The sequence below is a fragment of the Zootoca vivipara genome, chromosome 5 (genome assembly GCF_963506605.1).
Source record: "Zootoca vivipara chromosome 5, rZooViv1.1, whole genome shotgun sequence".
NCBI classification, from domain to species: Eukaryota; Metazoa; Chordata; class Lepidosauria; order Squamata; family Lacertidae; genus Zootoca; species Zootoca vivipara.
In genome coordinates this window covers 71,556,129-71,810,667 of record NC_083280.1, presented here as the reverse complement: position 1 = coordinate 71,810,667, position 254,539 = coordinate 71,556,129, and the positions used below count along the sequence as shown (strand labels likewise).

General features: G+C 43.7%; 9 protein-coding genes across 27 annotated transcripts; 7 read left to right on the top strand and 2 right to left on the bottom strand.

The window, feature by feature from the left end:
• Positions 1–5,641: 5,641 nt before the first annotated feature.
• On the top strand, positions 5,642–18,245 carry SRGN (serglycin). The gene is made up of 3 exons (XM_035138432.2): positions 5,642–5,798; positions 14,090–14,237; positions 16,500–18,245. The coding sequence occupies exons 1-3, from the start codon at positions 5,708–5,710 to the stop codon at positions 16,702–16,704; spliced, it is 444 nt and encodes a 147-aa protein (XP_034994323.2). The 5' UTR covers positions 5,642–5,707; the 3' UTR covers positions 16,705–18,245.
• Positions 18,246–22,774: 4,529 nt separating this feature from the next.
• VPS26A (VPS26 retromer complex component A) lies at positions 22,775–41,948 on the top strand. Its single transcript, XM_035138143.2, has 9 exons — positions 22,775–22,861; positions 30,861–31,010; positions 33,094–33,169; positions 34,590–34,746; positions 36,548–36,712; positions 37,933–38,039; positions 38,791–38,859; positions 39,729–39,871; positions 40,385–41,948. Exons 1-9 carry the CDS (start codon positions 22,859–22,861, stop codon positions 40,496–40,498), a joined length of 984 nt encoding a protein of 327 aa, XP_034994034.2. The 5' UTR covers positions 22,775–22,858; the 3' UTR covers positions 40,499–41,948.
• Positions 41,949–44,574: 2,626 nt separating this feature from the next.
• On the top strand, positions 44,575–61,019 carry SUPV3L1 (Suv3 like RNA helicase). 2 transcript variants are annotated; one of them, XM_035138147.2, is made up of 15 exons: positions 44,575–44,862; positions 46,154–46,231; positions 46,885–46,992; positions 48,527–48,641; positions 48,970–49,138; positions 50,526–50,637; positions 50,902–50,979; positions 51,911–52,002; positions 52,404–52,584; positions 53,710–53,803; positions 55,645–55,864; positions 56,770–56,850; positions 57,178–57,354; positions 58,004–58,152; positions 60,314–61,019. In XM_035138147.2, exons 1-15 carry the CDS (start codon positions 44,601–44,603, stop codon positions 60,774–60,776), a joined length of 2,379 nt encoding a protein of 792 aa, XP_034994038.1. In that variant the 5' UTR covers positions 44,575–44,600; the 3' UTR covers positions 60,777–61,019. The 2 variants fall into 2 exon arrangements, with proteins under 2 accessions (XP_034994038.1, XP_060130920.1); XM_060274937.1 differs by lacking the exons at positions 44,575–44,862; positions 46,154–46,231; positions 46,885–46,992; positions 48,527–48,641; positions 48,970–49,138 and adding an exon at positions 49,139–49,142.
• A 99-nt stretch (positions 61,020–61,118) lies between these two features.
• Positions 61,119–98,055, top strand: LOC118096387 (hexokinase HKDC1). Of its 14 annotated transcripts, none has more exons than XR_009557627.1 (20): positions 61,280–65,167; positions 70,815–70,977; positions 72,053–72,201; positions 73,423–73,542; positions 74,666–74,761; positions 75,705–75,804; positions 76,053–76,236; positions 76,958–77,113; positions 78,113–78,346; positions 79,524–79,828; positions 80,268–80,416; positions 81,699–81,818; positions 82,564–82,659; positions 82,966–83,065; positions 84,388–84,571; positions 85,300–85,455; positions 87,003–87,236; positions 88,184–91,640; positions 91,880–91,956; positions 92,321–98,054. XR_009557627.1 is itself a non-coding variant. In XM_060274934.1 (19 exons), the coding sequence occupies exons 2-19, from the start codon at positions 69,287–69,289 to the stop codon at positions 88,326–88,328; spliced, it is 2,742 nt and encodes a 913-aa protein (XP_060130917.1). In that variant the 5' UTR covers positions 61,279–65,167; positions 69,198–69,286; the 3' UTR covers positions 88,329–98,055. The 14 variants fall into 14 exon arrangements, 4 of the variants coding, with proteins under 4 accessions (XP_060130918.1, XP_060130917.1, XP_060130919.1 ...); XR_009557626.1 differs by having other exon boundaries at positions 91,880–91,960; XR_009557625.1 differs by having other exon boundaries at positions 88,184–91,956; positions 92,321–92,417; positions 92,904–98,054.
• Positions 98,056–109,048: 10,993 nt separating this feature from the next.
• On the top strand, positions 109,049–143,856 carry LOC118096386 (hexokinase-1). The gene is made up of 18 exons (XM_035138144.2): positions 109,049–109,951; positions 120,239–120,401; positions 123,474–123,622; positions 128,001–128,120; positions 128,547–128,642; positions 129,379–129,478; positions 129,588–129,771; positions 130,342–130,497; positions 131,043–131,276; positions 133,100–133,404; positions 136,731–136,879; positions 136,974–137,093; positions 137,894–137,989; positions 138,446–138,545; positions 138,695–138,878; positions 139,361–139,516; positions 140,856–141,089; positions 142,015–143,856. Exons 1-18 carry the CDS (start codon positions 109,889–109,891, stop codon positions 142,157–142,159), a joined length of 2,754 nt encoding a protein of 917 aa, XP_034994035.1. The 5' UTR covers positions 109,049–109,888; the 3' UTR covers positions 142,160–143,856.
• Positions 143,857–145,921: 2,065 nt separating this feature from the next.
• TACR2 (tachykinin receptor 2) lies at positions 145,922–158,453 on the bottom strand. The gene is made up of 5 exons (XM_035137399.1): positions 157,369–158,453; positions 152,035–152,229; positions 149,407–149,563; positions 147,232–147,428; positions 145,922–146,191 (listed from the first exon to the last, which is right to left on the bottom strand). The coding sequence occupies exons 1-5, from the start codon at positions 157,761–157,763 to the stop codon at positions 145,993–145,995; spliced, it is 1,143 nt and encodes a 380-aa protein (XP_034993290.1). The 5' UTR covers positions 157,764–158,453; the 3' UTR covers positions 145,922–145,992.
• Positions 158,454–162,219: 3,766 nt separating this feature from the next.
• TSPAN15 (tetraspanin 15) lies at positions 162,220–186,722 on the top strand. Its single transcript, XM_035137400.2, has 9 exons — positions 162,220–162,377; positions 167,882–168,067; positions 172,159–172,233; positions 177,355–177,450; positions 179,267–179,383; positions 181,568–181,615; positions 183,153–183,269; positions 185,149–186,536; positions 186,570–186,722. Exons 1-8 carry the CDS (start codon positions 162,270–162,272, stop codon positions 185,299–185,301), a joined length of 900 nt encoding a protein of 299 aa, XP_034993291.1. The 5' UTR covers positions 162,220–162,269; the 3' UTR covers positions 185,302–186,536; positions 186,570–186,722.
• LOC118096106 (broad substrate specificity ATP-binding cassette transporter ABCG2) lies at positions 186,492–222,986 on the bottom strand. Of its 5 annotated transcripts, none has more exons than XM_035137396.2 (17): positions 222,792–222,985; positions 213,521–213,612; positions 205,298–205,512; positions 201,785–201,844; positions 200,647–200,764; positions 198,494–198,649; positions 197,673–197,830; positions 197,053–197,204; positions 196,736–196,828; positions 194,035–194,225; positions 193,015–193,166; positions 191,612–191,701; positions 190,557–190,681; positions 189,634–189,788; positions 188,855–188,944; positions 187,204–187,256; positions 186,492–186,884 (listed from the first exon to the last, which is right to left on the bottom strand). In XM_035137396.2, exons 3-17 carry the CDS (start codon positions 205,444–205,446, stop codon positions 186,737–186,739), a joined length of 1,890 nt encoding a protein of 629 aa, XP_034993287.1. In that variant the 5' UTR covers positions 205,447–205,512; positions 213,521–213,612; positions 222,792–222,985; the 3' UTR covers positions 186,492–186,736. The 5 variants fall into 5 exon arrangements, with proteins under 5 accessions (XP_034993287.1, XP_034993289.1, XP_060130921.1 ...); XM_035137398.2 differs by having other exon boundaries at positions 194,035–194,222; XM_060274938.1 differs by lacking the exon at positions 213,521–213,612 and having other exon boundaries at positions 222,792–222,986.
• A 21,533-nt stretch (positions 222,987–244,519) lies between these two features.
• On the top strand, positions 244,520–245,206 carry NEUROG3 (neurogenin 3). Its single transcript, XM_035138516.1, has one exon. The coding sequence runs from the start codon at positions 244,520–244,522 to the stop codon at positions 245,204–245,206; it is 687 nt and encodes a 228-aa protein (XP_034994407.1).
• The last annotated feature ends 9,333 nt before the right edge of the window (positions 245,207–254,539 follow it).

The following is a 254,539-nucleotide window of genomic DNA, read 5'->3' as shown; positions in this document are numbered from 1 at the left end:
TCTAATAATGGCTCAGTCTGGCTTTGAGCCCTCACCCCACCCTACGGAAAGAATGTTCCAATTCGTCTTATCAGCTATCTGGCAAGAAGTTTGTGCAGATCATTTGATTTGCTGCAGAAAGAATGACTGAAATTACTATGTGCTTCTGATGCTCTCTAAAAAGCTAAAAGTACCTGTGAGGGGACAAATGGCTTTATACACCACTTTGAGGTCCCCCCCCCTACAATCAAGCAGTATATAAATTTTATGAAATAAATAAATGCAACCAAAGATGGGTATTGTCAGACTTAATTAACAGTTTCCCTGCACAATAATTGGATTCCCCACCCCCGCAAGCAACATTAGTACTGCATTCTGTTTTCCCAGTGTTTCCTTACCTGATAATTTCCCCGTCTTATGTGATCTTTTACACAATGTAAACACTTTTATATATGTTGTGCGATCTAGTGCATGTCTAATGCTCATTTCTGTTTTAATTGCTTCCAGAAAAAACTCCATTGGCAACCCCGATAACCCCAGAAAATTGTGGGATGGAATTGGGGGCCGTATCCTGGTTTTCTGTTCTTTCCCACTGTTTTTGTTGGTGAATAATGGGGAAACAAACCATAGGTAGATGTGCTTAAAGGGTGGGGAGTGGTGTATGTTGACGTCACACCATGTCCACCAGTGTGAATGAAATTTAGTGTCATATATAATTTAGTGACATGGTCATATATCCATCAAAAAGCCACAGTTCCATAATGCGTCAGGAACATTTGAAAGCGGGACAGATGTGCTGGCATTACAACTGTGCTGGCTCTCACCCTCAGACACAGTACTTGGACTCTCAGCTCAGGAAACCAGAGAGCTTTATTCAAGAAATCAGTATATGGTATAAGCATTAGTTCAAAGTACAGGACACATGATTCACAAGTCTATAAGCGTCTAAGATTCATGGCTAGGCAGCAGCTAAGATATTATCCCAACATTTGACACGTTCCTCCTGCTCAACTTTTGAAGTGGGGCAGGACCAGTAATTTGCATCGTTCTTGTCCCAGGCAAAAAAGAATACACTTGCAAGCATGCACTCCTGTGGGTGTGCTGGGTCTGTTCACACCAAAACAATCATTGGCACGTCCTTGACAATGGGGCCTGAGTTGGTTTCTCCAACTCAACTTCTGCCTCTGATTCAGCTGGCCCTATTCATTGGCCCCCCTTCATGGATCAATGCCTTGTCGTGGCGAAGGGGCTTGAATAACTCAGAGAAGCTATGAGCTATGCCATGCAGGGCCACCCAAGATGGACAGGTCATAGTGGAGAGTTTTGACTAAACGTGATCCACCTGGAGAAGGAACTGGCAAGCCACTCCAGTATCCCTGCCAAGAAAACTCCATGGACAAAGACAACAGGCATATAAAAGTTATGACGCTGGAAGATGAGCCCCTCAGGTCGGAAGGCGTCCAACATGCTACTGAGGAAGAGCGGAGGACAAGTACAAGTAGATTCAGAGCTGATGAAGCGGCTGGGCCAAAGCCGAAAGGACGCTCAGTTGCGGATATGCCTGGAAGCGAAAGGAAAGTCCGATGCTGTAAAGAAAAATATTGCATAGGAACCTGGAATGTAAGAACCATGAATAGAGGTAAGCTGGATGTGGTCAAAAATGAGATGACAAGAATAAATATCGACATCCTGGGCATCAGTGAACTAAAATGGAAGGGAATGGGTGAATTCAGTTCGGGTGACTATCATATCTACTACTGTGGGCAAGAATCCTGTAGAAGAAATGGAGTGGCCCTCATAGTCAACAAAAGAGTGGCAAAAGCTGTAATGGGATGCAATCTCAAAAATGACAGAATGATCTCGATACGAATCCAAGGCAGACCTTTTAACATCACAGTAATCCAAGTTTATGCACCAACTACCGGTGCTGAAGAAAGTGAAATTGACCAATTCTATGAAAACCTACAACACCTTCTAGAAATGACACCAAAGAAGGATGTTCTTCTCATTACAGGGGACTGGAATGCTAAAGTAGGGAATCAAGAGATAAAAGGAACAACTGGCAAGTTTGGCCTTGGAGTTCAAAATGAAGCAGGGCAAAGGCTAATAGAGTTCTGTCAAGAGAACAAGCTGGTCATCACAAACACTCTCTTCCAACAACACAAGAGACGACTCTACACATGGATATCACCAAATGGGCAGCATCGAAATCAGATTGATTATATTCTCTGCAGCCAAAGATGGAGAAGCTCTATACAGTCAGCAAAAACAAGACCTGGAGCTGACTGTAACTCAGATCATCAGCTTCTTATAGCAAAATTCCAGCTTAAACTGAAGAAAGTAGGAAAAACCACTGGGCCAGTAAGATACAATCTGAATCAAATCCCTTATGAATACACAGTGGAAGTGAGGAACAGGTTTAAGGATTTAGATTTGGTGGACAGAGTGCCTGAAGAACTATGGATGGAGGCTCGTAACATTATACAGGAGGCAGCAACGAAAACCATCCCAAGGAAAAGGAAATGCAAGAAGGCAAAATGGCTGTCCAACGAGGCCTTACGAATAGCGGAGGAGAGGAGGCAAGCAAAATGCAAGGGAGATAGGGAAAGATACAGGAAACTGAATGCAGATTTCCAAAAAACAGCAAGGAGAGATAAGAGGGTCTTCTTAAATGAGCAATGCAAAGAAATAGAGGAAAACAATAGAATGGGGAAAACCAGAGATCTGTTCAAGAAAATTGGAGATATGAAAGGAACATTTCGTACAAAGATTACCATAATCAAGGACAAAAGTGGTAAGGACCTAACGGAAGCAGAAGACATCAAGAAGAGGTGGCAAGAATACACAGAGGAATTATACCAGAAAGATATGGAGGTCTCGTACACCCCAGGTAGTGTGGTTGCTGACCTTGAGCCAGACATCTTGGAGAGTGAAGTCAAATGGGCCTTAGAAAGCACTGCTAATAACAAAGCCAGTGGAAGTGATGATATTCCAGCTGAACTGTTTAAAATTTTAAAAGATGATGCTGTTAAGGTGCTACACCCAATATGCCAGCAAGTTTGGAAAACTCAGCAATGGCCAGAGGATTGGAGAAGATCAGTCTACATCCCAATTCCAAAGAAGGGCAGTGCCAAAGAATGCTCCAACTACCGCACAATTGCGCTCATTTCACACGCTAGCAAGGTTATGCTTAAAATTCTACAAGGCAGGCTTAGGCAGTATGTGGACCGAGAACTCCCAGAAGTGCAAGCTGGATTTCGAAAGGGCAGAGGAACCAGAGACCAAATAGCAAACATGCGCTGGATTATGGAGAAAGCTAGAGAGTTCCAGAAAAACGTCTACTTCTGCTTCATTGACTATGCAAAAGCCTTTGACTGTGTCGACCACAGCAAACTATGGCAAGTTCTTAAAGAAATGGGAGTGCCTGATCACCTCATCTGTCTCCTGAGAAATCTCTATGTGGGACAAGAAGCTACAGTTAGAATTGGATATGGAACAACTGATTGGTTCAAAATTGGGAAAGGATTACGACAAGGTTGTATATTGTCTCCCTGCTTATTTAACTTATATGCAGAATTCATCATGCGAAAGGCTGGACTAGATGAATCCCAAGCAGGAATTAAGATTGCCGGAAGAAATATCAACAACCTCAGATATGCAGATGACACAACCTTGATGGCAGAAAGTGAGGAGGAATTAAAGAACCTTTTAATGAGGGTGAAAGAGGAGAGCGCAAAATATGGTCTGAAGCTGAACATCAAAAAAACCAAGATCATGGCCACTGGTCCCATCACCTCCTGGCAAATAGAAGGGGAAGAAATGGAGGCAGTGAGAGATTTTACTTTCTTGGGCTCCTTGATCACTGCAGATGGTGACAGCAGTCACGAAATTAAAAGACGCCTTCTTCTTGGGAGAAAAGCAATGACAAACCTAGACAGCATCTTAAAAAGCAGAGACATCACCTTGCCGACAAAGGTCCGTATAGTTAAAGCTATGGTTTTCCCAGTAGTGATGTATGGAAGTGAGAGCTGGACCATAAAGAAGGCTGATCGCCGAAGAATTGATGCTTTTGAATTATGGTGCTGGAGGAGACTCTTGAGAGTCCCATGGACTGCTAGAAGATCAAACCTATCAATTCTTAAGGAAATCAGCCCTGAGTGCTCCCTGGAAGGACAGATCGTGAAGCTGAGGCTCCAATACTTTGGCCACCTCATGAGAAGAGAAGAATCCTTGGAAAAGACCCTGATGTTGGGAAAGATTGAGGGCACTAGGAGAAGGGGACGACAGAGGACGAGATGGTTGGACAGTGTTCTCGAAGCTATGAACATGAGTTTGACCAAACTACGGGAGGCAGTGCAAGACAGGAGTGCCTGGCGTGCTATGGTCCATGGGGTCACGAAGAGTCGGACACGACTAAACGACTAAACAACAACAACATTCATTGGCCAGCAGCCTCCTTGGTTACCATGGGAACTTCACTCTCAAGGGGTTGGGTAAGGATGACTTAGACAGCTTCAACTCCCCATCTCTGATGTCCAGCAACAAATGGGTCAATGAATGATCTCACTGCTTGGCCTCTTCCCCATCTCTGAACTCTGTATCCTTCTCCTTCTCTGCTACATCCTGCCCCAGTTAATGCCACAGGACCCATGACACTGCCCCATGGACAGTGCAGTAAATAGTGCAATACTGCAGTGTTTCTCAACCAGTGTGCCTCCAGATGTTTTGGGACTACAACTCCCATCATCCCTAGCTAGCAAGACCAGTGGTCAGGAATGATGGGAGTTGTAGTCCCAAAACATCTGGAGGCACACTGGTTGAGAAACACTGGAATACTGTATACCGGCATGTCTGTTCAGAAGCAGGCTCTATTGTCTTTAATGGGACCTACTCTCAGGTAAGTGTTTACTGGGTTTCAGATTAAATTACTGAAAAGACACACTCTCCCCTGTGAAGGAAACCAACCCTAGGGACTTTTAGTAAGAAATAACTACTGCTCAGAAAAAAAAGAGAGAAGCATTTTAAAATCTTTCTTTCTTTCTTTAAACCACCCATCATCTGAAACTCTTGTGGCCGTTTACAATATTTAAAACAAGCAACAAGATACTAATACAGTATTTAGTATTATTTAATATAGCTATATTATACTATAGTTATGGTATATAGTCATTTAAAACAATATTATTTGGTATTATTTAAATATAATACTATAGTTATTATATATGGTCATTATTTTAAAAAGCATTTGGATTGGTATAAAACTAGTCGGTAGATACCCTTATCATTATAAAACCGCACCCTTAACTACTCTATATTGTATTGACTTGCTGTGTGCATAGATTCCAAAAATTAATTTTTATAGTCTGCAATCCTTAATGCTAAAAAAAAACCCTGTAAGTTTTCTTAGAATGAAGCCTGCAATCCTATTACTTTGGAGTAACTCCCACTGAATTTGGTGGGACTTACTTCTGGGTAGCCATGCACTGGATTGCGCTGTAACCTGTCAGTCTTGTTTGAGCAACATCCTTCTTGTGCTGAGTGGTTTGAGAACTGTAGAATTAGGGCTCCAGGTTTTGATGTTAGATGCGTCACTTTTCTGTGCTCAGGAAGTTGTGACGCAAGTCATGGGTTGGGTTTGAGGTTTTGGAAACCTTTTGTAAAGGCAAATCACTCTCTTTGCCCTGTTGCATTTGCAAAGTAGCAGTGACAGTTGGAGGAGTACGGAGGCATGCAGGCCAAAATGCAGGTGCTTGTCAGACATAACGGGAGGATTTTCATGGCGCTTTGTGTAATCCTCTTTATGGGATGCACAGTACAAGGTAAAACCGCAAGTAGTTGTTTTTTCTTTTTTCTTTTTCTGTAATCTTCTTGTTCTGCCTGATATAGGAAAAACAAGGCTAGTTAGTTGTGCAGTCCTATACCTGTCTACTCGGAAACAAGTCCTACTGAATTCAATGGGACTTAACTCCCAAGTAACTGTGTAGAGGATTGCCATCTAAAACAGAGCTGCTCCATGTCCTTCTCATGTGGATTTTAAGATTATCGTTATATACAACACCAGTCATGTGTTACTCCAACCCCATGTATGAATGTGGAGGTAGCCTTGCTACAGCAGAGCAATCTCTTTGGATGGGTGGCTACCTTTATGTGTTGCTTTTATTCTTTTGAAAAAGGAGAGGTGGCTGCTCCTGCTCCACAAACACAGGAGTAAACTGCCTCTAAAGACTTAAATTAGAAAGGGGAGGGGGAAGGGAAATAAAAGTGACCTTAAAGAAGGCTCACTGAGTTACTGGGCTTTGCTGAAAAAAAGGAGAAGGTTGTCTTCCTAATGCTCAATACTTCTTGTTTTGCTTTCAGTAGGCATGATGTGCTCTCCTATGTGTGAATAGTGCAGTTGGGGAGCACATATATATGGGGAGGGGGGAATATGGTTACTGAATGACATTGGTATGGTCTGTGGGGGGAAGTGTCATAGCTGCCAAGTTTTCACTTTTCTCGCGAGGAAGCCTATTCAGCATAAGGGAAAATCCCTGTAAAAAAGGGATAACTTGGCATCTATGGGAAGTGTGTCACTTGTTTCCAGTGATATCACAGACGCTAAAAGGTTCAACCATCCTCTACCCAGCACCTTACAGTTGCAACAGCTATATGAGCTGTGTGCCTATGTGCATGAGTCAGTGAAGGGAATTCCATTTTTCACGACAATATATTATGGTGCCTGGAAAATGCATTTGGCGTACTAGCTGGGAAAGTGTACTTGCACTTTTGTTATGCATCAGCTACTGTAGTCATTAGGAAAGTGGAACCTATTATAATTTGGCTATAAAGTAATTATAAGAAATACTTTCAACATCAACAAGTTCCAGTGTCTATAAAGGTAGCAGAATAAGACACATATATTTGGAAATAAGTTTCATAAGTAAGGCTTAATAGTTTCCACCCTTACTTTAAAATGCTATTTGTATAATTTTCAAATGATTGATAGTACAGTCATACCTTGGTAGTCGAACGCCTTAGTTGTCAAACAAATCGGCTCCCGAACTTCGCAAACCCGGAAGTGAGTGTTCCGGTCTGCGAACATTTTTGGGAAGCCGAATGTCCGACGCGGCCTCCAACTGGCTGCAGGAAGCTCCTGCAGTCAATCGAAAGCCATGCCTTGGTTTTCGAACAGTTTCTGGAGTCGAACGGAATAAATTTGAGAACCAAGGTACGACTGTAATTTAAAACAATGTTTCCCAGGCTGTGGGTTGTGAGGCCTGTGAGTGGGCTTTAGAATCCTAAACGAGTATGATGAATGCCACTGACAACTTGTAACCGAACCTCTTACAACTAGCAACCAATCATGGGAAAGCCTCAAGTCTTACATTTGAACACTTGGGAAATGTTCTCTACTGGTTGGCAGCAGATGTGGTGACAGTTCACCACAAAGTGGTCATACATGGAGTTTTTTTGAGTGACTATTACAGTTCCCCTCTGATGTGCAGGAAGATCCCCCCAATTAGGTGATATTGCAGTTAAAATACAAGAAACTGACAGTTGCCAAATACCTAAGACCCAAAATTCGTGTGACAGTAAATTGATGAGTCACCATACCAAGTACGTTTGGACTTAAGGGTTTAAAATTTGCTGTATTTGGTAAGCTATAGAAAATTATAATTAAAAATGATATCTTACTACTTTATAAATTGAATATTACCTTAGGTGTGCTTCACCTATGTTCTCTATATTATAATAACCAAAAATGCACCAGGGAACCCAATTCGATGCAGGTGTATTCAGAAAAAAGTCCCTCTGAGTTTAATGGGGCTTACTCTCAACCCTAAGGCTGCAATCATAAAGGGACTTAACCCAAGCCAACTTATTAAGGATTAAACTGTCAGTTTCACATACTCATTTTTTATGTCCTCTGAGCAGTTTCTGGTAACCTATTGTTATATAGTTAGGGTGGAATCCAACCCTGTGTTTGGTCCATCAGCACAATAATTTCTGCTTGTGTAATGGAATGTTCTCCCTTCTGATCCCCATGTACCCGCTAAAATCTGTTCTAGGGGTCCCACTAACCACCTGCACCAGTTTTGGGGTGCGTCATTGGGAGGAACAAGAGAAGGGGAAATTCTATTGTAGAAATGGAAAGTTTGCGCTGACAGGATGCGTTAGTATACTACCCTCGGCTGGAAAATGTAGACACTGTTTTTCTCTCAGTCGATTTCTAGGTGCCTTGTTGATTTTGTTTGATTGGTGTGTGGTTTGAAAGAAAAAAACCAAGCTATTTGAAAAGGCATTCAGCTTCCCCTTTTAGGGCTTCAAGGTTGTCTTCTGGTACAAGAGGAAATTTGTGTAAGTGTGAAGAAATTGAGGGCTCTGTACCTCAGGAGTTACCACACAGGATACACGAACAGCTAAAAACAAATGCAGTTCACAGCCCAACGACCTGGATGTATTTATCCTCCCCCACACCATACATTTAAAGCACATGGCCTCCCCCAAAGATCCCTGGGAACTGTAGTTTGTTCAGGGTGCTGGGAATTGTAGAAATCCCTAAGGGTGGATCCCTCACGAATGACTGACTGAGGACTGAGCATGCTCTGTAGGCACAGAACACTGCTGAATTTTGGCAGGGAGAGGAAATGGAAATGGTGCAGAATGGAATAGAACATTGCAAAGTGTTCTGGAAGATGTCCTGAACAATGAGCACCTTACACTGCATCATTATGTTGACTTGTGAGACCTCTCATTTTCAAGTTTCCTTGGGATAATAACATAGTGCCACATGTCGAACTGTGGCTCATCTTTTGGCGTTTCACAGTAAGCATAGATGGCAATATGCCCTCTTCAAACCATTAAGCTCTCCATAGGAATGGCTAAATCTGTCAAATTCAGTTTATTCTCTGTTTCTCATTTTCCTCATCATGAATTCAATTCTCCACATTTCCACATCCGTTTGTGGGAGAAATTGTCCTACTGAAAATTCACCAGCATTTTAGTGTGAATTTCTCCTAATTGACACCATTGTGCATGCAATTTTGCATAATATACACCTTTTTGAAAAGCATTTCTCTCTATATACTATTGTACAATATTTTCATCAATATATACCTTTTAATGCCCACTTTACATGACTAAACGACTAAACAACAACAAACCCCAGTCCAGTGTATATGTCTTTTTTCTTTTTTCTTTTCAACACATTGCTTGATTGGAGAAACAATGGCAAAATTCAGGAAAGTGTGATCTTTGAAGGATGCCTGTGTTTTCAATTCATGTATTGTTTCAGAAAGGTTTAATAAGGTAGATTTGCCTTTAATGTGAATTTCTTCCACATTCCTAGCTCTGGCATCCAAAGAACTGATTTGGTTTACATAAGGGCACTAGCCCAGCGGATGTTTTGATTCCTCCCCTCCTTTTGAATGGCAGGCAGCATGCTATACACACATGTCACTTTTGTAACTCTCCTAGATTTAAAAACTGGCTGCTGTTTGAGCAAAAGAAGTGTGGAATCCCACTTGGGCTGATGAAAAACCATTTTCATGAGTTTTTTTTATCTTCTTGTTAAACTGTTGCCTATGGCACTTTTTTTTAAATAGCTCAAATAAAAGTGCTGTTTGAAACTACTATACACAGGCTAAAGAAAGCAATCCAAAAGTGTCAACAGGAAACAAGTTTCAATAGCTACCCCCCCCCCCAAATTCCTTAATAAAACCAGTCTGTGCTTTTCAGAAGATTAGGAAAATAACTTAGTGCAAATTTTAAGGCAAGTGTAACAGGAAAGACACTGCCATAACTTTTACTTAGGTTAAAAAGCAACAAAGGATGGACACAACTATAAAGCTTGCTATGTACCGGTAATCAGTTAATACTATTAAAGAACAGGATGAAAGTTTAATTCCACAAATTGAAATGCTTATTTCTGCTTCTTTGATCTTTGGGTTGGGGGGAGGCCTGCACTGGAATGTGGTTAAGCTAAAAAGGAAGGAGTTAAAAGTCAGAAAGTATCTAGGAAACATCTGCAGTAACTATTTATCACAAGTTGTAAATAGGCCTTTAGGAGGATTTAATCTATTATTATTGCCTTTATTCAAACCACTTTTCTATCCTTTGTATTAATATACCTGTTGACACTGGAAGATCTGAACAGAGAAAATATTTGGAAACAGAGACCAAGGCTGCCATGATTTCCCCCAACACAGCTGTCTGATGGGATTTGTAGTCTAAAACATCTGGATGGCACCAAGTTGTGGAAGTCTGGGCCAAAGGAATCACAGCTGTGGGGAGCTTATTTCCCCTTCTTGCCCAAGAGACCTCTGCGGCAACTGTCAATTAGGCCTTGTGGGTACAGATGTTAGGACGACAACCTGGTCTGTTCATGGGTCAGAGGACCCAGGGCTTTTTTCAACCAGTACTCACTATAACTCAGTTCCGGCACCTCTCAGATGGGCGCCAATGCCATTCTAAGAGAACAAGGGAGGTGTTCATGGTGAGTTCCAGCACCTCTTTGTCTAGAAAAATAGCACTGAGAGGTCCAACAGTTTAATCCTTTCTCTCTCAGAAATAATTTGTATTGTGACCAATAACTGCTGCTCTGCATCACTGCTGTAGAGCACAAGCTGTAACTCCTCAGTAAGTTGAGATCTACTGTATTAAAATGTAAGCCTTTGCAAGCCACAGGAGGGTTTACAATTAAGCAAATGGATAAAAATACATATCTGTGGATAACTATTACCAGATAAAAATATATAACAATAACACAATCCTTTAAAACACACACACACACACACACACACACACACACACACACACAAAATCCCTGAATAACAATTGCAGCAGCAACCACAATCAGATCGCCTCAAAATGCCCACTGAGGTAGATGCGCCTTTTCTTCAGCAGGGAGGAAATTCCACATGAGAAACTGCCACTGAAAAGGCCATTTTTGGGGCCTCCACACCATAGAATCATAGAATTAGAAGGAACCCCCAGGATCATCTAGTCCAGTGGTTCCCAACAGGTGGTCCAGGGACCCCCAGGGGTCCGCGAGCTATGCCAGAGGGGTCCGCAAGATGCTATTAGAATAAAAAATATATTAAATATATTTTGTATGATAACAGATTTTTTTGTTTTGGCCGCTTCCTGCATGAGCAGAGTCTAGCGCAAAACTAGAATTAGATAGAGGCAGTAGTTCTGCTGTATGCCGTTAGGTGGCGCTTTACAAACACCACTGTTTTGCAAATACAGGATGGGAGACACCTGGCTTGAGAGCAGTACATGTGAAAAGGATCTAGAAGTCTTGGTAGACCACAAACTTGACATGAGTCAACAGTGTGATGCAGCAGCTAAAAAAGCCAATGCAATTCTTTGCTGCATCAATAGGAGTATAGCATCTAGATCATAGCTAGTAATATTATCCCTTTATTCTGCTCTGGTCAGACCTCACCTGGAGTACTGTGTCCAGTTCTGGGCACCACAGTTCAAGAAGGATACTGACAAGCTGGAACGTGTCCAGAAGAGGGCAACCAAAATGGAAATGATGCCTTATGAGGAACGGCTTAGGGAGCTGGGTATGTTTAGGCTGGGGAAGAGAAGGTTAAGGGGTGATATGATAGCCATGTTCAAATATAGAAAAGGATGTCATATAGAGGAGGGAGAAAGGTTGTTTTCTGCTGCTCCAGAGAAGCGGACACGGAGCAATGGATTCAAACTACAAGAAAGAAGATTCCACCTCAACATTAAGAAGAACTTCCTGACAGTAAGAGCTGTTTGACAGTGGAATTTGCTGCCAAGGAGTGTGGTGGAATCTCCTTCTTTGGAGGTCTTTAAGCAGAGGCTTGACGGCCTGACGGCCATCTGTCAAGAATGCTTTGGTGGTGTTTCCTGCTTGGCAGGGGGTTGGACTGGATGGCCCTTGTGGTCTCTTCCAACTCTAGGATTCTATGATTCTAGGTAAAGAGGCAGCGCATGCATTCTACTAACGCTCACCTCCCCAAGATGCTTTGCGCGTGTCGGCTTCATTTGTGCGCTACTGCGCAGGTACCCTGTCTTCTCCATTCCCCTCCCTCCTCCCTGGCGTGCGCTGCCTCTTTGCAAAACAGTAGTGTTTGTAAACAAGAAACTTGGAGATAAGGCAATGAAAAAGATCCTTCCATTTGCAACCACATATCGGTGTGAGCAAGCATTTTCTTCCATGTGTTTCATGAAAAACAAATATAGGAATCGGCTCGACATGCGGTCGGATTTCAGAGTGAAAGTTTCAAGTTTGGAACCTAATATTTCAGAAATAATGGACTCAAAGGACAAATTTAACTCATCTCATTAAGAACTGAAAATTAAAACTAACTGTATACTGATGGAGTACTCTGTTGTAACTGTAAAAAACGTATAAATATAAAAAGACTCTTAATTTGGCTCTCACTTTTTAATTTTAGTATTAGGAATTAATGGGGGTCCTTGTCACAATAGCGGCTTGATGAGGGGTCCTCGATAAAATTTTGTTGGGAACCCCTGATCTAGTCCAACCCCCTGCAATGCAGGAATATGCAGCTGGCCCATATGGGGATCGTTGAACAACCATAGAGGACTTTCTCAATGTGGTTTGAGCCACCAGGAACTAGAGGTTACTGGACTTGTAAACAGTCAACAACTTTATAGTTCATATTTTATATACAGTCATCAATAACTTCTTTGGTGGCTGCTCCATTTAGACAGCTTGCCTGCACTGCTTGAAAGGGAGCGAAAAGAAGTGGTCTGGCTTTATTTCAGATTTAACCAGAATCAACAAGGTTACGTCTGCATGAAAAGAAGTGGAACGGCATCCCCACTCATTCTGTTTATTAGATAACCTCATGGGACTGCCTTTGATCATCCATGCTCAGACTCCTTCAAAGCCTTTTGAGTCATTTGTCTCCTTGTCAGTCCTTCTTTTGGATTTTCTTGATAGTCTTTGGCCAGACCTAGTAGGTGGAATGCTGCTAGAGATTTTGGTCACCATAAGCTCCTAGGCATCCAGATTTCCCTCTGGAGTGATGCAATTCCTTGAGCCTGCTCTGTACAGTCAAACCTCGGTTTCCGAACACCTCCATTTTGGAACATTTTGGCTTCCAAACACCGAAAACCCAAAAGTAAATGCTCCGGTTTTCAAATGTTTTTTGGAAGCTGAGTGTCTGATGCGGCTTCCGCTTCAGTGCAGCAGGCTCTTGCAGCCAATTGGACGCCATGCCTCGCTTTTCGAACATTTTGGAAGCCGAATGGGCTTCTGGAACTGATTACGTTCACCAACCGAAGTTTAACTGTATTCTGTATTCTGTATTCAGGCCCAGCTTACTAAGATTATTTTCAAACTGGTAAGTATGAGATTGTACCTGCCAATTCTAATATACTGAGGAAGAGGCTATGGAATTTTAAGGCTGATCTCTCTGTGTCTTCCATCAGCCACCAACTCTGCTTTGCTTACTCCCTAACCCGTAGCCTCCATATTTTTAAATGTTATTGTGCATATATGTTCAAAGGTGCCCATTTTAAAATGAAGCTACTGATGGTTTTCCCATGAAGTGATATTTGTGAGAAGCTACCCAGGTGGCGCTGTGGTTAAACCACTGAGCCTAGGGCTTGCTGATCAGAAGGTCGGCGGTTCGAATCCCTGTGACGGGGTGAGCTCCCGTTGCTTGGTCCCAGCTCCTGCCAACCTAGCAGTTCGAAAGCATGTCAAAATGCAAGTAGATAAATAGGAAGGTTTTTCCATGTGCTGCTCTGGTTTGCCAGAAGCAGCTTTGTCATGCTGGCCACATGACCTGGAAGCTATACGCCGGCTCCCTCGGCCAATAATGCGAGATGAGCGCGCAACCCCAGAGTCGGTCACGACTGGACCTAATGGTCAGGGGTCCCTTTACCTTTACCTTTTTACTCATCCAGAGTAGGTTGCTAACCTTCAGACCTTGGCAAAAGACAACCCTGTTGGAACTTGAATATTGAATTTTCTGTTCTGTTCTGTTTTCCATAACGTACAGTGATTGCATTAAATGTGAGGAGTCCGTATTAGTATTTAACGCAGGGTTATCTGTTGATATTTAATTGTTAAGGGTTATGAATACACCTGATTCTAACAAATGTACATTTTCACCAGGGGCTCCTGTTCAGTCCGGCCACTATGCGTGGGTCAGGTGCAGACCTGGTGCCGGTTCTGCAAATTGCATTGAAGAGCGAGGGCTACGCTTTGTGATTCCTGATGGAAGTGCTAATATGATCCTCCCTCCCATGGCTGATCCAATGCTGTAAGGAAAAAATAACTTTTGTCTTTAGTACTTATTATGAGTTTTCACTAAGCAATGTTTACTAAGCAGTGTTTACAGGATGATGATGCAAAACGCAATAGATTTTAGGCAGCTGTACTGATGCCATGAAATATTTTTCATTTAACCATTATACATCTGCATTCCCATTACCTGGATTCCAAAAAACCACAGGCAAATAGAATTGCTGCTCCTTTTTTTCTAGCAGGGTTCCTGTGCATTTTACAGCCACCTGACAGGTTACCCTCTGCTTTCTTTTCCAAGCTCCTATCACAGAGGTATGTGTGGAGCAGAAACCTATTCTTTGCTAATGAAACTCTGCAAAACACCAGCTATTTTAATTTTTTTTATATCCTGCCTTTCTCCCATTATAGAAGGAAAGGTGACTCACAACATGAACGAAAACAGATATAGCTAAAAATATACAATCAATATAAATATTTTAAGAAAATAAATAAAAACAAGTAGCCATATTAAGAAATAGCTATTTTAAAGCAAACACAAACACAAAAAGAATATTCAACACCCACCCTCAGAAGCCTAACTGCAGCCAGTTAATGGCCAAAGGTCTGTCTGAACATAAAACCCTTTGCCTACCAGTGAAAGGAAAGCAGAGAGGGTGGGTGCCAACCTAGCCACCCATGAAACGCAGTTCCACAATCTGGAAGCAGCCACTGAGAAAGCCCTCTCTTGTTTTCACCAAACGTACCTGTGAAGAGACTAAGAGAAATTCTTCCTGAATATCTCAAAGCCTGGGAAGGCTCATACAGGGAGATACTGTACAGCATATCTATTACTGTAGGGATGGGCAGGCATTAGACCTGTAGGATCTGCTTAATCTGCTTAATTTTAGAAGCCTGAGGTCAACTAAATAGAGGTGCAGCACAGTGTCTTGGATGTTATATGCAAGGAATAAAGGTTGCCTCTGGGTGCATGCTCAGCCTAGGACAAAAAACCCTAGTTTCCCCTAGCTTTGTTACAACAGCCCAACTTAGTATGGGGGGCGGGAGTTGCTTTTAGTTGTTGCTATGTTTGGACTACTGGAAGTCAAACTCTAGCTGAGATACTGCAAATCACCCAGCAATCTTTCAGTAGATCCTGATCTACATTCTGCTCACCCCTTATCTACGCAGTGGTGGGGCTGTATATGTAAACAATGAAGCAACCATGCCTCTCATTTATTACAGAAACCCTGTCAAGTTGCTTGGGATCTGCCCTTAAGATTTTAGCTCAAATCCTCCCAATATGATTCATCAATTCCATTTCACATTTGCTCCACTTTTCTATCAGAATCGCCAACACCTGGAGTCCACCTCTCAGTTTCTTGGAAGAATACGACTCTCATCAGCCATGGATGGTCCCTGATGTCTGGCTGTAAAAAAGCACTTAACCCTAGATACACAGCATCTATTTCTTTAAATTGGTTCAGTTCATTCCCAAGCTTAGTTCTGAGAATGAGGATTTCAAAGTTACATATATATGACCTCAATACAATCGGATATACAATACAGTATATCCGATTGTATTGAGGTCATATATATATATATATATATATATATATATATATATATATATATATATATATTGTTCATAAAACATGTACATGAATGTACAGTACAGGTACATGTCTGAAGCAGCACAGGAAGACAGGCCTGACTGACACCATTTTGACTCTCTCTCTGACCAGGTGTTCCTCTGCAAGGAAGAAGGGGGGTGGGGGGAACCTTCTCATTGTCTCAGGAATTAAAGTGATAATCCCTGGCATCCTGATACCTGAGTGCCAGACAAAAGGGTGTGATTAACTTGGCTGGGAAACAGGGAAATGTAAATATCTCTCTCTTTTGTTGATTAGGTTTTGGGGGCAGGGGGCAGGGTCCAGGATGCTCAGATTACTGCCACCAGACCTCCCCTTTCATGATGTACCTATGATGAATCTAGGGAGGGTGGTCTTGGGCTACACCCCTTCTGTGACATATGGGTGATGCTTCTGGGGGGTGGGCTGAAACCAATTTCAAATTTCTATTTAAGGGCAGGACACCTTTGTTTGGGGTTCCTTCATTGTTCTCCTGCGTGAGGGGAAGGACCCTGTTGCAACAGCGAAAATAAAGGCTTTGCTTCTCAAACTTCTCTGGTTGGCCTCTGTTATATTCTCCAACCAATGGATTACCCAATAAGGGAATAAGGGCAGATTTTTGCCTATATCACAAGGTTTAGAATAACTCTTTTTTTTTTGCTATTTTTCAGAATGAAGAAATTTCAAGACCACCCTGAACACTTTCTAGTTTCTGGAGATGAGTATGGATCAGGAAATGAAATTGAACAAGAATATGGGTCAGGCATCGAATTTGACACAGATGATGCCACTATTTCTGACCAGATTACACCTGATCCAAATCTGAAGTTTAAACTAAAAGATGAAGCTTTGTTTTTCCAAGATAACAGACTGTAATTTCTGTTATGGCAATTGCAATCTAATTTCTTGCATGCTTTTGTGTTTTATGATTAAGTGAAATGACACCCAGTCAAAAGTGTTATAAAAACTATCAAACAAACTATAAATGCCTTAATTTTTTAGTGCTTCTCTTTGGCATAAAATGTGCTGAAAGTGAGCTTTCTCTTTTTTTTCAAGATGTAAACTTGCCTTCCAAAATTTGGAATTTATTTTTAGTTGTCAGAAAATAGAATCTGAACATATCAGTCATTTGTTCAAATAGCACTTAAGTTAAGGGGAAATACCATTTTTAAAAAGCAGCAACTTTGGTCACATCCACAACATATGTTTAAAGCACATGACTATTCCCCAAAGAATATTGGGACCTGTAGTTTTGTGAAGAGTGTTGAGAATTGCTGCTCTGTGAGGGGTAAACTACAGTTACCAGGATTCTTTGGGAAGCCTTGTGCTCTAAATGTCTGGTATGAATGTGAAATGGAATTAGGTAATGTGAGGAATGTGAGGCAAATTTCTTCCAATGCCTCACTTCCTTTTACTTGGCTTTTGACTTAGGGGTGGCCCACTCTTTATAGCAACCCAAGGCAAGCCAGCAAGTGTGTGCCCCATAGTCCTTGTGTGATTCTCGACTATCTGGAGACATTCTACATTTAGCCATGGCGTTGGCCATGTAAGAAGCAGTGAAAGAACCCAGACATTTCCACTGCTTCGGGTTTGGTGCAAATCCTTTGAATTATACCATGCTACGGAGTTTCCTAGTCTGTATAACACTTTTCAAAAGTTTCATTAGTTTGCTGTTCTTTTAAAAAACTGGCATTCTGGATAGTGATGGAGAAATCTGTCAGTTTCTCATTCTTCCCATCTTAAATTTAGATCACCAAAATTCTGCATCAGTTTGCATTAAAAAAGGAAAAAAACACCTTTACAAAAAATTGTATGCATTTGTCCTAATGTGGTGTAAACGCTTCTCCTAACATACACATTTTTTGCAAGCAATTTCACCTAATATAATGCATTTTGTATGCTATTTTCACTAATAAAATGTATATATTTTGGGGTACACCTTCCCTGGATATACACATTTTAAACATATTTTCGAGTTGGAGAACTGTATTGAAACATTTGGAGAAATAGATAGGAAGTGAAGGATAGCTGTGTCTTTGCGTATTGTTTCAGGAAATACAAATTAGGTTGGTTCACATTCAAATGCAAACCAAACCAGATTTCTTCCCCATCCCTAATGCCAGACCACAAAATAGTTATACTTACGTTCTATCCCTTCTGGAATTTGTTATTTGCAATATGAGAAACTATACTGCTTTAATCACCCAAGTGTTCTTGTCCTGCTTCAGTTATATCATCATAATGTGGCCTTGTGTTTGCAAATCTGCACATCCTGAATCTTTTATTCATCTTAAAAGCAGCTACAGAACTTCTTTTATAGTATACTTTAAACTGCTTTCTAACTTTGCCCTGATACCTGCATTTATTCAACCATTATTCTATTAAAATCTACATGCAATGAAAGACTCTTTTATTTCTTCAGTAATAATCTAAATATTCTTGGTTTTACTGCCATAAATATGGTGCTAATGTTATCTAAGCTACAAGACTTGTGAAAATGTTAACGTATAAGACACAAGAAAATCCACAAGTTGGAGAATATACATATAAAATGCATATTTCATCAATGCTTTACATGGGAAAGGGGTAGGTTAGATTGTTAGATTATATGATATAATGTTCTCTGGACAGTGTTACCAGCCACCACTGCCCATTGCTCTGTTTACCATTTGCTCTGTTTACCATAGGTGTATGGAGAACCTGAAAGCTTGCACCCTGTTTTTTGATGTTCTGGTTGGCCTAATAAATATGGCTGCTGAAGAAGGGAAGAGTGATACTGGGTTAGTTTGAATATTTTTTGCTATCCAAGACCTCTCTAATCTGGTCTGCCTCCTCCTTCAATGGTAGTGGCAGAGAAGCACTAACACTTGTGCTAACCTAGAACTGTTCTAAGGAGCTGCAGCGTATACATACAATCTAGTGCCAATTTAGTGACTTGTGGGTTCCCCCTCCAGCCACTTGACTGTAGGTAGGGCAGTATATTTTGGAACCTTGTTGTGTTGCAGAAGTGCTGCCTGAGGTGAGACTTTCAGCCCGCATGACTCCCAGTATAAACACACTCTATCCCCACTTCCACCCATTCAGTAAATCCCCAGAACTGATGGCTTTTTACTGAAGAATAGGGATGCTCTCTGTACATGCAGCAGGAGGTATATACTCTTTTCCATATCATTGTAGTGTCATACCTTGGAAGTTGAACAGAATCCATTCCGGAAGTCCGTTTGACTTCCAAAATGTTTGGAAACCAAAGTGTGGCTTCTGATTGGCTGCAGGAAGCCGCGTCGAACATTTGGGTTCCAAATAACATTTGCAAACTGGAACAGTCACTTCCAGGTTTGCGACGTTCAGGAGCCAAAATGTCTGAGTAGCAAGGCATTCAGGATCCAAGGTATGACTGTACAGTGGTACCTTGGTTCTCGAACTTAATCCATTCTGGGAGTCCGTTTAACTCCCGAAACCGTTCGAAAACCAAGGCACGGCTTCCGATTGGCTGCAGGAGCTTCTTGCACTCAATCGGAAGCCGCGGAAGATGTTCGACTTCCAAAAAACGTAACACTTCCAGGTTTGCGGTGCTTGGGAGCCGATTTGTTCAGAAACCAAGCCATTTGAGTACCAAGGTACCACTGTACTTCTGAAGAAGTGTGCATGCACACGAAAGCTCATACCAAAATAAAAACTTAGTTGGTCTTTAAGGTGCTACTGAAGGAATTTTTTTATTTTACTGTACTAGGTTGTGAGCCATAAAATACAAGACGTCTGCTGGTGATGATGAGAAGGAAATCCTAACTTCAGTTTTATTTGATGGAATTTTACATTGCTGCAACAACTAATGCAAAATCTTGTACTAAAACTTCATTGGGATAAAGTTCTCTCATTACATGTCTTCAAGCATGATAGCTAGGGAAAAGGCCATAGTACAGTGGCAGTGTCTGCTCTGGCTGCAGAAGGTCCCAGGTTTGATTTCTGGCATCTCCAGACTGCCTTTTTAAATCTCTGGAGAGCTACTGCCCGTCAATGTAGAAAATACTGAGTTAGATGCACCAATGGTGTGAACCAGCACAAGGCAGGTTCCATATTGCAAAAAAATTAATGGGAGATCCAGGAAGAGCTTCCAGCATGCAGTGGACAAAACAGCTGAGAAATGCTGTAGTTCTACATGAACTTACCAGGGAGAAAGTTTCATTGAAGTAGGTGGAATCTACTTCTGAGTAGACATCCACAAGCACACAACTTCTCCCCCAAAGAATCTTGGGCACGATAGGATGTGAAGGGCAAATTACAGTTCTCATGATTCTTTGAGGGAAGCCATGTGGTTTAAATGTGTGGTGTGGATTACGCTGCAAGTGCAATGAAGATTTTATGAGCATACGTATACTGTATATATTGAAGAATAAGTGGAGATTGCTGATAAGGTTACCAGATTTTTTTCAATGAATCCAGGGAATAAATAAATAACACTTGGGACATTGATGCTGCAGCAATGGCGGTGGCAGCTGCCACATTTCCCCTTCCTCCAGGGCTTCTATCTCCTTTCTCCATGAGCCTGGGCAGCCTCTGAGTTGTTGGTTATTTGGTGGTGGTGGGGAAGCGGTGCGTGGTGGGTCAGGTATGGAAGGCGGAGGAAGAGGGCCGAGAGTGGCAGCGGCGGCAAGGCTTGAGCAACGCGATGCCTCCCTTCCTATTGGAGCAACCTCAATCCCATTCCTACTTGCGTGCAAGCAGGAGGGGGTGGGGATCCTTCAGCTGGGGAGGCTTCACACTGCCTTTTAGAGCAGGCCCATCCCAACTCCTACCGGTACTTGCGTGCAAGCAGGAGGGGGCGGGGATCCCTCAGCTGGGAAGAGAGGCTTCCCATTGCCTGAGAGATCCCTGCCCCCTTCTGCTTGCACACAAGCTCTGATAGGCAGCGTGGCTGCGTGAAGCCTCCCTTCACAGCTGAGAGATCCCCGCCCCAATCCTGCTTTTACACAAGTAGGAGTTGGGAGGCTGCTCCAATAGGCAGCATGAAGCCTCCCTTCACAGCTTACCGTGTTTCCCCCTTTTTAAGACACCGTCTTATAACTTTTTTTACTCAAAAAAACAGACGGTGTCTTATTTTCAGGGGATGCCTTGTACCTTAAGGCCTCCTCGGAAGGGCCAGGCCACTGGCTCGGGGTGCTGCTGGGCGCTCTGCGCGGCACCGAGGTGGCAGGCTGCTGGCTCGGCGCTCTGCCCAGCGCTGCTGGGCGCTCCAGGCGCTCGGCGCTGCAGACTGGCGGTTCCGGCGGCGGGGGGCAGGCCTCGGGCAGCTCTCCCCCCAAAAGAAGAGGCCAGGCGCTGCAAGGCGCTCCGAGCGCTTGGCGCTTCGGAGCGCTCCGCTATGCAGCCGCCGCTTCCGACGGCGGGGGGCAGGCCTCGGGCAGCTCTCCCCCCCAAAGAAGAGGCCAGGCGCTGCAGGGCGCTCCGAGCGCTCGGCGCTTCGGAGCGCTCCGCTCTGCAGCCGCCGGCCTCGGGCAGCCAAACAAAAAGAGAAGAGGCCAGGCGCTGCAGGGCGCTCCGAGCGCTCGGCGCTTCGGAGTGCTCCGCTCTGCAGCCGCCGGTTCCGGCGGCGGGGCGGCAGGCCTCGGGCAGCTCCTCCCCCCAAAAAAAGAAGAGGCCAGGCGCTGCAGGGCGCTCCGAGCGCTCGGCGCTTCGGAGCGCTCCGCTCTGCAGCCGCCGGTTACAGCGGCGGGGCGGCAGGCCTCATGCAGCTCCCCCCCCCCGCAAAAGAAGAAGCCAGGTGCTGCAGGGCGCTCCGAGCGCTCGCTGCTTCGGAGCGCTCCGCTCTGCAGCCGCCGGTTCCGGTGGCGGGGCGGCAGGCCTCGGGCAGCCCAAAAAAAAGAAAAGAAGAGGCCAGGTGCTGCAGGGCGCTCCATGCGTTCACTGCAGCAACAGCAGCCGGTTCCAGGCCCCTTTGGCTGGCTGGGGCGCTCGGCGGTCTCGCATGGAGGTATGTCTTATTTTCGGGGGGTGTCTTAGATTTCACTAATGCTAAAAAATGCTGCCATGGCTTACTTTCTGACTACGTCTTAAAAAAGGGGAAACACGGTAGTTGCTGGGGTCAGGGAAGGTGGAGGCAGCCTGGAAGCTGCATCGTAGAGCCCCTGCACCACCATCATATGGGGACTTCGGAGCAGCTCCTGAAGCCAGCCAGAGCCAACTGTTCCGAGCTGCTGAGACTGCCCTGCTGTGGTTCCCGGGGACATTTGATGAAATCCGGGGACATTCCGGGGGGTGGAATTTGTCCAGGGACTTATTCACAAATCCGGGGACTGTCCCTGGGAAATGGGGACATCTGGTAACCCTAAGATTGCACCTAACTTAAGTGTGCATTGTAATTCTGGCTTTATTTTTATTTTTTAATGTAGAATACCCTACCAGAGCTTATGTCCACAATCAATCTGTTAAGTCTTAAGATTCCACAAGGCTGTTGTTTCAGGAAGAAAAAAACTAGTTGCACTTACAAAACCAGAATATCTGTTTGTTTTTGACATGTGGCATAATATTGTTTCCACCTACCAAAATATATTTAATGGTATACATATTTTATTTATTTTGTTAAATTGTCTACAACGGGTACAGTACCAGCAAAAAAACAAACAAACAGGCAACGCGGAAGACGCCCGCGGCTACAACCCTTTATAAAAGTAGTTGGGAAGAATCCCCATTGAACTCAGCGGGGCTTTCACTTCCAAATAAACATGCCTCTGATTGGGCGGCACGGTTAGCTCATTCACAGAACGGAAGACGTCGGGAGGGGGCGGAACTAAAGTTTCTGCTTCCGAGTGTGTTTTCAGCCTCGTTGCGAGAAGTAGCGCCCCCTAGCGGCCATTGCCTCCCTGCCTGCCGGCGCCGTTCGCCTAGCCCGGCTTTCTCCGGCACCGCCCCGAGGGAGGGGTGGTCACGTGCTGGGGGCGTGTAGCCGAACGGCGGCCTCTAAGGGTCACATGACAGGGGCGCGGGCCGGGGTTGCTACTGTTGCTTGGGGAGGGGGGCTGGAGTCCGACTGACCATGGTAAGTGAGCGGCTGCCCGACTTAAGGCGGCGGCGGCGGGGTGCGGGGAGGAGAGAAGCGGGGCTGTTCATGGCGGTGCGTCGCCTCGCCTGTCCGAGGCCTGCAGGACCGTTGTAGTATGAGCGGCGGCGCCGCCTTCCTCCTTCCTTCTCCTTGTGAGGCGGGTTGGGCCCTGGGGTGCTTTTGAGGCGAGGGAGGCCGTTGGCCGTTCCCATGGATACGGCACTCTCGGCGCGAGGGGCTTCCATTCGATGCCGCCGCCCCGCTTCCACCACGCGCTCCATCCCGCCTTTCTGGGTGACGCGGGCGGTGTGTGTTCCGCCGCTTCTTGAGGAGAAGGCAAAGTACGCGGGGAGGGGCGCTCTTGCCGCCGGTGCCCCGGGAAGGTCAGGGTCTAGGTTTCTCATGGCGGGCTCAGCGCGCAGGGCGGGAGGGAGGGAGGGAAGCGGCTGGGATTTTCGTGGAGTGGGGGGACACGTCAGAGTCACCTGGCCTGTCTCTGGTGGCACTCTCGGGTTTGGCTTCTAAGAGGAGCCATACTCCCAGGAGGAATTGTGGGGTGGGGTCGTAAACGTGTCTGCGAGTTTATATTCTCGGCGGATTCACGCACGTAATCCGGTGTCTCTTCGCGTAGGGAGAGGCGACCTACACCACACAGTTACTTACAGTGCGCTGTTACTTCACGTGTTGCCCAGCAGCACTGGCATGAAAAACCTGACTAGCCTAATAGGGTTGTTGTTGTTGTTGTTGTTGTAAGGTTTAAGAATGCTGTTAGTAATTACCAGTAGGGATGAAAAGTGTATAGCAGGCATCCACAAACTGGCCCTCCAGATGTTTTGGCCTACAACTCCCATGATCCCTAGCTAACAGGACCAGTGGTCAGGGATGATGGGAATTGTAGTCCAAAACATCTGGATGGCCGAAGTTTGGGGATGCCTAGTGTATAGGGAACCCAAGGAGAACTGGGAGCAGGTTGTAAGGATTGGACTGTGAATGCTTCTTTGCTGATTGTTTTTTTATTGGCTTTATGTCCTGCGTTTCTGTGTGGTTTACACACAGTTTAAAAATACTATAATATAAAATGAAGAGTTGATAGAGCCCTTTCAGGCTGACTGGGAGTTGGTGGCGCAAGCTCCCTGAGCACCTACCCTCCCTCAGGGCACACAGGTATTCCTGAAGCAACCCTAGGAAAGGTGTAGTAGGTGCTATCCCAAATCTCTCAGGCCGCTGATGGTTCTATGAAGAACTGGGTGGTATGAAGACTTTGCCTGCACAACTGGTTGCAAGTGGTCAGGCTGAACCTGGAGTCTGGAGTACTCTAGGCATCACACTTTGAAGAAGGGCATTGACAAATGAGCATGTCCAGAGGAGGAGGGCATCTGAGATTGTGTTGAAACAAAGTTCTGTGAGGAATAGTTGAATGAAAAGTTAAAGTTCAGTCTAGTAAAAGGCGACTATGGGGTCGCTTGCAGGCCGAGGGAGCCCGTATTTGTCCTCAGACAGCTTTCCAGGTCATGTGGCCAGCATGACTAAACAGCTTCTGGTGCAACAGAACACCGTGACAGAAGCCAGAGCGCATGGAAACTCCGTTTACCTTCCCTATTTATCTACTTGCACAGGTGTGCTTTTGAACTACTAGGTTGGCAGGAGCTGGGACAGAGCAACGGGAGCTCACTTTGAGGATTTGAACCGTTGACCTTCCAATCTCCAAGCCCAAGAGGCTCAGTGGTTTAGACCACAGCGAGCCTATGTTTGGCTCGCCAAACGATTAAAGGGAGACATGAGAGTGGTCTTCAGATATTTGACAGGTTTAATGAAGAAGATGGAGCAGGCTTGTTTTTTTGTTTCTCCAAAGGGCAGGACTAGAACCAGTAGGTGGAAAGTGTAGGGCAGCATTTCTCAACCGCTGTTCCGCGGCACACTAGTGTGCAGACGCTGGCTGGTGTGCCGCGATGTGCGGCGACGAGAAGGGCGATTTGCATTGTCACGTGCCTGGCGGCCGCCAATAAGCAGCACTAACCCGCCGGAAAGGAAGCCGGCCGGGTCACAACGCGGAGCGAGCGCAGCTCTCAACAGCCACCACCACGGGAGGGTGGTTTTAGACAAACTTAAAGAAGCTGGCTGGATGAGCTCAACCTGAAACTTGCTGGGCAAAGGATTGTGCTGGCAGAGAAATCAGCGGCTTGTGAAGCCTTATTACAGGAGATTGCAACCAACACAGCAATTGGCAAGTGTTTCTTACAGTCATAATTATATAGTCAATTTAGGGCGGCACAGAGTTAAATTTTTTAACTTTTTTAATGGTGGTGTGCCTCGTGATTTTTTTCATGGAACAAGTGTGCCTTGGCCCAAAAAAGGTTGAGAAACACTGGTGTAGGGAAGCAGATTTCAGCTAGGTTTAAAGAGAACATTCCTAATGCTAAGTACCATTTGACAGTGGAATAGACCACCTGATGAGGTGATGATGGGCCCTCCTTTGCCAGAAGTATTTACGCAGAGGTTGGATGTCTGTCAGAAATCCTGTAGTTACTCCTTGCACTGGGCAGAGAGGGGGCTGGATTAGATTACCTCAAGGGTGCTTTCCAAATTGCTAGTCCTTTCATTCTAGCTAGTCATTTCATTCTAACATTTTTTAAAAGCTTGGCAGGGTGCACCTTGTTCAGTGATTCCGTCCAGGTGTGTACTGATAGATAAGTAGCTTAATGGAACAGGTTGGGTATACTATTAGAATCCTTAGGAATTCTAGAACTGGTTTAAGACCAGCTTTATAACATATCTATCCATAACAATGCCTTAAAGAATCTGCATGTGGTCTTACACTCATGTAATAAAATGTAAATTGTTCGGGCAATATACTCTTGAGTCATTAGCAAAATAATAATATTTATATGATTCCTTAGGGTCAATTGATTAGAAGTGACTTATGTCTGTAAAAAGCCTATGGGGGTATTAGTGAGCTTTCAGGCAGTGGCTTAATATTGCAAATGGGTCGTTCAGATTTGGTTTTTCTGTGAGCATGATTGGTATGAGTGTTGACACATATTTTCATAGGCATTATGTTTTTCCCCATCAGTACTAGTGGGTGTTGGTGCCAGAATATTTCCCTGCTGTGTTTTCTTGTTCTTCTCCTGTATTAGTAGTGCCCTGCTCTCTGCTACCTTTTAAATATGTGCACAAGTATTTCTGTAGCTGGGTACACACCTTTAATCCCCTTACTTGTAAGTTCACAAAAGCAAACTTTAAAACCCTTAGTTATCATGTTTTATGACATGTAAAATGGAGACTTCTGATTTTACAGGGTGACTTATTTCCATATATATATATATATATATATATATATATATATATATATATATAATAAGTGTTGTGCAAGACCACAGAGGAAAGTGGGAAGGTCTTGTGCAAGAAAGGTATTGCATAAGACCTCTATTTTTAAAGTCTCAATGCATGTACTACAGTTTGTCTCTGAGATATGCCCCACATATACTGTGTGAATATATCTACCGTACCTTCTCTGAACTGGTTAGCTGAAATGTAAAGGTGTTCAGTGTATGGCAGTTGGTGGAAATAGGTAAATAGGCTGAGATTGTTTGGGTTGCCAGAAACAAAGTGACTAGGCTGTGTGCAGTTGAGAAAAAATGGAAGTAGGGGTGGCAGTAGAACCTACTCATCAAAACATCACAACACATATGACAAACTGCTTACCAAAAAAAACCATAGTAATAAGCATCTGCACAAGGCATGCCTGTAGCTGTATAATAGGTTGTTTTTACTTTTTCTTTGCATAGTAAAGTGAAATTCAGATTAAACACATTGAAAAGTCTGGTATTATGTTACCAATTTCTTGTGGATGCTGTCAAATCTTGCATCCATGAACAACACCTACTCCAGAATAAACTCCAGTCTGGAGGCACCCTGAGTCATTTACTTTACATATTTGATACTTTAAGGTGGTGTGACAGTGCCTACAGGAATTACATACAGGGATTTCCTCAGGCATGGCTGGAAGAGCTGCTGTGAGTTTAAACCCCATGACATGCCAAACCAATGTAACCCCCCCCCCCCGGCCCCACATGCTGAACTTCTGCTTTTCATGCAGCTGTTAAAGGCAAATGAGGTCTGTCAGACCCGAAGGTTGACAATGCTTATTTGCCTTCGCTTTACTAGCCTACTTATATTAATAAATGAATTCTTGGATGGGTGGCAGATACTACTGGTAGCTCTAGTTTAGATGTTGAAATACTGAGGAGACATTTGCCATATATGCTCATCACTTGATTACTGCAAATCAATAATGTGTTGTGCACGATTATGAGTGTTCCACGAGCCCATACAGATAGATGTCTGAATACCTCTTCAAATACAGCCTTTACTCTGGGGGCCTTGTGCATATTCAGCTGACAGTCATTGAGATGGCTCAGATTTAATGTTAAGGTTTGCTGTTAATGTGAATGAGCTTCCTAGGACCCTTGGGCTTACATGTTTCTTCCTCCCAGCACATGCTGTGATTCCCCTTCCTCTTGGTATATGACAAATTTGCCATCTTGTCTAAAGTGACAAACTATGCTGTGTGATTGACTGCATTATGTTCAGTGCCTGGCTAATTTTGAACACTGTTGTAGAAGCTGGATGGCCTCTGTGTTCCAAAGCAAGACAGGATAAACAAATTGTAGAGTTAGACTTAAATTATGCATGTGTGTATGTGCAAATATAACAGCAGTGTGTTGCAAACACACATTTTAAGGTTTGAAGGTTTTTTTTCTAAATTCCTTTTATTGTAGATCAGAGTTATTCCTTAAAGATGTACAGTAGTGTGTTAAGGCACTCAACAATGTTTTTCAATTCAATCAGAAAGTGCAGTTTGTTTTGCCTTTAATAGTGGCTTATTAAATTCTTGTAGGGCTCCTTTGAAGTCTGGACTTCCATTGTCCATATTGTTTGGATATCTTGGTGTTTGTTGATTAGTAAGAATTGAATGCCATCTAGGTTTTCTTTTTTTCCAATGCTTTGAGGCACTGAGACAGGATACAGAGGGTCTGTTTTGCTTCTGTTCCTCCACAAGTCTCCTGGCCCACTCTCCTTCCCTGTTTGCTTTGGAGCCAAATTAAAGAGTCCTGCTGATTTCTGAATGAAGGAAATAGGACAAAGGGATCAGTTAAGGCAGGGGTTCCCAACAAAATTTTATCAAGGACCCCTCATCGAGCCGCTATTGTGACAAGGACCCCCATTAATTCCTAATACTAAAATTAAAAAGTGAGAGCCAAATTAAGAGTCTTTTTATATTTACTGTATACGTTTTTTACAGTTACAACAGAGTACTCCATCAGTATACAGTTAGTTTTAATTTTCAGTTCTTAATGAGATGAGTTAAATTTGTCCTTTGAGTCCATTATTTCTGAAATATTAGGTTCCAAACTTGAAACTTTCACTCTGAAATCCGACCGCATGTCGAGCCGATTCCTATATTTGTTTTTCATGAAACACATGGAAGAAAATGCTTCCTCACACCGATATGTGGTTGCAAATGGAAGGATCTTTTTCATTGCCTTATCTCCAAGTTTCTTGTTTACAAACACTACTGTTTTGCAAAGAGGCAGCGCACGCCAGGGAGGAGGGAGGGGAATGGAGAAGACAGGGTACCTGCGCAGTAGCGCACAAATGAAGCCGACACGCGCAAAGCATCTTGGGGAGGTGAGCGTTAGTAGAATGCATGCGCTGCCTCTTTACCTAGAATCATAGAATCCTAGAGTTGGAAGAGACCACAAGGGCCATCCAGTCCAACCCCCTGCCAAGCAGGAAACACCACCAAAGCATTCTTGACAGATGGCCGTCAGGCCGTCAAGCCTCTGCTTAAAGACCTCCAAAGAAGGAGATTCCACCACACTCCTTGGCAGCAAATTCCACTGTCAAACAGCTCTTACTGTCAGGAAGTTCTTAATGTTGAGGTGGAATCTTCTTTCTTGTAGTTTGAATCCATTGCTCCGTGTCCGCTTCTCTGGAGCAGCAGAAAACAACCTTTCTCCCTCCTCTATATGACATCCTTTTCTATATTTGAACATGGCTATCATATCACCCCTTAACCTTCTCTTCCCCAGCCTAAACATACCCAGCTCCCTAAGCCGTTCCTCATAAGGCATCATTTCCATTTCCATTTTGGTTGCCCTCTTCTGGACACGTTCCAGCTTGTCAGTATCCTTCTTGAACTGTGGTGCCCAGAACTGGACACAGTACTCCAGGTGAGGTCTGACCAGAGCAGAATAAAGGGATAATATTACTAGCTATGATCTAGATGCTATACTCCTATTGATGCAGCAAAGAATTGCATTGGCTTTTTTAGCTGCTGCATCACACTGTTGACTCATGTCAAGTTTGTGGTCTACCAAGACTTCTAGATCCTTTTCACATGTACTGCTCTCAAGCCAGGTGTCTCCCACCCTGTATTTGCAAAACAGTGGTGTTTGTAAAGCGCCACCTAACGGCATACAGCAGAACTACTGCCTCTATCTAATTCTAGTTTTGCGCTAGACTCTGCTCATGCAGGAAGCGGCCAAAACAAAAAAATCTGTTATCATACAAAATATATTTAATATATTTTTTATTCTAATAGCATCTTGCGGACCCCTCTGGCATAGCTCGCGGACCCCTGGGGGTCCCCGGACCACCTGTTGGGAACCACTGAGTTAAGGAATGGGACAGAGGGCTTTCAGCTGAATCGTGCCTTTGAAGTACTTCAAGTATATGCCAGGTGTGGGGACTGGGAACCTTTGGCCCTTGCTGTACTTAAGTTCCCATCAGATTCAACAAGCATGTTGATGGCTAGGGATGCTGGGAGTTGTAGTTCAGCAACATCTGACAGACCAGAGGTTTCCTGCACCTGGTAGGCAGCGAGTCAGCTAACGCCTACTCGGAGTAGGCCCATTGAAGTTAAGAAATATGCAATCCATTAATTTCAGTGGGTCTGCTCTGGGTAAAACTTGGTTAACGCCACCCATAGTCTCCAGACAATTCATTAGCAACTGAAATGCATCAAGCACTTTTTAAATGTTCTTTGGATGCCCAAAACCACTATTTCTAATAGTCTAATCCAGGCATGTCCAACCAGTTGCTCGCGGGGTGGGAAATCATGGTTGATCATGGGTTCCTGATTGATGCCCCACCCCCTAAAGCTCCACAAATTTGGCTGATCCACCCCCCAAAAAGCTCAACAACTTTGGTGAAGCCTCCCCCAGAAAAGGGTCAACAACTCTGGTCAATCCAATGGGTAGATTACTGCCAGTTTATAATGTGAGTAGATCGCACTCTCTTGGAAGTTGGATGTGCTTGGTCTAATCTTTCCCTGAGTAGTGGTGCTTTTCTTAGATGAGGCACAAAAGATAGATGAGCAGCATCTGCAGCAATGGGACTAGGCTGCAAACTGTTTTGGGGTTTAGGGCATGGGCCCTTATCCTGTCATTTCCCCATTTTGTTCAAGTGGCCCTCAGACAAAACTACCAGTAGTTGCTGATTAGATTTCTGTAAAGTAGTTTTAATGTATTTTGTAGTATTTTCCCCTTCCATCAATGCAGAAACATATATGTAAGAATTGTTTTAAGTTGCTTTAGATTAGTTATCTGTCACTTCACCCTTAAAATATTTTGATTTAAATTAATTCTTTAAGAAGTAAAGTTTTATAATTGTTATGGGGTAGCATGTGTGGTGGGGGGCTACATTGGCACATAAGACAAGGTGAACCTGTATTTCTGCTCTAGCATGATGCTTGCTTTTCCACAAATGCGACAATTCATAACAGTGTTCTGTTGCTATCTCACACCAGTTCAGTTTCTTTCTACAGCTGATTTTTTTGGTAGAATTAATTTTTTTATGTTTAAAGGAGCAATTAAAACAAGGGCCATAGAACTTTTTCTTTATTATTTAACTACACTTTGTGGCTGCTATATTGAACTTGATAAAGTTGCTGTTTATTTTATCTAAGACCAAGTGAATGTGCTTTTTATTGCAGAGTTTTCTGGGAGGCTTGTTTGGTCCCATTTGTGAGATTGATGTTGTTCTTAATGACGCAGAATCACGAAAAACAGCTGAAATAAAAACAGAAGATGGTAAAATAGAAAAACATTATCTTTTCTATGATGGAGAATCGGTTTCAGGAAAGGTAATTTAAAAAACAAAACAAAACCAAGTTTGTACTTTATGTAAGATATAGAGCAGAAACGGTTATTAATGATATAGCTGTTCCAGATAATCTCATAATAGAAACTAGTTTCTAGTGTATGTGTCATATTGAGGTTTGGTAGTAAACAAACTGTTATTGTTGATGCTATCAAGTCAATATGTATATGTCAAGGAATGACCAACACATTTATTTTGTTGCGGAGGAACCTCTTTCAGTGTTGGCACAGGAGATAATACAGTCATCCTCATTAATTTTTATTACACAAATATTTGATAATGTCATATTAATGATCTATGGTGTTAACTGATAATTTGTGGGTTTTTTTTTTTGCAAATTTTAAAAATGTTAGATTAACTATCCAAATATTTAAGTTGTTAACATTCTTATTTTTATACTGTAAGTGGTTTCTCTTCATACAGATCCCCCCAATGCCTAAAACTCCTCTATATCTACATTTTTTAGTTCACAAGCTTGTCTTCTGTGGAGCTTGGTTTCAACACTACTTAATAATATATTCTGATGGTTCAAGTAATAATAGAAGCAAATGCTGCTTTCACAAATGTTATACAGGGGAACTGATAGTTCTCCAGATGTTGCTGGACTACAACTCCTGTTATCTCTGCCTAATGTTCTAAGAAGAGCCTTCTAGGATTGATTAGGCCAAAGGTCTGTCTAGTCCAGCATTCTGTGGCACGGTTGTATTGAACAGTTTTATTCAGAGTAGACTCACTGAAATTAATAGACATAAGCTGGTCTTGTCTAGTCTAACACTGGATACAACCCAAAGTCATGTAAAGTTGCCAAGGATGGGACATGGGTGACGCTGTGGTCTAAACCACAGAGCCTAGGGCTTGCCGATCAGAAGGTCGGCGGTTCGAATCCCCGCGACGGGGTGAGCTCCAGTTGTTTGGTCCCAGCTCCTGCCCACCTAGCAGTTTGAAAGCACGTCAAGTGCAAGTAGATAAATAGATATCGCTCCGGCGGGAAGGTAAACGGCGTTTCCGTGCGCTGCTCTGGTTCACCAGATGCGGCTTAGTCATGCTGGCCACATGACCCAGAAGCTGTCTGCAGACAAACACTGGCTCCCTTAGCTTATAGAGCAAGATGAGCGCGCAACCCCAGAGTTGTCCGCGATGGGACCTAACGGCCAGGGGTCCCTTTACCTTTAAAGTTGCCAAAAATAGTGTTATCTTCTACAATTTTTCTTAAACCCTTTGTAAGAATATATTGAGTCCAACAATACTACCCCTGTTGTGATGATTTTGAATTTGCCTTTAACACAATGCCTTCAATTCTGGCAAATGATTAGAAGGGACTTCTGGTGCAATCCAGACCCATAGTAGGGAGTCTTGTGCAGAAGAAGTATTTATAAAGCCTGAACCTGCCCCATCTTCTACATATACAAATATTCTATTGGAATTCTCTTACTTATAAAATGGAAATGGGCAGTGTCTGTGTGGATTGCACATGGTCAGATCCAGCGCCTCTATTCTTCTAAGCTTCCGCTACTCATTGCCCTTTTAGAATGCTGGAATGATGCCATATTTATCTCCATTTTTTGCTTTAAAACTTGTCTTTTCCTGCTTCTGTCATTTAATGAACTATTTTCACCCATTGCTAAATAGCTGCTTCACCAGTTTCTCTTCCCACAGTCCTTTTTTTTATAGTGTAAATGATTGCATAAGGAGGAACTGGCAGGGGCACAGGGAGTGCTGGTGGCATCTAGCAAGTTTTAACCATTTTTGCTGTGAAAATTCAGTAAATAAGAGTTGGAAGAAGGAATGAAAATGTCATGTAGTCCAGCATTGTAACACAGGGCTGGAAAAGGGGCAATGAATCAGAACCACACTTCCTTTCGAAAAAGACTGGTTTTATCAACTGCACCTATCTGTTTTTAACCATTGTTTTATTTTGTTACTGATTATTTTTATTGTTCTACATTGCACTTAGTGCTGCAAATGCAGTGGAAAGGTGGGATATATATAGTTTAAATGATCTACAAGTGTTTGTACAAATGGATCTTTACACTTACACCTCTTCATTGGTGTTTTGACTTTTTCAGGTAAACCTAGTCTTTAAACAACTTGGAAAGAGGCTAGAGCATCAAGGAATTAGAATTGAATTTGTAGGACAAATTGGTGAGTCTCTTAGAATTACCATTTGGTATGGATAACTTTGAGTGCTCATAACCCTGATATAGTAATCGTAATCTGGACTGTTCCCTAGGTAGTTGAATACGGTGTTCAAAATTAGCCAGGCTCATTTTGCACCAGGCTTTTGACCTGGGCACCAGGATGTCACCTGACATCTCCACCATCCGGAGGTACATGCTGGGGATCATTGTACCTGAAATGTTTTCACACACTAATACCACATCCTGTAGAATTCTATCAGTTAAATTTATCTGCACAACCAGGAGCCAAAAATTTTTTTCTATGCAGTCTGAGCAGGAGTGGTGAACAACATTATAGTGAATTGTTGCTTGTCTTCACTTACCCCATCCCACTGCCCTGCTCACAGTTGTGAAGAATATGGTTACGTTATGAATGAAAGAGCTCAGAGTAGGCCAGTATATATTTGTGAACCGTCCCTGGATCAAGTGACTTTTCTTCTTTAAGTTCTCAAAGCTCTTAACCTAGCTCAAGGTTGTCATCTGTACTAGGCAGATGTTTAACTGAGAATCAATCACAGTCAGTCCATCATTTGAAGAATAAGACTTAAGAGCCATCTTGCCCCAAAATGGCAACCATTCTGTTTTGGCAACTATAATGTTGGTTAAGGATCCATTTGGTGCCTAACTTATATATCTGAGTTTCTAACACTGGTTGTATAACAAGTATCCCGAAGATGTTTGTTTCGAAGTAAATAATGTTTGCTGTCTGTGATTCAAATAAATTGTATCTGTGATATGTTGCCAAGCAGCAGTTACGCAAACAGCATGCATCTTAAAAATAGTAACTATATTCTAGCTAGATCATATTGTGGATCCTGGAGATTAAGATGCAACAAGTAAAGATGACGTAATTTTTGAGGCCACATGTTTGTATGTTCTGCTTTTGTTTTTTCTTGAAGAGCTTTTTCTTAAAGCTTGTATACTCTGTTTCATAAACCAAAATTTGTTCAGTAAATTCTCTCTCTGCTTACAATATGAGAATATAAAATAAAATGACACATTTTGGAAAACATTCTACTAACCTACCTTTTAAGTTATTGAATTTCCTCCATAAAGTCATTTGCTTGTTTGTCAAGCTGACTGTTGATATTAAACAATGGTGGGCAGTATAATTAACAAAACAGTTGTATTTGTACTTGAATGGAGGATCTTTGAAATACAACTGAAGGAGTTCTGAATTAGACCACACTGTAAAATAAAAAATAATAATTTTGAATTCACATGATTAAATGGAGATAGAATTAACGCCAATATTTTAATATTTTTCTATTTATTTTATTTTCTTCCTTGCCACTTGCAGCAGTCCCAAGTGTCAAGCCATTGTATGCTCTTTAAGGAAAGCTTCTCTTACATTTCCTCTCTGATTCTATTCATTACTTTCTTAGAGCTTTTCAGTGACAAGAGCAATACTCATGAATTTGTAAACCTAGTGAAAGAACTGGCCTTACCTGGTGAATTAACACAAAGTAGAAGTTATGATTTTGAGTTTATGCAAGTTGAGAAGCCATATGAGTCCTACATCGGTGCCAATGTCAGATTGAGGTATGGAAACCGGAAAAGTACTATTTCTGCAATTATGGTTATAATTGTTTCTAACTTATAGCATTATATAGGTATGTGTAAAAATATATTAAAAATTGGTTGCATCAAAAGGGCCAATCTGTCTGTGGAAGGAATTTTGATCTAGCAGAAACACCCACAAAGAGGGAAGGGGTTCTTTTGCCAAATCCCCCCTGCACCTCTCTCACCCCTTAACTGCAAGGAAGGTGGTATGGGGGTTGTAAGGGGAAAATGGTATCTGAGAAAGTCACCTCCCTTCGTTTCCATGTGTAGGAACCTTTGCTGAATTGAAATCTGTTACATTGCTGAAAGAACTGTTTCCATTAATGGAAATGTACTTTTGTATATAACCCATATGGATCCTTTTTCTCTCTGATCTGATGGATTTGATGGATTTTTTTTCTTTTCTGGCCTTCAGAATCTAGATAAAATATCTCATGAATCAAACTCCCTATATGCCCCTGCAAGCTGGTAGGCTATTCATCTGAGTTTTCTCCAAAGCTGAGATTTTATGCAACCTGTGTTCCAAGGACAAAGTGAGCAATCTTGTCTATCAGACGCCAGTCTATACTAAGAAACTTGTATCACTTGCTTAGAATAATTTTTTCTAACAAAATCATTTTTCTCAAATCATTTAAAGTTATTTAGAGTAATATCTGATTGTGGCAGGCCACTTTTACAACAGCTGTTTTGCTAGCCAGAGCCTTGTTTTGAGTGTAGCACGGCAACTGAATCCATTGAGAGAATTGTGCTTGTGAAACAAGTTGCAGAACTGCCCGGTGACAACTACATTTTTGCACTAAAGCTTGCACAACAATGTTAATTTTCAAACCCATTCCACTAATGTCATGTTGGATGTTGCCCATAGTTACATACATTAATATGCAGCTGTTGAGAGATAATGGGAAGGTGTTGGAGCCAAATGGTATGCAGTGATGGAAGACTCTGAATTTCTGTTCTTCAGTCAATATTAAAATACATCATTATAGCATTGTTAATTTTAAGAAATACAAAAATGAAAACAAGTTGCAATAAAATGAAAGAAATACAAATTTCTACATAGAAAAAGTAATCCACCCATACAATAAATATGATTATAATAATGATTATCAGGAAACTATATGGAAACGGTAAAAAAAGCTTTAGCAAGCAATCTGCTTTCTGAAACACTTCTGAAACACGAAAGGTGTGAATTTGGATATGCCTGCCTTAAAAGTAATATGTAAACCTTGAATTTAAATGTAAGTGGGTCCTCGAAATACTACCCTGTTTGTAGAGCTGTAAAGAAATACTGGATTGAATCCTTTCAGTTTGCAGAAGGGACTCTGATTCAGCAGAGACTCCTGCTAGATTGAAGGTATAGATTTCTTCTGCAGCATTCCACCACATCTCCCATTCTGTACCAGAAGGACCTTCAACCCTCTCAAGCCAATCTTCATGGGGAGCTGCAGGGGAGTGGGAATGAATTGCCTTTTCTCTTCTATCTGCTGAAGCTTTAGCGTTCTGCTGAAAGCATGTCTGGTTCCAACCCGTTGTGCTAATAAAAGTTGGAATCGCCTCCTCTCCTGCTTTAGGAAAAGCTCTTATTAAATTCTCGTTTTGGCCTTGCAACAAAAGGAGTTAGAATTGTGAGCAGATTGGTTTAATTCAGATTTAACTGCTAATGCAGTTTATGAATCTCAATGTAGTCTATTTCTGATGTTAGCTATTTTGATAAAGTTGGCCACTTCATGTATGTAAAATATTCTGTGTATACAATCTCTGCTAATTTCCTGTTTTGTAGGTATTTCCTTAAAGTTACGATAGTAAGAAGATTGTCAGACTTGGTAAAAGAGTATGACCTTATCGTTCACCAGCTTGCGACATACCCAGATGTTAACAATTCTATTAAAATGGAAGTTGGCATTGAAGATTGTCTGCATATAGAATTTGAATACAACAAATCCAAGTATGTATTATGAATAAGGGAATGTGTGACCTTGAAATGGGTAACCAGGGAAGCCCCTTCAGGTTAAAAGTGTGGAACACATAGCAGTAATTAATAACTGATTGCTAAGGTGGGTGAAGCTTGTCCTTCCAAAGTTGTTACAATTCAGGAGTATTATATTACTCTCTTCTTGAACCAACTGCTCACATGGAAACTTCATCTGATACAAAATGCCGCAGCCAGAGCTGCAGCTAGAATTATTATTACTATACCAGCTCCTGGTACTATACTGTACTGTGATTTTGATTACTATATCGGCTCCACTGACACCCAGTCTGTTTGTGAGCTCAGGTAGTTGGAGGAGACCCTGCCCCATGTCCCATCAGTGTTTAAGATTGAGTTGCTGGGTATACATAAAAGGTCCTTTTTGAGAACTCTACTCAAACTTTGGAACTCCTTTCTCTGGGAGTCCAACTGACGCCTCCTTGATGACATTTAGAAAGCAGATAAAAACTATTCTGCTTTGGTGGCTTATGACTTGATTTCTTAATCTTGCTTCCTTTAAAACTGTTTTGCTGGTGGCTGTTTTCTGTGTTTCTTTCAATTTTGCTTTTTTTTTTAAAAAAATGTGCTCATTGTATGCCAATTGAGTGTTGTGTTACTATGGGTGGGATTCAGACTAAGTTAGTTGTACTTATCTAAAAGTTAGCCTTTACTAACTTTTCACATTGATTGCAGTGGACCTAAGTGCAAATAGCTTAGTCTGGATCCAATTCTACATGATGCAAAAGTAGTATACAATTTTTTAAAAATGCTTAGACCAGACCTATGTCTTCTGTTAGCATGGGGCTCTTTAGCACTAACTGCCTAAGCAAAAGAGAAGAGATCATTATTGCAATCTGATTTGTTATGACATCAACATTTTGAAACCTCCACTTACCTTCAGTGCATATTGTGATAACTTGTCTCTACTACTACTACTAGCACTTTCTGTTCATTGGGCTTTAAAGTGGCTTCTGAAAACATACTGCCTGATTGAGGAATAAAACTGGGTAGCACCTACAAACTTGAGTGTGGGTCTGCTCTTTGTTAAAATGAGTAACCCTGTTCAATATATACAGTTCTGTTTTCTTATCCTTTTTCAGCAATATGAATACACACAAGCATTGTAAAATGCTGTAAACTAATTTAAAAATGTTAAATTCTGCAGTTTACAAGCCCCCTTCCTTTGTTTCTGTAAGGTATCATCTAAAGGATGTGATTGTTGGAAAAATTTACTTTCTCTTAGTAAGAATAAAAATTCAGCATATGGAATTACAGCTGATCAAAAAAGAGATTACTGGAATTGGTAAGATGAATTTTGAAACTGTTATGAATATTTTTACTTTTAATTTGATGTGTTCTAGAACTATCTTTTCTGATATTTCCAATTTATAATAGGCTGTTCTATTTTGCATATGTATGTGTAGCTAGTTTCTTTTAGCTGTACATAGTGACCAGTACTGGTTTGCAGGTAACTAGTTTATGCTTCACAGTGAATAGGTTCCTGAAACCTCTGTCTTCAACTGTGTTTAGCAATATACATGGCAATCAGGCATTCTATTCTGTTCAGCTACTTTTCAACTTCAAAGACCTTCTTGTACAATTGCTTTGCACTTCTAAATATAGTAATATTTCAGAATTGGCATGGTGGGTAGGCTCCGAGTGACAGATCTGATTCACATTAAACTGGCGTAACCTGTTCAGATTTAAGACTTGGGTGAAATTTGTTTACTTTGGCTAATTGGTGTACAGAACTACTAAACATGTTGTTGGTCCTGATTAACAGCTGTAATCAGGGCTCAGAATTCCTCTGAGGTTCTGTTGTATTGGGCTGAGCTGGGGAAGTACACATATTGGATATTACTAAGAGGAGCTCTGTCTTGAAGAGCTGAGAAGTAGTGATATTTTATGATTACCTGTGTAATTCAATACCTATTCATGATCTGATAAGGTATAACTGCTAAAGGGCTTTAGTCCATAGAAATAAATAAATGTATTCGACTAAATATGCAAAATTGAATTAAAGGACTTTAAAATAAATATAATTGTTTAACCAGGACCCAGTACCACAACAGAGACAGAGACCATTGCAAAGTATGAAATAATGGATGGTGCACCAGTTAAAGGTGAGTTGGTGTTTGTTAACATTGTCAAAGCATTTTTATGTTAAAATATAGGTTGTTTCTCTAAATTGAGTGTTAATCCTATTATGGAGTACATAAAAATTATCTTGAAGCCTAGACTGATACAAAAAGAAAATCTAAAGCACTAAGTACCAACTTTGCCTTATGCATCATTTAAGTGCCTTAAATGAATAAGCGGCTCCTAATCTGTAGTCTTCACTCCTTAATACCAATTGGTTAGTATTAGTTTGTTTCATAAATTAGAAAACTGATTTCTGGTTTGTACCATGTCTATTATTACTTTTTCTTGTGTTCTTAAGAGTCAGGAAAAAGAATAGGGAAAACATGGACAAATGTGCTACCCCTGAACATAAGAAGAGTTCTGTTGGATTGGACTAGTCTAGGGTAGCATCCTCTCTCCTGCAGTAGTCAACCAGATGCTTATTTACTGCTGCTGTTTCCCAACAATTGGTATTCAATAGCAATTGGCTTGTCCCTTTAAAGCCATCTATTGATCACCTTGCATGTTGTGATAACAAATTCATATTTCAGCTTTGCGCTCTGGAAGGAGTGGTTTATTTTTTCTGTCCTGAATTGTGCTCCCCAGCTTGATTGGATGACAGAAATGGATGCAGAGTCATGTTCACATTTAAATATATAGCTATTTTCCTTTTTAGAGGCTGCTCCCACCCAGATTAAAAGGCATGTTGGGATTTGGTGTGACTTGCTTAAGGAGAAATTCCCAGCCCCCTTCTTTTTAAATTGATGTCATGCCAATCCCTGTACCTCCAAATTACACTGTCAGGATCTATTCTAATCCTTTAAATGTTGAGGAAAGAAGCAAAACTAATCACAACTTCTTTTTATCTAAGGTGAATCTATTCCTATAAGACTCTTCTTGGCGGGCTATGATCCTACTCCTACAATGAGGGATGTGAATAAAAAGTTTTCAGTAAGATACTTCTTGAACCTAGTATTAGTCGATGAAGAGGACAGAAGGTACTTCAAGCAACAGGTAATTAATTACATTGTGTACTGAAGTATTGTAATGAGGTGGATTATTATTTATTTGGGTTGCCTTTTCTGTTAAAAAATATTCAGGGCAACTTTCAAAGTACTAAAGCCAGCACCTAATAAAACAATAATTGGGATACTTAAGCAGAAAAAATGCAGTCCATTAAAACATCAGTAATAAAAGCAGAACAATTCTAATAATTTTTTTATCTCCCATTACCTTAAGGGAAAGCTTTATGAAACAATGTTTTTATGTGCTGCCAAACTGTCTAGAGTGGGAGCAAAGGAGGCCTCATGAAGAGAGCTGCACAACATGGGCACCATTCCATGCTTCAGCACAACTTTCTAAAAAGGATTGTGGCTTTCAGTATCTAGGTTTTTTCAGAAGTTTGTATGGAAATGCTAGGGAGGGGGGTGCGAGTACTGTATTCTAGCAGAGATGCTTCTATCTGTGACAGCGATATGTTTCAAATATGAAGCCTCTAAACTGTACATTTTCTTCCACCTTAAACAGGAGATCATTCTTTGGAGAAAAGCTCCTGAGAAACTGAGGAAACAACGAACCAACTTCCACCAGCGGTTTGAAAGTCCAGAACCACAGGCATCAGCAGAGCAGCCTGAAATGTGAACTGGGTGTTGGGAGTGAAAGAACTGTTGATAGATCAGCAGGTTGAAGGTGGCAACAGCCTGTAGGGAAGAAGGCCACAACACCCATTTCAACAGTCTTCCTCATCTTACAGTGCTGCATTTCCCACACTACTAAAACATTCTTTAAGTAAACATTCAAGTGTGTACATACATTTAAAATAAGCGCTTTCTCAAACACTGGAACTTTCTTAAGCTATTTTATACTGCACATTTTACTTTCTGTCTGGTGTGATGCACTCAGATATATGCATAAAGCTTAAAAAAGTTACGTTTTTCCATGCATGTAGGCTGGTGCATTTAAGTTTTGCTTATCATCAATGGTAGACTAAAGCATTTCCTCTTCCTATACCACAGTCATATCATACATCCTTCTTCATTGTCTACTGCCTGTATCCTTCAAAACTAATAAATATATTGTTCTAAAATGACAAATTCAGGGTTTATAATGGGATTTTGTCCATACACTTTAATAGTTCTCATGCCAGAGTTTTCAGACTTTGTCTCTTTCTGAGGAATGTATATAATAAAGCAAGCTTCTTTCTCATACTAGCTTTATAAGAGGGGTGATGACTCTTCTAATTCTTTACTTGGCACCTCCATCTTGATGATTCTGTTATCAAATTGCAAAGCCCTTGAAAGCTTATATGCCCCAAAGCGAAATTACAGAATTATCCCATTGAGCTGTGTTTCAGTGGCAAAGGTGTGTGAAAATGTAGCTTTTACTGATTACACTTTTGGAATTTGGGTCATAGGCACAAAATTCAGATCACTTTGCATTAAAATGCACACTTCATCTTACCACCTCAAACATAGGGCTTGTAGGAAGGTGTGTGTATGTAAACCAAATTGAATTCTAAGTAGGCTTTAGAATTCTGTCTAGCAAAACACCCAGTCATTTTTAACTTTGGTATATTTAGTCTTTGGACAACCCTTGTTAGCCTCCATCTATCCACAATTAAGCATGTAGTTTTCAGAAATGGAGTTTAACTATGGTCACAATATGGAACCTGCTGAATTAGATGGCTACTCATATTTGTAGTTCACTTGGCCTATCTACCAAGAATGTTTCTAAACTTCACTGCAAGTGTTATTGGTTACCTTACTTTATGAGTAAGTGAAATTCTCAAATTATACTTCTGTAAGAACTGTTTTACTACCATGGCACTTTGATAAAGCAGTCAAAGATGCTGCGTGCTGGGATATTTCTCTTTAGCGTGGATGCCTATATGGCTGAGAGAACTTAACTCCCTCATGTAAGTGCCTATTCAGAATTTCAAACAAAAAATGCCAAATATTTTCATGGACACTTGCATGTTGTAATCTGAAAACTATTCCAATAATTTTTTTGAAAACTGATTGTATTTAACCAGCCTCAAATTGTGCAACTATGTATAATAGACATAATAAACTGCTCTTTGAATTATTAAAAATAGCTGTATTCTCACTAAAATATCTAGATTGTCTTCAATTTTACATTGTGTTGTAGTGAGTTTCACTTATAGAATTATTGAGTATCTTCAAGTAGACTTGGGATGTTCTTAAATAGCATTTAATGCATTGTTGGGATGGAAGAAATTCTAGTTCATCTCAGGTTTTAGTGATCACAGACTACCAAAACAAAACTGATTCTCAGTGGGTGGCATACTTTCCCTTTGAACCTGGTCATTTAGATATCTTTCTTACACTGAAACAACAAATTTGGTTGAAGTGAATTGAACAGATCAGGTTACAGGTAGGTAGCCGTGTTGGTCTGGATCGAAGTAAAATAAAAAAATTCCTTCAGTAGCACCTTAAAGACCAACTAAGTTTTTATTTTGGTATGAGCTTTCGTGTGCATGCACACTTCTTCAGATCAGAGCGTTGTAGGCAGCTAAGTGGTACTCTGGGTAAAGGTAAAGGGACCCCTGGCCATTAGGTCCAGTCGTGACCGACTCTGGTTGCAGTGCTTATGTCGCATTACTGGCCGAGAGAGCTTCCAGGTCATGTGGCCAGCATGACTAAGCCGCTTCTGGCGAACCAGAGCAGCGCATGGAAACACCGTTTACCTTCCCACTGTAGTGGTACCTATTTATCTACTTGCACTTTGACGTGCTTTCGAACTGCTAGGTTGGCAGGAGCTGGGACCGAACGTCGCGGGGATTCAAACCACCGACCTGATCGGCAAGCCTTGGGCTCTGTGGTTTAACCCACAGCGCCACCTGTCACACTTCTACTCCGGGTAGAAGTACTGAAATTAAGGGACCTCAATTAGTAATGCCTATTAATTTCAGCATAGGACCAATCCATTTCTTTCAGTTAGACGTGTATTTCTGGAGATCAGCTTTTAGTGCCATGGTGACTAATTATCTGGATAGAGACAATTTTCATATCTAAAACCAAGCCATTATCATTTGCAACTCTATAAAGAAATAGGCTGCCTTAGGATGTGGTTGATGTATTAAAAATAAGTGTGGCAGACTTTTTTTATTACGTGGTTTTTCATCTAATTTGACTACACTGAAGAATATGTTTGAAGTCTTGCTCTCTAACACCTTTTTTTTTTTGTTTAGCCTCTTGAAATTGATAAGGGCTTCTCTTTTGTATATGGATTTATAAAGTGTTTTGAAGTGCAAAGCCCAATCTCCTTCATTTTGTTGTTACCTTAAGGCTAGTTTAAGGTAGTACTAGGTCCCACACACTCCTTAAAATTAGAATGTTGTTGTTTAGTCGTGTCCGACTCTTCATAACCCCATGGACCAGAGCAGGCATCCCCAAACTTCGGCCCTCCAGATGCTTTGGATTACAATTCCCATCTTCCCCAACCACTGGTCCTGTTAGCTAGGGATCATGGGAGTTGTAGGCCAAAACATCTGGAGGGTCGCAGTTTGGGGATGCCTGGCACTCCTGTCTTCCACTGCCTCCCGCAGTTTGGTCAAACTCATGTTGGTAGCTTCGAGAACACTGTCCAACCATCTCGTCCTCTGTCGTCCCCTTCATCTTGTGCCCTCAATCTTTCCCAGCATCAGGGTCTTTTCCAGGGAGTCTTCTCTCCTCATGAGGTGGCCAAAGTATTGGAGCCTCAGATTCTGTCCTTCCAGTGAGCACTCAAGGCTGATTTCCTTAAGAATGGATAGGTTTGATCTTCTTGCAGTCCATGGGACTCTCAAGAGTCTTCTCCACCTGGAGAAGGAACTGGCAAACCACTCCAGCATTTTGCCAAGAAAACTCCAAGGACAAAGACAACAGGCATATAAAATTAGAATATGGCATACTAATTTAAGAAAGAAATGAAAACCTGGCCTTTCCTGAATATATACTTTAAAAACACCTCAAATGCATCTGAGGCTTGGATGACACTGCCAGTAAACAATAATCAAATTACTGCAGCTTTATTTGCAGATTTCTTTATGACCGACATCTATTTATGCAGACAGCTTTGATTATAAATGCTGGTGGCCTGGGGTTTCCCAAGGCTGCGGGCACGTTTATCTAACGGAGAAGGATCAAGAGGCAGCGTCTGCCCTTAAGCGAAGGTCTGAAAGAACTTCTAATTCTTGGCGTGGAGCTTAACAATGGGATGGGGTGGAGACTAGAGAGCAGGACAGGCATTATACAGGCTCTGTTAAGAGCAGCTGATCAAACTTTGAGCTTGGCGGGGCGAGGTTCGAGGATAAGGCACTACCCGCATTGGCGGAGCGTTAGCACCATCATCCCATCACGTGCTTACTGCACTTGCATTCTCGCGTAACGTCAATTCGCCCACGATCCTAGCAACCCAAGCCAATGCGCCTCACAGACACACCTCCGCCTCAACGCACGTGGCCGCCAGAGTGCTCGCTTGGCTGCCCTTCGTACTGCCTGCGAGGGTTCTCTTAGGAGCCCATGGCTTTGCGAGGAATGTGGCGGTGCGGACGGCACTCCGACTCTTTCCATCTTCTAAGAATACCCCTCCTAAATTCACCTTGCCAACCAACGCCGTCTTTAGGCAGCTTTCCTCCGCACTACTTTTCAGGCACTACGCCGGACTTCCCTGAGGACCTGGGCCGCTGTCGCGATGACGAAATAGGCGCGCGCCGGCGAGCTCAAGGCGCCCTCTTGCTCCAATGTCCGTGAGCTGGTGCGCGAGGCTGCTCTCTCGGCTGCCGGCTGCCCCGCTCCGCTATGGTGGCCTCTTTGCTCTCCGGAGCCGGCGCGGTGGGCCGAGCCGGGCAGCCCCAACAGCGGGTTTCTTCTCCGACGGGGGCGGCAACGGCGCGGGCGCCAAAGCCCCGGACACTTCCTTGTTCGTGCCTCTGCCCGTGTCCCCTTCGTCGCCTGGCCCGGAGGGGGACGTTGGAGCCGAGCTCACGCGGCCGCTCAACAAGAGTAAGCGGTGGCGGCGGCGCCGGGGGGAGGGAGGACAGGCGGGCCCTGTGGATTTAGAAAGCCAACCGTGCGCGTTCGGTTAGGGGGCAAAGGGAGTGCCCTTTCCTTGCCCGTTTCTTGGATTTTTCTGTCATCCAAACAGGGGTGGGCAGCGGGCAACTTGTGAGTCGCACCTGTCCCACAAGGGCAATTTTACCTGTCCTTTAGTAACGGTAAAGGTAAAGGGACCCCTGACCATTAGGTCCAGTCGTGACCGACTCTGGGGTTGCGCGCTCATCTCGCATTATTGGCCGAGGGAGCCGGCGTACAGCTTCCAGGTCATGTGGCCAGCATGACAAAGCCGCTTCTGGCAAACCAGAGCAGCACATGGAAACGCCGTTTACCTTCCCGCTGTAGCGGTTCCTATTTATCTACTTGCATTTTGACGTGCTTTCGAACTGCTAGGTTGGCAGGAGCTGGGACCAAGCAACGGGAGCTCACCCCGTCACAGGGATTCGAACCGCCGACCTTCTGATCAGCAAGCCCTAGGCTCAGTGGTTTAACCACAGCCCTTCCAAATATACATTGAGGTAGTGCGTGAGGGGGAAAGCTTCAACTTGCACAGTAAAGAGTTACGTTCCGAGGATAGTGCCTAAAGCCAAAATTGCATATATTCAAAACAGATTGGGTGCACTTGTGGTGGGGATTGCCAAAGCCCCGCCCCCGACACCCGTCGTTTTTTATATTTTTTGCCAAGCGTGTAAAGCTGAGTGTGCACAAGTTAAATGCGCATATGTTGTGAGTGTATTGTGTAGAAAAGAAGCAATATTGGAGACCCCATGTGTATTTTGTCATATTATGGCCTCTGCTGGTTTCTGTGAAGTGAATGGGCCACAGATCTCTTGAGGGGATCGTTCAAGACACACGTTTATACCACCTGCCTGTGAAGAGGTTTCTGTGATGCACTTACTTTAATGCGGAATTTATTGTACAATCTGACCATCCATGATGTATCAGGCCCTCCTGATACACCATCCATGATGTATCAGGCCCTCCCCTCACTTGCCCATTGCTGTCTGGAGAACAGAAATTGACCATCCCTGATCAGATGACAATGGTAAAGTTAGGATAAGTCTCCATAGCAGGTTTATAGAAGGTGGATTTCACAATGTGTTTTTGGTGGCTACTTCTTTCTGTGTGTACTGTATATCCCTTTCTTGATTAAATACGTGAAGTGTATAGAGTATATATTTTTTGTACAATTAATTTGCCATTCCAGTTAGCCTGACAGTATCTGTATTTTGTCTTCTAGGTGAAGTCCTGAAAGCATTAAATAAATTTTACAAGAGAAAAGAAGTACAAAGACTGGGGGCAGAAAATGGACTAGATGGTATGCAATATATGGTTCTAGGGATAATAGAATATTGTTGGATGTTTCTTCATGCTTTAGGAGTAGCTCATATCTGGACTTAAATCTTTTTTGACTCAAGTTTTTCTACTTCTACTTCTAAAACTGACTGCTTAAGTCAGTGCTTAATAAAACAGTGTGTTGCTATTATGATTATTTATTGAATTTATATCCTCCCAAAAGAGCCTGGGCAGCAAACACATCCACTTTTTTTAAAGCACTCCAAAAACTGTTAAATCATTCTAAATACAGTTACGATTAAAACATTTTAGAAACGGTTACAATTAAAAACTTTAGTTCAGGAGTTCATGGAAGTAGAATAGGCAGATTTTAGCTGATCGCCCCTTTCCCTTGTCCCATTGAACTGCTTCTGAAAGTTGGAGACATTCTAGAATAGTGTGGGAAGCATTGCAGGGTTACATGGGGATTGTCAGCTATCTTAACATGATTTGAAATGTATTGAGTGTTTCAGTGACCACATGCTTGGGTATAATCCTACTTAAAAACAAAGCACTCTTTAGTTTTAAAGCTAAAAATCTTGTTTTGTCATTAGATCTCTGGTCCAGTTTGTAGAAAGTTGAGTTTTGTGTGCAATACTGAACTTGCTTGTGTGTATTTCCCTCTCCCCTTTATAGCTCGTCTGTTTCATCAAGCATTTATAAGCTTTAGGAAATACATAATGGAATCAAGTTTCTTGGGTCCTGATGTGCACATTCTCCTAAACGATATATGCTGTGGTGCTGGTAAGTATATTTAACATTATTTCCCCCTCCCCAATCATTCTCCTGAAAAACAAACAAACGCTTAAATGTTATGAGTGATAAACTTATGGGTAAATAAAATTTGCTTTACCCTTATAAATAAGGGTCTTAGTGGGTTAGATTAGAATCTTTGCCAGTGTATCATAATGGCTAGGAGTGAGAGATGGGAAGCTGTGAACCAGTAAATGGCCTTAGACAACCCTTTGCTGAATATGTGACCGAAGTGTTATGTGCTGTTGTTTAGACATCAGATAATGGTACATTGCCAAGACAGAAATGTGACTGTATTACTGTGTAGAACACAGATAAAACAAGAAAAATACCCAAGAGTGGGTGTGCCCAGTTCCCAGGTAATGATAAATTAACAAAGCAATAGAAAGAGTATGCATTAAATCTTCAAATACTGTAAATTCCAACTCAGCAACTTCATGCTGAAGCCTCATTCTGAATCCTTTTCCCTTGAAGTATATCATCTTAGACTCTCCTTGCTGGCTTCTGACTCTTGACATTTTAACATCTGGTTTGTATCCATTTATTCAGCTTGTTTCTGTTTCAGAGCTTATATCTCTACTTAAATAAATGGGCACAAGTGTGTACTTGTGTCTGCTGTGCACATCAACAGCCTTAATAAGTTAATAATGAGAATGTTAGAGGATTATAGTAGGGAGAAAAAAGAGTGAAAATTATACTTTGTATTTGCTCTTATTTCTGGTAACAGTTCACCACACTGAGTTCATTAGAGTTGACCCTAACCTAAAATCCAGCAAAGGGAAATGCCAAGAGTATAATCCTCCCCTTTACACAGAGGGCAAAGTGTGGATGCTCCTGATTAGCCTGCATTCAGCTGTTTCACAGGCTGTGGCAAAGCAACCCAGGAGCCCTTTAGGACATTCAGATTTGCAGGTCCTGTACAACGAACAGAGTAAAACATGCTAATGGGAGCACCTTGGAGTCCCCCTGCTTCCCTACCCCCTGCTCCCAGACAGCACTGAGAAGGGAGGCAGAGAAGGCTGCTCCTTCCTCCTGCTTCCCTCCTGGCTCTCTTCCATGTCCACATGGGACATGGAATCCCTCTGCATGGGGAGAGCAGGACTCCAACCCAAATCTCATGGAAACCTTTTGATGAGATTTCTTAATTTAAAACAAGGCACACGAACTTTTGATTCTTGAGGCCATGATTGCAGTTGTTTGTTCAGTGCAGTACTAGAGAAGAGCTGCTGCAAATGGGCGTGTAATACAGAAAAGTATGTGTAAGTTCTCGAAGTATATTAGAAATTATTTGGTCCCCAAAAGACGATTTAAATATATATATATATTGTGAAATGATAACAAGTGTCTTAATTCTGAGTACTTGGGTTTTCTTGTAATTTAGAAGTTTATTCGCAGTTAATAAGGTTCTAAGAATTGTCCATTGACATTATTTATATCACCAGGCTTAGCAATATTATAATTCTGAATACACCACTGGGTGATGGTTTACTTGTTGATTTTAATACACCTTTCTCCTTCCTTCTAGGGCACGTTGATGATCTGTTTCCATTTTTCATGAGACATGCTAAGCAGATTTTTCCTATGCTGGAGTGCATGGATGATCTGCGTAAAATCAGTGATTTGAGATTGCCACCCAACTGGTTAGCATTTTAAAACCACTTCCTTATGATAATAACAGTGTCAGTGCTGGGACAATGTGCATTTTATGTTCCTATCATGTCAGTTATTCTCACTGAAGTTGCCATCAGTGTCTTGTGTTACTTTGAGCTACTTTGAGTATTTTTCTTTAATTGAAAAAATGTTATCAAAAATGTTATCAGAAATTGAGGTGTGAGATTACATGGTTTGAAATCAAAATATCTAAAGGTGCTTTTGGTTTTCAGTTTATGTATATACTACAAAGCGAGGTGGTGTTTAAACAAACAGACTGCCAGGCTCAACTATGCATTTCTCTATGTGTCGTTCTAGGTATCAGGATGCCAGAGCTATCCAAAGAAAAATTGTATTTCATGCTGGTCCTACAAACAGTGGAAAAACCTATCATGCAATCCAGAGATATTTAGCAGCAAAATCAGGAATATACTGTGGCCCTTTGAAGCTTCTGGCACATGAGATCTTCCAGAAGAGTAACGATGCTGTCAGTATGTTAAATGTGTTTCCATGCTTCTGTGACTGTTAGAGTCTGTGATGATGATTCATGATATAATATTGTCAGTGTACAGAATATTTTTCAGTCACGTAAGGAAAAAACCAACAACAAGTGCCCCAATAAGCACATAATTATATTTTGACTGCGTGTGCACAATAGTGGAAGGGGAGAGAATAAAGGAAGAGATAAAAGAAAGAATAAGTGCAAGTTGTGTTGATATTTGTGTACAGGCATGGTCCTCACAATAAACGGTTTTTGTTGTTGAATAAGTGCAAGTACAGTTATATTAGTAAAAGTAGCTATCTAGCTATCTAGCGATAATTTTTGTTATGCTGCATTGACTACCCTTTTTTGCTTTAACTTCTGGAGTTCTGTAGCTGTCAAATGAGTAAACAGAATATCTGTAGCTGAGACAGTAGAATCCAGATCTTGCGGCTGCTGAATGCAAATATGACCTCTGTCATATTTGAGTACTGTATGTACATTCTGCAACGTACTTTCAGCAGTTAAAGGAAGCCAAAACAGTTATGAGCTGTTCAAAGCCTGTATTGTAAGGCTCAGCACACCCTAAACCAAATGCATCAAAGGCAGCAACATTCAGTCACACTGCCGCACCAGTTAACACTATAGGTCCATGACCATTGCAACCTTCTCCACCCATATAGATTTATTTGCCATCCTATTTATTTCTTTATCCATGATGGTTAGATAGGAAACTTTTTTTGTATCATAGTTTTTTCTGAGACTGAAAGGGCTGTAGCTCTTTGGTCAAGCACATGGCTTGCTTGCAGAATACCCCAGGTTTGACCCCTGGCATCTCGAGGGCTGGGAAAGGCTGCCGTCTTCCACCCTTGTGACTTGCTGCCAATTGCTGTAGGCAGTTCTGAGCTTCTAGAACTTAAATTAAATGTGTCTGTTAAAGCCACAGGGACTATCTCTTAGAATATACTCTCTTGAAAAGTATGTCTATTCCAGGCTGCCTGTGGAGAGTTTGCCTTTCTCTGAAGCAAACCTGGGAATCCTAAGATGGTGGGGTACTGGCTGAAGAGTGACAGTGTGGGAGGGGTGGTTAACTCTGGCTGCTAGAGGCCTCCTTCAAGGACTTCTGCTTGGTTCCCCCTTCCTTGCTTTGGAGGGACGCTCTTCCCATGTACCCTCTTCGTCTGTTTGCATCCATTTTTTAGTAGCTCTTCTTAAAAACAAAAATGGGGGTGCTTGGGATTTGTTTTCTAAGATTTTGATTTGTACACAAGATGCTTTATTGGGCTGTATGTTGTCTGTTCTCATATTTCAGTGGAGTATTCTTTGGGAGCTTACGTTCGATTTCTCTTCCTATAAAAACCACCTGTATTCTCTCTCTCTTTAAACCTTATAGAACGTGCCATGTGACTTGGTAACTGGAGAAGAACGTGTTTGTGTTGATCCTGAAGGCAGGCAGGCTGCCCATGTTGCTTGCACTATTGAGATGTGCAGTGTTACTACACCCTGTATGTAAACTTCTTTCTTTTTTTGTGTTCTTCAATGGTATTGAAGCATATCATGTTCTAGTTTTATAAATTTGCCCCTATAGTGTTCTGATATATTTCAATTGGCCAGATAAATGACAATGTAGAAGCCGTTCTTAAAACTGTTTGTAAAAGCTATTTAAAGAATTCATAATTGAAATTATTATTTTTCTTCTGTTTTTTACCTTTTAAAGTTTGTTTTTCTGGTCCCCTTTACCACATACCACCATTTTTTGTATTTTTAAGATGAAGTAGCTGTGATTGATGAAATCCAGATGATTAAAGATCCTTCCAGAGGTTGGGCTTGGACGCGAGCGCTCTTGGGTATGTTTTGTGCAGGTTTCATGGTAGTAAAACAAATTACCTTTAGCTACTGATATGTGACTTCTCTTTCATATGGACAGTGTACTGCAGGGCTCCAGAACAGCCTTCCTTCCCCAAGCTGGTGCCTTCCAGTTCTGAAATGTTTCTCTGACCATTTGCCATGTTGGCTGGAGTTAGTGGAAGTTGTACTCCAATAATATATTGAGAGCACTCGGTGAGGAAGGCTGCTCAGGGATGTTAGCTGAACCTGTCCTGTGTACTGTATAAGTATGGTGTACTGACACATTTAACTTTATCCAATTTTATTTAGATTTAAAATAAAAATAGCCAGTCTACTAAATTTGTAACATGTGCATTTTGAATAGCTTTATTTCCATCCTGCGTGATGGGATAGTGACGGCCGGGATCCAAACAACCACTTAAGGCACATCCTTAGCAGACCATCATACAAAGTCAAGTCCCCTCCATTTCAAAGTCAGTTCACTACATGACTTGAGGGGTTAAAAAACACGGTGTGCAGAACCAGTTGCAATTGTTTTGATCCTAGCACTTGCTTCCATCTTGGGTAGTTGCCGGACAATGAAATACTGTCCAAATTTTGGCATGGTTTACTCAGAAGTAAATTCCACTGTCTTCCCAGCAAAGTGTGTAACTTGAGATGGATATTAGGGTGGGGTCAGTTATTCTCCTTGATATTATAGTTTTGAACAAGTGGCTCCACAGAACCTGCATAACATTTGAATGAGGTGGATATTCAGACTCATGAATGGGGCAAGTCTTACTGGGCTTTGCTAGCTACAAACATCTGCAAGCAAAACATTTGATTATGATAGCCTTAAAGTAGCAATGCAAACCATATGTGTGTTTTCAGTATGTGTGATCCATGGTAAACTGCTTTTACAGTCCTTTCCTGTGTGCATTTTTTATTTAGGACTCTCTGCAGAAGAAATCCATGTTTGTGGTGAGGCTGCTGCTATTAACTTGGTGACAGAGCTCATGTATACTACAGGGGAGGAGGTTGAGGTAGGCATTGTCCATATCTATAGCTACATACTCCGGTTTTTAAAGCTCCCTTTCTTAAAAGCTCCCTTTCTCTGTGCATTAAAATCAGTGCATCAGTTGTGAAGCTGTTAATATGTTTCTGGCAATAGCAAGATTATCCACCGGGCCTCTTCTCCCTTAACTGTCTCAGTGGGAGAAATGAGAAACAGGGCTCATTCCATCAGCTTTGCTAAAAAAACCCACCTCCATCAAACACCTCCTACTGATGAACTGCTTCTATGCCAGCTGGTCGTTATATATTATACTTCCACTGCAACCAATCCCTTGTGTGTGCCAGTGTAGTTTACCTGATTGCTACCCATGTCTCTTATTGACTGCAATTCTGTGATGGTTGCAAGGGTAAATGATGATTTTCTCTCCAGGTGAGAAACTACAAGAGACTCACACCTCTAAAAGTCCTGGATCAGGCCCTTGAATCTCTAGATAACCTTCGCCCCGGAGACTGTATTGTCTGTTTCAGTAAGAATGATATTTATTCAGTGAGCCGGCAAATTGAAACCCAGGGCCTAGAATGTGCTGTCATATACGGAAGTCTGCCACCTGGTAATTACTCTTTGATATATATTGGGGGAGTTGGGAGGGGTGAATGCTATGTGAATAATTAGGAAATTTCTGTTTAATATTTGAATGTTGAAGTACTTGCAACATCATACCCAAGAATTCTGAGAAACCCCAAGAAACAGTGCAATTTTTGAATCAGTAGTTAAAATCAGTGCAGGTTCAGTCTTCTATCTTGATTCAAAATGACATCTGGTTGTATCCAAACAAAGGAAAAAACTGTTCCTTGATCTTGGGAACCATCATGCAAAATTTGGTTATGATATTTTAAGAGGGGTCCAAATGCATAGTGAACAAGCAGCTTTCCAGAATTTATAGTATGCTGTGTTTTTAAATGTGCATTTCGTTCTTTGGCCCCTTGTCTTGGAAAATGTTAACTTGTTCATCTAGTACTTGTCTGGTTCACATTTTCTTAGCAGGGATGGCCTTGATTACCATAAACTATACAGGGGATAGATCTGCCCATGCAGCTTTAATAATATGCAGCTCAATCTAGTTTTTAGTTCTGTGCTGACTGCATTTCCATGTACAGTTTGCACTTCCTGAAGTGTCCCTTCTTCATGGCCACTTACTATTTCTTTATTTTAAGAATTTCTAAACAGATTCCAAGCAGTGTACAGACACTTCACGTTGGGTGTGGGCAGCATGAACGAAAACTTGCAAGTTGCCTGACACACAGGAAGAGGGGAAAACAGTGGTGGTACTGTCCTAGGAGCTGGTTCAGTCATGTCAGAGGGGCCTACACAGTCATCTTGGAAGTCAGCAGTGTTGCCAGGGTGGGATGGAATGTGCATGGCCCCAGACACTTGGGAAATACTGGCAACTTGAGGTTCTGCTGTCACCAGAAGCATATATGGCCACATATACGTTGCCCCACGTGGAAATACCAGCTCATGCAAATAGTGCTTTCATGCCTGCTTCCAAGGTAATCTCAGTGGGCCACTGACATATCTGAACTGCCGCTAAGTAGTTCAGAATATTAACATTTTTCACTGTCGTCTGCAAAACACCATTGTGGAAGGGTAATTTTAAAGTATTTACAGTACAATTTGGTTTATTTCAAACCATAAATGTAAATTGCAACATAGTCTACACTTGTGATTGTTTCAGGGACAAAACTTACACAGGCAAGGAAATTCAATGATCCCGATGATCCATGTAAAATCATGGTTGCTACAGATGCAATTGGAATGGGACTCAATTTGTAAGTATCCTGGGTGAATTGCAGATTCTATCAGAATGAGTTAAATGTGTTGGTGGTAGTTCTTTGCTTTTTCCAAAACTATATCTCAGTGTTACACATCCCCTGTGACCCTTGTGTATAGGCAAGTACTGGTTTCTTAATTTAACCCAACTGGAGCAGGATTTCTAACCATTCTTGTCCCATTACTCAATAGAGTCCTGCTTCCAGTGCAGACACATTAGATGTTGATGATCTAGATAACTAAACTGTTCGTAAGAGCCTGTCTGTGTGGCATTGAGCCTCATCATATCTATTGAGGAGCGTGTGGAAGATTGAAGGTCATCAAAAGTTGAATAGGGTTGGTGCATTCACTGGGAGTTGCATTGCACTGGGCCTAGTGAGCTTAGATGTATAGGGGTAGAATGTTGGTTCCAGAATGGACACTGGACATCTAGCAGTCACCCATTACTATGTGGCAAACCTGAGACTGTGGAGATACCGTGTTTCCCCTTTTTTAATACGTAGCCATAAAGTAAGCCATGGCAGCATTTTTTATGAGTTGCTATATATAAGACACCCCCCCCGAAAATAAGACATACCTCTCATACCGTGTACAGCGAGACCGCCGAGCGCCCCAGCCAACCAGCGGGAGCCAGCCAGCCAGCGGGGCCTGGAACCAGCTGCTGCAGCGGCGAGCCACCTGCCGGAACAGGCCACTGCAGAGTGGAGCGCTCCGCAGCGCCAAGCTCAGAGCGCCCAGCCAGCGGCCTGCCCTCTTCCTTGCCCGGCCGAGGAGGCCTCCCGCCCCGCCGCCGGAACAGGCAGCTGCAGAGTGGAGCGCTCTGCAGCGCCGAGCGCTCGGAACATCCAGCAGTGCCAGGCGGAGTGCCCAGCCAGAGCGGCGAGGCAGAGCGGCGGCCGGAGGCCTGCTGGCCCTTCCGCACTGCCGGAACGTTGTGGGCCGCATGGCCCAAGGCAGAGCGGCGGCGGGAGCCCCGCTGGCCCTGCCAGGGTGATGGGCGGCGGCGGGAGCCCTGCTGACCCCTTCCGCGCCGTTGGAACGTTGTGGGCCGCATGGCCCAAGGCAGAGCGGCGACGGGAGCGCTGCTGGCCCCTTCCGCGCTGCTGGAGCGTCGTGGGCTGCATGGAATTTTGTGGGCAGGGAAGCGGGAGGCAGGCAGGCGGGCTGGGCGATGGGCCCATGGCTGCGCTCGGCGGGGCCGATAGTGGGCTCAACGCTGGCCTGCGCCGGCCTGCGCCAGGGACTCTGGCTCAGTTTGCTGACGGCGCACGGCGCCTCGTCGTGGACAGGATCTGGATCATGATTGGGTGAGTGCCCTCCCCTCCCATAGCGGCGCCCGGGATGAGGCTGCCTCTGAGCATGCACAGAGAGACACCCCCTTCCCATCCCCCCGCCATTCCAGTGGCGGGGAAAAGGCGTTTTGAAAAGCCGGGGTGGGTTTATAGCTCGGGAGAGGGTGGTCTCTGAGCATGCACAAAGTGCCTCCCTCGCCGCTGTCTTTGCACTTTTTTCCTTGTCTCTTTTTAAAAGAAGTTGCTCCCAAGGGTGGGTCTGTAATAAAAAACCGTAATAAAAACCTAATAAAAAATTAAGACATCCCCTGAAAATAAGACACCTTGTGTTTTTTTTTGAGGGAAAAAAGTTATAAGACGGTGTCTTAAAAAAGGGGAAACACGGTACCTGTGTTCGGTGTCATCTGTCTGGCACCTTTTCCTGACAAACCTTTGGGTTTGTGGTGAAATTCTGCATTGTATTGACAAGGTTCATGTTCTGAGAATTACAAATGATAGCTCTTTGTTCCGACTTCAGTGTTAATCCACTATCTATGCTTTTGTTCTAGGAGCATAAAAAGAATCATTTTTAACTCCCTCATTAAGCCAGCTATCAATGAGAAGGGTGAGAAGGAAATGGATACAATTACAACATCTCAAGCTCTACAAATCTCAGGCAGAGCGGGAAGATTTAGTACTGTATTTGGAGAAGGGGAAGTCACTACCATGCATCGAGATGACCTTCCTTTGTTAAAGGAAATCTTGAATAAATCAGTGGATCCCATAGTGGTAGGATATTGTTATCAACAACATCATCATATTGTTGGTGCTTTTTTCAGCTGTCTGATAGTAGAGCAGCATTGGAGCATCTTAAAACGAGTAGATCAGTCATAGGAAGCTTCTATCAGGTCAAAATGTTTTGTTTTTCTAGCTCAGTATCGAATTAATCTGATTTGCAGCTATTCTCCAGAACCTCTGAGAGGGATCTTCCCATCATGTGCTGCATACAGCTTTTAACTGGGGAGTGAATCAGGGGCCTTTTACCACTGAGCCATCTCCCCCCACACCCTGCCAACTTATTTGTGCAAGTAACAATTCAAGCAGTTGGCATGACCTGGAATATAAATACTTGTATGAGCATTAGCAACATTTACTAGCAGAACACTTTGGAAAGGAGGAAATCCCTGCTCATGGGATTTACTGCTGCTTAATCAAATGCAGATGATAATGTATAATAATAATAATAATAATTAAAATTAATAATAATTTATTATTTATACCCTGCCCATCTGGCTGGGTTTCCCCAGCCACTCTGGGTGGCTTCCAACAGAAAAATAAAATAAAATAAAATAAAATAATCGATTGAACATTAAAAGCCTCCCTAAACAGGGCTACCTTCAGATGTCTTCTAAAAATCTGGTAGCTGTTTTTCTCTTTGACATCTGATGGGAGGGCGTTCCACAGGGCGGGCGCCACTACTGAGAAGGCCCTCTGCCTGGTTCCCTGCAATGTATGAGCTGGTTCTCTAGAACCTTTTAGCTAAGTATCTCAATTACATTAATATTAGTGCAGTAAATGACTGGGCCACCTTGTTGCTTAGATGCTTGTTCTGATAGTCAGATAAAATAAATTTAGGAAGGTTTAATTCTTGTAATAATGAGACCCTTTTCTCCCCACCTCTTTTTTTCACCCAGACTGCTGGCTTGCATCCTACTGCTGAACAGATTGAGATGTTTGCATATCATCTTCCGGATGCCACTCTATCAAATCTACTTGTAAGAATCAGGAAACCTGTTAAGTTTTAACATTTCTGTGTACAGCAGTTTAAGCACTGCATTATCCTAGCTATAGAATGCTAGTTAGGATTTCGAGGAGCTGTTTACCAACATCTAATCTGCACAGCCAGGGCTATCTTTGCAGTGTTTGCTTCTGAAGTTGATAGGTTTCCCTTTTCCTTTTCGAGTCTTAAGAAGGACTTGCCTCATTGGCTGCAGAGCTGCTGCAGGAAATTGCTGGTTTCCTTGTGGGAATATTGATAGATTTCCATGGGGATAGTCAAGGCTTCGTCTAACTAAGAGCATGTTTATCTCTATTTAAAACAGGATATTTTTGTGAGCCTCTCTCAAGTTGACGGCCTCTACTTTGTGTGCAATGTTGATGACTTCAAATTTCTAGCTGACATGATTCAGCACATTCCACTGAACTTGAGAGCCAGATACGTGTTCTGCACAGCACCCATCAACAAGAAGCAGCCTTACGTCTGCACTTCACTGTTGAAGGTAAGTGACTTGCCTCTCCTGTGTGTGTGCATCAGTGTGCATTTTTGTGGGAGTAGTCCGTGTTGTACTAAGTTGGTGTCAGTCTCTCCATCCATTTGTGGGCATGATAAAGATGAGGTGACCCAAATGACAAGTTGAGATGGTGGTGGTCAGAATGCTGTATGAATATTTGTCTGGTCTCCCAGCAGTGGTGCCACTGTTGCATCCTGGGACAGTGAGGGGTTGGAGCAAGGTGCTGGTAAATTTGGGTTGGCTTGGGCTCAGTGATGGGTGCACCCAATTGCTTATGCTGGTGTACCTGAACTGCCCCAGCCTTTACTCCTGTTCCATAAAGTGTGAGGAGTTACTGGATATTTCACAGGCCAGCAAAACTGTGTCTTATTCATGATCACAGAAGCATTACAACATTCAGCCTCTCCTTTTCCAGTGCCTGCTCTGAGACACTGGGGGGAGGATTCTGTGTTTTGTTGTTGTTTTTTTGCATCCAAAGCATTGTAGAAAGTTTATATCATAAACTACTGTCATGGCTGGATTTGGCAGGAAAAAAGTAGGCTGCTGCAAAGGGCATTTGGAAGTGTGAGAGATTTATGGTGGTTTTGTTCTTGGGGAAATATTAATTGCTTAATGCTTCTTCTTTTTCATTTTCTAGTTTGCACGGCAGTTTAGCAGAAATGAACCTCTGACATTTGACTGGCTGTGCAGGCATATTAATTGGCCTCTAGTCCCACCCCAGAATATAAAGGACCTTGTACACCTTGAAGCTGTTCATGATGTCCTCGATCTGTATCTGTGGCTGAGGTACTGGAGGCTTAGTTCCTTCTTCCTCCTCTTCCTTAATGTGGGCAGCTTTGGGGCATAAGGAGTCCTCCACTTTGGGTAAAAGCATGGTTCAGTCCTCATGTGAGATGACACCAACGCAGAATGTTGGTGGGGAACTATTGGTCTTAAAGCTCCTCCTCGTCAAAATTTCTCTGCACATGGAAAACACCCAACAGGGAGATGGCTTCTAATGAAGTCTCTTCCAAGATGGGTTTGCTTTCCATGTTCAGGGAGATTTTGAAATAGAGGCACTTTAAACAAGCTATTTCCTGCATGGATCTGGGGAAGGAGCAGCCCCGGGAGAGAACTGTACCATATCAGAAACTGCATATTTGAAGTGTCATTAAGTTGGGACCAGAGAGGAGTCTTTTACTGTCATCTCTGCTAAGACAGAGCCTGAACAACCGATTCTTTCAACCTATTCAGTTAATGCAGAAGAGGAACAAGACCTTTTTTGGAGGTGGAGAACAGATGAGGGACAGGTGAGGGGTGGGGGTGAGGTGTAGAGCTCTGGACATAGATTAGGGGTACTTGGATTTAAATCCATGCTCAGCCTAAGCTGTTGCACATGACTGATGCAAGTATAAAATGGGTAACTCACTGCGTGCTGCTGCCACGAACTTCTTGGAAAACAGTGGAATTGTTGTTTAGTCGTTTAGTCGTGTCCGACTCTTCGTGACCCCATGGACCATAGCACGCCAGGCACTCCTGTCTTCCACTGCCTCCCGTAGTTTGGTCAAACTCATGTTCGTAGCTTCGAGAACACTGTCCAACCATCTTGTCCTCTGTCGTCCCCTTCTCCTAGTGCCCTCAATCTTTCCCAACATCAGGGTCTTTTCCAAGGATTCTTCTCTTCTCATGAGGTGGCCAAAGTATTGGAGCCTCAGCTTCACGATCTGTCCTTCCAGGGAGCACTCAGGGCTGATTTCCTTAAGAATGGATAGGTTTGATCTTCTAGCAGTCCATGGGACTCTCAAGAGTCTCCTCCAGCACCATAATTCAAAAGCATCAATTCTTCGGCGATCAGCCTTCTTTAGGGTCCAGCTCTCACTTCCATACATCACTACTGGGAAAACCATAGCTTTAACTATACGGACCTTTGTCGGCAAGGTGATGTCTCTGCTTTTTAAGATGCTGTCTAGGTTTGTCATTGCTTTTCTCCCAAGAAGCAGGCGTCTTTTAATTTCGTGACTGCTGTCACCATCTGCAGTGATCAAGGAGCCCAAGAAAGTAAAATCTCTCACTGCCTCCATTTCTTCCCCTTCTATTTGCCATGAGGTGATGGGACCAGTGGCCATGATCTTGGTTTTTTTGATGTTGAGCTTCAGACCATATTTTGCGCTCTCCTCTTTCACCCTCATTAAAAGGTTCTTTAATTCCTCCTCACTTTCTGCCATCAAACACAGCTATTTTATAGATGGTTTCAAACCAGGGTGGCTAACAGGCTGCTCTCCAGATGCTTCTGAACTGCAACTCCTATCGTCCTTGGGGCAAACTGTCTTAAGGCTGATGGGATTTGTAGTTCAGCGACACTTGGAGAGCCACACATCTTGTCTACTAGGTTATGCATAAACTGTGTGTGATATTAGCTTTTTATTGTAAGCCTTTCGGATTAATTGTATTGCATATTGCACTTACACCCCCCACCTACACCACCACCCCCGAATTACATGTGTTTTTGAGGTATAACAACTTGATCAGCGGTTTGCTCTAAATTGCTACATAGTTTCATTTGTATCTTAACCCCAGAAACTTGAAGTGCACAACAGATAATATGCTGGTCAGTTAATGCCCAGGACTACAGATGTCCAAAGACGTTTGGGTTGAATCTAGCCAAGTTATTGCATGAGTGGAACAACTTCTACTTGCATAACAGAACTTTCTTTTTTCTTCTTCACCCCCTTCACCAGCACCCCAAAATGGGGTAGGGGGAAGCTGCAGAGCAGATCCAGAGAGCATGCAGGTGATGGGAGAAAAAGGAGAGGAAGTTCTGTTGCATGTGCAGAAGTTCTGCTCACACACATAGCTGGATTCAGCATTTTATTGAAGAGGTCCCAAAGTGCCTGTTGAGGGCGGTGGGGCTGTTAACCTTTCAAGAATTCTTGGTCTGAACTTATCATACATGCATATTTCCTTGTAGCTACCGGTTTATGGACATGTTCCCAGATGCTGCTCTCGTCAGGGACATACAGAAGGAGCTGGACGACATTATACAAGTCGGGGTGCTTAACATTACGAGACTGATCCGAGCGTCGCAGGCCACTTCTGGGTCTGTCACTTTACCAGAAGACTTTCCTCTCCAGAGGGCTAGCATTGGCGATGGGATGCTGAATGCGGAAGACCTCCCAGAGGATAACGGAGAGCTTTTCCCAAGCAACGTGAAGACCCAAGGGCACCGACGAGCAAGGGGATCCAAAGCGATGAACTATAAGCCTGCTGAAGCACAGGGCCGAGCTCAGGGTGCTCTAGCTGCCAGACTAATACAGCAGGGACTCCTCACCCAAGATATGCTGAAACAGTTGGAGCATGAGTGGCTGGCTCGTCGCAATGGCAGTGCCACAGATGAAAACACAGGCCCAAACAAAGGGAAGAAGAGGAAATAGGATGCTGTGTCTTTGCAAAATAAAAATTATATTTAATAAGCTTCGGTCTTTTGATGGTATAGGTTAGGAAGTGGGGAACTTGTTGCCCAGCAGATGTTTTTGGACTACAGTCAGCCCCAACCATCATGGCCAGTGGTTAGAGAGGACAGAAGTTGTAGTCTTAACAGTATCTTGAGTGGTACGTGTTTTCTATCCTGATGTAGGTATAGATTTTAAAAATCATATTATAAACAGTAAAAGAATTTTCCAGTTGTACATTGCCTTAAACAGTGCTTTACACCAGAAGGAAGAAACAAAATGGGGCACATAGAGTCTTGGCTTCCAGTTATTGTGAACTGCATCTCCCATCAGCCTCAGCGAAGTTAATGGCCATGGATTGAGAGAACTGCAGTACAGCACACTATTCCTGATTGGGGCAGGTGGGTGAGAACAGGAGGAGAGGAAAACATAATACCACAAGAGATGAATGTGAGTAAATGCAGCTACATGAACTTTATTGGGCTTGGAGCTGAAGTAGTAGGCGTCATTATAAGTGTAAAGTTTGCAGCAAGCATATTCTGTGAATGTCATGCTACCCCAAACCATTACGTTGATCCAAAGGGAGCACACATCTTTGTTTCAACACTGAACCTCCAATAGCTCAACGCCAGTGAGTCACATCACATGCATATTTTTCTAATAATGCAACCTACCTCTGCAGTTGGTCATCCATCTCGTTCGAGGAGGTACATAGTTCAGCAGATAAACAGCTTCACTAGAAATCAGATTAGTAGAAAGGTCTTTTGACTTGTAACACCCTCAGATAGGACACCCAACCCATACTTTTTAATTGTCCTTCACAGGAAGGAGATAAGTTGCATTCTTTGGAAGAGTGCTTTGGAGGAAAGGTCATTATTCTATCTCACGGTGTCTTTTTTTGAAAATAATTTTCAGTACTCTCAAATGAAGTACGAAGAAAATCTATATAATATTTCTCTGTGAAAGGGCAAACTACATTTAGTGGAAAGTGCCTTTAGAATTGAGGCTTTCATTCTCTGAACACTCGCACCCTAGCAGTTAACGGGTTGATGCTGCCCATGTTGTAATACTTGCACAGAAGCAGACTTGGAAAGGGAGAACTTTGCTCCATGGAAGGGCACAGTGGCTACTTGAAGCTGATACCGTAGGCTTATCATTTATTGCTGTAGTACATATTTCAAGAATGAACTTTGTTGATTGCGGCAGTCAGAGTTGGCTGTGGCTCCCTTCCATGTGACCTTGAGATTGTGGCTGTGTGACATTTGAATGGCTCAGGATGTCCCGTAGACAAGAAAGCACTGGAGCTGTGCGCTTGCGAAGTCCAAAATGAAATCTTGGGTTTTGAGTTGTGAGCCTTTAAGGAGCAGAGCACAAACTGGGACATTCTTTTGATTTTTGCTGAGATTAGCATTTCCTTTAATTTGCTGCGTGTTCCCATAGTGTCTCCATAGTAACTGTTATAATCACTCTGAAGTTTGCTCAAGCGTTTCTAAGGCTGATTTGGACGAAAGTTTACTTCCACACTAATGATGTGGATACAATTAGACTCGATGAAGAGTTAACTGGGTTCACATGATCTTCTAAATGAATAGGGTGTACTACTGCACTAATCCTCTGCTAACAAGTTCTGGAGCTAGCTAGCTCAGGACAGAATTCTCCACATGTTATTAATCTGAATGACATTTTAGGATTTAATAAAATTGGGGTGTGTAGACTGGCGCAGTAGGCAAATTTTGGAACCTTGATTTTGCTGTGGGGGAGATGAATGAATGCCAAGTATTTTGTGGAAAGGAGACAAGTAGTAAAGACTAATCTCCTCTCCAAGGTTGACTGTGTAAGAAACGCAATTTAACAGCTCCCTCCTGAAATTATCTCCTGTTTGTAGTGCTAATACAGAAGGCTTGCATTGAACTAGTCTAATCCCCTGTGGAAAGAATTGCTACCAGGTGACCATATGAATCACCATTCTCTCTTTTTGCTTTAAAGCACTCCTGTGGCCTCTTTGAGGTTATACAAGAGTTAAATGGGAGTGTCATGCATGTTATTATGTTCCTGTGGTCTGGAGGCTGTGTTTGAGATAGTGTGTTGGCATGCTGTTGGGTGTTATTGTCTCCCCATCCAAGTTCTCCCTGTCTTCAAAATACTTTGGGACCACAGAATAAGAGACTGGGCACTGTAGGTGACTGGAGAAGTGGCAATAGAAGTGCCAGGGAACCTGCCTGGTGCAGTGGAAAGAAAGGAGCAGGGCCTGAACTTTTATGTACAAAGTTGCAATAGGTTCGTAAAGTGGTGTGTCAGGTGGGAAAGCAGAGACCTTGGGATGGTGGCAAGCTACGGAAGCAAAATCGGGAGGAACATATTTTTTGCAGTCTTAATTTTACAGACTGAGGATTCTCCTTTAATGTAAATACGCATTAGGGGACCCAGGTCTTAATTTTTGACTGCTCTCATATCCACCTTTGGTCAGGCAGTAGTGGGTGCAGACTCGTCCGTTGAAGACCAGCACGTCTTCCCCCACTGCCGTTTCCCCATTAGTCGTTTTCCAGGAGGTCATCTGAACAAGGATGACATTGCTGTGCTGCCATTGTTCAGCACTCTGTAGCTGCTGGCCTTTTAATTGAGGGTACGGGGGAACGGAGGATAATGGTGCCACTGATGGACAATGATTCCATTGTTCTTTCTGTGTGCAATTGTGAAGAGGCTGAGAGCAGTTGCAGTGGAGTCTCCGAATGTCAGTTGCTGGAAATCACAAGTGCAGAAAGTGCTGTGCTCTTCTCCGCTTGCAGGCTTCCCAGAGGTATCTGGTAGGCTACTGTGAGAACCACCTTGGTAGCTCAGTCGGTAGAGCATGGGGCTCTTAATCTCAGGGTCGTGGGTTCAAGCTCCACACTGGACAAAAAGTCCTGCATTGCAGGGGGTTGGACTAGATGACCCTTGTGGCCCCTTCCAACTCTATGATTGTATGAACAGGATGCTGCATTAGCTGGACCACTGGCCTGATCCAGCAGCTCTCTTCTTATGTTATAATATTCTTTACCGTTGCATATGCTAGGCATCAGCCTGAGGGGGTGGCGTTTTACTTACTAAGCAGAGCTAATCTAGGGCTAGGAAAGCTTTCTCGGGTATACCTTGTCTAGCAGCCATCCGCTAGAGACAGATCTAGTTCAGCTAGCGGCAAATTCCGGTAAACAAAACTCACAAGCTGTACTGGCGCCATGCTTTTTGGGCTCTTCTATTTCTTGTGAAGTTATTTCAGCTTCAGAAACTTCACTAGCTATAGGAGGTTGGGGATCGGTCATGCCGGAAGATGCAACTGAGGCTGCTGCTCCCTAGATAGATCCACCTCCTTGGTTATGAACATTCAGCATTATAACCACAGGATACGTTGAACCTGAGGTTGAGTGCTTGTGATGTCCATTACGCCTCTGTCAGAGTACTACACAGCTCAGCTCTTTGTGTTTAGTGGACGATTTCCAGCAATAAGCAAGGCACCTTTTGCATCTGTTGCTGTCCAAGATCTTAACAGCCATGTTACTTCACTCTGCTATGGCAGCTCCTAAGCATCAGTGCATGGTTGAAAAATACATATTTTTTTTCACCGCTCTTCCTTTCTCAAACTCTTTGAGATCTGGGGGTTGTGTGGCAGAAGACTGGCACTTGAGAGCCCACAGGCAAATTATTGCAAAGACTTGCCCAGATGGGATGAGAATGTAGTAGACTGGGAAAATGCACTTTGCAATGCTGCAGAGTGCCAAGTGGCTGGGTGGCTGGGAAGGAAAGTGTCCTTTATTCCCATGCCATTCCCAGCGATGTTTCTAAGTGATACAATGCCCATTGAAGTGGCTTGTTTTTACTACTTTTCCCCTACTGAATGTGTGCCATGCTGTGGAAGATCGTGCTGGGTTTCAGTTAAGCAAAGAGGCACCCATAGCAACTGGTTTGTTCAGGAGTAAAACATTTCCAAATTGGGCCAGTAGCTAATTGTTTCATTTTCTCTGCTCTTGGCAGTTAGCCACCTGTTCAGTATTAGACTATATCAATTGGTGGTAGGAGGGACTTCTGTGTGAGAGAGAGAGAGAGGGAGGGAGGGAGAGGAAGGAGGAGAGAGCAAGAGGCTGGAGATTAATCATTGAACCAACTACAGTACACTGAATGGACTTGTTTAGGACTCGCTGCTCTGGGGTTTCTTATTAACATCTCTGCTGGCAAATGTCCCTAGCAAGTGAGTTTTGCTGGCCTCATAGTATATGAATGAGATCAGGAGTTAGTTGCTCACAGCCGTTTCGTCAATACTGAGGCAATAGAGAAAAATGTTTGCTGTACACTTAGTGTCGTTTTATTTCACAAAACTAAAAGAGGACCAGATCAAAAAGGTAAGAGTTGGCTGGGCTTGCTGTTTTGACATCAGCTACTTTAAATAAGAGAATTGTTTTTGATTTGTGGGTTGTCATTAAAAGAAGAAGAAAGTTTTGTGTATGTAGTTACAACATACATTTAGCAAAAATTGGCAGAGGGTGAGTTTGTTCCGCTATTTTTAATTTAATTGCACTCTCATAGGTGGAAAAAAAATATCTCAGGAAAGGAATCTTGGTGCAAGCAAAGTTCAGAATCTGTGACAAATACACCTAAGCTAGAATGATTTAACAACAACGGACTGTCCCTATAATGGAACTGTGGAAGGCTAGAGCTGCTAAATCTGGATTTGCAGTCACATTTTAATACTAACGTTTTATATGAGGACAAAGCTGCAGTTTTCTTCCCATGGGTAAACAGGCAGAAATAAATAAATAAATATTTTTAGAAAACACCCAGGAAAATTACTACTACTACAATAATTCTTTTAATAATCAAATGGGCTATAACTTAAACCTAGAGGTTTAGTTAAACATAGCATTAGTTATTTTATCAATCTGGGAAAGACACTTAGATCTAGTTCCGTGATGTGTCTTTCTAAGGTCGTGTTATTAGCCTTCCATCATTCTCTGAGACCTCTGCTCTTCTCTCCTGTCCACCCCCCCCTGGTGGAAGAATGCCTTTTAGTCATTCTCCCATCATCATAAAAGAATTCCTAGAATTACGGGTAGGTTGTCACACAACATGTGCCCTAATCTCTTCAGACAATGGCTAAGTGAAGTAATTTCCCTATCTTGTAAATATGAGTCAATGGATTTGTTAGGAGAAAATGTGTACCTTAACATAAAATGCACTTTTTAAAAAACAAGATGATCAGTCTTGTAAAAATTTTTTTTTAAACATTGATGGTTTATTTTATTACATTTCTATTACACACATTGACTGCCTGTGTCCCCTGCCCTGTGGAGGAGGCTGTCCCATCACTGGTGTCAAAAAAAGGCTAAGCAGCTTCTATATTGAAATGGAGGAAGCTTCACTTTGTCCTTTGCCTCAGATAGCAAAATGTATTGGATGGGTCTTTGTACAGTATTCCTTTTTCCAGCCAGAAAGCTACCTGAGCGACTTTAAAAAATGTAATCAATAAAGGCAGCCCCTTGCCCTCAGACCTACAATCTTAAAAAGACACGACACGAACGGAAAAGGGATTGGAAGGGAGGAGGGGAAAAAAGCAAATCCAGGCGTTGGGTCTAAATTTGTAATGAGCAGCTGGAATGGAAATAATTGAAGGAGAGGAGGAGCCAAAAATTGTGGGTCTACCAGCAGAGCTGATAGAGAGGCTCTGTGGTCCCATCTTTCTCCTTGGCATTGTCTATCACCTGATGGGACGGCTGCTGTAGATGACATTTGGGTCTGCCCCAACTGCGCATAATGTGTGGTCTGAAGTGGATTTAATTTCTAGAAGAAAAGGGGGTGCATGTGTATCTGCTATACCTCCCCTGTTTGACCACAGTCTGCTCTTTCAGCTGCTTTTTCTCCTCAGCTGAACTCTGATCCTTGGCTCGGCAGAACGAGAATCTTGTGGGGAAGAGGCAGTGAGGAGGGTGAAGCCGCTGCAACCTACATACCCTCTTCATTAGACATTTTCCCCTGCTTGATATGCACTTCGGGGAAGGCCCAGTTTTCAACATACAGCTCTGTTGCTGCCATGTGTTGTTTGGTCTTTAGGAGCAGTTGCTTGCTAAACTTAACAGCACCACACTGGAGATTAGTGCTGCCTTCAAGAGCACACGTCCCAACTTTTCCTTCTAGATAACACAACAAAATAGTTAATGGGAACATGGCTAATTTGTAATCCTAGATATATCTTGTAATATATTAATTATTACCAGCTTTGGGCCCTGCCACCATCAATAAATAAAGGCTGCTGAGGTAAACCCCCAGTCTGTTGGTAGAGTAGGCCTTAAACATTTCCTAAGCTTAAAGGTTGTCAAGTAACACTGGTAAAATGTTGTATTTTTTTTTTCCTTTCTGTGGTACATTAGCTCAGACCAATTTAAAAGATCTTGTGGGATTTTTATATTTAGAGACCGTTGGTCTAGTGTAGCAAAAACGGCGGTGGAGTCCTACACATATTTACACAGAAGTCTTGTTGAGTTCAGTGGGGCTTATTAAGTGGATATAGAAAAACCCCAGTTTGATGGTGATGGTGATGATGATAGTATTATTATTAATGCTGACATCCACTCTGGGCAGCTTCCAACAAATTATGAAACCACAGTAAACCATCAAATATTTAAAATCTTGCTTCGTCCATAAACTCACTATGTAGCTTTAAGCAAGCCACCTGTCCTCAGTCGCTCCATCTGCAGTACAGTATGCGGTAAACGTGCTAACTTTTACAGCAAAATAATGCATGTGAGTTACTTTGAACACGAAATACTTTACAAAGGTTAAGTATGACTATGATTAAATCTCCCATTTCAATGTAATATCTTTTGAATGATACCCAAACTCATGCCTAGCACAGAATATCAATTTTGGTTTCTCTTGGTTTCACTCAGTTTCTCATTTTCTAGTTGTAAGTTCAGTTTTGCCCCTCCCCCTTTGTTAACAATGTGTTAACACTCATCAGCATTTTATTGTAAATTTCTGCCAATTTACACATTTTTGTATGTAATCTTTGTCCACACTATTTAGTTGGAGAAGCACTAAATTCAAAGAAAAACCATGTTTTGGTTCACATATGGTTTTGGAAAGGGTCAATTTGGAAGGTTCATGTTAAAATCCTAGCTGAACCAAATTCCTTTCCCATCCCTACATAGTGAATAAACTGTGGGATCTGGATACAGACCACTGTCAGGCATCTCAAACGCAGCTCTGAAGTTTAACACAGAAAGTGAGGGTCATTAAGATGGCCCCCTTCTGGGCTCATCGATGCCATTTTTGGGTGGGATTCAAGCCCATACCAGCAATCTGAGGTTGCAGAATTGTACTTGTTTGGGAGACCTTGTGCAACAAACCCCCTTCCCCAAAAGATCAGACTTTCTGCAAGAAGGAAAGTGATTGGGAAATGTACCGGAAAGTGTGCAACAATACTTGCCTTGACATAACATCATCTAATCGCCTCACAAACAAATCAGAAGAAACACTCATTAGATAGCCAATGCTGTCAAACAAATCAGGATGAATGCTCAAGAAACAGCTTATCTAGAAGCTCCCATAAGCTTGCAGCTGTGCACAGAGGCAATACATCTATTCTCCCCAATACTTCAGTGACCACATTACTGCCTTATCCAGGGTCCTCCCGACTCTTGGCAGCGTCAGATAGGTTTCCTGTGTTGACATGGAAGCCCGGTGAATCATTTCTGCTCATTTGGTTTCCAAAGGGAACAAGGAAGGGGCAATATGTCCTCAAATGTGCCCCAGCACTACAGTTGCTGGCTGGCTGAGTACGGAACAGACCTATTTGTTCAACACCCTTGTAAATAGAATTCCCTTCCCATTAGGTCACTCACATGGCTAGTTTTACTCATGCACCAGACTACTGTCTCTCACATCCATTCTACCTCAATGGTACTTGTAGCCGTTAAAATATAATTTAATTTAGCATAGATTGTTGATATAAAGCTAGCTTTTCGCTCTGACATGGTATGTTGAATGCCACACATTCCTAGTGCAACGGAATTCACAAAATGGGCCTCTTTCAAGTCCTAACAAAACAGCTGTGCTTACCTTTGGACCAAAGGAAACCCACTGATTGCCTGTTGATTTCAAGCCTGTGCCAACCTCTCTTGAATTAGACAGCATCAACAACATCCTTAATTTGGGCTAAATCATGTCTCAGTGGCTTATTTTCACTTTGCTACCATAGTACCTCACCATCTCTGTTTTGTCGGCAGTCCCACAGTCTTCTAGGTTTATCACGCGTTCCCATTTTAAATCCCCAGAGGCAGGACTTCTCCCCACCTAGCTGGGAGAAGTTTATGGTGGGTTCTGGCACCTCTTTTTCTAGAGGTGCAACCTTCCAACAGTTTCACTTCACTCCCAAAGGTACGCTTCTCCATTTGTCTCCTGAGACAGACAGATGCCATTGACGGTAGCCGTTTTGTCAGTGCTAATCCCCTGCTGCTAAGAGGAAAATGTTTCTAAGACCGTTCCTTGGATCTCCCTCCCCACTGCCATGCCTCTCAGTAAGAACTGGATTTTCTGAAAAATATTTGGAAATGAATTTGGGAGGACGGTTGAAGGGAGGAAGGGAAGACAAAGCATTCTCTCTGATCTGACCTCTGTTCATTGGATTGGCCTGGTTATTTACCCAAGGGTTCGGATGTCAACAACTCAGTTAAGTGGGAAGCAGGATTATTGTTGACACAGATAAAAGTGACAAGATAGCTCAATCAATCCATAAATGGGGGGAATGACATGAGGGCAATAACCTCCATTAGGACCAACTGAACGGTCATGAAGAAGTAAGTTTCCAAGGCAATAAAAAATGTGAAACATAACAAAAATAAGAGGGTGGAATAGAGAAAGAAAAATATACAGTGGTACCGCGGTTTACAAACACAATTGGTTCCGGAAGTCTGTACTTAACCTGAAGTGTACTTAACCTGAAGCGAACTTTCCCATTGAAAGTAATGGAAAGTGGATTAATCTGTTCCAGACGGGTCCACGGAGTACTCAACCTGAAGCATACTTAACCTGAGGTATGAGTGTAATTGGTTCCGGAAGTCGTACTTAACCTGAAGTGTGCTTAACCTGAAGCGAACTTTCCCACTGAAAGTAATGGAAAGTGGATTAATACGTTCCAGACAGGTCCGTGGAGTACTTAAACTGAAAATACTCAAACCGAGGTGTACTTAAACCGAGGTATGACTGTATTGTCAAGGAGGTGCAGGGCCAATGCCAAACTTCAGTGTGATCCCACCTTGGGGCCACTGTTGCCAACAAGTGCTCCTGCTGCTGCTGTTTGCCACCGCTACCAAGCCTCCCCTTTCCCTGCTTAGCCCCCAGACCATGTGATGGGACTTTTACATAGTTGCTAAGCTGATGCTTGGCCTCTTTGGAGGGAAAATGTGTTTGAAATCTAGGGTTTCTATGCAGCCCTACATGGGTGGTGGGTGGGTTAAAAGCAGGTGGTGGGAGAATATATATAAAAAAACAGTTTATAAGCATCACTGCTACAGTGCAGAATGGTAGCAAACTCAGGGAACATGGACTTTGAAGAATATCTAGTAACACTATATTGAACAAAAATATTGCAGGGTTTACATAGCTTGCTTGGCTCATGGTTTTTCTTTTCCAAAGCAAGGGCAACTACCGGTAGCACAAGGAATTTCTTGCCCTTTCTGTTCCTAGTAGCAACTTGCATTTTGAAGTTTCTTTGGGCAGATATGGGTTGTTGATGGAGTGTACACCATTGAGGTTGCAAGCGCAGGTCTGCGTACATAGGATGTGTGCATGTATTCTTGCATGTGTGCCACTACTAGTCAGTGCACAAAAAAGAGGCCACCCTTCTGCAAGGGAAAACTGCTTTAAGATGTGTTTTTTTAAAAAAACAAACACACACACACACAACCAAGCTGTATATACGGTAAATTTTATGAAATAAACACATAATTATTCATAATAACAATTAGTAAAAAAATCTTGAATCTCTTGCCCCAGGTTGATCGGTACTTGTACCACATGCGTCTCTCTGATGACGTTCTCCTTGATTTGATGGCCCGTTTCCAGGCAGAGATGGTGAAAGGCCTGGCAAGAGACACCAATCCAACAGCCACACTAAAAATGCTGCCAACGTTTGTGCGGTCCATTCCTGATGGCACAGGTAAGCAGCTGTTTTGCATTCCTCCTGCTATTATCAACGATAGCAATGAGGCTATCGATGGCTACTAACTACAATGGCGATGATACTAACTACAATGGCGATGATCCAAGGCAGAACGCCTCTGGATAACTGTTGCTGTTAATCACAAGTGGGGAGACACATGTCCTGCTTGAAGGCATCTCATGGGCATCTGGTCGGAGGATGTTGGACCAGATGGACCTTGGGCCCGGTCCAGCAGGGCTCTTCTTATTTTGTTAATTTTAAGAGGATGGTTCATGATAGCGCCGCTGAGATTTCCCAAGCCAAAGCAGAGAGCAAATAGGCAGTGTGAGGGGAGGCTGCAGCTACCGTACCTATCTTCCCCATCTCCCTCAAAAGAGGTGAAATGAATTCCAGGATTGTATAAGTAGGCAGTTAAAGCACAATGAAGGAAAACCAAGATCCTGTGTCCTCTAATTTAGGGCAGAAATGGCAATGCACCAGAGTTGGAACAGGTTACTTGCCTTCGGTTGCTGCATGCCAGCCTGGAGATGGGAGTCCATCAACATCTGAAGGGTCACTGGTTCCCCATCTCTGCTCTAATATCAACCATATAGTATAAATGCATTAGACGATCTGTAAGAACCAGACAACGCACAATTGTTTTTTACGCTGAGATTCCTGCATTGCAGGGGGTTGGCCTAGATGACCCCCCCCAGGGTCCCGTCCAACTCTGCAATTTTATGAAACTATGTCTCTGATCATCTTTTGCCTGTGTGCATTTTGGACTGCCAGAGGCAGTATGTCTCTGAATGCCAGTTGCTGAGAATTGTAACTTTGGGAGAACCATTTCGCTACTGTGACATATGGTATGCTACGTAGCATAATGCTAGATGCCTGGTGGAAATGCTTCTGGAGAAATCTTTTAATCATATGTACAGCTGAGTTTCTAGAATATTTGGCTTTTAAAATATATATAGTAAGAATGGCACCAATGCCCATGTCTGATCTCTCTACTGAGACGCTGCTTGGGCTCTGATGCAGTTACCTGAAGTTTGGAAGACCCAACCATTTCTACCTGTTGTTTGTGTTACAGAAAAGGGTGAATTTCTTGCTTTAGACCTTGGGGGCTCCCGATTCAGAGTCCTAAAGGTCAAAGTGTCTGAAAATGGGAAGCAAAATGTTCAAATGGAGAGTCAATTCTATCCAACACCTCAAGAAATCATCCATGGGAGTGGGACTGATGTAAGTAGCGTATCTTCCTCTGAAACATGCTCTCTGTGAAGAATGTATTCTAAGACATAAAAAGATCATATTAGCCAATTTTAGTTTTCATATTTGCAAGCTCCCAAAGCATACAACTTTCTTCAAGAATTCAGAGCACCTCAACAGATGGCAGCTGCATGTGGAAATGAGCATGACTTACTAAAAGTCAACCAAACCAAAAGTCAACCAAATCATGGCTGCCACATGCTGATAAACTGCCACACTGTACTAAATTTTAAATGGCAGGAAATAACAGTATGCCAGGATACTGTCCCAAATTTCATCACATGGGTATCAGTGAAAACCACAAGGAAGCTACAGAGCACAAACTTCCCGAGGTTCTCCAAGTTAATAGAGTTGCAAACAGATTTTATTTTTCTGGAGAAAATTAAGAGGGAATTGAGGGAATTCTGCTAGATTCCACTAGATTTCCAAAAGTGGGTTTCACATTGTGTGAAAGATTACACAAAACATGAAAACTGACAGGTAAGAAACTGTTGGGAAGATGAGATAAAGTACCCTCTGAATTAGGGTTGCCATGTTTCAATAAGTGAAAATCTGGAAGCAAAGGTTGTTGAGCTTTTTTGGGCAAAAATGGAACAACAACAAAATGGTTGTTTTTGTGCCTTTTTTTCAGTAAAATTGCCAAAAATGGCTGCCGACATGCGGTGCCATATGACATTTCTGCTGATTTCAGCCCAGACACTGATTCCAAGAGCAATATTCCAATAAATTCTGGACATATGACAACCCTACTCTGAATGCAGCCTCATTTATGCTGACCTTGTGATAATGTACCTTAGGCTTTTTTTGTTATCATATTGAATAGAAAATATAACCACAGTGGTACCTCTACTTACGAATAACTCTACTTACGAATGTTTCTACTTACGAATAGAGCTCCGTCCGCCATCTTGGATGCGGTTTAGATAGGATTTTTTCTACTTACGAATTTTTAGATAGGGTTGCTTCTACTTACGAATTTTTTCTCCCAATGCGTTCCTATGGGATTCGACTTACAATTTTTTTCTACTTACAAATGTGCTTTCGGAACGCATTAAATTCGTAAGTAGAGGTACCACTGCATTGTTATTTATAGGCATTGCTTTATCTCCTATTCCATTGGAGCTGTACAGAGCCTGCATTGTATTCTAGTAGGTACTATATAATAACTCACATTTCCCCCCTATTTTGATGCAGCTGTTTCAGTATGTAGCTGACTGCCTTGCAGACTTCATGGAGACGAAGAATATAAAGCATAAGAAATTTCCTCTTGGCTTTACCCTATCTTTTCCTTATATACAGAGAAAATTAGAGGAGGTAAGACCAATGTTTGTCATGGTTTTGTGACTAGGGTGAATCCTCTCCCAAATTATTAACCAAGAGCTCCAGAGCTGAGAGGCTGCTATTAGGAAGCAGCAGGGGCTCTTGTGAAATGCCACTTTGCCCATGATAGGAAGGTATAGAATTCATTATGCAGAGAATATAGCTTTGCAAAAGTGTGCATTATATCTGCTGGTTGTGACACTAAGTATATAAAATAGGTGTACAATTCTTGTTTCTAAAACTCAGGGGCTGAGAGTGTGATGGGATGGGAATAGCAGATGTGCAGAGACAAGAATACTAGGACAAGGCACTGCATGGGACTTGGAAAGCAGGAAATATGAGTCCTGCTGCCTTGGAAAAACCTGAAAATGCATAGGGATAGACAATTTCAATTTCAGTTTCCTTCAGTTTTTTGTTTTCCGAGTCAGTTATCCTCATTTCCATTTTTAAATCCTTTCAAAAATTCATCAGCATCATATATCTCCTGATGTACAAATTTTTGTATGCATTTTTGATTAATGTTTTGATGAAGGGAGGCTCTCCTGGTGCCTTCATTATACATCTTTAAGGTGCCAGGTGAAAGCATTCCTCTTCAACTTGGCCTTTGGCTGATTAACACCCTATATCCTTTTTCAATGTGTTCCGGTTTTTATTGTGTATTTTGTGCTTCTATCTTGTATTTTTATGCTGTGAGCCACCCCAAGATCTTTGGATGAAGGGCTGTATACAAATGAAAATAATAATAATTACAATAACAATAATAATAGACACATTTTTCAAGTGATTTCTCCAAAGATAATCAATTTCTGTACTTTCCCCAATAATATAAGGATTTTATACTACTTCTGCCTCTTGGCATATTTGTCCAATCAAATATTTGATGCTTAAAAATGTTTTAAGGTTTTATACACTGTTAATTTTTTATTAATATTTAAGATTAGAGCAAAACAATAAATTAGATCTTGAACTAAATTATAGTAAATATGTTATACCAGCCCATGCATAAACTAGAGAAAGAATATATATATATATATAGGCTTGCTCTCTCCTTTATATGCCACTCTTTAAGCCATGCTACACATTGTTAATGGATAATTGCTTCTTCTTTTATTTCAAGGGTATACTGATTTGTTGGACAAAGCATTTTAAAGCCAGAGGAGTGCAGCAGACAGATGTGGTGAAATCTCTCCAGAAAGCCCTCAGAAAACACCAGGCAAGTTCAGATTTAAGATTTGTTTTTAATAATCTGATTGCATTAAAAAAACACACAACAGTTGACATTTTCTAGCAGTTCTAGTGTACAAGCAGCGGCGTAGCTGGCCGCCCGGGACCCCGCCGTGCTCATGCGTCGCGTGTTATGACGCATGCGTCATGACGCACGCATCACGACGCATGTGTGTACAGGAGATACGACACAGCGATGTGGCGACACAGCAGGCAGTGGCGGGCGGCGTCCGGCAGGCCTCCCCCTCTCCCTCTGACCCTCCCTCCTCCCGTCCTTGAGGCGGTTCTACTCACAGCAAGTTTGTGCTGGCTCTGCAGGGGCTGGTCCTGCTCGCCTGCCGCCTGGCTTTCTTCAGGGCCATCGTGGAGGCGGACGAGGGCTGTGCTGCCGGTGGAGGCCAGCTCCTCCAGGAGGGAGGAGATGCCGTGGAGGAGCCGGGCTCGGAAGCCGCCGGAGCTCTTTCCGCAGCATATGCTGGCCTCGCCTCCATGTGGGCGGCGAGGGGCGCTCGCAGGGGCGGCGGCCGTTGGAGGTGGTCACCCCCGTCCAGCCTGTTGCCCCCTGCCCAGCCTGCCACCCGGGGCGGCACGCCCCCCGCCCCCCATTACTACGCCACTGTGTACAAGCCAGGACATTGGCACATATGCAGTGCTGTGCAGAAAAAGAAACTGCCCAATTCAAACTTACAAAATTGTTCTTGCAGAGCTTTTTCCTTCCTTGAAGTAAATGAAAGGACTTGATCTTCATCCGAGTATAATGGTCTGTCTGTCTGAAACTTCTAGGTGGTGGTGATATGCACCTCTGCTTTGAAATTCCCATCCCTATGGATTAAGCTGATTTTGTTTTTGAAAACCTTGTGGTTTTTATTGACTGTAAGAATCTGAATATGTACTGTTTTGAATTTACTGGTATGTTGCATTTGCCTCATTAGGACATTGATGTAGATATCTTGGCTTTGGTAAATGACACAGTGGGAACAATGATGACCTGTGGATATGATGATCAGCGATGTGAAGTTGGTGTAATTATTGGTAATTCTATATCTTTTTTACTAGTGGCAGGGCCAATCTGGCTTAAGATAAAGTGAGTGTTCTGGGAGTGTAGAACAGTTGAGCCTATATGTGGCATTGCACAAGGCACAGAAAATTATTATTTTTTAGAAAAATTCAATTCAAAAAAATTATTATTATTGAATTATTGAAGTCTACACATCTCCATGTGTTTCTCCCCCCCCCTTCCCTTCCCCCACCAACCTCCAAAATGAATCCGCTGGACTCAGGAACAGGCACAAATGCTTGCTACATGGAGGAAATGAGCAATATTGACTTAGTGGAAGGTGATGAAGGAAGGATGTGCATTAATACCGAATGGGGAGCCTTTGGAGATGACACATCACTGGATGACATCAGGACAGAGTTTGACAAGGAGATTGATTTGGGCTCTTTCAATCCTGGAAAACAATTGTAAGTTGAGATAAGGCGTCTTTCTACGGTAGTAATGTAGCTATTTAGGCATGCGCACAATCTCAAAACAACCATGAAATAACATTTGAACAGAAGTAGCATTGAATACATTAACTGGCAGGCAAGCGCCATCGATACCATTTAGGAGGAGAGTTTGGCCAAGAATCTGGTTCAATCCTAAATCCCCAGGGGTTTAGTATCCTTCTAGTGATTGTTTGGGGTAGGTGGGGGGACAGTGAGAAACTGGGCTCAAAGGAAGTGCCCCCTTCTCTGACCCCAAACACATTCCTAACTGTACTTTCACAGAAGGGTGCTGAATGGCCCATGTTAAAGAAACTGTGTGTGGCACAGTGTGTGTTCTGAGTTGGGAGCTTTTTCTGAGTCCTTCCCCCATTCCAGTAGTAACTTAACTGCAAAGAGGAGGAAGGGGTGTAAAAAAAAATAAAGGGTCCTTTGCTGCCATCTTTCTTTCCACAATCCTTTGTGGGTCTCTAGCAGCATTAGTAGCAATAGGTAATCATGATAACAATAATGATTGTAATAGGGAGCGCTTCCAGACAGAGGATTAATATTACAAATGAGTCATTGGGAACAGTTTTTTCTCCTTTTTGGGGGGGGGGGATCACTGTATTTCTTCCTATAAATGTAAATCTAGTTCTTTATTAGAAAGCATGAAATGCCCTTGCTGCTTTCTGACAAAAAGCTTTCTGTTGAATTACAGGTTTGAGAAGATGATTAGCGGTTTGTATTTAGGAGAACTTGTAAGAATTATCCTTCTGAAAATGACAAGGGAAGGTTTGCTTTTCAACGGGAAGTTGTCAACAGCTCTCTGCACCAAGGGCAAGATTGAGACAAAACACATTGCTGCCATGGAAAAGTAAGAGGTTTTAATCTGTCCATGAGAGAGTTTTCTGTAAGTGCAGCTTCCGTTCTACAATTTGTGCAAGCATTGATTTTGGGCAGCTACTCTTCCTTCAAAGTTATCTGCTTTGGTGAGGCCAGATGCTTGCAGATGTTATTTAGGGCAGCCTCTTCTTCCTTCTTGCTCCATAGTTCAGACCAGATAGGATGAGATTTCAGGTAGTGTGGACAGTCAATCACACAAAAGCAGAACATGCTGCAAAAAGAGGCCACAGCTTTGCATGTAATCTGCATGTACTAATTGGCATGTATAGATGCACCTTTAGAAATTACCATATGGTTACCAAATTCTTTTCAATGAATCCAGGGACACTTTTTTGCAGCAGGCAAGGGGTTAAAAGATAGTAGCATCCAGATTATTAGTAGCGAGCTTCATTTTGTAAACATATGTCGTTTCCATGGCAACCAGAGCCATTCTTCTATCAGAAGGGCTATCTGGTCCAAATCGAATGAAAGATAAAGACTGCGTATACACTATACATTTAAAGTGTGTTGCTTCCCCCAAAGAATCATGGGAGCTGTAGCTTACCCCACATAGAGTTACAGTTCTCAGCACCCTTAACAGACTACAGCTCCCAGAATTCTTTGGAGGAAGTCACATGCTTTAAATGTATGGTGCATACGCAGCCAATAAACCATAAGAAGACAGAGCAGAGGCCTTGCAGTTTCCCACCAGCAGTTTCTACCTGGCCAGCAGACTGAGCAGGCATACAAAAGTCCCGTGGCTACCATCTTCCCTTCTGTCCTGGGATGTACTATGTTTCTATTTAATTCATGGTAATTTAGGGTTACCAGACGTCCTCTGCAAAGTAGGACACATGACCACCTACTTTCAGAAATTTCTGGCCTGCTTATGGGTTCCATACAGAAAGTGGTTCACTGCTGTCTCCCTCTCACTACTAAAAGCTGAAGTGGTGCCCTCAAGCATGTTTTTGATTCCTTTGTTTCCGGTTAGGTACAAAGAAGGCCTGAGTAATACTAAAGAAATTCTGACGGAACTGGGCCTGGCTCCATCGGAGGATGACTGCATTGCCGTTCAGCACGTCTGCACTGTTGTTTCATTTCGCTCAGCAAATCTCTGTGCTGCAGCTTTGGCAGCGATACTCACACGCCTCCGAGAAAATAAAAAGTTGACAAGGCTCCGAACGACAGTGGGAGTTGATGGGACGCTGTATAAGATACACCCTCAGTAAGTCACACAGCGAAGTAGGTAGGGTTGTCATGCCTGGGGAAATTATCATTGCTCATCTGCATATGATAATTAATTTAATGGTATGCAGTCATCTAGCAATCATTATGGCTATGAGCCAAGTTGCCTTTGAAAAAGGGTCAGAAAAATTCATGAGCTGTCAACACTTACTGTCTGTGATAACTATACATAACTTTAATGTATCCCATAATGTTTGTCCACTGATGGAAGACTCTTTGATTGGTGGAGGCTTCCATTGGCAGAATGGAGTTAAAGGGGCAATCTTTTGGGTTGATTTTCCTCTCCCTTCAGAAGCAACATGGAAGATGGTGTGGCGGCTGCAGTGAGGAATTGGCAAAAATGTGCCCCCTTTGCCATTATAGTGACATAAGCATCTGCTGGATCAAAGAACCTTCTGACAGTAGAAGGGCACAAGTAGAAGGGATACAACTTGATGCAGTATCTTTCTGGTTACCAGATGCTGTAGTCAAACTTGAGCAAATAGCTATTGCTATTAATGCCTAACTGATGAGCTTTCCACAGATATTTGGCTGGCCACTGTTTGATATTCTGAGCTATCAAAGCTTTCTACTTTGTTCTTGATTAAAACTGCCTTCAAAGGCTCTGCTTGGTCAGCAAAAAACTAGCCTAAATAAGATCTTATGGAACTTCAGAAGAATGGTCCGGCAGTGGTTATTGCCAGGGAATTCTGTGGACAGTTCTCTACAATTCTGTTTCCCTCGCACATCCTGCTTTTGGCACGGATTTAGGGCGCTTTAGGCGGTTCCACCAAGCTGAGGGGGTGCAAAATTGAGATGATCCATAAGTGAGAAGAACCATTGATTGTGCCATATTTTGGCCTCACACAGGGCACATTTTTTCTGAAAAATTATGGAAGTCTGCCCCTGCTTATGGGTTTTCCATTGGCATCTGGTTGGCCAATGAGAGAAATGGGATGCTGAGAGGAGGGACTAGGTAGGCCTTTGACTTGATTCATCAGATATCTTTTGTTTTGTGCTCATGAACTGTGTGGACTTGAATCAAAAGGATTTCCTTGCTCTGTGAAAGTGCTAAGCGACATAAGGGAGAAAGCAATTTAACGCAATGGTGTGTGCTCCCTTGTATTTTATTGTGCACACAATATTTGTAAGCATTTAAAAGACCTTTTTGGCTTTAGGTATGCTAAGCGTCTCCATAAAGTGGTCAGAAGGCTGGTGCCCAACTGTGACGTTCGATTTCTGGTGTCTGAGAGTGGCAGTGGGAAGGGGGCTGCGATGGTAACTGCTGTTGCGTGCAGACTCTTATCTCAGCGCAAACAGGTCAACGAGGTCTTGGGCCTCTTCAAATTAACCAAAGAGAACCTCATAGGTGTGAAAAACAGAATGAGGGCAGAACTGGAGTATGGCCTGAAGAAAGAAACACATCCTACAGCCACTGTGAAAATGCTGCCCACATATGTTTATGGAACACCAGATGGAACAGGTAAGGACCCAAAAAAGCATAGCTAAAGGAAGTGGAAGGTCAATGCAGATTGGTTTCACTTATTTGACTATATTAACAGGGAAGGATCTTCCCATATCCCTCCAGCTTCTCATTCTTTGTTATCGTTATAGGTTATACCATCTGATATTCCGTGAAACAAGATTGTAATTTGGTACAGTGGTTTGCTGTTATTTTATTTCCCAACTCTGCATTTTTCTCTGTTACTGTTTTTCCAGTTTTTACATGTTCTTGTACGTAACAAAAAATGAAATAAAAAGCAGAGAGAGAGAGAGAGAGAGAGAGAGAGAGAGAGAGAGAGAGAGAGATATGAGGTAATAAAAACAACAGATAAGGTCACAGGAACCCCAGAAAGCAGTGAATATGTTTGAAAAGTGATTTATAATTTTTTTGAACAAGAATGCTGATTTTTCTGTTGCAGAAAATGGAAAATTTCTGGCCCTTGATCTTGGGGGAACAAATTTCAGAGTTTTGCTTGTAAAAATCAGAAGTGGAAGAAGCAAATCAGTCCGAATGTACAATAAAATCTTTGCCATTCCTTTGGAAATTATGCAAGGAACAGGTGAAGAGGTAAAGTAAAACAAGCCAGTTATTTATTTTTATTGAACCTGTGGAGGGAATGGGGTATTTACTTGCTTACTCTGTAATAACAGAACCCAATTCCCACTCCAGTGGTTCTCCTAAACCCTTGCCACTGACACCATTCAGTCTCACTTATTCCTTCTGAACCCTTAACTTACCAATAAACCATTGGCTATGGGGTAGAGGAATGATACAAAGCCAATCAGATATAGATATTATACGTAAAGTATTTACGTTTATTCGCAACAAGATTATTAAGTGCGCAAGCTTATCTGGTTACGTTAAGATAGTATAGTATATTTAAATGTATACACTTTCTTGTCACTTTAAATACCAACAGCTTATCCCCAGCTACTTTGAGTTTGACCTCACCCCAAAGGTGCACTCCTGTATTGTCTCCTGAGACAGACAGATGTCAACAACAACAATATCCAGCTATTAATGTTAAATTAAGATAGCTTTAAGGAAGCAGTTAGTTACCTTATGAAAGCATTTAGCAAAACTGCCCTTTTATTCTCTCCATCCTTGTTAAGTCCCATTAATGCTATAACCGAGGATTCCCGCCCCCCCAAAAAACCTTTACTGATGTGCAGGTGTGTCTTGCTGTGTTGCTATTGAAATCTTCCCTCTGGTGATCCTGCCAGCCACCAGAGACCAACATGCCAAGCTGCTCCTCACTTCTCCCTCCCCCCAAGTGCAGATTGGTTCTTCCCTTGCCCCTTCAGCCTAAGCCAAACAATTAAGGTATCCCCATCAAGCCTTTGGCCACCAGGTCATTCTACCTGTCACTCAGACCTTCCTTCTACATTCCCCAGTCCTTGTCCTCCACTGCCTTCTTCTGACTCGACTCCACAAACATCAAGCACCAAGAACTCTAACGCTCCAAGGAACTAACTTTCCACTGACCAACACATGGCTATATATATGGCCCCTGTAGTCAAGCCCCAACCAATCACACTGCCTAACTGAAAATGCTGAACCTGCAACCACCAATAGCTTTTATCTTGTTTTGTATGCTGAGAATTCTAACACCAACCCTTCCTCACTGCTAACAGTTAAGACCCTGAGTGGAAAGGTAAACTGACTTTCAGCGGACCAGTCAGAAAAAGTCCTACACCAGATACATTACAACGTACATTACAATACACGTGCCAGAGAGCATTAACCCAAACCCATTAAAACTCAAATCAAATAAATTGGATTTCTTCAGAATCCAAATACAGTGTGTGTGTGTGTGTGTGTTAAAAAAATTCTCTTTCTTTCCTTCTAGCTGTTTGATCACATTGTCCAGTGCATTGCAGACTTTTTGGAGTACATGGGCATTAAGGGTGCCCGACTTCCTCTTGGCTTTACTTTTTCCTTCCCCTGCAGACAAGCAAGCATTGATAAGGTAAAGAGGGGAGCTGAGATTTGACATGCTGTTTTGTTTCCTCTTTTAATTTGGCTTAATCTTTGCAGAATTTTCCATAGAAACATTTCATTATTGTTTTTATTATTCCCTTCCCTTCCCTGTGGACTGACAAGAGTTTTATCACAGGTTTTTACCAAAGAGTGTATAAAATTGAATGTTGTGTTAAACAAAAAACAATCTCATTCTTACACACACTTAGGCAGATTTACTTTGAACAAGGCATGCTTGACATAAGGCTGCTGATGCATACAGCAGCTCATGGAGAGTTAAAGCAAATTATTAAGGATTTGTGGAATAAAAAACAACAATTGAGATCGGGCCCAATGTATATGTTGTTTCTGCACTGAAAAACCACTTCTATATTGTCAGAGGCTTTGTGTTGCAACAATAACAGGAGCGGCAGTCAGTTTGAATTGCATGGCCACTTCTGATACCAGTGTTGCACCTCCATCAGGGATGCTGATACAGGAAGTAATCAAATCATCCAGCTTTCTGCTTCAGCCATGGCCAGCCAACAGTCTGTTTAGCCCTCCTGCTCTGTTCCCTGAAGCATCCCCCTCTATCAGAAAGGGAGTATTTTGGCATTTTAATATTTTCCCAAAATGCAATATGTTGAACCAAGCTCCTATTGAAAGTGTAATCCAACTTTTAAGTGTTCTACCTGTTTTTCTCCTTTTGGTGTAAGCATGTTTCATTTATTGATTCTACCACTTCCCCACTTTAGGGAACTCTTGTTGGGTGGACAAAAGGGTTCAAGGCAACAGACTGTGAAGGAGAGGATGTTGTTGATATGCTCAGGGAAGCTATCAAACGAAGGAATGTAAGTACCATTGTGGGAAAATCTCCCAAAGGTTCAAGCACCAATCCCTTGCTATGACTGTAGCGTAGAACTGAATCTCAGTTATCCAAATGTAGCTCTATCATTGGGTGCTGCAAATACTCTTAATGCTTTCAAAGGTGTTGGTTTCATTCTGTGGGCTCCTCCGGACATCCTTTTTATTGTGCTTTCATGATGATCGATAGTATAAAGCTAGTGCTTAGTGCACAATACTTCAAAGGGTGTGTATGTGTTGTTGTTTTTTTACTCTTCGCACATTCACAAAATCAGTTTTTCATTTTATTTCAGGAATTTGATCTGGATATTGTAGCAGTGGTAAATGATACCGTTGGGACAATGATGACATGTGGCTATGAAGACCCAAATTGTGAAATCGGCCTCATTGCAGGTAAAAAGCAATCCTGTAACACTTGTGTATGGCTGTTCCAGGGTGGGGACAGAATAAGATCTGTAACCAACAGTGAAATGATATGCTAAAATCTTGTGGGCATGAAGGGGAGAACCTTTGGTCCTCCAGATGACATTGGACTCTAATTCCTATTGGGCCCAGTCAGCATGACCCAATAGTCAGGAATAGTGGAAATTATAGATGACGGGAATTACAGTGGACCTTGATGGGAATGATGGTAGCTAATATTGTTATGAGCAATACAGATGAGGACAGAAAGGGAACTGAAAAAGTGTTGCATGCCACCTAGTGGTATGAGGTATACCGTACACTGCACCACAAGCTATAATATGAACCTTAAGGTAAAGGTAAAGGTACCCCTGACCGTTAGGTCCAGTCGCAGACGACTCTGGGGTTGCGGCACTCATCTCGCTCTATAAGCTGAGGGAGCCGGCCTTTGTCCGCAGACAGCTTCCGGGTCATGTGGCCAGCATGACTAAGCCGCTTCTGGCGAACCAGAGCAGCACACGGAAACGCCATTTACCTTCCCGCCGGAGCGGTACCTATTTATCTACTTGCACTTTGACATGCTTTCAAACTGCTAGCTTGGCAGGAGCTGGGACCGAACAATGGGAGCTAACCCCGTCGTGGGTATTTGAACCGCCGACCTGATCGGCAAGCCCTAGGCTCTGTGGTTTAGACCACAGCGCCACCCGCGTCCCTTAATATGAACCTTAGTTACCTAGATATAGGGCATAAAATTGATTTAGTTTGCATTAAAAGGTAACCCTACCCAAGTCACACTTTTTGAAACAATATACAAACTGTAACATAGCCACTGTTTGAAATTCACACATCTTTGAATTTTGCAAAGCTAGGTAATGTGTACAGAAATGTATATATTGCAGTAAAGTGTGTGTTTACGTGCATATATTATTGAAAAGAGAATACAAATGCAAAACATAATGGAAAACCGCTTTGCAAAATTTTGTATATTAAAATTGCTTATAAAGATATGTCTGCTATGAGAAATTCACAGGATAATGCTGCTGAATTTTCATAAGCACTTAGTGTTGTTTTTTTAAAGTGGGGAATTGAACTTAAGACTAGAAACATGAGAAACTGAATGAGTAAAACAGAAGTTGATAGATTCGACTGCCCCTACTTATATCCCCTAAATTTTATCTCCCACTTAGAGGGGAAAAATAAACTTCTTCCAGGAAATGTTTTTCTTCATTTCCCAGGTCTTGTGCTTCTCCTGGTGTTTGCTTTAAAGGAATAAAATACACATGCCTCTTCTTTCCTTCCTTCCTTCCTTCCAGGGACAGGCAGTAATGTTTGCTACATGGAAGACATGCGTAATATAGAAATTGTAGAAGGAGATGAGGGCAAAATGTGCATCAATACAGAATGGGGAGGATTTGGCGACAATGGCTGCATAGATGATCTCAGGACAAAATATGACAAAGAAGTGGATGAGGGGTCATTGAATCCTGGGGAACAGAGGTAACAGTTGGCGTTTTATTGCTATTGCAATGTCTTCAGGACGTATGTAGGAATGTCAGGTAGTTCTATTAGAAAAGGAGGTGGAAATAGTAGTTTGCATGTTCATGTGTAGTCAGAAACAGAAATCACTCAAGTGAACAAAGTTGGTATTTCATAGAATCATAGAATTGGAAGAGACCACAAGGGCCATCCAGTCCAACCCCCTGCCAAGCAGGAAACACCATCAAAGCATTCCTGACATATGGCTGTCAAGCCTATTTGTTCCCATCATCATCACAGCTGTTTTTATGTCCACGAACAGTACAACAATAATAACTTTTTTACATTGTTTTGATGTTTTCTTGACATTGAAACGAATGTAAGTTACATAAAGTATGTTAAGTAGCAGACAATGAAGTGAATGTTATTACATTTAGTGGAAACCGAAGTGCAGTGGAACAGAAACAGTGTTGATTGTGATGAGCACAGGTTGGAATGGAAATCACACTTTCTTCCATTCCTAGGCATATATGAACTTTGAGTAATCTTTCCACTCCCACTAACCCACTTTAAAACACCTTACAAACCATGAGTCTGTTGCTGTCATGTTTATTTCCATCCTAAGAGTCAATGCACATGTTCAGAAAAGGCATGTGGTATGCACAGATTATATCCCAGGCCCCATTTTTGCATACGTAACTGAAAATGTGTTCAATGCTGTCCAATTCTTTTTCTTTTTTCTGTAAAAGGTATGAGAAAATGACCAGTGGAATGTATCTGGGTGAAATAGTGAGACAGATCTTGATAGACTTGACCAAGCAAGGACTTCTCTTCCGTGGTCAGATTTCAGAGCGGCTGAGAACAAGAGGAATATTTGAAACCAAATTTCTGTCCCAGATTGAAAGGTAAAACAATGTGTTGTATTTTCCCCACTGCCTGCCACTTTCACACATATCAGACTGGTGAGAAGCAGCTGAATGTTTGCAGCTTTGTAAATATTTTATACATCATAAGAAAATAATACAGCTGGGGAAAATGAGTGTTGGTTGACTGAGATGCTGAACCCTGTTACTCAGACCATCTGCAGTCCTATAGTGAACAACTTTACTTGGGTTTTATTGGCTGTGAATGAACCCAGTGTATTTCAAACATCAGTATCACACTGCTTTCAGCAGTAAAGTATTTCACGTCTGTACTGTTTGCACTGCTGCTTCATAAACTTTAAGTGATCCTTTCTGCTTTGTCCTCAGATTGGAGGGGGTGGAAATGAGCAGCTATTCCCTATGCCCTTGGAGTGAGTGAGCATGGATGATGCTAATTTTGAAAAGTACATTTCACCCAGGAGAGCTAAAATAGTAGCATTCTGCTTTTAAACTAGTGTCTGTATTCAGACAATCAAATCTTGGCTGAATAAGCCAAAGTACCAATAAATGTTTTTCCCATGCACTCAGCCTTTTTCTCTCCTCCCTTTGAGGTGCAAGCAAGGAAACAAGGAAATCTTGAGTTATTTATCATAATTCCCTGTTTAGTCTGAACAGGGTAATGATGATTGCCACTTCATAACATGACACAGGGCTGGCCCACCCATGAGGCAGAATGAGGCGACTGCCTCTGGTGGCTGTGTCCACAGGGGCAGCAGATCCTAAAATAGTTCTTCATTCCCCCCACCTTGTTCCTGTCGTAAATCTTCACTCACTGCTTCTTCCCTGGCAGGTAGGAGGGGTGCCATTTTGTGGTTCGCCTCAAACACCAAAATGTCCTAGGCCGGCCCTGACATGACAGGATATTAAACCATGGAGAAAACACACTTCCACAAAAGGTCAGACTTTTTGCAATACAGTGGTAGCTCTGGTTATGAACTTAATTCGTTCTGGAGGTCCATTCTTAAGCTGAAACCGTTCTTATCCTGAGACGCACTTTTGTTAATGGGGTCTCCCGCTGCATGCACACGCTTCTGGTTGCAATTTCTGTTCGCATCCTGGAGCAAAGTTCGCAACCAGGAGCAGCTACTTCCGGGTTAGTGGAGCTCATAACCTGAAGCGTTTGTAACCAGAGGTACCACTGTAAGGGAAGTGACAGGGAAATGCAGTGGAAAGTAGAAGTGCCCTTTGTGATTTAGGCTCAGGCAGTAGGAGAAGTAGAGGTGCTACGTGTGTGAGGAAAAACCTGTTCATCTATCGACTTATTTTTAAAAAGTAGAGGCATGGTCACAGATGGGAGGGAGTAGTGCTGGAAAAGTGTGCCCCTGCAAAGGACTTTGTGTCTTCTTACACCAGTGCTGCCTTCCAGTACATTTGGCCCTAGCTCTGCGCATAGCTGTCAAGTTTTCCCTTTTCTCATGAGGAAGCCTATTCAGCATAAGGGAATTTTCCTTTTTAAAAAAAGGGAGAACTTGACAGCTATGGCTCTGCATCCTAACCAGAAGCGCCTATTGTGTTTTGGCTGAGTGCAGTGACCGGCTTGTCCTACTTCAAGTAAGAAGAATCTTGCAGCAGCTTGGGCTTGACAGCACTTGTGATGACAGTATCATTGTAAAGGAAGTTTGTGGCTCCGTTTCCAAGAGAGCAGCCCAGCTGTGTGGGGCCGGGCTGGCCGCTATAGTGGAGAAGATACGGGAAAACAGAAACCTCGAGCACCTAAAAACCACTGTAGGTGTGGATGGGACCTTATACAAACTACACCCACAGTAAGTACACAGCATCCCTGTTGTTGTTTTGCCTTGCAGCGTTGACCAATTTTTTTAAAGATAATATTCTGCTTAGTTGATGGGGATTAAAAAGGTTGGGGAAAAGAGAAATTGCCACAATGCTGTATCAGTTAGCCCTATTGCACTTGCTTGAATAAGATTGTAATAAAGAGCTGAAAAAGTCCTGCTTTTAATGGGCTACAGGCCCCTCCAGAGAGATGGGTGATTTTCTGAAGGTCTTCCACAACATGTCATTGATGGGAAGGACCATAGCTCAGTGGTAGAGCATTTGTCTTGCATGCAGAAGGTCTTAGGTTCAATCCCCAGCATGTCTGGTAAGGTTGGGAGAGAATCCTGCCTGAAATCCTAGAGAGCCCCCACCAGTTAGTGCAGACAATACTGAGCTAGATAGACCAATGGTCTGACTCAGTATAAGGCACCTTCCTATGTTCCTGTGCAATATGGATGCATTAGTGGTGGATTTATACTGGACCATCTACACCACATTGCACTTTATTAGCTATTCTGTGCTGCTTCCTCAGTGCTGCACCCCAGGGCACCCCTCTACTTCCCCTCCCACTTATATTAGTGAAAACTTTCCATGGAGAAAACTAAAGAACTGCACTTACATATATAGCTGAGGTGAAAGAAGAACCTGCCCTCTTGCACCTGATGCTGGTTGACTTACCTGTCGCTGGGAGTGGGATCTGCCAGGGGGTACAGTGTTTTGTGAGTGCAGAGCATACAAAGAGAGAGAGGGAGAGGGAGAGGGAGAGGGAGAGAGAGAGAGACTGGTTTACTGTCAATCCTTACAATGTAAAAGCCCTCCCTCTGTATTCTCCTGTCCCTACCCATCATAATGACAGGCATTTTGCCAGTTAAGAAATAAACAGCAGTGTGCAATCATTGCATATATATATATTTTGCTTTGTTTTTCCTCTCTTTAGCTTTTCTAGAATCTTGCAAGAAACGGTAAAAGAACTGGCGCCTCAATGTGATGTGACATTCATGCTGTCTGAAGATGGGAGTGGAAAGGGAGCTGCCTTAATTACTGCCGTTGCAAAACGAGTGCATAATGTTGCTGAAAATTAAGTGGTCATGCAGGCATCTGTGTGCAGCAGTGATGGTTGTTTGTTTGTTTGTTTGTTTGGTGAAACCAACTGAAGCAGTAGTTCAGAAGTGGTGCACACTTCTGTGGCCCAGGGTTAGCCAGTGTTGTGGCCTTGAGATGCTGTTGGAGTAAAGCTCCCATCGTCCCTGGCTGTTGGGACTTGTCATTCAACAGACTCTGGAAGGCACCAAGTTGGCTACTCCTGTTTGTATCCTGATGGTTGGGCAGCTGTGCAAACAGAAAGCAGTTTGTCTTGCCAAAACTGAGGCAGGTTTGCCGCATCTGAACATAGGTTTCCATAAGTTGTCTTATGTTTAGAGATACAACAATATACTTGACATTTATGTGTTATGCTCATACTATAAAACAACCAGGCCATATCAATGTAACTATTTTGTCAACTATTTTAAACATATTTATATGTTCTACTGCTCCCTTTCCACTTTCCCACCCATGACTTTTCGCATTCACGTCTAAATATCCTTTGTAATGTACAACTCATAATTTGGAAGTAGATATTATGTCCTTGGATAGGTGTGTGCCGAGAGCTGGCACTGTTGTTTTACTTTTTAGTCTTTCTTTTAGAAAAGGAAATTAAAAAGGCTGATGTGCAAAAGGTATTCAATCCATGTTCTTTTTCAAACAAATTGTTGTGTTTAATGAGTTGCTTGCAGTTGGCGCTGCTTGGGATGGAAATCCAGGACCTTGTACAAGGAGAGGGGAGAGACGGTCGGTCTGTACCATTCCACTTGGTGATTTGAAAATAATTATCTACTGACTGCCCACAGCAATATGCAATGTGGCTCAAAGACTTTTTATGATCCCACTTTACACTTTTAAATCAAGCTGAGGTGTTGGGCTTCGTGACTAGCTTTGGAGCATAGTCTGATGGTCTGTGCACTTTAAAAATTAGCCTGTGGGTAAGGATTGGGGGGGGGGGGAGAGATTTGATTCAGTTTGCAGTTAACAGCGAATCTTATCAAATCTGCACTTTCCAAAACAATATGAGTACTGGCACACAGCTATCCTTCAAAATCCACACTTATCTGAATTTTGAGGTGCAGTTCTCCAACCAATACTTCGTATTTTAATAGGAGTCGCTGAAAGTTGTGAGTGAAACAACACACAATACCATCTAAAGCAACATAAACATACTTAGATTATGTCCAGAGTCTAAAATGCACCACTATTTTTTGTTCATGATATTTTTGTTTCATACAGAATTGTAGAGTTGTAAGGGACCGTAAGGATCATCTAGGCCAACCCCCTGCAATGCAGGAATCTTTTGCCCAATATGGGACTTGAACTCAAGATCCTGAGTTGCAAAGGGTACCATCACTGCCTCCGTCAGTAACCTCAGGCAACTTAGGTTACAGTAGATTCCTTCTTGAAATGTGTCGGAAATGTTGCTACTTAAAACATTGCAAATATTCTTAATGGAACTGCTTGATGGGTGTTCAACCTGTCAAGAGGCAACCTGAAGTACTGTATTTGTTTAAAAGGGCCCTGTTTCCTGCTGCTGTCAATCCAACCAGAACTATTTCTATTTTTTTACAAATGAGAATGTGCTTGGGAAAACACCTTTCTGGCAACTGGCATGAGGGTTTGCAAATAGCATTGTCCTTTCGTATGTGGGAATCTGATTTCATATAATAAATATGGAATAAAAGGAGGACCTTGTATAATTGTTAATGGCACATAATTCCTTTAACACTTTAGAAGATGCTGCAACAAGCTACTTTCAAACATATTTTGGTTCAATTTAAGGAAATACGTTGTTGGATTAAGCTTTGTGGGAGGTGTATACATTACCAAATACCTAAAGCAAAGAAAGGAACGAGTGGACTTTAAAGATTTTCTGTTCTGTACAGATCCTGTTCTGTACATATTATTTATAAGAAATAAAAAAGCACATAGCTCTTGCAAAGTAAATTGGATTGTCAACGTATGCTTTCAATATGCTTTATCTGAGATTGGAGACCTGTTTCTTGTAAACTCGGTGGTTTCCCTTTAAGATCAAACTTCACTTGTGCTTTCAGGCCAACTCTTTTGTAATTCGCAGTGTGTGGTCACCAGCTTTGGTACTGCATGCCAAAGCACAGCCACAGAACAATGGAAGGGCTGCCACATGCCACATGGCAGCTGCAGCATGCAGTTTTTCTTAACTGGCTTTCTGAGCCATACTTACAGTGCAACCTTACATGTGGCTACTCAAAATTAACCCCCCCCCTTGCATTCAGTGGAACTTACTTCCAGGTAAGTAGGCATAAGATTGCAGCCTTGAAGTGCTACAAGCCATCATACACTTATGATCAAACAATTGCCAATGAATAAGAGAAACTAGCAAGGGTACATGCTTTACAAAACTATAAAGGGGAAGATGTAGGATTTCATAACATACTGTTATGAGTTTGTGGGTTCCAGACCACTATAATCTCTGGATCAAGCAAGTGTCAAAATTTAACTGAGGCTTAGGGTGCTGTGTGCTAGACACTTTTAATTCCGTGGAATCAGCAAGTGTTAAAAGCTAATTAACCCAGGCTGGTTTCCCACAAAGTTATAGCTCAGGTGATGGACCATTAAGAGAACAAAGCATCAAAGGGACTCCTGTAACACGGCAAATGGTTAGGGCCCCTCTCCCTCAACAGATAAGGGCACAGCTTAGGATAGAATAGTTTGAGTTTGGAGTTACGTGACCTAGAGGTGGGGAAAGTTTGCAGGTTGGTAAAGGCTGGAGAGAGGGTTAGAGCACAATGGTTGATACCTGAATTAAAGGCTGCAGCTAGATGAGAAGCAAGATCCTCTTGGGGTGATTATGCTTGAGGTGATGGAACCCTTCCATCATAGACACAGGTTGTGTGTGTGTGTGTGTGTGTGTGTGTGTGTGTGTGTGTGTGTGTGTGTGTAATCATAGACTTTTAGGCATTTGTGGGTAGAGCACAATATATCTTTATTAAGTTTATTCCCTCCTGGCATTTCAGAAACTTTCCTGTTGCTTTCAAGTTTGTGTTTTCAGAGCAGCACTGTGTTTCCAAAGCCCAGGCAGTTACTCTGAAATTTAAATAACTGCACGGTCATTAAATTTTATACAAAAAAGGAATTGACTCTAAAACCAGCTGCTATGTTATCATGATGAGAGCAATAGCAAAGCCTTCATTCATTGCAGCAAAGCTACATTGTTGGGGAACGTAAATCAAAGTTATTGTTGTTGTTGTTTTTGTCCCTGGAAGATTAAGAAGAATTTGTTTTCGGGCGAAGAGCTTTTAATTCAGCAAAGCAGATGGGAGCGGGCAGTAAGTAACATCCCCCCCCCCGACAAATGTTTAGCCTCTTTCATTGTGGCATGCATGTGACAGAGAAGCTAGGAACAATTTACAGCTAGATATTCTGCCCAGTCAAGGCTGCATTATACCATTCTAGAAGGTGATACTATATCATCTTGAGTGTCGTGACACAAATGAGGATTATTTACATCTAGCATTCTTCAAGAAGGCATGTTCTTGCTCCACACTGTCTCGGGTGTCTCTTGCAGATACTACTAAATCCTAGGTTTGTGTGGCAGTGCCTTTGTCAAGGATGCTTGAGGTTGACACGCTGGCGTACAGTACAGTAGGTACTTCATTGTTGTTACCGTACTTTGTTTTACAGGGTTGGTTTTGCTTCATCCACAGGAAGTTGCATTAGCCCAGCCTTCACCAACCTGGCCGGAGGCTGATGGGAATTGTAGTCTAAAACATCTGGAAGGTACCAGGTTGGCAAAGGCTGCAATAGACAAGAGACTGATAACTGTTGCTACGTGGCCTGTTGATTTAATTAAATTAAAACAGATTAATTAAATGCATAATTTTCTGAGTTTCACCTGTATGTGCTAGTAGTATTATAGACATGGCGAATGGTCTTACCAACTAATATTCTTTACTGAGTGGAAAGTTTTTAAATGAAATTTGACTTTATCCATTCTTTACTTTTACAGACCTTTGGGATTATAATGTAAACCAGGAAGAGATGCTCCAGTGATGGCCACAGATGAGGAGCCTGACAGATCAGACTATGGTTCTTCAGAATACAAAGTAGGTGACTTAATTTAGATAAATAAAAGCATAAACCTCACTCACTGGAAACTGAAAGGAGGCATGTCAATTTGTGTTGGGGCTTTTCTCCACAATCACTAAAGGCAGGTCAAAAGACCCTTTTGGTTACTGTGTAAGAATCTAGTGTGTGTCTTTTAAAATGTGCCATGTAGATTGTGCACAAGGGAAGGGAACACAATATCTATGCTGCTCTTTACCACCTTTTAAAAAAGCTGAATATATTTGCATTGACCTGTAAGAGTAATATAGGGGTGCTGAGTTCAGATAATAAAAATGAATGCAAACTAAAACACAATGTTTATGCCGTGTGATTTGGGTGGGAGCAGTATAGTATTTTCCTTAGCATAAAATATTGTGGTGAAGTCAATGGTTTGAAATTGTGAAGGCCTAGAAGACATCATGTATTTGGACTTTCAGAAAACTTTTTGGTAACTCCTTATTTCCTTTTCAAACCTTTACACCTAGGGCACCCTCTTCCTTATGCGAAGTTACCTTGGAAGAAGGGAAATAGAAATCGGATAGAAGGAATTATCCTAGCGAAACAGATCAACCCTAATCCACACCCATGCCAAAGATGGGCCGATACTCATACAAAGGATCCTGGCCAGGGATCCTTTGTATCAAGCAAAAAATAGGAGCATGGTGAGACATGAGCTAAAGAGGTGCATCATGCAGACACATATTGCCTCTGTGGGGTTTGCTTTTATAGAGACATGGAATGGAGAGCAAAGTCCTGTGCTCCAGAATGCTAGAGTTGCAAAACTTTGCCAAAAGCTATATTCTAGGAATCAAGAAATGTCTCCATTTCTCCTCTTCTCATACTGTACTTGGGAACATCCATTAGGTAGGCCCAGAATAGCAAAGTCCGGTTCCAGGTTCAGCTTGTTCTTCACACTTCACATCCGCTCGACCCACCCTGCCCCTTTGTTCTCAGCCTCTGTAAGAATAAAACCATTCACACAAATGTAACCTTTCTGCTATGTGGTTGCTAAGCAGTTGCTAAAGACATTTTGGCTTGGTATCAAGATTACTGCTAGAACAATGCAAAACTTCATTTATGCCAAGTTTCCTATCTGTTAGAGACGCTAAACTTTAAAATGAAAGGACAAGGCTGAATTAAGAGGAATGAGAGATATTTTTAAAGCCTTATATGTAATAAAGAATTAACATATTATAAGCACCAATTGATTTACTACGTTGTCAAATGCACAAGTTGACCATGGTGCTTCTGCTTTATTAGGGCTTGCCAACCATGTTCGGAACCATGTTTATATAATACAAGGGAAGGCTGCCCTAATTTATCCTTTTTTGTATGCATTTTTGGTTGGGGAAGTGCTTCACAAAATTTGTAGAAGCTGTGTTATAGTTTGAATATTGGTTTGGAACTGCAAATTAGGTAGGTTTGCATGAAAGTGCAAATGGAGAAAAAAATATCCCTCTTTGGAGGATTTCTGTGGCATGTGCTTGGCTTTCTCCTTAAGAGATTAGCTTTCTACAGGAAGTTTGTGGTAATTCACACACATAATTTTTATGAACCCCCAGAACAGCATATAATTCAGAATCCGCTTATTTGGAAGAACAATTGGCTCAAACCAATGAAAGTTTTAAGATCAGCTTTTAAGAAAATTGGATGCAGAAGCTATTGGGATGGGGGGGGAGGGAATGTACACTTCACGGTTCCTTTTTCTGCAAAACTAATTTGTGTTTTCTTCAAGTTTTCCTCCAATATAGTACTCTGTCTTAAAATTGTGAAGTATGACCTAATGATATCCCTCCCATGATCACTAGAGGGTGCTAGTGCATAAATACAGCTGTTGGATTCTTCACTACAAGTGGCCAAAAACAGCTTGACAGTTCCTATTTTCACAAATGAATGATGAAACCTGATATTATAAATATATGCCCAATTCCAGTCAGTTGAGATAAATTATGAGTTTAGAAATGTTAGAATTTCCAGGCGTTATAGTGGTAGAAAACTCCTCCCACTGCCCCCCAGTAAAAAATATAGCATTTCCAGTAACTAAGGGTCCCTAAATTAGGAACCCAGAAAATTGCCTCATGCCAACAGGGCCAGCTCTAAGGCAAGGCTGGGTGGTGCAATGCGCCACGTCAATGGGCCGCCAGGGGGGCGCCGCGCTGCGCCCACCAGACAGCCGCGTCGGGAAACGGGGCGGGGGGCGCCGGAGGGATCTTCGCACCACGGCGCCAGGGCGCCAGCTACGTTTAAGACGGCCCTGCATACCAAGTCACACCCTTAGTCCATTTACCTCATAACTGCCTGACTGGCAGTGGTTCCTCAGGATTTTCAACATTCCCAGCCCTATTTGGAGATGCTGGGAAATAAGCCAGGGAACCTTCTACTCTCAAAGCAGATGTTCTACTGCTGAACTGCAGCTGTACTTGCCTCAATTAGGATTTGCAGCCGGCAGCATTAGTTAGTGATGAGGGACGCTGGAAAACATCTCCAAGCTTGGGTTTAGAAATGAAATCTAGGAGATAACCAAAGCCTGCGTCAGCCAACAGATTACCTTTAAAAGTCCTGGATTGTTCTCCAGCATGGATAAAAATTCCTGACAGCCCTCCCCAATTCCCAGAACACACTCCCCACACTGTCCCTAACCCCCTTCCAGGCCTTCCCTTTAAACCTTGTGGATTTGGCTTATTAATAATTAGTGTAGTCATTTTCTACATACTGTACAGGTGAAACTCGGAAAGTTAGAATATCGTCGAAAAGTGCATTTACCGGTATTTCAGTAACGCAATTTAAAAGGTGAAACCAATATATGAGATAGATGCATGACATGCAAGGCAAGATATGTCAAGCCTTTATTTGTTGTAGTTGTAATTATTTGTCATTAGGCGGGTCAATTATAAATGGACTGTAATTAATGAAATGTAATAGCGATGTTTATTTTTGTATTATTGTAACTATTTGCTTTATTACTGTGGAATTTCCAAAAGAAAGCATTTGTAAAAATTAAAAGAAAATAAAAAAATAAAAAGTTACATTACTAAAATAAATGCACTTTTCAACGATATTCTAATTTTCCAAGTTTCACCTGTATTTATATTTTTCACATGAATTCTACCATTTAGATCTGTCATTTATGTATGAACCTCTTGATGAGAATTATAAACTTTTCAATGGTTCCTGGGGGCTTCAGTGTCCCTGCCCTCCACTGGCAAGCAGAATAGCAAAAACTGAAGACTAAATTATGCAAAATTTCATCATTCATACGGATCACAGAACTGAGATTTTCTAGGCACAATAATTGTGAATTGCCTGGGCAGAATTTAATTTTTAAAATTATGTTTTTATCAATGGCTAGGGAAAAAAATGCAATATTTAACAAAAGGGCAATATGATACAGAAAAAGTGCAAGTGAGACTCGCAGGCTTGCAAGAATCAGGAATCCTGGTACAAAATATATCAAGCACAGTAAACCATAGCTATCTGAAGAAGTGTGCATGCACACGAAAGCTCATACCTATGACAAATTCAGTTGGTCTCTAAGGTGCTACTGGAAGGATTTTTTTAAATTATTTTGACTGCGTCAGACCAACATGGCTACCTACCTGTATATAGTAATGAAATGATTTTTTTAAAAAAGGTATTTCACTGTATCTGAAGAAGTGTGCATGCACACGAAAGCTCATACCAAAATAAAAACTTAGTTGGTCTTTAAGGTGCTACTGAAGGAATTTTTTTAAAAAAAGTACATTTCCAAACAGGTCATATCACAGAACAATCTCAATTTATGAAGGTAATAAATAAATGCCACTTTTTATTTTTAGAAAGTTCAGTATCCTAAAGTGTGTGAAGAAATTTTAAAATCTGAAACCCTAATTCAGTTTGTATAGTACTTGTCTTTAAGCTTTCATGAATATACTTTTTTCTTCTCTCAGTCTCCTGTCTCTTTACCATGGCTTACTTAGTAATGAAATACTTTCATATGAAGGGCTTAAACTGTGGCCTATATACAAATGCAAGCTTCATACCCTGAAAGATAAGAAGGGAGTGTCTTATTGATTTAGTACGCTAGAATGAGGAAGTGGCTTGGCCAAGGTCAGACAAAGCAAAGAGTTCTGACCATTTTACCTGCATTTCACACTGATAGTTCTTCTGCTTTTCCTTTTCTGCGGTTACAGTAACCAACACAGAAGTCCTAGTCGGACACGACTAAACGACTAAACAACAACAAACCAGAGAAACTCCTAACCACAGAATAGAGCCAATACAGACCTGCCTACAATCCTTCCCATGCACACCTATGTGGGAGGCATGACCCAGTGAACTTAACCTCCTTACTTCTGAGAATTGCACTGTGGGGTACATTTAATTGTATTTTACTAATGACAGATGTGATGACACCAAGTTCAAAGGCTATTTTTTTATGGATGCAACATTTCACTGATGAATAAAGTAATCTGTTAAGATGCTTTTAATTGATTAAAATGTGCCCTTGATTAATTGGGAAGCATTAAAAAATAAAAAAGATTACATACTTTAAAAAACCCACAGAAAAGCTATTCACCTTCCTCTCATTTTGTAGGACAGGAAGAAATGCCTCTTTTAAGATGGAGCCAACCATGAAACATCTGTGCATCATCCACAAAGTTATACTTTTAGCTTCAGAACTATAATTCTTACATGCAGATTTATTCAGATGGAATAAAGTCATTGATTAATCAATCAATTAAAATTCATGTAATTAACAAGCTAAGGCTAAAGCTATTTTTTATTTATTTATACTAAACCACCAGCAGTGGTCTCTTTCTAAGAAGGGGTCACCTACGTTTAAAAATCAGGGTGCTGCTAATTTGAATGTTAAATGGTTTCCTTAATCTGTAATGCAAACATATGGAAGAATGTGAATTTTATTACACATGTATTTGTTCTTCCAAGGAGGCCAGGAATACAATATAGTACCTCACAGGATTGTTGAAATATAATGAATGACCCAGAGAAATACCTGGCACACTTTCTAGCCAAGTCAAAATTTGAAGTCAAGTCTTCCCAATCCAAGCCCAGCCTTCTGTGTGATAATACTGCGCTATCTCTCACATTCATACATAAATGCAACCACATCCCAGGTAAATACCATGCAAATTCAGAGATATATTCTGTTGAATGAGGCTTGTCTCCAGGTAAGCATGCGCAGAACACTCAAAGTTGTTTTAAGTGTAATGTGTGCAAAAGGTTCTCAGTGTTTGTCTTTGCCACGAACTTTTAATGGTTACACCTTCCCTTCACAGAGCTTTAGGAATTGTTTTCTAGAGGGTTTTTCAGCTACACTAACGGAGTTGTAGAGTTTTTTTTTTTGAGAGAGAGAAGCAGTGTGTAGCATGGGGGGAGGCAAAGGGGCAGTTGCCCTGGGCACAAAATTGTTAGAGGTGCAAAATTTCAACACCTGGTGCTGCCTCAATACAGCTGCATGCTTCTGTCACTGGAATCTGTTGAAAGCGGTTTCTCCATGCAAACCAGGAAGTGACCTCTCCAGACAACTGAATGACTCTTATTTTCTTTCATTTGCAGCTGTGATCTCCTGGTCACCATTAGGCAGTTGAATGTGAATGTATACTCCATCTACTGTATTTCCTTCCCTCCCACCCACCCCTCCATGTGGTCCTGGGTGCTGGGAACCCATGCCACGCCACTGGGGAGAAGTTACTAGAGTTGGGGGTGGGTGGTAAATATGCACTGCTTCATTGCTGTATAGACACGCTCTTAAACTTTCTGATAAGTTTCTGAGGTAAAGTAAATAATAAGAAAGTGATTTATAGCAGAAAGTATGGTGCAAAGTGTTAACATTTATTCACTTCTAGTTTTCAAGCACAGCAGTAAAATGGAGAGTTGTATATTTGGGGAGACTGAGCAGAATACACTGCAGTCTGCTTTAGCAATAATCGTGGTATCTAGGCCATTTTAGTGCAGTCATTTTTTTCATCAGCCTCATTCCCTCAAGTGGTGATGCTGCTTCAACATTAGGCAACAGTGGGTTCTGCAGCTGACACTGCGATGTCTGATGTCGGCTGTGTGTTGCCTTCATAAATCCAGTCTGCTTCTAGAGTAAAGCCTGAGTTCAATCTGCGTCTACGGCATCCAACTAACCCATCTTAGCCCCTAGCTTCTGTTTTTGAAAATTAAGCTTTATTTATTTATAGATCAGCTTGATGTTTTAGGGACACGTCTGTTGGCCTCTCCTTAATGTTATATTTCCTCAGTTTGCTGTTCACTTTTGCCTTAAACGCTCTTGCATGACCACCAGCTGGCAGGATGCTCTCCACCTTTGCTGGTGTCCCGTTTCTCAGGAGAGCTATTTGCCCTTCACAAATGCACACTCCTGGTGTGTTATATGCCACAAAAATAGTTCCTCCAGTCAGCGCTGTTTTAAGCTGGCTAGTGTGTGACCTTTGTATGCGTTCAGAGAATCCCCTCAGGGCATTCACCCCTGATAAAATCTCCTAGTAGGGAACAACATGAGTATAGGCACCAAGGTCTTGCCGCACAGTGGTGTCTGTTTTTTCTCCCCTCTGCCCTTCAGTAAGGTGAAAATTGTGCCTAGATTCAAACCAGTATTTTCTTGCCATTTCCTGAGTTGTTCTCAGTTCACTGACATATATTACAAAGAGGCAAAGGCAAGAGAGACGTCATAAATCTGGCTCTTAGCTTCTTACTGCCTCAGTCCTTTGGCTTTACTAGTAGCCCAATGCAAAGAAATTTACCACAGCTTTCCCTCCACACTAGGAGAAGATTCATCAGTGTAATCTTTCTGCAGGCTGTACCGCTGCTAAAGATACCGAAGCAGGGCGAAAAGCAAAGACGGAAACCCCCCCCCCACAAGAAGAGCCCAAGGTGGCATACATAGCTTTCCTCCTCCCCATGTTATCCTCACAACAACCCTGTGAGGTAGGTTTGCCTGGGGGTTAAGTCACCCAGTGAGCTTCATGACAGAGGGAATGATTAAACACACCAAGCAAGGAATACACAGCGACTCCGAAGATGAATCCTACCAATATTATGGATTGTATAGTTTTGTACTGATAAGCCTTAAACCTGTTGACCCTTCGGAGCCTTTTGTGGGTAGCCCACAAAAACCTTTCTGCATTTTGATGGTGGGCGGCGACAGTGGTTTTTCTTTTTCTAAAAAAAGCCAATCCGCAAAATAAGAAATCACTCACTGTGTTGCTCAAAGATTTATGTTATGGTGAACAGAGTGTAGGGTGGGGGATAAATGTTATATTGTTTGCAGGCTACTGAGGAACTACCTAATTTGCACTAATCCTCAGTGATAGTATCTTAGTAGCTCTTAGATAGTAGAGCTTTTGATGGCATAAAGGTAAAGGTACCCTTGACCGTTAGGTCCAGATGCGGACGACTCTGGGGTTGCACGCTCATCTCACTCTATAGGCCGAGGGAGCCGGTGTTTGTCCGCAGACAGGTTCCAGGTCATGTGGCCAACATGACTAAGCTGCTTCTGGCGAACCGTTTACCTTCCCACCAGAGCGGTGCCTATTTATCTACTTGCACTTTGACGTGCTTTCAAACTGCTAGGTGGCCAGGAGCTGGGACTGAACAACGGGTGCTCACCCCGTTGCGGGGATTTGAACCGCCGACCTTCTGGATCGGCAAGCCCTAGGCTCTGTGGTTTAGACCACAGCACCACCCGCGTCCCTGCACCACCCGCATTTTTTTGATGGCATAGTGAACAAGTAATAAGAAAACCTGTTGAGATCTGCCTCTTTTGTAGCTGTATGGTCTCTCTGGTAATACTTTTACTGAATCGTTTTTTAATGGTTGTTATTTTTAAAACGGTGTTTGTATTCATTACGTTACTGTAAGCCATTTTGTGAACTCACCTTAAAAAGCGGGGTATAAATGTGTAAATAGCCTGCAGTTCCAAATGTGGAAAGCTAGTGAAATAAAACACAATTATATAATAAAGCACATCAGCATAGTATGTGGTGTTAAAAATATTAATGTCCCATTGTAATGAAGAAGGAGAAGCTTAAGTTTAGGAAAAGCTCATTCTTCTAATTATAGTAGTGACTAAAAAAACCCCACAAACCATTATTGGAAAGGATGAACAGGCCTATTGAGAGAACCTTTCATTTTGTCAAAGGCTAACTCTGCCTTGAGTCATGTGTGCCTTGCTCCCGTTGAATCAGATGACAGAATGATGACAGGTTGCAATTATGGCAGCCAAAAGCCAGCAATGAACAAAAGAAGGAGGAGGAGAAGGAGGCGGGAAATCCTTATAATTGATGCTACAGGACAGATTAGTTTTAAAATGTGAGACTCAAGTTATAACTCACTGAAACATCATTTTTAAATATGTTATTTCACTTCACTTAAGTGATATTTTTCTAGACAAAGTGGTGCCAGAACTCACCATGAACGCCTTCCTTGTTCTCTTAGAATGGCAATTGGGCCCACCTGAGAGGTCCTGCCAGAACAGAGTTCTAGAAAGTTCCGGCTCAAAAAAAGCCCTGACTACAACATATGTATTCCCCTTGATTCCATTCCACACATCTTGAATTCCAGAATAAGAAAACTGTCCTCTGCACCATACACACGGCCATATTCCTTACTCAGTTCTGGCCTAAATATGTCAGAAGCAGAGAAAAGATGAGTATATAGTATCAGTGGAACGTTTGAATAAAAGCTCCAGATGATGACCCAAATCACAACAATATGATGAATGGTCCTAGACTTAAGATAATGCCAAACATAACAGTAAAATAGGGTTGCTACAGTCTAACTATAATTACAGAAGCCCAGCAGCAGTTAAAAATAAAACTTAGCAGCACTTCAATTAAAAAAGCAAAACTAAATTAAAATAAAACCAGCAGTACTGTAAGCGAGTAAAAACCTAGCTGAGCATGTTAATTAAAAGTGGATTGCAATAGAAAAGATTTCATGCCAGTTTAAAGGATAATAAGAAGGGGCCATGCGTATATTTCATGAGAGGGAGCTCCAAATTTTAGGGCCACTACTGAAAAAGGCCTGTTTCTATTGCCTGTCAATCTAATACAGTAGATCTTGATGGTGGGCCTATTAGCTGGACCTCTGAGGGCAATCTTAAGGTCTTGGCGGGTTCACATGGGTCTAAGTGGTCCCAAATAAAATTCAGACTGAGTTCTCTAGGAAGAGGGGTTGGTTATTAAAGCACTTTGGAAATTGTAACTCTCTGAGAGGAATAGGGGTTCCCTAATAACTCTCACCACCCTTAACAAACAACAGTTCCCAGAATTCTTTGGGGGAAGCTGTTGTGACGTGGGGTTTGTGATTTCAGCTCTCTTGACAAAACATGCTGGAGACAGTTCTCTAGTAACAGCTCTTTATTAAAGTGAACAAGACTGAAGACTGAGGAGAGGAAAGCTACATTTATAGGGACAGGGGACTAGCTAGGAAGGGATACATTTTGGAGGGAACAATATCAAGCAATCACAGTGCTGCCTTTTGGAGGAAACCAATAAGACAGAGGATCCAAATACAGCAGCTTAAATGAACCAATAGTAGCTGTACCCTCTGGAACCAAAAGGCAGTTACTTTATCCTAATGCACATACAGACAATAATAATACAGATATAAAATCCTTTGACTCAATACACAACACCCCTCCCCCCCTAGTGAGCACAGCAGACGTAATCCCTCAGGTACTGTGGGGTCCTACAACTTCTACCTGATCTCCTGACAACAGGTGTTGCAGGTTCTGGATTGGGTGTTACCTGTGGTGGAGGGGCTGCTATAGGGGTTTCATCAGGAACAGATGGAGTCCCAGACATCTCAGGGTCCCCGACCTGTACCTCGTCATCATGAGGACTAGCAGACCCTGGTTCATTTGCTGAAGCCCCTGGTGACTGTACCTCTGGACCATTTTCACTCTGGTCTTGCAGCTGTGCGTCATTAGCCAGGGATGAATTATCTGACTCCTCCCTGCTGAGCGCCCGGCGCCTCAGCTGATCTATATGTCTCTTCCAAACTTGCCCATTTTCCAAGGTCACATAATAGGACACAGGTCCACTAGCCCGGGTGATCACACCGGCCACCCACCGCGGACCTCGTGAATAGTTCCTCACCCAGACCAGATCTTCAGGGGCGAGATACCTTGTTGTGTCAGTCTCAGCCTGGGGGGTTGCTCTTGAATTACGGTTTGGCATTTTATCTGGGTGGACATAATCCAGCACCGTTACCAGTCTTCTACCTAAGAGCAGCTCGGCTGGCGACTTGCCCGTCGCAGTACACGGCGTCGCATGCTGCAAAAATAACATTCGCGCAATGCGAGCCGACCAGTTACCCTCCATTAAGCGCGCAATGGATTCTTTGGCTGTTCTTACCATGCGCTCAGCCTGCCCATTGGAGGATGGGTGAAAGGGCGCGGATGTGACCCCTCTTATAAAGTTATCAGCCAAGAATGCCCTGAATTCTTGGGATACAAAAGCTGCCCCATTATCTGATACAATGGTCTCAGGTAACCCGTGGGTAGCAAACAGCTGCCTCAACACCTTGATTACGGCAGCTGATGCCATGCTAGGGACCATCGCCACTTCTAACCATTTGGAATATGCATCAACGATAACCAAAAAAACCTTCCCTTGGAATGGCCCAGCAAAATCTATGTGCAGCCGGCTCCAGGGAGTCCTGGACTGCTCCCACCAGTGGACTGGTGCTCTGGCCACTTCTGGCCGCACCTCTTGGCATGCCTTGCATGTTCGTACCCATTGTTCTATGTTCTGGTCCATTCCAGGCCACCACACATAACATCGGGCTAGCGACTTCATCCTGACCATTCCCGGGTGTCCCATGTGAAGCGTCTCAAGAACCCTGTTTCTCAGTGGTGCTGGGATTATCACCCTATCTCCCCATAGGAGACAACCCTTATGCATGGACAATTCGTGCTGCCTTGTCGCATAAGGCCTGAATTTTTCTTCATGCGGACCACCTGGCCACCCCCTCCCCACCCAAGTGAGCACACGGGAGAGAACAGCATCTTTCCTAGTTTTCTCAGCTATATCCGTAGCTGTTACAGGAGCCCCCGGAAGTGTTTCTAGCATCATAATGTGCTCCGCCGGAGCAGGATCCTCATTGCTCCCGCCAGGAAGGGGCAATCGACTCAGCGCATCAGCATGGCACAACTGTTTCCCCGGCACATGGGTCAAGGTGTACTGGAACCCATTCAGGAATATTGACCAACGCAACATTCTGGGGGAGAGAATTTGTGGCGTTTGTTTGTTTGGGTTGAACAACCCTAACAGTGGTTTGTGGCCCACTTAGCAGAGTCCACGGGTGAGAGAACTCCCTGCTTGACCAATTTATCCAGCTCTGCCTCGATCTTGGGTTGCAGTGCAAATGGCACTCGCCTTGGTTTGAGTCGGATTGGAGCCACCCCGGGGTCCAACTCGAAGTCAACTGGGGGCCCTTTATAACAACCCAGTTTTCCATTAAAGAGACCAGCAAATTCCTTGCATAATACCTCACTCATCTCAGGGCAGGTTTGGATTGAATTAAGCCCTGAGATACTCAGTCCCAGGGCAGGGAACCAGTCAGTGCCCAGGAGACTGGGGCGACTGCCCTTCGCAATCACCAGTTTGAGTACAGCCTGTTTGTCCCGGAACTGTACTCTCACGGCACACATTCCCATAACATGGATGCGGCCTGCTGAGTACGACTGCAAGGTTGCCGGAAAGGGCTCCAGAGGGGGCAACTTACCCCTGGGGAAGAATGTCTTCGCGGTCTGGTCCGACACGATGGTGAATGCGGATCCGGAGTCCACCTCCATGTCGCACTGCTGACCCTCAATCTTCACCTTGACGTGTGCCTTGCCTTGCGCTGGAAACTGCACGGCCCTCCCGTTGATCTCCGTTACGTAGTGGCAGTCCTTTAGAAAACGAGTTGCTGTGGGCGGTCTGCGATGCTCCAGTCTAGGTGCTCCTGTCGCTCCCGACGCCGCCGATCTACAGACCCTGGCGATGTGACCCGTCTTTCCGCACGTCCGGCAGATAGCATCCCTGAAACGACAACTCTTCCTTTCATGGTTTCCGCCACAACCTGGGCAACTGCCTCGGCGATCTCTGTGCACTGTGCAGGCCTGACGCACCGACTCGACCCCACGGACTGGGCTCTGGCTCGGAGTAGCCTCTAGCTCGTCCATGGCATGCGCAACTTCTATCTGTGGCTTAGTGGCCTTGCGACTGGCATCAAGCTCCTCTCTTTCATAATTCTCCGTGGCGGTGGCCTCTTTCAAGGCTGAAGCAAGGGTAACCTCTTCTTTAGCCACGATGCGTCTTCTGGCTTTCTTGCTGCTCAGACCACCAATAAACCGATCCAGGAGAGTCTCTTCCAGATTTTGGAAGCCGCAGTGCTGAGCGAGCTTCCGGAGTTCAGCCAGAAATGTGGATACAGACTCCCCAGCATGCTGCTGCCTCTTATGGAACTCCATCCGCCGGGCCATCTTGGTCTCAGTAGGCGCCAAGTGGCTTGTTAGGCAGGCAAGAATATCTTTGAGAGATGTCTCACTCAGCTTTGCTGGAGCAAGTAATGCCTTGGCCAGCTTGAAGGTCTCGGGCCCACAGTAGCTCAGGAATGTGGCCCTTCTTTTGCTGGCATCGGTGATCCCTTGAGCCACTGCAAAGAACTCGAAGCGTTCGACGTAGTCTTCCCAGGTGTGGGGCTCTGATGGCTGGAAGGGCTCCAATACCCTTGGACTCTCCATTGTCCTAGCGGGCAGGGTCGTCTTCTCAGCTGGCCAGTGAGTCTTGTTCTCAGCTGCAATCCGGACTCTGAGGCAGGGTTGTGTTTAACCGCTCCTCAGCATTCCGGATCCCATCCTCGTCGCCAGTTGTTGTGACGTGGGGTTTGTGATTTCAGCTCTCTTGACAAAACATGCTGGAGACAGTTCTCTAGTAACAGCTCTTTATTAAAGTGAACAAGACTGAAGACTGAGGAGAGGAAAGCTACATTTATAGGGACAGGGGACTAGCTAGGAAGGGATACATTTTGGAGGGAACAATATCAAGCAATCACAGTGCTGCCTTTTGGAGGAAACCAATAAGACAGAGGATCCAAATACAGCAGCTTAAATGAACCAATAGTAGCTGTACCCTCTGGAACCAAAAGGCAGTTACTTTATCCTAATGCACATACAGACAATAATAATACAGATATAAAATCCTTTGACTCAATACACAACAGAAGCCATGACTGTTAAAGTGCGTTAAATGTAGTGGTTATGGCCTTGCTTTCCTGTCTCAGGTTTTTCAGGAATATAAAGTAGATAGTGTAATCCTGTGCAGGTCTACTCAGAAGTAATTCCCACTGAGGTCAAAGGAACTTACTTCAGATCAGTGGGTACTGTATCACAGCCTAGGTGTATCAGTTTGTCTAATGTAAAGGGAAGTTAGCTGAGGTGTTAGTTGTAGATTCCCCCCCCCCTTTGCGCTTAGCAAGATACTTCAAGTAAGATATCAACATCACTGGCCAAGCTATATTTAAGCTTGCAGTGTATTCCCATATTTAGTAAGACCTTTTGTCACCCACTTAAGTGTATATGTGTGAATGTGCACGTAGCATGTGAGGTCTGGTGAACCAATAAATTAAGAATGGCTTAAACCAGGGTTTCTCAGATTTTTTGAGCTTCAGTCCCACCCCCTTTCTCACAAACCCTTTTTTTAAAAAGCAATACAATGGGGATATTTTTAAAGGGTTGAAACATTAGCACTGGGAGAGGATTTCTTTTAACCCTTTCTCTGATCTAAATTGCTCCACAAAGCTCATTAACCTCAGAGTGACAGCGGAATAGGTATACGTGAGGCTAATAGAAGTTTCAGGAGGGTGGATTTAGATTGTGAAGCGAACGTGGGAAGGAAATGGACCAAAAAGGCAATAAACTAAAAAAGAAACCCTTGCCCTGTGCCACTGCTCCCAATTAAAATGAGATCACTCTGCAGCTACTTTTAAACAACAACAACAACAAACAGTTTCAATTCCTGCCTTGCACTCCTCTCCCTATACAAGGAAAGAACATTGGATTGTTGCCCAGACTCTTGCTGTATGAAGAACCTGATGTCCTCTATTTTATGGAGAAACAATGTTTTATTTGCAGTATTAGAGGGCAAATGAAAGAGCAAGAACATATTTTCCCCAACACAAAATTCTGTTGCCCCTTTTACAACTGTTAAAGGCGAATTCTCAGGAATACTTAATTGCTCTGTGGTGTCCTCACTTCTACACAGTGTACATTTATCTCAGCCACACTGAAAACTGCAGCTGCAGATACAGGCATGCATTTTTCCCAGGAAAAATTATCTGCTCAGGAAATCCTGTTAATTTCATGGGTTTGGCCAGGCCAAGTGTAGCCTGGCTCCTTTTATCATTTGGAAAATGAACCAGGACAGGACAGAGCAAGACAGACATTCAAAAAACAAACAAACCTTGCACTAATATAACCCACTCTCCTTCCTCCCACTGCAGTTATATACAGTACAGTATCTGAAAATATAATCAACATCAAAATGACCATCTTCTCTGTTTATTTCATGTACCTGGTGAAATGGGCTCTTGCCAATTAAAGGTTCCTCGTAATATTAGTTAAAAAGTAACCAGTAATATGTCATATGGACCTGTATGTTTCTTTCCACAAGGCAAAAAACAACTTGGGAGGTGGGATTTAAAATTACAGTGGCACCTCGGAAGCCAAACAATTTGGAACCGAAACACTGAAAACCTGCAAGTAATTGCTTCCATTTTCGAACGCGCCTCGGATGTCGAACGGCTTCTGAGGTGCGTTTTTCTCCCCCCCCCCCATTGACTTTGCAGCCAGCCCATTGATCCTCAGTTTTCGAACGCTTCGGAAGTTGAATGGTCTTCTGGAATAGAGCACGTTCGAAAACTGAGGTTCTACTGTATCCGGAAAATAGTGCAGGGGGAAGGATTGATCTTTCCATTCTCCAATACTATAGTCCTGAGTTGATTTCCCCCTCCATCTTTCCATATCATATCGTTGGGTCAGAAGATTTCAGGAGCCATGGGCCCTTCCTAAGATCATAATCCTGTGTCTGGGGTGTACCCTGTCAAACTTCAGATGAGGGATCACATGAAATAATGAATGGAGGGAAGGAGAAGAATCCTGGCTTGTACACACATAGAGGTCCAGGAAAAGCCTTTTAGTCTAGCATGCCCTCTGACATCAAGTCTGAGCTGGAATGATGTTTTTCTATTTTGGGATGGAGTTACAAGCTTTGACTTGTAATATGAAGGGGTACGTACTGGCAGAACCACAAACCCATGTTTAAAGCACACCCAATGCAAATTTAAAGAACATGATTTCCCCCAAATCCTCCTGGGAACTGTAGTTTGTTGAGAGCACTGGGGATGGTAGCTCTGTGAGGTAAACCACAGTTCCTATGCTTTATAACTTGCTTTACAGGACAAAGATGACAACTATCCTGTTCTCTGATGCTGAGACTATGGAAGAACTGGCAGCTAACGCGCCCTTGATATACGAGGGACAGAAAAGGAATGTGGCCAGGCAACTATTTAGCATTAACTGCTGGTAAAAATGTCCTACAAACCTGCCAAGACCTGCTGCTCCTTGGAAAAAACTGGCATATTCCTCTTGGGACTTGCTTCCATGATCTTACAGATTTGGAGTCAGGATTTTATAACGAGTATATAGAAATGTATGGCTCCCAATTACGTATCCCACTCTTACAGCTGGATCCTATATGTCAGGGGTGGCCAACTCCCAAGAGACTGCGATCTACTAACAGAGTTAAAAACTGGCAGTGATCTACCCCCTTTTTTGGGGGGGGGGGTTCAGGTCAAAGTCAGGGCTAGCTCTAGGGGTAGGCTGGGTGGTGCGGGGTGCTGGGCTGGCAGGGGGGCGCTGGAGCGATCTCCGCACCATGGTGCCTGACATGCTTGAGACGGCCCTGGTCAAAGTTGAACTTCTTTTTAGGAAGGAAAGCCCTGTTTTCTGGGGTTCAGGTCAAAGTTGTTGAACTTTTTTAGGGAGGAGGAAGGACCGTTTTTGGGAGGTGCAGGGCAAAAATGTGGAGCTTTTATTAGGGGAGACAAAAGTTATTGAGCTTCTTTGGGGGGAAGCCAGTGATCTATCAGTGATCTACCACAGACGTCCAGTGATCTACCGGTAGATCACAATCTACCTGTTGGACGTGCCTGCTATACGTGATTTTTTTAAAAATGCATAGGTATAGTTCTAAACCTTTGGGTACCGCTGTAAAACCTGCTGGTAGGGTTAATCTTACCCTTACAGCAATAGGCCTATATTACCGTAAAATTTCTCTCTTTTTTGGTTTTGTTTTAAAGGTGCTTATTATATCTCGGACACATTCTGCTTGCCCAATGCAGCAAGGTCAGGACACATAACGCTCTTTGATTTACCAGCTTCCAAACAAATACCCCTTGTTACAAATACTATTCCCAAGGGTGGGAGAGAGCCGAGAAAGAAAAAGCCGAGAGGATGATGCTGCATCATCGGAGTCCTCGTCAGCAGGTCACATGACAGCGACTTGTGGGCGACGCCCACATTGCTCAGCAGACGGTCGAGTGTCTAGAAGTAGTGTGCGCGTGTCTGTCTCCTCTGTTCCGCTGCCTGTTTTCCTTTCGCTAATAATTGCAGAAGGCAAAATGCACCAGCCAGAGCCTTAGCAAGCGCTTGGGTCAAATATTGCGCGCGAGCTCAGCGTTTGCGCGCTGCTTTAAAAATGCATGCATTTCTTTTGCAGTGACACAGCAGTTCCGCTGTCTTTTTTGTATCATTTATTTAAAGCCTGTTTGCTGCGTGCTTTCACAGTTCCGCCCTTGCGTGCTCAAGGAGGTGCGCCTTTCGGTGCAGAGATGTTCTGCCTTAAGAAAGCAAGGAAAATACACTGCCCATCTGTGGGGAGGTGATCCGAGCTTGGCCGGTGGTCTGGATCTCTTTCTCCCGGAAGGTGTTGAGAGCGGGTATAGGCCACTAAAACACGTCTTGAGGAGGTGCAGGGACGTGAGGAACGTGCACGGATGCATGCCCGTCCGGGGTGACCATGTCCATGCATCCTCCCCTTCCTGCACATAGAAGGCAGCGGAGGTTGTCCATCAAACCGGCAGCGGCGAGAGGAGGAGGGTGTGGAAATCGCTTCTTTCGCGACCGCTCCTTGAACAGCCAATCGCAAGGCAGGAAGTGGGCAGGTTTATAGTCGGTCGCTATCGCGTGGAGGGAAAGGAGGAGGGAAAAGAGAGAGAGAGAGCGTTGCATTTTATATTTATATATTTTACCTTGTGAGGCTGAAGGAAGGACCTCTAGAATTTTTCGCTTGTAAGAAGAAAGGGGAGGAGAGAAACGGATCGCTTTGCATCCTTGCAAATTTCAGCTGCCCTCCCCCGCCCCAATTGTGCTGGTTAGCAAAACCACCCTGGAAAAAAAGCTCTTATTTAACCAGACAGGATGATAGCTGCTCAGCTTCTGGCCTATTACTTCACAGAATTAAAGGATGATCAGGTCAAAAAGGTAAGGTACAAAGCGAACGTCCTTAAAAACCTGCAGGTGTTATCAAGTTCTTCAGTCTTGATGGGGGTGGGAGGGATTTTTATTTATTTTAAAAAAACTATGGGGTGCATAATTTGTGTTTATATATGCGTATGTACCGGTACATGCATTTCTTAGAATCCAGAATATTAAACCGGCATCATTTATTTTATCTTTTAACCTCTGCCTTGATCATAGAGGTTTTTTGTTTTGTTTAAAAAAAGCTTGAAAGATTCGGCCCATTGCAAGGTTTCTGAACGGGCTGCAGTGTCCTTGAAGGAGGATGTAGATGTCAGAGCAGCGATGAGTAACGCAACAATCATGGTTTACTCCCTTCTCTCCCCCTCCTCCAGCCCTGAGTTGGATCCGTCTATCATGTGTTTATTACTATAAACGGCTGGTCGTCAGTGACTGTGGGAATTGTGGGCTAGGTCTTTTATGAATGTGAGCATTCAGGGCCTACTGAAATCGTGTACAGATGCGTGTTTAGGGCCGGGTAAAAACAGGTGCATTCTTTGTAGCTCACAATGATAAGCCTCTAGATACAAAAGAGAGCCTTGTTACCTGAATGACTAACAGGTTTCTTTTGTGGCACTGGTTTTTTGTCTTAAATCGTCCCTCTGGAATTTGTTAGCAAGGCAGGTGCTGGAGTTACCTGTAGGTTGCTCATCTGGGATTAGTAGCAATCATAACGAGATAGCAGGACCCCACAAAAGGGACTGACAAGGCTAAGCTTGTTAATTAGATTCTAAAGATGTAAATGGTTTGATAGGTACAATTGGGCATTTTGCTGAGCTGGATTTATTATATTCACATATTATTATATTCACTTTGGTCCCATATTGCCCAGGAGGTCTCTTAAGGACACCGTCCCAGAAATATGGGGGAAATACCTCCTTTCCAGGAGAGATGGATAGTAGGCCTCTACCTGGGCACTGGGCCAATATTTTAACATGTTAACTTGCCCAGTGCTGTAAGTTGACCTAATGAGCATGTTTTGCAGCAATAATATTTTATTTAGGCAGATGTTAGTGTGTCTGTGTTTCAGAAATGCATTGCTGATAAGAGAGGGATCTGATTATCATGGAGAGGAAATTATAAATAATCCAATATAAAAGTACAAGAAAGAAATCATGGGCATTTTCTACTTGGCTTCAAAAATGTAGTTTTCTACCCTATCATCCGTGTTCCCTATGGAGGCCTGGCATGATGACTGTATTGTTGCTTGCATGTTAAACAAAACTGTGAACTCAAAACAAGCTTCATTACTTACCATCACCTTTCCATGTGTTTTTATCAGTTTTGCAGCATATGGAATTTTGCTTGGAAACTGATATTTGGCCTGTTGTTTAGATTGATGAGGTTTTAAAAATAGATATCATCATCAAGCTCATAATACTGAAGACACACTTGAAAATGTGCTGGTCATTTTTGCAAAAGCAGTAAAATAATAATAATAGCTAAGACATATTAGAGCCAGACTGTGGAGTTACTATGGCCTGTATGAATCCGCTTCATGGTCTCTATTCCTCTTCTCTTTTGCATCATCATTTCATTTTTGCTTCTTCTGCAATCACAACCTGTTAAAAACTAACATTTTGCAAAACAGCCCAAAGGGGCTAAAAACCAACCCTTTAAAATAGGAAGTAGTATGCGGACAAATCTTTGTTTCACTGAGTTATTCTGAATTTTATTTTGTGCAAAAACGAATATTGTGAAGAAAAGGCTATTGGGGTTTTCTGGGAAGGATGTACGTGCGTTAGATCTTGGTGATCTTTTGGCACCCTGTACTGGAAAGGAGAATACAGTACTAGCAAATGGGGAAGGACCATGTGATTAGCCCTAATCCCTTGATTGTGATACTCACACATATTCCCCAATAGTGTAGACTCGCATACCAGAAGGAAGTGGCTCACTCATTGTTTTGGGTGTGGTGTGTATAAGGAGGCCTCTTGCTTATCTTGGATGGTGATGCTGAAGCACTGCCTTTAATGCTTCAGCAGTCTTGGTGAGAGTTGCCGTTCACGCCATCCTTATATGTTTTTCCTTGTACAGTATTCAGAATCTTACGGATAGGCATTTACATTCATCCGCCTTACAGAAACATCAAAAAATATGTACTCTGGTGTGTTCAGCAAACAAATGACTCCTGGCTTCGTAGATAAGCCACTTGGGGTCAGTAGCACGACTAGGGTGTGCCAGTATGGACTCTTACCCAGGGTACAGCCATGCAGAGTGCCAGGCAAGATGGGACTGGGGCACTGCCCACTTCAAAAGATTATAGGAAACAGTTTATAGGAAAAATATTATAAGAAAAAGTTTGGGTTTGAGTAAGGCACATGTCCTGTTAGCTATGGCTTAGTTTTGGGGGTTTGGAATTTCACCACCCCTGCCAATAAGTAAATGCTAACTTCAAAAAATGTTACCTGCCTCTTTAAAACCATACATTTTTGTTTTTGATTAGCCTGAAAACTTTTCTTTCTCTCTCTCAGTAACTTTGTATGGATGTAGCATTTTTATGTGTAGCTTGTCTATTACAAGCTACATATAAAAATGCTACATCCATACAAAGTTTTAAGTTGTTTTAAGTTGTCTGTTGTTGCTTACGTTTTTTTGTAAACCGCTTAGATACTTAGGAAGATTTAGGAATTCTTACAAGATTTAGAGAAGGGAACTAAAATAAAACGATTGGCATGTGTGGGCCAAATGAGTACTGCTGGGAAATAATGGAAATTACAAACAATGTAAAGACCAATACATATTGTCAATTCCTCAGTTCTTGTAGCAGCTAGTGGTATGTTCACCTAACTGGTACAGATTTCAAGGTGCTACACCTAGAATGGCTTTGTGATTCCTTTGGGTAAAGTAAAACCCTGCAAGGTATGTTTTGCATCTTTGTATGTGATATGATGTGATCACTCACCTTATGAATATCTCGTATGGTGGTATTCTAGGCACGGGGGTGTGGTTTCACACCATTATACTGGTACCGTACATTAAAGAGATCCAGCATGGTGCAGCTCTGTTGTAGCCAAGGTGGCCTTCTCCAGAAACTCATAACACATGGGAGTTTGGCACCCACAAACTCCTTAAAGTATCATAGAATCTTAGAATTGTAGATTCGGAAGGGACCACAAAGACTCATCTATTTTCCACCCCCAACGTTCAGCCTGGACCCCGAGATCCACGCTGAGGGCCTTCTGGCAGTTCCCTCATTGCAAGAAGTGAGGTTACAGGGAACCAGACAGAGGTCCTTCTCGGTAGTGGCGCCCGCCCTGCGGAACGCCCTCCCATCAGATGTCAAGGAAATAAGCAGCTGACCTACTTTTAAAAGACATCTGAAGGCAGCCCTGTTTAGGGGAGTTTTTAATATTTAATGCTGTATTGTTTTTAACACTCGATTGGGAGCTGCGCAGAGTGCCTGGGGAAACTCAGCCAGATGGGCGGGGTATTAATAATAAATTATTATTATTATTATTATAACCCCCTGCAATGCAGGAATCTTTTGCCCAGCGTGGGACTCGAACCTCCAACCCTGAGATTAAGAGTCTCTTGCTGTACCAACCGAGCACGATAAGGACATATTTAACCAAGAAACTGAAAGACGCAACCCATTTATAAGGCACATTTTTGTGTAAAACCTTTAGATTTCTCCAGAAAGAGAAACTATTGTGTTAGCTTGCCTGCTGAAAGTTTTAAGTTTTGTTAAGCCAACGGTCCCGGCCAGCCCACAAGGAACACATGTGTGCCGACATCATAGAATCATAGAATTGGAAGGGACCCTGTTACATTTCTACCCCACCTTTCCTCTAAAGAACTGAAAGTGGGATACATGGTTTCCCACCCCTGTCTTCCTTTTATCCTCAGAACAACTCTGTGAGGTAGCTTAGGCTGAGAGACTGCAACTCTCTCAAGGCCGCACAAGGAATTTCATGGCTGAGTAGGGATTGGATGAAGTGTTGTATTTCAGGGGTGAAGCTGGCTCGTAGGCATTTAAGGCATTAAGCTCTTCCCACACCATTTATCTGTGTAATATTGTTTTTGTTTTGTTGATATGCTGTCTCAGACTGTGGGAAAAGTGGGTGTCCATGCAAAGTGGCATCTTCTTCTACAAACTTGCTATATTTAGAAATCTGACCTAACATCACACAAGCAGGATGTTAACAAGCTCAAGAATGTTGTATTCTTCAATGCTTGTTAAACAACATTTTTAAAGCCTGTTTGATTTCTAAATTATTTGAATTTGTCAAAGGCAAAGTATCATTTTTGGATTATTTCCCAGGGGAATGCTGGGGAAGAATGTTGCAGGCCGTGTTTCAGAAATGGCTGTAGATAATAATAGAATCACAGCACTGGTGTATTCTCAAAGGCCATCTAATTCATCCCCTGCTGAGCTCACCCATTCCCCTAAGCTCCTAGAGGTGATTACTGTACAGACATCCCAGACCAAAGCAGAAATGAGATGACACAGGACAAAAGGACTCTAGAGGACTTGAGCAAGGAAGCCGAGTCTGAGCTTTGGTTTAAAAACACCTCGGTACAGAGCAGCATCCTGTTCATTTGGAACTTCAAAATTAAGAATACACAGCATTTCTGTTGCACACTTCTGAGTGCTTTGCATTATCTCATAGAGTTTTACAACAGCCCTGTGATGTAGGCCAGTGTTGTTGTCCTTATTGCAGGTGGGGGCAAAAGTAGGAAGATGGTAGCTTGCCTGGAACTGCTTGGTGAATTTGAGTTCTTAAAACTGGAGAACTTCTCAGTTCATACGTAGGCAGCCTAGTCCTTTCAGGGTTGCTGCTGTGTAGAACAGCTATATGTGTGTTTACTCAGAAGTAAATTTCAAGGTCTTCAGTGGACTTACTCCAGGCGACATAATGCTTGAGATTGCAGGCGCAGAATTCCAGCACTACTTCTCCTTTACCCTATTGCTTTTGTGCAATTTCTGCCTTGTGTGTGAACCTTTTCAAATTGGGGGACTTGTCCCTTTTTGGGAACTGAAAAAGCTTGACTCCATGTGAATTTATGATACCAAAAGTAGTAGTTGTCTGCTTATGCTTTCTCTGCTGTATCCACACAGATGCAACTTGCTTAGTGTTAGATTTCTCCTTGCATTCAGGCTGTTTAGCCTCACATGACAGAGACACAGTAGGTAACATTATACCCTTCAAGCTGTCAGCAATCCTCACGCATAGAAGCCAAAGTATTGCTTTATTTGGCCTGTGGTATCTGAGTCTGGGGGCAAGCCCAGGCATGTTGTTTTGTCAAAATAAGGAAGGAAAATAGAGAGTTAGCTTCTGTAATTTTATCCTCAAAACATTTAGTTAACTGCGGCTTCTCAGTCAGTCTGAATTGGGGGTTGTGGTTCATGCTAGCGATGGTCAGCTTCAAAATTAGCCAGCTCCAAACCATGGGTTATGCTGGCTTGTTTCAACTAAGCAGAGTTAGTGCTAAATCATGACCTGGTTCAGTTAGTGAAAGTGGACATAAAACCCTTTGGAGTTGTTTTCCTAGTCATGCAGGGTGTGGAAGGAGCACATGAGCCCAAGTTTTGCTGCAGCTTGTGTACATCCATGTGTCGCTCCTGCCAACTTAGCGGTTCGAAAGCACACCAGTGCAAGTAGATAAATAGGTATCGCTGTAGTAGGAAGGTAGATGACGTTTCCATGCGCTCTGACACTCGTCACGGTCCTCTGTGTGCCAGTAGCGGTTTAGTCATGCTGTCCACATGTCCCGGAAAGCTGTCTGTGGACAAACGCCGGCTCCCTTGACCTGAAGTGAGATGAGCGCCACACCCCATTGTTGCCTTTGACTGGACTTAATTGTCCAGGGCATAGCTGCCAAGTTATCCCTTTTTTACAGGGATTTTCCCTTATGCTGAATAGGCTTCCTCGCGAGAAAAGCGAAAACTTGGCAGCTATGGTCCAGGGGTCCTTTACATTTGCCTTACATCCATGTGTGAATGCACTTGGGCCTTAATGACCAGAAACCAGAGCAAAGATGAAAAGCCTGTGCAGTTTTTGTGTGTATTTGTGCTGGAGAGAGCTAGGGCAACAACCCGTCTTCTGTGTTCCATCCTAAAAGCCCAGATCCCAATCTCCTAATGCCTGGGTGAGTCTGGAACAGTAGCAAATATATTTCTCTCTTTATGTCAGGTTGCAAATAGACCTTGCATGTCTTTTGCAGGACATGCCTGATTTGATTTGATTTCAATATTGTGGCACAAGCCTTGGCTAAACCCGTGGAAATGATTGAGGTGCACATTTGGATTCCAGCTGCTATATATTATCCTTAGGAGGTTACCTGCTTTTATGTGATATTAGGACACTGCAACCATGCATTGTAAAAGTCCTTAGAGTGCTAATGTACGGAGTGGTTTCTTGTAATGATCAGTAATTTGCCTGAAAACTGTTCTAACCTGTGCTTGAGTAGCTTTTCTTCTATAAAGTTTTATAGCACTGGGAGTAGGTGGTTAGAAGGAGGAAAGAAAGACAATCTTTTATCAAGTTGGAAGGATGTCATTGTGACCATGTCAGGCCTTTGGTAATAAAATCTGGCTGCACCGCCCCGCCCCGGGCAACTTCTATATGTTTGCTTTACAAGTCTGGCTGAATGTAATATTCAATAAGATCATAATGTATGTATTGTGTGCAAGGCAATAACAAACCACATCCTTTTGTGTTGGTTGAAATGTTTCATTATGGCAAATGTTGAGGATTGAGGACATGAACTTTGCAGGGGTCACCAATGGGCATGTTTGCATATCAGAGAAGCTGTTGTTGGTAGTACGTGTACACAACAATAGAATGCATCTTTCAAGTCTTAATTCCAACAAGTGGAGGTGACCCTGTGGGTGCCAGGAAAGGCCTTGTGGGTGCATGGACACTCAAGGGCACTGTGTTGGTGACCCCTGATATACTGCTACAGAGTCTGGGACTGATGGCCATGTGCGCTGCAGAGAGCAGTAGGAGGCCATGGGCCTTGGTTTATTATGAATATGCTGTATTTTATCATATCAGAAGATTAAGTTGTACCTCATATCACATCAAAAGGGACAGTTGTGGAAAGTTATGCTTTAGGCAAAGTGGTTTTCCATATCCAAAAATGTTTATTGACATGGAGAGACTAGAAGTTGCTTGCAAAGCAGATTAAACAGTTGTAACAGTTTCTGCACTTTCTAAAGATGTAGCAAAATTTTAAAAATGTTTCCCTCTTTGACGACCATAGGAAGCTGCCATATCCTAGATCAAACCATTGGTCCATCTAGCAACTCTTCAGGTTTTAAGATTGAGAATGTTTCTCCTCTTTGCTTCTCAAATGGAAGCAAATGGAATGCATATCCTCATTTTTTAAAATGGTTTCATTGGCTCCTTGTCTACTTCCGAACACAATTCAAGGGGCTGGCGTTAATCTTTTAAAGTCCTAAATAACTTAGGACTCAAATATATCAAGGACTGGCTCTCTTATATGAGCCTGCCTATGCATTAAGATCCATTTCCAATGCGCTATTAAGGTAAGACGGGGAATATGCAGGAGAAATGATTTTGAGGAGATATGGAAGGTATTTGTAGAATTTGTACTGTTAAATCAGAAAGGGGTCAAACCATCACAAGAGGTGTTGAAATTTTGGGAGGTTGGATATGTACAATGGAATGGTATGTTGGGATAACGTGGTAGTTATCAACTCAGCAGCTGGAGCATAAGGCATCCTAGCTGCGTCACTAAAATGTCCAGCGTGTTTCCGCTGAGCGTTCTGCTTTTAAAGTCTCTTAAAAGCTTTCTGCTTCTCAACACAAACAGCAGAGTGTATAGCAGCGAACAGCGATATCAGCCTCTTGAGTCTGTAATAAATCAGAGCGACTCCCAGCTCGATAAAACACAGAAGATTTTTTAAGAGTTCTTCAGCCGGGGTCGTTAGATCCATCTCGGCTGAGATCAGCAACAGAACAGAACAGGAAACATACAGCGTTTCATATTACACAGAAAACACAACAGCACACAGCACTCAGCATTTCCGGACATATGAAACATCACGGGCCCCATGATGCAGGGCTGAGCTATTAACCCTCTCAGCTCACATGGTACAATACAATACAAATGGAATAATAATAATAATAATAATAATAATAATAATAATAATAATAATAATATATTTATATCCCGCCCATCTGGCCGGGTTTCCCCAGCCACTCTGGGCGGCTTCCAACAGAAAAATAAAACACAATAATCTATTAAACATTAAAAGCCTCCCTGAACAGGGCTGCCTTCAGATGTCTTCTAAAAGTCTGGTAGTTGTTTTCCTCTTTGACATCTGTTGGGAGGGCGTTCCACAGGGCAGGCGCCACCACCGAGAAGGCCCTCTGCCAAGTTCCTTGCAACTTGGCATCTCGCAACGAGGGAACCGCCAGAAGGCCCTCAGAGCTGGACCTCAGTGTCCGGGCAGAACGATGGGGGTGGAGACGCTCCTTCAGGTATACTGGACCGACGCCATTTAGGGCTTTAAAGGTAAGCACCAACACTTTGAATTGTGCTCAGAAATGTACTGGGAGCCAATGTAGATCTTTCAAGACCGAAATGCACGTTTTTATTTATTTTTATTATTGCTTTGTCAAAAAAGAGAGAGAAAAGATCCATTTCCAGAGCTATTCTTGGAGTCCCTTCCCTCCTCCATTGGATGAACGATAGGTGTGGGGGGGGGTCTAGGCAATAGAGCATTTTGGGATCTATGTTTGTAGTTTGTGGTTGTGAGCATGTCTGTCTACACACATATAGGGCAGTTCCCAAAGTGGGTTGGGATGAAGCTTTGGGGGATGCTGTATTGGTCACACCATTTGAGGACCACCTGCGCTCCTTTGGATCAAGGCCATGGATAGCTTTTGCTAGAGCAGAATAGTGAAGAGGCTGAGCATAGTAGAAAGCAAACCGAAGAAGCTGTCTGTGCTTCAGGCGGGAGAGCCTGTGCCTGTGGGAGAACATTCTTTTCCAAAACTTGAAACGGAACCCATGACTTCTCCGTTTGCAGCTCTGCTGCTGGTAGCAAATGGCATTTAATAATACCCACTTGGAGAGCCCCGTCTCTCATCGCCTTCAGCAGCTGAGCCACACAGCTCACAATCTACTGCTCTATTGGTATTTACTAGACTCTATATCCTCATCTGTGACCCACCAGAAATCAATCCATCGTTGCGTTAGCAGAAGCCAGCACAAAGACCCTAGCTAGCACAATGGGGTTTCCTCCTCCCTCCCCTGCCTGCCTTCTGTGCCTCTCCAAGATCCACTCTGGAGGGTCAGCAGAACCCCAAGGACAGTGTATTTCCCTATGCATTTTTTCCTGTGTTATATTTTCTCTTAATCTAATGCATTTTTCAATGTTGTTTTCACAAATGCATGCATTTTATGCAAACCTTGGCCATGTGTATGCATTTTTGTACACATAACTTAACTGGAGAACATCATTGCAAAATTTGGAGAAGTGTGAATTTCAGAAGATGGCTATATTTTGGTTCACCTGTTGTGTTGGAAAGTGTAGACTAGATAGGTTCACATTTTAATGCTAACTGAATCAAATGCTAAGTGGGCTTTTAAGTAGAGAAGGACAAGATGATGATGATAACGTTGATGATAAAATAATTTCATTGTGCACAATTTCTGCCTATTGCTTTCTGGGCTCCATTCAAGGTGCTGGTTCACTGAACCCTAACAGCAGGCACCCCCAAACTGTGGCCCTCTAGATGTTTTGGCCTACAACTTCCACGATCCTTAGCTAACAGGACCAGTGGTCAGGGGTGATGGGAATTGTAGTCCAAAACATCTGGAGGGCCGAAGTTTGGGGATGCCTGCCTAAGAGATGGAGTCATTCTACCTCAGTAATGGCTTCCATCCCTGTGTTTCATCATGACGTTTAAGATCAGCTGGAAACACCTCTTAACCTTGCCATTTATGCACCACCAGGACCACAAATACTTTTTGGTTGCTGCCTCTCAACTCGAGAATTGTCTTCCACGGAGGCCGAAGCCTAGGGGTCTTTTGGAAGCAGCGTAAGACCTTTTAATTGGCTTTTGGTGCCAGGGATAGGGTTGGGGGCAGGGCAAGATGGTGGTTAATTATTTTGTAATTGGGAGCTTTGCAGCTAAAATATTGTTACCTGCCCTAAGCACTTGGGATGGAGCCAGCTGGAAATCAAATGACACAAATTAATAATGTAGTAAAGTTAACACAAAATGGTGCAAGGTCTGAATGTTGTGTGCTTTTCTCTTATGTCCCCTCCAGATCGATAAATATCTGTACTCCATGCGGCTCTCTGATGAAACTCTGCTGGATATTATGGGACGCTTCAGGAGAGAGATGCAGAACGGACTTTCTAGGGACTTTAACCCAACAGCCTCAGTAAAGATGCTTCCTACATTTGTAAGGTCTATTCCTGATGGCACAGGTAAGGATTATGTGCTGTTGTACTTCGTTAACAAACAGTTTTCTGAAACAAAACCAGAACAATCTCTTGTTACTATTACGAGCACAATGAGAGCCATTAGCTTCACATGTATGCATAAAGTGGTCCAAGTATGTAAAACTAAAAGAAACTCTCAGCAATGTTTGGGCAAAGAGAAACAGTATTTTTAAAAAAGAAACAAACCCCAGCCTATTTCCCTATGGCAAATAGCTTTGGCTCCTGTTGTCTTGGGGTCAGGGTGTGTTGCTTGTACAAACTTAAGAAGAAGACAGTGTGTTTGAAACCCAAATCAAACAACAAGTTGCAGTCTATGCTCAATACCTAGACACAGTGGCTGCATTCAGATATAACACAGGCCCTTCCTTCTTTTGTGCTGCTTTGAGGAGGTAAGAAGCTTCTGCTTCTGCCTTTGATTAAACAGAGTTTAGTTAGCTATCCAAACCCTAAACTGTGGTTAATCTTAAATTCAGTTTCTGAAAAACTTAGAACAATGAATACTTGTATTCCCCCAGCTGCCAAAACATTCCATACATATGCGGTATAAATTATTTAGTCAAATATTAAGCAGGTTTGCATAATAGTTTAAAATTGATTATACAAGCTAGAGTTTTTAAGTGTCTTGTTGACTTGGATGTGAGTGTGCGGACGGTGTTAATTTGCAACATATCCCAGAGTGGACATTTCTGAAGTGCTGCATTTGTCTGAAGTGTATTCCAGCATTCAATTACTTTAGGGGGAAAGGCCATCTGTTCTAGTGTGTGCTTTTCCCTTTTTTTTAAAAAAAGCTAATGGGGCTCATTCTAAATTAGCGATGGACTACAGTGATAAAAGGCTGTTTGCACATTTTGCTTAATGCTCAGTACTTGTACAGAACAGTGATATTTAATTGGTTTTATTGACAGATTGGTTTAAAAATTACATTCAGCTTCAAAATGATGCCGGTTCTGGGTATTATGCTGCCCCAAGCCACTGAGATTATATATATTTTTAATGAAAAATGGAGTATAGGGCTGTTTGCTAAATAAATAAAATTATAATACAATTTGAAGAGCTTTGCTGCACACAGAGTATCGTGGGTGCAGGTAATGATGCACAATGGAGCATAATAAAAGAGCCATGGCGGTGCAAGGGATTCTGGGATGCAGCTCCCAGATCTCACGCTTCTTCATTGGCACCCCTGAAAGTATTGCCTCTTAGATGCTTTTGTAGTTTGCTCTGCTATTTAGAAATGTGGTTTCCCAAACTGACAGATTTGGGTCTCCCTTTTTTGGTGGCAAACAATACAAGTCTATTTGTATACCTAATACGATTTGCATAACTTCAGGCAAAAACACTGCTCTAACATCAGCTTGCAAGTTGCCCTCAGAATAGCAAACTGATTTACCGGTACTTCCTAAGAGGTTTTCTGCACTGGTCCAGTAAAACGCTTCAGCTGCGCTGTACAGACCAGAAACAGTTCTCTTTGCAGAGCTTTAAGCACAGCGGCTGGATTCTTGTTGCGGTAAAAGCTTTGTAGCTTTGCCAGAAACGACCCACGGAAGCCCAACTTTCTACAGACAGATTTATTGCAAACAGATAACAGAAACACCTCCAGAGCTTTCAGACATGACTGCTCCACACCCCGCAGGCAAACAAAACAAACACTCTATATATACTGAACATCTTAACAACTTAACGACTTAACAACTTAAATCACATGACCTTGCTAATTTGCCAGCGTCTTAGGTTTAAAGTCCTAACACTTCCTGGCCTAATTTCAATTCTTCATTGATTTCTCACCCACATGAGTGGACAGGCCCAAAGAGAGGCAGGTGAGAGTAAGGAATTTGTTGCCATTTTTGCTGAGATGAGAACATTGTTGGAAGAAAACCATCTTTGGAAAGAGTAATAGAACACCTACCGGTTAAAAAGGGGAGAACCATGCTTGACATTTTATGTGGGTGTGATGTTAGTGCTGAAACAGAAACAAGGCTGCTTTAGTGGGAAGTTACAGCTGTGTTGCAAGATTGTTGGATGGGTATGGTGTCCAAGGCTTATTTGTATGGGCGAAATTGATTGTGTCCAGGTGGCCAAGAATGTGTTGGTGGTGATAAAGTAAGAATGATGTATTTAGCGAGTCTCAAACTGAAAGTGAATGGTAAGCCAGCCAATGTCATAAACGATCCAATGTTTTATTTTGCTTATTACCCTTCCTGCTTTTTGCCACTTTTAAAGCTTAATTAAAATTCAGAAAGCAATGAAAAATTGAAATTAGGCCAAGAAGTAAATCAGCAGAGCCTGTTTTGAGGGTTTGAACATCCTTTTAAAATAGAGGGGTGTGTGTGTGTGTGTGTGTGTGTGTGTGTGTGTGTGTGTGTGTTTGCATCTGCATCCATGTACTTGAACTTCAGTGTTTGCCTGTGCTCTGTTTACACACACTGGGTTTTTCTTTACTTTCGTTCCATAGGTTGTTTTAATTGGTAATCTCAGTCTCCAAACAAATAAAGGATTGTGGTCTTTGCTTGTCTGATTAGATAGGATGAGGCTAATCACTTGGGTTGATCTGATATATTTGCAGTGTTAAAAGTGAATGCTGATACTGTAGTTTAACTTTCAGTACCCAATGCATTATTTTATGTAAAAAGGTAAAGGGGCCCCTGACCATCAGGTCCAGTCGTGTCTGACTCTGGGGTTGCGGCGCTCATCTCTCTCTATAGGCCGAAGGAGCCGGCGTTTGTCCGCAGACAGCTTCCGGGTCATGTGGCCAGCATGACAAAGCTGCTTCTGGCGAACCAGAGCAGCACACGGAAACGCCGTTTACCTTCCCGCCGGAGCGGTTCCTATTTATCTACTTGCACTTTGATGTGCTTTCGAACTGCTAGGTGGGCAGGAGCTGGGACCGAACAACGGGAGCTCACTCCGTTGCAGGGATTCGAACCGCCGACCTTCTGATCAGCAAGCCCTAGACTCTGTGGTTTAACCCACAGCGCCACCTGGTCCTGGATGGCAATGATTCATTGTGCATCCAGAGCGACTTGATGCTTAAGTGTTGATGTTCTGTTTCTTCCAAAACAGAGAAAGGAGATTTCATTGCCCTGGATCTTGGTGGATCTTATTTTCGTATTTTGCGAGTGAAAGTGTCTCATGAGAAAAAGCAGACTGTGCAAATGGAAACGGAGATTTATAACACTCCCGAGGATATTATGCATGGCAGTGGAACACGGGTAAGATTGCTTCCTAGGAATATTCTTGCAATATGTGAGGGTTGTAAAACATTTTTTGAAAAATATTTCACATGGTATTGTTTCGATTTTCTGATACAGTTTTGAAGGATAAAATAAAAACTACTACCTTGTAATTTTAGTTTTTAAAGGAAGTAAAAGACTTGCTCATTTGGTGGAAAGTTAGGATGTATGTTTTGAGGCCAACTTCTCTGTTGAGAATAATGCAGAATGCTAGGTTTTTTTAATATTAGGAAATTGGCTTCTTGTGATAATTTATTCTAGTTTATTCATTGCAAACCAATGTTTCCTGTACAATGATGACTTGTTGAATTGGAAGGCAGCTTAGAATCCTGATCCATGGGCATGAAAATGATGACCCAGTTGTGAGCTAAATATGTTTGTTTTTTTGGTTTATTTGTACACTTATTTTACCCTTCTAGCTTTGTGACCCAAGATTCATAATACAGCAGTTCAGCTACAATCACAAACAACTTGCTGTTATCTTTCTTTCTTTTGCCCTTGCATATGCAAATTTGTCCAAGTATACATTTTGCAGCCAGCAACTCAGGCTGTAGAAGCTACATGGATGGTTGGTGAGACCAAGAAAGGCTGGAGGAGTTTCTCCTATTTCCCCCAGCAAAAGCTCCTGTGTAAGTTGCAGGTATTGGAATCTGCTGTCACCAGTGCTGCCATTTTTTTAAAAAAAGCCTACCTTACCCAATCCATTGCCATTAAGGATGAGCCTTAATGCCTGGTTACCTGAATGCTGGCTTCATGGCTGTTAAGCCTAAATGTCAGTAATTTGGCCGGTTAGGCAGAGGCACGCTGGGCATCTTCTTGCTGTTGCAGAAATTCCACTTTGAGCCAGTAGATTCCAGGCTCGCCTGTGCTGTTCTTGCTATTTGGCTCTTGAAAACATCTGCACAGTCACTTCAGCATGCGAAAATGACTCTCGTAAAAGTCCCAAATGGTCTTGTTGGTCATGACTGAATGAGAGAGAATTAGCATCAGTCATATAGTAGTCAAAGGACCAAATTACTTCCGTTTTATGTTTTGGGGAAAGTCTATTGTGTTCCTGTGGCTGACAGCTTATTCTGCCTCTGGTTCGATAACGATGACAGTGCATATACTCTTTCATAGTTACTTAAAATGTATTTGTATGTTTTTTAAATGAACCAGTATCAAAATGCTAAGGTGCCTGGGATGGTGGCAAACCTTTCATAATTTTACCAGGTGTTTGGATTTCTGATGACATGTTCAGCAACTTGTTATTGGACTCCAACTCCCTTGAGCCCCAGCCACTGTAGCAAATGGCTAGGGGCGCTGGGAGTTGTAGTCCAGCAGCATCTGAAGAGCTTAGGAACGTCCTCTGACTTAAAAAGATGGCACAAGCTGCTGTTTCCACCACTACAAGTAAAGTAAAGGGTAGAATTTCTGTTTTTTTTGGAAGCCGCCCAGAGTGGCTGGGGGAACCCGGCCAGATGGGCGGGGTATAAATAATAAATTATTATTATTATTATTATTATAGAGGTTGGGGCTTAAAGCTGCAGTGCTCTTGTCACTATTTACCGGCATCTTGGTGATTTGAGCCCTGCGCCTCTTCCTAGAAGGGATCCCGAGGGTCATCTGGTACAACCCCCTGCAATGCAGGAAGGGATGCATTGGCCTGTTCAGTTTTGGAACATGCATGTTGTTGCCAGGCTGTAAAAGTCAAATGCCAACAACAACTTTAAGGCTCACACAGCTTTAGGCTTGCCGCCAAAAGTTTTTGGCGATAAATGATGGGGCATTTTCTGTGACTTTGCAAGGAAGATAAATGGGGAGGATATAATGTAAAAGGAAATGGCTCTGTAAAAATAAAAAACATGGAAGCTTTTGGGATTTTATTTGATGAAGTAAAGGCTCAAGCATCAGAGGAGCCAATTCTGTTGTTCTGTACCTGGCTGTATTCGTGCTGTGCCAATATTTCCAGCTCCCCCATTGCAGCAATTGTCACACCTGTTCCATGGCATGGAAAGAGCTGCAGCACTGAAACTGTAATTGGAGCTCAGAGTTCTGCATCGTTTGGCTGCATAGTGCTACATTAAAAAATAAAAATAAAAAGCCCTACATAAATTAAATATGAAACTAGTTCCAGGTATATGCCTTTAAAGAAGGAGAGAAGACATTTTTGCTCTGCATGGAATCGGCATTGTGATTATGATTCATCAATGCAGTTAGGAGCTGCCAATTGAAAATGCTTGCTTGGGATAGTTGAGCTGGGGAAGGAGGACTGAGTGGAAGGGGCAAATCATGACTAGCCCAAAACTGAAAGTTACTTTCCAACGTTGCAAACATTTCGTTCCGGAAAACAATGGGCTTTATATTCAGATTTGCCACTCAACTGATGGTAAAATGAATGGGGAGGGTGATTTTTCTTTCCAGTTAGCTGAATGACACCATTGAATACAACTCAGTAGGTCTGTGACACCTGCAGCTCTGTAACATTTAAAAGCAATTATTTAAAAAGGGGCAGTTAGGTGTTGGGCTCCTTGGTGGTGGTGGTGGAAATCAAGGAGGAAGATTTTTCCAGCATTACAAAATCACCCCAGACTTAAATCGGGAATATTTGATTTAGATCATTACTTTTATTTGTGGTGTATGAGTGTTGTTTAGCCTTGTAGATAATAATATACTTGCTCGTAGAGGTTTTTAACCTGCCAAATGGGCATTCCTACTCTAAACCCACTTGCTAAACTTGCTTAACTATGGTTAATTCAAACAAGATTGTGTTATAACCACAACTGAAGTCAACACTAAGTCCATCAAAAGAGCACTGCTGGATCAGGTCAGTGGCCCATCTGGTCCAGCATCCTGCCCTCACAGTGGCCAACCAGAAGCCTATGGGAAACCCACAAGAGACTTAAACCCAACAGCGCTCTTCCCACTTGTTTCCCCCAGTAACTGCCATTGAGAGGAATACTGACTCTGACAGTGGAGGCAGAACATGCACATCGTAGCTATCAAGTTGTTTCACATACCTGTAGTTAAAATGACAAAGAATTGGGGAAAGACGGCTTTATGGAACAGGCGATCAGGTGTTTTATTATTATGGCATAAGCCATAACTGCCAGGGTGCTGTCGACAGCTCCTGGCTGATTGCCCAGGAAAGCAGAGAGACAGAGAAAACACAGGCTTTTTAGTCCTTTTTATTATTATTCCAGATGCCAAGGCAGGTCAGCCAAGCTCCTTTCAGTATCTTAACATTGCTCTGAGTGAAGCTCCACGCCTCCCCCTCCTCCGTACTTCCCTATTCATCAGACTCCTCCCCTCTTCTACAGTGGCTGTTAAGGGTCCCCTGCCTTTGAGCCCTTTGTTCTCAGTGAACACCTGGCTTTGGGGCACAGGACAGGTTCTGGGAGACTCCAGTGACAGCGTATCAATCAGCTGCTGCTCGGGCCCTGTCTGCTCAGTACTACTTAGCTCCTCATCTCCCATTATTTCCCAACTTCTTCCCTCTTCTTCTTCCTCTGAGGTGTGCCCTGTGTCGAACCAGCCCTCTAGAGCTATGATATCTGCCCCTTCCTCCTCTCTGGGAGGCTCCTGGGGAGGTGGTCTCCACCACTTATCTTCATCTGCCCAGTCCCCGACAATAACCTAGCAATGACTAGAACAGGCATCCCCAAACTGCAGCCCTCCAGATGTTTTGGCCTACAACCCCCATGATCCCTAGCAAACAGGACCAGTGGTCAGGGAAGATGGGAGTTGTAGTCCAAAACATCTGGAGGGCTGAAGTTTGGGGATGCCTGGACTAGAAGATCAGGAAGATGTATGCCTCCCTAGCATGACAACATTTTCCGTACCATGGGTTTCACTCTGACCTGCTTCTAAGGAGGTGTGTTTACGGTTGCAGTGACAAACAATGAGAGTTGTTTGCAGAGAAGTCTGCTGAGTGTTATGGCTTCGACGGAGGATTCTGCCCCCATGTATGAAATGCATACCAAAGGACTGGATTCAACAGGTGTAGTCCTGCCAGAGGATGCTCGCAAAAGGTGTTCTGCTGGTGCAGCAGGGCTCCTCCTCTCGCTCCCCCTGCACACCCCTGAAATTGGCTTGGGGAGGTTCAGAGAACCCCCAGAACAACCTCCCCAAGTGGGAGGAGAGAGCAGATCATTCCTTCAGGCAAGCAAAAACGCTTGCACTGACTGAGTGATCTGCTTAACACTCCGTTGAATTCCACCCCAAATGTTCCAGTTTTATAGGACTGCCACCAAAATAGTATTTATTGGTATGGGATCACCTAATAATTTTTCCAGTAGTGGCTATGGGGATGAAGAGGCAATTATTATTTGTATCAGGCTTTTAAAATGTTGTCTTATTGTCCTTCCTTTCTCCTCAGCTTTTTGACCACGTTGCTGAATGTTTAGGCGATTTCATGGAGAAGCAGGAAATCAAGAACAAGAAGTTGCCTGTTGGGTTCACATTTTCTTTTCCATGTAGGCAAACCAAGTTAGATGAGGTAAGAATGCAGGTGACATCTGTGTTGCATCTGGAATTGCTTTTAGATATGCAATTGTCTGAATCTGTTTTTATATATGTAACGGTTTAAAATAGTTTTTATATATCCACTTGTTTTTTATATATGTTTTTAAGGTATTGTGGAATGGCTTTGGGATGCTTCATGGGAAGCGATCCATAAATACACAAATAACACTGCACAACTTGGAGTATGTGTGTAGATTTGTTCACCCATATTATGTCCTCCATGCGAACATGGGCAAATTGATGTGTAGGAAATCCAGCAGTGTCGCCACATGTGAAAACTGATCTTAAACTCTTTTTTTTAATAAAAAAACACTGAAAAAGTGAGTCTTGTCTCAGAGAAACACTGGACCTAATATCTTTGGGTCATAATTTTATTTTATTTTATTTTTCATTTTATTAGGGTATTCTAATAACCTGGACAAAACGTTTCAAAGCAAGTGGTGTCGAGGGAGCAGATGTAGTGAAGTTGCTTAACAAAGCCATCAAGAAGCGTGGGGTAAGATTATCTTTTTATATACATGTATAGCTAGCATTGATACATGAACTTGGCTGATAATGGAACATCTTTTGTTACTTGCAGGTGTAATCTTTTTCAGTGTCATTGTGGAATGATTAGACGGTCGCTAATTTCACGGTGCTTTTAACTCCTAGTAAAAGTATTGAGCCAAGAAGATGTTTGGACTAAGAAACCAATTTCTTGGGGAGGGGGCTATGTAGCATTTCTTGTTCTAGATAATATTATATACCAAACAAACTTCCATAGACTCAACATCCTTAGATTCAAACAATCCTCTCTTAATATCACAGTGAAGTTTTATGCATGTTAGCTTGGAAGTTCATCCAGCTGAATCCCCCATTGAATGGGATTTGAGCCAAGGCAATGGACCTAGAAGAGAAACCTAAGATAGTTTCAAGTTGTGGAAAGTTCTGTTTATGTAGCTGCATTTGACATGGATAGAGGAGGGGTCTTTTGGTGGTCCAGAAGCCAATGAGTCTTATTTTTGGCTGATGGAGTTTTTGAGAAGAAAAGGATCTTAAGACTCAAGGGTAAAGTCCCTGGGTCAGTAGTAATAAGGGAACAAAATATGAAACCATGAACAGCTAGCAAACCTAAACAATGTGCCCAGTAAATAACATTTACTGAGATTCTGAGTCACAGTAGCAAGTAGAATATGCCTATCAAAAAGTGTTGGTAAAATTGCATATTAGAAATATTCCCTTTCATTTTGAAGGACTACGATGCAGACATCATGGCAGTTGTCAATGATACCGTAGGGACCATGATGACCTGCGGATTTGATGACCAGCGTTGCGAAGTTGGCTTGATCATTGGTATTGACATTTGATTCCTTTGCCAAGCATAATGCATGTTGACATTTTTGGTTTGCTCTTTAAAAAAACAACAACAACCTGTTGACTAATCCCACGGCCTTCTTTTAAGGTACCGGCACTAATGCCTGCTACATGGAAGAAATGAGACACATTGATCTGGTGGAAGGCGACGAAGGGCGGATGTGCATCAATACCGAATGGGGAGCGTTCGGAGACGATGGCTTGTTAGAAGACATCCGGACTGAATTTGACAGGGAGATCGATCGGGGTTCCGTTAACCCTGGGAAGCAATTGTAATTGAGCTTCCTTTCTTCTGCTGTTCTTGTTTTAGACTTTCATGCCTGTCCCAAAGGTTTGTGGTGGGTGGGGAGTTACACCTTAAGGCTTGGATCCAAAAGACCCATGAGCAGATCCTCCTTCCATTCTTGCCTCCTTCCCTTTTGCTCACCACTCCCCAAGAAGACTTGTGGATGGTTTCAGGACTTTCTAGAATGACCTGGGGAACTAGCATGGCAGAGGGGTTCTTGCAGCTGGGGGAAAATTTGTCAGAAATTGGGGACCCCCGTCCTTGAGTGAGTGGAATTTTTGTCACCCATCATTCTTTCCTAATTTTATTCTGTTGGCGTGTGTGTGTGTGCGTCAGGGTGGGTGATCTTGATTGAGTTCAGCTGAGAGGGAGAGTGATTTGCTCAGGACTTCCACACTGTAAGCATGACGGCTAAAGAAGGATTTGAACCCTAAGGATGCCTCCCATCAGCACCTACTGGGAATTGATCTTGGGTAACTATATGCAGGAGCAGGCCACACGCCTGTAAACCACTCGTGAGTGTGTCTGATTTCTGTTTCTGCCGTAATATTTCCAGGTTTGAGAAGATGGTCAGTGGCATGTACATGGGCGAGCTCGTCAGGCTGATCCTTGTCAAAATGGCCAAAGAAGGTCTTCTTTTTGAGGGGAGAATCACTCCCGAACTTTTAACCAAAGGGAAGCTAGAAACAAAGGACGTTTCTGCCATGGAGAAGTAAGTAGCTTTGAAGCTTTCCTCCTATGCTTCCAACCTAGAATACTTGTGGAATGAATAGGGGAGTGGAATATAGGCAGTTGGATTCTAAGAGCAACTCCTGGACGGGCTTTTAAAAATAGAGTTTTGTCATTAGCTTAATAGGCAGCACTTTCCAGCTTTCAAATGACATCAGTGTATGTATGTCTTCTGAAGCTGCAGCCTTTTGACCTGACATTTTCTGGCTTTGCACCATGTGGCCTAATTTAAAACAATTGCTTCCAGAATTTTACCCTTAACGGGTCCCGCTGTTTAAAAGTGGTGCACAATACAGAGAATCCACCACCCAAATCCAGCACAGTGGAACTGAAAACCTCTTTGTGCTCTGTAGGCTCTTAATATCACAGATTCTAATCTCAGCCTCCCTTCCTTTCCTCACAAGATTTCCACGGGACTCTGTTGCACCCATTCTCGGACTCTCGCAACACTTTCCCTTGGTGAGCAACCTGCCCATCCCTCAAGATTGTGTTACCTTATCGTAACTTTTTTGCGGTTTCTGTTTTTAGGAGCAAGGAAGGTTTGCAAAAGGCCAAGGAGATACTTGCCCGTCTTGGGGTTGAGCCCTCCCACGAAGACTGCGTCGCCGTCCATCACGTATGCACAATCGTCTCCTTCCGCTCTGCCAACCTGGTGGCTGCCACTCTGGGTGCCATCCTTAACCAGCTGCGGGACAACAAGGGAGTGGGCCGCCTGCGCACCACCGTGGGGGTTGATGGCTCCCTTTACAAGATGCATCCGCAGTAAGAGCCTGCCAGGTTTCCATATTTACATCTTGGCACCTGTTAGGGACCATCGCTTGCAAAAGGTCAGAGATGTAGCACGTCCAGCTGACATTTGGCTGTGTGCTCTGGACTTGGGCTAAGTAAACAGAGCTCTCAAAGGAAGTGAAAGTGGGCTGTAAATATCACAGTCCAAAGGCAGCTCAGTAAGTTAGGCAGGAGGCAGTGCTTACAATGCACATGGAATAATCGAAGTTGGAAGGGACCACAGGGATCATGTAGTCCAACCCCTTGCAATGCAGGAATCTTTCACCCAGCATGGGCTTGAACCCATGGCCCTGAGATTGAGAGTCTCAGGCTCTAGCAGCTGAGCTATCCCTCAGCGCTAATACCAGGTAGCTGCTTGCAGCAGACAATCTTTGCAACTACTGTACCATAGTTTTCTGCACATTGCAGTGATGTGCCCGTAACATGCAATAGCCTGTAGTTTATTCCCCCCCCATGTTAACTTGTACCATACAGATGCAAGGGGGTACTTTGCAGTTACACACTCCAAACCACCCTGTGATCCTTGGATGAAGGGTGGTATAGAAATTTAATAAAGAAAATAAACAAGTGATGCCACACTATTGGAAAAGCAGCTGTGGAGGCTCGGTTTTTGTTTTTGCTTTTTGGGTTTTTTTTTTGGTGTTGCCTAGATATTACTCTTAACATATTTGTCTGTATGTGGAAGATAACTTGTCCTGGAGAAACAGAGCAACAAAGGTTTATACTGCTGGGGCTGGGGAACCTGTAGCTCCCAGGGGCAAAATGTGGCCCTCCAAGCCTCTCTATATGTTTCAAAGCACATTCTGAGCCTAGGAGTTTGTATTCAGTAGCAGAACTGAGCTGAGCTCACCATCTCTTTTTCACAAAAGTCGCTCATAGCTAGCTTTTCTTCAGCAGGCTGATTTAAGCATTTTATTGTCACCTAGCTCAGTTGATAGAGTATGAGACTCTTAAGCTCAGGAACATGGGTTTGAGCCTCTGCATTGCAGGGGGTAGGACTAGATGACCCTTGTGGACCCTTCCAACTCTACAGTTCCATGATTCTACAAAATCACCCAGCCAGTAGACCACAGTGGCCGTTCTCTCACCCACCTCTGGTGTTGGCTTTGTGCGCGTGCATATAAGCAGAGTGGGTGTGGATCAGTATCTGTGTGCAAGGCAGGCACACCATTCCCAGTGCCCCGTCTATTAGGCCTGCAGTGCTGGAGCAGCGTGGGAGCTACTTCCTGCGATTATTTCTCACTCTGCTCCTGTGACGTCTGCAGAGAGGAACCATATGCAAGAGCTGGACGATGTGGCTCCTTCCCACGCTGGCTTTGTCATTCTCCTGGTGGTGGCATTGCCAGTTTTAGAAAGAACCATGTCCTTCAGTCTTCCCACAGCATTCTCCTGTATGGATATTTCTGGCCAGGTGTGGGACTATGACACGGGAAAGTTTCTTGCATCTCTCAAATGGCATCGGCTCTCAGTTTATGTCTGGATTGCTGTTATATGTGCTGTTTTTGCATCATTAGGTGCTCTGGCTTGTATCTATAAAGCAAACTGCTATTACACTAGATCAGGATCAGGAACCTGTACCCTTCCTTATGTTGCTGGACTACAACTCCCATCATCCTGACCACTGGCTGGGTCTGATGGGAGTTGTAGTCCAACAAAATTAGGAGGGACACACATTTCCTATTTATCCACTGTCTAGACAGCTCCTTGGCCCTGACCCAGTGATTTCCCCCCCCCCACACCTTTAATTAAGGGGAAATTCCTATTGCTGAACCTACTGTTCCCCCCCCACTTTGCAGGTACTCCCGACGGCTGCACAAAACAGTGCGCCGCTTAGTGCCCGACTCAGACGTGCGCTTTTTGTTGTCTGAGAGCGGCAGCGGCAAGGGCGCTGCGATGGTGACAGCAGTAGCATACCGGCTGTCAGAGCAGCACCGCCTGATAGACGAGACCTTGGCCGAATTCAAGCTCACTCATGAGCAGCTGCTGCAGGTGAAGAAGAGGATGCGGATGGAGATAGAAGCAGGCCTCAAGAAGAAATCGCACGAACACGCTAAAGTCAAAATGCTGCCCACCTTCGTCCGCAGCACACCTGATGGGACAGGTAGGTCCTTGGGAAGGGACCTTTGGAAGAGGCAGCCTAGTTTCCTCATTGCAGAATGAGGCAGCTAATAATCCTAAGGCTGGGAGCCCATTTCTGGTTTGCTTGGTTTTTTAAAATACTGTTGCTTTCCCAGCATCAGTTCAAAGTGACTTAAGAACACAGAGAGAAAAATAGAGGTGCAACCATATCAAGTTCACAGAATTAAAGAGTGAAATGCAATAAAATAAAATAAAGGAAAGTTTTACAGCGCCCCCCCCCCCCAAATGCAGGTAAGGAGACATTCCTCCATAACTGCCCCCCCCCCATTGTACTTGTAGAATTTTGTGTTCTGCAAACTGAACACAAAAGGCAGTTTCAGGTTGCTACCACTTTTCATTGGGGAAATGGAAATAAAATAGATTATGTCCTCAGACTGATGTCCCCCTCCCCACTTTGGAAAGCTCCAAACTGCTTTGTAGAACTGGTTGATGTTGAAGAGCAGTTTGGAGAACCTGGTGGAAGCATTTTCGAGGAGGCAACGGGGTGCAGAGAGTGTAGATGCCTGTTTAGATCTTGGCCTGTATCTAAAAGTTGAACAGATTTTCAATGCGTAAGATCTAATGAATAAGTGCCATATTGAGCCTTAATATCAGTCCTGCAGATTTATTTAGTACATTTACAGTGCAATCTTATGCCTGCTTACTTGGAAGTAACGCCTACTGTGCTCAATTGGGCTTACTCAGTATTTAGAATTTCAGCCTTAATATGCCACTTTTCAGCTGATGAGGTTTTCATATGCTTTAGTTATCACGATTCATCAGAAACAAAATCACAATTGTGGTCCAGCTAAAATTTCCGATGTCTTTCTTCTATGAGGATGGCAATAAAAACATATCCCAGCTCCATGGTGAGCTAAGATTCACAATTCCTAGGGACCACTTTTTTCTTGGGTTTGCTGACACCTGCCTTATTTGATTTTTTGGTATGTCAAACGCGTCCAGTGAACATCCAAGACCCGTCTTTGCTCAGATTGTATATGTGCTTTCGGAAGGTTGTTTGGGATGCGGAGAATTCCAGTTTGAAACCCATCACATCACATACAGGTTCTGGTCCAGTATTCCAGAATCAAGTGAAGATAAACTCAGTTCAGCCTCATTTCACCACATAAAAAAATGCCATTGGCAACAGACAGGAGTCCGTTTGTCACTTACTCATTAACTGAGTGGTCCTTTAGACTTCCGGTGGGTTTTTGATGTGGCACTCAATTGGTTCTTGCATTTTCTTGTCTCTCTTCCTGATGGCTCTGTAAAATGAAAGTTTGCATTTATTTGAAAGATCACAGCTTTTAAATGAAGATGGAGAAACATCGCCATCTGCTGGCTGGCTAATGTTCCATGTATAGTAATTCATCCATTCCCAGCGATCCAACTTCTCTCGCTTTTTTGAAGAGAATAATTGCCTTGCAGTGTGTCCCCACCCTCCGCCCCGTAGAGAAATCCTCCTTGTTCACCCAAGGATTTCCCCCAAAAGTTTCCTATGTATAGGGCTTTCCTTTCCCACACTGCCAGCATGTAATAGTTTTGTTATTCCAAGTTGTCAGCGTGAGAGAGAGACTAGTGAAAAAACCAACCCTGCCCACTAGTACTGCCACCACCCCTGTCCCCCCCCCCCACATCCTTAGCCAAGGGAAATTCAGATTTTTTTTCTGGGTGTCCTTGGGATTCACACAGACAAGAGCCAAACAGTTTATTCACTGTCTTTTGAGCCTCCAACCTACAAGTCAGTCAGCCAGGAACAAGATGCCGAGCCAAGCTTACTCTAAGAAGCCACCCAAGGTTAAATGCACAAATGTTTCTTAAAATAAACATGAGAACCCAATACCATAGAAGGTGGTTAATAAAAAGCTAAGAATGTAAAGATACCATTGGGAATTCAAGTACAGATAAAAAAAATAACAAAGCTAGCTTGTCTCATCCTCTATTAGGGCCACAGACCCCACCTACAAGCTGAACACAGGCATATGTGGTTGTTGTGATTCACAATCAACATCCGAATAGGGGCCATTAGACCCAGGCCAAAGACCAGATTTTATCAGAAAGGCAGAAGGGTAGCTTTTCCCATTAGCCAATCAGGGGCTAGGGGCACCTTTGCCCAGCACCAGAGGTTGTATATGCTGAAAGACCATGCAGTGACTCAGGGAATTTTTGCAGAGTCATTGCGACCTTGATGTGATCTTGCATCAGGCACGATGGACTAATTAAATGGGACTTCTCCCCTCAGTAAGACGGTTCTCAGAATCCTGAGCAGCAAGCCATTTAAAAATGAGCCAGAAAAGGGGAATACTCCTCTTTCAGTCCTCCTTTCTGCTCTCCTTCAGTTAACTACATGTGCTGTAAGTCATGTATTTTGAAGAAGTATGCTCTCACCTGGCTGTTTCTGTTTTGTAGTAAAAACAGTCGTGTTTGTGTGTCCAGATTAGGGTCCCACCCTGTTTTTTGTTGCTTGATTTCGAAAGTGCCCCTTTGGGGGCAAGTAGAATATGGGCCGGTTTTCAGCAGAAAACCAGAATTGGGGACTAAATTGCATTAGGCCACTTTTCCACCAAAATAAAAGTAGCCAGGTTAAGCATGTTTGTTTAAATGCATGAATAACTTGAGCTTAGTGTAAGGATGTGTTCTCATTACTGCCTCAGAGTGCCGTGGAGCCCCACCCACCAGTTTCACATTAGTGTCAGATTGGTTTCTGTTTGTGTACACACCAGAGGATGTTGACGAGGCAGGGATGTGTTTACACCATACAAAGGAGTTCATACCTTGGTTATGGACAGGCTGGAAATAGGTTAGTTTAACCTCCGGTTTGCTAGTAAAACCGAATTACTGTGTCGTGAAATGATGCAAACCTTGAATTACTGTGTTGCGAAATGATGTATGTCTAAAAAGTGTGTCACCAACATAAAATGTTTGGAAAGCTCTGGCTTAGGGACTCTTATTGATATGAAGCTGGGGTGAGGAACAATGCACCACACAGAGATAGATAGATAGATAGATAGATAGATAGATAGATAGATAGATAGACAGACAGACAGACAGACAGACAGACAGACAGACAGACAGACAGACAGATATAGATACACACACACACACACACACACACACACACACACACACACGTATGCATTTTGGATAAAGTTGTGTAAACTCTTGATTAAAAACCCAGCACTGGAAACACAGTGAGTTCACAGTAGATAAGAGAGCCTTTTCCTCCTGTAACATAAAAACGCTGGGGACTAAAAGTTCGAAAAAATTAGATGCATTGTTCCTCACTTGGTCAAAAATTATTCATTGCAGAGAACGGAGACTTCCTGGCCCTGGATCTTGGAGGAACAAACTTCCGAGTTTTGCTTGTGAAGATCCGAAGCGGTAAAAAGCGAATGGTGGAGATGCACAATAAAATCTATGCCATTCCTATAGAGGTCATGCAAGGTACCGGAGAGGAGGTGAGGATGTAGTGCAGAGAATGTTATGTTGTTGCTAACTTTCAGAGACTGCACAGTGCATGTGAAATACACTACTTTATTTTGCTTTTTCCAGCTGTTTGATCACATTGTTTCCTGCATCTCGGATTTCCTGGACTACATGGGAATAAAAGGTGCACGACTCCCCCTGGGCTTTACGTTTTCTTTCCCTTGCAAACAGACGAGCTTAGATGCTGTAAGTTACTGTTCTTATTTCTGTAATGCAACTTTTCCATATGTGTTTTTTTAAGAGTGGATTTTCAGCTGCAGTTTAGCGGTTGAGAAGAGGTATGCAGGCAGACAAGCGTGAGTGTGAGCTTTGCACATGCACAGAATATTGACACAGTCAATATTCCTTATACTGAGTTAAGACCATTGGTCCATCTGGCTCAGTATCATCTACACAGAATGGGAGCCACCTCTCCAGTCTTTCCAAGGCCTTAATGGAGATGCTGGGGATTGAACCTGCGAGTTCTTGCATGCAAGGCATGGACTGTTATCACTGAGTTAAGCCCCAGCGTACCTGCATATTCTAGACTTAACTGCAGGGTGCCTTTAAAAGTGATGCTGAAGCAAGATATTGCAGGGTGATGACTGGTTGCCATCAATCTGTGTTGTTAACCCATGTTTCCATGGTAACAGCTAATGAAAGGAGATGCATGATACTGTCATCTCACTTGTAGTTTGGCTATTCCCTCCACTCCACTTCATTGGCTGCCATTTGTGCTCGGCTGGAAACCGAACACAATGACATCATACCGTGCATCATTGTTCAGACGATGTAACTTGGATAATGTAGACTAGTGGTAAATACCACCCCACAGTTTGGATCTCCAGGAACAACAGCTGCATAAAACCATCATACGAGGAGTTCTTGATGCCATTGTGGGTTCATTAGCTGCTTGGGTCTGCTACTGCACCTGGATGCCCAGGTGGTGATTATTTCTGGTTTGTTCTGATAGTGCAATGAACTGAGTTTCTTGTTCCTTTTCTTAGGGAATCCTTCTGAACTGGACCAAGGGCTTTAAGGCTACTGACTGCGAAGGGGAGGATGTTGTTAATTTGCTACGGGAAGGAATAAAAAGAAGAGAAGTGAGGTTTTTTCCTGTGATTTCTTAAAATTAGAAGTTGGTGTTGATCTTCTTAAAAATCATGTAATGTTTGTTTTATGAGTCACTGTTGTGTGTTCTTATTCTTCCTCTGGATTGCTTAAGATCCCCTGTTCTGGGGGTTCTCCTAACCTTTCTCAGCAGATCTGTGGAGGGTGTGGTGTTGGGGAAGGAAAGGGTGGTTTTCACGTTCTGTTGGCAGAACTCTTTGCTCTGGTTTCTGCCAGTGCAACAACTTAGTTGAATCCAGCCCTCCGGACATCAGAATGAAAGTTACATTGCTGTTATTTAAAACAGACCTGTGTTTTCCTGATTATTATGATATTTGCAAATGACAGGCGTGGGCTTCTTTCCCTGAACTTGTAACCATTGGTGAATACTACTCCGCCATGTTTCGAGAGAAGCGATTGTAGTATATCATTTTGTTACTTCTTCCAAGGAATTTGACTTGGATGTTGTGGCCGTGGTGAATGATACAGTCGGGACGATGATGACTTGCGCCTATGAAGATCCCAATTGTGAAATTGGACTCATTGTGGGTAAGAATGGGACTTACTATTTAGTTTGGTTTGTTGGGAGCCTCATTATTCTAAGACCCATTGCAGTAGGTGCTATAACTACCAGATGATTTTGTGTGTCCTTTTTTGGTCTATTCTGGTATTAAATCTTGATTCTTTCACTGTTCCAGGAACTGGCAGCAATGCATGTTACATGGAGGAAATGAAAAACATAGAGATGGTAGAAGGAGAGCAAGGAAGAATGTGTGTGAACATGGAATGGGGCGCCTTTGGAGACAACGGATGCCTAGATGACATCAGGACAATCTATGACAAAGCTGTTGATGACTACTCATTAAACAGCGGCAAGCAAAGGTATTTCCGGGTGAAATGTTGTCGGAAATGGGTGAAGGCTTGTGCTGCAGTGCCGCAGCAGAGATGGTTTTCGTCACATGCACTACTGTGATCACCTGATTGGGCTTCAAGACAAACACACAGCCTTTTGGCATGCTTTCTTCTGGGAGCCTGGGTGCACAGAGGCAGCAAACCTGGTGGGTGTCTGAAAACTCCCAACATAAACAAGAGAGGAAATTGCGTGCTTCTCCTGTGTCCAGAACAGAAATTAATTCAGCAAACATAGCTGCGTATTAGCGGCTGATGTTGCTTTCAACCTGCAAACAAAATGTATTCGTATCCTTCCCCCCCCCCCCAAATGCATTGTGTTCCTTTTGAAATGAATAACATAATTGGGGTTTTCCTGATAAAGGATTAATCACTAGCAAAACTTTTCTCTGTTGTCCTTAAGACACACACACACACCCTTCATTCTGAACCCCTCTTCTGTCTATTATTTGCAGGTATGAGAAGATGATCAGCGGAATGTACTTGGGGGAAATTGTCCGGAACATTTTGATTGACTTCACGAAAAGAGGGTTCCTCTTCAGAGGTCAAATTTCAGAGACACTGAAAACGAGGGGCATTTTTGAAACAAAGTTTCTTTCACAGATAGAGAGGTAAGTGAGCTTAGATGTATATGTCATTGTCAAGCTAATGTCATTGTCAAGCTATTGCTAACAATTACTTTTTCTCGGAAATCTTAGCTAATGATATCAGCATTACAATAATGCTCTACAATTTACTGTGAGTTTTTACACAATCCATATTTGTGGTTCTCTTTTACGGTTTGGTTTAGTTTTTACTTCTGCATTTTTTGAGTGGCAAACTTGGGCAAATCTTTTTTTTATTAAATTGATTTTCATTTGTTTTTCCCCAAATTGGTCACTAATTAAAAATAAATAAATTAAAACAAAGCATTTTCCCAAATCTGAACAAATTTAACATTTTTCCAAATTTGACTTTCCGCACACCCTCCTGGAGGTGTGGATGGTTCTCCTTGGTGATGCATAATATTCCCCAGTTAACTCTAGGTTACCTTCAAACATTTCAAACAACCTTACATTGCAATAAACTTGTCACTTTGAGTAGCAGACGTTAGGGTCTGCCGCCTAACGTAGCTGTAATACTGCAACGGTGCTGTAATACTGCAGTCTGACACCAGCTGCCGCTATAGTGCTGCTTTTTGCATCAGTATAGATGGAGACAGAAATGGCCCTAGAGCGGCAGACCACTGTGAAGAACAGAGACAGATCAACTGGGCAAAGAATGGCTTCCAGAACAGCTGATGGTTCAATAATTATCTCTAGTGCAGCGGGACAACCCACTCCTGTTCTCTGGGACCAAAACCTATTGCAGACCCTGAGAAAGTGAGGATAGTTTGAATGCAGTGAAAAGGGGCTGCTCGGAGTGTGGTGGGAGGTGTTTTTAGCCATGTGAATTTCAGTACCAGTGTTGTATTTAGGTGTCTGGAGATGACATAGGTGGTCTTAAATAGGGAAATGGCAGGAGTGCACACAAAGGTCCCCCTGGCTCCATTTGAGACTTTCCTGCATTCAGCATCAAAGAGGGTTTGCTGTGTGGAGGACCTTTGCACTTAATGTGGACTGGTTTGAGGTTGAGCTGGCATTCCAGCGGGGAGAGAGATGTTGGGTGCCTGCTTCTCCATTTACAGCCAATGTATCTTTAGCCTGAATGCCAGAATAGGGCTTCAGTTGTACACTCAGTGATGCACGTGGTACCCAGGCCAATGGGAGTCTTTGACTGCATGCACCTGTGGCCCTCCAGATGTTGTTGGCCACATTCCATTGGCCATGTTTACTGGGCTGATGGGAGTTGCAGTCCAACAACATCCGGTGCCCTTATCCCTGGTGTCCACCGAAGCAGAGGATTTTGGAAACCAGTTCAAGCCTCTGTTTTCTCTCTCTTCCCCCTTCTCCACTTGGGTCTTCTCAACAGTGACAGGTTAGCGCTGCTTCAGGTCCGTACAATCCTCCAGCAGCTTGGTCTGAACAGCACCTGTGATGACAGTATCATCGTCAAGACGGTGTGTGGTGCAGTGTCAAGGAGGGCGGCTCAGGTGTGTGGAGCAGGGATGGCTGCCGTCGTAGACAAAATAAGGGAGAACAGAGGCTTGGACCACCTGGATGTAACGGTTGGCGTTGATGGTACGCTGTATAAGCTTCACCCACAGTAAGTACTGGGAAATTATGTGCTTATGCTGCCTGTGCTCCGGGAAACAAAAATACCAAGTGTCTTAAAGCTTTGTGAAAAGTAGTGCTTGGCTTGTGAGAGATTGGGGATGCTCTGATGAAATAGCCAAGGGAGCCTTTTCTCCTAGCCTGCATGTTTTGTGGCTTACTTTGTGTTCGCTTAATGAGTAGTCACTGTGTACTCCACCACTCTTTGGGGCTTGAACTTGTGTTTCATTGCAGACTCCATAGGCATAGGTTAAGGATAAGGGGTTTCTAATTCTCATTTCCATAAAAATGAATGGACCCGGCTGCATATTTCAGGTGCGTGCCTTATAGAAATGACTGCGGATGGGTGTGTGAAAACAGTGAGAAGGAATTCCCTTTATACCACAGCTGCTCCTTGCTTCCTTCTGTGATCTCCTGCCAGTTTATTCTGTAAAGTCTGCATGTTGAGTATTCTGGCTCCATTCACTGACACAAGGAAGGCTTCCGGTTTAACATGGAGGAGCATAAGAAGAACCTGTCGGATCAGGCCAGTTGCCCATTTGGTCCAGCATCCTGTTCTCACAGTGTCCAACCAGATCCCTGTGGGAAGCCTGCAGGCAGGACGTGAGCACACAAGCTCTCTCCTTTCCTGCAATTTCATAGAATCGTAGAGTTGGAAGGGAGACCCTGAGGATCATCTAGTCCAACCCCCTGTAATGCAGGAAGATGCACGGGGATCGAACCTGCAACCTTGGCATTATCAGCACCACGTTCTAACCAACTGAGCTATCCGTTTCCAGCAACTGGTATTCAGAAGTGTTGCTGCTGAAAAGAGAATGAAACCTGCTTGGTAATCTTGAGGCCTTATCGTGATTATGGACTGGCAGAGAGAAGCCCTCCCTCACTTTCCCCTCTTTTTGTTTGTTTCCCCCCCACAGTTTTTCAAGGGTCATGCACCAAACGGTAAAGGACCTGGCCCCCAAGTGCGATGTGACATTCCTTCTCTCCGAAGATGGCAGTGGCAAAGGGGCTGCCCTCATCACGGCTGTGGGATGTAGACTGCGTGACGCTGAGCATAACTGAACTCTGCACCACTGGCTCATTCTGCCTTCCGAGCACTTCCTTGCGAAAAGCAGCGGTTCCGTAGTCTGAACTGGCAAGAGGGGGAAGCCCAGAGTCCCACTGCTGCTTTATGGAAGCGTTGGAGTTAAAAAATAAAAATAGGATACTGAATAGAGTGTGCTGCTGTTGCTGAAAATATCTCCCACCTCTGAACCCCTTGTCTGCATGTGTCTTTTTCTGCCCTATTTGGTACATTCCCCATGTGTAAATCATTGAAAGGAGAGAAAAAAGAGGACCTATAATTTAAACAAATGTCAAAAATAGGTTTATTATTTGAGGTCTAAAATTACAGCCAAATGATGTCCAAGGACAAGAGCAGGTGGTTCTGTGTGTCAAGTGTATTATTTCCAGCTGCTACTACATCCCTGTTAAATACATATACCACCAACAATGATGAGTAGGAGACAAATGCTTATGCTAAGAGGTCTTAGCAGTTCTTTTCCGAATTTCTAGCCAAGTGTTTGATTCCCCGCACCCTTTTCCTTTCAGACAACTTTGGAGTTTTCACATCTGCTGAGCTGCACTCAGCAAATAGAAAGTGCTGGCAAACAGTGATGTGGGATGCGTCCTGCCCCCCCCCCTCACTGGTTATTTACCTTTCCATGCATCCCTCCCCCCCCCATTTTGTTAAGATTCTTAGTAACAATAGATTTGCCCATTGCAAGTCAAACTTGGCAGATTCAAATATTTTAGCTTTTTTAAAAAAAAATGCAAGTAAAATAAACATGCCAGATTATAGCCTTGCGTGAAACTTTCTGGTGCAAATTACTTTATGCAAACTTGCCTAATTTGCATAGAATAGATTCACCGCCGTACACAGACAACCCTCATCACCGTTCTCTTCCTATTTGGAATTGCACAAATACAAAATTAGCTAGCTTGTCTTTTGAGTTTGGCCACAGAGCCTAGGGCTTGCTGATCAGAAGGTCGGCAGTTCGAATCCTCGTGACGGGGTGAGCTCCCGTTGCTCGGTCCCTGCTCCTGCCAACCTAACAGTTCGAAAGCACGTCAAAGTGCAAGTAGATAAATTGTTACCACTCCGGTGGGAAAGTAAACAGCGTTTCTGTGAGCTGCTCTGGTTTGCCAGAAACGGTTTAGTCATGCTGGCCACATGACCTGGAAGCTGTCTGTGGACAAACGCCAGCTCCCTCGGCCTATAGAGCAAGATGAGTGTGCAAACCCAGAGTTGTCCGCGACTGGACCTAACAGTCAGGGGTACCTTTACCTTTTATAGCCTGCAGTTAGTTTTCTGAACAGCTGCCGCAGCAGCAACCCACTACCATTCTAGATCTTTCTGTTCTCTGAAGTATGAATTGTTGTTTGTTCAACTAAATACAATCATTGGCCAGGGGGGTGGGGAAAGAGATTTGCAGATTTATTTTTCTTCTCTGCTCCTCAAGATTTGGATTCCCCATGCTAATAAGCATTTCAATATGCATTTTGGTGCACTGTGATCGAATGTTGTGTGATAACACGAGTCACAAGCAGTAAGCTCAGCTTTAAGTGTGTGTGCGTGTGTGTCTTCCTGAAGATCTGCATGATTCCCTGGATTTGCAATGCTAGAAAGTCTTTTTACATTGCACCACTAGTAGCAGCAGTACTTACTAGTGCAAAGTGAATATTTGTGACAATATTAAACTCTTTTTGACGTGTGTTTATTGGTGTTTGGTGATTCTTTCTGGCAAAGGAATGATTGGTGTTTTGGAAAAGGGCGGGGAAGGTACCTTTGTGTTTTAAAAGCAACAGAAACAAACTGGGAATATTTAAAATAAAAACTCCTTGATTCAGTTCTAGATTCCAGATATTTCCTGAGAAATGTGTGCCTCTAGCAAATGTAGCTTTACACAACAGTGTTAAAATGTCCCACCAGATTTCAGCCTTGGGTTGAACACACTTGCACATCTCTTTGACACAAGAACTGCTACGTGTTGTGTCCTTGAGTTGAATCAGCGCTGGCTGATGGTTAATATTCTAGGACCGGGCTTTACTTCCACCTCACCTCCTTGCAGGTTCACCAGTTATAGCATAATGTATAATCTGATGGTGTTTGTGTAGCTTGTCCCTTCAGTATTGAAGAGGTAGAACACATGTGTGGCATGGAAGAGTTCTAGGTTTCAAAGACTCCACTCAAATCCTGGAGGGCAGCTGTCAGTCTTTATATAGACAGTGTAGAGCTTAATGGGAGAACGTAGTTTTTCAGAAGCAGATCATCCGATGCCGCTGTCGGCTATTGTTTCCAGGGCACCTGCACCAATCAGAAGCTGCGCCGTGGTTTTCAAACATTACAGAAGTCAAACAGACTGCTGGAGCAGATTAAGTTTGGTGCTACTTTTTTTGCTATTTTGGCTTTCTGTGTTCAAGGCTTTTTCGGTTTATTTGTTTTTGTGACTGAACTGGAACCCAGTTCAGCTACTGATTGATTGATGATGTGACTGCGGAAATGGATAAAAGCCCCCCATCCAAACAATATCATCAGTGCAGGTAAGGAGAAAAAAATTATTTTAATTTTTATCATATACAGTACTGTCTTATTTATAGTACAGTACATTGATTATTGCTTTCATTTTATGGGTCAATGGTCTCGTTAGATAGTAAAATTCATGTTAAATTGCTGCCTTAGGGTTCGTTTTTTAAAAAGTCGAATGGATTAATCCATTTTGCATTACTTTCTATGGGAAAGCGTGTCTTGGTTTTAGAATGCTTTGGTTTTGGAACTGACTTCTGGAACGGATTACATTTGTGAACCAAAGTACCAATGTATTTGAATTTTTAATGCCAGCTGATGGATTGAAACAGAAAATTAAGATTTGGTTTGGGGTTCCGTACAAAATACACAAAGATGAATTTGCACTTGTGAATAATGGGCCATAGCACAGTAATTAATAGCCACCATAAACATAATTCTTCAGTATGGTGAACTTCCACAAATCACAGTTGCTCGTAATTCTTACATATCAAAAATGCGTTAACGGTCAAATTATTTCGAAATATCTTAACTTCCACCTTGATTCAGATAACGAATGCAGTTGTCAATGTTTTACTTAAATGACTGGATATGGTAACGGTTTTTTACTTTTTAAAGTATTTAAAAATAGTAGGACAATGCTTTACATTTTCTGGGGAAAGGTGTCATTTATGTACATGCCATGAGGAATGTAAGTCAATTAGTTAAATGTGCATAACAACTGGCTGTTGTTCAACAGACCTGATGAAGACCGTGCACATAACCCTCCCATGTGGAGAGAATTATGCAACAGGCCTTGGAGAATATTTTGGCTGAATTTTGTACATTCTCCAGGCAAGATGCACATTCTCCAGTCAGCATGTACAGTTGGAAAAAAAACATGCTTTTTTCTATTTGTTCTGAAGTATGCAATCTGCTCTGTGTGCTCCACAGTCCATCCTGGACCCCCTAAACTAGTCTGTTGCCATCAGGTGCCATGATGGATGCTGTCCCATTGCCAGCATTGAAATAAGATTCACCAGCTATTCTAGTTGGCTTCCGTACATGGAATAGGGAAGTGAGCCACCTTGTCCTTTGCCTCAGGCAGTAAAATGTCTTGGGTTGGCCCTGTGGCTTTCCATAATAGTATAAGCGTATGGCATTGAGATTATTTTCAGACACTTAAGACATTCAAGCAATAACATTGATGGAGAAATTGATCTGTTGTGTTGCTGGCATGAAGCACTGCAAAGAATACTGCCAAATCTGTCACAGACCTCTGTGGTAATAATTTTAATCTGCAACGAAGAAACAGGACGAGAAGCCATTAATCAAGCCATTGGCACAACAGTCAAACGACCCAATACATAGTACTTAATGGTACATTGTCCGCATTGGTTGTCTGTGTTCCTGTGCTTGTTTGGTTGTTGGATGCTTGATCTCTCCAGGTCTTCTTTAAAGGCAATCGGGGAGTAAGGTTAAGTCTGTCTGTTTCCGTTGCTTTGATGCAAGGGCAGCACTGGAAAGCTATCTTGAAACCAGAGCGGAACCTGTAAATGGGTGCAAACACAAGCCAAGTGTTACATGGTATAGATGAGGGATGGAGAACCTCAGACTTGAGGGATTCCTCAAGTGTTTTGTCTGGGTGGACTGTGTCTTTGTAGGGTGATCACACCTCTTGCCTGGCAGGGTGGAGAGATAAATATAGAAAAACCTGACTTGTGTGTGGCCTATACCAAAGCATAAGTCACATCGGCTGTTCTGCCTACTTTTGCCTCTGACCCCAGCAACCACTAGCATATGATCCCCCCCCCCCGAATGTAGTCAGAGAAAGCTCCCCATCCATTGTATAGATTGAGAAGGTATAAATTCTGCAAAACCCATTATCCATGAGGATCTTGCATCACGTATGCAAGAGTGCAGCCTCGCCCCCAAACTGGTAAGAATCAGTTTAGGAGGAACCTAAAGGCCGATTGCTTGACAAAGGCACAAGGAAGTCTCCTCATGTACAGCAAAAAACTTGGGTTGAGTAAGTGTTTTCAAGGGCTATGGTTGGATGAGAGAAGGTGAGGTGTTGAGGTGGCAGAAGGTGGTTGGCTAGAGAGAATGAATGGTCAAGATGACATATTTCCTTATATAGGGTGTGTGCTCTCACAGACGCTTTTGGACTCTGTCCCAATCATTGAATAAAGTCTGATGAATGGGGAATTTGGGGTGAGCCTCCGTATTGAACCCCCCAAAGGAAATTTTCTCTCACTCCAAAGAGAAACGGATTGTTTCCCTGATGGAATAAATGCAACAAAGGCTGTCAAAGGAACATGATGCACTTCCAGAGAAAACCACTGGTTTTTTGTGTGGAATTTGTTAATACTGGGAATGTAAACAATTGCATTGTAAATGTTAGAGGTCAAGCTAAATATGATATATGGATAAGCCCTGAGTCTAGGCCACACTGAGCAAAATGGGTCAATGATCTAAACTGGTATAATACAGCTTCCTAGGTTCCTATATGTATATACAAGCATTTTTATCCTACACTTCAGTGATATTCCCAGGGTGCTTGCATCCACTTAACGCATGCACTACTTACTTTTGATTAAGGCAGCAATAAATAATTGGGCTATACATCGCAGAGCTCATGGCAAGCAAAAATACGGCCAGGTATACTTGTTGAATGTACTTCTGCCTGTAAATGTCTTTCCGTATGTTCCCCAAGATGAAGTAGAGGTGATAAGGGAACCAGCAGATGGCAAATGTGATCACGACTGCAACCATTGTCCTGACAAACTGGAAAAAGGAAAGAGAAATATTTGAATGCTTTGTCATTCTTCTGGTCCTAGATTTGTACCTGTGGTGTCAAATACTGTAGAGGCTGCTACCCATTTCTCGTGAAATACAGGCCTAGGGTGGGTACTCAGCAAGTCTGTGATGCGTGTCTGTGCAGCAATTTGTGCCTGGAGTTTCTTATGAACCAAATCAGACAATATGTTAAATGCATAGTTGTATGAATGACATGTTTCCTCATCCCTGCATTATATAGTAGTAACTTGTTTATAAAGGCAACTGTGGCTGTGCAGAATGCTGCTGTGATAATGTTGCCGCAAATCCCAGAAACATGCACTTTTTAGGATTGGGGAGTGATGGGTGGTGACTATTCAAGTTGAACCCCCTTAGCTAGCAGTATCTTGCCCTACTTGTTTGCTTCCAATGTATATAATGTTGGTTATTGGGACGCAGGTGGTGCTGTCTAAACCATTGAGCCTCTTGGGCTTTGAATCTGTTTGAATCTGTGTGACGGTGGTGAGCTCCCAGCAGTGGAGCTTCATGCTGCGCCACTGGGGGCAGAGAGCAGGCACGCTACCCCCAGTGACATGGCGCGCGTTCTGGGGGTGGGGTGGGGCGTGCACAGTGACATGGTGTGTGTTTTGGGGTGGGGCGGACAGCGGCGATGGTGCCCCTGGGATTGCGTCGCTTGGGGCGCACCGCCCCCACCGCTCCTATCTTCCTATGCTCCTGTGAGCTCCTGTTGCTCTACCCCAGCTTCTGCCAGCCTAGCCAGCTTCTGCCAGCCAGTGCAAGTAGATAAATAGGTACTGCTGTGGCAGGTAGGTAAACAGTGTTTACATGTGCTCTGACTTCCGTTATGGTGTCCCGTTGTGCCAGAAGCAGTTTAATCATGCTGGCCACATGACCCAGAAAGCTGTTTGTGGACAAACACCAGCTTCCCTCAACCTGAAGCGAGATGAGCACCGCAGCCCATAGTCACCTTTGACTGGACGTAACCGTTTAGGGGTCCTTAACCTTACCTTTTATAATGTTGGTTAGAGGCATCATGCTGTAGTACCTATCCAGGACGGCAGAGGGCATTTGCTGAAACTTATTTTTTTTTAATTATATTTTTTATTAAACATTTTATCAACACACATACAGAACACAAATACAAAAAATAAACATCAAAATACAGAAATACAAAAATACAAAAATACAACAACAACAAAAAAAATATATATCATCTCTAATCCATTTTAATATTCATTGTCCTCTGGCTTCCCCAATTCCCTACTATCTGATTTTCTTTTTTATAAACTTCTGTAGCAGTTTCTAAATCATCCTTCTTACCCATCATATAGTCTCTTTAACACTTCAAAAATTTCATCTTTATATCATCTATCATATTTTCTCCCTTTCAATCTTCTATTATTTCCCTATTGCCTTAACTTCTTTATTTTCCTGGATGTTCAAAATCTAGTTTTCAAATTCATACCCTATGTATATTTTAAATTTCTTCCAATCTTTTAAAACTTTGTCATTTGTTTGGTCCCGGAGTCTTCCTGTCAATTCTGCCAATTCCATATAATCCATCATTTTCATTTGCCATTCCTGCCTCGAAGGCAGTTCCTCTTTTTTCCAATATTGTGCTATTAAGATCCTAGCGGCTGTGGTGGCATACATAAACAAATTAACATCGTCGGCATTTGCTGAAACTTAAGTGGTAATTTGCAAAACTGAGACTGTCTGTACACATTCCTACAAAGTCTGCACCTAGTGCGCTCCTAGCATTGCTTTGGGAACAGGTATTTGTCATGATCTGTACCTATCCTGTTGTTTTTTTAAGAAACACTGCATACACAGCCTGAGTCTTAGCCGGAGGTGTGTCTGGTCTGTTGCTCTTGCTGGAAACGAAACGATGCAGCAGTGAGATTTGGCCCTGGGTTCATGTTACCATTGTGCTATAAGCAGCAATTATTAGTTCACGACAACTAACCTTTTTTTTGGCCGTAATCGTATGCTGGTAGCTGAGCATATTGGTGTGATCTCCAGGAACAGCATTATTCCACAGAGCCTTTCCTATTGCACTGTATGTGACAAACATCACTAGGAGAGGCAGCAGGTACACCAGAACAATGACTGTAATGTGGTACCTGAAAAAGAGAGAAATAGAGCTGAGCGTGCATAGAGGTTGTTTCCCTTCCTTCAGTCCAAAAAGAACCTTTGTGTATTTGGAAGATGCTTTTCTGCCTGAGTTTCCAAAACTTTCCGGGGGCCAGTAGTTTGCAGGGCAAGAGGCAAAAGTGAATGTAAATAGTATCTTTGTACACTGGGCTAGTTTCCACACACACACACACAGAGAGAGAGAGAGAGAGAGAGAGAGAGAGAGAGAGAGAGAGAGAGAGAGAGAGAGAGAGAGAGAGAGAGAGCCCTCTCTATTCTCCATCCAGGCAAGCAACAAGTCATTCTCAGAGTTTAAGGGCATGTTCCAATCAGGCAAAAACACTCAAGGAGGATGTGAAGCAAGGCCGCTGAGGGGAAGCTATCAAAACACAATGTACCATTAATGGTCTCTCAAAATTATAAACTGCTGTTTAGGGTGACCATCTGCCCCACTTTACCGAGGACTTGCAGGGGGTTGGACTAGATGACCCTTGGTGTCCCTTCTAACTCTAAGGTTCTATAATTTCCACTGTTGTGAAAGTGTCCTCTGTCAGAAGGCCTGACCAGATACTTATGAAGGGAGAGTAAGAGCCTTGAAGTTGTCCATCAACAGTTAACATGGGGACAACAGACTGATCACCAGGTCACAGTCTTCTCCACTATGACAAGATATAGTTAATTTATATTTAAATTATAGTGATTATTTCTAAATTTGCAACCATACGTATAAATTAGCATATCATGTATGCAGTGTGAATTTGTGTAAAATTTTGTGTGCCCCCCCCACCTTTTTTGGGAGATGTGACAGTGCCCACAGTAAAACAGTGGCATGAAGACAGCTTGTCAGAAGGCTACTATTTGCAGAAGATGGTTGATAATAAATGTTCAAGGAGTGATGTTAACGCAATGCTTAAATAATCGTGCCTCCTTCCTGGAGGGAGATGAGAATTGTACCCAAAGCTCCATAAATGTTTGGCCTCTTGAATTCCAGAACCTCATAAATAGAACAAAGGACTCTATGTTTTAGCCTTGAGTTTGGTTTTCCCCGGACTAAAGGGGGAAGAGGTGAGCCAGACAGAGGAAGAGATAAGAACTCATGGGGGAAATCCTTCCCTTTGCCACAATAGCAAGGCTAATCACTGCAAGGTCTCAAGATATCTCTCCATTTTCCCCTCACCCCTTTTCTCTACTGGAGCCAAGGCCTGCTTTTTGAGGTCACACCGCTTTCCCCTTCTTTTTGTATCCACCACATTGCCATGTTTTGACTAGACATTTTTTTCCAACTACCAATAATCAACTGTCAAAATTTCTCTTACAGATTTCATGGGGCTTTTACTCAGTGTTGCTTCATATCACAGTGAGGGCATCCCATTCAGTGCCAGATTTTGATTTTATATTTCTCAAACAGGAAGCATGACAATTGTTCAAACAGATGCTCCTTGTTTCTGTGTGAATCTCAATTGGCCCAGAAGATTACATATCTGTGCCTTTCTCATCAATTTCTTGCAACGAGGAGGGTGCTGCTGCTGAGGTAAGTGCTTCGCTTTTTGTGCTGGGACAAAGGCAACCCACTCTGCAATTTTAATTAGAAGCTTGCTCCCTGTGATCCCTTCCGCTAAACATTTTCTGTTCAATATGATGTTTCATTAGGAATGAATTACCCTATTTTTGTGACACTATGCTATTTTTCAGTTAAAAGAAAAAAGAAATCTAGTCATGAAAGTGTAGAGCAGGAAGGACAATAATTAAAGGACAATTATAGGCTAAAGCAATTCAAGTTGGCAGCTGCAAAGAGGAAGCTTTTAGGTAAATATACAGTAGCTCTGAAAAGCCTCAGGAATATTTTGCTAGAAAATACATAAAAGCTAATGTTGCAATTGACTTTTAAAGAAAAGGTGAGGGTAACACAGCCATCCCATAGCACTCCAATGCTATGACATTGCCAGGATTGTCCAGCAAAGGCATCTAAACAGATAGATGGGATCCCAGACTAAATTACTAGTATGGAAGGTCTTGGGATGGTCCTGCCATTCAGTTAACTCAGATAAGTCTGAAGGATTTTTAATTGACGTATGAAGCCCTGTTTGAATTAAATTTGATCACCTTGGTCTAGATTTCCTGGATCCAACCCTCGTTCCCCCATCACAGAATGTCACAGCCGAATGTCACATACGTCTTTCACTTTAGAAAACTGCAACTTCATTAAAATCTGTAGATCAAACACCCTAAACTGCCAGTACCCCTGATTACTGCATAAATATTAACGTGGTCACCTGTTTGCCTCCACTCTCCTCCATCAAGTGTAAAGAAGACATGTTAGTAACACAGATTCTGGCTGAAAACAGATGGTTAAGGCAAGATTTTCAGCAGTACAGCATTTGCGTGCTCTCTTTTCCCCTTAAATCAAGAGTTTTCAGCTGCCAACATGTATTTTTGGGTTCAGGATTTGGGATGTTCTTACGTGATGAGATGTTTACGGTGAATGTCATCTGGCCAGGCAACAACACATTTGGTCATTCCGTAATCAACACGAATTTGTGCGTAAAAGAACTGCGGGAAGGCAAGTCCAAAAGCCACCAACCAGATTATTCCTATGACCACTTTGGTGTACCCAGCAGAGAGCTTTTGCCTGAAAGGGTAAATTATGGCCACATACCTGAAAGGGAGAGAGAGAGAATTAGGCCACAGTTCAGCCTGCACAAAATTGCAATTCCAGCAACCATTTGCAAACAGCAGCACTCATAATTCTTTGAGGGGAAGACTGTGCTTTGAAGGTATAGTGTGTACACAGCTATATTCACAATGAACGAGTCAAACATTATAGAAGAGGCAAAGTATTATCTCCTCCACCCTACTCTACTGTGTACATTTATGTGACAAGAAATCTACAGATCAAAAGGGTTGTGGGATGTGCTCTGTGTGTACAAATGAGTCTTCTGAGCATCCACTCCCAAGCCGATTCTGAAACTTGGGAAACTTCTGGAGTGACCTCTAATAAAAAGCTGTGGCAAGGGGGAATATACAGCTCTACTTCAATATTTGCATGCCTCCAAATTTTATAATGGAGTTCTCTAGTTAAAGAATGCATACAAATATGCATAGATTGGTGTAAATAAGGCCAGGCTAATTAGTGATTTGTATGAGCTTTGTGAGGGGCAATCATTTATTTTTCTAAGAAAAAGTCATGCTGTTGCATTTTACCACAGGCCCGATTTGTTCACTGAGCAGTGGAAATGTTTCCCCTCAGCTTCTCTCCAACCCTTGCGCCTTCCAGTTTAAATGACATGTTGTGCATTTTATCTCACACCTGTTCTGAACAGTCACCTCAGATTGCTGACTGACACATGACTAGGAAGCCAATGTGGCCTGCTTGATAAATGTGCTCTGTGATCGTAGCACACACGTACTGTAGGACACACAGAAAATGACATTTTCGACAATAATTGATGTTGCATGGCCAGTGTGGCTGAGTTTTTCCGAAATTGGTAGCTTTTTCTAACACCGAGGATAGGATTTATGATCCGCGGGTTTTGTATACCTAAGTAAGTGGTTCTGCTGAGAAGAGTTATATGCACAATGATTAATTCCTGCCTCCTCGTAGTTTGTTTACTTTGAAATTGCAGGAAGTAATTCAGGGCAAGTTATTCCATGGAAGTGCCATAGCTAAGGATGAACAAATGCCTCTGTTTTGGTTTCTCCAGGTTGCTATTTCCCCCCCATTCTTAAATTCATCTCTTCATATTTCTACAGCAATTTGTGATTTAATTTTTTTAATGCCTCATGCAAATTTGTCAGCAACTTTGGTGCAATTTTCTCCTAATATACACCTTTGTCCAGGCAGTCTTAACCAATATCCACATTTTAAAAAATATACCTCCCTAATATAATGCATTTTGTATGTTATCTTCACCAACAAGCCTTTTTATGCACACTTCCCCCCTAATATACCCATTTTTTAACATGCTGGTTGGAGAATGGCATTGCAAAATTCATTTAAGTGCTACTTTTGAAGTGTTTCGGTTCACGTATTGGTTCAATAATGTTTCTCATTAAAAAGCAAACAAAACAAAATTCTCCCCCATAGCTTAGTGATGGGGTACCTGCTTTGAATGTTAATAAGAATTTATTTATTTGTACCCCACCCATCTGGATTGCCCCAGCCACTCGGTTGAAGGTTCCAGGTTCAATGCCTGACAACTTCAGACAGTGCAAGGGAAGAGAGCAACTGCTAGTCAGTATAGACCAGGCATCCCCAAACTGCGGCCCTCCAGATGTTTTGGCCTACATCTCCCATGATCCCTAGCTAACAGGACCAGTGGTCGGGGAAGATGGGAATTGTAGTTCAAAACATCTGGAGGGCCGAAGTTTGGGGATGCCTGGTATAGACAATAGAACACAAGAGCAGTTCTGCTGGATCAAGCCCCAGGCCCATCTCATCAAGCATCCTGTTCTCACAGTAGCCAACCAGATGCCTCTGGGAAGCCTGCAAGCAGGGCATGAGTGCAACAGAGCTTTTCCTGGCAATTGGTATTCAGAGACATACTGCCTCCAACAGCTGAGGGAGAACATGGCTGCTGTGGTTAGTAGCCATCGCTAGCCTCCATTTTCCGAACGCTCTTTTGGGGCCATCCAAGCTGGTGACCATAATTACATTTATGTACTTTCTTCTTTCTGTCCCACTATCGTACTGGGTCAGTAGTGTGTGAGATAGACCAACAATCTGATTTGGTACAATGCAGCTTCCTATGTTCCTAATACAACTTCTGCAACAGTACTTGTCCTGTTCAATTGATATATTGTCTTGTTGATTCTTAACTTTTGCACCTTTGAGTGGTGAACCGAAACCCAAACAAAAAATATTAGCTTCCAATTACTTACCGCCAAGGTACGACAGCCTCTTTGCTTGGAAGATCTGTCCAGAGCTTTTGCAGAATGTATAAAATAAATTTTAGGGGTGCCAACTTTTTCTGGCACAGCTCCTGTGTCTTAAAAAGCCACATGACAAGCAGAAGTTTAGCAGGCAAAGCTTCCCCGCATCTTAGCCATGTGGGGAGGAAGATAACTTCATCCATTTGTCACACATGGCGCAGGAAAATCTGGCACCCCTAATCCAAACAGCAAGAAATGATGGCTTGTTTTTGTAAACTTTTCCAAGGTTGATAAATGCAGCCTACCTGTTTTCCTGAGAAATCTTTTATGACTAGCAGTAGTGCGAAGGGAAGAAAAACAGAAGAGGCAGCGTCCCAGGCAGGAAAAGGTGGCAGTCCAAAAAGACTGAGCCGAGGCTGGTGTAAGTGTCCAAAAGGGAGCATTCTGGGGCAGGGTGGGGGCAGGACTTGGGTGGGTAGGCCTTAGGCTGGATCCTAAGCAGATTCAGCCTAGTTCTGTGACCTGGCAACCCAGCACAGAACACTATTTTAAAGACTTGTTTTTCCTCTGCCAGACTTAGGCAGGGCAGCAGCATCCGCCTAGCTGCTGAATGGGATTTGGATCAGGTGTATGTTATGCCAGCTTTATCTCCACTGGCTTTCTTTACACCAGCTTCCTGCACATAGGGTAGCTCCCAAAAGAGTGGTGCAGTATAGTTATGGCACAAACCTTGTGCTTTATAAAAATTGAAGTTCCGCTTTTCCTACATAACTAATAAAAATAAAAAAGGCATTAGTTTTATAACTTCTTCCCCAAGAATCCCAAAGTGGTAGATGTAGAGAAAATAAACTGATCTGGAGGACTGCTTTCTAAAATAAATTTGTGGTAAGTTCCAGACTAAAGCTATAATATACACAATGTATCTGTTACCAGCAGCCCTTGACTTCAAGCCAGAAAAAGCTACTTTTATTAAAGTCATTAATCTTTCTCGGAAACTTATTTATTTCTGTTTTCATGATCGACTACTACTGTCTACCCCACCGAGGAGTGGGCTTATCTGCGTAACAGCACATATTGTTTGCATTCTGCAATATTTGGGTTGTACTGACTGATTCAGGTTTGTGAAAAGGGAACTCCTACAAGCCTGCATTTTGCCCCATGAGCAGTTTGGCTTGCTTTCTGAACAATGCTATGCATGGTTCACTCCACATTTGAGATCTGCTTATTCCTCAGTCACCTCTGCCTCCTGAAAGGAAATGTCTGCAGAGTTCTATTTTCTTCCTGTTTGTGTTTTTCTTTCTGTGCAGCCCTATGAGTATACACCCACTCCGAAGTAAGTCCCAGTTGAGTTAAATGGGACTTAAGGTACTCCAAAGTAAGTCTATAGGCTGGCAGCCTCATATTGGTCGTCCCCTCCATTCTTTCCACTTGTGCAAATCCAAGGGTTCGCCAAAACACACAGAGACCTCCTTATATGCCATATTGACTATATGACAGTTGTCTCACAACCCTGGACTTTATTGTTAATAGGAATATAGGAACCACGCAGACACTGGACATAATGGGGAAATACAGTGTTTTACATCTGGTTAAAACTTGGGAGTTTATGAATTCTAAATTAATTTGAACACAAGAGCTACACTGACATACTTTTGTATTTGTATTTTATTATTAAATGAATAATTGATGACTAGTGCATTGGGTGTTTCCCAGAGGTGATTTTTGTCCTGTTGACATCTAAGTGAAAGATGTTTCTGAACTGGCAGGATCTTGCAAACTTGTCCTTTTTTTGACAAGAGGAAACGGAAGCTAATTTGCATTGTCCTCCTTAGAAATAAGGCATTCAGATATTTCCTGTATTGTGGGTTATGAGTCACTGTCTGTAAATGATATGTGAACAAGGACTTGGTGTAACACTAAACACTAAAACAAAAACAGATAAATAAGAAGTTCAAGTATATTTGTAAGTCTTGCTGGAGACTAAAAAAAAAACCTAGGGAACAGAATGGGACTTTCAGAAAATGATCAAGATAGTAGAAGCTATGTAGCAGCCTGCTGAAACTTCTGTAATATCACCCTTTTGATTTGGTAGTGATAAACAATTTCCATAAATTTTAAATTAATAGGAATGGATGGCCTTCCGGTGTCCTGCAGAGTGCTTCCCTGCTGAATTATAAGACTCAGCCAGACTCTGCTATGGTTGAAAACCACAACATTTAACCTTTGACTTAGGGATCTGCTTTTACTCTAATATATAAGCTCTTTGATAGCATGAAGGGGTGGTACCTGGGTCTGCTGGGTACCAAGCTGTGCAGATTTCAGCAGCTTCAGAGTGTTAGCCCCTGATGTAGGCATCTTAAAGGAACCAGATGGAGCTGTTTGGGAGCTGGTGGTGTGCATATGAGCAAGGAAATGGATGTGTTTTACCAGTGAACTTTGTGAGCTTTGCCCCACATATTACATCTTTCAGTGCAAAATAATAATACAGGATCAGAATATAATGTCCCCTTTGTTCAGTATCCCATGTTCCAAATGCAAGTTCCAAGTCGTAGTACGACAACTTGATTCTGGCTGTATTTAGAAGTGCTGGGGTGTGTGTGTGTGTTCCTAGGTATAGGGCTGTTCCCCCTGACTACAATCTTAAACATACTAGAGAGTAAGGGTGCAATTCTATGCATGCTTACTTGGGAATAAGCCACAGTGAACACAATGGGACCTACTTTTGAGTAAGCATGCATAGGATTGTGTTGTAGAACTCAGTGAGATCTACTTTTAAGTAAATATGCCTAGATTTGTAAAAATTCAGCTGCTTTTCCAGTTTGGTTAGTATAACGTCTTTCAACCCAGCTTTTACAAGTTAACCCTTTAAAAACAAATAAGAATAGGATAACAAAATTTACCGGTAGCTCAACTTCAAAACTCTTACCTCTCAGCAGCAAGAGCAGTCATAGAATAAATGCTCACAAACATTGCCGTAACAGGAATAAAGTTAAGAAACCGACAGAATCCCTCACCGAAATACCAGACGTTGTGGCTGGCATAAATAAAATTGAACACTGTGTTCAAGGCAGTCATTAGCAGGTCAGAAAAAGCCAAGTTAACAATAAAATAGTTGGTAACAGTCCTCATCCGTTGGTGAGACAAGATAATCCAAATGACAGTGCCATTGCCCACAATCGATACGATGACTATGAATAAATAGGTGATAGCCCAAAGTGCTATTTGCCAGCCAGGCTGAGAAAATGCAGTCTCGTTGACATGGTCTATGGAAATGTCATCCACTGAAATGTTGCTTATGTTTGAGGAGGAAATTGTCTTCATAACTTTCTTCAGCTCACTGTCGAAAACTGTGTGAAATGGGATTATTTTCTTACAGCAGTCTTAGCATTGTTGCTGTGAACTCACAGTTTGGAGATCTTCAGAACATGACACACTGACTTTGAGGTGCATCCCACATTCAGTTTAGAGATCTTCCATGCACCACACAATGGTTTTCCACAGGAAGCGATTACAGCTCTTCTATGCTCATATCCACCACAAATCCATTGAATAAATCATGACATAAGAAACTATCTGCTGGTGTTAACGACCAACAGACATATGCAGAAGATCTGTGATAAGAAGAATCTTCTTAAGAATCGAAGTGTCAGGTTATGGTAACTCTATTAAAATGTGTTGTTGTTTTTTTAAAAAGAAGATTGCAGCATGAAGTTGAACTTTAATTCTCCCTTCCTTTGTAACACTGAAACATTTAGGAAGCAGCCAAACAGGCAAAAAACCCCCCCCAAAAAACTACAGGCTTAACGAGAATTGAAAAGAGGCGGAGACGCTAGAATATATACAATAGTTAACGAAATCCAGTTTCGTGATGCTGGAGTTCCACCCCTCACCCCATGTTTTTGTAGTAATCTTCATAGCTCAGTTCCTCTGAGGTTTAAAACGTAGAGTATCAAAGATTTTACCCTATTAGGGCCAAGACATTTATCCTTTGCATATCCACAACTCACATTTAATTTGGTGAGAGTTTCACTAAGAACTTGGCCTGCAGAGTGCAATAAATATTATTAGGAGGGTTTGTGAGAACAGTTCCAAAGCAACTATACAGAAGGCAGTAAAAATGTGTTCAGGATTGAGAAATCCATCTCCTGCTGACTGCTGTGAGAGCTTCACAGAAGCTCACACACTGGACTGTGAACAGTGGCTGGGAGCTCAACTGCTATGAACCATATTCTGCTCAGAGGTAGTCATTTTCATCCTATGAAAAGCTCCCAATCTCAAGAACAGCCTTGGTTGCTTGGATCCCATGCATTACTTTTCTCCTAATAAAATGGTTTTTTACTGATGCAGTGAGTTGCCTTCAAAGTGTCTTAAAATATGCCTAACTTATCTATGACTACTATTTATTATTATTACTATGCCTGCATAGTCTAAAACAGTTTCCTGAGATGTGACCATTAATTTTTTTTCAAAATTTTAAGTAATTTGCATCACACAGAGAACCATCTCTTTTACTGTGGATTTAAATATTCAGTGGAAATTCTGAGATTATCCCATTGCTCTGAGACTACCCATAAAATGTAGTTAGATTTCCACTATATTGAAACTGGATTATTCAAGTCTGTTGAGAAATTTCTGCAGAACAGTAGCTTATCCCATTTTTTTAAAAAAAGCAACACAGGAAAAACTTCCGGTAATGAAATAGCTAGCATGCCACAGGTATATAAGCACTATTTCAAGAATGTTTTGTTCAGCATTTAAAATCATGTACTGGTAGTCTACTACAGTACTTGAAAGCCAAAGTTATGAATCCAAGCTCTGACTAGTGTGCACCATTGCCAGAATACTAAATCTAATGTAACTTGTAGTGCAAGACTTTGTTTTAAACCAAACAGTGTCCAACCTTGAGTCAACATTATTTCACCCCAACTTCCCCAGCTGCTTATTCATATCAGTACATTTCCATATATCAGTTCACCTGTGCAAGTGTACCTATAAAAATTCCTGGCCTGCAAACATTTTACTAGCACATGAAGAAGTTATGTAGCCTTAGTTTCTATGCTGGACAGAGGAAAGGAAAATTCTTCTTCAACCAGTATGGAAATGTAGGCTACTACTAAGCCACGTAGGCTAGCACAAACCAACCAACCACAACAGTTAATTGCCTTCTACCAAGGGGTCTGGCATAGGTACAGTATACTCTGAATAGTCTGTTCACTCAGCAGCATGGCATGGAATTCCTGGTGGCCTATGGCGACCAGGCAAATGGTTAAATACAAGGCTGGATTTGATTCAAGTTCTGCTCTCATGTTTCTTATCATCAAATACTTTCTGCTAGAGACACTGAACATCTCTCTAGATGCTACTTATAGAAAAAGGGCCACTCTGTATACTGTAGAACAGAGGTAATTTAGTTAGTGCTCTCTGCCAAATCTCCTGTCTGCCAAATAACAGGGACATTATATACTGTTACCCTGGGATTAGGTGAAAAAAGTACCGGACTATTTCAGATGCCCCAGGTTTATTGAAGATGTGCTTTAAACCTTGGATAGCTTCCAAAACAGCATTTGAATTGAAGATGTTTAAAGGAGCATCAACTCAGAAGTGACATGTGTAAACAAGTCCTTAATGGATAAACCATTTTAAGAATGCAATATTTAAATGTTAATCCTGGAATATTCATGTGGAAAATAATAATGTAAGCCATATTTGAACTTTTTAATGCATCCTCACATATTCTTGCATAGTTGCATTAAAATTCCAGCATATGAAAAAAGGAGAAGGCTAAAACTATTGGACATTGTCTATGTGAACAAGGACAGTACTTCATTAGACTCAACTTTACCAGTGACCAGTCAATTTAATGTTATACTGTACTTTATTTAAATTATTGTTTTGTAAAAAAAAATAACCATATAGCATTTCCGAGAGTTTTCTGACAAGCTGAATAAGTGCAATTACATTCTGTGTTAGTTTCACAACTGGAGTTCCTGATAGAAGATGAATAAATATTTACACCAATGAGTGTGTGATATGAAAGAGATCTGTTCCATTTTACTGTTAGATCCTTATAAGGGGATATACTTCTCTCTGGCTAGCAGAAAGGTTCTGTTCTGTTCCAAAAGGAAAACATGCTGAAAGGTCACTTGTAGAAAGTCCAATAGACTTCCAGGGAAATCACTATGACTTTACACAGTGGAAAACACAGTGGAAAACACTAGCATAATTTAGCTAGTGATCTTAACAGTTTTAAGATACTCTTCATAAGAGAGAGATATAATTAAGAGCAAAATTTACTTTTTTAAATTAGTAAACACAGGGCTTTATCAAAGACAAAGCGTAAGATTACATTGAATGCTGAAAAACCATTGAAATGTTTTAATATCAGACACTTAGAGATTTCACAGCTTCTATAATGCAAATCATTTCTCCTCAATTCCTTCATTCATTCGCTTGCTTGTTGGCAAGTGGGCAAGAACAAATTCAGCAGTTGTTAGCAGTGTCAATGAGCTATTCTTCCTCAAGAAAATAGCTTTCTTGTGTAGGGCTTGGAGTGAGGCATTTCTCTCTTTTTCTCAGCTAGCTTAATATCAATCACATATTCTCTTCATGTTTGCTCAATAATACAAATTCAATTCACATTTTTTTCTTGCTATTTGCCATTGGGAGAGTGCTTGAATTCACTTTGTGAGTCCTATAGCATCTTCATCCAATATGCCAATGTTAGATTCACAATGCTAGGAACAAAACCGGGACATCTGTATACAGTGGTACCACTGTACTACAATGGAACATTTTTTCCGTTGTTGGTGTGAATGGTTTTCAGCTTATTTGACTCTTGACAATTGCCCATTGCGTTTGTCAAGAGAAGAGTGGCACCTTTGAAGGAACGCCTACTGACCACAGTCGCACCAATTCTCCAGTAAACAAGACGAGCGGAGTGGGGCTTTTACAGCACATTCCCACACATGCTTATTCGGAAATATAATAATAATAATAATAATAATAATAATAATAATAATAATAATAATAATAATAATTTATATCCCGCCCATCTGGCTGGGTTTCCCCAGTCACTCTGGGTAGCTCCCAACAGAATATTAATAGCACGGTAAAACATTCAAAACTCCCCTAAACAGGGCTGCCTTCATTAGTTGAAATGAGGCTTATTCCTAAGTAAGCGGGGGCACGATTGCATCCACCACCTAACGATATCTAGAAGGGTACTTGTTGTGTTAAGGTTGCCACCGCAGAAACAGCGTGGCGCGTGAAAGACAAATTTATTATGACATCAGCGCTTGTGTGAATTAAACGTCTGCTTCATCCGATGCAATGGAGCATAGTAATCAAGTGTCAGAAACACACACACACGTGTAGATGCTGGAGTTCGATGAGAACGAGCTGAGCTGAGAACGCGCAGCTGCCTGAGGCGATTCAATCAGAGCTTAAACAAGCGCAGCGGGAGACCCTCCGAGGGCGCGAAAGATCCCCGGGGCTGCGGCTCGTTTTGAGGCGCGAAAGCGGCGCAGACTCCGACTAGCTGCCGCTCCTGGAAGCCGGGGCGCCGCCGTCGCTTTCTTGCCTCTCTCTTCCCGGCTGCCCTCGGGGACACAGGCAGGCTCCTCCCGCCGGCTGGCTGGCGCAGACGAGCCGCTTCCAGAGAAAAGGAGAGCAGGCGGCGGCGCAGTCGCTCGCGGCCTGCGGCTCCGCAGGTGGCTGGCTGGCGGGCAGGAGGAGCAGGAAGCGCGGCGGCGGCGGCGGCGGCGGCATTATTGGCGGAGGGGAGGCGCCAGGGCCGCGGCAGAAGCAGGCCGAGGGAGGAGGAGGAGGATGGCGGCGGCGCGGTCGAGGGGAGACTCGGAGCAGGTCCGCTACTGCGCGCGCTTCAACTACCTGTGCCTCAAGTTCACGCTCATCACCTACTCCACGGTGTTTTGGGTGAGTTGCGAGGGGCGGGCTGGCGGGCGGGCCGGACCCCTGTCAGGACTGAGGCGGCAGCTCCTATGGAGTAGTAGGCTAGGGTGGAGCCGCCGAGCTGGGGCAGGCAAGAAAGAAGAAAAGCGGGGCGACGAGCGAGGAGCTGCCACAGCGGGGAATGGCCCTCCGCCCCCGTGCGGGGTTGCCCCAGGGGTGCCCTCCTGCTGCGTTTTGTGCTTTTTTCTTTTTTGCCCTCCGAGCTCACAGAACCGGGGCCACCTGTTAGCGACAGGTGTGCTGCGATGCGGGTAAGGCTGCTGGAAAGAAGCACCAGGAAACGCGCCGGCCGGCCGCAGTGTTTGGGAATCTGAGGGGTTTTTGTTGTTGTTTAGGGAGTTGCGCACAGACAGAAACCACACACACACTTCTCCGAACTCGCCGGGGCGGTCCGCCCAGTTGCCAAGGTTTCCAATCCCACCCAGTGACGGGAAAGCAAACAGTTCGCTCGATAAGCACGTGCTTTTATTTATTTATTTATTTAGTTACCGGTAGTTAGTTAGTTAGTGGGAGGCTGTTCTGTATGGTTTAAAATAATGTCGATTTCAAAGTACTGTATGTAACGGAGGAGACCATTCAGGGGTGCGGTGAGAATAGTTGGAGCTTGACTTGTGCTGTGAAATTAACTGTAGGCTTTTGACTTGGTAAACTAGTGCCCTGACTCAGTCAGGAAGCAAAAGGAAAAAGAAAAGAGGGATTAAAGTGCTTGTGGCACCTGCTGCCTTTCTCTAAAGTGATCATATGCTAGCAGTGGCTGTTAGAAAAGGCAGGGTGGTATTTCCTTGTCATCTCCTCCTGCCCTGAAATTTCCTTCTGGTTCTGTCAAACCATTAATCATAAAATAATTCATTTTTGCAGTAAAATTCATTTAAATAGAAATATTCTCTGAAAATGGTAGATAGGCTTAATTTTTTGTGTTGTCATGCACCCATCATTCTGCAACCAACATTTCAAACATACAGGTTTGTTAAGAAGTGCAGAAGAAGATAAAAATCTCACATTTATATGGCCTGCATAGTTCTGAGTTCAAAGTCTCAATTTTTGCTTGTGGCACACCCCACATTACTAGGGAGGCAAATTTTAACCTATTAGGAAACATTTAATGAATTAATCACATGGATGAATTGATAAGAGCTTGCAGGTCTAATTCAAATGGACTGTTTTGTTTACATTTGCCACCATTTCCTTCCCTTTCCTTTTCTCTCTCTGCTGTGTTGAATATAGACTAAACGCCTTGGGACAAGGATCTGTGTGTGCTTGTTCTTTGTAAAACACTTATTACACAGTTGCAGTGTTATACAGGGTGAGTCTTTTAAAAGAGGCCCTGTGGAACATGTGTAGTCTGTATCCACGGGGCTTCTTTTAAAGGACTCATCCTGTATGACTGACTGAATAATATTCCTCCCGATAATGACTTATTCCAGTAAAAGCTCCAAGCTTTCATGCTATTTGAAAGACAGTTCAGCTGTCACTTTGGATTGTATTCATACTTATACTGGATTAATTAGGCATTAACACATGAGGATCTGGATTGGGCATAATGTTCCCTGTTATGAAAAATAGTTTATGAGGAGTGTTAGATCCACACACACTTCTCTCTTCTTCTGCACTGGCTTTGGTCTGGAGAGCCTGGTTTGTTTAAACTAGAGTTCCCTGTTTAGATGAAACAAGAGACTGTGGCTTAATGTTAGTTTACTAACCAGTACAGTACAGTACATTACTCCAGGGCCAGGAATTAAGCTAAAGATGAAAAGAGGGGCTTTAGTTTAAACAAACCAAGATGTCTGCACTGAAGAGGACTTGCAATGGGAGGGGCAAAAGAGGAGCATAAGGTTTTGACACTCGTTCTTGGCTTCATGATTTATGAAGCTAGGAATAATTACCGTAAGTCTGAACCCTTACTTTGTTCATTATTGTATCTTCATATCTGTGACTATCACTCAATCAATACACACCACTTAATTAACATGTAGCTCAGTTAACGCATAATGCCCAACCATGATTTTGTGACTGGGAGTACCTTTGCTCTTATTCCCTCCCCTCCTCCACTTCCTGAGTTTTTCTAGCTCACATTGCTGTGATGTCCAAATTGGCACGTTATGATTTGTGCTAACCTCCAAATCATTAGTTTGCAAACCATCTTCAAACCAACGTTTCAAATTCTGTTTAACACCATGACAAACTATGGTTAGTAAACATCAGGAAGTAGATGGAAGAGGGTAGCTTGTGGTCTGTTGGTGAACTATTGGCCAGTTTTGGGTGAACCACCTAGTTCAGGTGTGGGTAAAATTTGTCCCTGCAGGTGTTGCTGCATTCCCAACTCCCATCATGCTTGCCATTGGAGTTCAACCACATGTGGTGGCTCAGAGGTTAGCAACCCCTGATCTTGCCCCCTTTAAGTTGTGTTGTTGGGTTTCTTGCAAAAAATGCTTGACTAAAATGCATTTTGATCTCTTAAGAAAAGAGTGCACCTTTTGAATCGGTTCATTGTGCTTTCATTGTTTAGAGGACTTGCATTCTGGATCTCTTGCTTTGTAAATATGAAATATTTTGGTGGACCCCTGGGCTTTTTAAGAAAAGTAAAACAAGACTTGTCTTGTGGGTATAGTTAGAGGCTTTCATTGGGCAATAATGGCCTGCCTCAACAGTGAGTAAGCTGAATGAGATGAAAGGTTAGGTAGCAGCTGCTGTGTCAAAATATTGTTCTGTTTCACTGAAGTGAGTTGAAGAGGTCATTGGGGTCATGGAACTAAACTTAAGATCCAGTTAAAAGTGTGAATGTAGAGGCCTTATAATTGTGTTTGTGCTTGCATTGTAGCTTCCTGTGTGTTAATTATAGGAACCACTGCCAGATAATTCCAGTTTTCATTAGCATAATTCTACCTACATTGGGGGATGGAACTTGCCGATCTGTTTTATTAATAATGCCAAAAATCATTTTAGACATATTTTGGCTATATATTTTTATGGCTCAAGTTTAGCTGGAACTGTTTGGATCTTCAGAAGGTGGTTTAGAGGATCCCAGGCTGATATCATCTGAAGGATTACTCACTTTCTTCACTTTAGGCATCACAGCTAATAGATCCTCAACTGAAATACCACTGAAGGTTCATGCTGTTCTTTATCCTTATGGGGAAATTCCTTACTTGCGTGTGATACTAGCTGATTTCCTATTTACAGTTAAAGTTATCTGTATTCCAGGAGGCTAGGATGTAGGTTCCTAGTTCCCAGTTCCTTATTATTAGTTCCCAGTTCAACAGAGAGCTACTTGAGCAGCCTAAACGAGGAACTGAATTTCATAACATCTTGGCACCCAAATGAGATTTGGGGCTACCTTATACCTTACATCTCCATGGCTGGGAGGCTGTTTCTTTCAAGATACAGCAGGGACATGTAGGGCCATTTCCCTGAACGTGCAAATACCTAAGTGTGGGTGGGGGCAGGGACAAATGTTTGGGCCCCTGATGCTGCTCAGGATGACATGCACGAGGCTTTTGAAGCGGGGCTTGTTTGTGTGCCCCTGCCTCCCATCCACAGATACAGAGTTTGCATATTCTGAGAAATGCACAAACATGCCTCCTTATTCTCTCGGGTCAAAAGCTTTGCTTTTGCACAACACACCATGCCACCCAGGTCATTAAGTGTCACTTCATGAACAAGGAGCCGTTCTTAGCTTTATGTTCTAACCCAGTGTTTCCCAACCAGTGTGCCTCCAGATGTTTTGGGACTACAACTCCCATCATCCCTAGCTAGCAAGACCAGTGGTCAGGAATGATGGGAGTTGTAGTCCCAAAACATCTGGAGGCACACTGGTTGGGAAACACTGTTCTAACCAGCTCACATATTCCCAGGGAGGCTGGCACTTCTTTGTATAATGATGCACACATTCCTATTTATGGATGAAGGCTTCAACCAAAAGTCAGACTTTTCTAGAAAGAAGCGACTTAAGAACCTCAAATGGAGAGGCCTCTCCCAGCCAATACACTTTTGTCATAAAAGATTGGTGAAAGGATCACTCCTTCTTTCCCAGTTTACTTTAAACTGCCTTCTTTGGCATTTTTCTTCCTCAGAGGAATTTTTATTGAGGGAAAAGAGACCTTTTTAAAGCTATGCTTATTTTTAACTTTGATAAATGCAATGGTTTATATTTCTTAGAAGTATATTTTGGCACTGCGATTTTTATATACAGTATATATAAAAAAGGATTTCCCCTTAGTTCCCCGGCTCCCTTGGTTATTTATGGGAGAAATTCTGAAGCTGTGAGTGTGTTGAGATATGGGAGCTCTAAAAATACAATTCAGGATTGGTCACTTGGGCCATATGGAGACAGGATCTTTCACCCCAGAGCTAATGGCACTGTGGGGAATATTTCCATCAAGATCATGGTTGAGAGGAGGGGAGGCTTAAACATCCCCATGTGCTGCAGCCCTGACAAATTTAGATACTGTATTAATATTTATTAAATCATATTCCATTTGCATTGGATGATCATGTTGTAGCAGGGATAAACTGACTTTCTCTCTTCTAAAATGCTGGGTAAGAAGGGTGCTGAAAATAAGTAGACACACAGTTTTAAATATTTTCATAAGCTTGAAATAGTCTTTAAACCTCTTTTGTTGACCAGCAGCATTACAATTTCCATTTTTAAGTTCAGAATAGAGTAGTTGCTTTGGAAGATGATCATCAGGCATCCACACAACAGGACCAGTCCAACAAAGTTGATGTTGAAGAACCATTGCTTCGACACTGGTGATCTTTGCTTCTTCCAGTACACTGGCATTAGTTCGTCTGTCCCGATTGAAATGCAGAGTGTTTGAGGACTGGGACATTCACAGGGAAACCAAAATGCTTGTTTACAAAGCTATTGTACTACCAACCTTACTGTATGCTTGGGTGTCCCTATAAGGCCATTAAGACCAGAGTGTAAGACTACCTCGTGCGCCACTATTATCAATAAAAACTAACATCGAGTATTGTGGCACTTTAAAGATTAACACAATTATCCTTTTCATAAAATGATATTGTTTTATTAGTATGAATCTTTTATGAAAGTGGCATAAGACTTTTGGCTGAAGTGGACTAACACGGTTAGCCTTCTGGAAATTTACAGTATCAGTGATATCGGTTCGGCTACAGAACAGTTCCATAATGTTTTGGTTGTGACATATCCTGACATATCCCATAATGTTTTGGTTGTGACATATCCTGTTGGAAATACAATCTGCCCCTGATTTAGGGACCAAACAAGATAATGCTGTGTGCTTGATGCTTCCAGTTTGCTGTACCTGGTTTAAGGGTTTTTGGTGTGTTTTTTTAATCAATTCCACCTTTCAAGATTCCTGCTAGTTTGTGCTCTGTGAAATAAGCAGTAATTTGATTTTCTCTTTTTAATAAGTCAGTTTAAAATACAGCCATTGGTTTTGTTTGGAAAACAACTATAACAAACACTCTCTTTCTTTCTGTTACAGTTGCTAGGAGCGTTTGTCTTAGCAGTTGGCATTTATGCAGAAGTTGAAAGACAGAAATATAAAACCCTTGAAAGTGCCTTTTTAGCTCCAGCCATTCTTCTAATACTCCTAGGTATTATAATGTTCCTCGTTTCCTTCGTGGGTGTGCTGGCTTCCTTAAGGGACAACTTATGCCTTCTTCAAGCTGTAAGTACTTTTATATAAGTAGGAGTCTACTTGTAACCCGAACTGGATGTTTATAAAACTTATTTTGTTCTCTATTCTGTAAACAGCTTTAAGACAGCTTAGCTAATAACTTCCTTCTTTGGATAAATAGCAGAGAGAAAGGAAAGTGCAAGATGGATTCTAAATTAACCAGTGTAAATGAAGTTGTCAAAGGCAAATGCTTTACTTTAGTGGCACTTAATCATGGTTTTAGAGAAAATGTGAGGGCAACTGAAAGAGCCTGCTTAAACAAAAGTAAAATTTATGTAAGAAAAATGCAATGTAAATTCAAGCATATAAAATGTTGTTCTATATTTAACAAATATTTAACGTGTTTACATAGCTTGATGTTAAAACATAGCTGCCAAGTCTCCCGTTTTCCCCAGGAAAACCCCTTTTTTACTTACCTTTTCCCGGTGGTCCTCCGTATCACTTTGTCTCCCATTTTTCTCCATTATTTTCACCTGACGGCGGCCATTTTTTTCTTTCCGATTTGCCCTTCTATGGGCACAAAAAATGGCCGCCGCCAGCTTCAAAAGTCGCATTTACGCATGTCCGGAAGTGCATAGACGTGACTTCCGGTGTTGGCGGCGGCCATTTTGGTGCCCATAGATGGGCGAAGCGACACCGGAAGTTGCGTCGGCACACTTCCTGACATGCGTACGAGCGACCTTTGAAGCCGGCGGCGGCCATTTTGGGTGCCCATAGAAGGGCAAAGCAACACCGGAAGTTACATCGACGCAACTTCCGGTGTAAAATGGCTGCCGGTCCCGGATTCTGCAGTCCGGAACTTGGAAGGTAAGTGTTAAAAGCAGAGTCAGGATAAAATATTTTCATTCACAAAATGTATTTACTTATTATTTAAACTGAAGTCCATTGGTTTACTGCCTCCAGGTTAGCAGAGCAGGTTTCTTTCACAGCATGTATGCTTGAACTTTGTCCATCTACATGTGTTTTTTAATGTGTCATATTTTTATATAACGTTTATTAATGAAAAGAACCCCTTGATCTAAAGTAGCACCATGATTCCTTTTGGGGGAGAACCAGTGATCGACATTTTCACATCAACAGTAAAACAATCAATATGCATAAAAAATCAATATGGAAATTAAATTTAGAGAAATGTTGAGAATGAGAAGTAAGCAGCAAGAATTAATTAACACTATTGGCCCACTAGTAAGGATATAGACATAAATGTTTGGAAGGAGGACCAGATTTAGCCACAAGGGGGGAACTGTAGAACAGTGAACTGAGATATGAAATCTAGGAGCTAAATGGCACCTTAAACCTAGATTATGAACGCAAAAATGGAATGTCTAGGCATACTTTTTTATAACTAAAATACAAAGCTAAAAATAAATGAACTGTAGCTAAAATATTATGTTCATTTTTCACGTGGTTTAGTCCTTCCCCTACCCACCCCCCATATATTCTAAAGAGGGTCTCTTCTCCAGTCTTCAGAGAGTGGCTGGCAGTGGGGAGGCAGAAAAAACTCCTCCTTTTCTTCCACTCTGCAATTTTAATCTGAAATCTTAGGTGCAGTACTGTGCCCAGAGCTCAGAAAATACTTGCGCTAATGAAATTCCCTGTCGCGAAATGTGCCTAGAACAATGGGAGTTTCGAACAGTGCTGTAGAATGTATGTTAATTGTTTCAATATACATTTCAGGAATAAGGGATAGAGTACCTTAGTTTGAAATCCATAACATTCTGACCTGATGCTGGTTTGGCAGGAGGAAAGCGCTACTTTTTATGATTTGAAATACATGAAACCCACAACTCACACACGTTTAACTTGTGCACACCCAGCTTTATGTGCATGGCAATTTAAAAAAAAAATTAAAAAGGGATGGAGATGGGGCAGGATTTCAGGGGAAATGACTTTGACAGTCCCACCTGCTATTGAACCCAATGGATTTTGACTATACACGATTTTGGCTTTAGGTGTGATTCCCCAGGATGTAACTGCTGTGTAACCTGTGGGCTTACTGTAACTGAAATATTATATTACAAATCTGTATAATATTTTTCCATAAGATAGTCTCTTAGATGTGTATCATTGTATTAGAAAAGTACCACCATTTCAAAGGAAAATTAGTCATTGGTAGCTAACATGGACTAGATTATAGCAGCTACATTAAAAATTCAAAAATAAAAAATCAAGGTGAGTGTTTGAGAGGTTGGAAGAATTTGGCAGTGCCGGTCCATGGACAACTGCAGCCTGTGGTTTTACCCTGTAATTATATTTAGACTTGCATTTAGACTTGTGTACAAACATCCTCTTCCTTATTAGAAAAGCAACACAGATGTTCAGTTGTGTCCTACAAGCTTACAAATATCCTAAGCTGTATACCGGTACTTCTTGATAGAATATAAAATTGCTCTTAAGGGACTTGTGTGTCTTTGCCAAATGGCGACTCTTCCAAATCGGCTTACTTTGAATGAATTGTGTTGATGTGTCCAGAAGGGCCCACTTTTTAAATTGCTTAAAAATACTGCCATCTCATTGCCAATAATAACCTACAAAAATGAGCTCCCACCCCACCTTCAGGATATGCAAAAACATGATATTCTTTGGGGGTTCCTGTAAATACTCACTAGCATGCTATCCTGAGCTGTGCTGCTTGTGAAATGAGAGACTTAGCGAGCAAGTGAGAGAAAAGGAGAGTGGTATGGTGAACACAATGTGATCGGCATATAACAAGGAAACATATTAATTTTATTAACAAAGAAATTTAGTGCCATGCAAAGCAGGGCATTTATAAACACCTGCAGAATGCACTAAAGAAAACAGTAAATGAGAAGATCCTTAGTAATACAGATAATTCCACAGGAGGACAAGTTGCTGAGGACTCATTCCCCTTTGGTTTGGTGTCTTTGGTGATTTGCTAGGCAAAACTGCTGGATGTGAGGAAAGAGGAGGGAAGCCTTCTTACTGTTCCCTTTAAGAACCAGGAGTCAGCAGTGGAGGTGGGGTGTTCCACTGCCAATCTCATGTATGCACATGAATCGATGATCACAATAGTAGAGCAGCCCACCTGCTCTGCAACACTCAGTCAGATGTTTATTAGAGTAAGCTGACCAAGGAGACGAAATGCAAAGTATAAGCAAAGTATGAAACCAATGATTTTTATAATGACAAGCTCAGAACTAAGAATCATAGCAGGCCAATGAGATGTTACAACATTCGGAAGTGTATTGATCCCCTCAAGGAAGAAACTTGGAAAGTTCTCTGAAGATCAGTTAGGAAACTGTTTCGTAAGTGAATATATTATGTGCAATCTTCTGATTAAACAACAGAAAAAGAACTGATGAGAGACCTTTTGGACCTCTGAGAGGTCACACAGAAAGCATCTACCTAACTAAAGGGAACTAAGTTTTGAAGTGAAACATTAAGATGGGCAAGTCAAATAGTTGTTCTGTACTTCGGCTTCTAGCAACTATGTGCTTGCATGGTGCTGGCTGCAGCCCCCCCCCCCAATGCCACAAGTGACCAAATGTAACAGGGAGAAGGCCCCTCCCCATTCTGTTTGTCAGATTGTGATGATTTGCATTTCCCATCTAGTGAATTGCCCTCACCAGCCAGTGCTACTGGGGAGAGAAAGAAAAAGAAAGAAAAATAACACCCCTGACATTAACCACTCAGTAAGCTTCACTATATTCAAATGTCTGAACAGGTATCCAAACAAAATGGATTTTGTTTGTAAAAAGTATGTTTGAATGTAGCAAGGGCACTAAGGTCTTCGGTCCATTGCGTAATAGATTCTAATCTAAAACATGAGTGCTGCACAGAACACAAGAGAGGAGGAGGATGAAGGCTTGGGGACCTGACTGTTGTGCCACAGGTCTGCCTTCATCTCCTGTGCTGTGCTGCTGCTGCCGCCTGCTGCTCATCCTCCGTAGTTGAGAGGCAAGATCACCCCCAAGGCACATGGCTCTTTGCAGAGTAGCAGTGCGTCATTTACAGCAGTTCTAAAAGTGGCTTAATTTCATTGGAAGTCATGAGTCATGATTTCAGCTCTGAAGATTTTAGATTTTGTATGTTTGCGTAATATTTTTGAAATTCTTTTGCAGTTCATGTACATCTTGGGTATTTGTTTACTCATTGAACTAATTGGTGGAGTTATGGCCTTGATGTTCAGGAATCAGGTAAGAAAACTGAAATATTCAAGAAAATGCACCTTTTAAAAAAAACTTCTTCCCATTCGTTATGGAAAAATGGAACCAGTACTCACTTATCTCAAAGCAAAATTACTGATTGTTATGGAAGGGTCACAGAAGATCATGTAGTTGAGTGGCAAGATTGGAACAAAAGCAGAGCTATGCAAACACCACTATAAATAAATAAATAAAATTGCATTCTGGCACTTCTGATTCTGTGCCCTAAACAACTATGTAACTTACAGAAATCAAGCAAATTTTCATAATTTCTCTTACTTTGTATAATTTATTCTGCAATAGTCACTATTACCAGCTATAGGAATTCTTTTTATCCTTCTGGCTTTTCAGCGGGTGTTTTCCACAGTTCAAAGTGTATGTTCGTTACCTTAAAGGCAAAAACTATTACCATTAAAAAAAAAGAAATGAGATTCTTAGGAAGTTAAATTCAGTGCCTAATACCACATTATATGTTCAATAGGCTGTGAGTTTAGTTTATTTGTATGTTGTTTTTCCGTAGTCAGCTTTGCCCAATGCAACTCATTAAGTTATCAAAAATACAACATGTGGGGGAAATCCAGTTTGTTACCAAATATCAATATCAATAAATTCAAGTAATGCAAAAACTTTTCAACCAGAATAGGATAAAATCAGTATTACAAAGAAACAATTAGACATAAACAGTATGTATGAATGAAGCTAGTAACACACTTCAAGTGCTGTTATTGTAGCACTCCTAGAGTCCACACAGGTCTAAATACAGTTCAGAGGGGGTTGGGGGCTGGGGGCTGCTATTCACAATGGGCTCCCCTTTCTTTCTTCCAGAGGAGACTTAGACAGCAGCAAAAGGGAAGTTCCTGTTAAGGGCCAGTTGGTTGAATTTTTCAGGCTATAAAGAATCTTGTGTGTTACTGTAGTAGGAAATGAAAAAAAGAAAGATGGTCTTCCCTTCCAAAAAGAAGGAAATATGTACAGTATATGATGCCTTGTACTTCCTTCAGTATTTTCAAAAGACACCCATAATTGGATATTGGCAAAATGAATATAAACTGAGGCTAAAAGTTTGGTAGCTAATCAACGAAAAATTCTGTAATTGGTTAACAACTCTAACATTTTGTCATAAACCGGGAATAGCTTTGAGTGTTGCCAGAATATAACTTCATAGTGCTTTAGGAAGATAAGGATCAACAAGTTGTCTTTGGCAGTCCGCTATCCCTTTGAAGCTTCCAACCTGCCTGCTGGCCTTGCATGTGTGCAGTAGCATAAATACGATAGAATGAGACAACTTGCCTCTGGCTGGATACGAGCACAATATATAGGCATCAAATGTCACTCAATACATTATTGCTTAGATTATGTTATATAAAGTTTCTTTTTCAGTATGGAGAAACGCAATAACATTTTCAACATGTCAGATTACCTTGTTCAGAGATTTTGCAAATCAGGCAGCGTGGTACCACTGCAGCTTCACACTGGCTCTCTGCCTGTGGACTAACACGGTACAGGACATTTAGGCCATAATCCTGCACACATTCACCTGGGAGTAAGTCCCATTGAAGTCAGGAGGGCCTACTTTCTTCTTGGAAGACATGTATCACATTACTCCCATGCCTTGAGAAAAGACTTAAAACACAGTAAGTTGGTGAAAAGGTTGTATATGTTAAAATATAACAATCAGAAGAACTGCGAAATAACAGCCAAATCAAACAAATGTGAGCAGATGAAGTTAGCTCAGGTGTTGGAGGGCAACCTCCCTTCTCACATTCTGTGGGTCCCCAGCCAAGGATTGGAATAAACATCCCTCCTTGCTAGGTGAATCATGAGCTGTAGATGTGCCTCAAGCCCCACTGTTCAGAAGCTTTCATCCAGGCATGTAGCTCCAGTCCAGAGAGCACTCAGCAGCCCCTCTAAAGCTTCCTGCTTTGGGTGATAACTCATGGTTGTTCCCTGCCTAAAAATGCCTCATGGTAGCAGTCAACTGTTGTTTTAATTTCCTTCATCAGCCTGCACAGAATGCTTCAGAGGCGATTGGTTTCTGCTTGTTCGCGTCACACACAACCGCTTGAAAATAGCTCTTGGCACTGGCCGATGGACCCCATTGACCCAGCGAGGGGCAGGAATATCATAACTGATTCTGGAGTGCGGAATATAGCTCCCCCCACCAAACCAAGAGAAACTGCTTGACCACATGGGAGAACCCAATTCGAGTCTCTTCCAAAGTGAGAGGGAGAGAGCAGACTTGTTAAACACTGAATACTGTTAGTAGAAGAGGAGAACTGGACAGCAGGTTTTTTGCAAAGAGCAAGAGCAGTTCATTCTGCGTAGTGAGAACTTGGAATTTCAGCAGCAGCATCCTTAAAAGTCCACAACTATTTTTAACTTGCCTGAGCATCAGTTCTACAAGGCATGGATAAAGACTTGAGAGCCTGCCCAGGCATAGAAATTCCTACCTGCAGCACTGTAATGTCCCTTCTTAACTTGTAATAATGAGGCATATGCTCATTCTGGCTAGGCCCAAAGGGTGGAGATGTAAATTACTTCCTTCTCCCAAGCTTCTCATTTTACAGGTACCGTGTTTCTCATATTATAAGACACGTCTTATATTTATTTTTTCCTCAAAAAAACACACTATGGCTTATTTTCAAGGGATGTCTTATTTTTTCCTCCTCCTCCTACCGTGGCTGGCATTGCTGCTGCGCCTATCACTATGTCTTATTTTCGGGGTATGGCTTATATTCCTTGAATGCTTAAAAATCCTGCTATGGCTTATTTTATGGGTATGTCTTAAAATATGAGAAACGGTAGGTTTCAGTCAGCTTGTTCCAAGTGCTAGTAAGCAATTCTGAGCCATTGCTGTTTTGAAGTAGCGTGGAACTTGGTGTTTCCTCTTGCAGCATGAGCTGGCCTGACAAGCCTGTTTTGTCTCTAAAGTTGATTTACAAGCCTTCTGAGTTGCAAAGGCTTGTCTACCTTGAATGTCTAACTTGGGGAAACTGATTGCTTGCTACTAATAGTGAAGCGAATAAACGTTTATTGAGATAATAGGGACCCCTTCACACACTTAATAAATTTTCAGTTATGATGTAGCTTCAGATGCCTTTCCTCAAAGCAGTATTTCTGTAGTGTGAATATTGCATTTTCCCACCATCATTCAAACTGAATATTGTGTCTATTTGAAAAGGTATGATGCACCAATGGAGACAGGATTTGGCCTGAGCAGAAAGAGATCTTGGGCCTCGCAAGTTGATTTTATTTAGAAGAACTTAGCCATTATGGAGTATATCCTGCTATTAGAATGATACTCATGTGGGAAATAGATATTTGCTGGTTTGTTTGTTTGTAAGAGGGACCCAGGTGGCGCTGTGGTTAAACCACTGAGCCTAGGGCTTGCTGATCAGAAGGTCGGCGGTTCGAATCCCTGTGACGGGGTGAGCTCCCGTTGCTTGGTCCCAGCTCCTGCCAACCTAGCAGTTCGAAAGCACGTCAAAATGCAAGTAGATAAATAGGAACCGCTACAGCGGGAAGGTAAACGGTGTTTCCATGTGCTGCTCTGGTTTGCCAGAAGTGGCTTTGTCATGCTGACCACATGACCTGGAAGCTATACGCCGGCTCCCTCGGCCAATAATGCGAGATGAGCACGCAACCCCAGAGTCGGTCACGACTGGACCTAATGGTCAGGGGTCCCTTTACCTTTACCTTGTTTGTAAGAACCATTGTATACTCCAGCATTAGATATTGGGGACAACTGTGCTGATTTGGGCCCCACATTGTGGGTGCCCAGCACGACTTGCCCCCTGTCCACACTGTGACATCATGATGCACATGCCATGACATCATGGTGCACGCTGTGGTGTCATGATGTCATAGTGCTGGGCAGGACACAAGCTCCAGCGGCACGGTGACTGGACTCCTCCCGCCAGAACACACACACACATACTCTCTCTCTCCCCAACTCCACGCTCTCTTTCACCCCATGCTTGGTTTTCTGCTCTTTCTCCCACCCACCCTGCCCGAACTCTGTGCTCTCTTCCACCCCAACTCTACGCTCTTTCACCCCTAACTCCACACTCTCTCTTCCCCTCCTGCCCGAACTCTATGCTTTCTCTCCCAGCCACCCCCGCCTGAACTCAGTGCTCTTTCCATGGGGCATGGAGCCTGCGTGCCAGCTCCTGCATTTTGCGGGTGCCAGCCCCTATATGGGAAATTTTCTGGGTGCTTGGGCATGCAGGCCCCTGGGGAGATAGTGCCTATGGTAGGGGCATATGCAATCTTCAAATAATTTTCTGTGTGTGGGCAAAGTGGAGGAGAGCTTGCTGGTACCCACCACTTGTTGAAGAGAGAGATTACAGTCTCCAGGTTGGAATGGTATAGTTGGAGAGTTTTTAATCTTCTAAAGCAGTAAATATTAAGGAAAATTTCCAAATGCTACAAAATGGGCATTGGAAGGATGTATTATTTGTTACTTATGATACATCGCAGGCATTGTCCAACATTAAATAACCGTATTCCACGCAGCAATGTGAACAAGAGGGGAAATCCCATTTTCCCATTGGCAAAATACTCCAGTTGGTATGCTGGGAAAATGCAAAAATCCTGTAACAAAGCCACTTTTTTATTAAGTTAGTTCTGTGGATCCTACATAGTGGTCTAAGTAAGATGTTACACATTTATTGCATGAAAACAACTATCAAACCATAAGCAAACATTTGCAGGAGTAGGTTCAGGTTTTCCTACAATTTTATATATTGACAGGGCCTAATATCAGACTAGTTCTTGCATATTGCTTATTTTTAGGGCTGTCAATCAGTTACACATTCTTGACCCATAATCTGCCTTTGATAAATCATTTAAGTATTCTTACATTAATTTTAGATATCATCATCATCTTTTTAAGATTCCAAAGGAAGTGTGAAGTTTCTCTTTCATTTCCTTTTGTAGCAACTTATCAGAACTAAGAGTCTAAAAAGCATAACATTCATTCTCACCCCCACTGCTGAATAGACTTGTTAAAACCTGTTGCCAGTTATATATTGATGGTATGTCTGCATGCTTATACTTTTTTTCTTTTCAAATTGTGTATGCTTGATCTTCCTTAGTTTTTTTCTTCTTTAGACAATTGACTTTTTAAATGAGAACATCCGAAGAGGGATTGTGAATTACTACGATGACTTGGACTTCAAAAACATAATGGATTTTGTTCAAAAGGAGGTTGGTTTTTGGATGTCAAATTAATCAAACAGTAGTAGGCTATTCATTGATCCCATGTGCTACAATATAGCAGTAGCTTCCAGCTATTTGCTGTTCAGGTGGATGTGTTGGGGTGCTCAATGCTGGGGTGGCTCACTTGCTGACAGTGGACCTGCCACCCACTGGTGGAGGCTGGCAGAGCTGGGCAGGGGCATCTCTGCTCTATTCAGACCCCCTCCAGCATGGTGAGTTGGGGGTTTGGATGGCTCTGTTAATTGTTTACAAATTTTATGATTTAGTTTCCATACAAACATTTTTCAGGCACTAAGGTGTTTGTCGGAACTTGAAACCCTTGCTGAGGGAAATAGGCCATTGAGAGTTAGAAATTGTTTTGAACCGCAGCTGAGTCTTATGCCATCGCATGCTTAATTGACTCATTGGTTTGTGTTGAAATACTTACTGGGTTGCCTTTGCCTTGAGCTACAGAAACGTTAAATGAAACGGAAAAGTTGGATATTTGTTAACATACAGAGAACAGCATGTGTATAGATATATAGATGAAAACCTCCCAACATTTAAAAGACAACTTTGACTTTATGGTGAAGATTTTGGACACAACCCAGAAAGAGAGGTTCTTTTGGGCAAACTTAATTGAAATGAAGGGAGGTGTGCATAAACATTAATGCTCATTTCAGTGAGGCTTGCTCAGAAGACCATCATGGTGATTTGTGTTTCTTACAAGATTTTTTTTTTAACGGGGCAGCCTTCTTAAAAAAAAGGTCAGGAAGAAATTGTTTTAGGCGTGTACTAATTCATAGCTTTCCAAGTCTCCCTTTTGTTATACACAAAGTTTTAGAGTTCTCGTAAGTATCTGGTTTATCCTTGTTTAGGTCCATGCCAATGAGAAGTTTAGTTAATACATTAATGATTGATTAACAGTGTTTAGTTTTCTAGTTCTTGTTTTATAAATGAAATTACATTAGCTATTCTCTTTTACTCTGTAATGGTACTGATAAAATCTGGGACAATTCTTTGGTGTGTAGTCAAAGCTGAGAAAATTAAGATACAGCAAATAGAAGCTGAAGGTCACAAATGATGCAAAGGAAAGTTTAATCAATCATTTTATGATGCTTATTGTAAATAGCTCATCAAAATCCAAATGTTTTTTGAGGCTGACCTTCAGGAATGTAATCATCAGCAGATCTCCGCTTTTGGTTTTGGCTGTTTTGCCTGAAGGAAGATGCTACCTTCAAAATGTATGGGGATTTCATGATATTTTAGCCATTAAATTAAACACACACACACACACACACACACACACACACACACACACACACACTACACAGTATTCAGATCTTTGGCTAGATAGCTGCTCCCCTTTTTGTTCCTATTTCAACCCTAGATCAGCCTTTCCCAACTTGGTGTCTTCTGGATGTTTTGGACTATTAACTCACATCAGGTCCAGCCAGGGCATCAGGTTGGGGAAGGCTCCCTTATATAATTTGGGGTTATCAAGTGAATAGGGATTGCTTTGAAATCTGGTAGGATCAGGCCTTGAGACCTCCTCACAGAGTTCTTTACAGGCTCTTCCTGCCCCAGAATAGAGCTGCAACCAATATACATTTCGGTGGTTTTGTGTTCCATACATTTAAATTTGTCATTTGTAAATAATGTTAGGCACCTCCACACATGCTAATAATAATAATAATAATAATGAGAAATTAGGACATGAAGCCTCTGTAATAATCACGATGTTTTTTCCTTACTGATAATAAGGTTCTAAATTTCTGCAACAAGGATTTGTCTTTGTGTAACACCTTTTCCCCCCTCTTCAAAGTTCAAGTGCTGTGGTGGTGAAGATTTTAAAGACTGGTCAGAAAACCAGTACCATGACTGCAATGCCCCAGGACCACTAGCTTGTGGAGTTCCTTACTCTTGCTGTGTCACAAACAAGGTAAAAGTTATTTATTATTCTGGATTAATTTTGCATTTACCTGTTTGTTCCTCACATTTCACCAAATGCTTTTTTTCCCCATGAAAGAAAATCAGTCTGGCAAGCTAAAATGGCCACCAAGAATGGAAAACTGTACATGGAAGGGTTCATTATGTGATTCATCTTGCTTGATATGATCTGTGCACACTTAGACGATGTGTAACAAATGGTAATCAAGTGTACATTTCCCCCGCACAAAAGCAGATCACCCATAAACAACCTTGGTAAGGATAACAGAAGCTCTTTCAGTACAATTTGCTAAAAGGAAAAGTTCTAGGAATCATTTTTAAAATAAATTAGTTTGTGTTGATTTTCTACAAATATTTTAAGTACTGGATTCCCCTCCTCCCTAATATTTTTTGATGCAAATGAAGAATTGGATCCATTTTCTTCTGGGCTGTTTATGGAATGAAAGATTAATTATACCATGTTACCTTTTCCTGACCAATCAAAAATAACCATCAAGAAATGTATTTCCAAAGAAAGTCTAGTAACAACATCATATCAGTATGATGGAATAAAAAGCTTAACATTTGGATGAATTGAAAAATTGACATCGCACTGAGATTTTGTGACAGAGAGGTTGATAATAGAATGTTGTTTAGCAAAATATTGTTTCATCTCTTTTGTCATTATTACCAAATGAAACCAGTAATGTTGCTATAAATAGTATTGGCCTTTTTAGGTTATAAGAGAACATGTTACCACATATATCACAGAACAGTCATTGAAATCTTGCAGCACTGTCTTGTTAACACTCATTTGTCTGCAGGATGCCACACCAGCAGTCTTTAAAAAATAAATCAAGATGAATAAATCTTAGCTGCTTGACATGTTTCCAAAACCAACTTGGCTTTTGCACTGGAAAAGTACAGACGTGAGCAGTAATTAGTCATTTACTCTCTGGTCATGGAAAAGTACTTTTAATATGTGAGGGCAGCGTCTCTACCTTTGGACAAATTTCATGCAGTACATAAGATTCAGATACTGATACCTAGGTGTAAGCAGCTTTCTATCACAGCCAAGCTTGGGGCAGCCCGCAAATTTGCTTGCCAAGGAAATTTTTTGGGTCCAAGCATGTTTATGTTCTGCCATCTCTGGCATGGCACTGCTCATAGAGCCTAGGAGGGGGGTGCCTGGGCAGGGTCTGCTCAATTTCTCCTTCCACAGGCTATCAGAGCTTGACGGGACTAACTCCCATCTGATAGGAAGGCAGGAATGGGAATGACCTGACTCAGTTCAATGGCCTCCTCCCACATCTTAGCAGAACAGAGCCAAGGGTCTTAAAATGAAAAGTTGGCAGCCCTATGTGCTACTCCCATATCCTGTAATTGCTTGAGCGGTTCTGCAGACGGACTGACCCTGATTAAAGAATGGTGGAGGCTGTTTTGCTGCTCTGCGAATGAACAGCTTAACTCCCCCTCCAACCCCCTTGCCTAGTTCTGCAGGTGTTCAGTGTGGTAGATCCTGAAAGAGCTTTATCATGTATAATGAGATAAGAATCCAATGTCTCTATTCAGACCAGGTCTCTCCATGGTTTTAAGTTTGGTAATAAGTTGCAATTCAGCAACTTCTCTTTCCAGTCTATTTCAGAAACTTCTCTTTCCAGTCTATTTCAATTACAGGTAGGTGTTGGTCTGCCATAGTCGAAACAAAATAAATAAAATCTTTCCAGTAGCACCTTAGAGACCAACTAAATTTGTCATTGGACTTAGTTGGTCTCTAAGGTGCTACTGGAAAGAATTTTTTAAATTTTGTTCAGTCTATTTCAGAAATTTTTAGCCATCTCGCCCCTTGTTTTTTCCTGTAAGACCAATGGCAGTCATTAAGTCATCAACAGGTTTACCACACCTATCAGCCAATCACCCATTCCCACCACCCTTCTGAGTAATACCCCTCCCCACCCTCTCATTATATATATATATCTATGGCAGACCAACACGGCTACCTACCTGTAATTAATGCTTACAGTCACTGTTGTTTTCCAGTTTACTTACTGTACTGTTTCAGCCCTGGTAAAATGAAGACATCCAAATATATACTTATTACTTCATAGTTTGAATTATCCAAAAATTGAAAATAAGCTATATAAATATATTCATGTCACACAGTACTCATATTGTGAAATATGTTTTTTTTCCCCAGACAGCAGTTATCAATACCATGTGTGGATATAAAACTATGAACGAAGAGGTAGGAACATGTATTTCCCCCCCATATACAGTTCAGCTTTAAGCCATTTGAAATGATCTACTGTTTTGAGATTACAACTTGCAGTCTTGATCCTTGGGCTGTGTCTCACCATCAAGCATTTCTGTTGCAGACCAGAAAAGGAAAACTCTCCATGTCTTATTTGTTCCTGTGCTGTTTTTTATGCCTTTGCAATCCACAAATGCCAATAAGAGCATGTGTATGATTTGTAAGGCTCCAGTTATCTTCATTACAAATAGATCTGTTTGTGGGCACACCACAATCTGCTGTTTAAGGCTGAGGTAAACAGATCTACTTCTGAGTAAATGCCCAAGCAACAGGGTTTTTGTTTTTTTAATAAACACATTTTCTTTGATTTTTTTTTATATTGTGGGTAATTCTGCAGTGAGGTTACTGCTGACTTCACTGGAACAAAACATGGATGCAGGATGAATTGGCTGTTCTTTAGACCTAGCATGTGAGTAACAGCTGACACAGAAATACCATTGCGTTCACCAGGTGGAATTAAATGTTCTGTTAAGGCTGTTGTTGCATTTGCAGTGTGCATTTCTGCTTGCCAGATGAAATAGTTTTCCCCCTTTCCTCCCCTGTTTTGGGGGTTCTCCTGAGCCAAGCAGATCTGAGGAAGGTGTAGGGGTCACTTGGGGGACAGTGCCATTGGGGTAGGAAGACTACTGGTAGTTGTGTTGACTCCCACTAGTGCCAACAACTGATTTGAACGCAGACCTGTGTCTCATGTGGTTGGTCTAGTAATGTTGGCCTGAAAAGAGGAATAAAATAAAATAATAATAATAATAATAATAATAATAATAATAATAATAATAATATAATATTTATACCCCACCCATCTGGCTGGGTTCCCCCAGCCACTCTGGGCGGCTTCCAACAGAAAAATAAAACACAGTAATCTATTAAACATTAAAAGCCTCCCTAAACAGGGCTGCCTTCAGATGTCTTCTAAAAGTCTGAATGAATTGCTTGCCATCTCTCCCATCCCTTTGCAGCTTAAGATTGGGATAAGATGTGACCAATGGAACTGTAATAGCAGCTTGAACTCGAAACTACATTTATTTAAAAATATGTACTCTTTCAAACAAGGCTCTAGGGCTCTCTCAGGGCACCTAATGTTATATAAAAATCGTTTAAAAAATCCAATTAAATCATAATGCAACTAGTGTCATCTTATAAACAAATCATTGGCAGTAAACTGCCCTGGCTGGAGGGGCAGTCTCTTTTGAGAGGCACTGCAGAAAAATCCCTACTCTTTGGCAATAGTCTGGACTTTGACAAAGAGGGAATGCGAAGCAACACCCACCCAGATGATCTCAGTCCTAGTATCTGGGGAGGCGTAGTATATGGAGTAGACATTTTCAACCTGCCACATAAAACCCACTGAGATCCCAGCAGTAAACTCTTTGTGTAAAATTCAGTGGGGCTGTTAGCATTTAATACAGGGCACATGTTGTCTCAGTAGACAAATCAGACTGTTTACTTAAAAGTCTCTGTTGTTACTTTACAGCGCCTGAGTGTCCAACACGTGATATATGTGAGAGGATGCACAAGCGCTGTACTGATTTGGTTTTTGGACAACTATGCCATCATGGCTGGCATTCTGCTTGGGATATTGCTGCCACAGGTAAGGCTGGCAAGACACTAAGAGGAAATATTCAGGACAAGGCCTTGGCTCCTTCTTTCCTTCGTTGGTTTGTAAGACACAGTTTGCAGCTTTGATGTGTTACATGGGATCAGTTGTTTCCTATATGTGTTTTGAGCTGTCAGAGAGGGTGTCAAACTTCTGTTTTTCATTGGTCAGTTTGCAGTAGAGATGAACCCCTTTACAGTGTGGTTCGTAAAGACAGGCAGTAAGAACTATGAAACGTAAATGCTTGGGTATATGTCATGCTAGCCACATGACCCGGAAGCTGTCTGCGGACAAACGCCGGCTGCCTCGGCCTATAGAGCGAGATGAGCGCCGCAACTCCAGAGTCGGACACGACTGGACCTGATGGTCAGGGGCCCCTTTACCTATATATAATTTAGTCAGTTGTAAAAATGTTTTCCATGGTATCATTCATAAACGATTTCCAAAAGTTGTAAGATTATATATATATATATATATATATATATATATATATATATATATACACACACACACACACACACACACACACACACACACACACACACATGGTACGATATGTTGAAAGATTGCAGTTGGCAAGGGTGATCGTGCCCTGTTGAATTAGTGTTTCCGAACAAAATATTTGTAGAAATGGCAAACATTACACATCAAACTATATATGTTACACAAACATTACCTCATTTAACAAATTGGGAGGGAAAGGGTTTACAAGCCCTCCTGTTTTCCTCTCCTTCCTTATTAAAATGCTATTGCATATCTCCTCTGAGAAAGTATAACTCCCATGATTTTGGGGCTTTCCCTCATGGCATGCTAGCAGCACACCAGAGAGGGAAGGGAGAAATCCAGGGGGATTCCAGACTGCAATTGAACCCCCCCTGAAAATACTCAAAGTAATTTGGGTTGTACAGCTGCAGTTGATTGGGAGGTTTTGTGCAACAAACTCTCTTCCCCCAGAACCAGACTTTTAAAAGTGTTGAGAAGATGCACTGGGAAATATAGAGTAATGCGTACTTTGGCATAATGTCTTCTGGAAGCAACCCCAATCTCTCTGCTTTCTCTTCTCGTGGCATTTGGAGCCCCTCTCCCACTTCCTCTGTGCCATCTAAATTAAAGAGGAGGGGAGGAGGGCTTAGGAGGATTGTGATCCTGGCACCGATAATGTTTTGAGGATTGGAGTGGCTAGGAGGGAGGGAGATTTCTCAAAAGTAGCTTGGAAAATGTCAGGGTTTTTTTTGACCTCTTGGGAAATGCCTTGGCTGGCTTCAAAGCCGTTCCATTTAGGTTTGGGGAAGGCTTGCTCTTGTCTAACCTTTGTCAAGAATCTCTGTGATTGACTTCCTGGGGGATGATGCAATTATATTCAAGCATCCATCCTTTGGATGGTGTAGCGATTCATTGCTGTCAAGTCTTGCTTTTCTGAAAACACTGGTTTTTTGTGTAAAATTCATTAGCTTAAGCTAGAAAAGGCAGGTAGGGACCCATACCTCTCATGTTTTTAGTACTTTGGGCACTGTGCAAATCATGTGTGACTCTCCTAAAGTGTGAAGTGCACCAAAGTGCAAATTTCTGCACATTCAGAGGTATGGGTCCATACCTGCCTTTTTCTGAAGGTTTTTAAGGGGACAAGTGCCAAATTTTAATATGCCTGAGTTATCGACACTTGTTGCTAGGTGCACGTTATAGAATCGGAAGGGACCTGACCTCAAGGGCCATCTAGTTTACCCCCTGCAGTGCAGGAATCTCAGCCTGCATCCTTTGATATCTATGCCTGAGTACAAACTTTTTAAACTTGGAAATCCCCCCAAATGAGCAGGAATCGTAAACTGTTAGTGAATGGTGCTATTCTGATCATTCTCGTCACTTTATTTTGCAGTTCCTTGGGGTTTTGCTGTCTTTGCTTTACATCACCCGAGTAGAAGATATAATTGCAGAACATAAGCTTAACGAGACTCTGCTTGACGGAGGGAGACGGAGGGCGGACATTGAATTTACTAGCGCTGGGTGTTGTATGTGTTTTCCTGAGTGATCCCAGGTATTCCTTTAAGAAAGACAAATGGCTAACATCCCTTTGCATTGTGCCTTGACTGTAGTCAGAACTTAATGTGATTTGCAAACAATAGTCCTTAGGAAACAAACCTCCCAATTCTTTCCAGTCCTTGATTAATTTATTTTTCTGCTTTGAGTATTCTTTACAGTTTCACTGGCTTTGAGCTTGAAATGTGTTGTCTCTTGTAGCATCTGAAAATCTAGCCAGTTTCCTGCTTTACGGTAAACAGTATAGCTAATCTGGGAGGAAAATGGTTATGTAAATTAATACAATAATTATTGTAGCCAAACTGACTATGTACAAAGGCTGCCTATGTTCCCTATGCAAGGATGTCGCTAACAACATAAAATCATCTTTACTTCTTTCTATTTTTTTAGTCATTTTCAGAACATGGTAAGATTACCAATGCAGGTGGCACAATCTCAAGTTCACTCTAAAAGCATCTTTTGATGACTTTCCCACCTCAGAACGATGGTTAGCTTGAAGTAGCTATTTCCTAATTTTTTTCCAAAGGATATTTGCTACTTTGTTTTTTATTAGCTGACTGAATTCAGGCTTTTTAAAAACTCAAAAGTTTTGTGTAGGTTCTTTTTATTTTCAAGACTTGGGTCCTATTATTTTGTGGGCATGTTCAGTTTTGGGTGGAAGCCTGTGTAAGTAATACTTACCTGTCCAAATTGTGTCATTTTATTGATTCCTAATGAAGTATGTTTTTAAAGTACTGTGCAATCGTTTTGATGCTGCTGCTTATGGGTTAGTGAAAACACTGGAGGCCTTGATTAATCTTTTGTGCCTTTCTACTATAAACCACTATCTGGATTAAGTCAGATATGGCAGCTTGCTTTGATGACAATTTAATTTCCTAATTTATATATTTTTGTATGATATTTGGTATCCCTGATTAATCTGAGTCCTGTATGTATTGTGATGTACTGTATTCTTCCTGCCTATTGACTGGAATTCTGGTGTGTACAGAGATGCAATTCTTTATATAGAAAATAAATTTTATGATTTTGTAAAAAAAGAAAACAGAAAATATTTTATTTGGTTATGTGGTTTAAAAAAAGTTGTTTTCCTTGCTAATAAGGTGAGGAATCAAATGTAAACCAAGACATGCATTTTTAGTGCCACTGAAAGGTTTTTCAATCAACAGGTCACATTGACAGCAGCATGGAACTTAAAAATTTTTATTTTAAAAAATGTACAAAGAGCAGGTACATTCCTGCTCTCTTACTCTTCAAGAGGAGCATGACAACACCTATTTCAGACCGAATCCCAATTGTTCATCCGTAAAAACATCTTAATTTGGCAAGCTATCCACCAATTAGGAAAAAAAAAAGTCCTAATTTCGTAAGACAGAGGAGAGACTCCAGCAGGGTAGCTGTTCTCCTAATGGCTCATTAATGCAATAGTCTTATTTCCAACGGTTTATTCTCAAGAGCTGCATGTAAGCAAAAGAGAGGAAGATGCATGTCAAGCAGAAGAGGGCCAGCTCATTCTCCCAGAAACCCCACGTGCTGTAGTCAATTTCTTGGTCCTTCATGTAATGCTCTCCAGGGACCCTGAAGGAAGAATATGGGAAGTAGGCTGCTGGTAAAAATCCCAGTGAACCCAGACCTTCTGAGCATTGCGCAGTACCCCTCATAGCTAACAAGTAGCCAAACATTGTTGAGAAAAGCTTCCATGACACTACTCTGGAATATAACTCTTACTTCCAGGGCTTGCATTTCCCCTCATTTTCCCATCCAGCTGCTCCCAGCCCCAACTTTTGGTCCTGGCTGGTGTGAGACCAGCAGAGCTCTGCATTTGTCAGCTTTTCTGCAAGGGTTCTCTGTTTCCTGTCCCCCATTAGATTGCTCTCCCCAAAAGGATGGTTTTTACCTGGTAGAGTTCAAGTAGAAGACACTTCCTTTAAGTTCAATGATGGTCAGAGCCTGAAATTGAAACATGCATTTTACAAACGCAAATTATTGGGGGTGGGGGGATAAGGGAAACATTTGACTGTCAAGGTCACCCAGTTTCTGGGTGCTTTCGTTTTGCAAACTGGTTCAGTTATCTGTTTGCATCATGTTTCTTTGTTTTTGTTTTTAAACTTGGGTGGATTTTCAGCAGAAAGTAAATCTGGATTAAATTCGGGTGGGTTAGACATTTTGATGCTGATGCCACAGCTCAGGCTAGAGTGATGTTACAATAAACTTACACGAGCATCAGAACCAGTTCCAGAATCATCCATTTGAAAATACCTTGTAACACTTTTCTCCCCAAGGAACTGGCTCCTCCCCATTACATTTTTGTCATTGTTACTTTCTGCAAAAGGGAAAGAGAAGATAACAGGAGCTAGGTGTACAAACCAGTGTTTGTTGGCAGATGGGAAGTGTCTGAGCATTTAACCCAGTGTTTCTCAAACTTGGGTCTCCAGCTGTTGTTGGACTCCATCATCCCTGATCAGTGGTCCTGCTAGGTAGGGATGATGATGATGTTGCGGTCCAACAAAAGCTGAAAACCCAAGTTTGAGAAACACCGATTTAACCATTTACCCACCCACTGGGAGACTCTCACCAGCCCCTTCCCAGCAGACTTCTTTCCAGACTTGTAGGCCAGTTGGGGAAATAACCTTTAAAACATCTACACTGCGGAAACTAGCGATAATACGCCCAGGAACCTCATCAAAATGCTGGAGAGGATGCACCTCAACAGGCACATATTTCCATATGTGGTGGGAGTGCCCCCAAATCCAACTATTCTGGACAACAACCATAAGGAGAAATAGGTAAAATAACCCAACAAACATTAGAATTTACCCCAGAATTGGCCTTGCTAAACATCTCCCAGGACAATAATGCCCACCTACACCACAAAGAACTCATAACCCACTTACTCTCAGCAACCAGAAGCACCATAACCAGACACTGGAAAGACCTGCCAGGAGTAAGCATGGGCCAATGGTACCAAATAGTATGGGAAACAGCCCTACTAGAAAAATTAACTAATAAGTTGAAACTGACATGGGGACAAATAGAAGAAGACGGCTTCACCCCGGTATGGTTCCCCTTCATCACATACACAGCCCAACAAGACAACGACAAAAATCCACCAACAGCATATGAATCAATATGGTTAACCTGACTCAAAACACTCACCCACCCCACTCACATACAAAACAAAGACCACCACAGCCAACAGCAAAGGAACAACTATATCCTAGGCCAACCCCAAAATCTCTCACCATCAAAGGAAAACAAGTGAACAACAGAGAACCTACACAAGCTACACTGACAAAAACCCCACACACTTATCAAGCAAAATAGAAACATTGTCACCCCACCCCACCCGCCCCCTATCTTCTTTCCTTCCCCTCTCCTCACCAATGTCTCAACAAATGAAACTGATTTGTAAAAATGCCAAGAGAGACATTGCACATATCTTTGTATACCAGGAAAACCCTTAATAAAAATAAAAAATACAGAAGAATAAAAAAATAAAAACATATTGGGGAGGGAATTGCAGCTGGAAAAAAGTCCCTGTGACTCACATTCATGCCATATCTGTAGATACTGATCCATTTGATCCAGGACAGCCAGCTCAACATGGAATTGAGGTTTACAAGAAACCCACCAAAGACCTGTAGGGTATAGAATGCCCAAACAAACAAGCAATTAATTAATTAATTAAAGACCACAGAAAGAACTAAACAAGTCCCATGGGGTTCATTAAGCAGTCACTGGCACTTTGAGTCATCCTCAAGGTTTGGAAGCATTAGGTTCCGCTTTTGGTTAACCATCAATTGTGGTGACATTAGGAGTACCAAATGGATTAATTTTCAACAAGCCAACTTCAAACCATGGTTTCTGAATTGGCTTGACTAACCATGCCTAACAATAACCACAGTTCCAAGACCGCATGGTATGCTGCAATTAGTGGAAGCTAAGGCTTCCAAACTCCTCCTTAGCCGTGTGGAAAGAGGGAGTGGGGAGCATAAAAGCTCTTTAGGGGGCTGGGCTCATTCACTTCTCGCTTAACCATAGTTTGATGTGACATTTGGATCTAGCCATTCTATAGTTTGGCCAGAAGTCACAGAAGCGGGCAAAGCAATGAGGAATAAAGACTTGGTGCTTTTGGGGTTACTGTTTGTATCCGATTTCAGCATCTTAGTTTTGTCTTTTGCTGTAACGTCTAACTATATCCTAGAAATTTCATACGCAGAGCTTAAACTCCAGCAGAAACTGTTTTCTAAGTAGCCATGCACATTATTCAAAAGGAGTGCCCCATCCATATGAATGTTTTGAAGAACTGAAAAACAGAACAGCTCACCATCATGAAGACGAATGGAACGGCAATCAAAAGGTTGGCAACGGCAAATGCATTGACACTGGCGCTCACTAAGAAAGCCATGCTCACTGCTGCAAGGTTAGTTAGGCTAAGAGTCAAAACGTGCAAGAAGAAGGATTCTGCATCATATTTGAGACCTGGAGGTGGGCAGAAAGAGAAAAAGTTGTATGGCACCCTTCAAACTCAGAAACCTCTGGGACTCCAGCTCCCATCATTCCTGGTCACTTTGGCTAGGGTTGATGGGAGTTGGGAATCCAAGAGCATTGCGTGGCCCACAAGTTCCCCATCACTGTCCTAGCTCATTTAGTGCTTCTATCCCTGCATCCATTCGGGTTTTCCTAAGTGGGCTTTGGTTGGTTGTTTCCCTTCATAAATTTCCTGCTTGAGGAAATGGACTCGTGTCTTACTTTGGGCGAATATGTGTGTGTTACTGACTGCAGGGCTGACACTCCTAAGAGAACAAAAACACATCGCTGATTATGGGCTATTCAAGGTTGTGAGGGGGTGGGGAACAGATCAGAGGTATATTTGTGTACAAAGATTCCTGCTGAAGAGAGATTGTCAAGCTTTGTTCATGTTCGGCAAAGAACAAAAGGCTCACAAAGGAAGAAAGAGAACAGTAGCTGGCTGGATTCATGCAACCCATCATTCTCTGCAAGAATCCCAGCAACCAGCAGATCATGGTCCATTCCTAGATGACCTGTTGGAAATTGGTCTAACAGTGAAACATGGCCTACTCTCTGCTCACACTGTCCTTGATGTGTTTGCTGACCTTTTAAATTGTGTGTGTGTGTTTAAAAATCCTTAATTTGTGTCAATCTGGAAGAAATGTCACACTCCCCACACCTTATGTCACCACCAGTTGATGGTTCAGATCAAATAACATAACGTAACACTTTACTCACCCATCATGAAATAGGAAATGGAAGAGAACAGCAGGACAGGCAGGATTCGATTGGGAACAAGATCAGCAAACACTTTGGCTAGAAAGAATGCAGATGTCCTATAGTAACCCCTGGCACTCTCATGGCTAGAAAAAAAGGAGGAGGAGGAAACTCAGGGTTGTATCCGGTTGTGTCTCCATACTGACAGAAAGCTCTTTGGTCTAGTCAATGTTGAAAGCAGGGACAGGCTATTATAGCCAATTCTCCCTTCCCTCTCCAGCCCATGGGGCTGCATCAAAAATCTGCAGGGAACCCTCTAGGACAGCATGGGAGGAGAAATGCAGGGAGTGAGGGCTGCAAGAGGTAAAAAAAAAAGGATAATTTTTCAACACCATCCACTTTCCTGGAACCCTTCAGTGAATCAAAGAGCCTTCGAACAGCAGAGGGACACAAAGATACAACAACTCTACATTAAGAATGTATTTAAAAAGCTGTGCCACCCACATGGGATTCAACAGGTGAACAAGGTGGATCAGAGACGGTTTTAGGGTAGTGCGCCATGCTGCAGGGGGTGCCAAAACAATGCTGAAGAATGGAATGGGAGAGGTGCTGAAATTTGAGAGCCCCAAGTCCACCACTGGGTGGATTTCCATTCCCACCTATAAAGAACAGTGTCATAATGGAACCAAAGTCCCCCCCCCCCCCAGCAAGAGAGTGGAAGACAGATATTCAGGATCAAAATACTCTCGGGGGAAGTGTTTGGACTGATGGCCTTTCCAGTTCTACAATCCTATCTCGAGGTGCAAGGCTGGGGCATGGAAGAAACGAAGAGGGGGAGTTGTTGCTTTTAAAGCTGATGATTTCAACCTCACTCCCACTTCTAATCCTGCAAGCAAAATCTGGAGAGGAAAACCTGCATTGGCTAGCTCAAGACGACCTGCTCCTTGATGCTATAATTATACCACTACACATCTAATTAAATTTGAGACTCTGCAGGCAGAGTTTTCTGGAAAGGCCATGGCACCGGGCATGTCTATTATAGAATGGATTTCCTCAGAAGCAGGACTGTTGCTCACATGAAGAGCTTTCTGTCGCAGATGAAGAGCTCCACAGCTGACAAGTTCCCAAAGATCTGAGTGAGCACCAGGAAAAAGAAAGCTCCTAGCCTGCAGCAAAAAAAAGAACAGATGTGCAAAAGGGGAATTGCATGTAACTCTGTGCATGCTGCAATTATGCAGGAGTGCAGACTGCTGTATTTAGTGCAGAATTCCACCGCCAGACACCCAGCCACTTACACACTTGGCTTTCATTTTAAAAGGGCAGGTTTCTAAGCCAGTATGAAAGCAACAGCTTGAAAATGCATGAGAAATGCCTACTGATATTGGAAATTCAGACAGGCAGTTGAGTAAGATGTCCAGTGGTTAGAAGGGTCCCTTTCCACATGTCAAGTTAAAACTGCAACTGTGCAAATTAGCAGTAACAGCATTATTCTTCATTAAGAAAAATTATGCCAGTTTGCAACCCTTATCAAATTATACAAATTAGGTGGAATTCAGTTTCTTTTGGCACAGAATTGACATTGCTTGGATTCAGAATTTCATGTTTTCAGCAGGGTACAGATCCCTTGAATATACAGGGCAGAATCATTTCAATTCCCGCCCCCCTCATTTACTGCACTCACATGATGTATGGATTTTATATCAATTAGGGCAGGCATCCCCAAACTTCGGCCCTCCAGATGTTTTGGACTACAATTCCCATCTTCCCCGACCACTTGTCCTGTTAGCTAGGGATCATGGGAGTTGTAGGCCAAAACATCTGGAGGGCCGCAGTTTGGGGGTGCCTGAATTAGGGGGTGGACAAATCTGTCCATTTTGGATTCTATCTCTTTTTTCCAGTCTTGCAATCCTGCACATTTCGACATCAGTTGTGATTCCTCCCCACCCCTCACTCAAATGCTCATAAGAATTTGTCAGCATTTTAATTCACATTCTTCCAACATTTTTGCATGCATTTTCTCTATTAATATACATCCTGCATGTTATTTTCACTAACATATGCATTTTTATGTACAACTGTCCCCCAATATACACACATTTATGTGCACATCATTTGGTTGGAGATCTGCTTTGCAGATATGAATGCCAAAGGATGGCTGTGTTTTGGTTTGCAAATCGTTCCGAGAAGTGCAAATTATGCAGTTGTACATCAAAATGCGAACTGACCCTGATTTTGCCCCCATCTCTAATCCTGATAAGATATTCTATTCTCACAGGATTACATCCAGAGGAAACTGCCAGGAGTCAGTCAGGAACTATAAATAGCTTCTGGATTCATCCAAGCTACGATTGCTGAGGAGGCCCATCAGGATGCTCAAAAACATGTTAAGCTTCCTACTGGACATGCTAGAACGTGGGAGAAAGAAAGATGGTTGAAATGCTGTGCTCTAGGGCCACCTGAGTAGGAACAAGCACCTTACCTGTTCTGTAGGGCTTCTGGCAGAGTATCTGGGATTTGGTAGTAAATGAGCCCCACCAACAAGGAGAAGACCATGCCCAAAAGGATCTGGCCAATGGAGGTCTGAGGATTCCTCAGCAGATGCTTCACATTACGACAACTCACAACATAGAACTAGAGAACAGCGCAGCATTAATAGCTTGACATGAGGTATCTTCTCTCCCTACTACTTGACCATTTCCCCCTCCACCTGCCCAGCAAAGTGGCGTCCCATGTTTGGGACAATTATCTGGACAAACCAAACCAAACCAAACCAAACCAAACCGAAACATTTAACATTTTAAGTCAAAAGCAGTATAGATCCACTGAAATGGACGGACATTATTGTTATGGGTCTGCTCCGAGGAGGACTTTGTTGGGTACAATCCCGCGATTGCGCTGCACATGCAGCCTCGTTGCTCGGGGCAGGCGTGTCGCCATCTACAACGGGCTTAATGATGTATCACATTCCTCATTCAAAGCAGCAGACATCGCTCTTAGCAGTAGAACGCAACTCAGAAGCACTGCTGCTGCCCATATGGCATACGTACGGCCACAGAGTTTGTTACAAGCAGCAGAAGGCAAAATTATAGCAGCTGGTGATGCTGACGTGAGGTCTAAATACAATATTGGACACAGAGCTCCAGCTAATGAGAGTTGGGGGTGTTTTGGTCAATGATTTAGGAAAGGGAGGATAGCCCTTCCTTGGTAGTGGTATGGAGATTACTGTACAGAATCACGGAGTGGGAAGGGCCATGCAGTCCAACTCCCTGCAATGCAGGAATCTCAACTGAGAAATGGCCATCTTAAGAAGAAGAAGAAAGATTTTTAATCTCCCCACATTTGGTTAAATAGGTAGAGAAAACAAAACTGATCTATGCAGATTGTAGCCCAGTTTTATTACAGGTTTATTTGAATGGATCAAGGCAAATAATGTGCTTATTTGTGGATCCGTCACCCTTTCTTTGTTCCTGTCCCTGTTCCCAGCCCTTCCCCCCTTCACCTGTTGAGCGAATGAGGTGGCATAAGTGGCTTTTGATGTGGCAGCATCACAGCCTTGGTTCTTGAATGACTGTAGGCTTCTCAGATCCTCTTGCAGCTGCTCATAGTAGGAGGACTGGCGGTAATAATTGGAAAGCGAGTTCTTGTCAAGAGAACAGTTGCTGGAGAAAAGGCCATCTTTCTTGTTGCCTGCTTCAAACAAAAGGTAGATTTTTTTAAAACAGGCAAACAGTTTATTTATCTAAGATACAAGCGGTATGATCCGATTCCTACCAGCCCAAGGCATTTTGTTGCCTGAGGCGAAGGACAAATTGGCAGCTCCACATTCCACATGCAAAAAGGGGACTGGACTGGCAGTGGAATCTTCCTTCAACAACAGTGATGGGGCACCTGTGTGTACCAGGCCCTGGGGGTGGGGTGCAGACCAGGCTACAACGTTCTGCCTTTCAATACCTTGCCACCGCTTGCACACCAGTCCACTTGGCACCTAGTCAGCTATGGTGCCAGCATGCATCCCATGAGCTGAGCACTTTAAGTGCATGTGTAATGCCTGCTGGAGGGCATGGCCAGGTGGGATGACCACCCCCTCTGGCCTGCTCGCTTAGTAAGGGACATTTCTGGCAGACTGCTTCCTCCCCACCCAGCCCCCGGTTACCTGCTGTTTGAGGTGGCCATCTCACTTTGTCTAATGGTGGCACTTTCCCTGATCAATCCCAGCTAAAAACGAATGTGATTTCTATTACTTATCTTGGCATCAGGTTGCAAGCTACTCTTAAGTCAGCATTGGCTGGCGAAAGGCCTGAGTCAGGCCCACTGCTGCATCAGCCTGAAACGGACGTAGGGATTGGGCCAAATTTATTTCTGACCCACCACTTTTCACGGGTGCCACTGTGGGTAGCTAGACTACAGGTGTGGCAGAAAATCCACTGCTCTTCAGAACCTCAGCGGCGGCAGTGGCAAATTACAACTGCTTCTGTCCAAAACTTTTTGTTTTTTACAACACATGACTGCAGCCAGACTCAGGGCAATTTGACCAGGGTGCCCTAAAAATAGCATTGTATAGGGCTAGTCTAATCTTCATTATACACTGGGAAGGAGTATTCAGTGATCTTCAAAATTACCCATCATTTCATTTTACATAGCTCTCATTATGGCTCTTTTTCATGCGTCTGGAGAGTTCCAGCTTGCGGGAGACCAGCAAAGGTTGATCTCAGTGCTATTATGGTGTTGGTGGAAAATTAAATTTCCTGAATGGCCATATGCCATCTCCTACTTCAAGCCGGATGCAGAGACATTAGTTTCACTGTGGGCTGCATTGCTTCAGTCTCCATTTATCAAAGGTTGAGCATAAAAGGCACAGGACAGCGTACACAGAAAGGATGGTAAGGTAAAGGTAAAGGGACCCCTGACCATTAGGTCCAGTCGTGAACGACTCTGGGGTTGTGGCGCTCATCTCGCGTTATTGGCCGAGGGAGCTGGCATACAGCTTCCGGGTCATGTGGCCAGCATGACTAAGCTGCTTCTGGCGAACCAGAGCATCGCACGGAAACACCAATTACCTTCCCGCTAGAGCGGTACCTATTTATCTACTTGCACTTTGACGTGCTTTCGAACTGCCAGGTTGGCAGGAGCAGGGACCGAGCAACGGAACTGCCGACCTTCTGATTGGCAAGCCCTAGGCTCTGTAGTTTAGACCACAGCGCCACCCGCTGATGATAATTTGGCACTGTTAATCATTTGTTGGGTGGCTGGTTCCTGGGCTCAGCGATGGACATTTTTTGTACTTGTCCCTGATAATATGTTAATGGTAGGGTAATTATAATCCTCAACATTTCCCCAAAGGGTACTCAAATAGTTTCATATACATTATCTCATTGTTACACCACTCCTGTAAGGCAGGTCAGTATTAATATATCCATATTGCAGATGGAGGCCTGAGGCCAAGAGCATGTGGCTAGTCTGCAGCCAACAAGTGACGTTCAAAATGAGGGGAGATTTGATTTGAATCAGATTCACAGCTTACTCTTTCAGTCCCTCTCCTGCCATTGTTCTCAGGCTTACCTCCAAGCAAAGGTAGAGCAGCAGAGGTACTTGTGAGAATTTAAATGTTGCCATATCTAATGGATGGTCTCTGCCCTTGGGAAGGCAGGCCCTGCTGTCTGAAAGTGAGGCTTCCATAACCACAACTATAACCCGACTCAGTTTCTTACCTTCCAAGTCCCGGACTGCAGAATCCGGGACCGGCAGCCGTGTGACACCGGAAGTTGCATCGACGTAACTTCCGGTGTCGCTTTGCCCTTCTATGGGCACCAAAAATGGCCGTCGGCGGCTTCGAAAGTCGCTTGTATGCATGTCAGGAAGTGTGTCGACGCAGCTTCCGGTGTCACTCCGCCCATCTATGGGCACCAAAAATGGCCACCGCCGACACCGGAAGTCGCGTCTATGCACTTCCGGACATGCGTAGATGCGACTTTTGAAGCCGGTGGCGGCCATTTTTGGTGCCCATAGAAGGGCAAATCGAAAAGAAAAAAAATGGCCGCCGGCAGGAGAAAATAACGGAGAAAAACGGGAGACGAAGTGATACGGGGGACCACCGGGGAAAGGTAAGTAAAAATGGGGGTTTCCCGGGGAAAACGGGGTACTTGGCAGCTATGCTCAGTTTCTCAAACTAAATCAATTACTGGAGGGGGGAAAACACTCACCGAAGTCTTGTTGAGGCTGGGACTGTATCACCTCCCCACTGATTACATCCATAAAGAAGTCCAAGGGATTGTTAAACTGCTCACACTGATAGCCTGAAATTGAAATTCATGTGAGAGGGAGAAACACAAAGACAGGCCTAACATTAGCTTCAGTTCAGGGCATCTCCTGCTCATGATGATTTACTGGACACTCCGAGAAGAAATCAGAGTATTTTTACATGCTGGTTTAAAATGTTCCATCCTGCCTTTCTAAAGGTCCTCCAGAAGTCATAGGTGCTTTTTGTTTTTTTTCTGGGAAAGACTATTTTCTTCCTTACCAATGCTATTGAAATAAGTTGTGGCTTCATCTGCTGCTCCTGCAAATATTATTTCTCCCTTGCTCATCAAGGTCAGATGGTCAAACAGCCTGAAGATGGAGTAGCGTGGCTGATGAATTGAGAAGATCACTGTTCTCCCTTTCCTGGAAAGTCTGCAAAGCAGATAATGTTTAGGTGTTGAAGTGAAAGAGGTCCTTAGCACATGGCCGCCACCAGAAAGCGCTCAGCCATTGCCGAGTTCTAGTCCTGGCAGTGTGTTCCGAGGACGATGTGCGACTGCTGCTATGCAGATAGATATTCTTTTTGGTGATGTGTTAAACACCAATAAATAATGTACATTCATAAAAGAAAAAAACTGTATGCAGATGTTGCTTCACCTGCAGCAGATTTCTCTGCCATAGAGGCAAGCTGCTTCTTAAACTGGACGGTGGCTTGTCTCTTTAGCAATGGGGACTACTGCAGTAGAAACATCGTGTTAAGCTCTGGCTGTAGGAAAAGAGAAACTCCTTTGCTTCATTAGCATTTGTGGGGGGAGTGTGTGTGTGTGTGTGAGAGAGAACTCTGAAGACTTATTTGGGTTAAGGCATTTTTATTTTTAGCCGAGACAGAAGAAAACTCACTGGTGCAACAGTTGCATGATGGCGCTAGCTGTGTTGGCATCCAGCCCTGTGGTTGGCTCATCCAGGAAGATCAGGGAAGGCGAAGTGATCAGTTCCATGCCAATGCTGCACCGTTTCTTCTCCCCCCCTGAAACGCCACGCAGGAATTCAGTCCCAATCTGACGCCACGGAAAGAAGCAGGGAGCACGGGAAGAGAAAAGGATACAGAGGCTAAAAAAAAAAATCCACTGAATTTACCTTCCACCAAAGACAAACCGTTAACACAGCCATTCTACCATTTCCTGTTTCATTCACATTCACCATTCTAAAGCAGATGCTGAGAAGCTTGGTTCTGTATGGAAATCAGGGACAAGACAAGCGGATGGGCTTCTTCTATCTTGCCTTCCTATGTAAAGGGTCCTCATACAAGCACAGTCCTCATGGAAGAGCAGAGGAGGAAGTCCACCTGTGTCAGGGGGAATAGGTAGAGTCTACTCTTCACAAGGCAAGTGTGGAGCAGGGGCTTATGGGGCTGAATACCCTCCAAAGAGAGAGAGTCCCACACAAAGAAATCTAGCAAGTTAGTGAGAAGAATAGGCTGGGACCCTTCTCTCCAACATGCCAGTCTTCCATATACAAGACAGTGTTTTATCATGCAAACTCCCACCCGCAGCCTGGAGCCCCTAAACAGGCTTTCTTGAATGTTTGTAAGAACTAGGCCTTCTCTAAGCTGTATAAATCCAGATGTCCTGTAATCCCTGAACATGGACCATGATGGCTGTGGCTGATGGAAACTGAACTCCAACCAGATCTGGAGGGCCACAAGTGGCTCTGTGGCTTACCTTGGTGTCCGCACAGTCCTGTAGGCCCAGCTCCTGGATCACAGCATCAACCTTGATCTTCTTCTCTGTGTTGCTGTTCCTGTTCTGAGGCAGCCGCAGGTTGGCAGAGAAATGGAGGTTCTCCCGGATGCTGAGGGTTCCTGTCAGAATGTCCTCCTGCAGGCCAGGGAAATTCAGATGCCTTAGGAAGTGAAAGGATCCCCACAGGGGAAGGAGGACGCACTTGATGGGTATCAGGCAGGATTACACATCCAATGCCCTTGTTTGCATGGTGGATCTCTTCAGTGTAACAGAACCAAGGCACCAAATTCCCAGCGTTCTAACATGCTTACAACCACTGGCCAATAGATTCAAGCAGAGCCTCTTCGTTTGAGCTGGTTGACAGGAGGGAGCCAAGATTGTGAACCATACTGTGCAATAAGTTAGGATATACCTCAGAGCAGGGTTCACATTACTATACACTGAAATGCAACACAGTATATGCAAATTGATTAATACCGTGTTTCTCATATTTTAAAGCATCCCTACAAAATAAGGCATGGCAGGATTTTCCTGAGGTGGAAAAATATAAGGCATACCTCGAAAATAAGCCGTACCGGGTGGTGGGAGCAGGTCTGTGGCAAAGAAGGGTTGCTGCTGCCGCGTTAACCCCCGGGACCTGGCTGCAGCCTTTGCTTGCCGCGCGCGCAGCCCCAGGACCCGGCTGCAGCCTTTGCTTGCCGCGCGCGCAGCCCCAGGACCCGGCTGCAGCCTTTGCCTGCCGCGCGCGAAGACCCGGTGGGAGCAGGTCTGTGGTCTGTACAGATACCAGTACTTAATTAAAAAATAAGACATCCCTTGAAAATAAGCCATGGTGTGTTTTTTTCAGGAAAAAAATAAATATAAGACGTGTCTTATAATATGAGAAACACGGTATTTAATTCAGTTACAATAACCAATTGCAAAATAAAATAACCAATGTTGTCTGCTTCCCCTGCCCCCTCTTTTCTTTTGATGCTGCTGTGCAAGAGATTCAATTTCCATTAATCCATGGTTTAGCATTATGCTTGACCCCTAAAGTGTGACTGATGTTAAGCATTGTTGGTTTAAACAAGCCAGCTTCATAACCCTGAAGTTGACTTATTTCAGACAAACCGTAGTTAACACTAAGCTTTGTTTATTGGGTTATGATGACACAACCAGCTGTGCCTATGCAAAAGCAGAAATAAAAGCTTCTAAAACTGCCTTGCAGACATGCATGAGGAAGGGAGATGAAGTGCATGAGCCTGAATCTTGCTGTGGCTTATCCCCATATGGTTTAGTGTGAATCGGGCCAGTATCCCTAGAGGCATTTTTACTTCACCAAGATCAGGATGCATCTAGAACAGGCATCCCCAAACTGCAGCCCTCCAGATGTTTTGGCCTACAACTCCCATGATGCCCAGCTAACAGGACCAGTGGTCGGGGAAGATGGGAATTGTAGTCCAAAACATCTGGAGGGCCCAAGTTTGGGGGTGCCTGATCTAGAATATAAATTCTGTCCCTGACCATCATTGAGAAGTTAACTGGACATTACATACAAATAACACAGCCCAGACACCAAATCCTTTTCTTCTCCCCCCTCCAAAGAAGGAGCGTGGGGCAGGGGTGGGCTTGCTCTAGGGAAGCAACAAGAAGGGAAATGACTCTTCCTTGACCTTTGCTTCTTTGCTGTGAAAGCAGAGATTTCAAATGGGAAAGTAGCTGGTCAGAAGAAAGTGAGTGTCTAGCTCAGGCATCCCCAAACTTCGGCCCTCCAGATGTTTTGGACTACAATTCCCATCTTCCTCAACCACTGGTCCTGTTAGCTAGGGATCATGGGAGTTGTAGGCCAAAAAATCTGGAGGGCCACAGTTTGGGGATGCCTAGTCTAGCTTCTACTACATGGTGCTTCCATGCAAACGTCTTAAAGACATTTCTGTAAAAAGTGAATGCTTGCGGTGGGCCGTAATACCACTGTGATTTCATGAGGCTTATTTCTTTTCCAGTTCCCTGAAATCATGTTCCGGTAAATCCAAGGGTATATCCGGTATATCCCTATCCAGAGCCCACTTGTTCAGATGATTGGTTAACTTCAATTAACTATAAAATATGTGAACAAATACCAAAAAAGTGGCACATAAAGAAGAGTTTACCTGGACTACATAGGCAGAACACTGATGAAAATTGGAGTCTACCAACTTTCCATCCATAAATATCTGTCCACCTTTAAGCCCTTTGGGGTCTTTCCATCCTGCTAGGACATCGAGGAGCCTAGAGATGGGTTGGAGGGGAAGGAAACAAGTCATGGCCAGCTCATCACTCTGTTCCCAGGGGCTTTTGGAATAAAGGGGAAGGAGAATAAAAAAGAAAGGGAGGAAAAGCCTGCAAAATAAAGGAGAAGGAAGAAACAGGGGAAAAGATTTTGAATGGAAAAAAGCCGAAAATAAAGGAAGACAAGGGGAAAAGAGGGGCTTGGGTCTAAAAAAAAGACACCCCCCCAAAAGAATTGTAGAGGAGGAGATAAGATACTATAGAAAAATGATGCCAAGTAAAGGTATTACAATCCTGATTGAAGAGTTGAAATGGAAATAAAAGGAGGAAGAGCAGAGCATGACGTGAATAAATGTCTAAATATATACTGTATATAGAAGGAGCAGAGGAAAAACAAGATGAATCACAGAGAAGAGTAAATTTTGAAGGACTTGTTTATCCATGTTCTGCTTATCTGGCTGCTTTCTCTTACAACCCCCTCCCCAGAATTAATATTCAAACTTCCTGTTCTCATAAAATCCAAAGAAAGACAGACAATGGAATTAAGAGACTACAGTAGTCTAGTGTAAGACTACATGTCTATACTGAGATGTAAGTCCCACTGAATTCAATGGACCTTACTTTCAGGAAGTGAATACAGAATTGCAGCCTGGTTGCAACCCTGTACCCACTTACCTGCACAGAAGGATCTTGGCCGTGGGGAACTGCACTCAACACACATGATCCCACAGTGTGGAGCCTCCATTTTAATAAGCGTCCCACCCAGTTGCAGAAAACACACCGGCAGCACCCAAATGCAAACAGCAACCAACAAGAACTGTGGCTGGTTGCAGAAGTGGATGGCTGAGCACCTTCCACTGGGAATGTGGAAGCACCGTTGTCTGTGGGTGGAAGAGCTGCCAACAGAGATGAGTAGGTGAGATGGAGGCAGGAAACTATTGCGTACAGAGGAAAAAGTGCAACTGGGGAATGGCTCATCCCTAGGACATGCAAAACACAGGTATGAAGGACAAAACTTACGAAGTTTTCCCACTTCCGGTTGGCCCCAATATGGCATTCATCCCAGGCTTCATAATACCACTGCAGAAATAGAAATGGGTTGGTGACAGTTCCCAGACCAGACATTTCTGAACTGTATTTTGCATGGAAGGAGCGTTTCCACCCCCATCGTTCAGCCCGGACACTGAGGTCCAGCGTCGAGGCCCTTCTGGCCGTTCCCTCACTGCGAGAAACAAAGTTACAGGGAACCAGGCAGAGGGCCTTCTCGGTAGTGGTGCCAGCCCTGTGGAAATCCCTCCCATCAGATGTCAAAGAAATAAACAGCTATTTGACATTTAAAAGACATCTGAAGGCAGCCTTGTTTAGGGAAGTTTTTAATGACTGATGTTTTAATGTATTTTTAATCCTTTGTTGGAAGCCGCCCAGAGTGGCTGGGGAAACCCAGCCAGATGGGTGGGGTATTAATTAATTATATTATTATTATTATTATTACTACTACTACTATTATTATTTTCTAAAGTTACAAATTGCCATGGGATTTTTTTTAAGCACTGGAGATCTGCCATGTGTCAGCAACAGTGTGAAAAATACCATGTGGGTGTGGCTGTTTTTATTTTACTGCCATGCCAATATTACCTTTCTCCTCAGAAGACCTATCCTTCCAGCTTTTGTGATATACACACAACCGATTTCATCTTACAGTTAGTGGCTGGAAAGAGACATAAGCAAGGATGATTTGGGCAGCAGTTTGCCCGCTCCCCAGTAACTCCCCATTGCCACCGAATGCATCTAATAGCCCAGTGCTGGGAAACCTGCAGAACACCTGATGATGCTGGACTATAATTCCCTTCAGAGTGGACAATGACTGGGGGTGGGAGCTGCACTCCAACATCATCTGGCAGGCCAACAATAGCACAATTCTTTCCGAGAAGACATGCATAGTCTCGCTGAGTCCAATGGGACTTACTCCCAGGTAAATGTGGAAAGGATCTTAACCGGAATTAGACGGAAACAGTGGGTGAAATCCAACAAAGTCATACATGGCTGGATAGCTCAGTTGGTTAGGGCATGGTGCTGATAACACCAAGGTTCCATGTTCGATTCCTGTATAGGGCAGTTGCATATTCCTGCATTGCAGGGGGGTTGGACTAGATGATCCTCAGGGTCCCTTCCAACTCTACAAAACTATGATCTATGATTCCATGGATTAAACCCATTGAAACTAATGGATCACTGATTTTAATGAGTCTACTCTTCAACACTGGGTATTGCCCAATGTCACTGAGGCTGCGTACACACCATATATTTAAAATTCATCCCTCCTTCCAAAGAATCCTGGGAATGTAGTTTAACCCATACAATTCCAAGCAACCTTAAACTACAATTGCCAAAATTCTTTGGTGTGTGTGCTTTAAATGTATGGTGGATATGCAGCCTAATCATGCGTGTAAAGGACAGTTTGTCACTACCAAAGGTCATCTTTGTTTGCTGTTGGCAAACTATGTTTGCATAGTTGCATGATTCCTAGCACAGCATAGCAGCATGGGATTTGTGCTCTCCTGAGGAGGCGACGTTATCTTCTGCAGCAAGTGAAAAACATCAGTCCGTTTTCTTGTTTTTGTTATTAAGAAAAGTCCAATATGTTATTCGAAAAAGAAACATCCCAGAAGCCAATTTTGCTTATTGTCGATTATGTGCAAAAACGTTTGTCAAGACATTGCACTGTAACAAGATTAATTTGCTGGTACAAATTAGCTTATTGAATTTCTGTCTCCAGTTGCCTGTTTCACCTCTGTGACTGGCTTGAGGCCCCATCGCCAGCCTGATCCTGTAATCAACTTTTACTATCATTTTATCAGATTGCTGATGAGAGTTGTGCTATTGCATGCTCACAAAACAGTGTGCCAAAACAAAAGAGGTGAAGAGAGGCAAGAAATAAACAGAAACCCAACAACCAGTCCTACCTACACATGAAAGGTGCAGCATCCAATCTGTGGTGCAACCACAATATTTTGATTGTGGATGAGTGCCCTTTTATATTTCCCAATAAACCAAGCCTATGATGAACAGTTGAGGGAGCTGGGGATGTTTAGCATGGCTAAGAGCAGACTGAGAGGAGATATGATAACCATTTTCAAATATCTAAAGAGCTATCACATAGAAGATGGAGCCAGCTTGATTTCTCCTGCTCTGGAGATTAGGACCTGGAGCAATGGATTCAAGATACAAGAAAGGAGATTCCGACTAAACACCAGGAAGAACTTTCTGACAGTAAGAGCTGTTTGACAGTGGTCTTCCTTGGAAGGTGGTAGACCAGGCATCCCCAACCTTCGGCCCTCCAGATGTTTTGGACTACAATTCCCATCACCCCTGATCACTGGGTCCTGTTAGCTAGGGATCATGGGAGTTGTGGGCCAAAACATCTGGAGGGCCACAGGCTGGGGATGCCTGTGGTAGACTCTCCTTCCTTGGGGGATTTTCAGCAGAGGTTGGATGGCCACCTGCCATGGGTGCTTTAATTGAGATTCCTGCATTGCAGGGGGTTGGACTAGATGACCCCCAGGGTCCCTTCTAACTCTACAATTTTATGAATATTCAGCATTTATATAGGGCTTTGGAGTGTTAAAAGCATTCCACATAATTTTATTCATTTATGTCTTCCTTGTAAGAAGTTATAAACAACTCAAGATATAAAACACATGAGGGGTGTGCATTTTAAACCGTGAAAAGAATATACAAAACAAAATAAGGATAAACAGTAAAGCATCTTCAGTAGTATGGACAACATGACTACAAGGAAAGCTTGTGTGGATAACAAAGTTTTAACTCAGTATCTAAGCACCATAACCACCCAGAACAGGACACCCAACAAATATGTACAGTGTTATGCTTAGAGCAGTGATGGGGAACCTCTGGTCCTTCAAATGTTTCTGGACTCCAACTCCCATCAGCCCTAGACAGAATGGTCACAGAGGATGAGACTTCTACTTCAGCAATGTCTGGAGGGTCACAGGCTCTCTCCCCCTGTATAAGCGTAGCTGCACTTGTTGGATGTCCAAAATACATGAAGCAGTTCTGCTCCGGGTGGTCATGGAGCGAGCGTTGGAGCAGGGTCAAAAGCGCCTCCCCTGAGGACAGCAGGGACCTGGCAGTGGCTCTTCAAATAGGCTGGCCTCATTTTAATTAGAGTTTACATACAATTCTCAAGACCTTAAACTTGGTCTTGTAGCATGCTGTCAGCCAACGCATTTTTTTCCAGCCACAGGGCTCTATGCCGGTGATAGGCTGCTCAAGTCAGGAGACACCAGCTGCAGCTTCCAGACCAACCTCATGGGTAGCCCCCTCCCCTTATCTCAGTCCGTCTTAAAACAACTCTGCAAGTTAGGCCCGTGTTATCCCCATATTGCAGATGTGGCACCGAGGCTGGGAAAGTAGTTCCCGTTGATTTCCAAGAGAACTGAATGCAACCAATTTAGTCCAAATCTAACCCCAGTGTTCCAAGTACAAATGTAATTGCCGTTTGAAATGGCTTACCTGACATCCCTGAGAACTTCCTTTTCTTCTTTTCCTTTGAAAGGTAAAGTCCAGCGTGTGGTGACCACGTAGCTAATGTTCTGGAAAGCCAATGTTGGGCCATGGACATTCAGCTGGGTAACAGCATCCTGAATACTTGCAAGCTCCATTCCAGGCAGCCCCTTCGCGTCAGAATGGTGGGAGAAGAGGCAAAGGCTTCCCTTTTATTTAGTCACCTGAAGGGAATAGGACATGCAATGCTTTACTCTTTTCACTCTGTCTCGCTTTGCCTCAGCTCACTCCCCTTCGCTATCTCAAAAGCAATCTTACTTTTATCTATTACACCGGCTCGAAAGTCATAATTCAGACAAAGTCCTTCTCAGTCTGGCCTTGTGCAAGCAGAGACTTATGAATACTGATCCAGTGCTATTTTTCTAGAAAAGGAGGCGCCGGAACGTCTTCCTTGTTCTTTCGTAATGGCACTGGCACCCACCTGAGAGGTGCTAGAACTGAGTTCCAGCTGGGGAAAAAGCTCCAGACAAAATAGATCTCCGTTGCCCCGAGTATGAAGGCAGTAGATCCACTTCCTGTTTCGAGTCCTTAGCACCTGGGACCTAGATTTGCACTATACCTGAGCACTAGAGGTGTACTTTCAAATTTCATGGCTATTAGACATCTGCAGGTCGCTTTTCCTGAAGTGTGGATATCATTATGCAAATAGTGAAATGACACCAGGAAGTGAGTCATGCAGAAATGTTTACTCTTTGACATGTTGCTATTTTTTTAAAACAAGCAGCAAGGGGAATCTACATGGAATGTTGGGTCTTTCTGCTGCAGGTATCACAAAATGGCGCATAAATCACCTGCGGAGTTACTCCCAACTCATTTTTCCCTTCCATGTGAAACATTCAACATGAGCATGGCTCTAATGACAGCCAGCAAGATGAGCCCAAGATCTCTGTGTACATTAGGGGTGTGTAGGAGAAATTCATTTCAGCCCCAGTCCAAATGAAAACCTACGTAATTCACACTTCCCCAAATACTATATGAACACGGCTATCCCCTAGAGCTCACACTTCCTCAAATTTTACAGTGCACTTCTCCAAATAACACATATATTAGGGGGCAATGGACCTAAAAGTACATGTGTTAGTGAAAATAACATATAAAAATGCATTGTTAGGAAAAAATACTTTGCAGAAATGTGTACATTAGGAGAAAAATGCACTCAAGTGTTGGTGGATTTTCATGAGGGGTCTTTAAAAAAGTTATTATGCAGGTTCCCAACTCCTGCATTAAAGATTTTTGAATGGCCATCTGCAATGAGATGCTCTATTCCTGAACTTTTGTTCCCTATTTTTCTTTTCCAGCACTTTGTTTTAGTTACAACTTGATAAAAAAATTCGAAGCAGCTAACAACTAATAAAAAGCAAAATGTCTCATTAAAATAGCGGAACATTAAAATGACAGCAATAAGTAGAAACTCAAGCCAATCAAAAATCCTATAAGAATCACAAAACAGTGCCATTAAAACCACAGCAGATTCAGGAAATAGGAAGCAACTAAAACTTTGGTTTTCAGCGGGGAATAAAAAAATAAAAAAGAGACTTGGGACTTGAACTTCCTGTTCAAATTTGGATGTTTCATTTCCAAAGTGCCTTGCAGCACAATCTTAGGCATTTTACTCAGTTCTCAACATGTTCAATGCACCTTACTGCCAAGGAAGTTTTTTATAAAAAGGGTCAGTAGCCCTAAATTGCCGGAAGAAAACAAAGGTATGCCATTATTATACTTGGGCAGCAGGTGGCAGTGTTTGTTCACAATTACCATTCTACAGGAAACCTCCTAAATCAGCAGTCAGCTTCGGAGAAAAGCATCTTACATAGTGGGAGCAGGAGGGGGATACATTTTAAAACAGTTTTCTGAATTTCAAACCCTCAGGTACCAAAGCTTGGAAGCTAGTGTTCTACCATCCAAATAAGATACTTGTGGTTTTGGAGACCATGTGCTTCCCCTCCAGCCTAGGAGAAGGGAGGGTTAGCAATAAGGTGGCATTACAGTGTTGCAGTGGGAAAACAAGGTACCTGGTTGGAAGGAAGGGAACTCCATGTCTCTCCGCAGCTCCAATATTTTCAACTAAGAACAACCTTCTCCCATCATTATTCCCAGCTAGAGGCAAGCTCAAATATACACGCATTTGTTCATGTTTGTTCCTTACTTCTCTGTTCTCTTCTTCCCCTCTAGCTTTTGCCTTTCCCACTCCTCCATGAAGGTAAGCGGAGATTCATTATTATTTATTTACACTTACAAAACTCTAAAGCAGGGCCAATGGAAGGGCCAATGGAAGCTGGATTTTCCAGCAACACCTGGAGAACTACAGTTTACCCATCCCTGCACCATGAACATGGTACCATGGCTTGCTTTGCCCTAAGTTGACATAGCAGTGAACTGGGGTGAAACTCACATGCAGTTATAACAATGGGGGACGGGACGTTGGCGTCTTTTGCAGCAAATATGTCCAGTCTGGAAGTAGTGTCTGTTTAAACACCTGTGTGTACAAGTCTGAGAAACCTGACCAGAGATGTGGGCGCCCAAGTGTAAAAATTCAACAGGTGAAAAGCAGCTGCAGAAGTTGCCATTTCTTACTGCCAGGGCAGGGGAGAAAAAGACAGCAACCCAGCACAAATCTACAGCTACCACTTTCTAGCAAAGCAATTTTCCTTCTCTTGAGGGGCTGAGTAACGAAGGCGTAAGTGGGAGCTGCGGCAAAATGCCACAGTGACTAAGTGCTCCCACATTCAAATTCCTAGCCAGCCAGTCACGTCCAGGAGACTCCGTTCTGTTTCACTGCAGTTGAAAAAGTCAACAGTGGCCCCCATTTTCATTGGGACTGTGGCACATGGGGAGTGGGGAGTTACATTAAGAGGTTCTGATCAGACCCAGAATAATGTCTTATTCTGCCAGGGGTGGGGGTTAGGGAGGAATCCTCCCACTCGCTTTCCTCTGCAGGATTACTTTTTTCTTTCTTCTCTACACCCCACTCCTTCTCCCCACTTCCACTTTACCCTTACCACAACCCTGTGGTTACGCTGAGAGACTAACTGGCCCAAGATCTCCCAGTGAGTGTCATGGCCAAGTGGGGATTTGAACCCTGGTTTTCCAGGGCCCCAATCTAACATTCTTGCCACTACACTCCTGCCGGCTGCCAGTTTCTGACTTTGACAGGTGTGCCTGGAGTGACCGTCTCTTCCGCAGGCTGACTTGACTGGGTGCAGAGAGTCTTGGGTGCCTTTTCAAGCCTATGCCGCTACTTTCCCCTTTGACTATTTTTTCTCATTAAGCCTTCTAGTGCTACTTTTTTTGGGGGGGGGAGGGAGACACCTTTCTTTGAGCCCGCATTAATTAGTTTCAGCTGTCACCCAGATCCTGGTTCTTCAATTACTCTCTGCAGCTGCTTTCCCCAGAGGTTTAACAACTCGTAGTTTGCAGTGACCACAAATGTCCACTTCTTTCAAAGGCAGACTTTATTTAGCGCTCTGAATGTGTAGAAGCAGTCTCATGAATGGCTCAGTGCTCGCAAATGTTACCTGAAAGACCACCTGCCCTGTAAGACCACTTGGATCAGCCTTTGAGAACCTGCTGTCCTCCAGATTGCAACTCCTATCAGCCCCAGCCAGTCGTCAGGGATGATGAAAGTTGTGGTCCTAAACACCTGGAGGTCACCAGGGTGGTGAATAATGACAGACATCATCTTGGGAAATACTATTCATGGTATCACACCCTACAGAATACTGTACAAGCGTGATCCTGCAATGGGCACCTTCTCTTATTGCCCCTGTGTGATGGAATGTCCTACCCTCTTGCCATAGGTGAAGCAGCAATCATCAGTTTCTTTGGGACATCTAGTAAAATAGGACTGGACTCTTGATTTTATTTGTATGGATTTCCTGAATTCCTGCTTTCATGCCAATGCTTTACTGCTTTTACCTTTTGTTTCAATAATAGTGATGACTGTTTTCATGTTTTAAATCTGTTTTGAGATCTAAAATAAAAATTAAATGGTTTACAAATGCTATAAACAAACGTACCTGTGTATATTGAGCCTAAGTAGAAGCTCCTTGGAAATCAGCAAGGAGCCATTTCTCGGTGGCAGAGAGCGTGATTTGCTTGCAAAAGGTTCCCTGCTCAATCCCAGGCTTCTCCAGTCCTCAGGGATGGCTCAAACAGCAGGTCGGGTGAAAAGCTGCTCAAGACTCTGGGAAACTGCTGCCATCTACTGCACTGTCAAATAAGCTGCTTATACAACATGCCTTTAAAGTGCATCCGGCCCCCCCAGTATCACAGGAACTGTAGTTTCTTATGGGTGCTGGGAATCATAGCTCTGAAGGGGTAACTACAGTTGCAGGGGTTAGGTGCTCTAAACGTACGATAGCATGTATACAGCCATAGTCTGACATCTTCTGATTTTCAACGCATGTTCTAATCACGATTTAAGAAAAAGGCTGAATCTCTTATGGGTGTGTATGTGTTGCAAAATGGTTCAGTTTCCCTTCAAATAGTTCAGCTTCTCCTTTTTCAGCATACAGTATATTAATTTTCAGTCTCTGGACTTGCATTGTCTTCCAGACATCAAATATAACCATAAAAGCCCCTCATCATCATCATCATCATCAAAGTAGCCCAGTATGATTTAGGGATTCTAATGAAGCTAGAAAGCAATGGATCACAAGTAGTATAGCATCCAGAACCATGGAGATCAGTGGTCTATATCCAGATGTCCCGGTGCCTAATGCCCCCTTAGAATTATTAAGTTTCCCCAAGACAAATTGTCTAGGTATTGGGCTGCATTTCAGCTCCGTGAACTTCTGGAGGGGCACATCCGCACCAATTAGCCCTCACCCCATCTTACGGCTGTTTCACACATTACACAGAAGCAAACCCAGCTTTGCCATCAAGGGCTTACTTATCAAGGAGTTGTGGCCAATCCTCCGCCCTGACAAGTGTATCTACATGATTGCAGATGTTTGCAAACATGATGTTGTCACATTACGCTTTTTAGGCGTGCCTGAAACGTAATGTCTGAATGGGCCCTTACCATTCAAGTCATCTGAAAACTGCAATGTCCCTGCTCTTCCTCTTTCCTGTCCCTTCTCTCCACCCCCCCACCCCCCACCCCATCTGAAGCAACAGAAGAGAACAGCAGGCCAGCACCAAGTCACGATTGTTGTTGGGTGTTGACGAGAATAAATGGAAAGAAAGAGGGAGAGTTGTGAAGAGGTCATTTTAGAAGCTCTTTCATCCCCCCCCCAGAAGGAAGTTAGAAAAGCAGGGTCCTCAATGCGGCATTGAAAGCAAGGGAGGATAATGTGTGCCTGGCTGCGGCAAGGAATCCAGAGTGCGAACTGCAGTGTCTTAATTATCAGTCAACAATTGCTCCTTTCAGGGTGGAACATATGGTAGGTGGTTTGCTTAAGAAAGAAGAAGAAAATACTTTAGAAACTTAAATGATGTTGGGAAAATAGTCGAAATTGCTTTAAAGGGATTGTGAAGGGGGAGGCGGCATGCTCAGGGTGCAACTCCCTCACGAGTCAGCTGGGCTAGGGTTTGTTTTGAAGGCGTTGCTCCCACCGCATGTGACCGGGATTCGCTTGCTTGCTTCCTAAGCAGGTCACTTCTGGGGGAATGTCCTGTCCTTGCAGCCAGACCTTTTGAAGCAATCATAGGAGCAGCTCCCAGATGGACCCGTGAACAGAACCCTCCATTTCTGCTGTGTTTTTTGCTTTTGGAATACAAGGTTGCTTCTACTCCAAATAACTATACTGGCATGAGGTGAACAAATGAGGAGCCAGGCCAAGCCATGGAACAGGTTGGAATTTCAGCTCACCAATTGTTTAAGTCAGCACTCATGCTCAAATCAGTTTGCTTCTGCTAATATTAAAATAAGTTCGGTGCATTTCATCTTTGGCAGAGTTCATAATAAGGTGGGGCAAAGGAGTGGCAGACATCCTCACAGAGTGAATTCAGGAATTCCAGTGTAACAACTTCTACAGGTGTTTCAGCCTGTTGCAGGAGGCAAAGCATATCGTGACACCATAACAACTAATAAATCTGTTGTCTTTAAGTGACGCAGGACATAATGTTGGTTTTTAGAGGAGCGTAAAACTCCATTTCTGCCTCATTCTATCTGCAAACACATGAGAAGGGGCAGAGGTGAAATGATGCAATGTCTTTGGCTTGTTCCTCATGGGAATGCAGTGTAGGCCAGAAAAATAACTGGCTAGTTTTGTGCCTTCCACAGCGGCCTCAGCTGCAGAAGTCACTGGGTGAAGGTTTTCACAACATGGAGAAAAAGGCTATCCTCTTCTGCGCACAGGGCTGGCTCTACTGTAAGGCAATATGAGGCATCTGCCTCAGGCAGCAGATGCTAGTGGGTGGCGAGAAGGAACAGTAACTGCAGCACCCTAGCCATTTCTTCTGAGCCTTCCCGTTGTTGGAGAACAGAGAGGTATGTGTCATGCTGCCAGGCCTGTGCTCCCAGGTTCCTTGCAGGCATGGCAGATGCCAGTGTTGAAGGAAGATTAAGCCACTTGTCCAGTCAGCTTCTGTACACAGATCTGGGGGGGTGCCATCTTGTCATTTGCCTCAAGCAGCAAAATGTCTTGGGCTGGCCCTGGCTGCACACTGGACTACTATTGAAGGCAAAAGAAACTGTCTCCCATTCTAGTCAGACTATTGGTCTATGGAGCTCAGTATTGTCTCCACTGATTGGCAGCAGCTCTCCAGAATTTTGAGCAGGAGTCTCTCCCAGTATTGCTTGGAGATGCCAGGGATTGAACCTAGTGCATTCTGCATGTGAAGCAGATGCTCTACCACCGAACTACGACCCATAGTTTGGTACAGCGCCGAATTGAAAAAAGGGGGCAACTCTTGAATCCAGATTCTACCTTACAACTGATTTTTTTATTATTAAAAAAATAATTTAAAAAGTGTCCAGTAGCACCTTATAGACCAACTAAGTTTGTTCTGGTATAAGCTTTTGTGTGCATGCACATTTTGACTGCGTCAGACCAACACGGCTACCTACCTGAATCTACCTTACAACTGTTTCTCTTTTTCTCCAGCACTAATGGTCACTCAAAAACTAGGAGGGGAACCACATGAGGGAACAAAAAAAGAACATAGCAGTAACCCAACAAATTTATTTGCATGTCTGTCACCTGGAAAAAGCTGGTTTTAAGAAAAGGAAATGCCACGACTGAGCTAAAGTCTGTTTGGAAGTTTTTGTCCCTGCCGTCCCAAATATATTGAAGCTAGAATTCTATGCACGCTTACTGGGTAGTAAGCCCCGCTGAACACAAAGGGGCTTGCTTCCTAATAAGCTCACACAGGATTGGTCTGAACAAGTGTACTGTGGTTTCCTGAGGGTGGGGGAAGAGAGAGAAAATGAGATTGTTCCTCGAGCCAGTGGTTCTCAAAGGGTGTGGTGTACCACATTGGGGTGGCAGGAATGGATGACAAGTGCGGCAGGAAGATTCAAGGACAATTTAAGAAACATTTAAACATTTAAGTGTAGAATAAGATAGTATCAAAATAGTTTTTTATATATAAAAGCAGAAACAGTATCCACACTTCTCTTCAAGAGTATGGGCTATTCTTCTACAGCTCCCCACAACATGGTGTGGTGAACAGGGATTCTCAACCGTGTCCAATAGGAAAGATCAGAAACGAGAAAGGCTTTTTTGTGTTGAGGAGATGAGAGTTCGTTTGTATCAAATAAGACCTAATGTAAATGAGATTACCCGGAAAAAGCCAAGCCTAAAATCCTCACCAATAATAAGCATAGAAGAGCAGATCCAATGCAACACCATCCCATTCAAGGCCCCAAAGGCTTGAGCGAATAAAAATGCTTTTGCCAGGCAAGCCTCCCTGGGGAGAGCATTCCACAAGTGGGGAGTCACCACAGAGGAGTCTCTTCTTGTGTTGAAACCCTCCACGGCTGCCTCGGAAGGGGGCACACGGGGGCTGACTCTCAGGCCAGGCAAACTATGTAAATCTAGCACGGCCACCTGTTGTAGATGCTTTAGTTGAGATTCCTGCATTGCAGGGGGTTGGACTACTAGATGACCCCCGGAGTCTCTTCCAACTCTACGAGATTCTATTGAAGTGTTTTTTTTCCAAAGCCTGCCTCTCTTTAATGGAGGACACACAAGCCACCACCTGAAGTAGCCCAATGCATGCTCTTACCTGAAGAGTTAACCCCATGTACAGCCTCTTTCAGAATGGCTTCTCCCAGGACCTCACCAGAACAGTCTATCAGCACCTCCAAGCAGTCCCACCTACCAAATATAAATGCACACACATTAATGCCTAAGTCATGCTCTAGCCTATGTATTATTTTCAGAAGCAAATTATTTCACCACTTAAACAAGGGCTGCATGTGCCCCACGCATTTAAAACACACGACTTCCCCAAAGAATCCCAGGAATGGTAGTTTGTTAAGGGTGCTGGGAACTGCAGTCCTGTGAGGAGGGCAAACTATAGTTCCCAGGATTCTTTGGGGGAAGGCATGGGCTTTACATGTGCTTTGAATGTATGGGGTGTACACAGCTCATGTTCTTCCACTAGTCTCCTCTCCAACCTGCTGTGGGACAAAATGACTTTGGACGGCTAATGGAATGCAGGAAACCAATGGGGGAATAGGGCCAGAGGCACAGTGGCTCATTCAGAGCCTCAGAACATAAAAAGGTACTTGTTTTATGAATGTGCACCTGACAACCCAATACTTGTGCCAGCTTGAGGCTTCACACACATCAAAGGTGGCTTCCAAACAACCATCACTATCTCTGTCAGCTGCTTGTTCCAAATTATCTCACTATCCCAGCATAGGCTGGGAACTGGGTCAAGAGCAATCTGCAGGGAGTGTTTGACCTTTCGGTTCCAGTAGCAGCCCCTCATGCACTGCCCCTCATCCAAACACATGTTTGGATGACCCCCATATTCCTACATGGATTCATTGCACCCACAAACAACTGCTGTGACACTGCAGGTTGGATGCTGCTGCAGCTGCAAATTGCAACCCAAAGCAACTGCAGGGTCCCAGGTTGGGGAAGGCTGATATAACAGGAGAACCACACCATGCACACTTCTGATAATGCCTCATGTGTGTGCCTGTAACTTAGTACACGGTAGGGAGACTCTGGCCTTTCCAATTGTTGGACTTCCATCAACCCCAGGCAGTATGGTCAATGGCCAAGGATGCTGGGCGTTGTGGTCCAGTGATATCTAGAGTGGCGCATGTTTCCCAATCCTGCTGCAATCAGTTGAAAGAGTATCACCAAAAGGGTTAGGATAGGAGTTTCCAAACTATGGTGCACAGACCACCATTTATTCAGGTGGTCTGTGAAGAACAGTGGGCACAGAGCATTATATAATAATAATAATAATTTATTATTTATACCCCGCCCATCTGGCCGGGTTCCCCCAGCCACTCTGGGCGGCTTCCAACAAAACAGAAATTCTAAAATACAGAAATCCATCAAACATTAAAATACAGAGATCCATCAAACATTAAAAGCTTCCCTAAACAGGGCTGCCTTGAGATGCCTTCTAAAGGTCTGGTAATTGTTGTTCTCTTTGACCTCTAGTGGGAGGGCATTCCACAGGGTGGGAGCCACTACCGAAAAGGCCCTCTGCCTGGTTCCCTGTAACTTGGCTTCTCGTAGTGAGGGAACCGCCAGAAGGCCCTCGGAGCTGGACCTCAGTGTCCGGGCAGAACGATGGGGGTGGAGACGCTCCTTCAGGTATACCGGACCGAGGCCGTTTAGGGCTTTAAAGGTCAACACCAACACTTTGAATTGTGCTCGGAAACGTACTGGGAGCCAATGTAGGTCTTTCAGGACCGGTGTTATGTGGTCTCGGCGGCCGCTCCCAGTCACCAGTCTAGCTGCCGCATTCTGGATTAGTTGTAGTTTCCGGGTCACCTTCAAAGGTAGCCCCACGTAGAGCGCATTGCAGTAGTCCAAGCGGGAGATAACTAGAGCATGCACCACTCTGGAGAGACAGTCAGTGGGCAGGTAGGGACTCAGCCTGCGTACCAGGTGGAGCTGATAAACAGCTGCCTTGGACACAGAGTTGACCTGTGCCTCCATGGACAGCTGTGAGTCTAAAATGACTCCCAGGCTGCGCACCTGGTCTTTCAGGGGCACAGTTACCCCATTCAGGACCAGGGAGTCCTCCACACCCGCCCGCCTCCTGTCCCCCACAAACAATACTTCTGTCTTGTCAGGGTTCAATCTCAATCTGTTAGCCGCCATCCATCCTCCAACCGCCTCCAAGCACTCACACAGGACCTTCACCGCCTTCACTGGTTCTGATTTAAAAGAGAGGTAGAGCTGGGTATCATCAGCATACTGATGGACACCCAGCCCAAACCCCCTGATGATCTCTCCCAGCGGCTGCATATAGATGTTAAAAAGCATGGGGGAGAGGACAGAACCCTGAGGCACCCCACAAGTGAGAGCCCAGGGGTCTGAACACTCATCCCCCACCACCACTTTCTGAACACGGCCCAGGAGGAAGGAGCGGAACCACTGCATAACAGTGCCCCCAGCTCCCAAGCCCTCTAGACGGTCCAGAAGGATGTTATGGTCGATGGTGTCAAAAGCCGCTGAGAGATCCAGCAGAACAAGGAAACAGCTCTTACCTTTGTCCCTAGCCCGCCGGAGATCATCGACCAGTGCGACCAAGGCAGTTTCAGTCCCATGATGAGGCCTGAATCCTGACTGGAAGGGATCCAAATGGTCCGCTTCTTCCAGGCGTGCCTGGAGTTGTTCAGCAACCACTCGCTCAATCACCTTGCCCAAGAATGGAAGATTTGAGACTGGGCGATAGTTGGCCATATTGGCCGGATCTAAAGATGGTTTTTTAAGAAGCGGTTTAATAACCGCCTCTTTCAGCGGGTCTGGGAAGGCTCCCTCATGGAGAGAAGCATTTACCAACCCGCGAAGCCCATCGCCCAGCCCTTCCCGGCTAGCTTTTATAAGCCAGGATGGGCAAGGATCAAGGAGACAGGTGGTTGGTTTCACTCGTCCAAGCAGCCTGTCCACATCCTCGGAGGTAACAGATTGAAATTGATCCCACAAAGCTTGACTAGACAGGACTCTAGCACTCCCCCGCCCCGGCCCTGCTCCCACGGTGGAGTCTACCTCTTCCCGAATCTGAGCGACTTTATCTGCAAAAAACTTTGCAAAATCATTGCAGGAGATCATGTGGCCCATACTGGGCCCGGATGGAGCAGGTGGTTCCGCTAAATTGCGAACCACCTGGAAGAGTCTCCTGCTGCTGTTTTCTGCAGATGCGATGGAGACGGTGAAGAAGGTCCTCTTCGCCGTCGCCATTGCCACTTGGTAGGCTCGAAGTTGAGCTCTAGCCCGTGTCCGGTCTGATTCAAAATGAGTTTTCCGCCACCGGCGCTCTAGCCGTCTCAATGACTGTTTCATCACCCTCAGCGCCGGGGAAAACCACGGGGCTGTCCGGGCTCCATGCAATCTGAGAGGGCGCTTCGGAGCCAGACAGTCAATAGCGCTGGTTAACTCCGCATTCCAGCGGGCCACCAGGGAATCAGCTGAAAGGCCATCGACATGGGATAAAGCATCCCCTACCACTCTCTGGAAGCCAATTGGATCCATTAAGTAGCGGGGGCGGACCATCCGAATTGGTCCCACCTCCCTGCAGAGGGGAAGGGTTGCGGAGAAGTCCAGTTGCACCAGAAAGTGATCTGACCATGGCACTTCTTTTGTTTCACTTTTACTTAATGTCAGATCACCAACATCCATAGAGGTAAACACCAAGTCCAAGGCATGTCCACGGCTATGAGTTGGGCCAGACTTATTCAGGGACAGCCCCATGGTGGCCATGCTTTCCACGAAGTCCCGAGCAGCTCCTTGTAAGGTCGTGTCGGCATGGATGTTAAAATCCCCTAAGACAACCAAGCTAGGTGTCTCCAGGAGCACATCCGACACGACCTGAAGCAGCTCGGGCAGGGAATCCTTGGTGCAGCGGGGAGGTCGGTACACCAAAAGGAATCCTGTACTGCCCCTATTGCCCAACTTCCAGAACATGCACTCAGAAAACTCCATCTTACCAATAGGACGCCTGGTGCAAACTAATGACTTCCTAAAAATCACTGCAACCCCCCCTCCCCGCCCAGATGGCCTGGGTTGCTGTGCATAAGAGAAACCTGTTGGACAAGCAGCGCCAAGAATGGGCCCATCGGCTTCATCCAACCAGGTCTCTGTCACACATGCCAGGTCAAATCCTCCATCCACAATCAGGTCGTGAATGGCAGTGGTCTTATTCATCATCGACCTGGCATTGCACAGCAGCACCTTCAGGTCATGTGGGTATCCCTTGCTGATTCCAATATCCGTCCGGTCAAGACCAGACCCGGAGGCAGTGATAGTCTTCAGACAACGACTAAGTCTGCCTCCTCGGTAATGACATGGTCTGGTCTTAGCGTAACTCCTCCTCCTACCCGTGACCACTGAGATCGGTTGTCCCAGTGCATCCCCCCCTGTGGAATCTGCCCCAGCCATTTTGCTTGCTGGGACCCCCTCCCGGGCAGCCCTGACCCCTCCCCTTAAAAACAAAATAAAACCTCTGTAAAAAACAGCAAGAACGGAACAAAAGAAAAACACAAAAAACACAATAAAACAATAAAACCAAAAACAATAAAAATTACAATACACCAATATTTAACATATTCCCACACCCAACTAAAAATCCCTCCCACCTACCACCCCAAAGAAAATACCCTCCCACCTACCATCCCAAGAAAATAAAAACATAAAAATTCTTTAAAAAGCATTTTAAAAAGAACTCTGTGCTGTTTTAAGTTCCCCTGGGCAGCACCAGCAGCAGAGCAGCGGCGGCAGTCCTTATGAGGCCCTCCAGGCCCCGCCCTAGACCAGGTGGAAGGAGGCAGGGACAGGGCCTGTGGGCACTCACAGCAGGAGAGAGTCCTGGGCAGCACCCACCACACAAAAAACACAATAAGACAATACTAACCAAGAAACAAAAATCACAGAAATAACAAAATTTAAAAAATTCCCAGACCCAAGTAAATAACCAACCCCCCAACATAATGTGTTTAAAATGATAAAAGGAGAATTTAAAACATTTTTAAAAGAACTCTGCACAGTTCAGAGTCCTCCTGGACAGCAACAGCGCTGGGGGCAACAGTCCCCAGCAGGGCCGCCAGGCCCCGCCCTAGGCCAGGTGGTGAGAGGCAGGGCCAGGACCTGCAGGCACTCACGACAGGGGAGTCCTCCTGGGCAGCAGCAGCAGTGGAAGCAGCAGACCTATTTGAGGCCTGCCAGGCCCCGCCCTAGGCCAGGTGGTGAGAGGCAGGGACAGGACCTGCAGGCACTCACGACAGGGGCATTAGATGTTCATATTGATTTTAGCTGTTTTTATTGCTTCTTTTCAAACTGTTTTTATTGCTTCTTTTAAAAGGGACCCAGGTGGCGCTGTGGGTTAAACCACAGAGTCTAGGGCTTGCTGATCAGAAGGTCGGTGGTTCGAATCCCTGCGACGGGGTGAGCTCCCGTTGCTCGGTCCCAGCTCCTGCCCACCTAGCAGTTCGAAAGCACATCAAAGTGCAAGTAGATAAATAGGGAACGCACCAGTGGGAAGGTAAACGGCATTTCCGTGCGCTGCTCTGGTTCCCCAGAAGTGGCTTTGTCATGCTGGCCACATGACCTGGAAGCTGTCTGCGGACTTACGCCGGCTCCCTCGGCCTATAGAGCGAGATGAGTGCCGCAACCCCAGAGTCGGACTCGACTGGACCTGATGGTCAGGGGCCCCTTTTCCTATTGCTTCTTTTATTCCTTATATTGCATCTATATTATTGATTGTTGTATTTTATATCGTATTCTGCGGAATCCAAATGGCAATACGATAAAATACAAATAATTGAAACAAAAGAAGCAATAAAAATATATTTAGAAACCAGACAGCATCCAGCACAGAGCAACACAGTTGCAACAGCAGGCAGATAATTTTTTATGTGTTCTGCCAAGACTGCCTGCAATTTTCAAGTAGTCTCTGTGTGGGTGAAAGGTCTGGGAACCACTGGGTTAGGATATTTGTGTAACTGCAAAGACAATTTCATATTTACATGTTACATCTATTAGTGTAGGGTGTTTTTTAAGGGCTTAAATCTAAAAGGTTGCACACAATAAACTATATCATTTTCTGGGTTTGACAACAGGAAAAAACTATGGTACTCTACATAGCTCAGTCAGTAGAATCATGGGTTGGGTAAAAGATTCCTGTCTTGCAGGGGGTTGGACTAGATGACCCTGCTGACCCCTTCCAACCACACAATCCTATGATTCTACAAAGATGCTCTTATGCAGGTGCAAGATGAGCTTGCAGCATTCTCCAAATCTGGGAGAGTTGTGTACTGCTATTAACCAAATGAAAAACAACAAAGCCAGCAGACCTGACGGGATACCTGCCAAGGTCTTCAAAGTAGGCGGAATTGAACTTACACAACAACTCCACAAGCTCATCAAAAAAATCTCGGAGAGAGTGGAGATCCCAGCAGACTTTAGGGGTGCCAAAATTATCACTCTTTAAAAAAGGTGATAGAATGGATTGCAGAAACTTTCAAGGCATCTCTATTAGCTGTGGCTGGCAAAATTCTTGCAAGGATCTTAGCAAACCATCTCCTAACAGTATCTGAGGCTACCCTACCTGAATCCCAAAATGGTTTTTGACCTTCTAGGGGGGCAGTGGACAAGATTTTCACCGCTCGACAGCTTCAAGAAAAATGCAGAGAGCAAAACCAACCCCTGCATATGGCATTTATTGACCTGACTAAGGCCTTTGACATTAAATCATAATGCCCTGTGTACTGTCCTTCTGAAAATCGGCTGCCCAGTTAAATTTGTGAACATCCTTTGGCTCCTCCATGATAATATGACAGCAACAATTGCAGATAACAATGGCTCTCAAAATGAACCATTCACAGCGGCATCAGGTGTTAAACAGGGTTGTGTTATCACCCCAAATTATTTTCATTGCCATGATCCTACACTTTGTTGAAGGGAAACTCCCCACCGGAGTAGAAATCATATTATCAAACAGATGGAAAGCTCTTTAACTTGAGTAGGCTGAAAGCAAAGAGCAAGGTTACCATAACTTCCATCATAGAGCTTCAGTATGCTGATGATGACGTAGTGTGCGCGCACTCAGAGGATGACCTCCAAACCATCCTAAATATCTTTGCAGAAGCTTACAAAAAGCTTGGCCTATTGTTCAACATGCTAAAAACAAAAGTGCTGCACCATCAAGCACAAAACAACCCCTCTGGAACACCCAGACCCGGCGCACCCATAAAGGCGAACTAGGCGACGGCCTAGAGCGCCAGAATGCAGGGGGTGATGCTGTGTCTCCCCACTCACAAACGCTCTCTGCCACCGCCGCCGGTCTCCCCACCTCGGGTGCAGCTTGGCCGCCGCCGCAAAGCGAGAGCAGCTCGGAGTAGCCCTGCTGCTCACTCACAGCCAGGAAGAGCGCTGCGGCTCCGGCGGAGGCTGCCGGCCCAGCAGCAGCGGCTATTCCAGGCTCCATGGCAGCGGGGAATCAGGCAGAGGGCGGCGCGACTCCTGAGGCCGGGAGAGAAACTCCTCGGGGCGAGCGAGGAGCCTCTGAAGCAGCCCTGGCTAAACCGCAGCGCGAGCAAGCGGCGGTGGTAGTGGCGGCAAGCGCTCGCAGCCGAAGACTTCAGCTGTGGGCGCCGCCGCCCGCTTGCTCGCTGAGGAGCTCACAGCGTCCCCCCCATAGGCGGGAGGAGCGCGAGCCAAAAGGAGAGCTCAGCGCCCTCCCGCCCACGGAGGGGATGCTGTGAGCTCCCCAGCGACTGTAGTGAGCAAGCGGCGGCAGCCTTCAGCTATGGGCGCTGCCGCCGCTCACTCGCCGCCGCCGCCGCTGAGGAGCTCAAAGTGTCCCCTCCACAGGCGGGAGGGCGCCGAGCTCCCTTCTTGGCCTGCGCTCCTCCCGCCAATGGAGGGGACGCAGAGGCGGTGTTGTGCGTGCGCCATGACGCATGCGCCATGACACATGCGTCCGGGGGGCGCCAGAAGCTGTTTTTGCTTAGGGCGCAAAAAGCCCTAGCACCGGCCCTGGGAACACCACAAATCCAACTCAATGGTGTAACGTTGGAAAGTGTTGATCACTTCTCCTACCCGGGCAGTTATCTTTCACAAGGGCCGACACTGATGCCAAAATCCAGCATCGCCTGAGTTCTGCGAGTGCAGTTTTCTCCCAATTGAACTTCAGAGTGTTTGAGGACTGGGACATTCTCAGGGAAATCAAAACGCTTGTTTACAAAGCTATTGTACTACCAACCTTACTGTATGCTTGTGAAACATGGACCACTTATAAACACCATCTCCAGCTCCTCAAAAGATTCCATGAATGGTGTCTCCAAAAAATTTACATACACTTGGGAAGATAGGTGAACTAATGCCAGTGTACTGGAAGAAGCAAAGATCTCCAGAGTCAAAGCAATGATTCTTCAACATCAACTTCGTTGGACTGGTCATGTTCGGATGCCTGATTATTGTCTACCAAAGCAACTACTCTATTCCGAACTTAAAATTGGAAAGTAATGCTGCTAGTTAACGAAAGAGGTTTAAAGACTGTCCCAAGGCAAATATAAAAGAATGTAGTATAAACACAGACTATTGGGGAACATTGGCCTGCGAGCACTCCAATTGGAGAGCAGCTTTTACCAAAGGTGTCATGGACTTTGAAGACGCTTGAACTCAGGATGAAAGGGATAAACATACTAAGAGGAAGGCATATTTGGCAAATGCTCACATTGATCAACTCCCGCCCAGAAACCTATGTCCCCACTGTTGAAGGACATGTGGATCCAGAGGTGGCCTCCACAGTCACTTACGGACTCACTGTTAAGACCAGGTTCATGGAAGACAATCTTACTTGGCTCCGAGTGCTCACCAATGACCCTGCTGGCCCCTTTCAACCATACAATCCTATGATTTTACAAAGATGTTCTTACACAGGTGAGTTATGGAAGGGGAAGCGAACTGGGGAAAGAGAAAAGGACAGTTGGGAGATCACATTTTAGGAAGTGGGGAATCTGTGGCTCTGCAGTTCCAATTGGACTGCAACTCCCTCCAACCTAGCCAATGCTCAGGGGTGCTGACCGTTGCAGTCCAGCAACACCTGCGCCCCCAGATTGCACCTAATTTTAACAGCGGGGATGGAACACGGGGGCAGATTCCAATGTAGCATAAGACAATGCATAAAGGAAGCCTTGCAGTGGAACTCCTTTCCTCTTCCAAGCAAGCTCCCCGGTCTTCAGCGGTGCGCCCTCGCTAGGACTGCAGCCTGAAAGCAGCTCAGGCCTGGGATGGGCGCACGTCGGGCGGGGAGAGGGGAAGGCAGTTCGCCGCGGCGGGCGGAGGGTTTCGACGTGACTCACCGCCCTCGGGGTCCATGGCCAGGCGGGTCCGGGGCGCAGCCGAGTTCTCCAAGGGCCTGAAAGGCGCCTCTCCCGGCTGGGCTGCGCGGCTGCTGCTCCTCTGGCTTCCCGGGTTCCTGTCACGACGGGCCCACTTGGCTTCGCGAGAAAGAAGCCTTTCCTCCCTTCGGCTGTAATACGAGCTCTTGCAGCCCGCCCTCTCCGACCGCACGACATGGTTTCCCCTCACGTGTTCCGCCTTCGGGTTGGCGACGCCGGACGCCGATCTATAATAGAGGGGAGAGGCGTGTGGGTGCCGTAGAGGCCTCTTGAAAGGCTCGGAATAGCAGCTGCGGAAAAGAACGCGTGTGTGAAAAAAAATGCGGTGTTCGGTGTTGCTAAAGATCCCGCCAACACTTGGGTTATCTCTGCCTCTTGACTGCACTGGGCCAAAGTTATAGGCAACAAAAAAACTTGCAAAACGGAGCAAAAGCTTGGCAAGTGCGGGATAGGATGCTGGACTAGACTAGCCTTTGGTCTCTTGTGTTTTCTGCTAAGCAAACTTTAATGTTTTACTTATAATATTTAAAGCATGTTTTCCAGTCTTAAAAAGGCCCCAGTAAGCACTAACAATATGGGAGGTTGCCTGCTCTGGATGGGGTTGCAGTCCCTCCCTCTGAAGTTAGGGATAGCCTAACTTCTGCCATCTACCGTATGCCCTGGTAACCTCTGGGGTGGAATCTAGACCAGGGGTCAGCAAACATTTTCAGCAGGGGGCTGGTCCACTGTCCCTCAGAACTTGTGGGGGGCCGGACTATATTTTGAAGAAAAAAAATGAATGAATTCCTATGCCCCACAAATAACCCAGAGATGCATTTTAAATAAAAGCACACACATTCTACTCATGTAAAAACACGCTGATTCCTGGACCGTCCTTGGGCCAGATTTAGAAGGCGATTGGGCTGGATCCGGCCCCCGGGCCTTAGTTTGCCTACCCATGATCTAGAAACATAAATATATATTGAATTTGCCATGAGCTCACCATCGCCATCTAGTGTCACACTTGTATTGTTGTTTAGTCGTTTAGTCGTGTCCGACTCTTCGTGACCCCATGGACCATAGCACGTCACACTTGTATAATGCACTTAAAATGTTTTATTTGCAGCTGTATAGCTGAGTCTTAGGGTAAGATTACTGCAATGGATTATATGGGGGGCTGCCTCTGAAAACAGTTCAGAAACTTCAGCAAGCTCTGACAAGCAGCAGACCAATTTAGAGCTTTGATCGGTAAACACAACCAAGAATCTTGCAGCACCTTAAAGAATAGCAGACTTACTATGACATAAGCTTTCATGAACTACCGGTAGAATGCTCTTCTTCCAGCTGAAACGAAACCATGAAATCTTATGCCACAATAAATCTGCCTTTAAAGTGCCACAAAGCTATGTTGCTTATGGTGTGACACAAGCGCAGGTATCTTTCCTAATACCCTGTAACGCCTTCAAGTGTGGAACCTCTGAAACATGTAGCTAGTACAGATTTTAAAAAAAAATCTATTACAGAGGGTTGAGTTGCAAAGAGCACCTGAATGCTTGTATTCTAGGATATGCACACTGGAAGACCATTCAAATTCCAAGACTAATGTTAAACTGGAGTTGTGCAAGTGCCTTAATTTCACTGGAAACCCCTCTTAGGCCTTGTTCTCTTAAACAGCAGATGATGGGATAAACCTGTGTCTGAGCTGCTTTTCTTCCGACTGCAAGTGAGAGTTTGCATGATGGAATTAAGAGTAAAATAAAATCCATCCACTTAGAAAACTAGCCTACCAGTCAGGGAGAAGAGTAGATTAGAGCCTTTCCCCTTGACTCCCAATCTTCTGTGTACAGAGATTTTTTTTTTGGTACTCATGTGATCCAACACCTGTAGCATGAAGTGAATTAATCCTGCTTGTGAACAAGTTGCTTGTGAACAAGTTGCTTGTGAACAAGTGTTATGCTCAGCTGCCCCGTGTGGTGATCTGGGAGAACTACAACATAAAACCCCTTCCTTGTACTGTACTGTACTGTAGTGGCATATTTTTCTCAGGATATGGGCATAGCCCTGCCCACCCAGGCTGGCCATTGATCCCTCCTGGACAGGAGGGCTATAAGAGACTTGCTGTTTGGCCTAACATATTGCCTTTCTGTCTCTGTGCATCACTCAACTCCTGGCCTGCTTCTGACAGCGATAGCTTCCTATGGCTTTGCCTTGATGTTGCAGCATGAGCTGTGCAAGCCTAGCTGGCCACAAATTTCCCAACAAAAACTTAAGTTTTGTCCCTTTAAATATCCAAAATTGGGAGTAGAGTTGTGTAGTGGTTAGAGTGTAGGGCTAAGATTGTGTTGTTGAGCTAACATGCTATTGGTATCCATTGGGTGGGTGGGGGGGGGCTACATACCGTCCCTTAGCAGAGATGCAAACCCTAGTCAACCCATGTTTGCAACTCCTTGGAGGGAGCTTCATGTTCACTTTTCAGGCCAACACTAGTCATGCATTATCCAGGAGTGTGAGTGAATGCATGTCTGTATCTAGCGGGTGGGTCAAGCCAGGAGCATTCTCAGAAGCTCCTTGAAATATTTAGTACTCATGCATACCGAATTACTGAACAGGACTCACGCCTCCTTTATTCTGGAAAATCCAGAGCACATCACTGCCAAACTGCTGCATGCCACTATCTTCCTGAAGGAGCGTCTCCACCCCCATTGTTCAGCCCGGACACCGAGGTCCAGCTCCGAGGGCCTTCTGGCAGTTCCCTCACTGCGAGAAGCAAAGTTACAGGGAACCAGGCAGAGGGCCTTCTCGGTAGTGGTGCCTGCCCTGTGGAACGCCCTCCCATCAAATGTCAAGGTAACAAGCAACTATCTGACTTCTAGAAGACGTCTGAAGGCAGCCTTGTTTAGGGAAGTTTTTAATGTTTGATGTTTTATCATTTTTAATATTCTGTTGGGAGCCGTCCAGAGTGGCTGGGGAAACCCAGCCAGATGGACGGGATATAAATAAATTTGTTGTTGTTGTTGTTGTTGTTGTTGTTGTTGTTGTTGTTGTTTAATTGGTGGGAGTAACGGTCTATGTAGCATAGTTGCCTTTCTGTATTGTGCTCCCTGACTGCATCTCCATTGCAATGTCTTGCTACATGGTCCCTTCCCTCACAGGCCATATTCTGTGCCTTAAATGCTATCATATAAACAGTTCATTATCCCCTAAATGTCAGAGAGGTTGTGAAGCTCTTGGGTCATTCAGACACATGTGGTGGTGCTGTCTACCTATTGAAGCTTTTTGGGAGACAGAATTTGCCCCCTCCCCAAAAATGTGATTGTCGGCATCTTGATTTAGACCCAGTGATAGCTCTCTTGCCCCTAGAGAGTCATAGCTATCCAAATATTGTGCCTAAAGAATTAGTGGTGTTCTTATTATCGGCCGCTCAAATGAAAATTTCTGCTAACTGGAAAATGGGCTGGTCTCAATGTTGGCTAAACAGAATATGGGAAACAGCTCTCTCAAAGCATCTCACTCAAAGGGGAGAGAAGAAAAGAAAAAGAAAATATGGAACACAATGAAAACAACAAAACTTCGCAGCACATAAAATAATAAACAACACATCCATTAAGCATTCTGATTGATACATGGCATCCAAATAGGTGTTCAAGCAAAGTTGGTGTTTATAAAGAGTATATTCAAATGTATTAAGAGTATTAAGAATGTCAGATCATTGTAAAATAGATAGTGGATATTTCATCCTGGAGAGCTGCCGCAAGTCGCTGTTGACAATACTCAGCTAGATGGACTAACTGTCTGACTTGGTTTAAGGCAGATTCCTATGTTCTCATGATACCTCCAGCTTGCAGTACAAGTCTCTTACGGGCAGCGGGCTCTGAAAATCCATATGTGCCATTGTCTTGCAAGCTGCTGAAATTGTAGGCAATATTTATGTCCTGCTCTTTTTACATACCTAGATCCTCAACACCTCCCATTCAAAAAGGGGTGTTTATGTAAGCTATATCTAAAACTAACCCATGTATTGTTGGGGGTATTTCTAGAAAAAGAGACTTGCTGATTGTTTGTGCATGCTAAAAGATATGTCTTATGAAATTCTGCTTTCAGCATAGGCAACTGCATTCTTTTATGAGGGTCAATGAGGTAGAGTATCACCCCAACTTCTGAAATAGCACATTGATCTTTTGAAGATATGCTTAAGGAACAGGTAGGAAATTATCATGCAGCACACATATTATTCATGGCAGAATATTCATTTTAAGTGTGCTAACCTTACCTCACAGATACCAAGTCTGGGTAGTGCCCACTAGCTGGCATACAAACCACTAGCTGGCATACAAAGTAGCTGATTTACACTTGCTCATGGGCAGTAGTAATTCGGTAACTTTTTCCACTCTCTGCACTCTGTGGCACTATCTTTCTCCGTACCACCGCAGGGCTATTTGACACTCTTTGGTCATGGCACTTATTTCCTGTCTGCCTACTGCACAGGTCTCTACAACCCATCCTTTCCTCTCTACAAACCACACACTGATACTGTCTTCCATCTGCATTATCACAGTTTCATCCATGCTTCCCTCTAAAAAGGTATAGGTACCCCTGGCCATTAGGTCCAGTCGCACATGACTCTGGGGTTGTGGTGCTCATCTCGCTCTATAGGCCAAAGGAGCCAGCGTTTGTCCGTAGACAGCTTCCAGGTCATGTGGTCAGCATGACTAAGCCGCTTCTGGCAAACCAGAGCAGTGCACAGAAACGCTGTTTACCTTCCCACTGGAGCGGTACCTATTTATCTACTTGCACTTTGACGTGCTTTTGAACTGCTAGGTGGGCAGCAGCTGGGACCTAACAACGGGAGCTCACCCCATTGTGGGGATTCGAACCACTGACTTTCTGATTGGCAAGCCCTAGGCTCAGTGGTTTAGACCACAGCACCACCCGAGTCCCATACGCTTCCCTCTAGATCCCCACTTTTCCCAGGTCACTCTGCACACCCTGTTCTTTTCTTCTTCCTTTAGACCACAGATAGGGAATCTGTACACTCCAGAATTTGTTGCACTCTGACTCCTATCAGCACCAGACAGCATAGTCAATGGTCAGGGATGATTTGAGTTGCAGTCCAGCAAAATCTGTGCTACAGGTCCCTTACTCCTAATTCAGACCGACTCCAAATGACCTGTTGGTTCAACATCGATCCTGATTTGCTGGCACAAAAGTTGCATGCTAGTTGGGCTACGACCGGTCCTTTTTTTTTTTATAGCATTCATTCTGTTGTTGCTTTATTACAGGGTGGTTATATGCAGGCCCAGTTGCTAGCTAACCCCCAGGCATGTGTGTAGGTTGCCCAGGAAGACCCCAGAGACCTTTCTCTCTGTAGACGGCACTGTTTTCTCCTATGCTTTCTTTGGACTGTACACACAAAGGCCACTCTTTAAAAAGGGCCGAAGATTTACTGTGCCAGAATGCAACTGGCGGCGTTTTTATAACAGTCCTTTGCAGCTTTTCCTATTCAGTGAATTAGTGACTGATTATTCCAAAGCATTTTCAAGTTAGCTGAGTAATTAATTATTTCCCTTTTTAAAAACACCATAGATCTTTCTAACAGTGTGTGTGTGTGTGTGTGTGTGTGTGTGTGTGTGTGTGTACACAAAGTGGGAGATGGAGAGAGAAAGAGTCGGGTAAGGAAAGGACATATTTTAAACCAGCTTTTCGGAGGCAAACCACATTGTTTCAGCTTGCGGGAAGCAACTGAGACAAAAAGGGGAGCTTTGCATATCTCACCTCTCTCTCCATTGGTTACATTGGAAACAAATGGGCCACTTCCCTTTTGATTAATGATCATTTCTGTATGAATGGGTTGATCTCGCCACTGATCTCCTACCTAAACTTAACTTGTGGATATGATTGTCTCTCTGGATTGGATGAATTGCTCATCTTTTCTGCAGCAGTGACCCACTGAGGTGCTTCTAGAGCTGGGGTGGAGAGCCTGTGACTTTCCAAATGTTGTGGGACTCTACCATCAATGTGGGATATTATACCTGAGCTGCTGAAAAAAACCCTCAACAAGCTTTGGGTCTATAAACCTCAGCTTGGGGAGAGGAGCCCGAGGCAGCCCTACCATGAGGCAAAATGAGGCAGCTGCCTCAGGCAGCAAACGCTATGGGGTGCAGAGTAAACAGAGCTGTTGTGTGCCCTGCAGCCTGCTTTATGTCTGTCCCTGAATGAGCCTGCTGCCCTCAATTGCAGTGGAAGATTCCCACTGTCAGTACTGAAGTAGGAGTCAAGTGCTGTCTAGCCATCTTCTGTACATGAAGCAGGGGACATTCCATCTTTTGCAACTAAGGGAGCAAAATGCTTTGGGTTGGGCTCCAACCATATTTGTGGAAGTCCACAGGTTCACCACCCCTGAGGTCACCAAGGGTGACCTGCTGAATATCAATACAAGACACCTCCAGCAAATGCGCACAAACAGTTATTCAGATGTACTGTTTATGGGATGATTAACAGGTGTTGTATCTGCAGCCCCTCAGCCACTTGTACTACCTCATAGGGGTGGGGAACCTCAGCCTGAGGGCCAAATACGGCTCTGAAGGCCTCTCTGGACTTTTCCCAAGCCACAGCCCTTCTTCCCAGGCTCCAGCGCTCCCTGGTTCTGCTCCATGCACCCTTGAGTGCCTTGGCCTACTGGAAGTGTTCCCAAACTGTAACAATGTCCCTTGTTTGCCTGGGTAGAGAGAGGAATGTCCAGCCTTGTGTGGCTGGAATGTTGCCTATTGTACCCTGTTGCTCCTCCCACTTTTGCCTCTTTCCCCACCCACCACTGAAAAGTGGCCCCCGGAAGGTTGCTCATGAGGCAATGTGGCCCTCAGCTGAAAAATATTTTCCAAGGCTGGATCGAGACACATCAAAGAAGTGTTTCAGTTTAGAGCAGGCATGTCAAACCTGCGGCCCTCCAGATGTTTTGGCCTACAACTCCCATGATCCCTAGCTAGCAGGACCAGTGGTTGGGGAAGATGGGAATTGTAGTCCAAAACATCTGGAGGGCCGCAGGTTTGACATGCCTGGTTTAGAGCATTGTAAATTTAAACAGGGGAAACAAGTAGAGAAAAATGGGACTCCACATCGCCATCTGGTGGCACAATGTTATATCGCATATACAATACATATAAATCGCTTTTTCTTTACCAGTCTGGCTGAATCCCTATAATCAGTGCCACTGACATAACAGCAAGGTGACAAAGGAAGTCATTTGTGGACTGGTGCCATGCAGCACAAGCCCATAAATACATCAGGGGTAGATAACCTTTTTCAACCCAAGACTTATGTTCTTTTGTGGACAACCTCTATTTCACCTTCACTCCCTTTTTCTTTCCCCCTCCTCTTTACTTTTCTCAACTCTCTGTTGCACACTGTTCATCCCTACTTCTATACCTCCCCCTCTCCCTTATTTTGCAGCCCTCTTTGCAAACACACACACTGCCCTGAACCCCTGGCCTACCTGGCGGCAAGTCAGTATGCCAAGTTCCCAGTCCAGGGCCAATCTACATGTCCAAAGTCAAAAACCAAAGAACAGTCCCACAGAGATCCTGCAGGACCCAAGCTGAGATCCTTCCACAGGGGCAAATGAACGGACACAGCACCTCAGCTCTGATTCCCTTTTGTACTTTGCCTGCTGATTGCAGCATCTGGGCTTGACGAGGCAGGTGACCCTCACCTGCTCCAAGCCTACTCCAGTTGAGGAGTCACAACCTTTCTTCCAGAGCTAATGAGTCCCACCTGGCCACCTAGGGAGCTGGGCTATGGGCCCTTGCCTGCCTCTGCCTCCTAGAGTTGCTCCCTACACCTCAGAGCCTGCCGTGTCCATGGGGACAGGGGTTCCTCTGGCTCTGGTCCTGCTCCTCTGATTCCTGTGCACTGACTCCCATCCCTTTGCCACCCTCTCTCACCCTGTACTCCCACCCCCAGCTTGCCCTGGTGTGTCCCAGTCCTGGCCACAGCCCTCACCGCAAACCTCTTCCTCCTCCCCGTCATCCTGCCAGTTCATGACACCTTTGCTCTGCAGGCACCTTATGGGTGGCACAAGCACCTGCTCTCTGCTTATGACAGGCTGTGATCTCAACTGCATATGTTGTTCTGGGGTAGCATGGTGTATAATGGAACCTGATGCTAAGGAAGGGACAACTGGACAAGAATCTTTCCAAAGCTATGATTTTGGGTGTCTACAAATGCAATGGTTTTGTAACCCAAACTGAAAATTCCCAACACTGAATGAAGCTGACTAAATTGATTAAATCTGGATTCAAATCAGAGAATTCCAGAGAGATGTAATTTCACTAAATAAAAGAATGTGTTTTCCCCCAGACATTTACTGATATCCGTGGTTCATAATTCAAAATCCAGCGAGCATCCCATGTTATTCAGCCATTTGCACCAGCGTAGCAACACCGATAATTTGCTATGTGCATGAAAATTTTCATTTTGGTTTGTTTTTACATATTTGTAAACTACCCTTCAGCCAATGATTCCCAGGGCAGCACACAACACAATAAAATAATAACATCAGCCACCAAACAAGCAAGAAATTAAAGACAACAGAGTTAAAACTCCAAAGTGGAAAAGTCTGGGAGAATCCAAATATTGTTGCCAGAGGCTGAAGGGATAGCATTGCAGGTGCCCAGGCCAGTCTCTCTAGGGATGGAATTCCATAAAAACAGGCCTTTGTGGTGCTGCCCCCTCCCCCAGTGCCAGGTTTATGTATAGGCTAAGTATGCTGAAGCCTAGGGCCTCTAAATCTAGGGGGCCTCAGCAGCCCTCCCGCTCCCCAGCGGGCAGTCTCCCCTCTCCTAAAATTGCAAACCCAAGACTTCATCCAAGGGCAGGGCAACACAGGCCTCTAAATCTAGGGGGCCTCGCCAGCCTGCCCACTCCCCAGTGCCTCAGTCTCCCTTCTCCCAAAATTGTAAATCCAAGACTTCATGCAAGGCATAGCTGCCAAGTTTTCCCTTTTCTTGCGAGGAAGCCTATTCAGCATAAGGGAAAATCCCTTAAAATAAGGGATAACTTGGCAGCTATGATGCAAGGGCAGGGCAACTAAGTCCTCACAACTATTAAACTCAGGGTTAGCCAGTGGGGCCCAATTGGAAGCAGTGGGGTGCAACTTGAATTTTTTTTTGTAAGGATCCAGTTCACAGCCAAAGTCTGCAAAATCTTATAGATATAAATAAAATCCATCTAGATTGCCCTGGTGCAGGGGCCCCCTTAGGAGCGGCCCATGGAGCCCAATTTGGCCCAATTGCTCCAATTGCCTTAAGGTCAGCCCTGATGAGACTGTGCAGGGGTTGGACTGACAAGCCTTGCACCTTCTAGGTCTCTGTGTCACTTATTCAGAGCACAGACTCAAGGACTTGTTATGGAAATAAAGGGGGGTCACTTATTGGAAATCAGTTTTGTCACACAAACCCAAACCCCAGGCTGATGAGCCCAGCCACCTTTTATTCACAGTCGCATAAGCACTGCACTACACTACAGCATGGCCATAAACCTGTACGTTCAACCGCTGAAATATACACCCAATATATACCAATGGAGATTGATGTTACTGCTTAAGTAGCAGGATTTCTACACATTTCCAAAATGTATAAGCCATACCCTGAAAATAAGACATGGATGCGGTGCCTCCCGGCAACAGCTTGTTGCCCTCAGCCATGCCGCACTGCGCAGAGCCCTTCCCACTGGAATAAAACACCCCCTGAAAATAAGCCATAGTGTGTCTTCTTGAGGAAATTATAAATATAAGACAGTGTCTTATTTTTGGGGCAACACGGTATGTCGAAAACAATAGAACAACTGCATATATAAAAAACAAGTGTAAAAGTCATAAATATAAAAACAGTTTAAAACAAAAGCAGAACATCCGTGAAAGAAATTCGAATCCATTGTAGAGCAGACACAAACTGTGATAAAGTTTTTTGAAGGCTTGCTGAGAGAAGGACGTCTTTAGCTCAAAAGACAAGAGAGAAGATAGGCCTACTTGTCTGATATGCACTGGAATGAAGCTCCAAAGGGTAGGCAGAACTGGGTTCCAACTAATGAATTATGCTGCTGCTGCTGCAATCTCAAATCCTCACTGCTCAGATAGCTTGCACCTGCTGCTTGCTGCTCCACAGTGAGTCAGCTCATGGCTGTATTTATTTTTAAACATCTGAATGTGAAACACGTGTGTGTGTGTGTGTGTGTGTGTGTGTGAAAGAATAACTTATTTTCAAGGCAAATAAGGTGCATGGTAAATTCTTAGGCTCATTTGGCTTCCCTCTCCAGGTTGCCTCTGCTGCTGCAACCTAGCTGGTTTGCATCTTAGGTAGTAGGGTTGGATTGCTTTTGTCCAGATGAGGATGCTTCTTTCCTTCTATTGGTTTTGGGGGACTGCGGAGATGATGTGTGTGTGTCATTAGCATGCCTCACAGCAGAGAAGCTGTTATGTGTGTACAGTACAGTGCAGCCAAAGTGCACAAGGATGAGAAAGATACAAATGCCTGAGAAGGATACAAAGTCAAATCTGAGTCTTTGTCCAAGGCAAGAAACCCTCTAATTTGACTTGCAAATTTGCAAGCATCATTCTTCATCTCTGTATTGGCATCTTGCATTAGACTGCTTCAGGTGCTGCCTCCTCTCGTCATACCATAAACAGTGGTGGCACCAATTTGAATGAGAAGTGTTTCTAATAAATCCTCACAGAACTAGAAGACTGGGAGACTCTCTCTCTCTCTCTCTCTCTCTCTCTCTCTCTCTCTCTCTCTCTCTCTCTCTCTCTCTCTCTCTCTCTCTCCTGGTTCAATCCTCCCCACGTTAGTTTAAGGATTATTTTATATTTAAAAAACCTATTCCAACAAATCGATTTCCAAACCAAATCACTGAACACAACCAACTCCAAACCTAGATACAGCAAACAGGGTTTAAAATAGGTCAGATCTGATGGTTGTTGCACGGGGGAATAGAAAAAGAATTAACCTGGTGCACTTAATGCAGAACAATTTGCAGAGTGCCAAAATTCATCAGGTGTTGTGATCAAATAATGGTGCTTTCCCCCTATTTTCTTTGGAAGTTTCCTATCCATTTTTTCAGATTAACAACTGGATGTTTCTTTGGAAAGATGGAAGGTGTTTTGCACCATTATAGGAACTGTTTCTGGAACTTCTCCATCATTTTCTAGGTTCTTCTAAGGCAATATTGGGGAATGTGTGGCCCTCTAGATGTTGACGGACCACAACTGCTATCATCTCTGACTATTGGCTCAGGAGAGGAGGGCAGAGGCCTGTGGGGACCTGTACCAGCCAGGAGGCAAGAATCAGAGGCAGGGTGGAGCTTTAGAGCTGGAAGAAGAGGATGACAAGGCAGGCCAGGCAAATGGACTGGGTGCTTCCCCACCCTCCCCCACACCACTGTCTCCCAGAACCAGGACAGAATTGAAGCAGGTAGAGCAGAAACAGCATCTTCCATACAGGTGCAGTCCCCAGCTATGTTTGGACAACCCGTCAGGGGAAGGTACACAAGCTGGTGGGGGGGAAGTGGTCCCCAGTTGTTGCAACTGCTCTATAGAGTGCAGACCTTGGAATAGATGCCTAGGTGCCAGATTGGTGTGTGTTGGTCTCCAGAGCTGTGGAAGCGACTGTAACTGTTATCTCTGATGATAAAGAGTTAGCTCTCTACCGTGTGCATTCTTTGGCTGGGAAGCACCCATGACATTGGCCATGCTGTCTGGCACTGATGGGAGATGGAGTCCAACAGCCAGTGTGGCGTAGTGGTTAAGAGCAGTAGATTCCTAATCTGGGGAACCGGGTTCGCTTCTCCGCTCCTCCACATGCAGCTGCTGGGTGACCTTGGGCTAGTCACACTTCTCTGAAGTCTCTCAGTCCCACCCACCTCACAGGGTGTCTGTTGTGGGGGAGGAGGGGAAAGGAGATTGTTAGCTGCTTTGAGACTCCTTCGGGTAGTGATAAAGTGGGATATCAAATCCAAACTCTCTCAACAACAGGTGGAATGAGATAGGTTCCCCATCCCTGTTCTCGGAGTGCCATTGAACAAAACACAATTTCCTTCACCATTTTCTCTGGATTGCTTGGTGGGAACTTCAGTACCCCTTCCTGAGCATTGCCAAGTATCTTCCCCAACAAGCTGGGTGGTCCTCTTCCTTCCTTTCCAAGACTTTTGCAGGAAGCCCAGCAAGGAGACTGACCAACAACAGTGAAACTCCAGTTTACCTAAATGGGTCCCTGCCTCCACCATGGTCCAGAACTGGAGTTCCATTTCTAACCTTGCTCTGTTTTGTTTTTGGCAGTGTGTTGGCTCTTGATTTCAATACATGTCCTCTGCTCCACCATTGCTAACAGAAGAAATCTATTCGCTGGCCATATTTGCAAACCAGGACCCCCCAATGAGATGCAACCCTGGGTCTCATATTCCATCACTTTGTAAGCTGCCTGTTATAATACTGTTCTACACAGATACCATAAAGGCACAGAAACCCAGACAAAATCAGGGCTATCACTTTCTCACCTCCACCAGTGCTATAATACATGGTCAGCATGTGGTGCTTTAGGGCAGAAGTCCAGGGCCTGAATCTGAAGGCTGAGAAGGAGGGTCCCCAAACACAGCCATCTGAGCTTACCACATTTTAGAGGAAGTGATGTGATACAGTAAAGAGCCATAAGACCATTAATGCTAGAGGTCACAACAAGGATGGAGAACTTCAGGTCTGGGGACCAAATGTGGCCTTTCAGCTCTGTCTGGCCCTGGGGCCTCCCCCAGGACAAACTTTCCATTGCCCCTGCTTTGCAAACCCTTTGAGAGTATTTAGCTCCAATGTATCCTTGAGCTCCCATACTGTTTCTTGCTTGCTTGTGTGCAGGACAGAGAGAAGTAAGAAAGTGTGTGTCAAAAATTAGGTCCCTGTACAAAGGGGTTGTTTGGTCCCAGCTCCTGCCCACCTGGCAGTTCAAAAGCATGTCAAGTGCAAGTAGATAAATAGGTACCGCTCCGGCGGGAAGGTAAAAGGCGTTTCCGTGTGCTGCTCTGGTTCGCCAGAAGCGGCTTAGTCATGACTGTCTGTGGACAGACTGTCTGTGGACAAACGCTGGCTCCCTTGGCCTATAGAGCGAGATGAGCCCCACAACCCGAGAGTCATGTGCAACTGGACCTAACGGTCAGAGGTACCTTTACCTTTACCTTACAAAGGGGTAGTCAATTCTCCAGCCACTTTGGCCTCTAGTCTCTCCCTCCACTGGCATTCAACCACCCCCGTCTCCCTGCCAAGGTTGCCTAGACCAGAATGTGTCCCTGGGACAGGAAAAAGTTGTTCTCAACCCTGGTGATACCTGACAAAACTGCACCAGAGGCCAGTTCCTCCCACTGTGTTTCTGGATGGAGAATGAGAACGGTAGCGGGTTGTTGATGGAGGGCCGGAGCTTGAGCCAAAGAACTATCCATCTCCGAAGAAGACCTGGCCTGGGATCCCGTCCCCGCAACGCGCTTTCCTTCCAGAAGCCTCATCAGACTCCACACGAACTTAACAAGTGAGAGCGCACCGATTTCCAGCAGAAAGTCTCCGTTCCTGACAGACTGAAGGCGCCTCTCCTCTTGGGATGGGTGGTTGGGGGTCTTGGAGAGGGAGCTGCCTCCTCCCTCCTGGCTCTAGAGATGGTTTCGCTACCCCCTTTCGATGGCGGGAAGAGAGCCACCTCTCCACTTTTGCGCCCGGCGGTTGCGCTCTAAGCAAACCCGCCTGGAGGATGAGTTAAACTGGGGAAGGGGGGAAATGGAGCGGGGGGAGGGAAATAAAGAGCATCTGTCGAACAGGACAAGGAAGCCCTTCCCTCGCAATCGAGGCCTTGTTCTCAGCCATATTAGCGAGGTTCTCGTTTGTCAACCGGTGTGTGTGTGTAAGAGAGAGAGAGAGAGAGCTGAGGACGCCAAGAGGTGGCTCCCCAGTTATCTCTTCTGGGTAGGTATGTCAGGAGCGGCAGCTGTTCCTTCTGTGTGCCTTCTGAAGAGCACCCATATGTGGCGGCTCAACATATGGCCTCACAAATCACGGTTTCCAGCTAATGGTCTCCCCCACCTCCTCCTCGCCAGTTTCCTCCTGGCTTGGGGCAGGGAAAGAGAATTAGAGAGCAGGGCGCTGAGAAGTCTTGGAGGACGCAACAGGTGTTGCGCTGCGCCCTTGTACCTTTCCCCGACATTGAGCGCAGCTCAGCTCCTCTCAAAGCTTCGTTTGTCCGTCGCTGAATGGGGAGATCTTGTGTGTGTCTCTCTGTGTGTATAGAGGGAAGCGGGGGAGAACGTGTCAGCACAAAGCTCCGGCCACTTGGACTAACCCCTTTCCCTTGTCTGGGTTCATTTTGTGTGTGGGGTTGTTGGGGGGGAGGTCTGTTTCCTTTCCCAAGTGTTCCACGTGCGTCTTGGGTTACCTCAGATGGGGACATATGGTCGCCCTCTCACCTCTCCAAAATTAATAATGGGGAAATGCCTTCTTTTCAGGGATGCGGATGAACCCGATGCCAGTTATTCTCTCTCTCTCTCCTTTAATGGATTGTGTGCATGTGTGTGTGTGTGTGTGCATAAGATTGTATTGACACAGTTTGTGTGGGAAAGGGAAGCCAGACGGCCCTGTTATCTCCACGAGCCCTCCTCAAACCAAACAGCGCGCCAGTTGGCCGCGGCAGCCTGCAAGAGGAGAAAGGGGAGGGGGGAGGCCCAGATTGCACGAAGCCTTCGCCGACGCCTGGCAGGCGAAAAGGTGGGGTGCTTGGCTCCTCTGGTTACCATATGGTTTCAATAAAATAAGACAAATAGGACGGGGCGATAGGGAATTGCAGTAAACCTGTTATAAAGTAGCAGAAGGAAGGCCAATGTAAACGCCAGAAGGGCCCCAACTGGGATGGCCATTTAATGCCAGCGAGGCATTCAAGCTGCCCGGACAGGTGTGAGGAAGAAGCCAAGGCAGCACCCCCCACCTCCGGTCGATTTTTATCACGTTTGTGGTAATATTGCGCTTGTTATGCTAACTATGAGTAAACAGAAGCGACCAGCCAATTGTGGCAATTGGAGGGAAGTTATCAGGGGAAAGCAATGGCACAAAAGGGGGGTTGGGGAGAGGGAGAGAAGGTGATCTAACAATAAAGTTGCCTTGTTTCCCTGAGCAGGTGATGGCTGCCCCCCGCCTCATGATTAATGTTTCCCCAAAGCACTCCACTTTACAATCTCTTGTCATTATTTATTAAACGAAATCTATTTATTATTATTTTAGCAAACAGTGCGACCAGGTGGGGCTTTCTTTTCCCTCTTCAGCTTTTGTCTGGAGGACGTTTGAAGTGGGCAGTCTAAGGGGTTGGTAACTCGCTCACCAGATTTTTGTTATCCATTTGTGTGCAAGCAAAAAAATCTGCCAGGAGCCTATTCAGTTTTCCCTCGCGCCCCCCTTTCCCTCCTCTCGTCGCAAATCTAAAAAGGGCACACAAAATTCGAGAGGGAAGAAAAGTATCTCGCTTCCTCCCCGCCCCCGCCCCCAATTTTCCTTGTGGGGGAAAAGACGGGAAAGTCTTTCAGATCCCCGTAGAGAAGAGACTCGAGCGGCGGTTGACAGATGCACGAGCCTCGCGTTCAACGACGCCTCTGCCCTGCGCTTTTGGAGACAGCCGTGCGTAAAAGGGGTCTCAGGGGGGCCCCGTGCTACCTGTCGCACGGAGCAATCCGTAGCTTGTCCGAGGTCACCCTTCCAGCTCTGGGAAAGGAGCTGTTTCAGCACCACCGCTTTTCACATAGGGATCTTTTACACAGATTCCAACGGCGATTCTCGCTGCCGCAACCAACGGCCAGTGAGGAAATGTTTTTGGTGAGGTGAAACGGAACCCAGAAAACGCCTCCAAATCCGCCCTTTGGGGCTTGACAAAGATATCAGACCCACTCCGATTCCAGCTTGGCAGACTCCTCCAAGCATGGAAAAGGGCACCTCAGAGTTTCTCCCTCCCGCCCCGAGGTGGGGAAACAGACGTGCCCAGAGCTTTCCAACTGTTTGCGTAAATTTCCCGGGTAATTTTTGCGCACAAAAGTGCCTCCTCCTTTTCCTTTGCTCGGGTCCACTTTCTTAAAGGAAAATCACCTTTGGACCTTAGAGTTCCCACCACCGGGTCTCTTTGAAGGACCCCAGCCTTTTTAGAGCTCCAACCTCTCTAATTTTTAAGCACGGGGGCGAAAGTTCCTAGTTTCCCTTTAGAAAGGAGATTTCTTTCCCCCTTTCCTTTTTTTGCCTTTACTTTACTGGAGGGTTGGGATGGCGAAGTCTTTGGAGAGCCGCATCCCCGGCGCTGACTCCCCCCAAAATAATAAATTTTGGTCACCTGGTGGGGGTATTTGGCCATTCTGGGGCGCGGAGGAGACCTTGGAGCGACCCCTCACCCCTCTCTGATGGAGGGAAGGGAGGTGCTTTCCTCTGCGCGGGCAGCAACAGGTGTGCGCAAAGGAAGCCCAACTGTTGCTCCCGCGTGCCATTGTCTCCAGTCCTCCCAGACACGCTCTCCTTGGGTCTCTGGTTGAATCTTTTGCACGTGGCTCGGTGCCAACGCCTTTGTTTCCTTCTGTGGCTTATGTGTGTAACTTTAAACACTTCCTGACAGTTTGCCTTGTTTGGCCAAAGGCTTTTTCAAAACAGGCCGTCTATGCAAAACTCAATCTAGCGGTTGCTTTTTACAAGTCAGAGGGAAAGACTGTTAAAAAAAGGGAGCAAATACACCAGTACAGAGGAAAGGGGAGGGGAGGGGAGAAAAAACCAAGGCCTCTTTCCTCAATAAAACTGGCCTCTTCCTTAGGGTCAATTGAGGGTTGGGAATGTTATGAATGACAACCCTTGTACGGTAGTGATATAAACATAAGATCTGCAAGGTTGGACAGATCAAGGGCCATCTAGTGCAGCACTGTGGCTGGTCAGATGCTTCTGAGAAACTCAAAAGCGGAGGATGCAAGTGATGGTGGAGTTTTGGGGTTGTTGTTGTTTTGGTCTGTCCTCCACATTAGATGGTACTCAAAGGTAGACTGGCACTGTACAAGGAGGTTCCATTTAGCCACCATGGCTATGGAGAGGTCTGCCCTCCCTGAATTTGTGCAGACTTTCCCCCCACTCTCCCCATAAGCCATCAAAGGCAATTGCCACCTTTTGCTCTTGCAAATCCCAAAAACAAATTCCTATCCCTGTGAAAACTGATTTGAGTTTGACACATAGCTAGGTGAACACCTCTCCCCTGCCCCAGCTTTCTAACACTGAGGGAGAGAGAGAGAAAAAAAAATCCCCCTTTCACTCTCAAACCCATAGTTCTACAAATCTCATGTTTTCCATTTTTCACCCACCCACCCACTAAAAAGGCCATAAAAGACAGCAATGCTTTACCCACCTACCTGGGAATGAGCCCCACTTAACAAATGGGGCAGCAACAGAACAGCAATAGAACTAAAGGCTTTCTGGGAAAGAAGTCTTCCATCCCCAGCAAAACACAGGCAAAGAGGGGCTTCCTCTAAGCTTTTGGGTAGTGAGTTCTGTAAGCTGAGTTCCACCACAGAGAAAATATGCATTTTCCCACATTGCACCAAATGTGTCTCAGAGTTTATTTATTTGCGGACAAATATCACACCCTTTCTCTGCCACGGAACCCAAGGCATTGTCTGTAAAGTCCCCAGGTGGTCACTCACCCAGGTACTGACCTGATCTACAGCTGCTTAACTTCGGCAGTGAAAGAGGTTAATCACCATGGATATGGCCTGGATACTGGTCTAAGCTATGCTGAGTGTGGAGGTGCTGGAAGGAGAAATATAACATTTAAAAAAGGCAAGGCAACTTTTTATTATCTATCAGTATTTACTTATGTATAGGGCAGTCAAGACCCCCTTTGCTCCATGCTGGGGGTTGAGTTGGGTATGGGTGTCCCTCTGTCCAGCCCTGTTGGCCTCTGTCAGTCATCACCTCCACTAGTATGGAGTCCCTTCTTCTACTTGCCCAATAGGCAGGGAGAATGACTGCCAGGAGAATCCCTACCACCTGCTAGCAGAAAACCCTGAAATGTAGCTTTCTGGGAGCAGAACTGAGCTGGCCAGAGATCCGAGCAATCACTGCTTTGCTCTCATGATGATACTGGTTCTGATCCAGGCCCAGACACCCCATGGGCTGCAGGCTGGTGCAGTATTCTACCTGCCACCTCCCCATGTGTGGCATTGCCATTCTGTAATGCCCTGGGTGGGCTGGGTGAGGGGAGCTGGGATTACTCCCATACTAAGAGGTTTTGGTACTGTCTCCCAAAGAGTCTTGAAGTGGGCTACAAAATTTAAAATGCACTAAAATAAACGCAGCTGAAAGACAGGAATTAAATAAATCAGATACTGGAATTACACACCAGCTGAGTACATAAATAAGTTTGAAGGAAGGCCATTTCCTTTGTAGTTTATGGCTAGCTGGGCATCAATGCCAGTCAGAAAATACAAACTGGAATCGAGAACAGATTCTTCCTTTTAAAACTACTTTTTACACAGTATGGAAACCACTTTTGCCTGCTGGGTGCTCCACGTTACAGAACACATGATGGGCACAGGACTGCACTGTGTCCAAATATCCCAGAGGACTGAAGAGACACAGAAGTTGGTGAAAGTGGCATTCCCCCCCCCCATTGGAACAATACCTAACATTTGTCAAAGAACGAGCAAGCCTTTAAGTGATGCACAACTTGTAACGGACACTCATTCTCCACTATGCACTGTCTGTTGGATCCATTGTGAAGTTACTCATAAGCAAGCTGAGATGCCTGCATTGCAGGGGGTTGGACTAGATGACCCTTGGATCCCTTCCAACTCTATGATTCTATACTCCACTGAATTCACTGTAGTAGCCTTAGGGAGTTTCCCTCTACTTACACATCACTTTGCTTTAGCACTCTGTGCTGACTTCTGATGTAGCAAGTAAAATGTTGGAATACTTGGGAGAAGCCGCATTTGGGTTATTATGTGGAGAGTGTGAAATGTCCTGTTCCCTTGCAGCAGAATTGCAGCAAAAAAACCCAAAAGCAATGGAGATAAGAGAGCTCTCCTTTTGAGGCTAGTTAATTGACTATTAGCAGTGCTACAGCTAGTTGTTTCTGTCCCTGGGAAAGGGCAGCTACACTAGTTGCTAGAGAACTTGTGTGTCTCCAGATGTTATTGGACAACTCCTGACCATTGACCACAAGTTGCCTGGGACTCATGAGAGAGTGAAACAATAGCTACCCTAGGACCACAGGCTCCCTAACACCCTCCCAGAACTGACACCATGGAAAGGACCTATACGGGTGCTTTAAACCAAAGTTCTCAACTAAACGCAGGAAGCTGCCTTTAACTGATAAGTTGATTCGTCTGGCTTGTTACTGGTCTACCTTGGCTGACAACTCTCCGGAGTTTCAGGTGGGAGCATTTCCCCCAGCCCTACCTAGAGCCGCCACGAACTGAACCCGAGACCTTTCGCATGCAAAACATACGCTCTGCTACAGCGTTGTAGCCCTTCCTTATATACAGTAGGGATCTCAGATTAACTGCCCTTACTGAAAAGCTACTGTGCAGAACACCTGCTGTCTGCTGCTGTCCAATGGCTTATGGGTCTGGCTTTCTCCTTCCCCGTGTGCAGTATTCAGAGGCTCTAAGTGCAGGGGCAATGAGAACCTGCAATTGTGCCATTCTGTTTGGCTAGCTGCTTTCACTAAGATGACACCTAGTTTGAATCTGCATTCTGCAATTTTTCTTTTTTTAATCAGCACCTCAAATGCTGAAAAATCTCAAATCATGTTTTTGTTGGAGGGATGGTTCGAAAATGTATCTGTGTTGCGTAGAAATTAGTTCCAGACTAGGACCCGAGTTCAAATTTGCACTAAATCTTTCGGCTCGCTTGAGCTAGTAAACTCTTTCTCAGCTTCACCTATTTCACAGGGGGGCTGCGAAGGAGGAGAGAGGTTTTTGCAAGCAACGTTGGGGGCAGAGAATAGGTTTAAAAAGATTTTCCCCAGGCCAAAGCTTTGTTTCCTTTTTAGTTTCTAAGTGGCTTTTCTTTCTCAAAACAGACAAAATAAAGTACTCAGAGGACCACAGGTTAGCCCCCCTGGGGCTATTGCCTCCATGAGCGGGCTTCCCAGACTAGATATTAGTTCTGGAAACGGGGGATGCTGTACTAAAGGAATTCCTTAGTTTGCAGGATGCATTTTCTACTGCGCATAAACCCGCTTATAGCCCCTTCAAGAATCCACCTTACCGGTAATTGCTGCACGTGCAAAGCAATCCTATACCCATCCACTTACCTGGGAGTAAGCCCTACTCAATTCAATGGGCCTTACTTCCGAGTAGATACATCTAGGATTGCGCGGCATAGGAGGAAAGATTCCAGAGTCTAAAGACCTCTTCTTGGCTAACGCATAAAAACGGAATGTTAACATGCCATTAAATAAATACTGTACGTAAAAATAAACCAAACTGTACTGTACCGAAAAGAAAAGAGGCGCGTGTGTTTTAGGAATTTATTTGAAGAAGCTTTGCTGCCATTCTTCTTTTGAACCCCCCCCCCCATCAAGGCGGCAGCTCTATCAGTGCTTGGCAATCTTGCGCTTCTGCTTGCGCGCCCGCGCGCACACGCACCTTGCAGTGAAGCAAAGGGATTTGCGCCTTTGGCGGGCGCACCTCGCCCGCGCGTCTCTATTGCGGGGGAGCTGCTGCTGCTGAGGAGGCGACAGAGGCATCTCCCCGACTCCCCCCCCCCAAGTTCTTTGTTGGGCCGCCAGCTGTGCAAGGGGCTCGCGTGGCTCAGCCCGGAGGCGCCACTCTGATTGGCCTCTTGCGGGCGGTAAAGAGACAGGCACGCTCCGAGCCGGCCTGATAAGATAAAGCGTGCCAAGCTGGACGCGCTTTGGCGAGGTGGGGGGGGGGTGAACCGGGGGGGGGCGGGGAGGAGAGGGAAGAGAGGACGGGACGGGACGGGACAGAGAAAGCACCACACGCTGCCCAGATCAGGAAACCCCGCATTGTCTCTGCGCCCTATATATAGGGGCCCCCAAGGCAGTCGTGTGCCCGACCTGCAGCCTCCACTCTCCTGCCGTCGGGGAAGGCACTCTCCTCGCCTCCCGCTCCAAGGTGGGCTGCTCCCAAAGCGAGATCGTCGCCTCTGGTCAGGTAAGAAGATCCCCCCCTGTGGATTCTGCGGAGCTGAATGCCTCTCATTGGAGAGGCGCCGGGAGCCGTCGATGATCCGGGCAGAGTGGTCAAGGCGCTTTGCATACGCCCAGAGGCTTCCTCTCCTCATGCAGTCCTATTCTTCTTAAGAACTGCAAACTAGTTCGGGGGCTTAAAAATCAGCTTATTTATCCCAAGGGGGTGCAAAAAAGAAGTTGGTACTTGCCCATCGATTAATTATTTCAATGCCTTGAGTGAGGGCACATCTAAGTTCTTCTTCCACACAGCATCGAAGCTGCAGCACCCAAGGGTACCTCCCCTTTAGATTCCCGGGATCCCTGCTTGCAGCGCACCCACCTTCTCAACCCCTTTCCTCAGGAGAGGGTCGTCCCCGTGGATGCGCTACCGCGCACCCACAACCCTGCGCCATCTCTCTGGGTGCCTCCTTGCCACCGGGCACTAACGTGGCCCCCTCGCCCGGCTCTCTCCGCTTGCCTTGCAGGATGTCTCCCAAGACGGCCTCCTCTTCGCCAGCCTCGACCACCAGCGAGGGGGAACCGCTCTCGTCAGGCATCTCCGACGATGACGCCTCCTTCGCCTCGTCTTCCTGTTCGCTGGGCGCCGGCGGCAGCCTGCCTTCGTCTCCTAGCCCCTGTCTGCTCCTGGTCGAGGTGGGCGCGGGGGCGGCGCGCGGCGGCCCGGCGAAAGCGCGTCGGGGCCGAGGGCCGGGCAAGGGCGAAGGGCTGGGCCCGACCAAGGCGAAGCGGAGCCGGCGCATGAAGGCCAACGACCGGGAGCGCAACCGGATGCACAACCTGAACTCGGCGCTGGACGCGCTGCGAGGTGTCTTGCCCACCTTCCCCGACGACGCCAAGCTGACCAAGATCGAGACGCTGCGCTTCGCGCACAACTACATCTGGGCGCTCACCGAGACCCTCCGCCTGGCCGACCAGAACTTGGCCGCCGCGGGCCCGGGCCAAGAAGTTGGCCCCGCTTTCCAGCAGCTGGGCGCCGGCTCCGACAGCCTGGCTGCCTGGCCCACTTGCTGCCAGTGGGACTCCGCCTCGCTGGACTCGCCCGGCTCGCAAGAGGGCAGCCTCAGTCCCACGGACTCCTTCCAGGCGCCCGGCGGGGCCACTCTCCGCCTCAGGCGCCCCCCGGAGCGCGCGGTCTTCCCGGACTTTGTCTGAGCTGTCTAGTCTTGCCTGAGATCCCCTCCTCGACGGACTTCATGCGCGCACGAACTGGGGCGGCTCGGCCACTCGGCTCTCTGCCAAGCGAGAGAGGCGAACGCTCTCCCCTCCACTAGATTCACCTCAGCCTTTATCTTAAGAGGGAGAACTCCCTCCACTTTGTCTGTGCAATTTTCCTGACAACCCCCCCCCCCATTTTTTTTGAGAAGCCAAGACAGGGCTGGTAGCCCTCAGAGCTATTGGGAACCTGGAGCCTCCTAGATGTGGTTGAACTACAACTCCCATCATCCCTAAGCATTTGCTCCGCTGGGTGAATATGATGGAAGCTTGAAATGCGACCGCAACCGGAGACACCAGGAGGACTCCCCTCTCTGCGCCAGAGACTTTCCAGATGGGGTGGTTTTCTCATCCGGAGACTGTGCAGCGGTCATATGCAGTGGCCTTGCTTCAGTTAGCATAAAACATTAAGGGAGAAATTGCGTTTTCTCTAGGGCTCAAATGACAGCACTGAATTGGGGTGGGGAGGAATGCCACCCCCCCAGCCTCCATAAGCATAAAATCTGGGTGTAACTCAAAGTCACCCTTTGGAGAGTTGCTCCTGACATCACTAGGCACCTAATTCTGCTGCCTCATCCTCTTTGGTGCTTAGATATTTTATTCATACTTTAATAATAATAATAATAATAATAATAATAATAATAATAATAATAATAATAATCTGTAATGGGTTGACTGCACCCTATTGTAACAACACAGCAAGGTGCGCTCACTTAGTGTGGAATTCCAGCAAGGACACTCACACGCTTTCCCCGTGCAGCAATGTCTTACCATTTCATGTTAACTTTTGCATCTCTTCCAATTTTCCTCCCCATTTAGTTCTGGGTCCTAAAAGGAGAGCACCTACTGATTCCCACCTTTAATGTTTGTTCGGGTGGGATAATTGCACTGTAATGGAGGTAGTGTGGACGGCAGGCTAAATCAAAACACAGGGCCATAAGCATAAGCACAACTGTTCTCCCACTGAAACCAATAGGACGTAAGGTGCCCCAAGCCCCAAATATCTCCATACTGAATGCAGTTGCTTAGAAACTGGTACTTTCAGGGGCACCTTGCTTGGACACAGGAGCTCAGCCTTTTGCTTCTGGGAGGATGAATCTGGAATATTATCCAGTACAACTCCAGATTGATTGAAAATCTCTGTGAGCATGTCTTGAAGAGTGGGTAAACCCGCTCTTTTTAACCACCCTCAAATCACTGGGGGGGGGGACATATTCAAGAGCACTTAATATATAGATTAGTTGCCCTTCGCTTTGAACCACCCTGTGGTTGAGTGGTTATGGTTGTAATCCTATGCCTTATTCCCTGGGAGGAACACAATGGGGTTTACTTCTGGGTCAACATGTATAGAATCGGCCTCTGAGAGTGGGATGGATAGGCTTTCCTTACCCAGTTTTCAACATGCGCTAAGGGTGGCATAATTTATGACAGAGCGTACGCTGTAAGAAAACAAGAGAAACAGTGGTGAGCATAAAACCTAGAGTGGTAGTTGCTCTGGGTGAATCAAGCAGCATGCAAAGGTATGAGCTTGTGCTTGTGTGTGTGTGTGTGAATGCAAATTGGACAGGCAGGTAAAATGCGTGTGGGGTTTGGGAGGGGCAGGTCAATGTGACCTTAAAGGGGATGTCACTCAGTGACAGATGGTCCAATTGGCATTTCCACTGCAAGCCTTAAGCCCTGGGAAACCACTCTCAGAGTGAACAGCCCTGGGTGGGCCGGCCGGCTCTACCATTAGACAGAATGAGGCAGCTGGCCAAGGCTGTGGGGGGGACACTGGCAGCAAGTCCCTTTTGAGATGCCCATGCTGTCCCCCTCCATTGGAGGACAGAGCTTTGCACATCACCCAAGCGGCTCTGTACATTCCCCCAAGCTAGCCCACAGCAGCCCTTCGTTGTGGCACTGTCCTGCTACCAATGTTGAAGTAAGATTCAGCAGCCAGTCTGACTGGCTTCTGCCCAAGGAAACTTATCCTTTGCCTCAGGCGGCAAAGCCAGCAGCAGAGGGACCAGTGGCTCACTACAGCAGCAGCTTCCCATGCCCATACACTCTTCTAAGAAAGAGAAACAGCAAACTTATTTGCAATTAAAATTGAATTGAAAGCAGAGGGATTCACTGTGACAGTCTCCCTTAAGTGAGGACTTTCTCTACATGGGAAAGTGTGCATGTGTGTGAGGGGTGGGGCAGAGAGAGAGAGCGTGAACATGTATGTGCTAAGAACACATGTACTTAATAAAAAGTCTCTGCCTTTTGGTACATTTCAGACTAAGACTGAAATCCATAGCGACTTACCTGAGAGAAAGCAGCATGGAATCCAGTGGGATTTCCTTCTGAGTAGACATTTACGGAATAGCACTGCAAGCTCCTATTTCCCTGTAAAATGGTACCACGCCCGTAAGAAGCATTGATCCTTTCTTTTTGTACTGAAGATAATAATTTATAATAATTTCTCACTGTTTTGTATTTATTGATTATATTTCAGAACAAATATATGAATGTATGAATATATTATATATACAGTATATATGTTTGGTACCGAAGATTATATTATATACATGCTGTGGAGTTACAATGCGGAGAATTAAAATGACTTTGCTGGTGGTGGGAATTAAATTTTCTTTGGGGGAAAAATGGAAGTGGTCTCCTTTCAAACTTGATGAACACAGAGAACTTTCCAAATGCACATGCAAATGATAAGGATCCACCAATCGTCCTGAGGGCACCTTCACCTGCTATTTAACATGGGGACATTCTGCCAGCAAATCCCAACAGGAGGAATCACAATTTAGCACAGGAACCCCAAACTTCGACCCTCCACATGTTTTGGACTACAATTCCCATCATCCCTGACCACTGGTCCTGTTAGCTAGGGATCATGGGAGTTGTAGGCCAAAACATCTGGAGGGCCGCAGTTTGGGGATGCCTGGTTTAGCACTTACTAAATGGAAGATACAACACAACATCCACAGTAGGTCTGTTCTGCACCTGATGTCAAATGTAATTTTTTTAAAGGAGAGCAAAGCCACTGATGATGTGGTCAAAGGATAAACTATAACGTCATTGCTGCACAGATCCATAAACACAACATGACAAATACGTGTGTATCCATATTTTTGTCATATCGGAACAATCTTGTTTGTTTTAGCACTTGTTCTCCCCATTTCCATTTTTTAAAACCAGCTATGAAAACTTGAAATTTTGTACTTTTTGTATGTAGAGTCCCTCTCATAATCTGAGACTCCTAGACATTGCTTACTTAGCTTGTGTGCAAAACTGGCACTGAGTGGCTCATTTGGTTAGAGCGTAGTGCTGATAATGCCAAGGTCACTGGTTCAATCCCTGTGTGGGTCAGCTGCATATTCCTGCATTACAGGGGGTTGGACTAGATGATCCCCAGGTTCCCTTCCACCTCTACAATCATATAGAATCAGAAGAATTGTTATTTGCATCAGCCACTAGCCATAGCAATAAAATGAAATAAAATAAAATGAACTGAACTGAAGATAGAGGTAAAAACTTAACTATACAAAATACATTCTGGAGGTTTACATCAATAATCAAATAATAGATCTTATTCTAATGGCCCCTGCTAATTTTTTTTTGCAGTTTTTGCTTTCACCTGATTATCTTGATCTGCTAGAAGAAAGGACACAGTAGCAATGGTTGAGTGCCCCGGCATGGACAGTAGTAGAGGGGTAATAACCTCACTCCTCAAATCTTTATAAAGAGTGCAAGCCAGAAGCACATGAGCTAATGATACAATACTGCCATCTCCACATGGACATACCAATTTTTCCAGTGGAATTTTTTGAAATCAACCTTCAAGTACAGCTGAAGGCAGTATTTTTAATCTTGCTTAAGTGAAAGCGCGTCTGTATTTTGGAATTGTTAAATTCTGCAAATAGGGTGCCAATGTGTTAAAAATGACCAGGTGGAAAATAATCGTACCATTGACATATTTATCTTATGTTGGCCAAATTACTCTGTTGCTCAATATCATATAGGCGCTGTCTAATTAAATTGTTTGCTTTACTGAAGCCTGGTGTTAATAACTGGGTAAACCAGAAAAGTAAAGCTTTGGGTTGACAATTTTAGTCCAAGCGCTCTCATGACAATCTTGCAATACTAAGGGCAGTAGACTGGTGGGGTTTTAATTTAGCCGAAGCCAATAATTAAATGTCCTACACCAAGTCTGTAATTCAACGGAGGGGAGATTAGCCTCCAAGCACAATGAAGCATTTGGAACACAGAATGAAAAAGGGGGGAAAATGCCTTAGGAACTTAGATTGAACAGTTTCCGTAGATCCACAGTGAGTGCCTGTCCAAATCTGAGCCCCATATAATAATTGTGCTGGGTTTTTTTAGCTTTAAAGACTTCAAGTGGTGATGGTATGTAATTGGCACCTTTTGGATGTAAAAATAGTGTCAGAATTTCAGCACTTTGAGACGCTTCTTCCTTTGCACATTTCTGATGTGCTCCCCATGACCCTGTTGACTGAAAAATAAGGCCGAGGTATTTAAAGACTTTAACTTGTTTGATCAACTGATTATCCATATACCATCTATGGGCCCTATAGTTTCTTGAAAACACCATGACTTTAGTTTTCTTGTAATTCACAGCCAGCTGTTCTCTTTGGCAGTATCCTGAGAATGTGGTATGAGGTATAAGTACTGCATCATCTGCGTATAATAATAAAGAGATGGTTTTTGTGGCCAATTTAGGGGCATGATACTCTGGGGATGTTAAACTCTGGACAGTATCCTTTATATATTAATTAAATAGAGCGGGAGCTAGGATACAACCTTGTTTAACTCCCTTTGTGGTATGGTATGGATCCTGTGAGCTGCCCATTTGTAGAGCAATGTTCAGCACAGTGTTTTTATATAGACATTTACTACAATTATACAGTGGTACCTCTACTTACAAATTTAATGCGTTCCGAACGCACATTTGTAAGTCGAATAAATTTGTAAGTCGAATCCCATAGGAATGCATTGGGAGAAAAAATTCGTAAGTCGAAGCTACCCTATCTAAAAATTCATAAGTAGAAAAAATCCTATCTAAACCGCATCCAAGATGGCGGACGGAGCTCCATTCGTAAGTAGAAACATTTGTAAGTAGAGTTATTCGTAAGTAGAGGTACCACTGTATATGAGTCTAATTCCTTGTTCCTCTCATACAGAGATGGGTCAGTTGCTGGCAGATTCAGAAGTCTACAGGACTGGAAATCATGCACTTCTGTTTTCTCTGCCCAGTGGCTTCCAGCCCACTGAATTCTAGCTTCCATCACATCAATGGCCTTTTGACCATAGCTTTCAATGCAATTTGAAGAGCACCCAGTGAAACCCACAGCCCTGCAAGATTGGGTGGCCTTTTAGGAGAACTACCCAGTGGCTGCAGTTCTGGCAATATACCTTTACATTCCTCTCCTCCTCCAAGAAACACCTCAGCGCACAAGCAACCAGCCTCCTGGCTCTACAAAAGCTTCCCAGTTTATTTCAAAAGTGATATATGGCCCCAATCAAAACCCGGATGAAGGTTAACTAGCAAACACGCAGATGAAGGAAGGTGTTGTTTCATTCCTAGGGGTTTGACTGAGTAGCCCAAGATTAATGAGTAATTGGTGGTGTTTTTGCAGAGCTCGGAGGAAGAGCAACGCTTGCACCTGGAGCTGCAGGTGGAGCTGGTTATAGGCAGCAAAGGAGGCCGAGCCACTGACATTTCACAAAAGCCTCTCCAGTGCACCAAAGCTCTCCCAATGTGGGGGGCATGGCTGATATTTCAAGTGGATAATAGTTGTTATGTAAGGTTGCCTCCTGGCGTTTCTTTTTTTTGAAGGCATCCCATGGCACCCCAGGAGGCTGGCAAGAAGTGTGGTGCAGAGAGTGAGCACTGGAGCTCTGAGGGTGACCTGGTTCTATTCTGTCTCCACTGTTGGACACAGAATGCCTTTGGCTGCCAGTTTCTGGGAATCACAAGTGGGGAGGCTGCTGTTGTACTCAGGCCCTGTTTTGGGGCTTCCCATAGGTATCTGGTTGGCCACTGTGAGAATAGGGTGTTGGACTAGATAGGCCATTGGCCTGACCCATCAAGGCTTTTTTAATGTTCTTATGCTGGTTGAAGACAAGAGTGATATTTTCTTATGCTGGTTGAAGGCAAGAGTGATATTTTACAAGTTGGGGTGTGGGGAGAGATTCTCAAATCAATTTCCATGCTCAAATGTAATAGTAATAACAGTCCATAGACTTCTAATTTGATGCCTCCTGCAGGATCTCCAGTCATGGATGCTGTTGCATTTAAGATTTTAACAAACCAAACCAAAACCCAAGCGTGAAAGTGTTAAAATTGGCAAGATGATTCTGAATGTTATTGCCTTTAAAAAATCATCAAAATATAAGCCTCAATTGTTTCCCAGTGGAACTCTAAATGTACTAACCTTGGCTAGGATGCCTCCTAATTTCAAAAAAACAAACTTCACAGTCGACACAGTGGGAGGCAGCGACACTTCTGAGCACCAGTTGCTGAAGGCCAACGGAGGGGAGAGTGCTCATGTGCTCAAAATGCTGCTTGCGGGTTTCCCACAGGCATCTGGTTGGCCGCTGTGTGAACTCGATGAGCCATTGGCCTGATCCAATGGGACTCTTCTTACGTTTGCTGAATTGGTGGGAGATTTCATTCCAATTTTATACAGATAAACAGCTTGGTGGGTGTTGCTTCTTAAGTACAAGTTTTGATCAAGGTCTAAGCTTCAGGGGAAGAGTGGGGGGTGGAAACAACCAAACATTATGTGTCATTGTGCATAGAATGGAGTGGGCAATTGTGGCCCTTAAGGCCATTCTGTCTGGCCCTCAGCACTCTCCCAAGGGCTACACTCCTTCCTTAGCCATACCACTTCTAATCAGGCCACACCACTCACCAGACATGCTTGCACCCTCCTTGATTTTTTTCTGTCTGTCTGGACTGTGTCTGTGAACTCTGATCATGCCTCTTGCTTCCCTGGATGGAGGTAGAGAACAGTGCATGAGTTTTCGTGGAAACTAGCCTACTGTACAAAGTTAACATTGACATTTGTTGCTCTGCCTCCTTTTGCCTCTGATCTTGCCTGAATGGCCTGGCCCATTTCACCACCTAAGGTGGAACGGGAAGGTGCAGCCCCCTCCCTCTGCTGTCACCCTTCCACCATTGTCTGTCTCAGGAGACTATGGAGGAGGGCGTCTTCAGGGGTGAAGTCAAACTGTTGGAAGTTGCAGCGCCTGCTGTGGCTGTAGAGTCCGATTAGGGAGAGGCATGCTTTGTTGTAGTTGGGGCAGGTGAAGGCTTATGGTTGTGCTGCTGCAGATTACACCATGATGTTTCTTCTGTCTGCGCTCCTCCCAGCGGTCATTCCTCCTCTGGTCACTGCTGTGCATACACAACCTGTTTGTCTGTCTCCAGGCACTGTGGTGGTCTACAAGGGATTCCCACACAGTGGAGTTGATGTTGCCAGCCTTCATGTCACATTTACAGACATCTTTGTAATGCGGAGTTGGTCTGCCATGGGCCTGGTGCCTGAAGCCATTTCCCTGAAGAGCACACTTCTCCACCAAAGCTTTGCTTATTGGGGTCGTGTAGCTGAGGCTTCTAGGTTCTGGTGAGATCTCGCAAGAGGTCCACAAGATCTCACTGGAACCTGGAACCTGCATTCCCTTCTTGCTTCCCCGGCACTTGCTTCTTCCACCACGGAAGAGGTGAGAAGTGGCAGTGGTGACAAGATGTTGTGTGAAGCCACCACTGCCCCTTCTCCTCTGGCAGCAGGGGCCCACTGGATTCTGCCACCCGAGGCAGCTGCCTCAATCCGCCTCATGGGTAGGCTGGCCCTGAATCCTAGTATGTGACCCTTTGGTGGATGCCTTGCATGGAATGCAGCTCTCACACTGAAAAATATTCCCCATCCCTGCTACAGATTATGACATCAGGGAGAGCCATTCTTAGTTGTCTGGAGAGACTAACACTATAGGGAAGCCAGCCTAAGAATTAGGTAGCTTATTGAAGTTGCATGTGGCTTCAATACACCATTTCACATCACAATCTGGTGTCGTGTTGTTGAGCTTTGAGTGGGTTGTGTATAGAGAGTTGGGTAGCATAACTTGGGTAGCATACAGTTTGCTTTCACTCAAAGTACAGGATAATTTTGCAAGGCCAATCCAAGGGATTGTCTTACTGCTCTCTTTTTCTATAGAATCATCTCCGTTTTATCCAGGGATTTTTTTAAAAAGGGAAATTGCTGCCTGCCTTTCAGAGATTTTCCCCTTCTCCATCCGAGTGGCTTTGTCTGGGTTAAAGAATGCCCAGCCTAAAGCCCATGAATCTTGGAGCTCCCCCCCCCTCTTCACCCTGTCCTCCTTTTTCACCACCACCACCACCACCTCCTCCCCAGACTCAGTTTGCAGGAGGTAGATTTATGGTGCCTCCTTTTTCTCTCCATTCTCCCACTGCCTCTTTTGCAATGCAGCCCATTAACAAAGGGAGGCTTCTGGGCCAAAAGGCGATTGTCATGCTAACTGATGTCAGCAGGGGCCCATTTGCCAGCCAGCAAAGAGAGGCTATTGAAGCAATTTGTAGAACAAAAGAAATTTGGTTATTGGGGAACAAAAGCACATGCACTTCGCTCCCTCCCTCCACCAACCCTGCTCCAGAAGAAAAGGCAATGCTTGCAAAACAACAGCCCAAGCTGGGATCTCTGTAGGCCTGGGATTGTTGTGGACCCTCCGCTTGGAATGACTTTCACTTCTCAGCTCAGAGCATTGATTCTCCTTGCCCTGAGGGTCACATTAAATGAGGTGCACTGCTTCCGAGGGTGGCCAAGGCTACTTTCTGCCCATCCTCTTAATCTGATGTGCACAGGAGAGGGTGGGCCTCAGCCTCTGAAGTCAGGAATTCAGCCAAAACTTAATGAAGAGATAGAAGCTTTATGGGAGGAGATGTAGGACTCGGACTCCGTAAACCCAGACTCACTAACTCGCCTGAATGGGTGGCATTTGCTTCCACGCCCTGCGATTGGTCGGTCGTTTGGGGAAAACAGCACAGAAAAGAGGGGGTTGGACCCTATGCTTTGGCAAGGCTTGTCCCTGCCCCCCATTCTCAGTTTCTATCTGAATGGCATCCTGACCCCTACACACATTTACTGAGAAATACATTCCATTGATCTCAATGGAACACATTTCCAAGTACCGGTAAGTACTTTGGCACTGGGGCTTTTTGATAAAGACTATTTAATTAATGAATGGATCCAGCAA

Coding starts and splice junctions, on each gene's coding strand:
- VPS26A (XM_035138143.2), top strand. Junction 33,170..34,589: donor TGAATTTGTAGGACAAATTG/GTGAGTCTCTTA, acceptor TTACTTTCTTAG/AGCTTTTCAGTGACAAGAGC. Junction 38,860..39,728: donor GGATGGTGCACCAGTTAAAG/GTGAGTTGGTGT, acceptor TTTTTATCTAAG/GTGAATCTATTCCTATAAGA.
- LOC118096106 (XM_060274938.1), bottom strand. CDS start 205,446: ATGGAGCTTGCAAGTATTCAGGATGCTGTTACCCAGCTGAATGTCCAT. Junction 200,765..201,784: donor ACCGGAAGTGGGAAAACTTC/GTAAGTTTTGTC, acceptor ACCCATCTCTAG/GCTCCTCGATGTCCTAGCAG. Junction 196,829..197,052: donor AACTTATTTCAATAGCATTG/GTAAGGAAGAAA, acceptor TTTCAATTTCAG/GCTATCAGTGTGAGCAGTTT.
- LOC118096387 (XM_035138146.2), top strand. CDS start 65,105: ATGTTTGCTGTACACTTAGTGTCGTTTTATTTCACAAAACTAAAAGAG. Junction 73,543..74,665: donor TACAGAGAAAATTAGAGGAG/GTAAGACCAATG, acceptor TTTTATTTCAAG/GGTATACTGATTTGTTGGAC. Junction 74,762..75,704: donor AAGCCCTCAGAAAACACCAG/GCAAGTTCAGAT, acceptor TTGCCTCATTAG/GACATTGATGTAGATATCTT.
- TSPAN15 (XM_035137400.2), top strand. CDS start 162,270: ATGGCGGCGGCGCGGTCGAGGGGAGACTCGGAGCAGGTCCGCTACTGC. Junction 168,068..172,158: donor ACTTATGCCTTCTTCAAGCT/GTAAGTACTTTT, acceptor ATTCTTTTGCAG/TTCATGTACATCTTGGGTAT. Junction 181,616..183,152: donor ATAAAACTATGAACGAAGAG/GTAGGAACATGT, acceptor GTTACTTTACAG/CGCCTGAGTGTCCAACACGT.
- TACR2 (XM_035137399.1), bottom strand. CDS start 157,763: ATGAAGACAATTTCCTCCTCAAACATAAGCAACATTTCAGTGGATGAC. Junction 152,230..157,368: donor ACTGCTCTTGCTGCTGAGAG/GTAAGAGTTTTG, acceptor TCTCCCTTTCAG/GTATGTGGCCATAATTTACC. Junction 146,192..147,231: donor TATTGCTGCCTTAATCAAAA/GTAAGTAGTGCA, acceptor ACCCATTTACAG/GTTCCGCTCTGGTTTCAAGA.
- SRGN (XM_035138432.2), top strand. CDS start 5,708: ATGCAGGCCAAAATGCAGGTGCTTGTCAGACATAACGGGAGGATTTTC. Junction 5,799..14,089: donor TATGGGATGCACAGTACAAG/GTAAAACCGCAA, acceptor CATTTTCACCAG/GGGCTCCTGTTCAGTCCGGC. Junction 14,238..16,499: donor CCCATGGCTGATCCAATGCT/GTAAGGAAAAAA, acceptor GCTATTTTTCAG/AATGAAGAAATTTCAAGACC.
- LOC118096386 (XM_035138144.2), top strand. CDS start 109,889: ATGATAGCTGCTCAGCTTCTGGCCTATTACTTCACAGAATTAAAGGAT. Junction 123,623..128,000: donor TGCATGGCAGTGGAACACGG/GTAAGATTGCTT, acceptor CTTTCTCCTCAG/CTTTTTGACCACGTTGCTGA. Junction 137,990..138,445: donor AAGGAATAAAAAGAAGAGAA/GTGAGGTTTTTT, acceptor ACTTCTTCCAAG/GAATTTGACTTGGATGTTGT.
- SUPV3L1 (XM_035138147.2), top strand. CDS start 44,601: ATGTCCGTGAGCTGGTGCGCGAGGCTGCTCTCTCGGCTGCCGGCTGCC. Junction 48,642..48,969: donor TTGAGATTGCCACCCAACTG/GTTAGCATTTTA, acceptor GTGTCGTTCTAG/GTATCAGGATGCCAGAGCTA. Junction 55,865..56,769: donor AATCAGTGGATCCCATAGTG/GTAGGATATTGT, acceptor TTTTTCACCCAG/ACTGCTGGCTTGCATCCTAC.
- NEUROG3 (XM_035138516.1), top strand. CDS start 244,520: ATGTCTCCCAAGACGGCCTCCTCTTCGCCAGCCTCGACCACCAGCGAG.